The 269527-nt window shown below is 40.6% G+C and overlaps 3 protein-coding genes across 5 annotated transcripts in view; 2 read left to right on the forward strand and 1 right to left on the reverse strand.

Annotated features, from left to right (window-relative positions):
* Positions 1–12906: 12906 nt before the first annotated feature.
* Positions 12907–174860, reverse strand: RGL1 (ral guanine nucleotide dissociation stimulator like 1). 3 transcript variants are annotated; one of them, XM_057729176.1, is made up of 19 exons: positions 174729–174860; positions 139320–139430; positions 102496–102704; positions 76160–76237; positions 58921–59105; positions 55667–55791; positions 54030–54245; positions 50237–50340; positions 46916–47000; positions 41811–41900; positions 39344–39430; positions 38010–38042; positions 35872–35993; positions 33311–33400; positions 26894–27080; positions 22788–23042; positions 18160–18274; positions 15072–15292; positions 12907–13843 (listed from the first exon to the last, which is right to left on the reverse strand). In XM_057729176.1, exons 1-18 carry the CDS (start codon positions 174858–174860, stop codon positions 15105–15107), a joined length of 2412 nt encoding a protein of 803 aa, XP_057585159.1. In that variant the 3' UTR covers positions 12907–13843; positions 15072–15104. The 3 variants fall into 3 exon arrangements, with proteins under 3 accessions (XP_057585159.1, XP_057585158.1, XP_057585160.1); XM_057729175.1 differs by having other exon boundaries at positions 12907–15292; XM_057729177.1 differs by lacking the exon at positions 174729–174860 and adding an exon at positions 140383–140572 and having other exon boundaries at positions 12907–15292.
* An 81578-nt stretch (positions 174861–256438) lies between these two features.
* APOBEC4 (apolipoprotein B mRNA editing enzyme catalytic polypeptide like 4) lies at positions 256439–257592 on the forward strand. Its single transcript, XM_057725463.1, has one exon. The coding sequence runs from the start codon at positions 256439–256441 to the stop codon at positions 257537–257539; it is 1101 nt and encodes a 366-aa protein (XP_057581446.1). The 3' UTR covers positions 257540–257592.
* A 9801-nt stretch (positions 257593–267393) lies between these two features.
* The window catches only part of ARPC5 (actin related protein 2/3 complex subunit 5), a 9386-nt gene continuing 7252 nt past the window's right edge, over positions 267394–269527 (forward strand). The window contains exon 1 of the mRNA XM_057728221.1: positions 267394–267741. Within this exon, the coding sequence (XP_057584204.1) occupies positions 267599–267741 (143 nt within the window). The 5' untranslated portion in view covers positions 267394–267598. The remainder of the gene's footprint in view (positions 267742–269527) is intronic.

A 269527-nucleotide genomic window follows, 5' to 3' on the forward strand; every position in this document is an offset into this window, starting at 1 on the left:
GTTTTGTTTAATAGAGAACATTGGGAGGGGGGTGGGTGTGTGTGTTTCTTGTTCCCTGTCAGCTGGTCTGGTGGGTTTCTGAATTCTCATTCTTAAAAGACATTGTTCATAAATTCTAGAATTTTAGATTAGGACTGTTCTACTGTGAATAAAGTTCTGGTTCTGTTAGCCCAGCTGTTGCTTTTCTCCACTAAGGTCTAGAATCCCAAGCAGTGTTCTTTCATTGTGAACATTGTGAGCTGCAGACCCAGCATTTCTTTAAAAAGTCGTCTCTTCAGCAATCCAGAGATTCCTTGACCTCATCATTCTTCCTGCCTCCCGTCTAGCCTTAAGTCAAGACATTTGACCTTTGCAGTGTCAGAGGACTTTGCTCCCAGCCATGGCACCTGCTGTCTTCCTCTGGGAGGTAAACCCTCTCTGGTTCTTGAGATCCTAGGTGGAATCTTCCGGACGGACAACCTTGACTTTCAGCAGTGCTGGTGCTGCTGAGTGTGGACTGAGTGTCTGGAATACGCAGAGGACACGCTGCACGGGCCTTGCTTCACTGGGGCCTGCTGTAGGAACTCTGGAAAACAAGAGCCGGCATCTCAGCATCCTACACTGTCTGTCATGCTCTGTCGTTTCAGGGTCAGGAAGTGATAAACTACTTGCCTTCTAGAGCTCTTTGTGAAAAATTAAAAAATGTGCAACACTATGATTGTTCACTGGTTCCTCCAACGCTGGTCAACAGCCAGCACTGCTGGAATTTCCAGGTCTGCATTGGCCCGAGGATGTCAGGGGCCAGAGGTATTCATCACTACTGTGCAAATCCTGTGGCAAAGAAGAGAGGGTGGTCCCCAGCCTTCCCGTCCAGTGGGGGATATTTGAGAGTGTTGGAGAGCTGGGTAAGCCAAAAAGGATTCTAGGCTACAAAGAGACAGGAGTCCCCAGTGGGAGAGTGATGAGGGAGGATTCATCTTGCATTTCTGTTCTATTGGTCAGCGTATCTATCCACTCATCAAAAGGTACTGAGATGCTTGTCACAGGCCAAAGAGCTTTATCTTGGAGCAAAAAGGAGAATCCACATTGGCCTCAGTGACCCTTGAATTTCAGCTCAAGCTCCCCCGAAACCTCAAAACCCAGGTGTGAGTGCTGCCTTCTTTCAGGCCTCGCGCTGGGCATTGAGATGCTCAGAGGTCTAGAAAAGGTCCTTGCTGCCATAGGGTCTGTGGTCCAGGGGAGCAGCCATGTAAGCAGGATGGCTTTCTTTCAGAGGCTGGAACAAAGGGGGCCATAAGACCCAAGGAAGCTGGTTTTGCTGAGGAGGGGGCTGTTGGGGGCAGCTTTTCTGGGAATGTGACAGTTGTGTTGGGTTGGAGAGCATGAATGGGAGTTCAGGAGAGGGAGGAGGGTTGGGCACAGAGGGTGGGAATGGTTTCCAGGCACTGTAAAGGTGTGGGGCTGTGGAAGGACCTCGTGGGGAGTGATGGGGAGCCGGATGGGACCGAAGAGTCAGCTATATGTTGGGGTTGTTGACAGGAAACAGTCTTGAGACCAGATAATGTTGGCAAGGCAAGGAGGCTGTCCTCTCTTCTGGCTGTCCTCATGCACGCAGGGGCCATTGTTTCTGGTTACTCTCCTGACAGACAATGCAGAGATTTCCAGTAAAATGTTGTCTGAAACAAAATTCCCATTCAGCTGCACACTTGGGAACCTTTTCACTTATAGGTGGAACAAATCCATCTAATTAGTAACTGTAAAGTAAAGATGAGTCGTCCCAAGAGGCTTCTACAATGTGTTTTTGAGACATTCTTTCCAAGTAAGTGATCTTTATAACTGACAAGAAATTAATTCACTGAGGATTTAACTAATGACAAAGTGAGAGTTAAAGTGAGGCTGGTCATTTAAGGACATAGCATGTCATGGATGGTATATTCAGAAAGCTCAGCACAGGCAGCCTTGGAAATAGTCATTTCACATATTTTATGTTTTGTGGTGATGTTTATTATCTCAGAGAGAACCTTCCTCCCCTGGAGATGTGCTGATTAAATGTGTCAGTAGAAGGAGAGCCAGGAGGAGAAAGCAGTGACATGGGAGGCGCCTCCCTGTGAGCTGGCTGATGGCATTCCCTAAATCGATGCAGGGTGGCTGAGACAAGGGTGAAGAGTCTGGCCAGTGGTGGCCAATGTGATGTTTTGGGGTTTGTTTCTGCCTGCTTGGAAAAGACACAAATAATGATGATAGGTTTTAGTACATTGTGTTAAAAACAGATTACATAGAAAATGGTACCTTCTCTTTTTTTAATTTTTAAATTTTATGTAAAAAAATTTTATTGAAATTAGTTGATTTACAATGTTATGTTAGTTTCAGGTGTACAGCAAAGTCATTCAGTTATACATATATATGTGTACATATGTATAAATATATATATTCTTTTTTTACATTCTCTTCCATTATAGGTTATTATAAGCTATTGAGTATAGTTCCCTGTGCTATATAGTAGGTCCTTTTTGGTTATCTATTTTATATAGAGTAGTATGTATATGTTAATCCCAAACTCCTAATTTATCCCCCCCCTTTGGTAACCATAAGTTTGTTTCCTATGTCTGAGAGTCTATTTGTTTTATAAATAAGTTCATTTGTATCATCTTTTTTGATTCCACATATAAGCGATGTCATATGGTATTTGTCTTTGTCTGGTATACTTCACTTAGTATGATAATTTCTAGGTCAATCTATGTTGCAAATGGCATTATTTCATGCTTTTTAATGACAGAGTAATACTCTATTGTGTAATATATGTGTGTGTATATTATATATACATATATATACACACATATATATGTACACACATATATATTATGTATGTATATACCACACCTTCTTTATCCATTCATCTGTTGATGCACACTTAGGCTGCCTCCTTGTCTTGGCTGTTGTAAATACTGCTGCTGTGAACACTGGGGTGCATGTATCTTTTCAAATTATGGCTTTCTCTGGATATATGCCCAGGAGTGGGATTGCTGGATCATATGGTAGCTCTATTTTTAGATTTTTAAGGAACCTCCATACCATTCTTCATAGTGGCTGTACCAATTTATATGCCCAACAACAATGTAGGAGGATTCCTTTTTCTCCACTCCCTCTCCAGCATTATTTTTCGCAGACTTTTTGATGATGGCCATTCTGAACAGTGTGAGGTAGTACCTCATTATAGTTTTAATTTCTGTTTCTCTAATTAGTGATATTGAGCATCTTTTCATGGGCCTTTTGGTCATATATATGTCTTCTTTGAAGAAATATCTTTTTTAGATCTTCTATGCATTTTTTGATTGGGTTATTTGGCTTTTTGATATTGAGCTGTGTGAGCTGTCTGTATATTTTGCAGATTAATCCCTTGTCAGTAGCATGATTTGCAAATATTTCTCCCATTCTGTAGGTTGTCTTTTTGTTTATGGTTTCTTTTGCTGTGCAAAAGCTTTCAAGTTTAATTAGGTCCCTTTTGTTTTTTTCTTTATTTTTGTTTCCATTACTTTAGGAGATGGATCCAAAAAGATGTTGCTGCAATTTATGTAAAAATTGTTCTGCCTATGTTTTTCTCTAGGAGTTTTATAGTATCTGGTCTTACATTCAGGTCTTTAAGCCATTTTGAGTTTATTTATGGTGTGAGAGAATGTTCTAATTTCATTCTTTTACATGTAGCTATCCAGTTTTCCCAGCACCACTAATTGAAGAGACTGTCTTTTCTCTGTTGTATATTCTTGCCTCCTTTGTCATAGATTAATTGACCATATATGCATGAGTTTATTTCTGGGCTTCCTATCCCATTCCGTTGATCAATATTTCTGTTTTTGTGTCAATACCACTCTGTTTTGATGACAGTAGCTTTGTATAGTCTGAGGTCAGGGAGCCTGATTCTTCCATCTCCGTTTTTCTTTCTCAAAATTCCTTTGGCTACTTTTGTGTTTCCATATGAATTTTAACATTTTTTGTTCTAGTTCTGTGAAAAATGCCATTAGTAATTTGATAGGGATTGCACTGAATCCATAGTTTGCCTTGGGTGGGAGAGTCATTTTGGCAGTCATTGATTCTTTCAATCCAAGAACATGGTATATCTTTCCATCTATTTGTACCATCTTTGATTTTTCTTTCATCAGTGTCTTATAGTTTTCAGAGTACAGGTCTTTTGTCTTCTTAAGTAGGTGTATTCCTAGGTATTTCATTCTTTTTGATGCAATAATAAACAGGATTGTATCCTTAATTTCTCTTTCTGGCCTTTCATTGTTAGTATATAGAAATGCAACAGAGTTCTGTGTATTAATTTTGCATCCTGCAACTTTACCAAATTCATTGATGACCTCCAATAGTTTTCTGGTAGTGTCTTTAGGATTTTCTATGTATAGTATCATGTAATCTGCAAACAGTGACAAATTTTACTTCTTTTCCAATTTGTATTCCTTTTATTTCTTTTTCTTCTCTGATTGCCATGGCTAGGACTCCCAAGACTATGCTGAATAAAAGTGGTGAGAGTGGACATCCTGGTCTTGTTCCTGATCTTAGAGGAAATGTTTTCAGCTTTTCACCATTAAGTATGATGTTAGCTGTGGGTTTGTCATATATGGCCTTTATTATGCTGAGGTAGGTTCTCTATGCCCACTTTCTGGAGAGTTTTTATCATAATTTGATGTGGAATTTTACCACTGTATGGTTTTTATTCTTCAGTTTGTTAATGTGGTGTATCACACTGATTGATTTGTGGATATTGAAAAGTCCTTGCAGCCCTAGGATAAATCCTGCTTGATCATGGTGTATGATCATTTTAGTGTATTGTTGGATTTGGTTTGATAGTATTTTGTTGACAATTTCTGCATCTATATTCATCAGTGATATTGGCTTATAATTTTCTTTTTTAAATATCTTTGTCTAGTTTTGGTATCAGGGTGATGGTGGCTGCATAGGAAGAGTTTGGAAGTGTTCCTCCCTCTGCAATTTTTTGAAATAGTTTCAGAAGGATAGGTGTTAACTATTCTCTAAATGTTTGATAGAATTATCCTGTAAAGCCGTCTGGTCCTGGACTTTTGTTTGTTGGGAGTTTTTAACTCACAGTTTCAATTTCAGTACTTGTGATCGGTCTGTTCATATTTTCTGTTTCTTCCTGGTTAAGTTCTGGGAATTGTACCTTTTTAAGAATTTGTGCATTTCTTTAAGGTCCATTTTATTGGCACATAAGTGCCTATAGTAGTCTCTTATGCTCCTTTGTATTTCTGTGGTAACACTTGTAACTTCTTTTTCATTTCTAATTTTATTGATTTGGAGCCCTCTCCCTTTTTATCTTGATAAGTCTGGCTAAAGATTTATCAATTTTATTTCTTTTCAAAGGTCAGCTTTTAGTTTCATTGACTTATTTCTATTGTTTTTTAGTCTTTTATTTATGTCTGCTCTGAGCTTTATGATTTCTTTTCTTCTAACTTTTGGTTTTATTTGTTCTTTCTCTAGTTGCTTTAGGTGTAAGTTTAGGTTGTTTGAGATTTTTCTTGTTTCCTGAAGTAAGTTTGTATCTCTATAAAACTTCCCTCTTAGAACTGTTTTTGCTGTGTCCCATAGGTTTTGGATTATTATGTATTTGTTTTCATTTGTCTCTAGGTATTTTTTTATTTCCTCTTTGATTTCTTTAGTGATCCATTTGTTATTTAGTAGAATTTTGTTTTGGTTATTTAGTAGCATATTGTTTAGCCTCTATGTGTTTGTTTTTTTTGCAGCTTTTTCTTATAGTTGATCTCTAATTTTCTAGCATTGTGATCGGAAAAGATGCTTGATATAATTTGTTTTCTTAAATTTACCAAGGCTTGCTTTGTGGCCCGCATGTGATGTATTCTGGAGAATGTTCTATGTGCACTTGGAAAGAATGTATATTCTGCTGCTTTCAGATGGAATGAGGTATAAATATCAATTAAGTCCATCTGGTCTAATGTGTCACTTAAGGCCTGTGTTTCCTTAATGATTTTTCTGTCTGGATCATCTGTCCATTGATGTAAGTGGGCTGTTAAAGTCCCCCCACTATTATTGTGTTAATATCAATTTTTCCTTTTATGTCTGTTAACATTTATCTTGTATATTGAGGTTCTCCTATGTTGGATGCATATATATTTACAATTGTTATATCTTCTCCTTGGATTGATCCTTTGATCATTATGTAATGTCCTTCTTTGTCTCTTATAACAGTCTTTATTTTAGTCTATTTTGTCTGATATGAGTATTGCTACTCTGGCTTTCTTTTAATTTCCATTTGCATGGAATACCTTTTTCCATCCCCCCACTTTCAGTCTGTATATGTCTCTAGGTCTGAAGTGGGTCTCTTGTAGACAGCATATATACAGGTCTTGTTTTTGTATCCATTCAGCCTGTCTGTCTTTTGGTTGGAGCATTTAGTCCGTGTTCATATCTATATGTATGTTCTTATTGCCATTATGTTAATTGTTTTGGATTTGTTTTTCCAAGTCTTTTTTTCTTCCCTTCCTCTTTTGTTCTCTCCTCTTGTATTTTGATGACTATCTTTAGTGCTGTTTGGACTCCTTTTTCTTATTTGTATCTATACCCATTGTACATTTTTGGTTTGCTGTTACCATGAGGGTTTGATATAGCAGTCTTTGTATATACATGATTGTTTTAAGTTGCTGATCTCAATTTCAAATGCATTTCAAAATTCTGCATTTTTACTCCTGTCCTCTCACAATTATTGCTTTAGATATCATATTTGTGTGTTGATGATTTCCTACCTTTACTGTATGTTTGCCTTTACTGGTGAGATTTCCTGTCTTGTAATTTTCTTGTACCTAGTTGTGGCCCTTTCTTTTCCACCTAGAGAAGTTCCTTTAGCATTTGTTACAAAGCTGGCTTGGTGGTGGTGAATTCTCTTAGCTTTTGCTTGTCTGTAAAGCTTTTGATTTCTCCATCAAATCTGAATGAGGGCCTTGCTGGATAGAATATCCTTGGTTGTAGGTTTTTCCCTTTTATCACTTTAAATATATCATGCCACTCCCTTTTGGCCTGCAGAGTTTCTGCTGAAAAATCAGGTGATAACATTATGGGGATTCTCTTTTATATTATTTGTTGTTTTTCTCTTGTGGATTTTAATATTTTTCTCTTTTAGTTTCTGTCAATTTGATTACTATGTGTCTTGGCATTTTCAGCTATTATCTCTTCAAATATCTTCTCAGACCCTTTCTCTCTCTCTCCTTCTTCTTCTTCTTCTGGGACCCCTATAATATGAATGTTGGTATGTTTGATGTTATCCCAGAGGTCTCTTAGACTGTCCTTTTTCTTTCGATTCTTTTTTCTTTATTTTGGTCCATGACAGTGATTTCCACCACTGTCTTCCAGCTCACTTATCCATTCTTATGCCTCATTTATTCTGCTATTGATTCCTTCTAGTGTATCTTTCATTTCAGTTATTGTATTCTTCAACTCTGTTTCATTGGTTTTTTTTTTTCTAACTCTTTGTTAAAAAATTCTTGTAACTTCTTGCTCTGTGCATCCATTCTTTTCCTGAGTTCTTGGATTATCTTTACAATTATTACTCTGAACTCCTTCTCAGATAGATTGCCTATCTCCACATCACTTACTTATTCTTCTAGGGTTTAATCTTGTTTCTTTGTCTGGAAATTATTCCTCTGCCATCTCATTTTGTTTAAACTTCTATTTGTATTTTTATATATGTGGAAGGTTAGTTATGTTTCTCAACCTTGGAGGAGTGGCCCCCTGTAGGGGGTGTCCATCCCAGAAGTACCCCCTCTTGTCACCCAATGTCCAGGGACCAGCTGGCCCCAGGATAGGGTATTTGTAGACTTAGTTCCACAGGCTGTGGGACTGTATATTCCTTGCTTCTGGCATCTGCCCCCTGGGAGGGGGTGGTGAGGCTGATCTAGAGACTTGTGCAGGCTTCCTGGTGTGGGGAGAAAATGGTGCCTTCTCTTATTATGCACACAGAATGAGGAAATTGATTGAATTTCAGCAGGAAGAGTTAAGGTGCGCTTTCAGGAAGAATTTGACACAATTATTAAATACTGAATGGGATTCCAAGGCAAGTAGTGGAATAGTTCCATTATAATTTGTTGTTGGGCTGGAAAATAGCTTCCTTTCTGATCTATGAATTTGCCTAGAATGGCCTATGTCTTTGCCTCCACCCATAGGTGTATTGATATTGAGATGATCTTAGCTTGGGTCCCTCCTGCCACACCAGGCAGGCTGCTCACAGCCTGAAGCCACCCTCCCATATGCCCTCAAAAGAGATGGAAAGAATGAAAAATTACTTCTGAGCACTGGTTTCTCTTTATTTTTAATTTACTGGGTTTATTTTTCTGTTCCTCCCTGTAGTTTCTTCAACTTGGCTTCCTCTGCTGTGGTCACTTTGACCAAATCTCCATGTCTGAACATCAGCTTTGTGCCCCCCACTGGTCCGGGGGGGGGCTCCTCCGGGTACTTCCTGTTCTAGAGGAGATTGGGCAGGAGTCTGGGCTCTTGCTTATGAGGGAACGTGATTTTCAGTGTCCTGGACAGCCCTCTCTCTCTGTTCTTAAGAGACGATTAGGAAACAACTTGTGACAAAGTGTCCTCTCCCAAAGGGAACTGGAAGATTGGGGAAGACCCTCAGATAGGAGTTGAGACGTTTGTGTTGATGGTGTGCTCTGAGGGGTTTTAACTGTTTTGTAAAATGCCAGCATGAATTGTGAAGACTTGAAGGGAATATTACTGTTGAGGGTGGGCACAGGGAGGAAACCATGCCCACAGCTGAGCAGGGAGGGGACAGATAAGGGGTGCAAGCCTTAGGGAATTAGAGGAGAGAGGAAAGAGGAAGCTTCCAGGGCACAGCTAGTCCAGGAGAGTCCAGGAGAGAAGTGCAAGGGCAGGGAGTAAGAAAACAGATTCATGCCCATCAGTGGAGAAGTGAGGCTGGTGCACAGGCTGAAAGGGAGGGAACCAGAGGGGAAAAAAATAGTAGAAGGGAGTCTTGAGATGGAAGTGGCAACCCTGGTCCTTAAAATGACTATTTTATCCTTGTAAACCCGCAACAATTGCAGAGGTTGAGGTGGTGGTGAACTGGACAGCCTGCAAAGGAACACGTGGGATGCCCAGTGCCCGTGGAACAGCAGCAACTCACAGTCCTACATGTGAGTCATCCCTGGACAGAGGGAGAGTCAGAGCAGAGAGCCCTGTTCTACAGGGAAAGATACAGGTCCAGGTGGACACAGGAGGGAGGACAGGGGAGTGGGGCTCAACTTCTGGGGAGAGACTTGTCCCTCCCTGACAGCAGAGGGAACCCAAGAAGGTGGGGACCCTGACAGGAATCACTGTAGGCTCATGGGGTGGGGTGGGGTGGGGTGGGGGATGCTCCAGCTCAGGTTTGCTTCACATGGGCCAACGGCTCCCTTCTGAGCCCATCCAGTGTGTGTCCCTGTCCAGCATCAGCCCTGCCAGGAGCCACTCTGGTCAGGGTTGTGCTGGGCTCATACTCCCCTCTCCCCAGCCTCTTTGGGGTGGGGCTGTGGAACACGCTGCAGGAGCCCTGGCTGCCCTCCAGCTCCATGAGTCAGTCTTTCCCCAAGGCAGCAGCAGCCTCGATTTTCCCAGGGTGCTGTTCAAGCATCTGAAGTCTCACCTCTGAGTGTCACATCTGCCCTGTGTGGCTACTTACTGGGGAAGGAGGCTGGAGGGCTTCTAGGAAGATGGGACACCCTCCACTTAGGCCATGAGCTTCCCAGGAATAATAGCAGTGAACTCTTACAGTAAGCGCCAGAGAGAAGTGCTTTTTCTTTTAACATGCACTGTGTAATTTAATACTACATGAACCTCAGGAGGTACGAGTTATTTTCAATCCCTACTTTTTAGATGAAGCAATAGCTAAATGACTTGCCTAAAATAGTAAGTGGCCTGGGAGTCAGAGCTAGGCAGTCAGATTCCACCCACACCAAACTGCATCCATGCAAAGCTTCTGGAGAAAGAGTCTCTCATTTGTTGTTTTCTAATATCTGATGTCTCTCGCTTTCATGCTCTCTCTCTCTCCCTCTCTCTCTCTCACACATACACATACACACAATCTGATAAAGAAGCTTGCAACTCCAATCCCTATGTTTACTTCCCACCTATGAAATCTCGTATATTGATTTTTCTCAACTGATTAGACCAATTCTCTGACATTTTGCTGGAGGCTTGGATGTCAGATGTTGCATAAACGAGAATCAGAAATAGACATCTGGGAGCAAGGTAACAGTCTCATTTAGAATGCTTCTCCCATTTGGAAACTAGTGCCTTGGTATTGGGTTGGCCAAAAAGTTCATTCAGGGTTTGCTGTAAGATGGTACGGAAAAACCCAAACTTTTTGACCAACTCATATTTTTTTTAATGGCTGGAGCAATCTAGAAACAGTTTAAGTCATTCACTTTTTTTCTTTTTTCAACTCGATTTACTGGTAACTTTGTGTGAGAGATTGTGACTTCAGCACAAAATGTTGCTCTGAGTTAAAACAATGGTAGGAATAAAAACGATTTCTTCGGAGGTGCCTGTGACAAAGTACTTGATACTGATTACTGGTGTCTGCTCTTTTAATGCCTCATTCAGTTGGTGCTTTTCACCCACCCCATGCTTTTCATCCCACCATAGGTCCTAGGTGGGAACTAACTCATAATCTTGGTCCTTAAGCCCCGTTTCCCCATATATGAGATGGAATGATGCTCAGGATAATAGGCAGCAATGCTCTGACCGGCAGCAGATCTCTCCTTGGAGACTCGGAAGAACCAACCAGATGCCCATCTAACAAGGTAGTTTGTGTGGAAATTCACATGATTGGAAGGCTGGGGGTAGACCCCAGCCATCCTCTACAGCTTCAGGAGGCTGTGGAGCAGTATCTGTCAGGAAAGCCCAGCCCGGTGTGACACCCACATTGGGGGGTTTGGTCAGTCAGCACCCTGACCTTGACCTTTGGCAACTGACCTAACCGCTCTGGGTCTCAGCTCCGGGGATCTGTCACAGGAGGGTGCTGACTGCATGATTTGTAATGTGCCAACTCTTAAGAAAATGTTAAACACCTCAAACCATTAAATAAGTGAATCATTTCCACACAGTTTTCTGAGTAGAGATGTTGATAAACCACACCAAACGGTGGTTTTCTAATGCAGAGTCTAAATTAAATTTGCCTAGTTTCTATTTGAACTCGCGGTTTATGTGTAAACATTTTAAATTTCCTAGATTTTTAAAAAATTTTGACATACAACTACATCTGTAAAGTATTCCTAGTTTAGTCAAAGTAGGGACCACATTAGAAGCATGTAAATTGGTGGTGACCACACGTTAAAAATAAATTCTATAAGGCTAATTCTAAACAAAATTAAATTCCTGTATTTTCTCCTCCTTTAAGCACCACTCTTTCTTCAACCCTTCAGCTTTGCTCTGTGCAGCCCCCATCTCAAGTCCTCGCTGCCATCTCCTGCAAACACTTTTTGGAGAACGTGGGAAGATGAACAAAGCCATGCACCCTAGTGAGAAGACAGAACTCCTTTGTGCAGAGATAGAAATGCTCATCTACTCCAGGTGTCCTCCTACATCTCCCCACCTCCCCTGAGCTTAGATCAGGGCCAGAGATTGGCCAATGCACTGTGAATGGAAGTGACATGGTCCCTGTGGTCTAAGGCAGTCAGGAAGAGTTGTGAGTTCTTTCTACCATCACTGGGACTTGAAGGAAAAATCTGAGATGGCAGAGTTGCAAGATGAAGCTGCCTGGATCCTTGAGCTGCTAAGGAGAGAGGCCTGATTTGTAATACCGAGAACAAGTGGAAAACTCAACTATCTTGAGATTTCGTGGTTTGTTACTTTAGCCTAGCCTAGCCTAATAATCCCTTCCAGAAGTATTTCATTTTAACAGAGACACTTGGGGAAATGGCAATGCAAAACACGATGGAAATAACTTCTCATAGTGGAATTGTGGATACAGGTTGTAACTGATGCCACTGCAGCAGCTCTGTAGAAAAAGAGGGTTGGCATCACGGATATGTCTCAATACCACTGAAATCAGGACACGGAGCAATACTGTATGGCTTCCAATGCTCCTGTGCTGCATGGAAAATTTGAAAAGACTCCAAAGAAGGAAACTTTAAGACATTATTCCTTCAGGCAAAATGTCACCAAGCTGCTTCTAGAGGGAGGCAAAACAAGGGAACCCATTTTCTCAAATGATCTTGAAAATTAGTCACCTAGTGCCAGAGAAAGAAATCCCTTTTTTTTTTCCTGCCCATATTATCAGTTATTAAAACACCTACTTGGTGCTCTCCAATGTCCCACAAGGACTCAGAAAACTTGACAACTTGGATCCATGTAGGAATCCCTTTTTTTGGGAAGCAATGTGATGAAATGACAATGTGCATCTGTTGAATGAAGCTGGCTTCAGTCTGACTGCCCTTTGGGAAGACCTTGGTTTCCTTCCTCCACAGAGGCCCTCCCGGCTTCCAGAGCACCACGGATGGTTCCAAGAACTGTGCAGATGGTAGCAACTGGAGACTTGGGAAAGGCCGTGAGAAAGAAGGCAAAGTACTACCTTGGATCCCAGCTCTAAGTTTGATTTTGTACAAAGTGTCCCCAACCAGACTACTCCTGAGAATGCTATCCAGCAAGGCATCACACCTGATGACAGTTTCCTGAGATGTCATTCTTTCCCCTAAATACGCGACACTTGCCAGTGGAGAGGGTCCCTCCTAACTGTACCACTGGCTTTCCCTCTGCTCCCTCCAACTGAACCAGAGTGGGCTTCCAGAGTGTTTACTGACCTATCTGGACCCCAGATCCACCAGATTAATACGCCAGATGCAATCCCTTTGGGTCTGGCAGCACATGCTAACCAAGTCCCAAACCAGTTTATTAATTTGACCAAAGGGTAGACAGATGATGGAGATGCAGAAAGACAAGCATGCGAGCAGCGAGAAGTATCACCCGGCTGTCCACCAGGAAACAAATTCAAGACATTTAAAGTGGCATTAAATAAATGAGGTTATGTTTTCTCTACCTGTAACTTCCATTGTCTTCTAAAAAAAAAAGGAAAATATATACATATATATTTTACATTGCAGTATATAAATCTAGACGCTACATATACAGTATAAATACACAAGGGGAGCACATGGGCACAAAATGTATGTCTTGGTAGCTGCACTCTAAACCAGTCCAACAGTTCTACATTTTCTTTTTGACCTTCAAACCAAGAAATTCAGGCTGAGGCTACATTTCCTTCAATCCCCAGGATGTCTAACACCCTGGCCATCCGTCCTCCAAGCACAGAAGCACAAATTGAACCAGCCTCGCAAACAGAAAAAAAAAGTGCTTTTCAAGTAGTTGAAACCAGTTGGCCTTTACAATGCACAGTCTGACCTGGAAAGACCTAAAGGAAATCTGAGGCCTCCCTGGCTCACCCTCATTCTTTGGTCCACTGCCACAAGTCTCTAGACTTCCCCTGGTGTTGCTTGCAGATTTCACATGGCTACTTACATAACATAAATCACACATAACCTTTTGGATAGGTTAGGAAACCTATCGTACAGGATAGAAAAAAAAAAAAAAAGAAGGAAAGAAAAAGCTCCACATTACAACCTTGCACTTCATATCTGGGTTCATTCTTTATTTTTGGAATAAAAACTGGTATTTTGAGAATTTTTTCTTAAAAAGGACAACATTCTGAAAGTGCTTCTTACACACGTCAACATCCCACGTATGGCTTTGTAGTTCAAACCCCAGCACAGCTCAGATGTGGAAAGGAAAGGATGATGGCGTTACTGGAGACAAAAGTGTCACTTAACAGTGACACTGTGATACCAAGTGTGGGAACCTGGAAAAAAAAAAGTTATTGATTCCATCTGGAAGAATGTACCTCTTTAGAAATGATCTGGATAATATACAGAGCCCCATTTTTTTCCCCATGGCTAGGCACAGGAAGGCTATAAAAGTTAATAAGTAAAACAGGACCCTGCTCTCAGCAGGGAACTTCTTCTGAGGGGCTATTCACAGAGCAACGGCTGTTCGGAAATCTTTCACAGGCTCAAAATGATCAGATATGGTCAATCGCAGTAGAAATTTCTACACCTGAGGAACAAATTGCACATAATACAGAGGTGCTGCGCTCCAGATGGCAAAAGACTGCAGACGTGTAGTTTCACATGCAAAAGGCAATTGGGAAAAACAATGTAGTAGTGGCATTCTGAGACAGATCAGAGTCCAAGTGAGTCATCATCCTTTTGCGCCTTCTTTTCTGGCTGATAAGTTACCAAAGAACATGGCTATATGTGCAAGAATGATTGTGATATGTTCTTTAGGGGGGGAAACAAACAATGCAGTTGCCAGAAATCAAAATGGGCTGTCTTGCCTCCAGAGGGGTCACAACGGCTGGACCAGTGGCTCAGACGGGCCTCCGAAGCTGCTCCTCGCCCTCCCTGGGGTAGCAGAAATTGGCCAACGCAAGCAGAGGTCAAAGCCACTGGCTCCTCCAAACCCTTTCCGAGGTGGCTTTTCATTCAGCCCGTGGCAGTTCCCGCCTCTGCGATTGTTCTTTTCCGGTGGCACTTGATTGAGAAAGCAATCCTCTCCCTTTATAAAAATAGTTTGGACTCCTTATAATACTGGCACAAAGGACACTCTGTATTCCTAGGGTTGATTCCATTTACTTGGAAAGGTTTGAGACGAGGTTCTCAGTTCCTTCGATTTCCCTGTAAAAAAGTGACCTCGACTTCCCAGGCCATTGTGCAAATTTGTTTCTCCATAGTCCAGAATATCCCATAAGTCCCTCATATTTATATATATACACACACACATACCAAATATGTGTACATACACATATATAAACGTGGATAATTTTTGCATCTCGGTCTCAGATAGGTCAAAGAGAATCAGTGAATCGTTCATCCTTTTTGTGTCAAGTTCATCTCCGATTTCCCCTCAATGCCTATCATAGTGCCTTCCACACCAGAGGTACTCAATAAATATCTGTCCACATCACGAAAGATCTTCTAACACTGGGTGGTAGTTGCAATCACCACGGCCTGTTCTCAGCCCCACCCTACCTTTGGCAAGCAAGGGGCCACTGGTCTCTCCCTTCAGAGGGTGATTTTGCTGTGTCTGTTGCTCCAGCATCCCCGTTTAGCTGTCCTGGGCAACGTCAGGCTGGTCCGGCTACGCAGTTTTACTTGCTCTTCCACAGAGTTCTTTTTGCGTAAGATGAAGTCAAAGTTCACTTGGCTGTTCATGGCATAGAAGACGTTTGCCGAGTCTGGGATCACGAGCTCTAAAAAAGGTGAGGAAAGAGAAGGTAGTCAGCTTGAGGAGGTCAGCCCGGCACGGACCGTGGCAGGTGGAAATTTTGCCCAGACATGCATCTGGGACTATGGCCCTTTGTCCCTGGAATGTGAAGGGAACCAGACAATGGCGACCACTCACTTCTCCCAGATTGGTTCCAAGAATTTCCCAATCCCAATTTAAACAAACCTAAGTGCGAATCCTTAGAAATGTAAGCCATGAACAAAATGCTCAAATGCAGGATGTTTTAGCTGAAAGGAAGTACAGTAGGAAACAGAAGCCAAGAGAAGTTAAAAGACATTTCCAGGAGCACAGCTTGTCAGTGGCAGAACTGGGACCAGAACCCAGGTTTCCTACTGGGTTCCTACTGGCCTCCCATAGTCCATTTTCTACTCCACTATGCAGTTTTTCTCAGAGACTAAGCAAATCCAATGACATGAAGAAAAGGCAGAAAATCTACAGCATTTTCCAGAATACTTTACTTGGGATATCAAAATATTTTTTAATTAATCCCAAATCAAACTAGTATTTTACATCATTCGAGCCCTTGCTTCATTAAGAGCTTGCATTTTGTTTTAAGTTTTCTTATTTTTAATTTCCTCCAGAAAGTGTAAAGATATTCCAGAATTATCATAAAAGCTTGCATTTTAATATTAAAGGGCAACCAAATAAGACAGTATATATGTTAACATTTAAACTACTGCCTACTTCAATGACTCCCAACGAGACAGCTACAATTTCTGAACAAGGATTATTCCAAGTATGATATGAAGTTATTGAGCAAAGTGATTTAAATTCATTTTTATTTTTAAAAGAAGGTATATGCTGGGACTTCCCTGGTGGCACAGTGGTTCAGAAGCTGCCTGCCAAAGCAGGGGACGTGGGTTCGATCTCTGGTGCAGGAAGATCCCACATGCTGCAGAGCAACTAAGCCCATGTGCCACAACTACTAAGCCCACGTGCTGCAACTACTGAAGCCCACACACCTAGAGCCTGTGCTCCACAAGAGAAGCCACTACAATGAGAAGCCCGTGCATCACAATGGACAGTAGCCCCCGCTTGCCACAACTAGAGAAAAGCCCATGCACAGCAATGAAGACTCAACGCAGTCAATACATAAATAAATAAAAACTTTAAAAGTTTTTTTTTTTTTTTTTTAAAAAGAAGGTATATACTTTTTAGCACTCAGGGGTAATGGGTATCTTAAAAAACCAACAGGGAATGAAAAAGGTAAAATGTGCAAGTCTAGCTTTGTAACAGTGGGGTAAGAGAGGCAACCAGGAGAGGTATCTGATTGCAGAGCTGGATTAAGTAACATCAACCACTGAGATGCCACAGCAAGACTGATGCAATCAGGTTCTGAGTGACTCTGCTACATTTTGCACAAATATGCCATAAAGAATAATTCCCTTCAAGTGTCCCCCAGTCTCCTGCCCACATATTCCTGGGTCAGTAACAACTTACCTTACAGCTATATATCAGCATATCGCCAATAAAGTACACTGTCACAATCACCCCATGATACATGAGGAACCAGTAGGGTATTATCTCCACTTAACTAATTAAGCACCAAGGCCCAGGAGGTCAAGCAGCCCATCTGCCACCACACAGCTGGTGAACGAAGCGGGGACCCGGATGCCCTTCAGGACTCCTTGACCTTCACACCCATTGGCCTCACCTTGGTGTTGGTTTCTGGATGAAATGGTAAAACTCAAGAGACCACTTTTTAGGTTTAGATTTTTAACAGTTACTGTAGTAAAAGATCTAACTGAGCAAGGTTTTCCCCACAATCTAGGGCTCAGCTGGATGAATGAGAAAACTTCTAAGAGGTAGTTGAAAAAGGCTATTTTCTCAGAGGCTATAGTCTTTCATTTCTAGGAAAAGATATGATTCTAATTTCACCTACTCTTGTCTGGGCCCAAGATACAGCCCTGAGTGAGTTTTTTTTTTTTGGTCAAATGGCGTATGAATATCTGCTCCCGTCCCGTAGCCCCACCTCCTATACTTCTTTTCCTTTCTCGGGGGGATGCTGCTGGGGATGAGACACCTGCACGGGTCAGTGTTGCGTCTGTCAGCAGACAGGGCTGGCCTCAGGCAACAGGACTGGCTGCTCCTTCTGCACTTGGAAAAGAGGCTCACTCAGCCTGAGTCACGGATGGGACACGGTACAGAGGAGTTACCTACCAGCTTGCCTCCTCCTCTCAGCAAATACAACCCCGATTCAAACGAGCCAATCGATACATTTAGGGGGGTTACGCACCCAGAGTTTTCATAAAAGGGATTTCTTTAACTAATGGATTCCTAGGCAAACTGCAGCATTTCATATTCACTAGTTCTTTGCCTCAATAAGTGTGAGGTAAAGAACCTTCCAATCCTGATGTTAGAAGCTTTTGCTACTTGAAGATCAATCATCAATAAGGATGGACTGAAGGATAAGTTCTCATAAATGGTTAACTGAAACAATGAGGAATTATTGCATTTTAGGTCCACACACAACCTGGACACACATAACTGGGTAAGAGAGGTGCATGGCCATTCGCAAAGACGCCACAGACCCCGCCTGCCCCCAACCTCCTGACACAGGGAGGGGCCTCTTTCTACATGAATGCTTGACGAGAAGCTTACAGAGAATGGGCAGGAGGGATGTGCAGCAAAACTGCAGAAAACAACAAGGGCTGCTGGGGGCCCAGGGTGAGAGGCTTAATTCTGCAAGTGAGGTGATGGCAAGGCTCCCCACACAACTCCACCCTTGTGCCATGAAAGACCCTCACCCAATTCCATTTCAAAAAGACACTATATCCACTTGCCGTCTTCTCACACCGGGGCAGCCTGCCTCGAGAAGGAACACGTGCCCACCTTTGTCCTCCGAGATGACCTGCACCAGCTCGTACTCCTCAGCCGGGTCCGAGTCCAGGTTGTGCTTCAACATCGCCCTCTGAATCACTGCGGGGGTTTTATCCTGGCTTGTCAACTGGAGAGACAACGAAAGGGTGAGTGAAGCAGCTGGCTTCCTGCTTCCTGGAAGAGTTTTACTGACCTTCTTATTCTTGCTGTCTTGTGCCTTCCCGGGAGAAACGGCCTGGTGGAATGAGAAAGGACCAAGAGCCAGCGTGCGTGGGTTCCAGTCCTGGCTCCATCCTGAGATGACAGGTCACCTGCTCTCTTGTCACCTGCTCTCCTGGTCAGAGCCAGTGTCTTCCCCACCAACACAGAGAGACCCGGGTGCCCTGCCAGTTCCAACGGAGGTTCCGATGGAAGGATATACGTGAGGAATTGTGAAAAATGCACAGCGTTTTCAGTCCCAGGCCAATATTATCTTCACCCGTGGAGCACTGGTGACAACCTATGGGTCAGAATGGCCACGGCTCTGCACACTGACCATTGCAAAAAGCACAAGTGACTCTACAACCCAGGAATCCCACCCCGAGGTGTTTACCCACAGAAATGAAAGCATATGTCCATGAAAGGACCTGTACACAAATGTTCATAGCAGATTTATTCATAACAGCCCCAAACTGGAATCAACCTGAATCTCCATCAACAGGAGGACAGGGGAAGATGAAGACAGTGCAGTGTGTTCGCAGTGGAGCAGCTACAGGGAGCTGGGAACTGAGACATGCGACAACATGAGGCACCGCACAGACATTGTGAGGAGCCAGGGAAACCTGGCACAGAAGCTGCGCTGCAGGGGTCTGTTCTTTCAGAGACAGGCCAGCTTAACCTGTGGGGTTACAAAACTAGCCAACCTTATCTTCAATGAAGCTTACAGCAGGATCAAAGGGGCATAAGGGAATCTGGGGGGGTGTGGGTGTGTGAAAAATGTCATTTACCTAGACTGGGGTGGTGGTTCTATAACATAAGCATACACATATAACCATATACATACATATATACATATATATGGTTATAATTATAAAAGCCCAAAGAACGGAACACTTCAGATCTGTCTGTAATTGTATGTACATTATGCTTCAATAAAAAAGAGCTTCTAAGTGTTTAAAAATAATAAATCTAACATTTTTTAAAGTACACGTCAAGGCTCCTCTCACCCCAACTCTCCCCTACATCTCTGCCCATCAGCCAACTACTTTCAGGATGCTCAGAGCAACAGGAAAAGGGGGATGACTTATGTACTATCCCTTAGGTGATTTCTTTAAATTTGAAAGAAAGCAAATGAAAATACAGATTATTCTTACTTAAAAATAAAAGCTGTTCTCATCAAGAGGTAAGAGGAGAGACAGCCAAAAAAAGAAGACGACGAAGCCATAGTAGTCTGATTTCTTCCAAGAAACTGTCATTGGGAGCCTGAGGACGTCCGGGCCCACAGGCCTCCCTCTGATCTGGGGCTGCAGCTGTATCTGTGATTCAGTAAACAACATGCATTACCATGGGGTCTCTGTAAGTGACAAAAACCTTGCTCAAGGGTCTGTTACCAAAACATCTGGCACATCCTTATACAAGGGAGAAACAGATGCACACAAAATTGTAAAGGAGGAAAATAATTTTTTCTTTTTATAATCGAAAGGAAGTACTCCCACAGCTAGATCAAACTGGTCCAGGAGGATAAAAAGCTAGAGGAAAAGGTCACCATTTGGGGGATGGTTGTTGGGTTAAGGTGGTTAATGTTGTCAGCTTTAAACCTACTTAAGGAGAAAACCAGGCTGCCCTTATTTTATCTTAAACCTCCCCAGGTGTGTCCAAACAAGGATGGGCTGGCCAAGGGCTTTCTTTGCGTGTCTGTTACTTTGTGCCATAAAAGCTACTGCAGGGAACTGATGATCACAGACAGTACTGACAGCTCACCATGCAGCCTTACGCTGATACGCCAAGCCACCACTGCCCAGCAGGAACATGGAATGGGAGGCTCACCTGTAATTGTAAATATCTAGTAGCCACACTGAAATTTTTTTCAAAAGGGAAACTTTAATATTTTACTTAATCCAATATATCCAAAGTATTATATCAGCATAGAATCAATCCAAAACTGTTAATAAGATATTTTACCTTCTCATTATTATTATTTTGGGGGACTAAGTCTTCAGATATCTGGTGTGTTTAATTTCACACTTACAGCATATCTCAATTTGGACTTTACCCATTTCCAATACTCAACCACCACACGTGGCTGGTGGTTACGATACTGAACGATGCTTGGGTGTCACCTTCATACACCTTAAATAGGAACATGAAACGTTCCCTGTGTCCTTCCCTGAGGTTAGTTTCCTAACGCCGCAGGCTGGGCCTCTTTTTGAAAGATCAGACCCCGGCAGGATGTGGTATCTCTGGTTTCTTTGGCTCAACATGGTGTTTAACAGATTCAACCACATAGCTGCATGTTCAGTTCTCAGTTCCTTTTAGTTCAGAGACACCATAGTTACACAGCCGGCATTTACTTCCCCGTTGGCATATGTGAGAGACGTCATGTGAATCAACCACCCTGAAAATACAATAAGAACACTGACGACTGCCTGGTGGCTCCCCTTCCTCTCTGACACTCCTTTATCAGCCCCTCCCTCACCACCATGTGGGTTCCGTCTCAGCCTTCCCTCGCTCCCTGCATGACCGCATCCACTCGGCGGGGCTGGACAACCCCCAGCGTCCGACCCCAGCACCAGCCTTGCACCAACTGTGTTTCTGACCATCTCCTAGGTGATGCCACCTGGATGTCCTATGGTGACCTCCAATTTAAGTGCACCCCAAACCTCCTCCTCTAGTAGTTACATCGCACTTGACGGGACCACCAACCATCCAGCTGCCCGGACAACATTTAGTCCTCCCTCTTCCACTCCCCCACAACGGTAACCAAAAAGCTGATGACTAAATGGATGGATTCCACAATTCTACCTTACAAAAATCCATATCATCTACAATATTTCCACCTCCATCACTAATAAGGGACTAGAGTTAATGGATGTTACCCTCTGTAACTATAACACGATTCAGTTTTCTGGCACCTGTAATTAAAAGGAAAACGTTGTATTTGCAAACTGATTTCAAAGACACACCTTTAGTGAAGGTAATTGTTAAATGAGTTTGTGTCTAAGGAATATTATATTAAAATGAGTTTTATATTTAGCTATGATTTTGCCACAGATACAAAAATACTTTTATAACACATGCAATGTGTAAAAAATTTCAGGCGACAACCTAGGTATACAAGACACGTGACTCTTTACTTTTATACTAAACTAATATTCTTTTGGGAAGTTCTCATATATCATGACAAAAAAAAAAAATCCATATCATCTCCAGCCACATGACCATCATGCAAACCCTTATCACCTCCTACATGGAATATGATGGCAGCTTCTAACTTGCTCCCCCACCTCCAATCTACCCCCTGCACTTCTGAATCAGGTCTCCACAATGCCAGCTACTTCTCTAAAGAACAAATCTGATCACTACCTGAAAGCCTTCGATAAGACTCTACTGCCTGCAGGATTAACGCAAACCCCTTCATGTGGCCCGCAGGCCCTTTACAATCTGACCTGACCGCTATTCAGGCATTTAATGCGTTCTGAAAAATGCTTTGTGATCTCCTGTTTGATTATAAGTTCCTCAAAGACAGAAACATCTCATTCATCTCCCTATTCCCAAAGCCTGGTCCAATGACTCGTACACAACTAATGTTCAGGAAATATTTTGCTGATTCAGTGAATGCTTTAGTAAAGCTTTTCTTTAGACGTTAAAAGACAGTAGTGCCTCCTTATCACTTACATCATATTCAGAGCTGAGCTGATAAACAGTCAGTGTGCCCTCAAAGGAGGCAAGTGATGAAGGCGCAGAGAGATGCAAGATTTACACTTTACTGTGGGATTTTACTGCAAAGGAGAGTTTGCTTTTCCATACATGATATGTCCTTTACGATAAGAAGTCTATTCTTGTAATAAACACAGCAGACCCTACACAGCCAAGGTTATTACCAGAAGAGGCTCTGCATGTATTCCAAAAAGACTGCCATTATTCAACACATTTTTGGGACTGTGCTCAGAAACACAGTTTTTACAAGAAGCTCAAAAAGCTCAGTCCCATTTATTTATAAGCATAGTTCCTCATGGACACAAACTGTATGTCCAGCTGATCATCCACTTTACTAAGTCTGACTCCAAATGACTAAAGGAGAAAACTCTGCCACCACCGAGGACATTGCTAAGAATGCGTGGCAACTCAATTATAAATGCAGACACGTTAATGCCCAGGAAGACCTCCAAGGAGGCGTGCAGCAGTGGCATCTTCCCTGGGATACATTTACATAGTCATCTCAACGGTGACACTGACCTGGATGAATGAGGTTTAGCAACTTTTAAGATGTAAAAATTATACCCTACATGCACTGCTGGTTAGCAGATTTTTATACATTATGAGTCTGTACCCAGGGAGACTGTGGCACGGAGTCACGTGGTGCGTACTCATCTTGTGTGAATGCACGCGCATGTGCTGACGCGGCTCGTGAGTACCTGGGGGTGTCGGTCTGGGCGCCTTACCATGATGCTCTTGTACATGTTGCCATTGTTGTCCTCTATGCTGATGCGGATTATGCAGGTGTCCTCGTTCTGCTGGTTGTAAACGGGGGGCAGCACTGTCGAGGTAATGGATGTCACGGAGACAGAGCGCTTGTGGATTTTCGGGTTGTTGTTGCAGGACGGCGGGGAGGAGAGGGGGTTCATCAAGGACGACATCCCTGAGGAAGTTGTGTCCATGGAATGGATGGAGGAACAGGAGGAGGAGGACTCGGAGAGCTGGAAGAGTAACCACACCCCAGAAGGAAACACAACTATTAGAACCTTGGTCCACGGTGTGCTTCCCAAGTTGCAAAGCAGAGGTCGATGTGGAGACTAATAAACTTGAATTATTTCCTCCACAACAGCCCACAGCACACACGGGTCTTGTTTCTGGTGGAAGCACCCCCACGACAGACGCCTGTCAGTAACTCGGTGCTCCGCTGAATCTCTACACCGCGGGAGGCAAGGTCGTCCTCTCGTTTCCCTAGCCTTTAGCTGCTCTGAAGGAGGTTAACCAGCAGATGGCAGCAGATACCAGAAACGCGAGGCAATACAGGCTCTCAAAGGAAGCCAGAGGCTTACAGGGCAGGGGGAAAGCCCGGTCCTACTGCCACAAGCAGGAAGGATGCTTGACCTCCCGACAGAGATCATTTCTATTGTGATTCCGCTTCACTGTCAGATTTTGGAGCAGGAGAGAAATGGCTGTATTTTAGAAGTTTTTAAGATAAGGACCACAAATTATCCAGCTCTGCATAGAACGTTAGCCCTGGAAAGCTGCCTAGAGATCACCGGGCCCCACTCCCTTTCTGCTGCTGAGGAGCCTGAGGCCACAGGGGTTGACGGCTCCATCAGGATGTGCTCTCAAGTCTCCTGACTCCCACAGCCAGGTTCACAGAGCGAGGGCATAGCCAAGGCCAAGTGTGCGGTGGATGATAACGTGGTGAATGAACCCAGCACACCACTGCCTCAGGGGCGCTCAGCACGGCGAGGCTCGTGGTGAGCGTTCAGATATCGCACCGCATTTTAGTCTCACAACTGTCTTGTGAACAAAATTCAGAGCACTATAAATACGAGGGAAACACACTTCAAAGAAAGAGAGTGACCTGCCCAAGGGAACACAGCCTACACTTGCCACGTTTGCTTAGAGAACCAACTGCACACATCTTCATGTTGTATATCAAGGGTAATTAACGAGTGAGGTACGAGAGTCACTGTGTTTTTCTTATTAACAACAAGGTTCTTATATGTATAACACCAATTACCCAAGACACAGGACTCCCCCCACTCACTCGGTGGTATTCCCCAAAAAATCATTAATTGAATCCTTTAAAATATCAATTCTTATTAGAGAAAATTACAAATAATTTCTCAGAATGAGCTAAGCTAAATTATACCATATTAATCCAATAAAATAATCTGGAAGTTATTTTAAAAATAAACAACTTACTAATTTCTTGCATACTCATCTACCTTGCCATGGAAACAAAGTACGGAAATTTAGCTTTCTGATTATCTGGCTTCCAAGTAAAATGCAGTCTACTCTATTTTATTTCCTATGAACTTCCTTTTCCTATGGCATAACCGTACATTAAATAACTGTACATTAATTTCAACTGCATCATTAGTTTAATTAGACCCAGCAAGCTGGTGTGACAAGTCTGATACGCAGGAGTTTAACTGTGGCTCTATCATAGCATAGGTTATTTTTTTTTTCTTAGCTTCCCAAGTGAATCAACTTAGTGGCTCAATTTGAGGGCTAACTGATGGTGGACAATTTTAACAGTTTGATTGGTATACCACACAGTAGCCAAGAGGGTCCACTTTCCAATTACTGTTTCAATTTTTCTCCCCTTCTCTTTCCTCCACATAAATCCTTTTTCCTTTGTTAGATTTTTCCATGATTTTAATGCCATTTACATTTAAGATAAAGCCTTGAAGATGCCTGGGTTACAGAACCATTAAACGGACCACCTCATGAGCCCAAATTCTTACTGGGAATTTAAGTAGTGTGGAGCAAATGTGAAATAAATATTTAGAAACCAGGACCAGGGGAATGAAGAAAAAGGAAAGCAAATTACACTTTACTCCCAACAGCGACCTCACAGTGCAACCAGTGGGAAAGGCAGGGTGGGCGTGCAGGGCTGCAGGACCTCAGGGTAGGGAGGGGCTGTGGAGGTCCCCGGGGCCAGCCAAGCCCTGAGCAGAACCAAGGCCTTTCTAGTTAACATTTGGGGCTTTTGCAGCCCAGCAACTACTTGCATCCAATTCAATTACTCATTTTTAAACCCACAGAAATTTGTAACTCTGGGAAAGGTTCATCCAAAGAATTAAAATTCATGACTTGTGCAAGAAATTAAAGGACCAGTGTGACAAGGGAGGAGACGAAAAGGCTGCAGCAAGGGGTGTGCATGGGACACACGTGGAGCTTCTGCAGAGCTCTCTAAAAGGGATGAGCTGGACTTGTGTGCACGTCCACTGCACCGACAGATGTAAATGTGATTCCACCTCCTTCCTGGAAAGGGATAAATCCCACAAAGATGTGGGCGATAGCTTCGTTGTCACTGTGGTACAACGTCCATCATCAGAAATGGGGCCTACGAAGCCTAAGACCCAGTCAAAAGGTAAATGATGAGATGTCACTCCAGATTTTGACAAATTCAGTGCTGAGTGTCAAGTCATGGAGGATGATTCCATCCCTGGTTAAGGAGATGTGCCTGAGAGAACAGCCAGTCCGTGGGTGTCTGCAGAGCTTTCCTTCAATATTTGGAGCATTAAAGATGTGTCTCCAGATTTCAGAGCAGTAAGGTGAGAAACCCCGCTGGGGCAGCATCTGAGTCATCTCAGATGTAACGAGCCCTTCCTGGATTGGCTACTCTGTGACAAGGTCACCTGAGGGCTCCCACATTGCTGCTGGTGCTTATAATACAACATGAAACAGCACACACACCTCCTTGCAGGATGGCAGATACAAACAAAAGGAAGGAATTGCTACCAACACTCTACTTCACTGGCCTAAGCATAAGCTAAGGGGCCGGCAGTCGCTTACACAGCAAGTCTGGCCAGCCAAGATCCTCCCCAGAATGGTGCAAGTTCTAGTCACGTCACAGCTTGACATCTCTGATCCAAGCTCCTTGACCAACAGACTGAAGCAGGTGTGTACAGAAGATGAAGGTGGGTCTTTTGTTTTCTTTTCACTTACTTATGCAGCCATGGAAAGTGAAGACTCTCTCTGGGAACTCCTTTATCACCTCTCCTCACTTTCCCTTTTGGGGGACATGGTGATTGTATCCTGACTACCAATTCCTCACCCTCCCCTGCATCCACACCCGCTGCCCTGTGACCCCACAGTTCCTCCCACAAGAAGTGGAGTATAGTTCCCCACTTCATCTATTTATGTGGGATTTGGCCACATAATTTGCTTTGGCCAACAAATTTTGGTAGACAGAACCCAAGTGGAGGCTTATTATGTGCTTGCAGGGCTAGGATTGCCCTCTTGCTCATCCAATTTAGCACGCTAAGAGCATGCCCTCGGTGGCTCCTTATTCCAAAAACAAGAGGTAGGTAGAGAACACCTGGACCAAACCCCTGGCCTAGGGCCAAGCCCAACCCAAACCAACCAACCTAAAGATGCAGAACACAGAATAAATGGTTGTTGTTTAAGGTCACTGCATTTTGGAGTGGTTTGCTCTACAGCATTATTGTGGTAAACAGCCTGGCTGAGACAACATATGACACTGAGAAAAAGGACACATCTTTGGCTCTTGACTTTTTGCTCCTTCTAAGAAAATTCTCCATCTCTCGAATAAAGTGTAGCTCATGTTACAAGTCACAGTCCTTTGGTTGCCTCTGGATGTAGGAATGGAACAATATTTCAAAAGACTCAGTGAATGAACCAACAGGCTCATCGCTTCTGGACAAGTTGCTATAAGGAATGAGTCCCCAGATTGAACTCTGCTTTTAACACCTCTTAAAAAACACGACCTGCAAAATGCTATAGAGTGATCAACTGGAAAATAAACCTTCCTCACGTAGCAAACACGAGGTCAGGTACCTGCATAAGGAATTAGGGCCAGGGGTTAAGCATATACCTTTTTTTGAGGCTCATCAGGTGTGTCCATGGGAGTGATGGAGCCCTCCTCTGCCTCTGAGTGGTTTGACTCGCAGGATGACACACTGACGGAGTCCATGCTCTCACCAGAGCTCCCGCTGGCAGTGGACTTGGGCTGCTCTTTGGTGGGAGTGCTACTGGTGATAATGTCCGACCCCAGAAACAGTCTGCAGAAAACATAATGCCATGCATTCGGGCTCTTACAAACCTGGAATCCATGATTAAATGAATATTTTTGTGTTAATTAAGTCCTTGATGTTTTCTCAGTCTTGTGTGCCCTGTCATTATTACTTTAGGAAAACATTTACTACAAAATTTCTAACGGATCACAGTAAACATCTTGTCCCAATAGGTTATTTCTAACCTCAAAGAACACACAGATTGCTTAGCTGAATGGAGGGGCCATATTAATCTGGGGTCTTTCTGGGTCAGTGGTTCTCCATTTTTTTAACAGTCTCTGGACCACTTCAACAGGATCAAAATACTGTGGCCACACCCCTATCACTTTCCACCATAAAATGAACTCCAGGAGGCTAAAGAAGAAGGCTGGCACTGTGTTGGACAAGAAGCCAAGGAGGAAGGTTTCTTTTCCAACAATCTAGTGAACTAAAATAACCTAAGCCCCTTCACTATAAAACAACAAGAAACATTAAAAATTCTTTTTTGAAGTTGGGCTTACAAGATGGTAAAGAAAATCCCTGCAGGCCAGAAACGAAAAGGGAACTGAAAACCAGAACATGCAAGCTACTTCTGCAGCCACTTGGAACAGGTGGTGGGAGGTGCCAACCTTGGCAAACCAGGCACATGGGTTTTAACACATACACAAGGTCCAAAGATGAGGGCTTCTGTTTACGTAATGTGGGGAGTTTATGTACTGACATCCTTTATATAGACTCAGTATCCTCAAAGGGCTGTACCCTTAGTAAAAAGATGGGCTAAAAAAAAATCTTCCTACTGAAATAGGAGACAGCAGGGTAATTTATCTGTCTGCCTGAGCCTGGGTAGGGGAAAAATGTCTCCCCTAAATCATGTGTGATCTTAGCCAGCACCTCACTCAGATCTGCTACTTAGCTGGTCTAAGACTAGAAACTCTCAAGCCAGTGATACTTTGGAAGAAACTACAAGTAAAAAAAAAATTCTGGAAAGAATATACCTTCAACTCAGGCGGCAGAGAATTCCCTGGTAAAGATGAGTTAACAATACAAAATTACAAAATACACACAAGGAGATAACCCACTCAAAGAGAAAGTCAACAGGCACAACAAACAGTAAGTCTAGACTCCTAAGAACTTTAGATTATAGGAACTGTCAGAAAGAAACTAATAATTTATTCATTCATTCACTCAACAAATATCTGCGGGTCTACCATGGGCCAAGGTACAAAACAAGTATTTTGAAAAGCATTAAAGACACGCGAGAAGAAACTGAAAACAGGAGTTAAAAGCAAGGCACTCTGACAAAAGGACAGGAAGATAATTGGCCAAAAAAAAAAAATTACTTCCAGAGTGAAAAAATTAGTGATTTAAATTTAAAAACTCAATGGAAGGATTAAATACATGTTGAAGAGAAAAACTGTGGACTAGATGACAAGTCTGAAGAAAATCCTTAGAGATCAGCATCAAAATATAAAGACATGAATAATAAGAGAGGTTAAAAAGAGAGAATGGAATAAGAAATGCCTGCATGTATATAAGGAGAGTTCCAGAAGAAGACAAATGAGAGAATGGAAAAAGCCACCAGAGATGGTGGCTGAGGAGATTCCAGAACTAATGAACCACATGAATCCTCAGATCCAGGAACCGCATCTTGACTAGGATAAATAAGACTAAGTCCCCACTTAACCTGCACAGTGGTGTGTCAAAGACAAAAGAAGTTCTTAAAAGCAACAGGGCAGGGGGCATAATGCAAAGAAGCCGTAATTCAACAGATATCAGACATCTCAAAAGCAACAACAGAAGTCAGAAGACATGGAATAATATCTTCAAAGTGCTGAGTGAACATAAGAGTCATCCTTGAACTCTATACCCACCCAATGTAATTCCAAGAGTGAGAGCAAAACACTTTCTCTGACAATGACTGTTTACCATTAACAAACAACAAGGAGGGAGGGCGTAAGATGCGAGAAGGGATGGCAAGTAAAGAAACTAGCAAATGGGCCCAAATCCAAACAAGCACTGACTATATAAAATAACAACAGTAGAAACCATGAGGATGGGCTTGATTTTTTTTTATTAAATAATTTTGGGAATTATAAGTTCAAAGTCCAAGACCTAAAGCATATCCTGTTCTTTCTCATCTCCACCCCACCACCTCTTGCCCCATCTTCCTTGTCGCTTTCCTTTCCTGGGCCTCTAACAACTACTGGGGCTTTGGGAAAAGACCTAAACAGACCACAGTTCACAGAAGAGAAAATAATGGTACTGTCTTACTTCTCCATGAATTACAAGGTAATCATAAGGTAGACCTTTGAGGGCTGAGGACCACTGGTTCACAGTGGTAACTGAGAATCTCTAACTTATAACTAAGTTGTTCAAAGACTAAAGCTTCTTCTACTGTACAATTCCATGAGGTTATTCTGCTTTGTAAAGGTTAATTCTAGCTCAGTGCTAAGCATCTCTGACCTTCAAATGAGGCACCCCTTCCCCTAAGGCTCCAAAATTCTCTCCAATCTCTTTGGATGATGGGTCATGCAATGTGGGGAGAGCAAAAAATACATTTCCTACACTTGTAAAAAATGCTAACATAAAAATCTTTGAAAATGGTATACAAACACCCTTATATGTACAAGAAATGAGATGGGGGACATGTGACCTGTGTTATTCATAATAAATGTTCAAACTCAATTGCAGATACCAAGGGTTAAACTCAAGCATCTCAGCAAGCTTTCACCAATGAGAGAGTACTGTGTGTCCACCACACTTTGTGCAGGGCCCTGCACCCTGACAGTCCTGCCTTTCCTAAATTTCACGTGAATATCCTCACAAAGGTTGGCAGAGTGGGTTCAAGGAGAGGACCCAGTGCTGCTAGAGCACCAGCACGGTACATATGAATACTTGGGTTGGAGAGGAGCCACAGAGAAGCAGTTATATAAAAATAAACATGCGTGGCAGCTTCCAGGGACAGGGAGGGAAAAGCAAGAAGGCAAAGGTAGTAGCACTTGGGATTAGATCTCCCTGTGCTGACCTCCAACTGCCACAGCAGGGCCAGAAATGCCCGATTCCTTCTGGTGCAGAGCTGACCACCACCATGATACCCTGCATTCCTTGACTCCCCTATCAGGGAGCTGGATCCCCTGTGCACATGTCCACCTCATCAGCTCACAAGGCTTGGTCAGGCCCCTGGGTTATCTTAAAAGAGAGTTCACTCTCCCTGATAACTGCAGCAATGAAAAGATAGCAAGATACCATGGAAAGTTCCACAGAAGTGAATCTGAAAAGTCATAAGTCTAGTGTTCATGAGGGCCGGGTAGGCATCGGGTCAGAGAGAGGTTTGGGCAGACATCAGGATGACCTTCAAAATGCTTTCTATAAAATCACATGTTCCAACCTAATCCTCAGATCCTCAAATCTCACATGATATCAGGTAGAAACCTGAGCAGCTTCTGACAGAGGGAGATTGTGCCGTCCACATTCAAGAAGGGCCTGTATGTGTTACATTGGGAGTCTGATAATATCAGGTTCACAGGCTATCCCTGCCCCCACGTGTCAGTGGGACTCACTGAGGCAGGTGAGAGACAGTGCTGGGAAGTACCAAAACCCCACAGAAACAGCTGGAATCCTGACCCTCCCCCCCCCCCCCCACAAAAAAAAAGAAAGACTCAAAGAGATAATAACAGAAAGTTGTTTCATTCAAAAAAAATGCTTTATGGACTTCCCTGGTAGTGCAGTGGTTAAGAATCCACCTGCCAGTACAGGGGACATGGGTTCAATCCCTGGTCCGGGAAGATCCCACATGCCGTGAAGCAACTAAGCCCATGCGCCACAACTACGGAGCTTGTGCTCTAGAGCCTGAGAGCCACAACTACTGTGCCTGTGTGCCACAACTACTGAAGCCCGAGCACCAAAACTACTGAAACCCGAGTGCCTAGAGACCATGCTCCGCAACAAGAGAAGCCACCGCAATGAGAAGCCCACGCACCGCAACAAAGAGTAGCCCCCGCTTGCCGCAACTAGAGAAAGCCCATGCTCAGCAATGAAGAACCAATTCAGCCAAAAAAAAAAAAAGCTTTTCGGGCACCCCTTGAGAGCGAGCAGTTTTAGGAGTATCACAACCCCACCAGTCCCCACAGTAAGCGACTGAGGTGAACATCACCATCCTTGTCTCACAAATGACGAAACAGTAGTTCACACAACAAGTAACTGGTGGTGCTGGGACCTGTCAAGGTCAGCGTGGCTCCCAAGCCCACCCCGCCATGAACAATGTCGCATGTTCCCTAACCACGGCTCTTGCTCATCTGAGGCCAATGTAGGTTGAGTCACCCAAAGGATCAGACACAGGTGTATGTCTTCAAAAGGGAAGAACAAATTTATTAATCAGATGATAATTCTTATTTCTTTGAACTAACCTCTTTAGCCTTCATTAGAGTCACTAGTCTAATGTCTTGCAGAGTTTAATGTCTAAGAGATCAACTTCAAGACAGAGACTAGGTTCTCTCAAGAATTTTCTATAAAAAGTGCCACAATCAAAGCAGAGGATCTAATTAAACGGACATCTCTCTTCCTTTCCTTCCTTCCTCCTCACCCTTTCTTTCCTCCTCCTTTTCTTCCTTCCCTCCCTCATCTGCTCCCCTCCTTCATGTCTCACTTCCTAGTCCATCTTTCCTTCCCCTCTTCCTTCAGAAAGTATTTCTCCACTAGGAAGATGGTAAAAGAGTTATAACCTTGGCTCTAGAGCCAAATCATGGATTTGAGCCCAGATCCTACAATAACTAGCATACTATTTACCCTGTCTGTGCCTTACTTTCCTGGTTTATAAACTTGGTATAATAGTAGGACCTACTAGGTTACTTTATGGATTGGATGAGAAATACATGTATTGTTCTCAGAACAGTGCTGGCACATGGCTCAGTTTATTCATTCCATAAATATTTATTAATCCTCTACGTTCCAGGCACCAGTCTAGGTTCTGAGGCTAGCAATGAACAAAAAACAGACTTAAATGCCTGTGTTCATAGAGTTTGCATTCTAGATAACAAACAGACACATGCAACATAGAGCATGTCAGCTGGAGGTAAACGCAATGGAGAAATTCAAAGCAGGGGAGGTGAGAGAGCGTGCCAAGGGCAGGTAATGTGGAAAGGTTATAGTATTAAATAAGGTGGTCAGGGAAGGCTCGTGAGAAGGTGACAGGGCAACAAAGATCTGGAGGAAGTGAGGGAGTGAGCCATTTGGTTATCTGGGGAACAGTGTTCCAAGCAGAAGAAAGAGTGAATAAAACTGAGCATGCCTCATGTGCTCAGGGTGGCCTGGAGGGCTGGAGTGCATAGAGTAGCGTGAGGGGGAAAGGTGAGGACAGGCGGGGATGGGACGGGCAAACGGGGCTGGGATGATGCTGCAGGTCTTGAAGGGTCTTGAGGGCCGTTGTGAAGACTCTGGATAGTACTCAGAGGGAGACAGGTGTTACAAAGTCAGCTACGCCTGGCACTGAGCTGGGCAGACAACCATGACTACGATGGCCAACGTTCCTGCTCTCAGGTGGCTTACATTCCACTGCAGGTGGCAGTGGTATGATTGGGAGTGAACGGGCAGATGGCAGCATTACACAGGGTGCCCTCTAAGGAGGTCACATTTTTGCCAATATCTGAAGAAGCGAGCCCCAGAGAGAGCACATGCCAGGCCACAGGAATATCTAGTGCAAACACCTAGCGCATCTAGTGCAAACACCTAGTGCATCTAGTGCGGACCGAGCCTGGTGTGGTTGCAGGATGGCCAGGAGACGAGTGAGCCTGGATCTTGGTGAACAAGGGGGATTGTCGGACAAGAGGAAGGTGGTAAGAAGATTAGGGAAAGATCATACTGGACCTAGTGAGACAGGATAAGGAGTTCAGGACTACCTGAAAATAAGACCATCAGAAGTTTTCAAGCAAGGAAGTGATATAATCTGGTGTACCTTTTAACAGACTACCAGACTACTGGGTGGAGAATAGGTTGTTGGAGCAAGGGTGGGGCCAGGAGCCAGTAAGGGTGTTGCTGGAGGGGTCCAGGGAGGAGATGATGGGGGTTCAGACCAGAGAGAACAGTGGGGAAGAATGAACGGATTTAGAAAAGGTATTGAATTCACGACAGAAAGATAAACTATTTCACAAGTAAGTGAACTGGCTCAGGGGAACTCTGTTGAACACCTTTCCCCTCCCCCATTCCCCTCCCCCGCTCTGATGGGACCCCAGGGCGGCACTCACAGGCTGAGCCTCTTCACCATGCTCTTCCGCGGCTTGGGCGAGGTGGCGCTGGCATCGGCAGCCGCTTCGATCTCACAGGAGAGGGCGTAGCTGGGGGAGAGAGGGGAGCTCGTGTGGGCAGAACTCGGGAGGTGACCAGATTTAAATCCACGTGATTTACTGGCTGCCTTGTAGAGGAAGGCTCTGATTATTCAAAGTAAAGATATGTACTATGTTGTTCTATGACAAACGTCAGAGGGTACTGACTTAATGACCAGATTTTACAAATTGACATCTGTGCCTCCCCACCTCACCCCCCTCCCACCCCGGTGTACGGATGGAGGCTGTTTGGTTTCGCACGCCTCAAACACGGGGATTAGCCTGCTCCGGCAGCATCAAAGCTGACTCCTTTCTGTCTTCCTGATCGTTCTCATCCCGCTGCGCGGCCTGGGGAAGAATCATTTCTTCTCCACCACCTCCCTCCTATTACTTGGGGGGGGGGGGGGGGGGGGGGGGGGGTGTGCGCGCATGCGCAGATTTGATCAACTTACTGTCTATCTAAGGGAAACGAAAGAAGAGACATTTGTAAATGATCTAATCTTCAGTAAATAGACATAGGCAGTTCTATTATTGATAAAACACACATAAATATGATTTCTAATTGCCAAAACATCCTAAATTAAAAATGCTGCAGATTCAGGCAGCTATATGCCAGGCAGATATAACTTTCATAGCCACAAGAGGAACTTATATATCTACCTTGAAATGTCTTTTATGAAAGCTTCTAGTTCTAGCCAAGAGATGTACTTGGTTCTGGGTAGGTAAGGAGGAGTAAGAGTGGTGAAAGCTTGGTAAGTTGCTAATTACGTGTACATTTTCTTAAACCTAAACATGTACCCAGGCAGTTGGTCAAGCAGAAGTATTAATTGATATGGGAATTATTCAAATATTAACTTAAGCCATAGAGGTTTTATAAACAGCACGGAAAAAATGGGATATGTTTAACAAGATTCTTTTAATCATTAAAAAGTCAATTCTACAGCTGATAGTTTGAGTCTGAACTTTCTGATCCAAACTGCCAGCCATGGTGTATACATTCCATACCCGAGAAGGACGCACACAGACAGAGGAAATTCATACACACTGATCATCAGACCAGAAAATGTACATAGAGGCAATAACTTTTATTTTCTGCATAGCAAAGAAAAAATCTTCATTAACTGATGAGTGCTCTGAATCGAGGGTTTTTTCCTTCTTGAAGCAAAGATTTAAATGTAATAGGATCAACCCATTCTGAGATTCAAAAGGACCTCAGAAATCATCTGCCTTTCAAATGAAGAAACAGGCTTACAGAGTTTACACGACCTGCCCAACATTATACAACCACCTTCAGAGCTCAGGTTGTAGAGTCAGGCAGACCCGAGTTTGAATCCAAACTCCATCACTGACTAGTTATAACACGTTGCTAAACCTCAATTTCCTCATTGGCAAAACACTTCCTTTGCTGGCAACCTCACCCTCCCTGATAATAAACTTTCAAGGAAATCCCCTGGTCTATAGCAGGGGTCAGCAAATATTTTCTGTACAGGACGAGATAAGTATTTTAGGCTTGCAGGCTACGTGGTCACTGTTGCAACTACTCACTTCTGCCTTTAAAGCATGAAAGCAACCATAAATGGCAGAGAAATGAATGGGCTGTGTTCCAGTACAACTTTATTAATGGATACCAAAATTTTAATTTCAAATAACTATCTCATGTCACAACAATCCTCTTCTTTTGTTTCTTTTTCAACCATTCAAACATGTGAAAACAGGTGGTGGGCTGGATATGGCCTGTGAACTCTAATCCTCTGAACTACAGGGTAAAGGCTACACACCCCTGCTGGGCCAACATTCGAGGCACTGGAATTTACCTTTCTGGGCTCGTCAACCTCCAGTTTGACACCTGCCCCTTGTGAACGAGCCACACCAGAGTTCTAACTGCTCCTCCAAATGCCAAGCTTGTCAGGACACCATGCCTTTGCTCACATTCTTCTCTCTGTCTGGAATGTTCTTCTCCAGCTCTCCTGGTGAAATCTTTTCTCTTCCTCACAGCCCAGCCCAAATGGTAATGCCTTCATATCTTCCCTATTTGCCCCCACCCTTGGCCAAGTGAACTGTTCTTGCCTGTGGCTCCTGCAGCACTTTGATTACCTATCAGATTCCAATTTTTCATGAGTCTGTCTCTCCTCCCCTCAAAGCTGGTACCAATTACTAATAGTGACAACATGCTAATGATGCTGTCTCAGATATGATTCCGTCTAATCCTCTCAAGGAAACATTTTATAGATAAGCATCCTGAAGATCAGGAAGAGTAAGTAACTTGTTCAAGGTGACAAAGATAAATGGTAGAGCAGGAATCTGAAAGCACATTTTCTGATGCCATCAGTTCGGTTTTTCCTGCTGTACCGCTATCCTTTGAAAACCAAGGATCTGGAACCTTGGAGCTGCTTGCTACGTAAAATGGCCCGATGAAGAACCAGATGCAGTATTCCTCTGACCAAAGCCACAGCTGCACCTTGACGAGTGACATGTCCGCCTACCTCTCCTCCTCTGCTAGGAGCTGCTGCCTCTGGAACCACCGGATGAACTTTGGGTCTGGGGTCATACAATAGCTGTTGCAGGCAGACTGTAAGAGCTTGATTTGGGCAATCACTTCAAATTCCTAAAGCAGACAGAGCACCAAAAAGCAAGAGTGAATTAGAAGGCCAACCCAATATACAACTTCTCAACATGAAAAGACCACAGTAGAATAAACAATGGACAAAATCACCTAGGAGGATCCTAAAGTACTGCCTGCCTTGGAAATAAAACAGCTGAATAGCTCACACATTCTAACTCTGACTCCCTGGCGTCTCTGTATGCTTTAGCGCTTAATCTGCCTTTCTCCTTGAAAAAGCAATTTCTGTGAATAAAACAAGCTACCAAAGTGACCCAAACTAGGTACTACCTAAAGTCAGAGTGGCTTCCTTTTTCTCTTTTCCCTTTCCATTCTTGGGACAGGAAAGTTATTTTTTAAGGCTGAGTCCTAAAATGTATTTTAAAATTCTATTTCCTAAAAGATAAAGAAAAACACTACGCTAAGTCAGGAAGCTCCCAAGTTCCCCACCCCCACCTTCTTCAACCCTTACGCCTCAATAAATAAGTTTTGGTAGGGTTGAATATCTAAACAGTCCAGGGCCTCATAAACTTGAATGTTTAGATTTCTTGAATCCTTGGGTTTTTACTACTCCAGTAAATCATTTAACTCAGGCTTTTAAAGCTCACAAGAGAAGCCAGTGTATAATTATGTCCAAAATTATTTATGCTTCTTTAGATGTTTCAATAAAGATTTTTTTTAAGTCAGCAATGGGTATAGGCTTTGGGTTTTATACTCAAGCTTTCCAAAAGTTTAACATGCTAGTCTTAAAAGGAAAGAGATTACCATCCAGGGTTATTCTGAAGTGAAAGGACAAAGATGGATAACTGTGGCGGCAGTAACTGAATTTGTTTTAAGTTACAAGACAGAAGCAGCTCAACAACTGGCAGATTCCATAGGTGTCAACCTCCCACCCAGTGACCTCCACCCTTGGTCTCAGTATCCTCAAGGAACATTTATCATCATACGCTACCAGGGACAGAAGGCCTACATCTGTCTAGGGTTGTACATCTTGTTATTTATGAGTTCAGCCTGGTTAGCTCCTGAAACTTTGGTTTTAACAGCAATGTCATTTCCTCCTAGAGGTTTCTCTGACCCCGCAAGTTGGGGATAGATGCCCCTCCTATATGCTCCTATAATACCCACTACTTCTGCTCATAAAGCCCTTATCAGGCTGCATTGTAACGGCCTGTTTGTCCATCTTCTTCCTTAGCTGTGAACTTTATGAGGGCAGGGAGCTCTGGGTTTTTTCTGCTCTAATCCCTGAACCTATCACACAGCCCAACCCCTGTTAGGCCTGCAATCAGCATTTGTGGGATGAAAGAATGAATGAAGAACTAAAGAACAACGAGAGTACCATGCAGTGAAGTTATTATTTTGCTCACTCGTCCCTGGAATCGTTTAAACACACCATTTTAACACTAAAACCATACCGAATTTTCAAAGCTATGTTTTATCTTTTTTAGTGCAGTGCAGAACTATTCTAGTCTCCACAGAAGAATTCAGATTGATGTTGAACCCCCCCCTCCTATGCTGACAGGAAAGGAAAAGCATAATTATCCACATGCAACAATGAGGGTCATTTCCTTTCCTTGCTCCAGGAGGCCTACAGGAGTTAGGCATCTTTATCAACACTTCTAGATCACATACTTCTATGAAGCCCTTTCCCCTTAATAGGATGACCTGTTATTGCTGAAGCTTACTGTAAAGGGGGAGATGATGAGGGGGTAAAGGAAGAAACGTGGGCTTAGGAGCGGCAGGGAGGATTTGAATCCTGGCTGTGCTACCAGGTGACTCTGGTTAAGTTACATCATCTCTCTGAGTCCTGTTTCCTCACCCTCAAGTGGAGGGTGATAAAACCTACCCCACAGGGCTCTTGGGCAACAACGTATAACAACATGCCAAGCACAATGATAACTGATAAATTTTCAATAAATGCTAATTTTTTCCTCTGCCTCTGCAAAACACTTGTCTCCACTTGTCTAATTTTTTTCATGCCCAGATGAAGTAAAATGGAAAAAGACAGCCAAGACCCCTACTTACCCTTCTCCTCTTCTCAAAGTTTATCAGCCCACCCTGAAAGAAATTGAAAAAGAATGACAAACCAAGCTAGTTTGAAACTCAGCCCTATTTGTTCTAGGTTTTTGTTCAGATAGATCAAAGGGATAATAAAGTCACAATTAGTCATGACACCGTAGTTATGGCTACAATGGAGGAAGAGAAGCACCATTTGCTTAAAGTAAAACATTCTTTTAATTATAATAGGACAGGATAGGCGGACAGCCTTCGCTTAAAATGTCTGAAACCAACTAAAACAATAATGATAAAGGATTTACAACACAGAATCCAAATATATTTGCAGAGCCAGTAAAGACAAAAGCTTGAATAAATGTTCTGTTACACTTTTTTTCCTTGACCAAAAGCAACAAAAACAGGTGGCCACTGACTCATACTGGAAACCAAATTGTCAATGTTTTATCAGAAGGGAAGTCACTTCTATATAACGTCGTCACCAAAGTTAGGTTTCAATTCTCCATCCCACCCGGCTCCTAGTCTCAGTAGGCTGAATTTAACTTCTAAATCACCGGTCACTCCCCACAAATTCCCCAACACTGATGAGTGTTTCCTGAGATAAGCCAAGGCAGAGGATGTAAGAGACATGGGGCATCTCCCTCTGAGTGTGCGTGTCCACAACATGTGTGACGAACCTGGAGGTGGGAGTGTGTGAGATAAGTGCTACTCCTTCTAATTCTGAGCGAGTAAAGGCAGGCTGACTACATGCTGATAACTAGGAAGGTGAGATCAACGTAAATACACAGGAAATCCTTAAATTTCATTTCAAATATCAAATCTCTTCTCCATGTAATATTCGATCACTGTTACTAAGAAGTAGTTGGTTTGACTAGGTTGCATTTTGCTTCCCATTTTGAGCAATGGAGGGGGGCAGAGAGAGAAGGTAATAATGAAACAATAAAGGGATAATTAAAAATCCACGAATTTGACTGACTCCCTACCCCAGCAGGTAGACGGTGAAGGCAGATCGTCTCCTCAGCTCCACCTGCCAAAGTCCTACCCACCATCACGGTCTTGCTCAAATCCACTCCTTCATAAGGCCCTGCCATGGCCTCCCCTCTTCTCTCACTGCATTTCTGTTTGAATTCTTACTATTTCCACCCATCACTGCCTGCTTTGATATATACCTTCCACTGCATTGTGAGCCACTGCTGGTGTCACTCACCTTTGTCTTCCTTGTAGCATCTAGCACAATGCCATGTTCATAAAAGGCCCTCAATAGATACTAGCAAAAGCGTATTTCTCTCTTGGGTAACCAATGAGAAGGCTGTGGGTCCAACCTGCATCGCCTGCCTGGGACTCACCTCGATGTAGTCCTGAAGGGCAGTGTCAAGCATGGTCAGGTCAGTCAGGAAGGTGCCCAGGTAGGGCACGGTTCCCTGCATCACACCCTGAAGAGCAAGCACAGAAATGCCATCTTCGCTGTCATTGAAAGGTTAGGGTTTCAATAGCCTCCACACTGGACCAAATGGATCTGTGGTCCCCTGCATTCAATAACGTGCCCATCTGCAGATGGAAGCAGCAGTCTCTGAATGGCCAGGTGAGCCTCGACATTTGGAGGATAATTAAGGACCATGCAAGGCCTAATTTAAGGCCATTGGTGCTAACCTCCATGAATGAGATTTTTCTTTAAATTCCTACACAAACAGGTCAGGAACTCCATCACCAAGGTAGCTTTCAAAGTCATGAAAACCAAGCCTCAAAACCAGGAGATGGCTCAAGTGTGCTCACAGTGGGGTTTACACATGGCTTAGACTCAGGTCAGAGGGAACCCTGCTCTATTTCACAGCGTGTGGACACTCCCGGTGGTTCAGAACGGCCCTGGGAGGGATGGCCTCACCATCAGTAGAGGAGTGGGGAAGTGTGACCACAGGAGGACAGGGTGTCACTAGTAAAGGGACTAAGTGACTCACTTCTGAAGAATACAGGAGGGAGAGGGAAAAATAGTCCCTTTAAAGTAGAAACGCTGCCAAACTCTACCTTAACCAAGTGATGAAGGCTAGCATCACCAGTGACACTGGATGTCACTCACTCCTTGATATGACGAGAGGACACTTATTCTTCCCCAAACCTGTAACCTCAGTCTAATCACTAGAAAAACAACACACATCCCCTGGTTGTGGGACATTCTACGGATATAAGAACAGTCTTCCTGAAGATTGTCAGGTAATGACAAACAAGGAAGGCCTCAGAAACTGTCACAGAGCAGAGGGGACTAGGATGACAACTCAGTGCAGTGGGGGGCCCTGGGGTTGGATCCTGGAACAGGAAGACCATGCTCGTGGAAAACCGGTGAAATCCAAGGCAAGCTTGATTTCAGTTAACAGCAGGATGCCTGTGTCGGTGTCTTAGTATTGACAGATGTGCCAGGGTTACAGAAAATGTTAACAGGGGGATGGAAGGAGACAGGTGAGGGATTCGCTAAAACTCTATGTATTATCTGGAACGCTTCTCTAAATTCTAAAGTCAAAAGTTTATTTAAAAAAAATTCCCTCGGAAATAAAGGCAGAAGCACTTCCACTGCAGGTGTATACCATTTCACCAAATTTCCTTTGAAATCATCCCTGTGCTCCACAAAGCCACCAAGGCATTAACCATTTCGGAAGAGGAAATAAAAAGGGGTTTCCATGGACACCTTATCCGACAGTTGTCCATTAAGGCACTTATAGAAATTCTGGCAAGAAAACAAAGTCTCCACCGGGGCCAGGCCAGGCTGCCTGACGTGCGTGCTGCCGGCTGTTTCCTCAGCCAGAGCCACTTCTTGAGGTTCACTCCAAGCAGGGTTTTGTCCTTCAGGAACTCACTGTCATCTGCAATTTGTCCTTTCCTATTATGTGTACAAGGTCTCATCCTGAACTAAAATAACCGCTCTTTTTTTAACAGCTATTTTGAACCTGCCTTTGAACCACCAAAAAAGTCTGAAGTGCTGTGGATGCCTTACAGGCTTTATGTTTCAGGAGAGTCCCATCATTCAAAACGAGCATTGCTGATTCATGCCCAGCTTTCCAAAGAAGGAGAAAACCTTCTCATAGCCTGGATGAGAATATTTAGAGCCTGCCAGTCTTTAATCTCCTCGCTCTGGTTTTCCCCTTCTATGCCAAAAGTTAGGAGCGTGTTAAAAACAAAGCCAAAGATGTCAATAGCTACCTTTCAGGCTTAAAGAGGGAGGTATGACGCTCCTTTGAGCACTGAGTACTGAAAGACTAGAAAGATCTGGTTAGTACTTGGGGTTAGTAACAAGAGCTGGAAAAGGACTAGAGGATGTGGAACAAATGAAAAGATCTCCGAGTACATGGACCAAGTCCTCCTGGGAGCCGACTCTCTCTCTCCCCAGGACTCAGGTCCTGGGCCACCGTGTGTTCAAAGCTGGCTACAGTGAGGCATTCCCACTGGGGAACTGAAGACCAGGAGGTCTCAAGGCCAAGGTCACAGTAGCTCCTAAGTGCAGGAGTGGATAAAGAAGACAGCAAAAGGGACAGAAGTCTACCTGCCACAGATTTTCCCTCGCTTCCAGAAAAAAAAAAAAAGTTCCAGAAAACAATGTGATTTGTGACTTTCGGTGTTTATTTCCTGCTGGGTGGAGTGGGAGTGAGAATAGCTTTCCTTCAGACCTCCCAGGGATGCTGAGAACAGACGAGGTAAAGAATGGGAGAACTTTTCTGAGGCAGGGGCACCCTGAAGACTGAAGGTTCCGGTGCCACGCGGGAAGCCAGCCACACACACCGGCTCACTCTTTGGTGGGCCCTCAGGGAGACCCAAGGCCTTACGTACCATGTCTTTCTGGAGCTGAAGCCGCCTCTGAGTCCGCTTCTGGTTTTCTTTCACACTGCTGTCCAGGTTTGCAAATTTTGAGGTTCCTTCCTAAGAAAGAGAAGCACACACAGAGGAAAGTGATGGAGAATGACACTGGGAAGAAGTGAAGGGGCACCTAGTTTCTGGTGCAGAACCTCTGCACAGCCATCTGGACACCCTGCAAAATGAAGAGGCCTCCCGCAGGCTCTGCACTGTTACGCAAACACTTGGCTGGCTGCTGGTGAGCCGTCTACTCCGGAGAGGGCCTGGTGGCCATGGCTTATCCTATCCTCCCCCTATTTTGTAAGACGAGCCCCTAATTTGGTTATAAAATCAATCGTTAATACAAAGCTGGCAGTTCCCGGAACTGGAGACCATTTTTACACATTCCAAATTTCACTCGAAGTAATCACACATCCTGGAAATGAAGATCTCTTCCTCTGTATAGTTTGTGATTTCTTGATCTTGGCCTGAAAGGCATGTGCCAGCACTCTGTGAAAGAAAGGAGACTATTTTTGTGGTATTTCTTAGCTAAATGAAACTTCTGTATTGGAAGTTTTCTGAGGAAGACCAGCACTGATCTATGAGATCCAGACCTTCTTACATTTTTTCCCCCCGTTTCTCCCCCAATCCATCCTCCCAAGTTTCCTCTCAGGTTTGGAACTCCTACAAATCAATCTTTCCTCCTCGCGACTGAGGACAGATGGCTACCTCTTCTCTTCTCCAATCTGCTGTAACAACAAAGTCTTTTACATAATGACTAATCTCCAGTTTGCTGACTGAACATAGAGCGTTTTTGGTTTTGTGGGTTTGGGGTCTTGTTAAGTTCTCATTTTCCAGGAACTGCATGAATGGGAGGCAAGTTTCACAACTCAGTAGTGCACAACTCCACGCTGGTTTCCCCTTAGTCAGTTTTCCCTGGGTTTATGATATGACCACAGCATGTGACCTTTCACTGTACGACTAGCAGGGAATCTTTTCCAGTGACTTGGCCTTTCCGATGACAGTGGGACATCAATATCTTGTACCATTCACCAGCCTTCACCTGGGTCCAGGTACATCAGTGGGGACAGAACCCACAGTGACTCAGTACCTACTTTCAGTCTCCCTATTACAAATGATAATAAGAAGAGGTACCGTTTCATGATCTTCTGTTTATAGTGTTTCCTGGGGATGAATGAAAGTGTCCTAAAATGTGCCACTTCCTGTGCTGGGTGGTTGTGAGGCCTCCCAAACTCTTGAGAATTTGCTTGGCATGAGAAATCAGTTCTTTCTGACTTGAATGCAAGTGTCTGTCTCTTTCCGGGGAGTAGGTCCTTCTGGTTCCCTTCCAGTTTCTTAGTCACTGACACGTGTAACGTATGGACATTATTGCAGGTATACCTAAAATTCTTAAGGAATCTCTGAAAAGTTAAGAGGCTCCTGAGAATTACAGAACCAGGATTTTAAAAGAGCACTTAGGACATCGTCCTCATTGGGAGGAGGAAGATCTGGGACCAGGAGCTGAAACATTTGCTGGTTTCATGACTTCATGAGAGTGAGGTTCCACTCCTGGCGAGATAACTCAAAAGACTGATGAGTAGTGCCGGCTCTTCCAGATGAGGTGTCAGCTGGAATCCACTCCATGCCACAGCCAACTGTGTCAGCCCCAAACCCTTTGCCCTGCAAGGTCTCACAACACCAATCCCTTGAAACTTCTTTAGACTTTTCACAGGTTTTGTGACTGCATCGCCCTCGGTCTCTCCTCTGGCCTCCTCCTGCTGCTCCTACTCTCTTAGGGACTCTTCTTCCTTCTGACGAAGTCATCTTGTTTGTGCCCTACTCGGGTATTTGGAAATACTATCCAGTCCTGTGACCTCAATCATCACCCATGTTTGGATAAATTCCAAATCTTGCTCTCCATCAACCTTCCACTCTCCTCTTGTCTCTTCTCCTCTCCGTCCTTCTCTCTCATGCAAATTTCTCACCTGAGTCTCACCCTCTTCGTATCTCCATCTTTGGCAGGAGACAGCTGCCCTCATCCATCCTATTCCTGGGCCTCAGAGCAGCCTCTTCTACTGCGGTGCTGCACAGACACTGGCTCCCTCTCCATACATGCTGATTAGATGACAGCTTAGCAGTTCCTGGTAACTATGTGAACAGGCCTCCCCTACCCTACAGTCTTCTAGCCCGGCTCTGACTTCAGTGTGTTTAGAGATTCACCAAACAGACATCTCCACCAGAGCCAAATGCCTGGGCCTTTCCAGCATCTGTTTCTAGCAATGTAACCCAGGAGAGGTCTCACCGAGACTCCCAAGAACCAAGAAGGTTTGGTGGTATTCTGCTTTCCTGTTGGTTTGAAACGTGTGGACTCCATAGATAACCTGCTTGGAATGATCCAAGTTTCAGAAATCATAAGAGAGTAACAGGTTTAAGATAATCTTTGAGTAAAGACATTTGTCTGCAACAATTAAAAGGAAAACCATAGATTTTTGCTAATTATGATGCTGCCTCAGCCACAGTCTTACACAGGTAGTGCCTTACATCTACCGTGCAGACAGATGCAGAGGAGAAGACAGGCCATCTAAGACTAAGATTACCCAAACCACAGATCAGTTTTAAGTCTAGGAGTGGCATACTAAAAACAGAGACCAGGCATGGTTCTTCTGAAAACCTAAGTACCTTGACTTCATTTTATTACAACTGTGCTGAGAATTAACATCCAGAATTATACTTCATATGAAGAATAATAAACAAAGATGACTGGAAAGGGACCCACACAGACATATGACCTGCCCAAAACAGTCCACTATCATTAACGATAATGCACAGACCACATGAATTTATAGCCAAGTTTTTCATTTCTTTGGGATTCCAGCCATGTATAAGAAATTGCACTTAGAGCACTGAGGTATACTTCTACACTTCAGAAAGGCTTATGGGACCTTTAATGTCTAGATATAGCTCTGCTTCTAAGGTTTCAGCCCAAAGATGGCCACCGGGCAATGAGCTGCACAGTATTCAATTTATCTACTTTGGAAGGATGACTCAGAGCTATTGGGATTTGAATGAGTGGCTCCAGTTAGTCTAGCTTTGTATTACTGACAGGGAGACCACTAAGCCATCTCCTTCCAGCCAGATGAGTTTCCATTTAAAGTCTGCAAATCCAGGGGGGAAGTGAAGCAGGGAGTAACACGACCTCAGCAAGCCAAGCACTGTTGAGTGTGCAGTTCATCAGGTGGGCCGAATCCAAGGTCAGACAGCAGCCACCCTGCCCTGCTCACATCATCTATGCCAGGAAGGGCGAAGAGTGGGTTAAAGTCATGTGAACCAGAAGGCCCATCAATGCATGGAGTTGCACATAGCTTGCGAACACTGGCTACATGCCCAATGTGTTAGGCATCAGAGAGAGAACAGTGACAAAGCCCCTGCCTGCAAGAGGCTTGCAGGCCAGCAGGGAGACAGGTGAAACACATAGGCAGTTCTAACGGAGCATATGATAAGTGCTAGGACAGAGGAACGATGGGCTTCCAGGGCAGATGGGAAGGAGCCTAATCACACGTGAGTGTGTCAAGGAAGGATTCGAGCAGAAATGTAGTCCTCACTGAGACATGAAGGAAGAGCAGGACTTAGGAGGAGAGCAGTCAGGGAGTCTGTAACAGATGCTCTGAGAGGGATGACTCGCCTAACAGTTATCAACTGATGTCTTTTCTAAGTAACCCCACCCCCACTTAACTCTCATTCCTACTCCAAGTGTCTACTCTAAACTTACATATATAGCTTATACTTTTTTCATTTTCATTTGTTATGCATATTTTGGTTTCATATGTCGATAGCTTGCCAAATACTAAAAATAACTGACATGTGCACATTGCTTTCAAATATTTTCTTAGTAAATCTTCAAAACAATTCTATGAGATCAGTAGACTAAATGGTACTATTATCATCTCCAATTCCCAGAAAAGGAGACAAAGGACAAGGATCCTCTGTTCTAACTGCCCAGTTCAGGGCTTCCCCCTTTGGAAGCACATATCACAGTTTTTTGTTTATTTGTTTTTTCATAATTGCCCACTTAGCCTCCCCCATGAGACTGCAATTTCCTTAAGATCCGAGATTGCCTTCAGGATGGTTGGATTTCCAACACCCAGAACACAATGAATGCCCAATCAGTATTAACTGAATTACCAACTTATTTACCTTCCCTATGAAATTTCACCTGACCTACCTTGCCTCCTACTGCCAAGTGGTCAAAAGAAATAGTTTTATGTCTCAGGGATGCAAGCACCTGCTTTAGAGCCTCGGGCAGGCTGGATTCACATTCTAGCTCCACCACCTACTAAGTGTGCATTTCAGGTGTGCTCCTTAACTCTCTGACTCTTGGCTGGCTGCAAAATGAGGACGATAAAAATCTGCTTTATAGAAAGCCGTGAACACAATATCTGGTCCACGTTCCCCTCTGACGATTGCTCACAGCCTAACCTTTGTACCTTTCTTTGACTGCTCATTCTTGTTTAGTGTCTATATCCACCCACCAGAAGGTGAGTTCCTGAAAACAGTGCCTGGGTGAGTCTTCTTCATACTCCCAGAGGCCGGTCAAATCCTTTACAAATATTAGGCATTCAACAAACATCTAGAGAAAGAAAATGAACCCAGCTATAGCTTTACCTAGACCGCCGTTCAGAAGCCAGCACTCATCTGTTCAGTAAATACTGCTGACAGACAGATTGCACAACGTAGTGCAAATAAAGGATGTGGAATTGCAGGCTTGGCCCCTGTCCTTCTAGAAGATGTTTTGCTGAGAAGGATATTCCAGGCCCTCTCACCCACCTCACTGCCAGCACTCAGTGTTTGCAGGGCAGCTTGTTGAGGAGCTCCAGGCAGCAACGCAAGTTTCACAATCTGTTTGCATCACAGTGGAGCTGAGGAGCTGGACTGTGAATTCTCTCAGCCCCAGGCTTCTTTGATTTGGCATAAAAACCAAAACTCCTGCCTTTCAGTCCCTTTAGGCTTTCTCCCGGGACTGCAGGCATCCAAGGAGCCCTCAAACTACTCTTCCCTTGAATGGATTCCAGAGCGGTCGACGCAGGGCAACCCAGCACCCTCACCTTCATCAGTAGCTCCCTGCTGGTCAGATAGTTATTATGGTCTGAGAAGATATCTGAAAGTTCTTCAAACATCAGCATTCGGTCCCTACAAAAAAGGGATGGAGAAAATATTAATCAATGAAGATTAGGAAAAGCCCAAGACCTCGTGCCCAGCTGTCCTCAGTACCTCTGGCTACAGAGGGGAGGGGTGCACTGAGCTGAGGCTCAGTGGGCTACGTGAGCACAGACGAAGCCAAAGACCTTTTCCATGCAGGGTGGCTTTTTTCTTTTTACAAGGTAGACATGCTCACCTGTTTAAAGGTAGACATAGATATTTTCTAACCATGCATGTTATAATCATAAAAAAAGGATTGTTAAATTGGGGTATTAAGTTGTCCAACGGGGTAAGTTGTTCTCTTCGGCAAGTTAAAAAATAATTTTCTCTTAGCAACACACCCACAGCCCTACAGGACCTGAGAACTCTTCTTGGCCAATCCCTTCCGTTGAGAGATGAAGATGCCAGGGTCAGGGATTTGCCTAAGCTTCTATTACTAACTGCTGAGAGCTGCAGTATAGAACCTAAATTTCCTGAACCACAGGCCAGTGCTCTTACTCTCAGAGTCAGAGTAGATGGTGGAATCAGGACAGGCTCTAGAGGCAGAGGGGGTGGGTTCCCAGCCCAACTCTGCCGCTCACTCCCTAAGTCACCTTAGACAAGTTGCTCAACTTTCGTGAGCTTCGGTTTTCTTATCTGCACAGTGGAAACGCTGACAGCCCCCTGGTGGGATGGCCACGAAGGTGGCCAGGACCACACACCACACTTGCAAAGCGCCCTCTCCTCCCCTGCCGCTCCCTAGTACACCGCGTCTCCATGGGCCTCAAGATTTTCTCTACATCCCTCCAGGGTTACTGAGAGGGTGATTCTTTCTTTTTTTTTTTTTTTAAGAACTTTTATTGAGATATAATTGACATACAATAAACTGCATATATTTAAAGTGTACAATTTGATATTTTTTTTCTTATTAGTAATGTATATGTGGCCATCCCGAGAGGATGACTCTGAAGACAAAGAATCAACACAGGCAATGTCATTACAGATGCAACACATTCATTACCGGGAGAAAGCCATTACTAAGAATTTATGTTTTATAATGAGTGTGATATGACTCTTAGAATAAAGAAAACCATTAAAACTACTTATATTTTGGAAAAAAATCATTAAGGACTTAATTACATGTGGGCCTAAATAAAGAGAAATGTACATGTCTTCTCTGCTTACTGAAAGTTATTAGCGTCGAGGGTTATGAGGAAAGTAACAACCAAACGAAATATCTTAACCCTGTTCCTTGAATTTAGCAATAGAAACTATGTAAAGCTGACATGCAAATGGCTTCTCTCGGGAACTGTGACACTTCTCCAGCATCCCTGCTAAAACGTGAACCCACCAACCAAGGAAGACACAAACCAGACGCCCATGTTGTACAGAACAGGGCTTTGACGTTTGTTTTGTGGTGTTTCTTAAATACAAAAAGCCAGCTTGAAGAATGAACCTTCTCATATGGTCACCAACAAGATTAAGAAACAAGTCCACTAATTTTTTTACTTGTACTTTAGCCTCAGATTTTCTGTGGAAGCAATCTTTGGCTGGCTAAGTGACTTTCCATAGTGTTCTACTTATCAAACACCAAGGAAAGACAGGATTCCCTTTCACTGCCACCAGAGAAGGGTGCAATGGGGCAGGGCTTCATTTTAGCCCCTGACCATCCCACTGTTCCTGACCCCATAGCTGGGTAGCAGAGGCAAGGGGAAGGAGTGGGGCTGGGGTGCTGAGGATGGGATTCCACATACATCTGATTTTCCCATCATATTTCTTATTACATGGGCCTATCATCTAATGATTTTAAATGATCCATATCTTTCATAAAACTCCTGTGCAGCAGAAAATCAATCAACTAATCTATCACACACAGACTCGTCTTGATCATTCAAACTAATGAAGAGGAGAAAGAACCCAAGAAAAGAGTGTTAATCAAGAAAACTGCACTGGACTTTGAAAAGATCTGCCACTTTTTCTCCTGATAGATAACAGAACACGGAGCTCTGGAGTCCAAGTGGCTGAGGAGACTGTAGCTCTGTAACACCAGGCAGTAAGATCTCCCGCTTCTGGACTCATCAAAGAATTATAAAATAAATAATGTGACTTCCCCTAAGCAGACTTTCCCCTGATGTGAGCTTATCAGGAGCTTAAACACTCCAGCACTCCCTTTTCAGCATAAATCTATGAAACTCTGGTTTACCAATCTGGGTCTCTGTTGAGTTTGGACAGTGTCAGCCCCTTAAGGCTTCATCAGCTCTGAGTGAGTGGATGAAACTGAGTACCTAGACCTTTTGCTCTAAGGACAGAACCCACCAAACCCACAAGGCAGGCCTGCCTGGGAAGCCAGCTGGCCTCTCTCCCGACTGGAACTGACGCTGCCTCATACAGTACAGGTTGTGCTGCGTACAGTATAGGTTATAAACAGTTCACGCACGCTCCCCTGTTATGGCCTGACTTCTTGATTAGTGGCAACCGAGGGAGACTTGTTGAAAGCAGCTGGCCTACTCTGTAGCCCTAGCCCCTAAATCTGTACTCATGGGGGACCAGAACTGCCTCCTCATTTACCCTTCCCTCCTTTGCAAAAAGCCCTCTGGTCTAGAGTTCCGTGAAGCTCTGGACATGGGGACGAGAGCAATAGTGAAACAATAAGAACACTCAACTGTTCGTTGTTCCAAAGGTTACAGCAGGAAATAAGAAAAACACAATATAGAACATGGGCAGTTAATCATTTTTAGTCAGGTACCTAGGAAGGAATACTAAGAGGTTTTTAACATCACTAAGATAGCTTTTAACAGGCAGAAGCCGAAACGAACTAAATGAAATCTTGTCGAATGGCAAGAACTAATGTCCTATCTGCACCCAGTATCCCTCACAGCTTGGGAACAGCTTCGAGCTTTGGAATGTGGCTGAAAAATAACCAGAAGTAATGGCAAACTGCTACAACTTCATCACTCCACAACCTTATCCCTCAAAGCCCAGATAATATGCACATCCTTAAAATCATCCCCAAAGCCAATCATCTTGGCTTTGGCACCCTTTGAGAATGAGTTTGATTTCTGCAGCAGCCCTGCCTCAAAACTCATTAGTGATGATGTGTAAAATGCACCCCGCCTGGAACACACAGAGGCTTTCAAAGATGTTTCTCTAGTTACATAATATGAGCTTTGAAAGTGAGGACCCACACCATTTATGCAGCAACTAATCAGTGCAGCCAAAGAAAGTAGAGCAGACACTTGGGAACTTACTTTGGGACGGCAGCCCAAGTCTTTTTTAAGCGATAGATGGAATTGGACTGCAGTGCTGAAACGATGGCTCTCAAGGAGGAGAAATTCTTCAGGATTCTACATTCCTGTATGGAGAGTGATTCAAACATACAAGGCATTTAAATATCAATAATACAGTGAGTTGGTGGTTTCCTGTTTTAGAGGTATCACAGCTGCTATGAATTCTTACCACTAAATAGGCAGCTGTGTAAATACTGAACATCAAAAAGCAGCTCCTTACTCCCACCCCAGTCACCGAAACACTTTATAGATCTTGGCACTGAATGCTTGTTTTTCTCCCTTTAATATATTTTTTGCGTTGTTGTTACAGTTTTATAGTTTCCAGCTTTCCCAGTAAAAACACAAACGGAGGTGAGTCTACAGAGCTGTGCTAGAGAAAGCAAACTTTCTTCTGCAGAAAGCACACACATGCCCTAAAAAGACACATGAAAGATGACTGTATCCTTTAGACCCACAAAATGAACCGGGCAGCAGCCACTTTGAGGTCTAATGCTATCAAACATCTCATGACCAACCCTTGTCCGGAGAGGGGTATGTAACTTGGCAATAAAAATTCACCACAAGTTGAACTTTGGCTTTTATGTTCTTAGCCAAGAGGGAATATTTTTATACACGTTCATTTGGTTTCAAATTGGCTTGTGTCGCAATTACAAACATTCAGAAACACCTTGGTACTTACAATGTTTCCAAAATAACTCGGGCTTTTAAAATAAAATTCATTTTGGCAGTATTTTAAAACAAAATAAAAAGAGAACAGGAAACATTCTGGATGTCATTTTCTGGGGAAGGAGAAAGGCTCCCTGATTCTGAAACTTCAGCTACCATTCAGAGTCTGTAGCATCAGCAGGCAGCGACCTTGGAGTCAAAGTCCTGCTGAATGAATGGCAGGGACAGCAAAGCTGTCAGGGAGAGGGTCCCGTTCATGGCCAGAATAGGGAAGGTGGCAGCCTGGGGAGAGTGGACCGTGCCTTATGCCCAAAGAGATGCTTCATGTGTGGGCATGGGGGAGTGTGATACACCCACTGCTGACTATCGAGTACACTGTGTGAGCATGGGCTTGGCTTCATGCAGAACATCTGGGGCAAGAGGCCCCAGAGTGGTTGGGCATAAACGCACATTGCTTAAAAGATCACTTCACGAAGTCACGCTAGTCTTGACTGTGAAGGAAAAATGGAATTCTCTAACTTAGCACACCCGAATCTGGCTACTTAAAATTGCTATGCCAAACAAACAAACCCCCCCCACATTTTCTTAGAGTAAATGCTAAAGTTCTTTACAAACGTCATGCCCACTCTTTATAAATGTCTCAATGCTTTCCCTTTATTTAAAAAGAAAGAGAGAGAGCGAGCGAGGGGAGGAGAGAGAGAGAGGAGGAGAGAGAGAGAGAGAGCACGTGCTCTGAATTACAGTCAGACTGGAAACCAAGCCCATGAGAGCACGGTTCAACAAAGGTTCAGAATCCAAAAGTTATGTTCTAAAAATCAGGAAACTTGCAATAAATAAAGGAACTCAGGCCCAGAAATTTCATGCAAATTGTAATAAACATATGGAACACATTATTCAGAAAGAGCCTTAAGCTAAGGGTTTAAAGGAGTACAAGAGGCATCTGGCCCTGTTTCTAGAAAAAGAGTGATCTTTGGGGAGATGTGATGCAAAAGCAAAAATGTAGCAGTAAGGCCAGTTCGTGAAAATACAGTCATAATAGGTCAGAAATATTTTCTGTGTGTAAAATTATCATTTTTTCAAACACTCTCTCAACAGAAAATGACTGTGATTAATGCAGGAAAAGTATAATAAATCTTGGCTTATTATTTTATTAAGTTGCCTACACAATTTCAAGGGACACAGCATGCTCAATACAGGGAAACTGCATCACCAAGAATTAAGGACCCTTTTAAGCATGTGCTATGGGATTTGGAATATACCTCAAATTATACCACTTGTCTTTCTTATTTTTTTTTAATTTTATTTATTTATTTATTATTTTGGGGGGGGGGTACACCAAGTTCAATCATCTGTTTTTATACACATATCCCCGTGTCCCCATATGTGTCTTTCTTACTGTCACATAAACACACAATTGATATGTATTTTGGACCAAAGTCATTGAGTCACCCTGTCACATATACAGAGGCCATATGCTTCCTGTAAGATTTCCTAAGCAGTTGAATGGATTGAAAGTAGATAGACTATTTTCCTTTGAGACATGTAGATGACTGTAAATGATATGGCATTTGTGGCCAAAACAATATGTCTTCTTATCAGTCTAAGAAGACAGAGAAATTCCATGCTCTGTCACACTCTATCAGAACTTCTTCTGTAGCTCTTACTTGTTGATAAACAAGCTCCATTCAGAATAGGCAAAGTCTAACTTGCATAAGATATTCTTTTGTTTCTTCCAATAGTATCTTTCCATGTACTAAAAAGTCTGTGGTATCAGACCACCTACAGATTCAAAATAAAGCAAATTCTCTGGCACAATTATGGCTTTGCTATTTAGTCAAAGACCACAAAAGGGAATGTGGCAAAAAAAAAAAAAAAGAGAGAGAAGATGTGAAAGTTTAAGCATTATGCCCACAGACAGGGGCTTAATGAGAAAAATATATAATGGGGGTAGAAAACAAAATGTGTTTTGGTTAGGGTTGATCCATGTAGCCCAGAGCATATTTACATAAATATGTGAATGTATATATTTATATAATTATTTGTCAAAATTGTTGTTAATTACATAGCTTTTGCTGATGTAATTTCTTCTGCCTAAAAAAACAAATCTTTCCCAATCTTCAAATACCCAAATCCCCCAAACCCCATCAATTTTTCAAAGCTAAAATCAAATGTCATCCTATCCATGAAACCTTCCTGGATCACACCAGTCAAAAGTGATTTCTCCCTCCTCTACTTTTGCAGTACTTATATCATCTGGCCCTACTCCTCTTCAGCCCAGGGTGAGGTAATTCCAGTATATGTTAGCTTCCTTGTTGGACTATAGGCTCCTGTAGGATCAGATTAACTGTGTTTAGCCTATCTACATCCCCAAAGTACATAAAATTGTAGCTCAGGAACATTTAGGGGCTCATGAAATATTTGGTAACTGACTGTTATTCACCTTTCCTCAATGAAATAAGATGCTGATAAATGAAGGTCATGGAAGCAGTTGATCCAAGAGACTGGACTGATGCCCAGCAGAATGTAATTCAGGTCCAGAAATAGACTCTGCCCCTCCCACTTCAGATATAAGGTTCTCAGGAAAGCCCTCGATTAATGTGGAATCTATATGTTTCAGTCTTTTAGAAAAGAGATTCGAGATCCTGAGAAGGTATCGGCCCTTCAAGTCTGCAGAAGACAGAACGCTTCCAGCTACTGGAAGGGTGCAGGGTAATCCTTCTGCATTGAAGACCAGTCCATCTGACACTGAGGCCACCAGTTTATATTTATTGAACGAGGAGCAGAACCAACACTCAGTCTGAAAAAGCAGACATTCTGTCTTACCCTGAAGAAGCAGCAGTATGGGGGCCCAGGAGCAGAAAGAAGTGAGCAAGGGACCAACTTTTTAAAAGAGAAAAAAATAAACTCCCACGGTAAGAAAGGCAACTTTTTTTCTTACTTTGGTAGGACAACAATAAGGACGACAAAAACCCAACGGACCCTCACACATGGTCTTTTGATTGCCTTTCAAGCGAATGGAAAAATCTGAGTGATGGCGCAGTCTCCTGCATCTACTAAACCCACAGAATATTTTTTAAGAGACAGTTACGTGCGCAATGTTAATCCACTTCTCGATGATTCTGGCTCTCTGCTGAGTTCTGAGTTCTTTGCCCCCCAGGATGGTGCTGACGACACATTTGGTGAGGGTATTAAACTGAGAGATGGTAGCGCGGATCGTAGGAGCCAGGTGCTTGTTTTCCTTCTTATCCCTTTGAGACCAAATGCAGCCCAGGCAGTGGTGAGGCACTACTTTCTTGAACAGTTGCTAGAACAAAAGAGGAATTAATTGACTTTAAGGACAACAGACATTTCACATGGCAGAGCATGTCATCTGTACGTTGGCACGCACAACTCTGTGAATGGACAAATAACCCTTTTTTACCTGATTCGCCTCATGGTGTACATTTCAATAGACAAAAGGCAATAATTAACTTATTAACTGGTCAGAAAAGCCCACGTGCTCTTTCTAAATCTGCTCAACTGAACAAATGGAATACAAGGACCAAAAGAAAAATTTAAATGACCGAAAACATTTTGACTTTTCTGTCTCAAAAGGAAAGCCAGGTAAAAATCTGTACTACTAGTCAAAAAGAAGTGGTTAAGATTATTTTGACCTCGAAATCACATCCATGGTATGTTCTGGACACTCACGATCATGGACGGTGTATAATGCACATGGATGACCACCTGCAAAGGGATTCACAGAAGTACAGTACATGTGACACTCATCAACGTCACTATTTCCCATTATTTAAAATGAAGAAAGTAAGAAACATACAAAAGGAAAAATTATTCAGTGTCACACAGTAAAAGGAAGAAAAAGGGTTTAAAGCCTGGTTTCCAGATCTTTGTCTAAAAGTCATGGCCAATGAAGTTTTCCATCTTTCTCTTCTGTTATCAGTTTGTGAAACAACAACAGATTTGTTGAACAAACCTGATTCTCATTTGTATAACAATTCAGTACAAGATGTGCAAGTGTTTGTGTAAAAGAGAGAACACCAGGATTTACTTCATATAGACTATCTGATTAACTTCTGAGAGTTTATTTGCATGCTAACTAGATGGAAACTGATTGCCACTTTCTATGCTGCTTCCTTCAAAGTGGTAAGTGTGGAAGAGCTAGAACCATTGTGATAACTGATAATGGCCCTTTTTTCTTTAACCAGCTAACATTGAGCTATGAAATGTGACCATCAAACCCAAATATGTTCAGCTAACAAAAATATTCAAACTTCAAAAGACCAGGAAGCATGTGGAAATGAGCTGCCAGATATAGTCACATGTGGATTCAGTGAATTTATTTTATCCTAACTTATACTTTGACCCCTTTACAATCCTCCAAATAAACAGTTCGGATCTTGAAATATTTATGAGTCTAAAGGGAGAGAAATACCCATGGAACAGGATAGATTTTGTTTCCCTAGGATTAGAATTCTTATTTCCCTTTGGGTATTGAGCGCCAAGTAAAAAGCACCTTCACCCAGAATTGTAAGAAGAGCTTAAGCCTGAATTATTCAGAGGATGGATTCAAATCACATCTTCACTCTGCATTTACAGGCACGGCCTCTCTCAGGGATTTGAAAAGACTTAAATCACGTGACCCCACTGCCTTTCCTGGGGCCACCAGTACTGTCACGCCCCATGTTTTAAGCAGAAGCACATCAGAGGCACAAAGAGAAGGCGTACTGCATCCATGTAGGTCAGCTGCTCGGCCACAAGATCTTCCGAGAAGCACGTGAACTCTGCAGACCCGCCGCCCTCCAGTTCCTCTTCCTCTTCCAGGCTGAAGGAGACGGTGTTGGGAAACCCATCTGTTCACAGGTGGAAAAAAATTAGTAATTTGGTGTCACTGTATAGGACCTTGTTTACAGAGTCAAACTGGACTTTTTTAATTTGGGGCTGATCCTCTAGAAAACCCACAGGGAGAGAACAGCAGGCACAATAAACCTGAGCGAAGTGGAGGTCTTCCCGGGCTCTGCTTGCTCCCAGATGCTTTGTTAAGTTCAGAGGCCACATGCGGTCACTTGGACAAACCACTGGTTCCTCAGCCAAGGACAGAGCCAGGTTAAGTAAAGTCTAGGGGAGCAAAGCTGGGCTATATTCAGGGGGTCACCCTCATTTTGGGGCTCCCTCAAACCCTCTGATCAGCTCAAGCACTAATCCAGCTATTTCCTAAACCTCAACTGTGCAATTCTTAATTATGGGGCCACTTATCGTCAGAAGCCTGGAAGGGATGGGCGTGAAGGCAGGCCAAGCTCTGGGGAGTAGAACAGGCCATTTTGGTGTCAGAAATGCTGGGGAAGTCCTCAGAGTTCTCAGGAAGTCCTTAGAATCCTCAAAATGTTAGGATCAGCTTTCAGCTTCCACCTAAAATTAAGTATGCATGAAGCAGTAGCATAGCCTTAAACTGAATTCACCTGAGCCTAATTAGAGATAAGACCATCCATTAGCAAATTAATAGGGCATAGACTGAAGAAGCAGGGGAAAAAATTACTACCTAGGACTCCAAATCAAAAGCCTAAGTGCTCAGCACTTGGAACAGGACCTCCAGTCTCCACTGTGAAAGATGGTGGAACTGGAAGAAGTTTACCTTGAATCCCCAGCCTCTCTTCCCTGGAAACCTTCCCCAGTTCCTGGGTTGTTCCCCAACCTCATCCCCCTACACACTCCTTGCTCTCCTGTCTGTCAAATCTGTTCTCAAGAAGAAAAATCTAGTTGCATTCAGTTATATCTTAGCAGACATTTAAATTAGGGTGTTACTACTCCCCCAGAATGTCTACATTGTAAGCCTTGGCAGAATAAAAGGTTTTTAGGCATCTTGGATCAAGTTGGGGTGGCCTTTTCTTAGTTTCTAGGGAAAGGGGCGCTGAGTGGACCCTATATCACTTCCCCTGCCAGAGCACCACATGGGTATCTGCCAACTTTGGTGACAGGTATGTGATTCAAGGCTGCCCGCCTCACCCTGGCATTGAAGGTATTGATGTGAACGGGGTTGGTTACAATGGGGGAAGGAAGGAGGGGATCTCTGCCTGCCTCTGGAGTCTGAGACACAAATAAGCATGAGCTAAAGAAAGCTAAAACCCCATGATTTCACCATGTTTCCTCCACACAATTCTGGTCCTCTCTCACTGGGTGGAGGAATAAGACATCTGAAATCCCAAAGGTTCAGGATGGGCCTCTCAACCCTCTTGTTAACCACTGTACATAAATCTGTGGCTCTGCAATGCAGAGGCTGGTCCGCTTCAGCCAAGGAGTATCTGTGCTAAGGTTTAGTCTTATTCATCCAACATTCAGAGCAGCCGGATATGTGCCCCGAGTCAATACTGCTGTATCTGAAGATTATGTGGTCCTTTCTCTCCAGCGTCTAGTCCATGCTTTTGCTGTTTCCGCTTTTGACTCTTCTCCAGAGGTAAGTACGTAAAAACTTGAAGCAAAATTTCACTTTTGGAAAACATGTAGGAGAGCTTGTTTGCTTTTGCCAGCATGAAACTGGGTAAAATAAGCACATGGGAACCAAGCTCCTAAAACTCTTTTTCAGTAATGATTCCTGTACTTAACAGAGAGTTTAGAGAGCTTTTAATTAAAAATTTTCAAATACAGAAAAAATCCATTCCTGGGATTGCCTAAAAGCCTTTGGAAAGTCAGGCAATCTCGCTCTCCCCTGCCTCGGCCTATCAAATGAGCTGGCCTTCCAGTCCCGGTTGGAAACAATGAACCACTGGTCCCACCGGTTCCCCAATTAGGCCGGGAGCCAGGGGCAGCCCCTGTGGGGAGAGTTGGGCTCTCATGGCGTATCCACTCCAGCACGAAGATAGGAGGGGAGGCCCTGAAGGGAGTGGAGGTCCAGCAGCTGGAGGAGTGCCCCTGGCATTCAAACATTCCCAGCAGATGAAGTCATCTGAGATACCGAGTACTTGGCAGTCAGCTTCTAATGATGCAATTGCATTTTCCCCTCTCTGGTCCTCCATACATAAAAAATTCAACAGGTCCTGTTTGGAATTTAAGGTTATTTTCTTTGGCGCTGATGCAGCTTCCCTTATCGGTGTTGAGGAACCATTTCCTTTCCCTCACTGAGGAAATCAGGCGTCACTTCAGGGAAATGCCTGTCAGAAGCTCCAAGTGGGTCAGCTGCCATGGCAACCATCACCCGGCAGCCAGTGAGGGGATAAAACGTCACGCTGAAAGACTGTCCTAGCCGCTTTCTGACTTTCTTCAAAGCCTGATAGTTCCAAGCAGCCCATGACCTGCAGTGGTGGCCCTTCCTCTGTCCTTGAAAATAGGCGGTCAATTCCTCAGATAGGAAAAAACAGCCAAAGAAACTTCCTTTGGATGAGGCCATCAGAGATGTGAAATGACAGCAGTCTGCTCTGGCAGGGGACACATGACAGGGATGCTTTCCAGCTGAAGGAGGAACATCTTTCAGGAGCTTTTCAAGATTTTTAAGCTTTTGTGAGGGCAGGAGCAGGACTGGACTTAGTTCCTCACCTGCTGAATGGGGGTGGTTGTTTGTGATGGGTTTCCATTTGATAGAAGGAGGAACAAATTAGGCAGAAGATGAAGAGCAAATTCAAGTTCAGCACAGTATGTGATGACAAAGAAAGGTAAAAGATAAGATCGTCAAGGAGATAGTCCTCTTTATGATATTAAAAGAAACCCTGAGAAATCACTTCACTTCTGAGCCACGGTTTCCTCATCTATAAAATGAGGAAGTCAGACTAGGTGGTCTTGAAAATCCCCTTCTTGGTTCTAAAACTCTACAGGTTCTATAATTCGTACTTCAGTAACCTTGAGAATTTTACAACAGCCACCAATGCCCCAGCAGCTTGTCCTGGGGGAAACCAAGCTCTGCTATTCAACAAGTATAGGCAGAACACCTCCTCATCGCGGAGGTTTGCAGGACCAGAATCTAGCTTCCTCCCTGAAATCAAACAAGTACTCACTGTCAGTTTCTACTTCTTGCTTGTGAAACAGCTCAAGAAGATTCTGTGCTCTTCTCTCTGGGTCAGAGCCTGGCATCATCTGCTTGAGATAATTCAGCAGTTTCTGTAAGCAAGGGAAGTGGGGGGGCTCTCGGAAGTCCTCTGCACATTGGTCAAGCCAGGCCCGCAGGATGGAGGCGATTGCACTGAGAAAGAGAAACAGAAAGTCACTGCACCTATCTGGCTCTGGAAACTCAAAACCAGCCCTGGACACCAGAGCTTGTCCCGGCCATGCCTCAGGAAAACCTGGGCAGGTGATCAACGGATAGTTCACCTAAAAGTTCCTGGCAACGCCAGTGAAGTTATTTAAAGCATCTGAAAACTGCCTGACTACCTTTTATTTTAAGTAGTGGTTGGGGAGTTGGGGAAAGACTGGTAAGTTAAAGGAAAAAAAAAGAAAAAGAACAGGGCCGTAAACATTGGAAAAACCCATACAGGGCAAAAAAAGACACGTACAGAAGATTTAGTGAGTCCTGAAGCAACTTCAAAGTAATCTGTATACAACAACATTATAAGTTTCCAATTCTGGATTCACTCAAGTCAGAGACCACAAAATCTACTGTGCTAGCATTTTAGGAAATAACTGACAGGTGGCCAGAAATCTGATGAAAGGAAGGGCCTAGATTTAGGAAAGATAATGTGTAAGTTTAATTTGACAAAGATCACCAGGGTTTCAGCATAGCACCAAAAATGTCCTCACAAAATCATTCTTTCACTTTTCAAATTACCAGAGGACAATGTGTTTCCAGTAGGAGAAACAGGATGAGTAGAGAAGTTAGGTTTTGAAAGGTAAAGGAGAAAAACTTGATAAGCAAAGCCATTCATTGTGAAGGTACTTCCTTTGATGGCTCAGCTGAGCCCACCTTGGGTGAAACAAAGACCAGGGCACAAAAAGAGGCAGGGTCATTGTGGGGGCACAGTTCCCTCCAGACATGATACTAATTACACGAGCTTGTTCTCTTTAAAGTAGCGACAGGCCCTCACTCAATGGAAGAGACAAACAGCAGACTGACAAAAAGGACAACTTTTGAGTGTGATTCTTCTGCGCTTCACATTCCAAGAAGACTTACAGCTGCTCGTGAGTTGGGTACATGCTGGCGTGGGTCCCATGCACACGGTACTTTGCCTCCCTAATGACCAGCCCTCCCCAGGAACAAGGCGCATCACTGATGATGGCTGGAGAAGATGACAGGGACTGCAAATTAATGAATGCATATTTTATGGACAGAGACGTGACCCTTTGTTTTAGTGAAAGACCTAATTAAAATTGTTCAACTAAAAAAAAATTTTAGCAAATTTTAAAATTATCATCTAGGGGACTTCCATGGTGGTCCAGTGGTTAAGAACCGCCTTCCAATGCAGGGGACGCGGGTTTGATCTCTGGTCAGGGAACTAAGATCCCACATGCTGCGGGACAACAAAGCCCATGAGCCACAACTACTGAGCCCTCACACTCTGCAGCCCACGTGCCACAACTAGAGAGAAGCCCATGTGCTGCAACTAAGACTCAACGCAGCCCCCCAAAAATAATATAAATAATCATCTAATTGTACTTCAAATTGTTTACTTAGTTAACAAACTGCAAAGAAACTAAAAGATATTACGATCCGTATATATGAAACCACAGGCTGGGCTTTCACAGGTGTATCTAAATTTCACAGGTCTCAGTTTCATAGCAGAGACCTAGACTACAATCAAGGCATAAATGCAACTAAAGCCAATTTAATGCTTAACTTTTGGAACTGAAATACAAACAGACGGAAAATAAGTTAACTGTTTTCACTGCTGTGAAGATCACTGTTTAACTAATATGGTCATGCAGACATCTGGAACTGTAATATTCACATAGCTACAGCAGAAATAGATGACATAAAACCATTAATTAAAGTTGGCATTTAAAACCATGAAATAATTCAATATTTTCTATATCTTTAGTCTAGATTAAATAAAAAGACAAAAGTTCCATTCCCTCACAGAAGCTAGAAGAAATTAATCTGGGCTCCAGGATCAACTGAAAGCACAAGTGAAGTGAAATTAATGAACTTCTAGTCAGTGAACCTTCAATATTCGATTCACTTGCTACATCATCTGTTATGTATAAATGTTTGTGTCTCTCCAAATCTATATGTTGAAGCCTTAACCCACCCCACCCCCCAAATGATGGACTTCAATTTTTTGAGAGCCTACAAACAGCATTCATTTTCTCTCCTTTGTTCACCAAAACCAAAGATCATGAATTGAAGAAGAAAATGATGAAGCAGCATTCCAGTATTTCATCTTTATAAGAAAGATAACTTCTTCTATGAATACTTTCCCTTCTTTGCTGACAAGCATTGAGCCCAGAACTGGGATAGGCACATAGGTGGGATGATAGCCTAGAACGCAAGACAACCTGACGTTTGCATACATTAGGTTGACTCTTACAGCACAGTTTCACACGTCTCAAAAGAAGGGTGACTTAATTAGTAAAACTATTCACTTAAAATTTTTAAATATTTCAGTACGAGAATACTCTTTCAATGACACAGATGAAAAAATAGAGAATTCATACCACACAGTTAAAAATCAAAAAGAGCATCCAACCAATGAGTCCAGCAACTCAATGAGCTGATGATCCCTCAGGGGTTCACAACCTAAAAGCAAACCCAGGTAGAAATCCAAAGTTACAGTAAAAGGCTAATATTAAAAGATGTAAATATGTCATTTACTCTTTTACCCCCCATAATTGTTAGTTTTAAAATCACAAAACTGATTATTCATTGAAAAAAAGTGTGTATAAACTAAAACAACAAAATACCTACACCCCTTCATTCTAATCCTATTCCCATGACCTTATATTAACAGTTTGGAATATATCCTTCTAGGCTTTTCTGTGAATATGTATACATATTTAAATAGATGTAAGATGTATAAACCATGGATTTTTTTTCCCCGTGAACAGTTACGGACACCTCTCCATCCGCTGCCTCCAGCTGTCACTGTTTCTCAGGGTTACATACTGTCCACTGCATGCACACACTGTAATTAATAGAGGTGTTCTACTAGTGCACAGGTAGTTAAGTTACTGTTAGGTTCTCACAATTACAACTACAAATTGCATATCCTTGTTTATATCTCTGTGTACTTGTGTATTTCTATAGGGCACATCATATAGAACTTACTTCTGTGGCAAGTGGCAACCTCAGAAAGCCTAGGGGAGTTCTGAAGGGGAACCTTGATCCATATTGGACTCACCTTTAGGTGCACACTTTGTCCTCCTCAGACTGATATTTTCTACTAGCTCTGGGAATCTACTCATTTCAGCCTTTGTGACAGTTCCCTTCCCACAGCTTAGCCCAAGAAGGCTCTGAAAATTCACTACAAACCCAGACACTGAATTAAAAAGCATTTTCAGACAAAAGAGAAATGAAGGCAGGGAAGGAAGAATAAAGAGAAGAAGGGAAAGACATAGACAGACAGCACAATACAGCACAAGGCCCCCTGCCCTCCTTTCTCAGCCTCCCAGGGAGGAAGCCTTTCTGGAAAGGCCTGGACATGTTCCCAAAGCTCACAGCAGCTTTCTGTTTGCCAGTCCTGGGAAGAAACTTTCTGTTCTTGATAGACTAAGAAGCAGATAAAATGCGAAACTTGAAAGTTCAAAAAGGAAAGCAACATCACAAAATCATGACAGAGACAACAGGATTATTGGCCAATGGCTTTTCCATCTTACCTCTCCTGGCTCCACTCCTGAGATCTAACGTACATCCTAACCAAAACTGGTTAGTTGTAAAGTGTAAAAAGCCCTAATAATGAAGGGAAGCCCTCGTTAAAAGTCACAGACTTATAGGAAAGGTGTGACTGTTAAACTAGAGAAGCTACTTGGCTCTACGCACAGAACAAGAAATGAGGTTCGAGAAGGAAAACCTGGTTCCCGTCCTCACTGTGCCACCTGTGAATGATGGGAGTTGGACTGATCGCTTAGCTCCACTGACCCGTACCTGGAGAAGAGACATAAGTAATACCTGCCTTCCTCTACTGATCAGTTGAATTTCAAATGACACAATGTCCATAAGGATATTGAGATATCTGGAGAGAAACATAAGTGTTTGCAGTCTTAAGACTACTTGCCATAAGTCACAAAAGGAAGGGGTTAAAAAAAAGGTATGGCTCAGTGAAAATCAACCAGCACTCATGGAAAGAACTCAAAGAAATTGCCACATAAAATAGAAAGAGTGACACAGAACACAAACCATGCTACTACAACACTTGTGGCTTCAGGCCTGCTGGAGGAAGGTGATCACTGTGAACAAATACTAGCCCCAACCAACACACACACACACACACACACACACACACACACACACACACCCCCCGAGGCAACCCCCTCAGAACAGACCAACTCAGGAACATCAAAGCATAATACGAACTATAAGACATGCTTCTTGAATGGCTTGTGAAGACGAGAAGTAATTTCTGAAGCCAAATGGATTAAGATTGTGACACAATCTAAACTCAGTAAGGAGAAAACTCAGCACCTGACCACCTTCTGTAATCTTGGTAGGTTACACAGCAAAACTCCTCAGTCCAAGGGGACGTGTGTGTCTGATTAAGAACGACTGGATGGGGGGTGGTGGGGAGCAGGGGCGAGGTCCAAATCTGATGGCAGAGCAGGAAACCAGGATTGCTTTCTCTACCTCAGGCATTCTTGGCAAGGTGCAAATCCTTGCAGTATGTGAACCTTTTCCAGCCTACAATGGTCTGTAGGATAGGAAGTTATGCTCAGACCCGGATGCAGTTTCTAAGACTTTTACTTCTAATAAAACAGACCCCTGGGGAAAATGAATTCATGAATCCAACTAATATTTACTGAGTACCCTTTATTTTCCATATTTACAAAAACTATTTACGTGATCAATGTCACAACAGGGGAGTCTAGGGTATTTACCTTCAGAGAGAGCGAACCTGGTCAGGGCTCCAGGGAGTGCCTCCCTGAGGAAATGATGTCAAAGCTGAGATCTCACAGATAAGGGAGAATTGGAGGGGTAAAGATTCTGCAGTCACAGCATAAGCAAAGGTCCTGAGGTAAGAGAAAGCAAAACACTTTTGAGAGACATAAAGACCTGTTTGAAGAATAGGAAAAGAGGGGGGAAATGTAGCATGATGAGATTTGCTATACTCAGTTGATTTCTTAGCCAAACAGAAAGCACACTTAATAATACCTGGTTGGAAGACACTAAACAGATGTCTTAGCTGAGAGGTATAAGGAAATAGTACAAAACTTCTAATCACTCTCAGGGACCTGTAGGCATGCAATGCAGAGTAAGAGGGCTCACTAAGGTGGGCATTAGGCTGCTATTATGCTCAAACCACAGATTTTTCATGCATACAGGGATTTGAAGGTAAATACATTAAATCATGTTAAAATCCCATAGGTAAAATACTCTAGAATTGGTAAAATTGTTTAAAAAAAGAAAAAAAAAAACCTTCTAGGTATGAAGTCATTGCTCCCATGACATACACTTCCAAGCCAAAAACTGGATTATTATGACAAAAAGAATAACTCTGTCCATTTAGAGCTCCTTTCTCTCCCCAGAAATCTATTTGAGATAATAATTTATTGTTACTTAATCATGAGCAGAAGATAAGACACGGAAACATTTTTTAAAAGCAGCAAAACATTTTTCTGTTTTAGGATATTCTCCAAGAACTGGATCTTTCCCTAATTATAGATAATGAAAAGGTAAAAAGATCTATGTAGAGGGTGGCCTTTGAAGCAACGTAGCACGGGACATTGCCAGGCCCTTCAGGTGGGAGGCAATGCACTTTGCCCTTCAGGGAGAGAAAGCAAAGTAACCTTGACACTGACTCTGAGCTAGACACTCCACCTTGTTCTCCCAGTGACGGAATGATTTTCTTCTGTTTCCGGGAAGGCTGCCAGCTAGAGTCTGCCTCTAAGACCCCTGGCTAGATGGTTTCTCTGATGAAAAAGAACAAAGGAAGGTGCAGAGATATTTTTTCTTTTTGCCTGAAAAAGCATGTAAAGGATGGAAACATTATCTAGATTCATCACGGTAATCTTGCAACACTTTCTTGTACATTTTCCACTGTATATGTTGGTACTAGTGGTGAGTAGGGATTAGAACACTGGGAGGGAAAGTAAAAGAGGAATTAAGAGACACCCAGGGAAATAAATGTAAACAAAGCCAGAGTCAAGGCTAAGTACCAGAAGGCCAGTGTTGGGCCATGGGGCAGTTAAAGAAGAGAAAAAGCTCCAAGCCTAGAAGGAGAAAGAGAAAAATTGTGATAGGAAGGACACACACATCTACAGAGTAAATATGGGTGGGAAAGGGTCAAGAGAAGGAGGAGATGGGCGCAAAACCAATAAATCAAGATTGACTGTTTACACATCTGTCTTTCATTCCCAAACTACATGTGCAGGCCCTGGGATCTGAAGGTAAATTTACAGAAACTGAAGAGAATTGTTGTGCAGAGACTTAATCCTATATTACCAAACCTTACTCAGTATGTCAGTGACTGCACTAAACTAAGAGGTCTCCTAAATGCCTATTTTTCATGAGCAGTATAGCTAATATGGCTAAACACACTCTCCGGAGTCAGACTGATTCTCTGGTTAGTCAGACTAACCTAACCTTTTTGTGCCTCAGCTTCCTCATCTGTAAAATGGGTATAATAATAGATTCCCTCCTCACAGAGTTGTTGTGAGACCTAAAAGAGGTAATACATATGAAGTATTTAGAATAGTCCCTAGGACATAGTGAGTGCTCAAAAACATTAGCTATTTTTATTGTTTTAAAAAAGAAGGATTAGAGTCTATCAGATTAAGGACTAAAGGCAAAAGGAACTACACATAAACACTGGACTCTAGGTGAGAAAGTAGTTTCCCTCAGGGGTATGAGTTAATGATTCTGATACTGCTATACATATGTACTGAAACTGAACAATTAAGTAGATGGAAGGCAGTTTTCTCACTGTTGGGGAGCAATTTTACAAATAATCAAGGGGAGGAGGCTAGACTGGTCCATTTGGTAAGGATTAGGGTTGAAGATATCAGTAAGAATTCATATTTAACATAATATATAGATGGTTATACACAGGAATATTTATAGATATGTGTTTACATAATTAATATACACATATATTTATTTCCTAGTCATGTCAGCTGAGAGGGCCTAAAAGAAATGATACCCCAGTAGCAATGAGCATACCTAGTACCCAGGTCTTGGTTTCTAACATCACTCTCCAATAAAAAGAACCAGGTCCCCTTGAAGAAATGGCTGATTCTAAGACTGGGATGGGAAACACACACAAGAGGAGCCTAGCGCATCCTGTAGTGCCATAAAGTAAGGAAGGGCTCAGACAAACACAATAATGGGGCATGTGAAACTCACATAGGAGTCAGCCAGAAGAGCTCCCAGTGGCCAAAGCTGGCATAATCTGAGCAACAAAATACATATAGTAGCATTGCATTATATCCCACAGTATAAATAAATATCCATGAGTCCACACTGATGCAAATAACAGACTGAATGAATTAGTAAATCAGGGAGACAAATCTCCCATGCAGAAGTTTTCCAAATATATTGGGTAGATACTTCATCCTAAAAGAGGGGAAGCAGAACAAAGGGGTTGTGCATAGTGACTTTCTTCCAAACAATACAGTATGGAAAGGAAGGGAGAAAAAAGACATTTGCCATGAAGAAAGCTGAAAAATAACTACTTCATCCAGGTGATCAAGGCCAACATCAGCAGTCATAAATCATGTTGATGGTATGTGATGAGAATGGCATTTCATCTCTGCACCATTTTTCTCAAAACCTCATAAATTCAGTCTAATTATGAGGAAAAATATCAGTCTAATTATAAGAAAAAATCTAACAAAGGGGTATCCCAAAATATATCTGACCACTACTCCTCAAAACTGTCAAGGTTATCAAAAACAAGAAAAGTCAAAAACTGTCACAGCCAATAGGAACCTAGAGAGATATCCCAGTTAAATGTAATGTGGTACCCTGCATGGGATGCTGGAACAGAACAGGGCCGTTACGTAAAAAAATAAAGAACTCTGACTAAACTCTCAACTTTAGTTAATGATGCATTGATTCACTAATTATAATAAATGAGTTATACTCATGTTAAGACGTTAATAACAGGGGAAAGTGTTAGGAAGGTACATGGGAACTCTGTATTATTGGCTCAGTTTTTATATAAATCTAAAACTGTTGTTTAAAACGTCTTAAGGGGGAAAAAATATGAACCGGAGGGTCCAACCTAAGTACTTAAGAGAAATATTCTCATTTTTATCACAGGGAAAGAAGTAGAGACCACACAGTGTCGAGGTTAAGGCCTGGGTTAAATCCCACTCTTTCATTTATTCACTGTATGACCTTGGACATGTCCCTTAACCTCTCTATGTCTCAGAATCCTCATCTGTAAAACAGGAATAATAACACATAGAGTTATTATAAGGGTATGAAAAGGATATACAGTACTTAACACAGGGACTATTCCTACGAAGCAGCCAATAAACTCTAGCCATTATTATTAGAAAGAGACACTGCTGCTCACCAAAGTTATTTTTCAGGGACCTCAGTAACTCATTATTCTCTAATTCCTCACAGTCCAAGAAGGAAGTTTTTATGCTATAAATAGGCCACTAATGAAAAAATTGCTGAGGCATTCTACAGTTTTCACCATCAGAATGGAGTTTCCGTTGAGGATGACAGATGCTACAAGGCACCAAGAATAGGAAGCAGGCACTCAGACTGATGGGCCTGACCAATCTGGTCTTCCTTCTTCTTTCCTCACATCCTCCAACCCATCTCCTTCCCCAGGAAACAAGCCTAACTTCCACATTTCTAACAGCTGTTTGGGGACCTTGCTCGGGGTGTTCATTTAATAATAAAGCCAGGCAAAACAGCATAGGCTAAAGGAAATAATTGCAAATTGTACAATCTCAGAGTGCTAACAAGCTAAAGCACTAGTCACAATGGTGACACCAGACCCTAGTTCCTCATGTACTTCTGTCTGCAGCCCTTTTGCTGTGATATAGACAAAGGTCGGGGGCGGGGGCGCATTGCAGAGTTTATGAGCACCGGAGATCCCAATACTCTTTTTGAAATAACAGGCCTGAGAGCAAAATGGTGAGAAACCCAGGTCCTGGAGTCAGTTGGACCTGAGATCAAATACCAGACCTGTCCTTAACCAGCTGCTTGATCTCAGTCGAAGTCCATAACTTTTCTGAAGCCTCAGTTTACACACCTACAAAACCAGGACAATATCTCACAGCATGTCTGTGATGGTAAAAGAAGATACAAAATGCCTAGCAGGAAGCCTTGCACTAAAGGAAGCACACCCCAGACTGTAAGCAATGGCAGTGACAGCAGTATCATCATTTCCATAATCTCTGAGACTGCAGGGTGGTCAAGTGACAGAGTCTGGTTGTGAAGTCTGTTACCTCTCTCTAGCATGTGGAGAAACGTAGGAGAGTCTCAGGCGGCCATTTTTTCTTCTTTGAGAATCAATGATTATCAATGTTGTTTCATTCCTCCATTATTAGAAAAGTAACTTCTGCTTGGGTGCCTACATTGATCCCTTAAATGCACAAGTTTGATTCAAGATTTCAATGACTTTTAGATGGCCAAGGATCAAGATGGCGGAGTAGCAGGACGTGTGCTCACTCCCTCTTGCAAGAGCACCGGAATTACAACTAACTGCTGAACAATCATCATCAGAAAGACACTGGAAGTCACCAAAAAAGACACCCCACATCCAGAGACAAAGGAGAAGCCGCAATGAGATGGTAGGAGGGGCACAATCACGTTAAAATCAAATCCCATAAATGCTGAGTGGGTGACTCACAAACTGGAGAACAGTTATACAGCAGAAGTCCACCCACTAAAGTAAGGGTTCTGAGCCCCACGTCAGGATTCCCAACCTGGGAGTCCAGCAATGGGAGAAGGAATCCCCAGAGAATCAGCCAGAGGGATTTGATTGCAAGACCTCCACAGGACTGGGGGAAACAGAGACTCCACTCTTGGAGGGCACACAAAAAAGTGTGCTCACCAGGACCCAGGGGGAAGAAGCACTGACCCTATAGGAGACTGAACCAGACCTACCTGCTGGTGTTAGAGGGTTGCCTGCAGAGGTGGGGGGCAGCTGTGGCTCACCAAGGAGACAGGGGCACTGGCGGCAGGGGTTCTGGGAAGTGTTCATTGGCGTGAGCCCTCCCAGAGTCTGCCATTAGCCCCACCAAAGAGCCTGTAAGCTCCAGTGCTAGGTAGCCTCAGGTCAACCAACCAACCAGGTGGGAACACAGCCCCACCCATTGGCAGACAAGCAGATTAAAGTTTTATTTAGCTCTGCCCACCAAATCGGATTAAAGTCTTACTGAGCTCCGCCCACCCAGCCCTACCCACCATCAATCCCTCCCATCAGGAAGCATGCAGGAGCCTTCTAGATAGCTTCCTCCACAAGAGGGCAGACAGCAGTATCAAGCAGTATCACCAGTATTTCGACTTGTGGAACTGAAAACCACAGCCACAAAAAGAGAAAATGAAAAAGCAGAGGACTTTGTACCAGATGAAGGGATAGGATAAAACACCAGAAAAACAACTACATGAGGAGGAGATAGGCACCCTTACAGAAAAAGATTTCAGTGACTTTTAAAACTATAATTTCTATTTTCCTTTGTTCAGTATGGATTTTTTAAAGACAAAACCAGGCTCTTTTATGTGGTGTACTGCATCTCCATTTCTTCTTTTGTTTTACTTTTAAAACTATTCCTTTGGGACTTCCCTGGTGGTGCAGTGGTTAAGAATCTGCCTGCCAATGCAGGGGGACACAGGTTCAAGCCCTGGTCTGGGAAGATCTCACATGCCACGGAGCAAGTAAGCCTACATACCACAACTACCGAAGCACGTGTACCTGGAGCCTGTGCTCTACAACAAGAGAAGCCACTGTAATGAGAAGCTCATGCACTGCAACGAAGAGTAGCCTCTGCTCACTGCAACTAGAGAAAGCCCATGTGCAGCAACAAAGACCCAAAGCAGCCAAAAAAAATTTTTTTAATTAAAAAGAAAACTATTCCTTTCACATTATAGCCTCTAATTCTTCTAAATTTGGAGTTTTAAATATCATTTTTGCTCTGTTCTTTACCCCTCTTTCTTTGCCCCATTTTTGTTATAATCCCTTAGATTGATTTCAGTTGCCTTCTTAGGTTATTTGAAGTTGATGGAATGAATACTGACTGAATGCAAACTCAATGGGATGATTTGTTAATACTTTCCACTGTAAAGTTTCCCAGATATTCAAGAATCACAGCCAACTTCCTTTAACTCATCTCCCTTTTCTTTAAAGTGTTTCCAATATCTTGGGTACTACTACTACTCTTTACCACTGACTAAAATCTGGTGTCACTATTTACAGCTTCTGGGAAAATATTACAAGAATGACTGTCATATCATCTGAATGTGTGGAGATGAAAGCAGAATGATTTCAATGGTTTAAACCACTGCTATGGTAAATAAAGGGTTTGAGAAAACAAAGCATGGCATTCCAGAAGGGAAGTGATGAGAGTCAGAGAAAGAAAACAATCTATTTCAACATCACAATTTTTAAAAGGAATAAAAAAGTGTAACTCCTGAAGAGCTTTAAAGCTCTTTAAATAAAGTTATGTGTATATATATAATATGTATATTATATACATATGTAACATTCTAATCTCAAATACATTTTGAGAGAATGAAGATTCATGGTGTCAAGGCTCCATATGGTTAATATCCCTTCTGCACATTCTCTTCACTTCTGAATTCAATGACTGTAATAAATCTGCACTAAGGAAAGTTGCCTTTTCCCATCTGGTTTAGATTTTATAATTCTAAATAGATAGCATTTTATCATGCAAAAATGGCAGCAGAAAGGAGGAAAGGGGCACAAGTAGAATAAATGTGGGCAGAGATGTTTTCTTCTGTCATAGGAAGTGAGTTCCCTGATTTCGCAATCACGGCAAGTTTAGGGATTGCAGAAATGAACATGGTATGACTTCTTATCTGCATCAGTCTGATGCTAACGTCAGAAATCACTGTGTGGCAAAGATTCCAACATCTAAAATCTTTGGAAGTTGAATTCCTTGCAGCTGAAGGAAATCTTATTTTAGCCAGATAACTTTAAAGGTTCTGATACTGCACAGAGCCTGAACTGGGCATACTTGGGACTGGAACTACAAGTGAGGGTCACAGCACAATCAGATACTTTTTGAAACTCATGAAGAACACTAGCCAGTTGTGGTCCAAGACACCAGAAACCAATCTTTCATCTTGACTGTTTCTGTATTTCCACATTTTTGCCTTCTTTTAAGTTCTTTTATCCTTTGAAAGGTTGATTAGATCCATATTCAGAAACACAGGAAAGATTGTTATCTTGGGACTTGGGAGCCTGTATCGAATGTAAGCCTTGCTCTATGCTTTACAACAAAAACTGAGAAACCAAACAATAGCTGAGCATTTTCCTTTTCCTAGTTAAACCCACTAGTGATGCTCTATCTCCAACCCCCTCACCCCTGGACTGCAAAACTGAAGGCCTCTATCCTAAAACAGGATGTTCACTTCTTAGAATGTCACTGAATTCCTTCTGTCTGTTTCCCACCTGACATCACAAGAACACAGACTCACAGCAAAGGAAAACAATGGGCATTTTGCGGCTCATTGCCTGCACCCACAATACAATGCTTTAGCCCATCTCTTTATTTACGACCATAGCCAGTAGTTCTGATGCCACGATTAATGAGCAAATCAAAGAAGCTATTTTTTCTTTCCTATTTATCAAAACTGGTTACACAGTCTTTCCAACAGAGACAAGCAGTCAAGGGCACCTCTCAAACAATCAATATAATATTTGGACCATATATCTGTTTCTGATACTCATTTTCATTTTTAAGACGATGAAGAGAGAGCTAAATAAATTTCATCCTAGGCATCATTAAACTTGAAAGGATCTTAGAGCACTCATTTTTCAGATAAAGAGACTAAAGCCGAGAGAGGTGAAGTGAATGGGTCAAATGGGTGGTGAGTGACAGCGATGGAGGAGGAGCTTTTGTCCGAGTTCTCCAGCCTGGTTACCCAGGGCCTGTCACCTTCCATGAGGCTGGCTCCACAGCCGCCCTGGCACTGGATTCACCTAATTATAAGAAGGGACGTGAATAAAGAAATTTCCAAATAAGTATGCTATTATTTTTACGTATATTTAGATGTTCATAAATAAAGAGAGTTTTCACTTGAGGACTGCAGCCTCATCGTCACACAGCAGGGTTTCTTATCTAGGCACTACTGATATCTAGGGTCAGGTAATTCTTTGTTTCGGGGGGGAGGGGGAGGGGACGGCCTTGCATATGGCAGAATGTTTTGCAGCAATCCTGGCCTCTACCCACCAGATGCCAGAGCAACTCCCCACCACGCTGAAACAACCAAAAATTCTCCAGATCGTGCCAAATGTCCACTGGGGGCAAAACTCCCCCATTGAGAACTGGCACATAGCCATATCTCTGACACACCTATCGGCCTTCAGGAAGTCTTCAGTCACGGCTACAAGTCGGCTGCCACAGCTCTGAGATGATCAAAGAACTTTCCATGTGTTACATGTGGAATGCAGAAGGTGCTTCCCTGATTTTCTCCCAGAAAGATAAAGCAATGATCCTATCGAGTCACAGAAATGATCAGAAGGGTAACTTGTGAAAAAAGAGAACAAAAAGAGAATGCTGAAGCGAGATGAAAAATAATAAAAGAAGAAGTGGGGGGAAAATACAGTAAGAAAGAAGAAAGGGAAATGGAAAGAAGAAAAAGGTCAGCAGAGAGAAGGGATTTTAGCATTCCGGTATCTGTAGGACACAGAGACCCATTATACAATAAAGTGGCATATTTTCATCAGGCATAATTTTTTTAAAAGGCAACTCAGTCAGAGGAAAAGGGTCAAGAACTTCCTAGCAATTCACTGTGAGGCTTTAGGAAAGGACCATTGTCCCCAGATGATGGACCCCTCAGGGGAGTTCTATGTGAAGCTCTTTGTTAAGGCCTCATATGCTTAAAACTGTAAAGCCCTTTAAAACAGCTTATCCTGGAGTCGCACCCACGTTCCTGTTCCTGGTGTACAATGAATTTGAATGAAGTTTCATAATAGGCCTTTAAAAGAACGAACAGGACTCTTCACATCCAGGGTACAAATCAATTTTCTTTAAGTGCCACCTCCCAGAAACATATTTTATCTGGAAACACCCCCTGGGAAACAGAAAAGCTCTGGATATTTTTCATATTGTTACTCTCCTTGGAGCGTTCAGGTGGCTAATTGACATCATGCAATTCCAAAATATGTAGATAACAACACGCTTACTTCTGAATCTGGTCACAGATCGAGGTTACATTTAACAAGCTGGCCACTCAATTCGTACAGTGTCTCTTCTCTTACACACGTTTTAAAATTCATTATGAAAAGGTCCTTTTCTTAAAAAATGATTATTTCCGTAAGTTTTCATGGTTAAACAAAATTAACAACAACAACAACAAAACCCCTCTAATCCAAAGATTCTCAAACTTTAAAATGCATAGGAGGATCTTGCAATGCACTTGAGGATCTTGTTAAAATGCAGATTCTAATCTAGGTCTGGGGCAGGGCCTGAGATTCTACATTCCTAACAAGTTCCCAGGCCACACTGAGGCAGCATTTCTGGGCTGGGCAGCGACACCTGGACTGGGCACAACAATGACATAATAAAGAACTACAAGGGACAAAAACGTTGTAAGTCTAATCCATTCCCTCAAATCACCTACCTGATTATACTGTTCCCCTCTTGCAAAAACTTTTTAGGGCTGAATGCCCACTGCTTACCAGGGAAAGTCCAAACACTCTTGAATGTGTGAGAAATTGAAGCCTTTCACAATAGCTTCAGCTCCACTAACTGCCCTCACCCAACACGTACACAGTGAAGCAGCCACTCTGATTTTGTGTTGTTCCCCCGAATGTCATGGACGCTGCACTTCCATGATTTGGTCCCACTGTCCCCTCTTCCTAAATGGCTCTACCATCCAAATCTTCACCTTCCTTCAAAGCCGGCTTCAGATGTCACCTCTTCTGAGAAGCCTCCCCAAGCCCTGCAGGAATAAGGTATTTGTTCCACGCACCACACCTTACACTTGGCATTCAAATACCCACACTGGTGTGTTCAGTTTCTGGAAGGTTATGGCCTACCCAATAAAATTATGAAACTACCTGACGCCTAACTCGGGAGTTAAAAAGATACCCAGTTTTCTCATCTTTGTATCCCTGGCTCTAGAAGAAAGGAGTCCATCAGTCAATCCTCTGAAGAGTTAAAAATTCCATAGGATTACCTCCCTGAACTTCTGATCCCAAAATGACACCATAAGTGGTTTCAAGCACCCTGGCATATAACCCATCTACTCAAGAACCTCACTCCTTCAGCAACCTCTTCCCCTGCATCATGGACTGTTTCTTTAGTGACTACTGAATCATTCTCATCAGCATAAACTATCTCCCATTTTTAAAAAAACAAACACACAATGAAAAGACCACCCCTTGCCCTCATCCTCCACCCCATTTCTGTTCCCCTTTATAACTCCTCCAAAAAGTTGTTAAACTTGCTGTCCCCACTTCCTCCCCTTCTAACGTCCTTCTAACCCACATCTCCATCCACCAAAACTGCGCTTGTCAAGGGTGTCAATGACCGAAGTGTGGCAAAACTAGGAGTCACTTCCCAGACCCCTCTCGCTTGATGTCTGGACAGCATCAGACACAGCTGGTCATGCCGCCTCTGAAACCCCTTCTCCACTTGTCTTCTGGAACACAGCTTCTTTCTTCTCCTTCCCCCTGCCTATTCTGTTCCAGTCGCCTTTGCTGGACCCTCCACTTTCCTAACTCTCAGTACTGGAGGGAACCAAGGCTCATCCTTTGCATCTTTCCCTTCTCTATCTACCCTTCGTCCGCGGGAGGTCACATCCATTCCCATAGCTTTAAACACCGTGTATAATCTAAGGATGCCCAAATGTATATTTCCAGACCACACTTCTCCCTGGAATCTAGACTCACCAAATTACTACAAAATTAACGTGTCTAAGGTGAAATTACTGACACCTGCTCCCCACCAAGCCTGCTCCTCCCACCAGACTTTCTTATAAAGCCGGGGCTCTATCCTGTCACTTGCTCACACACGACCCTTGGAGGCATCCTTGCCTCCTCTTTCTCTCATGTGCCACATCCACTGCATCAGTACATCCTGTCAGCAACACCTGCAAGATCGCTGCAGAAGCTGTTACTACCATAAGTTACTACAACTTACTACTACTGTGACGATGAAGGTGATGACCACCGTTACGACTCAAGTCCGTGCTGCCATCGCCCCTTGTTTGGACCCATGTAAGGGTCCTAACCGGGCTCCTTGCTGCTCCTCTTGCCCCCATCCCTAATGTCGTGGTCTATTTTCCACAACGAGCCAAAGTCTTTTAAATATAAATCAGGCCATAGCACGGTTCTCCTAAAACCTTGCAAGCACTGCTTATCTTGCTCAGAATAAAATTCGACCTCCTTCCCAAGGCCCTCCAGTCCCCATGTGATGAGGGGCCCCAGCGCCTTCCAGATCTCAGGCCCCAGCGCCTGCCACTTCATCCACTCGGCCGCAGCCTCACTCACCCCTCTACTGTTTCTCGAACACCGTCCCTGCCCCAAAGCCTCTTCCATAGTCCCCTGGGACAGTCAGCAGGCCTCGCCTGCACCACATTCAGGTTTCTGCTTCAGTGTCTCCAGATCAGATCAGAAAGCCCATCTCTGACACCCGATGTGAATCAAAGTCTCCATCAGGATCTAGCCCCTCGCCCTACTCCATTCTTTTTAGTGTGCATTCTTTGTCTCTCTCTCTCTCTCTACTAAAATCTAAACTTCATAAGAGCTGTGACTTATTTAGTTTGTTCACAGCTGTATCCCTTAGCACAGGGCCTGGCAAATATTGGGTGACCAACACATTTTTTACTGAATGAATAAATGAATGTCATTAGATGGTCAAAAAATACTTCTGTGACATTATACATTATGGAAAAAACCATGGCCACATTCCAAAGGAATTTTAAAACTCTACTGAACTATATACTTTTAAGATAATAAGGCTTGACTGAGAGCTTGTAATGCAGAGAAGAGGCAGACTCACTTCCTGATCACCGTCTTAGACTCTGTTGAACTTTGGCCTCCATCTTCTTCACAGCTTGGGCTTGTCAGGTTTCCATACCTTTATAGAGAAAAACAAACGAACAAACACACAAAGAAACGCAGTCAGTAGTGTTGGAAAGCAACTCTATTCCATTTCAACCACACGATAACAGTTACACTTTTCAGGAATATTTAAGAAAAGTAATATTTATGAAATAGCATCAAAAAATGATAATATGTTTGCTATTTAATGGGTAAATATATATACTCTAAACAGAAAAGTGATTTAACGATGAATCACACTACTTAAAACTTCCTCAATATTTAACATTTCTTTGGATCTTTTAGAGGAACTTAAGCTTTTCCTCTTAGCAGGAGAATTTGGTTTTACATGACGCACAGGCGGGAGAGTCCTCATGAACTCTGGAGCATCAGCCCCTCACGCCTGCCCCTCTGTGTATCTACTAAACGAACATGGGCATAAGATGATGACTCCACGCTCTGCTTCTGAGTCTGCTCTCCTTGAGGATAAGTCCTATTGGAGAAGGGTTAAAGAAATAATTCTGATCCCACGAGCAAAGGCTGAGACAGAGATAAGGACTGAAGAACAGAATCCTTGTATCTCAGCAACCAGGAGAGCAGCAATGTGTACACTGAGGCAGGCTGATCTACGCTTCCCCAGCCACAGCGGAAGGGGGATTACACAGGGGCACAACGGTTTGGAAAGCAACAGGTATTTAAATTTTGAAATCTGTCTCATTACAAACTCAAAACTTACTAAAAAAAATCAGTCCCTCATTACACTGTTAGGTGTTCTTCTAACACCATACATAAATAAGCCTATTTCTTGTAAATACATTTTTGTGTGTGGTTCAGGAAGTACAATCAGTAAATTCACTTTAAATTCTCAAGGAAGAGCTCCTATAGTAACTTATAATGCCTAGATGATTTCTGCGGTTTCTCTTCCCATCCGTAAAGAATTCAGAGATTCCTTGGAGTTTCACAAACTGGTAATCTATCCCAAAGTTTTGATAATATAAATTCTATAACTGGTTGGGTTTACATTTTTAAAGAGCACATTTTGTCTTCTACTAATGGGATTAAGGGCCCCAGTACCCTTATGGTTCCCTGTTCCTAGGATTTACAAGTCCTTTTAAAAATAAAAGCCCACCATCTGGTTTGACCGAACGCCAGTCCATCTGGTCTCCCCATCACCCTATACCGGGAGGTTCCAGTTTACGCCCGTAGGCATCAGCCCCCACTCCCATCCACCTGCTCCTTTCTCAGGCTCATCAGCCTTACGGAGTTCTTGGCCTCCCGAAGATATTTTCCACTGGCCTTCGCCCTCCCTGTTCCTCTTCATTCTGTCCTGCACCTGCTATTTAGACGCTTCCAGGGCTACCCTTTGCTTTCCCTGAGATGAGAACTCAGTCAGATTAAGATTTATGCAGCCCCATGTGAGCAGGGCAGGGCTGGGAAATGAGATTTCTAGTAAATAAACAGAGTGGGATTTCTTGGCTCTCTCTTTGGCCACCATCATAGTGAAGCCTGTCCTCATGTTCCCTCACAACAGACTCTGAGGTTTACTTAAGTAGGAAAGATGAGGTGAGTGCAGTGAAGAGCGGGGGCCACTGTGCCTGCCACTTATCTGACCAGAGTGGTCCACAAACTCCTGCCCGCCAGCCCTCAGGGACTAAATGTGGAACTTAATCTTCGTTTTTGTCACATTCTGTGTTCCTTCATTAATTCTCTCTCTGGTTATCCTGGAAATAGTGCATCTTTTATCTTCCAACTGGAAGCTCTGAGAGATAGAAATGAAAGGGAAAATAACTTTACGAGGGAAAGATACACATTTTATCACTCCTGATATATTTCTTTCCAGAGATGTTTATACTAAAAATTCCCTGATCTTCCTATTCCTTGTCTTTACTTTAGCTTCTCATACTCTGCTGCTCTTTCTCTACATTTTTCAGACTCAGAGCTGAGATGCTGGTTCGGATGACACGAACACCCATCGCAGTTTGGGTCCCAGAATGTGATGCCACAGGTACTGTCAGCGGGTGTCACGAAGGACGAAGCAACTGACACTGGTGAGTGAGCAAAGTTCTCTCACCTTAATGAATCTGGTACCATCTTCTCAGAAGACCATACAGATACTTCTCCTGGCCAGCAGAGTGTCTAGAGGCTCCTTGTCAGGACCATTATGACTGGTTGGTCATAACTTGGAGACCAGTGAGAATCATTAATCACAAGGCACCTGTGTGTTGGTGCACATGGTCCAGGTACTCGGGCTCAAAGGCTGCAGCATCCCTAACTCTTCTCTGCCCGACCCACCAGAAAATCCTTTTGGCTCTGCCTTTATAACAGATCCTGAGTCCTAGGACTTCTCATCTGCCCTGGCTCATACTGTCGCCATCTTTGGCCGAGATCAATGCAACAGGCGCTTAACTGCTCTCCTGGCATCTGCCCCACAGCCACCGTGATGCTGTTCACGCCACCGCTCAACTCAAATCCCTGCCCCGGCTCCCACTCTTCTCCGCTCTGAGACAAGGCCAAGGTCTTACCCATCTCCAGAGGCCCTAAATGACCTGCCCTTGATATCTCTGACCACATCTCCTACACTCTCTGACCTTCCCTCGGCCTCACTGGCCTCCCTCCTGCCTCCCCGTCCTCCCCCGCCACACACACATCGGGCATCCTCCTGCCTCAGAATCTCTGCACGCGCTGCCACCTCTTCCCACGCTCACACGGATGGCGCACTCTCAGCTCCTGCAGGTCTTTTCATCCAATGTCACTTTATCAGTGCGGCCTTCCCCGACCATCCTATGTAAAACCAACACTAACACCACTGCTCTATTCTCCTCCACAGCCGTTAACACCTTCTAGTATACTGTGTAATTAATACAGTTACGGTGTTAATGGTCTATTGGAACATGAACTCCATGAGAGCAGGACTTTTGTCTTTTCAGAGCTTAAAACAGTGCCTGGCACCCAACAGGCGTGTTGATGGCTATTTTGGGGGAGCAAAGGAGTCATTTAGTGGGGTTTCCTAAGCAGACATGAAAATGAACTTCCCAATGACTAGGTTCAAATTTGTCTCTACCAAGGTATCACCCGGCCTTTTGCTTATACGAGTGTCTTAACCTGTCTGTGCCTTCATTTCTAATGGTCTAGGAGCATAAAAAAGCTTTAGCATAGCTATGATCTTCACAAAAAAAATCTAAAATTAAAATGCAAAAGAAAATTTTACGATCTTAAAGCTGCGATCTTAAAGGTGTAAGCAGTATAAAAATGCAAAAAGAAAATGTATACACAATTTTACAAAGGAGACCTTTAGAAGCAAGATAAAGTTAAAAAGCCTATAACCCTCAGGAATTTAACGGACTGGGGAGGGGATTATTATTTACCCCTGTACTTTTCTTATCATTAAGGAGAATTAAAGCCTTACAGAAAAGAAACTAGCCTGGCATTGGAATCAAGAACTCTTTAATGTTCAAGCTAGGTCATTTGAGAGTTAAGAGTTAGTTTTATGAGATTAAGAGTGTTTCTTTGATGTTTTCTGGACCCTCTCACAGCTTCCCATCAAAAACCAAAGTCAAGTTCAATTCATTTACTCCAGGGGAGTAAATAAAGGGTGTGTATGTGTGTGTGTTTAATTAATGAGTAGCTACAGACAAACCTGTCAACAATGTCACCTCCAATTTCTGCAAAACCTCCCTAGGATTTAAGATCAAAGCTCCAAGAAGAAAAAAACAAAAAAAAACAAAAAACTCCAAGAAGGCTTAACAAGGCTTACCAATGAGAAACTGCCCTTCTTTAAATGGTAATTCATAAAACAAATTAAAATACAAATTGTCAAAATGACTCTTGACATGGTTTTCTCTGCATCACAAGGCAAAAGAAAGATTTATAAATGCCTCCTAAAATACAGCCTTAAGCAATTTTTACTGCAGCCTAAAATTTACTAGAAAAAGAAAAAAAAGAACAACTCAACATAATGTTTAACTGGTTGCTCATATTTAAACAGGAAACAGTTATTTCCAGGGGCCGGGGATGAATGCATTGTTTGGAGCCTATCTGGGCAAATAAAATGTTTAGTATGTGTTTGAAGGGAGGACCAGAGATACTTGTGGTTCAAAGGAATCTTAAGATAAAATTATCCACAGGGACAGTCCTTCTGGTGGGGATTGGGGGGGCTTTCTAACCTTCTATCTCTAAGAGAAAAGTCTCAGCAACACCAGACCAGGATGGGGATAATCTTAAAGAACTTTCCAGACTCCACTTGATTATGGCAAGTGATCCTGATGCCAAAAGCTCTGCTGCTCCATACACTGGTGCTGAGCTTTTGGCATCAATCCCGTGATAACAGCAGTTAATCATTATTGAGAGCTCACTATATGCCAGGCCTGCACTAAGCATTTTATACGGATTGTTTCATTTAATTCTCACGATAATCCTACATGGTGGTATTATTATTCTTCCTATTTAATGAATGAGAAAATGAGGACCAGAGAGCTTACGTAATTTGCCCTCAAAGACACGGCCAACAAGTAAAGGAGGGATTTGAACCTTGCCAGACTCTAGAGCCCAGTCTCTGAGACACCGATCACACAAACTACGGTTATCTTTATTTATTTTATGTCTCCCGCCACCAAATAAGAAATTCTTTGATGTCAGAAACCTTGGGCTTTTCACTTAGTCATTCATTTTTAGCACTCATTTAGTCCTCATTCAATGAGTATTTATTAAAGCCTATGTCAGGTACTATTCTGGGCACTGAGGATACAGCAGTAAACTAACCAAAGCCCCTGTCTTCATAGAGCACACTGTAGCGGGGTAGACAGACGATAAACTAATAATTAGTTCATATATACTAGTCAGATAGTGAAAAGTGCAATGGAGAAAAATAAATCAGCTAAGGGTGCTCAGACATGATTGGAGGACCTGAGGTGAATGTGACAATGAAATAAAATCTTCCAGAAGGCGGGGGAGTGGGCTACATAGATCTCTAGGAGAAGAGCCTTCCAAGCAGAGGGGAGGACCGGTGCAAAGGCCCTGGGGAAGTGGCAGGATGGTGTGTTTGAGCGACGTCAAGAAGGCCAGTGAGGATGGAGCAGAACAGATGAAGTAGGGACAGAGAAAGAGGTGAGCACGGAGGTGGCGGGGGCAGATTACGAGGCCCTGACCAGCCATGGTCAGGGCTTTGCTTTTACCCTTTTATCTTGCTTACTGCTCTATGCCCTGAGCCTGGAGTAGAGCCTGCACTTAGCGGACACCCACTAAACATTTGCTAAGTGAATGAAGTAATGCCCTCTACTACCACGAGTAAAAGAGAGGCTGGGGAGGAAAGAGAAGGGAAGAAGCTACTTATTGGGGATGATGAAAGAACAGAGAGGAGGAAGTCAAGGCAAGAGAGACCTCACATGAAGCCGCTGACTCGAGGACCTCTGGGAGCCTCTGCTTTCCTAATCAACTCCAGGCTGTGAACATCTGAGGCTTTTTTTTTTTTTTCTTCAACTGACCCACAAGGACACAGGTCAGGTATGAGGAAAATGCTCAGAAGCTGACCTTGACTCAGGAGAATGACACAGTGAAATAGCCTGCAGATGTCGGGAACACCAAGTGGGGCCTTGATTACGGCTGTGGACTGTACACCACAGAGCAGCCCGGGCCTTGTTTTTAATCCCTCCAACTAATATCCTCCATGGCGGGCACTTCTCCACCCACATGTGACCTGACAACTGGGGCACGGCCACCAAGGCCACCTTGCAAAGGTCTTGTTACCACACGGAGCCAGTTATTCAAGGAAAAGACAAAGTTCAGGGACAACAAGGCAAAAACTCCTTGTTCTCTTGCAAGAAAGAAGGGGCTAAAGATGCTGAACGGGGCAGTGTGCTTTCACTCACAGGGTCTGGTTCTCTGTCCCGTGATTAGAAAAAGACCCAGAAGACCCAGAAAGAGCCTCAGTCCTCCCCTCCAGGCCTTTGCTGTGAAGGGCCCTCCACCCTGCTTGCCCTTTGATTCACTACATTATCTCCATATTCATCCCCGATAGTTAAGGCAACATTAGCAGCCAAAAGTACCTAGCATTTCTGTTCCACTTGATGGTTATAAAAAAGCTACACAATTTTCCTTGACAATAATACCTTCACCCCCAGCCCTGACCCGCAACTGTCTGAAAGGTAGACCAAGAAAAGAACAAAGACTTTACAATCACTATTCAACCAGGGAAAGAAAATGAAAAGGTGCCTCTTGCTATAACTTGTAAGTTGTTTTCTCAAGGCTGATGGCCTTCACGCCCTTGCTGTCAGGTTTCTTCTATTTTCCACTCCAAATCCTTGCCACCCACTTCTCTTCCCTGGCCTGTTTCCTGCCCCCAGAGAGCTTGGCGGTTTATCAGTGCCTGCTCTTTCCGCTTGCAGTTGGTAACAATTCTAAACAATCAGCTGCAAATCTGTCTTGTTATTAGCATGCTACAGGTGCTGTGGCTACAACGAAGGTCAAGGTCGGAAGGTCGACAGAAGAAACAGGTCAGGACTGGGGGCAGGGAGCAGGTAGCACCCTGACAGCCACAGAATCTGTTTACAAGTCGGGATTTCCCTTAGGTTTAAGATGAATGAATACATTATTAACCAGTCACTGCCAGCCTGTGGCCCAGTTTTCCCCAACCACAAAAAGTTGCTCTTGCAGAGCTCTTCAAGAATCTTATGAAAAATGCTACGTAAAATCAAATACAATGACAATGAATCTGGTATTATGGTATCCCATCAGTTTGGGGACTACTTTTCTTTCCTATGCTCACGAAAACTCAATATAACATCGATTTATCTAAATTGGTGCCTGCTGGCAACTTCAGTAGAAACCAAAGGCAAAAGAATTATGCTTCCCAGGACTAGGAGCCTGATGTCATTCTCCAGGACTAAGTTCATCCCAAAAAAAAGGTTAAAAAAAGAAATGTTAAATAAGACAAAAGTGATAAGGAAAACATAAAATTAACTCAAAAACAGCCAGTCCCCTTTCCTTGTAAGGTTTCAGAGATATACCTTTTTTTAAAACCATTACATTTACTTTAATGAAATTAGTGAATTTATTTTTCAGAATCATACTTTAGAGATTTGCCCCACCCATAATATACGAGAAGCAGTGCCCTCCTCTGACTCCTAATGGCCACCTGCATGGTCCTGTCACTCATGTTAGGGAGCCTTTGCCTGGAGAGTCACAACCTGGATGCACTTAGGGAAGGTTGGGAATCCCTAAGCCGTAAGCCAAATTTGGTGATGTGCTTTTTCTCTCTAGAGAGGGTCCGTAGTTTTTAGCAGATTCTTAAAGGGGCTTGTGATCAACCACTCCCACCAACTGCTAGAAAATGGACCACTGTGTTAGGTTATCAAAGCTGAATTGAAAACTTTCCAGTAACCACTCAGAATACACGTACCTTGCCTTTCAGGGTTTTTTTTTTTTTTTTTTTGTCAGTTTTGCCTTATAGTTTCCAAACATAAGCACATTTTTAAAAAACCTGCTAGGCAATTTGGTATTCTTTTCTAAAAAAGAAAGATAATTGCATGTCCTGCCTCCCTTTGCCAAATGAAAATTTTTTTTAAAAAGTACTTCAGAGAAACATTTGTATCTCATTTCCAGAAAAGGAAGCTAGCGGGGTGATGCTCTGAGGTGCAGTCTTTGACAGCATCCCTTTAGTGTCTATTCTAATACAACCATCACTACCATCCATACTCTGCTGTCCAGCCACACATTTCCATGGAGAATTCCCACCATGCTGCTGGGTGAGAGTCAGGTCCTTTTGGCAAAAAATAAAGATTTACCAAAGACAAGCAACCCGGCAGGGAAGAAAACTTATTTCCATTTTCCCTTGTGTGATTACAGTTGGATGTAACTCTGAAACAGTACCAAATTAAACTTTTCTGGCTAACCCAAAGCAAAGCCACAGTTACAGGGCAGGAACAGCAGCAGTGCTTGTAAGTAGGGGCTAAAGCCCTGTCCTTTGTTTCAACCAGCAAGAGCATGGAACCCTTCATGAAGAACGTGCCCTACAGAAGTTTTCAGTGTGCTTTTTGATGTTAGAAGCATTCTGATCCCCAAAGATTCTCATAGCCCTTGTTAGAATCCTCTTTTCCCTTCTATCAGAGCTGAGTGTGTGGGCCACACTGAACAGGGCATGAGGGCCTGAACAGAACGAGATGAAGGTGAGTGAACACTTGACCTCAACTTCCCCGAGCCCACAAGCACTAGACTTTTAGAGTCAATCTCTCTGACAAGAATTCCTTTTTTCCTATCAAATCATGAACAACTTCCCTTGTTCCCTAAGAAGATCAAAAGTTTTGTTGATGTTAGTTTTCTATTGCTGCTGCATCAAATTACCATGAACAAATTACATGAAAATTACTATTTTACAGCTGTGTAGGTGAGAAGTCCAGCGCAAGTCTCATTGGAAAATCAAGGTGTCAGCAGGGCTGAGTTCCTTCCTAAACGCCATAGGAGATAATCGATTCGGTTGCCTTTTCTAGCTTCTAGAGGCCGCCTGTGCTCCTTGGCTCAGGGTCCCCTTCCTCTGCCTTCAAAGCCAGCAACATAGCATCTCTCTGGTCTTGTTTCCATCCTCATGCCTTTTACTCTCTCTCTTCTGCCTCCACCCTTCACTTTTAAGGACGCTTGTGATTACACTGGTCCTAACCAAATAATCCAAGTTAACCTCCTTATTTAAAGGTCAGCTGATTAGCAACCTTAATGCTATTTTGCCATGTAGTCCAATATATTCATAGGTTCCAGGGATTAAGACAGGACATTGGGGTGGGGGGCATTTTTCTGCTGGCCACAGTTGGGAGTGTAAGTTATTACAAATGTTGTATCTTCTATAGTTTAATGAAATAAACCCTCTTTGTCCCCCTGATAAAGCATGAGCCAGCAAGAGCAAGAGACCTTTCATGACAAACATGCCCTACAAAAGTTTTCAATGTTCTTTTTGATGTCAGAAGCATTTTGATACCCAAAGATTCTCATAGCCCTCGTTATAATCCTCTTTTCCCTTCTATCAGCAAATACTTTCATCTTCCTAATAGTTACAGGAGATAAGATCTGAGTTCAACTTACTTTTAAGCAATCTGTCTTTTTTTTAAAACCTGTAACATATGTACGAACTGAGGGTGTTCTTGCCTAGTGGTCATCAATGCTCATACCTAGACAAAATCTATTCAAACTCATCTGCTATAACAAAAATCTTAAGAAATGGCCTTCACCTTTTAAATAAATTCTCACCCTCGTCAGGATATCCACTATGTCTGCATTTAAAGTTAAAAAAGGAAACAAAGCAATGTTAGGATTTCCTGAAAGCTTTCCCACTCTAGGAATGGGATGAGCATCCTGGAACCAACTGACCAATAAATCTCAGTTTTTTCATGCACGGTGGGACAAAAGAGTCAATGCGTGAACCAACCACTTTGTTTCTGCTTGATTTTGTTGAGAGTTATGGAGGGAAGTTACTAAAATAAATGAAGAGGATGGTATGGCACTGAAAAACTTTCCTACATAAGTGATAGAAGTTAGACATAAATCACTCTAAGAAGAGACAAAAGTGGAGAAAAAAATCATGATATGAATTTAATATAAGTGTTACTGCTGTAAGAGACAAGCACCTGGAGGTGACTTATGGTCATCACCAGTATAAGATGCTGTGAGGCCCTCTAAGTAGGTTAGATTCCAGTATCTGCTCCTTAGAGTGCTTTCTGCTCATAATCCCCTCTCTTCGGACCTGGAAGAGCAGAGGGAAGATAATAGAAACCTTGCTCCTACCAAAAGAGAAGGGAGTAAGGGAATCCAATGAGCACTGCATGCCAGGATAGAATCTAGGAATATCTGGCAAGTGCCTAGTCTAATTACAGAACTAAATTTTTCTTAAAAGCTTAATTATTTTTAAGTGAGGTTTCACAAAAAGTAATGTGAAACATATTGCATGCCACTCAAAAATGCCTACCCAGCTTCTTATGCTATGAAATCGTTTGAGAGCCGAATAGATTTGTGTTATGAACTTTTAAAAGGAGGTTCACTACAACCACCTCACAGCTCCCAGTGGGGGAGAAGGGGGTTTTTCTTAAAAGTACACATTCAATCAAGAAAATGATTTAAAAAAGCCACAGACCAGGAAAAAATATTTGCAAAAGGCATGTCTGATAAAGAACTGTTATCCAAAATGTACAAAAACTCTTAAAACTCAACAATAAGAAAATGAACAATTTGATTAAAAAACGGGCAAAAGAGGAATTCCAGTTTCCAGTACAGCATGTAAGGAGCTTAGAAGTCACCACTTCAACATAACAACAAGTAAAAAGCTGAACAAACTGAAAATCAGCAACTCTTCCTAGATCCATCAGAGAAGTGAGGTCACAAGGCAAACCTGTGCCCACTAAAACCGAAGAGACAGACAAACACAGAAAACCGCAACTTATTAGAGCAGAAATCTCCACGGGAAAAAAAATCTGAACTGTAATTGATGAATTGCTGCAGACTCAGCGTGGACAAGTCTGAGGGATTAAAAACTACAGGCACCACACTTCTGTGAGTTTTACCTCCAAGAACTTGACCAGCTTCTCATAGTTAATACAGGCGAAAAACCTCCTCGTGCTTCCAGCAAGGGAAGGGGAAAAGGAACCATTTTGAAATACACTAGAGCACTCTGTTCTTCTTAACAACACCTGCCCTCAGGACAAACAATTTTACCAGAGTCTAACCTGCTGGGGTTTTATCAGAGCTTAACCGACCCTGGGGAAGAAAAATATCTAACTCTAGCCTTCTCTAGCCTTCCACATGGGGGAAAGGAAACACCCATCTCTAAGCCCTTCTAGCCACCCTTTCTCTAAGGAAGGAAATAAAAACAAGAGAGAAGCACTGATGAAGTTCACAGTCCATGGACACAGGCTCACCATAAGACTAAAACTTACTCATAGAACTAAAGAATGCTTTCCTGTTCCCCACCCCCACCCCTGTACATTACATTACCAAACGCCAACTTCCTTCTACCTGGTACATCATAGCCGCCTTTTATCCAAAAATTACAAAGCATGCTAAAAGGCAAAAAACATATTTTGAAGAGACTGAACAAACATCAGAACAAGAGTCGGATATAAAAGGAATGATAGAATTATCAGATCATAAATTTATAAAAACCATGATTAACATGCTAAGAAATTTAATCAGAAAAATAGACAACATGTAAGAACAGATGGATAATATAAGCAAAGAGATGGAAATTCTAAGAAAGAATCAAAATGTTAGAGATCTAAAACACTAACAGAAATGAAGAATGCCTTTATGGGCTCATTAATAGACTGGATATGGCTGAAGAAAGAATCTCTGAGCTTAAGGATAAGAAAATAGTTCTAAAACTGAAAAGCAAGCAAACAAACAAACTAAAAAAAGAGAAAAAAAAGAAAAAGAAAAAGAAAAAGAAAGAAAGGAAAAAAAACCCCAGAACAGAATACCAAGTACTACCATGGGACAAGTACAAAAGGTATAACATACGTGATGTGTAATGGGAATACTAGAAGGAGAAGAAAGAGAATGGTACACAAGCAATATCTGGAGGAATAATGACTGAGAATTTCCCCCAAATTAACATCAGACACAAAACACAGATCCAGGAAGCTCAAAGATCATCAAGCAGGATAAATGCCAAAAACACTACACCTAGGCATAGCATATTCAAACTTCAGAAAATCAAAGATAACTAAAAAATTCTGAAAGAAGTCAGAGCAAAAAACAAACAAAAAAACCCCACTTTAACTAAAATGGAGCAAAGATAAGAATTATATATGAAAGCAATAAGATAAATATTTAAAGTGTTGAGATAAAAAAAATCTAGAATTCTTTACTCTGCAAAATTACTCTTTAAAAGTGAAGGTGATACGGACACCAAGTGGGGAAAGCGGGTGGGGGGAGGGTTGGGGTGGGATGAATTGGGAGATTGGGATTGCCATATATACATGACTAATAAGAAAAAAAATATCAAATTGTACACTTTAAATATATGCAGTTTATTGTATGTCAACAGTATCTCAATAAAAGTTCTAGAAAGAAAGAAAGGAAGAAAGAAAGGAAGGAAGGAAGGAAGGAAGGAAGGAAGGAAGGAAGGAAGGAAGGAAGGAAGAAAGAAAGAAAGAAAGAAAGAAAGAAAGAAAGAAAGAAAGAAAGAAAGAAAAGAAAGAAAGAGAGAAAGAAGGAAGGAAGGAAAGAAAGAAAGAAAGAAAAGAAAGAAAGGAAGGAAGGAAGGAAGGAGGGAGGGAGGGAGGGAAGGAAGGAAGGAAGGAAGAAAAAGAAAGAAAGAAAGAAAGAAAGAAAGAAAGAAAGAAAGAAAGAAAGAAAGAAAGAAAGAAAGAAAGAAGGAAAGAAAGAAAGAAAGAAAGAAAGAAAAAGAAAAGAAAGAAAGAAAGGATGGAAGGAAGGAAGGAAGGCAGAAAGAAAGAAAGAGGGAGGGGATGAAAAGCCCCTGGGGTACTCATCCCAAACCACATGGCCCACGAGTGACTCACAGGGCATTACAGCCTACAGTGGGACCCTGTGACATGGGGATGCGCTCCCTGTCAGAGAGCCATTACAGTCACTTCCCTTTTGGTTAAGACCACTGAGAAAATTGTTGGGAAATCCCTTTGAACCACTTTTGTACCTCCTGTGGTAGAAGCTCTCTTGAATTCTCATCACACTCAACATTTCTCAGTCAGCTGCCTCACCTCCCATGAATTCCTTTGGTTAACTGCTCCTCACATTAAGTCTTTTACATTTTCATCATCTTAACTTGGCTACTCTTCTTCCCTCCATCACTGACAAAATCCCTCTTGACTTCTTAATGCTGCAGACCACCCCAGCTCCTCATAATGATCTACAAAAAATTCTTTTGGGTAATTCTGACTTCTGATGGTTAACCGATGGTGCCTATTTAAAAGGTGACAATGGCCTATATGGTGCTGTGTATGCTATTGCAACTCCTTTTGATATTGTTGGGGCAGCACTTTTACCTGTGGCTAATTTGACCCTATAGATTGAATTATACGCTCTTACAGGGGCTTGTACTCTAGCAAAGGACAAAACTGCCAATATTTATACTGATAGCGGATATGCTTTTGGAATAGCTCCTGATTTTGGAATGTCGGGAAAGCAATGTGGCTTCCTTGCTTCCAGTAGAAATAAAATTTAAAATGGCTCCTATGTTCAGGAATATTAGATGCAATACTTTTACCTGCCACTTTAGCGGTTACTAAGATTTCAGGGCATTCTAAACTTGACTCTCTGGTAGCTAAGGGAAATAATCTTGCTGACATTTCCTCAAGAAATGTTGTCCTTAAAGGGACCAACAGCAGCCAAATCTCTGTCATGGCCCAAAAGGATATTTCCTCAAATGATACCTGAGAAAAACTAGCCAGAGAAGCCCAGCAATTGGCCTCAGAAAAGGAAAAACAAGACTGGAAACTCAACAATTGTTGGTTTGATAAAAAGAGAAATCTCTGGTTCAGACCAAATAACAACCCAGTTCTACCAAACACTCTAAGATTTCTACTTTTCACTACAGTACATACATTAAACCGTCAGTCTACTGACAAAATGATAGCCTTTATGAATCAGTATTGGTGGGGAAACATTAACAAGGCTTCAAACAGTGCCTATCTCCTTATCCCACTTGTCCAAAGTACAACCCAGGGAAGCATGTTCGTACTGTTCTGGGACATTTTAAACTGTTTAATGAACCGAGTTCTGGAAAATGAATTTTATACAACTTCATCCATCTCATGTTTATAAATATGTTTTAGTCATGGTCCATATGTTTTCACATTGACTGAAGCTCTCCTTTGCAAACAGATTACTGCCTCTTCTGTAGCTAAGTCTTTTTAGAAAGGATTATTCCTACCTGGGGAACTGCTCTTGCACTTCATAGTGATGAAGGAACTCATTGGCGTGCTCAGGTGCTTTGACAAGTCTGTGCTGTTTGAAGGGTTTCACACACTTTCACTGTGCTCACCACTCTCAGTCCTCTGGTTTAACACACTAATGACATTATTAAAACTCAACTGGCAAAATTGTAGAGGTCCTCCAAATACCTTGGCCAAAAGCATTGCCACTGGCCTTTCTAAATCTCAGATTCACCCCCTTTTGGAACTCATGAACTCTCACCCTTTGAGATGGTCACCTGGCTCCTGCTTCTTTTGAGCCACAATGGATAAAAGAAGAGATGTTCCAGTATTGCAAGCCCCAACTGCTTCTATTAAACAGGTTTTGGTAGAGAAACCTTTTCACAGTGTGCTCTTGAGAGACAAAGACCTTAAGCGTCACACCTTGCAACCTGGAGCTTTTGTCTATTGGAAAAGACAACTCCAGTAAAACTCCCTTCACCGTCACTGGAGAGGCCCCTATCAGGTACTGCTAACCAACTCTTGCGCTGCCAAACTCCAAGGAACAGACTCTTGGATTCACTGACACACCTAAATAAAACGCTGAACACTGACTGGGCCTGCACATCATCTTATGACCTGAAAGTAAAGATTTCCTGCAATTGAAGCAAATGATATCTGATGAGACAGCTTTTCCAATATATCCAGACCAGGCCTGTTGGACATTTGTCTGCCAAACCGTTGATGATAACTTGTGCTTCAGATGATCTCCAATGTCTATGATCTTGATAAGATATGGATTGCAGATAAAAAGTGACAAAGTTCTCCTTCCTACTTGTTAATTGAACGTAATCTGTGCACTTTCCCTCCGATGTGAGACAACACCCAGGAAAGGGTCTTCCTAAAACTGAATTTTAAGTTTTGAAAGAGCCTTCCTCTCCTTGCTATGTTGGGACTTGCAGGTAGCTCCCCATGGTTGCAGACTCCAAAGTGCAATTCTTGGTTGATCCAAAATAAACCCACTTTTGCTGTAGAAAAAAAAAATGAAGGAGAAATAGAGACTTTCTCAAACAAAAACTGAGGGAATTTGTTGCCAGTAGGCCTGCCTTGCAAGAAATGTTAAAAGAAATTCTTCAAGGAGTAGGAAAATGACATAGGTCAGAAATTCGTATCTACGTAAAGCTCACACAAGAAGAAATAAACAATCAGAATAGACCTGTACTATTAAAGAAATTTAATCAATAATCAATAACCTTCCAAAACAGAAAGAACCATGTCCAGATGGGATCGCTGATGAATTCTTCCAAACATTTAATAAAGAAACTACCAATTCTCTACAATCTCTTCCAAAAGATAGGATCAGAGGGACTACTTCATAACTTATTCTATGAGGCCAGATTTACCCTAATACCAAAACCAGGCAAAGATATTAAAAGAAAACTATGGACCAAGATCTCTCATGAACACAGATGCAAAAATCCTTAAAATATTAGCAAACTGAATCAATTTATAAAAAACAAATTATACAGCACAACCAAGAGGGATTTATTCCAAGTATGCGAAGCTGGTTCAACAATTGAAAATCAATTAATGTAACCCACCATATTAATAGGCTAAAGAAGAAAAATTACATGAGGATATCAATAGATAAGAAACAGCATATGACAAAATCCAACATCCATTCATGATAAAACTCTCAGCAGACTAGGAATAGGGAGGAATTTCCTCTACTTGATAAATAACATCTACATAAATATAGCTAACACCATACTTAACAATGAGAAATGCAAAGCTTTCCCACTAAGCAAGGATGTCCTCTCTCACACTGCTTTTAAACATTGCATGGGAAGTCTTTACTAGTACAAAGAGAAAAGAAAAGGAAATATAAGGTATGTATCAATAGATTGAGAAGGAAGAGATAACAGATGACATGACTGTCTATGTAGAAAATCCAAAAGAATCAACCAAAAACTTTTGGAACTAGTATGCAAGATTGCAGAATACACGAATAACATGCAAAAGTCAATCACTTTCCTATAAACCAGCAATAAACAAGCAGAATTTGAAATTAAAAACATATTACCCCTCATTTGCAGCAACATGGATGGACCTAGAGATTATTATTCTGAGTGAAGTCAGAGATAGACAAATATCATGACATCATTTATATGTGGAATCTAAAAAAAAAAAAAAAAACTCGAGGATGGAAGATGCCTTAGAGGACTGGGGCAGGGAGGGTGGCGGGGACTCGAGGGGGGGGGAGTCAAGGAAGGGAGGGAATACGGGGATATGTGTATAAAAACAGATGATTGAACCTGATGTATCCCCCAAAAAAAAAAAAAAAAAAAAGGCTACAAACTAACTTATCTACAAAACAGAAATAGAGCTACAGATGTAGAAAATAAACTCATGGTTGGGGTGGGTAAGTGGCGGGGAGGGATAAATTGGAAGATTGGGACTGACGCATACACACTACTATATATAAAACTGATAACTAATAAGGACCTACTGTATAGCACAGGGAACTCTGCTCAATACCCTGTAATGGCCTATATGGGAAAAGAATCTAAAAAAGAGTGGATATATGTTTACATATAACAGATTCACTTTCCTATACACCTGAAACTAACAAAACATTGTAAATCAACTATACCCCAATAAAAATTTTTTATAAAACCCATATTACCCTTTACATCAGCACCTCGCCAAAAAGTTAAAATACTTAACTATAAATCTAAAAAATATGTATATACATAGATATATTTCATACATATATACACACAAGGTCTATATAAGGAAAACTACAAAACTCTGATGAAAGATATCAAAGAAGAACTAAATAAAGGGAGAGAGATTTCATGTTCACGGAGAGGAAGACTCGATATTGTCAAGTCAGTTCTTCCCAACTCGATCTGGTAGATTCAATGCAATCACAATCAAAATCCCAGCATGCTATTCTGTGGATTTTGACAAACTGATTCTAAAGTTTATATGAAGAGGCAAAAGAACCAGAATAGCCAACTCAATACTGAAGAAGAAGAACGAAGTCAGAGGACAGATGCTACCTGACTTTAAGACTTGCTGTAATGCTACAGTAATCAAGACAGTGTGTGTGCTATTGGTGAAAACATAGACAAATAGATCAACTAAACAGAAAGAGTCCAGAAACAGACCTGCATAAACAGAGTCAACTGATCTTTGACAAAGGAGTTAAGGCAATACAATGGAGCAAAGATAGTCTTTTCAACAAATGATGGATGATGGAACAATTAGACACCCATGTGCAAAATAATGAACCTAGATAACAGACCTTACACATTTCAAAAAATTAATTCAAAATGGTTCATAGACCTAAATGTAAAATATAAAAATTATTAAACTTCTAGAAAATAACACAGGAGAAAAACTAGATGATCTCTGGTATGTCAATGATCTTTCAGATACAAGACCAAAGGCACAAATCATGAAAGAAAAAAAACTGATAAACTGACTTCATTAAAACTAAAAACTTCTGCTCTGCAAAATACAATATCAAGAGAATGAGAAGACAAGTCACAGACTTGGAGAAAATATTTGCAAAAGCCATATGTGATAAAGGACTGTTATCCAAAATATACCGAGAACTGTTAAACTCAGCAATAAAAGAACAAACAACAGGATTAAAAAATGGGCAAAAGACCTAAACAGACACCGCCCCAAAGAAGATACACAGATGACAAGTATGTATATAAAAAGATGTTCAATATCATTTGTCATTAGGGAGGTACAAATTAAAAATACAATGAGATGCCATTACACACCTACTAGAATGGCCAAAAGCCAAAACACCAACAATACCAAATGATCACAGGGATGTGGAGCAACAGGAACTCTCATTCACTGCTAGTGGGAATACAAGATGGTACAGCCACTTTGGAAGACAATTTAACTGTTTCTTACAAAACTAAACATACTTTTCCCATATGATTCAAAATTCTTGCTCCTTGGTTTTACCCAAAGGAGCTGAAATTTTATTTCTACACAAAAACCTGCACATGGATGTTTACAGCACCTTTATTTATAATTGCCAAAACTTGGACACAACCAAGATGTTCTTCAGTAGGTGAGTGGGTAAATGAACTGTGGGCCATTCAGACAATGGAACGTTATTCAGCACTAAAAAGAAATGAACTATCAAGCTATGAAAAGACATGAAGGACCCTTAATTGCAAGTTACTAAATAAAAGAAGCCAATCTGAAAAGGCTACATACTGTATGATTCCAACAATACAACATTCTGGAAAAGGCAAAACTATAGAGACAGTAAAAAAAAATCAGTGATTGACAGGGACTGGGGTTGGGTAGGGAGGGATGAATAGGCAGAGCACAGAGGATCTTTAGGGCAGCAAAACTATTCTGTATGATACTATGATGATAGATACACGTCATTATATATTTGTCCAACCCACAGAATGTATAACACAAACAGTGAATCCTAATATAAACTATGGACTTTGGGTGGTAATACTGTGTCAATGATTGTAATAAGCGTACTGTTCTGGTGGGGGAATGTTGGTAGTGGGGGCATGATTGGGTGCAGGAGGTATATGGGAAGTCTCTGTACTTTCCACTTAATTTTGTTGTGAACCTAAAACTTCTCTAAAAAATAGTCTATTTTTTATTGAAGCATAGTTGATTTACAATGTTGTGCCAATCTCTGCTGTACAGCAAAGTGACTCAGTTTTTCACATACATACATTCTTTTTTAAATATTCTTTTCCATTATGGTTTATCCCAGGAGACTGGATATAGTTTCCTGTGCTATAAAACAGGACCTTGTTGTTTATCCATTCTAAATGTAATAGTTTGCATCTACCAATTCCAAATTCCCAGTTCATCCCCCACCCATCCCCACCTTTGGCAACCACAAGTCTGATCTCCATGTCTGTGAGTCAGTTTTTGTTTTGTAGATAGGTTCATTTGTGCCATATTTTAGATTCTACATGTAAGTGATATTACATGGTATTTGTCTTTCTCTTTCTGACTTACTTCATTTAGTATGATAATCTCTAGTTGTATCCACGTTGCCACAAATGGAATTATTTTGTTCTTTTCTATGGCTGAGTAGTATTCCATTGTATATATACCACATCTTTATCCATTCATCTGTCAATGGTCATTTGTTTCCATGTCTTGGCTATTGTCAATAGTGCTGCTATGAACATAGGGGTTACATGTATCTTTTTGAATTATGTTTTGTCCAGGTATATGCCCAGGAGTGGGATTGCTGAATCATACAGTAATTCTAAAAACAGTCTACTTTTTAAAGTACAACTTGAGCCCTCAATGCCTTGACAGTAATGGTGTGAGTCTATAGATTTATTTGTCTCTCCCACTAAATGTAGGCAGAGGCTGGGTAATGTTCACTGTTGTACCTTCCAATACACCTGCTCATAATAGGCATGAATAATAATAGCCATTATTTATTTGTTAGACAAATAGTTCCTAAGCATCTACTGCCAGATACCGTTCCTCTCTAAGGGTACAGCAGTGAACAAAACAGACATGGTCTCTGTGTAGGGGCAGCTCTCAGGAAATGAGCAAGATAAATAAGAAAGGCACTTTCCAATAGTGGTAAGTGCCATGAAGAAAGAAAAACAAGGTAATGGTAATCTCTTAAGCACTTAATATTTGCCAGCCCCTATACTAAGAACTTTATATTATCAAGCTTAACTCTTATAATAGCCCTATAAATTAGGGTTGTTTTTTTTTAAGCTCTTTATTGGAATATAATTGCTTTACACACTTGTACCAGTTTCTGAGGTACACCAAAGTCAATCAGCTGTATTTATACACATATCCCCATATTCCCTCCCTCCTGCAACTCCCCCCCACCCTCCCCATCCCGGTCCTCTAAGGCATCACCCATCATCGAGTTGATCTCCCTTTGTTGTACAGCAACTTCCCACCAGCTATCTATTTTACAGTTGGTAGTACACTACCAAATTAGGGTTATTTTTTCACTCATTTTATAGATAAGGAAATGAAACTAGTAAGATAAAGCAACCTGCCCAATGCCGCAAAGCAAGTAAGAAGTGCAAAACCAGAATCAAATTCATTTTCTGACTCCCAAGCCCATGCTCTTAACCATCACTATACCTCAGGTACAAATCTCAGGACTAAAAGAAAGACAGGAAAACTGCTTTTCCCATAAAATATCTTCAAATTCTGAAAGGAAAGGGAAGCATATTTGGCACTGATGACAAAATCTATGGAAATAAATAAATGTTTTCAAGTTTTATATTTGATTGCTTTCTCTATGCTGTGGAGGAACTGTCTTCATTGGTAAGGGCAGCTCCATTCTTGCTGGTTATTGGTGCATCAGCTTTTACATACAAAGGCATTACTACTCCAGGTGTTATAAAATACAGATTTAAGATTACTATCTCCATAGAGGTAATATATCTGCATAAATCCTCCCAAGCTTCTTCACTTGCTATACCCCTACTCTCCAAGAAGGGTTCTCTTCTGTCACACAGAGTGAAGTGAGTCAGAAAGAGGAAAACAAATATCGTATATTAACACATATATGCGGAACACAGAAAAATGTTACAAATCAACCGGTTTGCAAGGCAGAAATAGAGACACAGATGTAAAGAACAAACACATGGACACCAAGTAGGGAAAGCAGGGGTGCGGGAGGGTGCAGGGGGGTGGGATGAATTGGGAGATTGGGATTGCCATATATACGTTACTAATAAAAAAATATCAAATTATATACTTTAAATACATGCAGTTTATTGTATGTCAATTCTATCTCAATAAAAGTTCTTAAAGAAAAAAAAAAAAGAAGAACTCTCCTTGGGAAGTAGTAGATACAGGTGAGGGGATTTGGTCTGAGTACATCAAATGAAAAGAAACCCTCCACACACACGGACCCTTCAGGGACCTTGATGGCCCATGACCTATCTAACCACCTAATATCACTGGCCAACATCCAGTTTTGTTTTGGTAATATCCTCCTCCCACACCCAAGCCTTTCTTAATGCCTCTGTCATAGAACCTAGCTCTTACTTCCCAAGGACTGTATCAATTTTAACTATACACATTTATTTGTATGCTTATTTAAAGTTACTCTCAGCCATTAAGCAGGAAGAGGGCAGGAGTCATGACTGGTTTGTCTACCATTATATGCACAGCACCTTGCACAGTACATGGTGGATATTAAACGCCTGGTAAATATCATTTCAAAGGATGAATGAGTAGGAACACTGATGATCAAGTGAGCTGCTCACAACTGTATGAAAGGAGTATCCCTCAGGAAATGCAGTTTCCAAGGAAAATCAATGGAGGTAACAGAGAAAAGGATAGCTGAGTGGGATACTGAAATCATCCTTTTCTTTAAAAATAACACTAATATTTTTAAATGATTTTTTTTAACATTTACTTATTTGGCTGCTCTGGATCTTAGCTGCAGCACACAGGATCTTAGTTGTGGCATGCAGGATCTAATTCCCTGACCAGGGATCGAACCCGGGCCCCCTGCACTGGAAGGGCAGAGCCTTAGCCATTGGTCCACCAGGGCAGTCCCTTAAATGACATTTTAAATGACATGGGAGGTGATCTGGTGTGCTTGGAAAGAGCTTCCAAGTTGGAAAGAGACAGGTTTTAATTCCAACTCTGCCTCTTACTGACCGAATGTTTCTGAGTCTCAATTTTCTTATCTGTAAACATGCAGGCCATGATAAATGAACTAAATAGGATAGAGTCTGTGAAAATGCAAGGCAATCAAACATGGGAAGAAGAAATAAGTTCAAAGACCCACTGAACTGGTCTCTTCTCTGTGACCTAAGCAAGCAAATTCAAGTCAGACTGGTCTTAAAAGCATAGTGCTTATGGGATGGCTTCAACCTTTATCCTCCAAAAGTCTTCCACTGGGAGAATTCACTTGAAATGAAGGGGCAGTTCAGATTATTACTCAGTCCTTTCCAAACTGTGACCTGAGTGCCATTAGCGGCTTAGCAGAAGTGTCTGGAGACCTAGTTCACCCCATTCCCTTTGTCCTTGGCAGTCTGCTCATTTCTGATATCAGAGAAAGAGAGAATGACCAAGAAAGAGCCCAAAAGTAGGTTATGTGACAGCCGTCTGAAGAAAAATCTAGATATTCGTATAGACATTTCATGGTTCTCAGTGAGGATCTCTAGCTGAAGTAGGTTCCTCCCTACATTTGAGGTTGGGTATTTTCAGTGATATCCAACTTCCTCACTTTTTTTTCATGGCATGGTGGGAAAAATATATTTTTTAGTGAAATGTATATTTAAAGTTAGAGAAAATAAAATCTCAAAGCCCCAACACAAACAGCTAAACCACAACTCAAACCTTCTCTTAGGTTAAAAGGAAGCCAATGAGCCCTAGAATTAACTCTGAGCCACAGTGAGAAGCACAGAAAACAGGATTTCTTGTTAACTGCTGATCACCTCAAGTAAGGGATAAAGCAAACACAAGGAATTAGCCATTTATAACTTCAAACCACTGTCCACTGGTCCATCACAAAGGCTCATATTAGCAAAATGAAAAAAAAAACTATTAAAAATATTTTTAAATCACAGAAAGCAAACAGTTCCATATGAGAAAAGCCACACAATTGGAAGTCTTAAGAAAAAACAAAGCTTGATTTCAAATACACTTTTCTCTGGTGGGAAATAAATACCACAGCATCTGCCTTCAATTCATTCTTGACTGGTCAGGATTAGCACATCCTGTAATAACCTCTTGCTGTTAATTTCACAAAGGATAATTAATCCACTATTAAGAATCCTAAGAGAAATTTAAAAAATCACATCAGAACACCAGAGACCCATAAACAAGTCTATCGCAATTTACTAACAAGAAAATACAGTATCTAGCTTATTTTCAGAAAAGGCAAGTTCACGCAACTTAATCGCTTACCTCCCAATTACAGACATTAAAACCCCCAATAACCAATTTAAGAACCCAGTGTTTCACAGAATCTGAATTTTGGTTAAAATCAAAGATTAACATTTGGCCACAGGATATAAGAGTGAAATAGGAAATGGAGTGAAGAAATATTTATGATGAAGTTTGTACATATATGGACACATCCAAATTTCTGCAGAGGAAGCAAAATAAGTGGGATTTATTTCTCTGAACTTCTGTCAGAGAAACATGTAGAACATGTCAGAGTTTCATTTTTACACCATCTTAAGGAGTTGTCTATTTGTTTTCTGAATATAATTATCTTTTGCGGTAAAATATTAAGTTGTAAGGGTGGATCCATGTTTTGTGGGGCCAGCATATGTAACTTGAAGGGTCCTCTCTAGGAAAAAGAATACAAAATTATGAATATAAATTATGTAAAGGGTACTGAAAGTGAGGGCCCCTGGAGGTTAAATCCCAGCAGCTTCACAGTAAATTCATCACAAGGGTAAGAACTTACCAAGTCTCAAATGTCTGTTTCGTCCATATGGTGTCGTGCAGAGCACTGGGTATTTTATAGACATTCAGTACACGGTGATTCCACTCATGTCAGAATCAAAGGATCCGACTATGAGATTAAATTCAAGGTCAAGCCTTGGCTCACCTAAACGGTTCAAGATATATCTTAACTCTTCATTCAGTTACACCTTAAATGATAGTTTGAATTAAATGTAATTTGAATTCATGTTGATTCTGTTATTTAACAATTGTCAGTTAGTAATATTTTAAGAATCCAAAAATGTCTATCCCCTATGATAAGAGAACAAACAGAAGATTTTTTAAAATCATCGGATAAAAACTGGATGTACATGAGCCACAGACTAAACACTCTAGTTCCTGTGTGTATGTCCACTATTTGTGATGAGCAGCTGGAATTCATGTGCACTCCTTTTCTGACTGTGGACATCTGTGGCCTATTATCAACGGAGTTACCCCATAAGCAGAGGTCACCAATTCCAAAGAAAACGTGCAGGAGTTTTTGATGTGTTGACCTACTTCCTCATATTGCCTACCAACAGTTAGCATACTGCATCCTTTTTTATAAATATGAAACAGCAGAGAGAAAATTCATACAATTCTTCACATTCTATTTATAGGTGTGAGGTATTATACAAGCAAACAAACTATGAAAGAAACGACTCACTAATCCCACAGGTTTATACTCCAGGCTTAATATTTTAAGTACTACTATGTAAAAAAAACACTACAGAACTTCCCACTTATAGCCAAGTCCAGAGTTATCTTAACCGGATCACTGCATAATAAAGCACAGAGATTTTGTGAATGTTCCTGAATACGAACATATCATTAACCACTGAGCCAAATGATTTCACTCTGTATGAATCTATGAGGAAAATATCTCGAGAAAAACTCACTGTTATCAATAACCTTATTTACATGGTAGCAGAATTAGATTATTAAAGACCCTTCAGACTGATATACGTGACTGCATAAAAATAATTTTTAATGTCTCCATGAAAAAGAATATTTGTAAACAACTTTCAAAACCAAGGGACAAATGAGAAAAAAAATGTTTCTAACATATAAGCAAAAGAACCCTAATTTTGTTAATCTACAGAAATTACAATTAGATTAATAATTACATAACAGTAATCTAAAATAAAAATAAAGAATATGAAAAGAGTTCACAAAAAAACACAAATGACCAATAAGTATTTTAAAACATGCTAAAAGCACACTCATCAACATGAGCAACATAAATATGAAAACAATGAGCTGCTTTTCAATGGACAGGTGATAGTAGAGATGGTTTTAATGGTAGACATGGAAATACACCGGGCAAGAGGAAGGAAAGCAAAGGGACACTCTCATTTTCTATGAACAGGAAAGTGGTTGGTACAACTTTCTGGAGGGCAGTCGAGCAACATCTTTCACATTTTAAAATGCTTATATATTTTGACCCATCAGTTGCTCTGCTATGAAATTATCCTAAGGAGTTCTCAAACAATTACTCAGAAAATATACACACTTTGCAGCACTGTTTAAAAGTTTAAAAACAAATTAAACTGGAGAGAGCTTTACCTGTCCATCCACAGAATATTCCATCCAATAAATACCATAAAGCCACCAAAAAGAATACAGTAAATCTATCTATATGTGCTGACTTTAAAATAACTTACATTTCTTCAGCTTTCATTATGCTAGCCACGGTTCTAAGCCCTTTATATATGTTAAAGACTTTACTGCGTTAAAAAAAAACCTCCAAGATACAGATAAGTAAAAAAAAAGAAAGTTGCAGAACACACTGGGTACTATGATTCTATTTATATCTTAAATATATATGATAAATATCATATATAAATAAAAATATATAAACATACATTTATATACACTCAGAAAAACTTGGGACTAATACAAAAGGAATAATTGACAGTTATTATCCAGGACGAATGGGACTGGGAATGGGACTTAAGGAATTAGAAATTTTTTCTTTTTGCTTTTTACTTTTTTCTTTCATAATTTTCTGAATTGTTTGAATTTTTCACTATATACATGGATTACTTCTATTTTTAAAATGTGCTATCTGCCGAATTAGGTTATAGTCTGTGTCTATTTTTTTTCCTTTCTATTTCCCCGTATTTTAAAAAACCTAATAAATGTTATTTAGGAAAAAGCAGTAATATGAGAAAACATTAATGTTTCTTTTTATACCCTTCTATGGTATAAGAATTTTTGACACGAGCATGTATTACCTTCAAAATTAAAAACTCTAGTCAAAAGTCAATAGTCACTAACTCAAACAAAAACACCCTATCTTCCTTCCTTCCTTATGCAGGAAACCTCAGAACACAAGGATGTGGATGAAGACTCACGATTCTAAGCAACTGTTTAGCTGACAGCTCTCTTCTTCCCAATATCAAGTCAATTTAATAATAATTTTTAAAAGATCAAGTGTAATGACATAAATAAAACAAAAATAAAGGGGGGAAATACAATTATCAATTGTCAACATGTGAATTATAATGTACACTGTTCTATTTATTCTATGTAACATGTGACTTAACAACATAGATGAAGGATGACACGTATGTGCACGTTCATACAGCAGCCAATACATGGTGATTGTTAATAGTATGTTTAGTACTTTTAATTCTCACAACAACCCAATAAGATTCCTGGTTCATTGACTAATTACTGAAATTATTGAAAATATGGAGAAAATTTTAGAGTGGCACATAGTAACTGAAATCTATAAACAATTGAATCTACATTTATGACCGATACTCCTAACTCTTTTATAGATTTTGTAATGAGATATTTTTATCAGAAATGGACCATGAAGAAGCTCCTGGAGAATCTTCAGGCCCTTGGTTCCAAAGGTCATTCCTTCCGGGTAATCCTTCCTCATGCGTCTCTCTCTGCATATCAAGCGCAGGCGATTCAGAACCTCATGCCTTCGCTCTGCAAACAGCCTGACATTTCTGACACCTCGCACACCCCTTCAGATGCTTACCTGTCCAGCAGCAGCTCCAGCACTTCTTTAGTGGAGGCAAAGCCTCTGTATGTCGACAGGAAGATGCTGATATAGGTAAAGTCATTGTCCCCAAAAGCCGTCAGCAGGTTCTCCACGAGCTTCTCCAAGGTGCCAGCTTTTATGGTCCTGATCTTACACGTCTCATACTGACTGACTGTATGTCCCGGAGGCAGCTGGTCCCCTTCAACCTGTACAATAAATTCATGATTACACTCAGGAGAAATGACTCCCTAAAGTAAAACTGGAAACACTGAAGTAGTTGAAGCATAGCCCGTCATGTATTCCCTTGCTCTCATTTAACTTCCCTACAGGAAGTCAGGTAAGGCAGTCCTCTCACCTGTGAGTGTAGTACAGTGTGATGGGGAGGGAGGGGGGTGGGTTAGGGGTGGTATGTGCATTCCCTTCCTCTCTGGAAGTAGAGGTACTACTTCACAGAGGTTACATATGCTTCTGCTTACTTCCCTATCAAGAACTAGGTTGCTGGCATATTCTGTGAAGAATGTTTTCTATGACCCCAAGATCGAGTTTAGCAAATATTATCAATCATTCCCTTTGTATTGTTCCGGGGTAAGTTTTTAAACTCATTCTCAAAGACAGCTCCTACAATGGCGTGCCGGAACTGATCATACTGGCTTTGGAGAGCTGACTGTTAAATTTTCAGATTTGTGTGAGCCAGATGACATCATGTTGAGAGCTTGAAAAAATCAGCCACGGGAGGGATATGTTCTTCACAGACATCTAGGGAGATCTGACCACAATCTGATGTTCTTTAGCTCATGGAAGGCAATACACTTTCTGATTCAATATCATCAATCAACAGAGTCGGCTGAGAAGTGGTGGAACCAGGCAGGCCTCAGCTAATGTCTGACGAGTCATGGAAAGGGTAGGTGGGTGCAGGACGCCTGCCTTCTGGAGACTTGCAATGTACAAGAGAAAACATTTCCTTGTGAAAAACAGCTATCACATGAGAATGAAACTGTGAAAAGTATTGGTAGGTATAACTGCACCTTGGAGATGTAAACCATAACACTTAAGAACTGATTAGTGATAACATCTGTAAAGCTTCAAAACTGAGTATGCGGGAAGAGAAATAAACTTAAGAAAAATACCAGTGTGCCTTACATTCTACAATAAATCTATGCCTAACAAATTACACAACAGTGTGACTTCCAAAGTTTAACCTGTCCTTCACAGGCATGGGGAAGATGACCTACAGAGAGGAACTTTTTCTAAAGCAAATAATCATTCCAAGTGATGCAATCACCAGGTGATGTCTCTGAACTGTAAGTGTGAACTATTTTATATCAGATTTTCCTAAACTGAAATAATCAGACATGAAAAGTAAAGAAGAGGAGAAAAAAAGAGAACCGAATCAATGATGACACTGTGCTCATTAAGTCACATGTTTGCTATTTCTTCACCTGGCCTGTCAAAAGTTAAACCACTGGGAGGAAATTAGCAGGCGAGATTGCTTTCTGTAAGGCCAAAGTAAAGGCCATTACTTTTAGAAGGGGCTTAGAATAGCTTAATGTCATCACGGCTAACTGTTAGCCAGAATTAATATTAAGACTCAAGAATATGCGATGGATGACTTGATCTCTCTAATTTTTCAAAGATACTTTTAGTTTACCAAGGAAAGGGTTCTGGTTCAGGCAAAATACCAAGTGTTTCTTTAGGCCTGTTAGGCCTGTTGACTCAGATCATGGCCTTACAATCATTCTTTATCACTCTATATGTAGTTTTAGAACAGGGCTAATAGTACTCATCTGTCTTCCAGGAGCTTCAGTTAACTTTAACTAGAAACAATAAATGAAGAAGACATATGGTTTCAAAGTCTAATTATGTTTTTAATTACTCGGTACAGTGCTGTCCTAAGTGTGTGCTGTAAAACACTAGTTCTAAAACCAAAGGTCCTGCACTCAAGTTTGGAAACTATAAAGTCCAATATGTTTCTTTGCTGTAGAATTCCTTAAAGTTTCTAATATGCTAACATGGTATGAAACTCCAAAAGAAGGGTACGATATATGACATTTCCTAATGGATTTCCCTTTTGTCTCAGAGCATCTTGAGGAACATTGGAATGAACATACTTTGGAAAATGTTAGCTTAGTAAGTCACTATGATGCATTTAAAACTTAATTCACATTTGCCACTTTTTACTTAAAAAAGAAAAATCAAGATATTATAACATAAAATGTTAGTTTTTATCTTCAAATATCTATGTTCCAAACTTATGGTTACCAAGGAGGGGAAAGGGGGGTGGGATGAATTGGGAGATTAGGACTGACATATAATAAAACAGATAACTAATGAGAACCTAATATATAGCAGAGAACTCTATTCAATGCTCTGTGGTGACCTAAATGGAAAGGAAATCTAAAAATGAGTGGATATATGTATACGTGTGACTGATTCGCTTTGCTATACAGCAAGAAACTAACACAACATTGTAAAGCAACTATACTTCAATAAAAATTAATTTTAAAACAGCTATGTTCCTTTGATCTCTTTCCTAATACCAAAATTTAGGGATATTTTGTGTTTTTTACTTTGCCACCTCAAAAGTTCTGGTCAAAATAATGATCAGTCTGATAATATTAAAAAGTAGTAGTTAAGGGTGGTTAAAAATCTGCTTGTTACTACAGGTGACATGAGTTTGATCCCTGGTCCAGGAAGATCCCACATGCTGCAGAGCAACTAAGCCCGTGTGCCACAATTACTGAGCCTGTGCTCTAGAGCCCACGAGCCACAACTACGGAAGCCCACATGCCTAGAGCCCGTGCTCCGCAACAAGAGAAGCCACCGCAATGAGAAGCCTGTGAACCACAACGAAGAGTAGCCCCTGCTCACCACAACTAGAGAAAGCCGTGGGCAGCAACGAAGACCCAACGCCGCCAAAAAAAAAAAAAAAATCAAGTTTCCTTACCTTGTGACAATGTCAGGGTTCCCTTACCAAACAATTTTGTAATTTGATGATTCTTATTTTACTCACAATGCAAATTCCACTTTAAATCTTTTCTTATTGAAAGTAGTAACTATTTAAAAGAACTAATTTTCCCCTAAGCATTGATGTGGCCAAAAATTCAAACACAGAGAAAAACGCTTGTCAAAGACCCTGATGAAGTGGGTCCCTTTTCCTGCCAGAAAGCAGATTTGGCAGGAAGCCACGGTTCTCCCTTGGGAATGGAATCATGTTACCCATTAACCCAGTTGCTTCCCTTCACTCCTCCTTATACTCTGAAAAAATCTGGGCATGCATGCTTGATCCCCATACGTCTCTTTAATGGTTTCTGTTCCTCAGTGTTTGCATCTGTACGTTAGGAAGAACTGTGACTGAGCTAACAGAATGGCTAATAGAATATTCTGAATATTTAGATTTTAAAAATCGTTCTCTAATAGCAACCAGTGAGCATCAATGGCAATATCATAAAATGAAGTAGAGGAATTGCTGATGCCTAAAGTCATTCTCAGAAAAATTAACAATGCATGTTAAGGTGTCAGAGCAGTTGCTTACCATCCTTTCCTGTGCATTTGCTAAGTACCCTAATATCTCTTTGCTACAGCAGTGGGGAGGCCAGATTTCAAAGATGTTTTAATTTGCCGTACATTGAAATAAAGTACATTTTTATGAAATGAAAATTTTGTAATTATCTGCTTGTTACTGGAATTGAAATAAAATTATACAAAACTGAAACACACAAAAATACACTATGCCTATGGTTAGAATGGAGAAGCTAAAATTGTAGTTGCATCTTTGCAGCAAAGTATTCAATAGCTACATGACCCTTCAGAGACTTTACAGTCTGTTTTTGTTTGTAATATCTCAATACTTTTGAATTCTAGTTTAAAAGAATAGTTGGGAGAGGCGGTAGGGAGAGCCTTGGCAGACAAGTGTTTAATAACCCAGACTTAGAGAGCAAGACATGGAGGGCTGAGCCTGCCCTCTGGGTTAGCACGCTAACAGGAAACAGCTCAATCTGGATTTAATCAGAGACCATCGCTTTACTGACAAGATCATGATATCGAGGCCACAAAAATGTTTCATGATTGTTTTTCTGGCCAATCCTTCTGCCATTAGAATTCAGCTTTTCCTAAGAGAACATGTCTGACTCCTATGGGGTAAATATCTAAAACTCTACCCAACTGACCTAGCCATGGAATTTCTATAATTACCAATTCTGACATAAGGGGGAAAGGAGAAAGAGGACGGGAGAGATGAAATGTGCCATATTTCAACTGTGTTTCCAGTCATTGAGAAATAAACTCTTTCGCCCTCAAAAACATAAACTGTTCACAACTTGGGTGTTTCTGACTTTTTTAAAAATTGCCTTCGATCACAATAATCCTTTAGTCATCTGATACTTTAACAGGGAACGTGTTAAGTAAACAACCTCATTAGACTGGAGACAGTAATGAAGTCCTCCTCCAAGCCAGGCTTACTCTTCAGTACATCAGTTCTCAGGCATCCTGGCCTGAGCAGAAACGTAAATAGTGAGCACTCTTCCAGTCATAACTCCCAGAGAAAATCTAAAACCCAGAGCCAAGGTTTTACAGAACTGTAAGAATAGCACGTTGCCCTCTGTACATTCATCCCAGGACACCCAGGGTCCATTTTAGATCCTCTATTCAAATGCCCTATAACCACCACTCAGAAACAATAAGAAACCACCACAGTAGAGAAAATGCCATGAGATGACTCACAAACTCTGATCATTTGTCCATATTGCCCACATATGTACAGATTAAATGTCCTTGTCATGTAAAGGAAAAATGTGTGTATGTAATGGCACAAGGCAGAACATTACGAAGAGGCCAGTGCATCTGAGTACAGAGATCTATATACCCATGGGACATGGAGAGATGCAAGGCACAGTCTATACGAAACCCTAAGGTACGTGATGTCAAGCTCAGTGTGAGCTTCTACATCATGTGAACGTCTACTCGGGGTGTCAAGTAATCTTTTTTGCTAGGCTAGGGTTGCCAGGATGCCCAGCTAAATTTTAATTTTGGAAAAATAATAAATAATTGAATAATTTGGGAACATAAGTATGTCTCATGCAATATTTTGGACCTACTCATACTGAAAAATTATTTGTTGTTTATGTGAATTTCCAAATTAACCTGGCATCCTGTATTTTTATTTCCTAAGTCTAGCAACTCTATGCTAAGTGCGTACAAAGGGTACAGGATGGATCTCTCATTTATTCACCTACTTATTCAGCCACACATTAAACGGTGCTATGTGCCAAGCACTGTGCAAGGCAGTGGAGATACAAAGGTAAATAGCATGTCGTTGTGACACCCAGGATGTTCACTCTGATGGAGGAAACAGACACAAGCCATTATAATGCAATATGAGTCAAACAGCAGAGAGAGAGGCGGAAACCATGGAAGAACCAGCAGCAACTCTACCTAGAAGCAGCATCTGAAAGTGACTGGAAAGATAAGGATACCACCCACGTGAAAGAAAATTGAGAAAGGGAAGCCAGATTTTTGTGAGGCAGAGGCACTGAATTCCACTTTAGAAATGTAAAACTTGGGAGTTCCCTGGAGGTCCAGTGGTTAGGACTCTGTGCTTCCACTGCAAGGGGCACGGGTTCGACTCTAGGTCAGGGAACTAAGATCCCACATGCCATGTGGTGAGGCCAAAAAAAAGAAGAAAAGAAATGTAAAATTGGAAGTATCTTTAGGATTTTCCAATGGTACAGCCCAACAGGCAGTCAGAATCCAAAAGCTGGGGAGAGAGGTCTAAGATGGAAATATACAGGAGTTACATCAATAAAAACAGCTTCACACTCCATGCAGAGTGTGTAGAACAAAAATACTAGAGGGCAGAGGATGGCATCTGGAAGAATACCCAAATTAAGAGGGTTCCAAGAGCAAAGATGTCAAGCACTAGAAGAAGCACCTGGATATGTGGCAAATTTACACTCACCTGATCTGTGGCAGCACTTCTGGGCAGAGAACCCAGAAGTAATCTTCACTGCCAGATTCATATATATGCCAACATATGCACCTTCCATCTAATTATGCAAGCACATCGCGGTCTAGCCAGCAGCATGCTGGAGCCAGCCTGTCCTGCTTGCAAGAGCTGATTGCACACATTCCTCAATCCTACGTCCCATGACATCATGTTAGTAGTGTGCATCCGGCCATGGTGGAAATATCTACACCATGGAAATTGGCAAACTGGCTACAAACTGGGGCTCTGGGTCTGGAGAGCTAATTTATCAGCACACCACTGCCTAGGAGTCCCTCTCGGGTTATGGCGATGGTAAATTCAGGAGAGACTTCATACTGCTAGCACATTTTTCTCTTTCTCTGTCCACTCCAATTAAAGCATTTGTGTGGTCACCAGGACCTTTGACCTTGTAGAAGATAGAAAATTATGCCTCTGAGCTAAGAGAATAGTAGATATGTGAAAGGAGAAGAGGTAGAGGAGCATGTGCCTGACAAATAAACGTGCTCTTAAAAAAATTACAAGATTCCCCAAGAGTTGACTTCGCTTGAAGCCACTCGTGAGAATGTGGTCAGATTTCTACGGTGAGCGTGCTTCATCCTCAGGAAAATGCTGAGAGAGCTGCAATAACAAACAAGGGCCAGTGTTTAATCAGACAGAAATCCCAGCCCCTTCCGCCATCCTGTCTCAGCAGGGTTTCCTAGATCACCCCACAGAGTCCAGGAACTCTCCGAGGGGAAACAGGAAGTTGTGTTCTCCATCGCCTAAAAGATGGTCATCCTCCTGGCTGTGAGTCGGTTCCACCCAGTGTTAACCCACGACAGACTGGATCTTCCTTGATGCAAACCCCTACTGCTGGCATTCTGGTCCTCCTCCTTTAAGGATTTAAGGAGTCTTTAAGGAGGCAGATTCAAAAATTAAGTGGATTTAAGGGAGTTTGAAAACTACGTTTTTCAAACAAAATAATTTCACTTTTATATGCTACTTTGCTGCTTGAGACTCAGAATGCTAATGATTAAGAGGTTATGAATTAACCCAGCTTCTGTTTCCATCTCTGAGGCCAATTCACCATGGTACCTAGGGCAACAACTTAAAGTTTCAACATCTTGGTCATCGACTTTGCAAAATGAAGAAGTCACATGCTATTTTGAGAAGTTCAAGGATTTAGAGTTACAGGCGGGGAGGGAGGTTTGAACTAAAATAGTCACTGCTGCATGTGCCAAATGACATCACAAATCGTCACACAGGGGTTTTAGTGTCCAGAGTGAACAACTCCCTCCTCTCTCCCACATTCAGACCTCAAATGCCCAAGGTCTTCCTATCCTGAGGTCACAGGTTAACAGGCGCCCTGGCTAACTGGAATTCATTCTGTTTTTGTGCAGCCCAGCCAACCTCTGTCTGAAAAGGTCAGCAGGGGGTAGTGAGCTTCTGTGTGACCTAATATTCTCTGTGAATGAAGCCTGCTATGAATGGAAAGGCTCCCTCACAGCCCAGAAGCTTCCTCAGCCCTCCAAAAATCCCAAAGACAGTTCCATGGGGCTTTACCTCCTGGTGAGACGTAAAGTGTTCCTTCACCAATCTTTGGGGAAGCAGAGGATGGCAGCTGACTCAGCCGTTTCCCAACTGAGTCATTGGTTTGATCCCTCTTCTGCATACCACATTACAGAATCTCTTACTCTCCCCACTTTCCTACGGAATTAGTTCAGTGTGAACCAAAGTAAACAAGTAGTTTCTACTATTACTATCATCTATTATAACACAGGCATAAAAATCAAGCCCCATTATCAAAATGCCAGCAAAATCATGATTCCCCTGGACTTCAGAATTCAAGGAATGACTCTATCCAGTTTACTCCTTTTCCCTTCCAAAAATAAATCTTTAAAGCCTATGTGGACTTATAAATTCAAATGTAAAGTTGAACTTTACAGTTCCCACAGAGCCCTGGGACAGAGAGCCTCTGGCAAGCACTTTATCCCTCAGCACTGCATTCGGCACAGGTAATATTCCAAGATTATGGGCTTGTAGAACTGGCTACCTACAGAGTAAGAAGGTATCGTTCAAGCACACTTTCAGGTGAGCCAATCTAGGGCAAAGTATGAAGACCGATTTGGTTTATCTTGAGTACATCTCTCTGAAAGATACACTGAAGTAAACTGGCTTTTTAAAAAATAGGTTTTCCTAGTCATAAGCTCCAAACTAATTCTAAGAAAATCATCCTCATGCCCTAACTAAAAAGGAAGAGAGGGTTAACAGATATTTATTGAGCCTTTATAGGTTAGCTGCTCAATCCTTACCACAATCCTTTGGTATAAGAATGATTCTCACTTGGCTTGAAGACACTGAGGTCTGGAGAAGTGAGGGGTCTCACCCAAAGCTAGCCAGCCAATTAGCATAACTGACAGAGTCAGGGTATAAAACCAGCCCTGTCTTTCTATCACAGGGTGTTGCATTAAAACGCAAAGCGACACAGTATTGGGTATTCAATCCCCTCATTTGTACTCCCAAGACTATCAGAACTCAATAGGCCAGAATCTCCATGCTTCATAGGACTGTTGTAAGAAAGAGACAAAATTAGATAACAGATCCGAAAGCATGCTGAACGGGTACAAGAACTATTCAGGATTCTACAGATAAAAGACAATTGTATGTAATACTAAAATCCTTCTGTTTTCACTTTCTTTCCCCCACTCCAATTACTTTCACCAAAATTCGGTCTCATTACATCAAATATTCTCTGGTATTATCCCTCTCACTTCCTGACACTGACATCTTTCACACCTAAAGGTTTTAAAAAAGAGTCTTGTGTTAAACACCCTCTTTGGAGGAAAACGAAACTCCTCCCTCATTATTAGAGTTTCTTAAATGAGTAAATTAAGTCTAAGAAAGATGAATGACTTTACTCAAGGGCTCAAAAGAAGCCAGGAGAACAAGGTCACTAAGCTGAATGAGAAGTTACTGGATAACACAGTGTAGGATCCCTGGGGGTTGGGACTTCTAGATATTAATTAATTTTTCTACCTGCTAGGTTTACAAATCTCTCTAATCATGAGGCAATTTCCTTATATTTTTAGAAAGAAAGGAAAACAAGAGCAAAATGACAATATGACTGATTATGCGATATAGCCAGACAAAGTGGCAGGTTTGTAAACACTGACACTTAATAAAAACAGATAGAGGTGAGGGCAGAATATAGAGAGAACTGATACCTGGCCAAAACACAGATCCAATTTCCCCAAGCACACAGAAACTTTTGAAAAGAGAACCATTTTGTCCACTAGATTTTAATGTGTCAAAAATACATGTAGGACTTCCCTGGTGGTGCAGTGGTTAAGAATCTGCCTGCCAATGCAGGGAACACAGGTTAGAGTCCTGGTCAGGGAAGATCCCACATGCTGCGGAGCAATTAAGCCCGTGAGCCACAACTATTGAGCCCATGTGCCACAACTACTGAAGCCTGCATGCCTAGAGCCCGTGCGCCACAACAAGAGAAGCAACCACAATGAGAAGCCCATGCACCGCAACGAAGAGCAGCCCCTGCTAGCCGCAACTAGAGAAAGCCTGCACACAGCTAGGAAGATCCAATGCAGCCAATAAATAAATTAATTAACTGAAAAAAATGTAAAATAATTGTTAATTGTAAAGAAAATATTTATCTTCCTAACAATATGTTCATCATTCCCACGGCTCATGACCCACTCTTGACGTCAGTCAGTAAAAAGAGTATTAAAGGGGCTCCCATTACGCAAAGAATCCAAATGAGGGGCTAAGGGAATGTATAAAAGAAAGGAAGGACTATACTCTTTAAAAACTTAACAGTAGAGGTTATAATATGAATGTGAATTTTTTCATTTAATTGGATGGGAGGAAAGGAAGTGTAGAGCTTAACATTAGTAAAGATTTAATAAATTAAATGCCAGGTAAATAAGCAGCGGCCTTACAGAGAGAATTTCAGCACTGATGGGGATAAAGGTCTCCTGCACCCCTGAGCTTCAACCATAAGGAAAGCATGGAACTAGGTTCTGTTTCTAGTGCCATGTCAATTAATCTTCAAATACTTGTTAGTTACCTCTGTTTATCTCAGCATGAGTTAGAATAACTCTAATTTAATTGTTTTTGTTATTTCCTAAATACGCTTGAGTGGATCCGCTCATTCAACATGTCTCTGTTAAGTCCCTACCCTGTGACTGCTGAAAGCCAAGGTAACGACAGAGAACCAGACAAGAGGAGGGGACTCACATAGGTAAGTCCCCTCATAGGTAAGTCCCCTCCTCTACGACTAAAGGAGAAGAAAGCAGATGTGTGAGCCAGCATGGTTGGATCTGGGCTTGGTCTTATGAAGCCCATTCCCTAGAGTCAGAGTCTTCAAATTACCCAATTCTGAGAGCTTAAAGCTACTCCCCAAGGAATACCATAGAGAGATATGTCCATGATGTGCAAATAGAAGCTAGACTATATAGAGAGCAATTCTTTCTAATCAATACTATATAACCATAAATAGTAATTGAAGATGGAGTCATTGACCAAATTAAAGTAAACATATACAGTCCTCAGCCGTTGCTTCTCTGTGACACCTCCAGCAGTGCTCTGGTAACAGACCAATGGACTGCATTATTCATTTGTATAGATTAAATCAGTTTTACTTCTAATCAAAGGCACTACTCAACTTCTTAAAGGTAACAAATCAGACAGTATGTTCAGAAAAGGGTCTAAAGCTTTAGTTATAGTAGTTTGAGTTTCTGAATCTAAGGTAGTTTAAGATTTTTTTGGTAAAAGATGTCACTAAAAACAACGTACATTTTGGAATTTGTCTGTATCCTTGAACACACTAAGCAGGTTTCAAGAGAATCACTTGAGATGCTGGGTAAAATCAGATTCCTGAGACCACATTCCAGAGATTCTGATCAGTAGACCTAAAATAAAACCAAGGTATCTGCATTTTAGCCAGCATCCCAGGTAATTTTAAATCACTACTAATTTACCCTTTGAGAAATACAGTGCTTGATAATAAAACCGAAGATGAGTAAGGTTTATTGCTGGGATAAAGGAGAAGTTGATTAACCAATATAAGCTTAGACAAAGTCGTGTGGCCTCTCTTAGTCTTAGTTTCCTCATTTGTAAAACTGGGAATAGTTTTTCCTTTACTCACCTTGACATCTCAAGGATGACTCCCAAAATATGTGGGATAGCTTTGAACTGCTTGAGATAAAAGAGCTATATACTAAAACTAAGGTATCATTAACACTCACTCAATGGCCTGAGATGCTTTCAAGCAAACCATGTGATCTTTCTTGTGTGTTTACCTTATGGGTTTTCCAAATTCAATGGGTTTTCCTACAAGCAGGGAAGGTATTACATGAGGCTGCAGGGTTTACTTCTGCCCTCATCACTCCTCCACCTGGTTGCCAGTCCCACAGAAATGTTTTGGCATTACCTCCTGGTGTATCCCCGTGGAACTGGCTCTGAGGATCCCCTCCGGGAACTCTCTGCCCCTGGGGCTTAGGAACATCGCTTTCTCGATAGCGACAATCAATGACTCTAAGTGCTTTCTACGAACCCCATAATAACCTTAGAGAGCAGGTAAATTTCTTATCCCCATTTTACAGATATTTTACAGAAAAATGAGGCCCAGAGAGGCTGTCTTGTCCCAGGGCACACAGCTAAAAAGTGGCCAAAGCCAGGATTCAAGTCCAAGTAGTCTGGACCCAGAGTCACACTTAACCAAAATTCTATTTCATCTCCTTCAAGGGTCTGCTGTGATAGTACAGGTGGGTCACTAATTCCTGGTCCTTCATGTACCACCAATATGGAAACCTTCCCAACCTCAAGCCTCTTTCCTTCTTAGTCTATACTCTCTTTCTGGCCATTGCATACATATTACACACCCTCCACCCCGATTCACCTAACACAAATATTGTACTAACTCTCAAATCTATATCTCCAGTACTTTTCTTACTTTTCTACATTCTAGACATGAATTTCCAATTACCACACATCCACCTGGATGTGCATAAGGATGGTGCATAAGGAACTCCAACTCAACGTGTACAAAAAGAAGCTCTTGTTTTATTCCTCTAAAATCTCACCCCTTCTCTAGCTCTGGCTTCGTTAATGATCCAAGTCGTAAACCTACAAACCATCTTTATTCCCGACTTATCTCCCCCTCACCTCCAAAATCCAACCTGTCCCATTCTCTAAATGTCTCTCCATTCTATTCTTCTCCCCCATCCTCACCGTCTTACCCTAACTTAAACCTCATTTCTTAACTGGGTGTGTATAACAAGCACTTCACTAGTTTCACTTGCCTCTAGTCTTGCTAAATCATCTTTCTAAAGCACAAATCCTAGTTTCAGAATAAAGTCGAAGTATCTGCCAAAGCTAAACATGCCTATCCTATGACTCAGCAATTCCATTCCTAAAAGATATGAGTATTATATGTCCACCAAAAGACATGGACAGAAACATTTATAGCAGCTTCATTCATAATTGCCAAACACACTTTCCACAGTATGTTGTAAGCATTTGTTTACTTACAGGCATTCTCTGCTAGACTGTAAAATCGTTAAAGGCAAAGAGTAGTCATATTCATATTTATAGCTCCAGAAATTAGCCTATAACCACATCAATAAGCACTTCAAGAATATTAATGAAATAAATGTTTTTAAGAGAAAAATGAGTTTTTCATCCTACAAATCTATCTAAAAATTCCCTAAGTAACTTTTTTCTTGATTCTCCTAAATTCAGTCAAATAAAAAAATCTGTACATATACACAAGAAAGTCTGTCCACATACAATAAAGGCATACAATGCTTGGTCATCACCTCCAGGTTGGACTGCTAAAGTAAATACCCTTTCAAATTGTTCTTACAGCATCCCTAGTAATCTTTTAAAGACACAAATCAGATCTTGTCACACCCCTGCTTAAAGTCTCCCACTGGCTTCCCATGACACGTGGAATAACATGCAGACTCTACCATGGCCCCCAGGCCCTTCCGGCCTACATCCTTGACCTCACCACCAAAACCATCTCCTTCCCTCTCTAAGCCCCAGCCATACCAGACCCCTTTCAGTTCTTCAAACACGTCAAGCTCATTCACACCTAGTGATTTTCCGCATTTCTGCTTTCTGCCTGACACGCTGCTCAGCCTGGTTTTCTCATGGTGGGTCCTTCCCCTCATTCCCTGCTTTTGATCAGGGGGTATCCCCTCAGATAGACCCCCTGGACCATCCCTCTGGTGTCACACTACCCATCTTCCCCACCAGGACAGATCATGTTATCTAGGTTAACTGCCTTATAGCCCTGACGTGTTTGCTGTCTATCAATTCTGCAGAGCTCTTATCCGTTTTGTTCACTGCTGTATCCCTGAGGCGTAGAATAATGTCTAACACACAGCAAGTGCTCAGTAAACGTTTGTTGTAATGAGTGAAAAACAAATGAGTGTTGTAATTAAACAGCAAATTATTTAAAAATCTGAATGAAAGGCTGCTTAAATTCCGTAGATCTACTCGAGAATGCAAAACTCTCCTCGGAACTAAAAATCTTAGGTAAACAAAGTTAACTGATTCTCTCTCTTCACAGCAGTTGAGATCTGTAGTGAATTTCTCAAAACGGTTATTCGGAGTTTGGGGGGGGGGGTTTTGTTTTTTTTTTTTGTTTGTTTGTTTTTTTTTGAGTCTCAATTAATTCCATACCTGGTTATCATGATTATAAAAATTACTGAAGTCATGGGGTTTTTTCCCTCCAGAACTCTTTTCCCATCAAGACTGAGACACTGAATCAAACTACACAGAACAAGGATCTCTCGTTCTCTGAGGCTGACACTGCCCTCATTGTTCCGTCAGATGTAAATGCCACTGAACCAATTGCTTGCTTTGAAAACAGAGAGTGAGAATATGCTCTTGTTTTGACTTCTCGCAACTCCAAGTGGGAGTATCTGAGGAAATGAATACACAAGCTAATCAACCAGCTACATAATGTAAGTGTAACTACATTGCAAGTTTACTTATGAGGTGTTGGACTACCAAGATGCTTCTAATACTTTCTGCATGAAAGACATGGTATAAAGTAAGTAAGGATTTTATTTGAAGACTTTTAACTTCCCCTTTCTCCTGTGTCAGGTTCTAAGCCTTGAACACTAAGAACACTGTTTGAAGTCTCTGAATTTATAGTAAGTTTTTATTACTGCCCTAACATTGCATTCTAGAATGCTAAGTGAAGGTGCTTTCCACCTTATATAACAAGGCTAACTTGGTACCCCAGGCACTGAACCTTCTTCAGGGGAGGTCCAGAACAGTGCATCTTTACCACAAACCCTACTTTCATTCTTTTATTTATTCTGAGATATTTAGTGAGCTTTTACTATGTTTAAGGTGCTATATTATAAGGCACTGCAGATACAAAAGCGAACGTAGACATTGTCTCTATTCACATGAAGCCAAGAAGAGAAGAGAAGACAAGACAAGACAAAACAGATATTTTAACAATTAACTATCTATTGCCAATAGAGATCATTGCTCTCCATAGAAAGGTGCCAAAAGAACATAAGGTAAGGGGATCAGATTCTGTCTTGGTGATCAGGGAGAGTTTCTCTGAGGAAACAGCGATCAAAATAATCAGCAGGTGTTCACCAGGCAAAGGGTGAGAGAGAGAACATCTCAGATGAGGGAACTGCATGCAAGTGTCCTGAAGGAGGAAGAAACCTGGCTTCCTGGAGGATAGAGAGAAGCAATGTGGCCAGAGGAAAGGGAGCCAGGGTAGAGTGGCAGGAGACAAGCTTAGCCAGGAGAAGAATTTTTATCTTGAACCTAATATCAATGGGAAACCATTAAAAGATTTTAAGCAGGGAGAGATACCATGATCAAATATAACACGGATCTACACGAAGAATGAACTGAAGGAAATAAGAAAGGATTCAATTAAAAACTACGAAAGGCGGCAAAGTTTTCTCAAAATGTGGACCATTATCCACCTGCATCAGAATCACCTGAGGTCCTGGTCAAAAGCAGATTCATGGACCCAACCTCCAACCTACTAAATGCAAATCCCTATAACTGGGGAATCTGCAGTTAGTTCTAGATTATTATAATAAGCATTAATGATTAAGAAGCACAATAACAGTGGAATTCCAATGATCATCAAATGAAATAAACCAGGATTGAAGCAAAATCATCTGCTTTTACTTGGGCATGAGTTCCCTCTTCTGAAATTTTGGTGATACCTCTCTCCTCTCCAGCTCCCTTTCTCCCTTACCTGTAGCAAGGGACCAATTTTTTTCTTTCTCCATAGTCACCAATTGATTTTACTTTTATTCAGAGTAGAAGCATACACTTACTTTGACTTGCTCCTAACTGGAGCAGATCAGAGTAAATGAACACATAAGTTAAACAGTGTTACTATACAAGTTCAATTCTGATTAGAAAAGTTCAGACTGAGAATGACGTTATTGTTTGTGTGGCCCTAATATTCAAAGCTCTTGTATATACACAATTTCATTTGATTCTCGCAATAATCCCAATTTATAGATGAGGACACTGAAGGCTCAAGGGGCTAAGTAATTGACCCAGTCTCAAGCCTAGTAATTGACAAAGGCCAGAGTCCAGCCCAAACCCTTCAGACTCCAAAGCAACATTCAAGGAGCAGTGTCAGGCTTCCCTGGTGGCACAGTGGTTAAGAATCCGCTTGCCAATGCAGAGGACATGGGTTCCAGCTCTGGTCTGGGAAGATCCCACATACCTCGGAGCAACTAAGTCTGTGCACCACAACTACTGAGCCTGTGCTCTAGAGCCCCTGAGCCACAACTACTGAGCCTACGTGTCGCAACTACTGAAGCCCACACGCCTAGAGCCTGTGCTTCACGACAAGAGAAGCCTCCACAATAAGAAGCCTGTGCACTGCAATGACAAGTAGCCCCTACTCTCTGCAACTAGAGAAAGCCCGCAGGCAGCATCGAAGGCCCAACGCAGCCAATAAATTAAAATAAATAAATAAATGAAAAGGAGCAGTGCCACAAGGCTCCAGTAGGTTGCACCCCCATTTGCTCATCAAAGGTCCCCCATGTACTACCCCCCCGCCCCTCATTCCACACATGTCAAATAGTGATAACTGACTCCACGTCAGGTTCTGTGAATGAATCACCAGCTCTCAGGTCCTATACTCAACAGCAAGTCAAAATTCCCTCTCTGGTGTACTGCGAGGGAAAAGACACCACTGTAGGCAAATTAGGACATAGCTGTTCCAAGTCACTAGGACTATTTGAAGGTAAATATATAGATTTTGCATTAACAGGACAGAGGTCATGGGGCTCTGGGAAACTATAACTGCCTTAATCAAACAAAACATAAACTTCTCTTGTCAAAGAGGTGTAATGGTCATGTTGCCAGTAGTAGTTGTATGTTTGGATTTTCAAAAATGCATTCTCCTCTCCCATTTAAAAACAAAAACAAAAAAAGCTGCAACATTTCCCTTTCCAGGAATGTGATTTAACTTAATAGCTAAGCTAATAATCACTAACTGCTTATTTGGTACAAACAAAGAAAGCACTGTCTCTGCAAGTGGACACAATGGTCCTGAATTTGAGACGGATTTAAGTATCTGGTTGTGAGTGACCATTATGTTATGTAACGAACTGAGCTGCATGAACACCTATTACATAACTCCATACTGCCTGGGCACTCTAATTCAAGTGGGGGGACTTTCCTGTCGCATTAAAAAGCTCTCCTTGGTCATATCTTTAACTTGTAAGGTTAAAATACTTATACTGAGCCAGGGAAATCGTGTACACAGCTATTGTGTCCAAAGAAAATCATGAAAGAGGAGAATAAAAAAAAATGCTTCTGTAAGGACTAGAAGGTAACTGTGGAAGAGGCAGAATGTGTAGAAGGTGTCCAGGCTAGAGCTGAGCTGGAGTGCTATGCTTTGTTGCTCTGTCTTAACTGGGAAGAAATGTAGCATCTTTCAAATATACTTATGTAATTTGATGGACAGTGAGCACTTAGTTAGAAATACATATGGTCATCCCTCAGTATGTGTGGGGATTGGCTCCAGGCCCCTTGAGAATGACGATAAAATCCACAGATGCTCAAGTCCCTTAGATAAGATGGTGTAGTATTTGCACATAATCCACACACATCCTGTATTCTTTAAATCATCTCTAGAGTATATACAATAGTTAATACAATGTAAATGCTATTTAAATAGTTGTAATACAATGTAAATGCTATGTAGAGTTGCCAAAGTGGCAAATTCAAGTTGTGCTTTTTGGAACTTTCTGAAGTTTTTTTTCCAAATACTCTCTATCCACAATTAGTTGAATCTGCAGGTGGGGAACCTGTGGATACAGGGGGCCAACTGTATTGATTCATTTTGCCAAAAAAGCATGAGAGGCACAAGATGTCATATAATAAAGCAGTAGTCAGTGTGGAGGCAAAACCAGTGAGTTTCCAATTTAGTCATTTGTAAGTTTAGCTCCCATATACTTCTCTGTAGACCCAACATCTAACTAATTCCACAGCTTCTGGTCAAAGGTCTCTGAGACTGGGAAGGAAGGAGGCAATACTTTAACATTTCCTTCCAACAGACCTGGAAGGAAGTTGTGAAGGGTGTGAATGAGGTAAAAAAAAAAAAAATCAAATTTTTAACAAAGCAGTACATTTAGATCACCTAACAGTGACCCTTCATGGGGAAATTTAATGTTCAACATACATAGAAAGAGTTGTTTTCTCAATGAGGATCTTTTAAACACCAAAATCCTAAAAGTTTTATTAATTCGATGGAAACACTTTTTTTTTGTGGCCTTCAGAAGTAGAATATCCTGAGCATGACTTAACCTTTCATTCATAGCTCTGTGAGCCACCAACGCTACAGGGGACTGTGTATGCGTCCCCAAAAGACACTGAAGGAGAGCAGTGCTCATTCCAAAGCTAAATAATCCCGTATAGCTCAATGTCTGATATCTAATCAACATTACTTTCTTATATTCCTTTATTCAACAAATAAATATTCATTGTGTCTTCTGTCTGCTAGGTGGTGTTCTGGACTCTGGGAAGACAGTGTGGGGTGGGGGAGGGGGGAGGACCAAAATCCATGTCCTCATGGAACTTACATTCTAATGCAGAAGAGGCAATCAATCTGTCAGTCAATTACAAACAAAATGGTACGTTAGACAGTGGTTAAGTGGCAAGGAGAGTGAAGCTGAAATGCGGGATGGGGAGTTCCAGGGCTGGGGAGCGTTGCAACTTAAATGAGTGGTTAAGAGAAGGCCTGGGACTTCCCTGGTGGCGCAGTGGTTAAGAATCCGCTTGCCAATGCAGGGGACACGGGTTCAAGCCCTGGTCCAGGAAGATCCCACATGCCTTGGAGCAACTAAGCCCGCGCACCACAACTACTGAGGCTGCGCTCTAGAACCCATAAGCCACAAGTACTGGACCCACTCACCACAACTACTGAAGCCCACACACCTAGAGCCCATGCTCCAAGATAAGAAGCCACCACAATGAGAAACCCGGGCACCACAACAAAGAGCAGCCCCACTTATCACAACTAAAAAAAGCCCGTGTGCAGCAACGAAGACCCAACGCTGCCAATAAATAAATAAACAAACAAACAAATAAAATAAATCTTGGGAAAAAAAAGAGAGAGAAGGCCTCACTGAGACAGTAATATTTGAACATAGGCTTCCACTGGATCATGTTTTTGTTATTATGAGTATGTCTGACTCTAAAAGCCCCATTCTCTTCAAATTTGCCACATCTGCTCAACTGTACCAAAAACCTTATCATGACTATACATAAATAACCACCTTTGTTATGTATTAGGAGTTAACGTGGTATATATTAAGAATGATGGTCTTTCCTATGGAGTGAGGGTTATTTGGGTTCAGAGAATTTTTTCAATACCTTTCCATTTTTAAGCATGCTCTGGAAAGTTGAAATAACCAAAAGTGAGAGGGTGTTATTCTGCTTGTTTTCTAGAGTATGTAAGCCTCTGAATAAGTTAAAACTTAGGCCTCCCCTGTATTCTATGTTAATGAATTAGCCTGTTTTTCTCCCTTACCTCTCTAACGACACTTTTTCTGACTCCTAGACCAACCACTCTCTGCCTTACTGTCTCCTGAATATGACATTACCCGAGCCTGGCCCTCACCCTTCCTCTGTTTTCCGTATCGTTCATTCGCCTATGTGTGAATGATACCTCTAATCCCAAATCTCTTCTAATTGGAAGCCCCTCCGGTGTGCTACGTCTGAAGTTGAAATGATCTTGGCACCACCATCCCCATCAGCACCACAAAGAAGAAGCTCTTCTTCCCAAATTCCTGTTTCTTCTAATGGCATGGCTATTCTCTTAGTTCAATTACACCAAAAATCTTAGACTCATCTTTGACTCCTCCTTCTCACTGTGTTCACCAACAGCTACTGATGCTTTCTTCCAGGTTTTTAATCTGCTCTGCTGATGGAGGGAAATGAAAACAATACTCCAGACATAATTGTGATCACCAAGGAACAGTGATTGCTGAAGGATTTATAGGAACCTTGGGAGAAAGTGATTATGTTCTACAGGTGTCAGACAGAATTCCAAATGTTAGGAAAACAATGTTTTTTAAAGTTAATGTAAACTTTCCATAACAGGGAAGAGGATTCAAGAAAGGTAGGATAAAAGTTCCAAATAGGAAAGAAAAGTTTTAAGAAATCCAGGTGTGTACAGGTTTCCCAAATTAACAGAGACAGAAAGAAGGCCACATAACTAAGGCTATATATTTAGGGTAGCACATATCTAAAAGCATGGTGACGTGAAAGTTAACACTCATAATGATCTGAAAATGTTAAGGTCAAGTTCAAGAGCTCTCTTCAGCTATACAAGGGGCAAAATGAGGAAGGAGCAGCTCATTGCTGATCGGTGGGGTAATGTTAACTGATAAGAGAGAGAAAAGAGAACTACTTCACTCCCCTTAAGCTTCTATCTGCATTATCAAGGAAAATGATCTTCAAACTGGAAAAAGGGCAGGACCAGCATGATGAAGAGGAAACTAGAGCCCAAGATAGAGAAGGAGATATTAAGAAAGCACTTAGCCCTTTAAGTGACTTCATGTCTCCAGAGCCAGATAAATAGCCTGAAGGGCACTGAAAGAACCAGCAGATGTGACCATAATACTGATGAATGGAATCTTCACAGAAGCAGAGGCTCATACAAGTATCTGAAGCCTGGCAACAAGAAAACACCAATTTTTAGACAGGAATTTAAGGTGGACTGGAAACAATGGACTGATTTACCTACAAACCACTGTTGCCAATATCCCACATGGTTTGTAAGCAATGATCACTAGGAGCTAACATGAAATCACTGAGAAAAATAATATCGGATCAAATTAACTGTCCATCCTATTCCGACCTTAGGCAAGAAAAAAGGAATGATACAGACATGATGCAATGTTCACAGACTCAGAAAACCATTCCACCAACTCTGTCCTTAGATCTTTGTTTGTTTGTTTGTTTGCTTTTTTTTTTTTTTTTTACTTTGGCTGCATTGGGTTTTCATTGCTGCTTGTGGGCTTTCTCTAGTTGTGGGGAGTGGGGGCTACTCTTCCTAGTGGTGCTCTGGCTTCTCATTGCGGTGGCTTCTCTTGTTGCAGAGCAGGGCTCTAGGCACGTGGGCTTCAGTAGTTGTGGCACGTGGGCACAGCAGTTGTGGCTCGCGGGCTCTAGAGCACAGGCTCAGTAGTTGTGGCACGTGGGCTTAGCTGCTCCGCGGCATGTGGGATCTTCCTGGACCAGGGCTCGAACCCGTGTCCCCTGCATTGGCAAGCGGATTCTTAACCACTGCGCCACCAGGGAAGTCCCTGTCTTTAGATCTTTACGGATATGATGGAGCCCTATGAGTTGAACAGTTGTAGAATTGACTAGATTTGTATTCCAAGCAAATAGGGAATGCTGAATGGTGAAGCAATGTCAACTAGTGAGTACAGCTATGAGTGGGGAACGTCTCTAGTAATATAACAAAGAGTTTTGTCTTTGGACATGCTGATTAAATCATTTCAACAAATGAAACAGATAATTATATAGAACCTTATTAAACTGAATCAAACGTTGTATCTGGTGCATTAACTTACAGAATCAGAATTTTCGAAGATTTTTTTTAAAAACTGGGAAATATTAGCTAATACTAATAAAATTAGATTTAATAAAAACAAAAATTTTCTACATTTAGATCTTTTTAAAATCTGTTCTCCAAGTACAGACTAAATGAGACTGAGTGTAATAACAATTAATATTACAAAATTTAAAAAGACCAAGGCATCTTAAACATGAGTCATGAATGTATTGTAGTATATGTGTGAAGAGACCTAATTTAAGTCCCATACATTCCTAATATTAAAAAGAACCATATAAAGTTGCCAATATGCAACCATTTTTAACTTACTAATATGGCAATCTCATATAGTTCAACCTAATACAATTACACGTGGATCACGAGAGAAGTACAAAGTGCTGCAGAACTCCAAAAAGGATAATTTACTACCATTTGGGAAACCGAAGTGGATTGGTGGAAGAAATGGCATGTGAGCTGGAATTTGAGTGATGGCTGGGATTTGCACAGATTAGAGGAAAGGAGGACATTTCAGACAGAGGCAACAGCCAAGGAAAAAGACCCTAGGATAGGAAAATAGCCTAGTTAGGTTAAAGCGTGGAGTATGTAAAAGGAAATAACACTAGAGAGGGAGAAACTGGAACTGAACTTTGGAGGCCCTCAAATCCACTGTGATAAAAGTGTTCAACAATTCTATGAGCTGCCTACTGAGACCAAGAACAGTACTGGGCACACAGTAGGGGTCAAATTTGAATAAGTGAATGAATGAATGAATGAACTATCTGTGATGGGTACAGAACAACAAGAGGTCAACACAAACACAGCTCCCGCTTGCCAATCCAGTACGTCACCCGCATCATAGTACTTTCCATCTACAAAGGATCTTGGAGATCATTTAGTCTAACTCCCTCAAAGATTCTGGGTAACTACCAACAGGACTGGAAATACTCAAGCAAAAGAGGCGAAAGGCTGCATGGCCCTCTGCCAGTTCCTAGGGTAATCTGATTCACCAGAGCAAAATCTCCAAAGAAGATTTCAGTTCAATAACTCCTAAATGTTGTGCTTTTGGACTCTTTACTGAAAATGAATGCCATCTAAGTCTACAAGTTTCAGAAACAAACGTTTGGTGGCTTTTGTGGGCAATTGTTTTTAAAACATCAAGCATGTCTAAGGTATAATTTTGAAGAATCTGGCTCCAGGAGAAAAAGCTGAAGCATTAGTCACATGTTTTACATTTCTTACTCTTGCCTGCCAGATTTTTTTTTTTTAATTAAGAAAGGAAAAATGGGTCAGCCCAAAAGAATTTTTACAACTGTCAGAATAAATACAAGGCCCAAGCAACTCCATAAACTTCATTTTTGGAGCCTTTTCTCCCCTCTCTCTGTAGCTTTAAGTGTCCTTTATTTAGAACCCAGCCAAAGACATAGCCCTGGTGACTGCCCCTACATCTTGCATACTGCAAGGACATGTTTTCTTTCTGTCAAGAGGGAAGAGGACTGGTGTGAGCCTAGATGACAGTACAGCCTCCTCTGATTTCAACAGGACATGGTGGGTGGAGGATCTAAGGGTCAAAGAGAACTCTTGTCCAGCCCAGCTTGGCTCCTAGGTACTTAAGAAACCACTCTGCTTCTTAGAAAGAATCACCACCCATGAGGCAATTTTGAAGACATCTTCAAGAAGCAACTCATCACATGAAAGTCTCTCCTGGGCTCAAGGAACACTTTAGTGCTGAGCACATGTGTCCAGACTTCAGTTGACAGAACTGTAACCATTCTTAGTTCACGCTTCACTCTGGAAGTCCCCTGAGGAGCTACTGCTTTTAGGACGGGCACCCACGCTCAGGTTTACTTTCTTGCAGGGTCTGGCTTGGTTGCATTGTTCCAGAAGAGCTTCTACCAACCAGACCTAAAATTTATATGGTGTTGCTGGTAGCAACCTGCCCTCTTACAAAGCAGACCCGGCCTCCTGGTGATGCACTGGATTAAGCTGGACCACACTAGAACAGTGAGTTTCAAACTTCTTAACCACGATTCACAGTAAAAAGAAAAGATGCCTTTTACACATGACTCAGTACCTACTCACACATATTTAAAACAAGTTTCACAACAATGCTATTCTAATATTTTTTATTTCATTCTGTTCCAATTTTAAAATGCTGATTTTTGACCCACTAAATTGATTTCAGAACTCACTCATAAGCTACACCCTGCATTTTGAAAGGTAAGGCCCTAGAGCAACACTGTCCAATAGAAAGACAGTGCCAGCCACAATATGTAATTTTAAAGCTGCTAGTAGCCACATTAAAAAAAAAAAAAAGTAAAAAGAAACAGGTGAAATTCATTTTAACAATATATTTTATTTAACCCATTATATCAAAATATTATCATTTCAACATGTGACCACTATAGAAAATGAGTGAGCTATCTTACAGTATCTTCATCATATGAAGTCTTTGAAATCTGGTGTGTACTTTGCATGCACAGCACATTTCAATTCAGACTAGCCACATTTCAGGTGCTCCGCAGCTACATAAGGCCAGTAGCTACCATACTGAACAGTGCAGGCCTAAGAGTTCTGGTCCCACATCCCCCAGAGCAGCAGGACCCACGATGGTGCCCGGCAGTAGAAGGAAGGGGAGCTACCCACCCCTGCTGAACTGCACTGCATGTTTGCTCACACGTCCTCATCTCACACTGTACTCTCTGCTCCTGGTGAAAGCTCACAGCCCTGATAAAGCATAGGAGATTTCACAAGGCAGAAGAACAGAGATGAGGCTTGTTAACCCAATAATAAGCAGTATCACTCTGAAACTCCTCAAAGTCCAAATGCATTCTTTTTGTCTGTGACATCAGAAATATAACAAACGCACATAAGATTCAAACCAGAGAGTAACTTTTAGAAAAGTTGTTCTGAAAAATATATCTTGCTGATTAAAAAACTGAATAAATAGCGTGATTGCAACTATGTTAAAATATGCGCCTGTGAACGAAGATTGGAAGATAAAGAGCAGAAGTTTCAAGAACTGTGTGACTGCGGTAGAATTATGGGTGATTTTTTTGTCTTCATGTAAAAATAACGTGTATGATGTTGTGGTCGCACTCTTTTAAGAATAACATTGCTTTAAAAAGCTTTTTCCTTCTTTTCCAAAGCAAACATATATGCCATTGAATCCCTATAAAAAGAAAAAGGTAAGGATAACATGCTTGGATAAAAGGCAAGAAGGACCAGAAGCAGTCAGAAAACTTGACCTTGACAGAGCCAATTATGCTGGGACAGTCTGAAGAGAAGCACCTAGCAACAGCTGGACTTCTGAAAACTTCTAGCACAGGCTTTAGTTTTGACTGAAGTAGAAATTTAAGAGTTAAGAATGTAAGACCACAGAGCAAAAGAGCTGAGTTTTACTCATGAAAACTGAAAAGTCTACAGATACTATTATGCTAGACAATAAAGTACAATTTATGTCACTTATTTTTAAATCCCTTCCTGCCAATGAATTCTGATAACAGGAGCACACCCCAGAAAGTGCCGTATACAACAAGCCTGCCCCCCAAATCTCAGAGAAGCAGCTTCATCATTTGTGCATGACCTAGTGGTCATGTGCATGGAGGGTGTCAGATCCCTTTACAGAAACGTGTTCTAAGGAACAAAGCCAAAGTGGTTTGATCCCGCGTTAATACAAGCTTGAAGCAAACTGCAGCCCTCAGATATGCGATCAAGTAAAATATGTGAAAACCCTAAGTAAAATAACTGGAATCCGAAGCAGAACTGGGTTCCCAAAGGTTTGTCCTTGACCCATGACTCAAACCCATATGTTACCAAGAAGCTTATGGGCTAATTTTAATTACCTTGTCATTCTACTATGGAGGTCACCATAATAGTTAAATCAATTTTCATAAGATCAATGAAATGTGTAGAAAAAGCAATGCTGACAAAAATGAGGCAAAATCAGCATTTTTCTTTTTTTCTTGTGTCATTGGATGAAGTATAAAATATAAATTAGATCTAGCTTACTTATTCAATATTTTCCTTTATGTTTCAAAGAATGAGATTTATAATATTACCAACTGGCCAAAAGAAAGTCATGAAGATACATGTTTTACAATAGAGATTAGGTCAAACAACTTATAAGATGCTTACTGAGTACTGACTATGACTTGGTCATGGTTCCAGGTGATGGGAATATGAAAATTGAAAACTATGGTCCCACCCATTGCCCTTGAGGCGCTCAAATGAACAAGGCAAAGAGAAACTTTTTTTTTTAAAGGATACAATGTGATAAGTGCCGTAGTAGAGCTTTTGGTAAAGCGCTAAGAAGACCCAGATAAAAGGATAATTATTCCAGAAGAGGGCTCAGGGACAGTATAAGACTTCATATGACATTTGAGCTGGGACTTGAAAGGTAAGCAGTTTATCAGTCAATCAGTGAACAGAAAAGCACTGCAGGCTGATACAATGGCCACATGCAGTGACAGGAGGAGGACAGAGCTGCACATGAACGTGGACTTCACCATGGATGATGAAATCTACGACTGTACTCTCAACTAAGGATCGGGCTAGTTCTTTTCATGGAGACATAACCACATAGGGAGCTGGAGGGACAGAGAGCTGGAAGGAAAACTTTTAAGCCTTCATCTGCCACACTGAAGAGTACCATCAACTCTGCTGCTGTAACTCTTAGCAAAATAGGGAGTTCAGGTTAGGGCTGGGGGCGGAAATCAGAGCTGCTGCCGTCAGCACTTTTCAGCCCAGTCATCTAAAGTTTTACAAGCCTTTATCCCTCGAGCAGACACTCATTTGTGGATTGTCTAGGTCAACATTGGATAGAAAGTCATTTTTGTAAAGAATACCATAACCCTTCAACACTAACCAAAGAATGTTCACGAAGAAACACTGTAATCAACTTTAGCTCCCTGAGAAACACTTCTGTGGGAGCAAAGCAGCAGCAGTCCCTCCGGGATACCCACAACAGCATGATGGATGAAAGCCGGTTCCTGGGCTCAGCTGATCGCGGCACCATTACTTCGCACATAGATGAATGTTACACGAGCGCCTTGAGTCAGTGCGTAAGATCCCGCCTCCTTTTGTACCACACATGGAATCAGCACACGCAGAGAGAATTCAGTGTCTGTCAGTAATACTTGACAAGAACAGATCACTTACTCAGCATCTTTGAGCAGGAGATTTAATTTTCAATTACAGCTCTGAGTACAAGGGTCAGTTAGCCCCATAAGTCAGCTGAGAACCAGAGTAAAAAACAGAGCATGGATGCAGGAGTCTGAGTATCTTGAGAGCATAGGAAAGGATCGGAAGATACTCGGGGTGGGGGGGACCCTATATGAATAGAAGGAAGGTCAAGTTCGTGCGCAAGAAGCCAGAGACCCCGGAGACTATTTTTAATCCAGAAAAAGGACAGGAAGGAACAGGAACAAAACAAGGAACTCACACAGGAGAAATGGAAAGCAAGAAGGAAGCCACTGTAATAAGCAAATGGAAAGACAGTGAGAAAAATAGATCTTAAAACTAAAATTGTATTCCTAACAGGGAAGCCAGGAATGCCGTGAGAAAAGGCTGAAATAGAGAAGAGAACCCCAAAAGCAACAAAAGGACTACTTAAAAGGAAGTATTTTAAATGCCTGAATTTCATGAGGGTCAGTGTGGGTCGGTTGGTAACATTTTGCCTCTGGCATTAGGTCATGAGTTCAAGTCTCACATCAGGATTTGGCCTCAAACCAAGCGCTGATTTTCCAGCAGCTCCGAAAGGCTGGAAGCACTTTCCAGTCCTTGGCCCATTAACTTCACTATCCCAAAACAAAACGAAATCATACTGGAGAGAGAATAAGAAAAGGAAGAGAAAGTAGGAAGGCTTCACATGCAAGATATCTACTGCGTTTGTCTTTAGAATCCTGTGAGTTTGGGGTATTTGTTGCCATGTCCAATCTATTGAGAGAAGCCTTGTCTACATTTTCAATGCACCTAGGATACTGGCAGTAACAATGGTTGTGGCAGAGAAAACACTACTCCTTGCTGAACATGAAGATATCATTAGATAATCATCACATAGGAAGAAAAAAATATTGAAAAGATTGCCTCTGAGATGAGGGAAGGAAGGCAGGACTAATGAACAGACCAAATGCCAATCAAGCATTTAGGTGGTGAGGAGAAAAAGAAAAAAAAAATAGCCTTAAGGTTAAATAACAGAATATCCTTGTATTTGTATAATAATTTACATATTAAAAATACTTTTACATACATTAACTCACATGATCCTCACAAAACCCACAGGCAGAAGGATTCTCCCCATTTCACAGATGAGGAAAGTGAAGATTTGAAACGTCCTGTGGCATTCTAAAGTCACAACCTCAGGAGCAATTCAGCTCATTCCTAGTTTGGGACTCAAATGCTGCATTAGCTAATCAACGTGTGACCCAATGAGAAATTTCACCTTTATTTTAACTTATGCAAGCACAATTTACTCACATCCTAAATTATGCCCAATGAAGAACGATTAGCATAATGCTTACCAAGCAATTTTTAGAAAAATTGTTTCCAACCTTCCCATTTTTCAGGCAGAAATGACAAAGAGAGAAGACAGAATACAGCCGACGTTATGCAGTAAAATATTTTTAAACCATAAAAATCAGAACACCGACAAATTAATTGCACAGGAAAACTGAAGGACTCTGAAATGAGAAATACTGGAGCCCAGGCAATAATCATGTTTCACCATTAGACATTACTTCTAATAAACAAGGATTACTAAACCCTGCCGTGGCCCTTCCTCCCAGATGTGCAAAACGAGAAAGGGATGTCAGGACCACACCCTATCTCAATCAAGCAATCTGGTTTCTACACACCCTCAAGCACCGGGGGGACCCAGGCCTCTACAAGCTTCCATGGTGGGGTCCCGATGACAGTCCCACTGCTCAGTGAGGGAGGGCAGACCACATCCTAGGCTCTGCACCAAGCACCTGACACACACAACTCACTCCTCACAGCAGTTCTGTCCGGAGGGGACTGCTCTTCTCCCTTTCCAGGTGAGGAACTCGGGCTGAGAGAGGGTAAGTACCTTCAGAGCCCTAGTTCACACAGCCACACATGGGGCAGGGGCCAGCTCTGGACTCAGATCTGTCTGGCTCCGAAGCATAGGTTACCTCCCTCAACTGGCTCTCCTGCTGGAAATACCCTTGGAAAGAAAGAGCAAATGGGAGGTGCCGCCTCCTGCAAAGGCCCCAAGCCAGGAGAAAGAACCCCAGCCGGGCCCCGAAGGCTCTGGGCCCTGTTAATTCTTGGTTAAGTTGTTTGTAAAACAGATATGCTCACTGTGTTGTGTCATTAGGAGGAGTCAACATTTGGATAGAAAATAGCAAATGTTTTCCCTGTGCTTCACAAACTAACCAAATGCTTCTGATTTCCTGAATTTTCTGTTTGGGAGCATCAGTCATCTCAATAAAGAATTTCAAGTACTGCAATTTGAATTAGAAAAGTCATGACTGTAAAGCATTTTATTTTTAGCCAACGTCTAATCCAGTTTCAATCATTCTTATGTACATCCATTACATGTACTTTTGTTAGACAGAAATCGTCCACAGATTCCAGCTCCATCACCAGCAGTGACAGACGTTACGGGCATGAAAACAGCATCGGACTAGAGAAGAGTTGCTACCAAGAGAGTTGCCAAGAGCCTCGGTTGAAATTACTGACCAAAGACACCCTGCTTTTAGCAGAAACAGTTTGTCTGTGGCCTTCAAATTATCTTTAGAATGATGAAGCTGGAAGGACTCAGCCTTGGCTTTGCTTTTATGAAAAATGAAAATGGGTATTAAAATCAGCAGGAAACAAAATAAAGGGGAAAAGTTGAATTGCTCAATTCCTTGCTGAAAAGAGCAAACAAACAGAAAATGTCTGGGGGAGTTTACATGGGATGAGATTAACTGTGTGGAAATGAATTCAAATGAATGGACCACAGATGGCACCAGCAATTATGCTAGAAAATGTAGGGTAATGATTCTGTGAGGGTGGAAGGATATACAGAACCACTACCAACACCCCATCCCATGCCCAGCCACCACCGTCATTATCCTTAGAAGTCAGTCATACGCAGCATCACAGAAAGGAGAAGATGGCTTGGAGGAACCAGGCCAGGCAGAAACCCCATTCATCAGAATACAATACACAGCCACAGAGGTGACAAGGCACAGGCATTTATTTCTATAGTAGTAAGCCCAAAGGACCAGTGGTAAATGGCATGCCTCTCTCTCTGCACAAGACTAACTGGGTTTCCTCCAAGAAGGTGTCTTCTACCTGATGTAGTCTTGTCCTACCTTTATTCCTTCCTTCCTCCATTTTTGTCCTTTTCAAACTGAAAACACTTCCTAAACAGAAGTTAATCACAATAATGACACGAGAGAAACCAAGCAAAACATAACAAAGTCAGACTTTGATCAGTTATACAGAAGAGGTCATGAAATGACATTAGAAAGATACACCAAATCCTAAAAAATGCAATATGAAAAGGCATTTTAATTTATGGTGTGTGTGTGTCTGTGTGCACGTGAGAGAGAAAGACTGAGATTGTGGCAGTGGTAAACTAAGGAGGCATTAGATCTTACCAAATTTCTTCTTCTGTACGCTTGGAGTCGGCCAACAGAGTGAGCCTCGAAGAGCAGTCATGCCAGCAGCCAGGATAAAAAGTCTCAGAAAGGCTTTAAAGACATTGAGTAGGAAGAGGGAGAAAGACCAGGACACCTAACCATAAAATTTCTGGTGTCCCTAACAACACAATTATAAGTTTAACTGCTGTTGTCTAAAATACAAGTCTGTAATCATAGTCCTGTGGGTTCCATATTTATTCTCTCTCCATGGCCTACAGATTCAATCTGTTTAGTTTGTAAGGAAACAGAAGACTTTAGAAGAAAAAGAAACAAAACAGAACAAAACCAGAAACCACCAGGTCTCCCAAGTGCTCTGGAATCTGAGAAGCAGGCAGTGCTTTGCCGCCCCGTTCAAGAGCCTGAACTGAGATTACGTCTCTGGACAGGACACAGCAGGCACGCCTGGGTCTCGTCTGCTGGGCCTGCTAACAGGAAAAAAGGCATCTGCTAGTGTTGACACGGAGCAAGCCTGCCTTGAAGTTCCCAGGACATTTCATCCAGTGAGGAGAGGATGGTGCTGACCCCAGAAGGCCAGAAGGCTTTCGACCTGCTCTTTGAAACCAGGGGGGCTAAGAGCCACGCCGGCCAGGCCTCCTCTTGTCACCCTCCACGCCCACCCCTCTCCCGCCTCTCCCTGTACTCTCCTCCACCTGCCTTCTTTGTTCCGCTGCCCCAGTTTCATCTCTTTCCGCACTGCATGACCACTCTAGCCTCCTCCCCTAGTCTGGCTCCTTCCCCATGCATCCACCCCTCAGCTGTCAGTCATCTTTCTAAAATGCAAATCTGACCAAGCCACTCTGCTGAAGGCCCTTCAATGATGACTACAGGGCATTCAGGACCAAATTCCACAGCTGAGCACAGATGTGGCTCCAGCCTTGCTCTCTGGCCTCCTTTCCCAACCGTCCCCCACCAGGCGCCCTTCCCTCTTTCCCAGGCTGAGCCTCACATAGGGCTCTCACCTCTGGCCCCCCAGCCTCCCCCCATGCTGTGCTCTCTGACTGGAATGCCTGTCTCCAGTACCCCACACACCCTCATCTAACTCCTATCGCCCATCAACTCTCCACTAAAGGGCCCTTCTTCCATGCAGCCTTCCCGGAGTGCCCACTCCCACCTGAGTCATAGGCTACTTTTCAGGGCTCCCCTAGCACCCAGTGCAGATCTCTCACACAGCACTGATCACACCTGCCACAATATATGGTAATTAGCTTACGTTTCTGTCTCCCCTACGACCTGAAATTTCCTTAAGAACATGGGGTGTCCTGTTTTACTTTAGATTCCCAAGATTCAACGTGGTGTCTGGCATAAAGTAGGCTGTTGATGAATAAATGAATCCGATCGAAGGCGAGGTCAGCAGACTCAAATGCAGATGACAGAATCGTGCAGCCACAGGCCACAGCAGCGAGGGAGTTCACAGTGGCTGTTTCACTAGCAAACAATCCAGAAACTGCCCCAAACTCCAGATCAACTCTGTGGGCAGAGCCACACCCAACAGCAACCCAGACACGAGCTTCTCTCGTGGAAAAAAGCTACATTCCTTATCTTCCCCCACTTAACCGCTCCTCGCCTGGCTTCATTTACAGAAATCTTTTTCTTTTTTTCCTGGCTGTAAAAAGTATATCATGGTAGAAATTTAAACGTTTTACTTATTTTAGCTTCCTAATGCATATTTTAATGTAAAATGTGTAAGACAGTCACTACACGATTCTGATTCCCTGGAAGGGGGAGGCGTACAAGGACATGCACGCCACGGACAAAAGGAGGTAAAACACTGGGATGGGGCAGTGGCGAACTCCAGCGAAGAGCTCAAGGGGAAGGAAAGGCACGGTATCGACTTCATTGCTCTCCTTTGCTTTCTAAATTTAAAACTCCAGGAAAGTTTTCTTTACACTTTTACAGAAATAACAATGAAATATGCTTATGATATTAATTTAATAGCATGTATACTTTAAGTATAAGGCGTTAATGTGCATCAGAATTACGCTGTTCTGTATTTGCTGGGGGCAGATGTGTATCTTGAACTCAATTGCGTGTCCCCAGGATTGCTAAACTGAAGTGGATATTCTTGGGTTACATGTTAAATATCCCTTACACAGACCCAAAAGGATTCTGAAAGCAGTGAAAGGACTCAACGTAGTGATGAGATCTCAGGCAACTGGAATTTACCGTATTTTCTTGATTGGTATAGTCCACATGCCATACTACTGGATTATTTTAGAAACATGTTCCCAAGGTCAAAATGAAAAACACCCGTTGGTTCATTTACAGATAGTTGCTAAATTTTGGAATTTACTTTCTAAAGCCTAAATTAAACATTCTGGTAGACAGGAATAATGCAACCCGGGGGCCTGTTTTCCTAGATGAAAACAAGGATGACAAACTGTAAACTGAGGGCTCCTCTAGGGCTTATCTCCTTATGATTCTAAAACTCCGCTCCTGAGCCCTCTGACCACACGTAATGGTAATTCTTGCCAACACTAACTCGTGTCCTGCCTTTCTTTCTTCAACATTCAATACAATTGGACCTCTTGCCTTTGAAAGGCACAGGGGGATTGTCTAGTTAATTCACTGCCATGATTTTGTTGTTGTTGTTAAAATGAATAATCACTACCTTTATGGGTGCCCTGCTTTGTTACAGAAAGGATGTAAGATAGCTGTAATCATTAGCTAATTAGTTTTTCTCACTGCCTTGCGTCCCTCCTTTTCTTTATAGGCTAACATCTTCACGCTGATTTGGTTTTAAATGAGGAGTAACCACACATTCATATTTATCAAGACAATATTTGCCTCCCAAAAAGGCATGAAGCTTGCTCCGTTCATCCAACAAACACTTTCTGAGTTTCTGCCAACTAGATGCCACAGTTCTCACTTCACAGAGCTTACCGTCTAATGGGAAATACAAATAAACAGGCCATTACAACAGAGTGAGGTAAATGCATGACCCAGAGAGAGAGAATGCTTCTGGAACATACAGAAGGGGCACCTCCTCCAGACTTGGAGGATCAGAGAAGCTTCCCAGAAGTGAAGTTAGCTGAAAACTCGAGAAACTGGATGCCATTTAAAGACAGTATGGACAGCAATGCTACGGAAGCACCAGGTAGAGTCAACCCAAATAGTGTATCGAAGTGAGGTCAACGTCTCCATCCAGATATGACAAGTGGGTATCTTACCACTGCACTCACATAACCCACTAGGTTCTATAGCAGATTTCCAGTTCCTTTTATTTCTAAATGCATACTTTTTTCTCCCATCCTATGGCAGTATCTTTACCAGCCTCCCAGCTAACAAGCACTGCAGTTCAACCCAACAAGGGCCTCTGTGGGAGACAGCGTGATAAATACAGGACGAAGGGCAGAGACGCACAGGGGCCCCCCCACAAGGACCGCATAGCCACAGGAGCCCAGCACTAAGGAAAGCCATGTGACTACCCGCTGACCATTCCACTCCTCACAAACCCTGCAGAGGTGACCTGGCACTACCGGTCCTGCTTGTGAAACACATATCCCCACTCTGAATTTAGCTTGGGTTTGACACATTTTTCTAGACCCTGAAGCTGCCATGTTCTGAAGACAGCAAAACGGGCTCTTGACGTGGTGGCCCCTCCCCTAACAGTGGGATCCTTTTCCTCTGTCCTTTTGAGTATTCCTCTTCAAATGGGACATTTCCTGCTTCCAGAGAATACTGATATTTTCTCAAATTGTTTCTACATATCGTTGTCAATGTATAACCACAACGCTGGGACCAAAGAAAAATAATAACTTTTCACTCTTTGCTCTTCCAAAAATTACTGGAAATTTTTCTATAAGCTAATTGAATGGTTGGATAAAATTACTTTCTGATGGCTCTTCCAAGTCCTGAGATTTTATGATACTTTGACATAATCAGAACCATTTTTCTTTGAGGGCTAGAGCTGCGTAAAATTACCCCAGTCTAAGATGTTATTGTAAAGGAAAAATGGGGTCAGTATTTCAATAATATTTAGTTTTTCAAAGTTGCCCAACAGAACCTCACTGCCAATGGGCAAAGCTGCGGCTATATGTACCAGCAGCTGCTGCCGCAGTCGGCTGTGTGTTTTACAACCAAAGACAGAGGGTTTATCTTCAAAAGAGCAACTGAACACAAAATCTCACAAAGAAAACGAAAAAGAATGTCCTATACGTTTTTGGACTGTATGATACTGCACATCTAAGGATGTGTAATTATTTTGCTATCCTTCCCAAACTGGATCTCAATTCTGTTCTGCGATCTGAGAACTAGAAACTACAAACATTATACTCAAGTCACTTTGGCTTTCTGAATAAACTTTACAGACATGTAGTGAGAGCCACGCCCACCCTCAGGTGCTACAGAAGCTCACAGGTCTTTGGGGCACCACCCTTTACACACCCAAGATGGAGAGGTTATCAACAAGATACACATCTTCAGAACAAATACCTCAATGTTCAGCTCAAGTTATTCCAAACATAAAGAAAAGCATGTTGCTCAAGTGTTGCACCAAGTGCAATAACTGGGGGGGAAAGTACACCATAAGCATCCTTGTTCTTCTGAGTCGACGTTCTCTTCCACCACTGTGGAAACAGTCGTAAGGTTCCAGGCAGCTCCCAACAGCAAGGAACTAAACAGCTGGATTCAAATCTGGCCTGTACCACTTCCTAGCTGTGTGACTCTGGCAAGCAATTTAACCTTCCTGGACATTAGTTTCCTCACGTGGAAAAAAGAGATAATCACAATACCACCTTCCTTCTAAATCGTCATATTTCGATATACCTGCACCTCACCTCACTCTCTAGTTCACTCTAAAACCAGCTGCTTTGACATGAGGAATATGGTCAATAATATTGCAGTAACTTCATGTGGGGACAAATGGTTACTAGGCTTATCATGGTGATCATGTCATAATGTATGCAAATGTCAAGTCACTACGCAGCAAACCTGAAACTAACATCCGACTCTACGTCAACTATACTTCAGCAATAAGTCAACAAATAAAACTGGTTGCTTTGAAGAATTTTGAAAGGGTTACTGGAAGAACAAATAGAGAGAAGCCACTCACAGGCCTAAAGAGAAAGGCTTTGTAATTGCTATGGCTCGATTGGTTGAGTCACATTTAATTAAGTCTGGAATTTCTAAGGACAAAAACAGTGCTTCCCAACAGGACACCTAAGACAAGAAAACAAGGGGGATCAGGGCTGGAGAGCTCCTAGGAATTGGCTCCTGAGGACTGGGGTGGCGGCTGCAAACCATACTTTGTTGAAATGGGGAGAAGGGACAGATTCCTCCATCAATCGGAAGCAATCTTTTTACAAACTTCCCTCTTGGTATTTTAGCTCTACTGCTAAATCCAGGGTGAACCAACTCTGAACTCTGTATAAATATGAGAACTCTGGGAGGAGGCAGAGAGGCGTCCAGTGAACAGGTCAGAATTACTAAATAACTGGGAACTTATAAATGAACCATACTTTGTGTGTTTGGGACCTATCGAGTTAAGCCCTCCATTTCCCCATGACTTATTCATTCACTGCTATTGTGTTTGGCCAAAAAACTAAAACTGTTGCCCAAACAACATCAGTCTCATTATAAAGAGAGGAACAACCTGGCATCAGGAAATGCAATGACCCTTTTGAAGGCAGCTGCTTCAGAACTTGTGAATCATCTTGAAATACTCAGGCCAAGCCACATCAATACCACATTTAAGTGAAATGCAATATACACAACCATCAAAAACAAAGTGATGACTTGTCAAAACTCCAGTTCTGCTTTTCCTATCAGGTCTGCTGGTGATACACCTGATTAATTTCAAAATCAGATTCTGAGTAAGGTACCTACTTGATAAGTAAAGACCTCAGGTTTTCAAAGGAAAGGCTCCTACCTTTCCAGGCCACACCTGCAGATGCCACTAACATCAACCCCAAGTATGGAGCAGGAAGGGCCTGACTTGAAGCCGCTGGGGAAGCTCAAAGCAGTGAATGCCTGTGTCAGCAGCCCAGCAGAACCATGGCAGAGGAAAGCACTGCCACTTGCCCTCCTGCCTTTAACTCCAGGGATTGCAAGTCACGTGTTGCCTCTCATCGTAACACAGAGTCCTGGGCCGTTTCGTTTCCTGTCCTCCTTCACCTTCAACCTTTGACTGCTGCTCAAAAAAACTGAATTTTCTGAAACCCAAAGCCAGTAAAAGATGGGATGCCAGTGCGTAACCTTCACTGCTCTCAAGCCCATCAGCCGTGAAGCCTGAGTATGGCCAGATGAGGCCAGGTGAAACCACACTCCGTCCTCTCTGTTCACCTAGCACTACGTTCTTTCTCAAGTCTTTTTGTGTCACCTCTCACTGTTCTCTGAGGATTACTTCTCCCTCCAGATGAAGAATTCCTTCGTCCTTCCACATGATGATGTTTGCCCAAGCTTTCTGTTCCTCATATCCCCTTCAGTTGGGATATGTTGAAGGATCCATTAGGAGATAACGAATAACCCACATGATCTCACCCAATACTTTAAAATCTCAGCGGAAAAAAGTCTTGTTTAGGGAAGCTGTGTTTCTCCAAAGACCCAGCCCTCTATGCATTCTACACGTGAAGTCGTGGGCACTAAGCATGTATTTGCCTCCTCACAGGCTGTCGAGAGGATGTAACGATGGGAGATCTGCCCGCCACCCCCCCCCCCCCATAGGAGGCAGATTTGGAATGTCAGATCCTCTGAGCATTCTGGGTACTTGGTAAAGATACAGGAGTAAGAGAACGGCTGTCAGCATCAAGAGGGGGAAGACACGGAGAGAAAAGGATGCCATCTGGGCAAAACGGCCCTTGTCTAACACAGTGCTATTTTCTGGTCCTGTTACTCTGTGTCACTTTCTGCCACTCCACCCCCACTCTATTTGCCAAATAACCTCGAGACGTTTCTAAGAGGTTCTGAATTATTGACAAACCTAAGGGAGATGCTTTGGAAAACAGCAAGTACAAAAACAGACCAGTACTGCTAGTGCAAACACTTGGTCATTGGAAGTTTCCTTTTTAAAGCCAAAAGAGAAGGGGGAAAAAAAAAGCCTGCCTCTGCTAAATAATAATGATATTCACAGAACAAGAGACACTGCAAGTCCGAAGTTCACAATCTCTCCAGCTTTACTCACCCCTAGCCATCTTGCTCCTTTATTGGCAGCCTGTTGAATCTGGACTCTTTTGAGGGTGACATGGTAAACAGCTCCTTCCTCTACCTCTTCACCCCAGTCCTGAATCGAGCTCTGCCAGGAGATGGGACAAAGAGAAAGAAAAAGAGTTTTTTTTTTCCTCTCTGCTAACCGCAATCTATCCCAGCTGCTTTGCTGCTTACAGCAGCACTCAGGACATAAGATGGGCTGTTCAAAATAAATATTACAATCAGAGCAACACAAGACACATTGCGATAGAGGGAATGCTGAGATTTTCTTGGCCCCCAGCCCTTTCCTGCGGTATCAGGAGCCCCGGACTTTTCCATTTAGTTTTCCTAGACTCACTCACATATCTTAAATAGTTTTTTAAAGTCTTTTTTTTTTCTTCCTTCTTAAAGAAGCTGGGGTTTAGTCCTGATTAACTTTTCCTCCTTAAGTGAGAGGAAAAATAATTCATTTGCAGAAAAAGTTTGTCCTTTTATAAGTGGACTAACTTTTGTTTTTGCTCCGTTATTTGAGAAAACTACATTTTAAACTCTGCCACAAACAAGTGTTTAAAATGCCAGGAGTGCTCGCTCCTTTGGAGTGAAATGCTTCGCATGTCTTTTTCTCCTCTTATTGTTTTGGAACCCAAAGAGTTAGCGGGAGGTCGAAAGTTTTTATTTCCGTCATATAATCTGGCAAGTGCAGAAAAAGCAGCGACCCCCGGGTCTCCCTAAACTTGAAGTTTGTGTTTAAAGAGCCGCCGGGACGCAGACGCGCGCCGCGGCTCCCCCAGACTCTCGGTCCTCTTGCCTTAAAAGTTTTCCTTTGCTGACATACATCTGCCCGGACACACCAAAGGCAACTGCTGAGAAAGGAGGGTTTAAAGGGAGAAGACACGCAGAGAGGCAGGCGCAGAAAGCCGAGGGAGAAAGCTTTAGCTCTCGAGTCTGGGATCGGATTGCTCCGCTCACTCCGAGCGAGTCCAAAACCCGCCCAGAGAAAGCGGGAGAAGATTCCCCAACCAGGGCAGCCTCGGGAGAAGGCAAAGAGGTCTCGTTACCATTTTAGCTTGCCAAAGCAATTTCATTCTCAGCTTTCTCTCCGGTGTGTGCACGCGGCATGATGCGCCCTGCTCCAGGCGAACGCAGCCCCCGCCCGGCTCAGCCGCGGCGCCTCCAGCCCGGGCCTCGCGCGGCCGCCGCGCGCCGAGCACAAACACGCGCCCGCCGCCCCGCCGCCGCCGCCGCCGCCGGTGCGCGCGACTCGGCCACAAAGGGAGCGCGGCGAGCGAGCGAGCGAGCTAGGGCGCCGCAGACTCCTCCCCACGCCACTCCGCCGCTCCGTGATGTCAGGCTTTCCTGTTTGTGCTTGGGAGCACACGCTCCCTTTCCGAAATCCCATGGAGGGAGTTAGCGCGCGGTGATGGCTCCAGCTCTGAAGGTGATCGGCAGACAACCACCCTTTCAAGTGGATCAGGTTTTCCTGATTGGCTACCAGGTGCCAAAAAAGATCCGGGTGTGGTACGAGGGATCTAAGTGTGTTTCTCCTTCCTTCGCTCAAAGAAATAAAGGGCCAAGGGGAGGTGCACAAAAGGATGGGAGGAGGGGGTCAGAAAAATGTCTGTTATCTGCCTGTTACCTATTGACTTTGGATTCCATCGGGGCGACCCCAGTGAGAGTGGCAGTACTAGAAGCCTGGAAGTTTCTCATTAGGACAAAAGAGAATTGGTCAGAGGGTATTCTGCAACCCGTGACCAAGGGCTGCCCCTGTCCTGCATCAGAACATCACCGACAGGAAATGGCTCTGGACTTCTTTCTACCACCCGTATGACAAGGCTGATCCAACTGTAACTGGCCGTTGTTGGAGGGAAAAGGACAGAGCAGGAAGGGGTTTTGCTGAGACTGACAGCGTGGAAATTGGGCCGCCAGTGGCCCTGGAGGTTCTGGGAATCTTTGTGAGTCGTCACCATGGGTTCAGTTGTCTGTGCTTTAGGGACACAGTGGGATAATAACAGCGGGGAAAGAGCCATTCATGGGGAGACTGCCAGAGGGGCAGTAAAAAAGCAAGTAAATCAACAGCAAGATACCAGATGATAATATAATCAGACTCTGGCACATGGCAGAATTCCATGCCAATTGCCAAAAACATTTAGGGCTCTGTGTCTTTTATACTATTCACCCCTAAATGAATTTAATCACCTTTAAACTTTTTTTTTTTTTAAGAACGGGCTCTCACTAATTACCATGCTAAGGCATAAGGCTGCGCTTTGGTTAATAATAAATATATTATGAACTGAAAAGCTAGAGAATCAAGTGTACTGATGTTCCCAGGAGAGCAAAATGAATGACAGTGAGGGCACATCAAGGAAAAATAAAAAGATCTTTGGACACTTGAGAACATCTCGAAGTCACTCAGCTAAGTTCCCTGCATACAACCAGAACCTAGAGGGCTCAGTAACTGTGGAGAGACAGGATGCTCTTTTTATAAAATGGAAGTGATCATTTCTATTAAAAAAACAAAACCCCACATAAACTAGACCCTTCTGTGACCACCAGGATAGAGTGTCCCCAGTGCCCAGAGGAAAATCATGTGGAAGACCTACCTCCCTGCTTCTTAAGCCATCCTCAGTCCCCAGGCCCACCCTTATTCAGTGATCTTGAAGAATACAAGATGCACCTGGGGACAGTTAGGCAACCCATAAGATTAATTTCACCACTACTTTAACCTGATTTTTGGCTGTGAATTTGGAGATGACTCCTTAAAGTTTTCCACTTCAGGGATATCAAGAAATTTCTTCAACCTTACCTCTCCTGGGAAGCCTCCCTGAACAGGGCAGCTTATAACTTACTAGGCCCTACTCAAGTTTCAGATCGCCATCAGCCTCCTCTCTATTCCACCAATTCCCTGGCTGGCCACCTGGTGTGTAAGGGGAAAACAGCCTTCCAGCAGACACAGCTTCAAATCCTGGTTTTACATTAAGAGTGAGCTTGAGCGCTATTTCCCTGGGCTTTCATTTCCTTATCTGTAAAATGGGATAAATATCTATCTCATAGAGTTTGAAAAAGGATTAAATGGAATATGTATACAAATCACCTAGCACATGATCAAAAAAAGCTCCATTCTCTTATTATTATTGCACTTCCTCCCAAACTGCATTTTCCCAGACTCACTGAAAAGTTGTGTGTGTGTAATGTGGACAAATCTAAAATGATGTCTCCTTGCTAAATAATTTCAGAGAGGTTTTCCAAGAATAACTACTTATATTTATACCTGATAATGTACGTGATTTTGTCCAAATGTTGATCCTCAAAAAAAGGTTGGTTTTATGCTAGATAGAGCAATCAAGTGTTGCAATTTACAATTTTTAAATATTTATTTTAAAATATTCCATGTGCAAGCAGCTTGGTCAGTATTACCTTATTACACATACTTTTGGGTTAAAATACTCCTGGTCAATATGTGGGAAGGATAAATCAGTAAACCATTTATAACGAAGTTTGAATTTATTTACCAGATTAATCTTCTCATGACCTAGCATGGTCCTAAAAGAACAGGTCAAGTTTTGTTAAAAGGATATCAGCAATGTTTTGTACTTTTCAGCACACGTCTTTCAACTCCTTGGTTCAGTTTATTCCTAGGTATTTTATTCTTTTCAATGCTATTGTAAGTGGGACTGTTTTCTTAATTTCATTTTCAGATTGTTCATCATTAATGTATAGAAATGCAACTGATTTTTATATATTGATTTTATATCCTGAAACTTTACTCAATTCATTTATTAGTTGTAACAAGTTTCAACAAATGGTGCTGGGAAAACTGGATATCCACATGCAAAAGAATTAAATTGAACACTTATCTTACACCATACACAAAAATCAACTCAAAATGAATTAGAGTTAAACATAAGATCTAAAAATATAAAACTCATAGAAGAATACATAGGGGCAAAGCTTCAAAACATTGGTGTTTGCAATGATTTCATGGATGTGACGTCAAAAGCATAGGCAACAAAATCAAAAATAGACAAGTAAGATTACATCAAACTGAAAAGCTTCTGCAAAGCAAAGGAAACCATTACAATAGAGTGAAAAGGCAACTTATTGTATGGGAGAAAATATTGGCAACAACATATCTGATAAAGAGTTAATATCCATAATATATCAGGAACTTCTACACTTAATAGCAAAAACAATAATAATAACTGAATTTTAAAATGGGCAAAGGACTTAAAAAAATTTCTCCAAAGAAAATGTACAAATGGTCAACAGGTATGTGAAAAGAAGCTCAACATGACTAATCATCAGGCAAATGCAAATCAAAACCACAATAAGATATCACCTCACACCTCTTAGGATGGCCATTACTTCAAACAAACAAACAAACAAAAACCCCACAGATGTTGACAAGAATGTGGAGAATAGGGAACCCTTGTACGTTGTTGGTAAGATTAATTGGTACAGCCAGTACAGAAAACAATGTGGAAGCTCCTCAATAAATGAAGAATAGAATTACCATATGATCCAGCAATCCTACTACTGGGTATTTATCCAAAAGAATTTAAATCAAGATCTCAAAGAGATCTGAGTGCTCCCACATTCATTGCAGCACTATGCATAACAGCCAAGATGTGGAAACAACCTAAATGTTCATCAACAGATGAATGGATAAAGAAGATTGGTGTATACAGACAGTGGAATATTATTCAGCCTTTAAAAAGAAGGACATCCTGTCATATGCGACAACACAGATGAACCGAGACGACTTTATGGTAAGTGAAATAAGCCAGTCACAGAAGAACAAACACCGCATGATTCCACTTACATGAGGTATAGAAAGTAATCAAAGTCGTAGAAGCAGGAAGCAGAATGGCGGTTGCCAGGGGCTGGGGGGAGGGGGAAATAAGGAGTTGCTGTTCAATGTATATCTTTCAGTTATACAAGATGGAAAAGTGCTAGAGATCTACTGTACAATATGGTGCTTATCGTTAACAGTAATGTACTGTACACTTGAAAGTTTGTTAAAGTCGAGGGGGAGGAGAAGGAGAGCAGAAAAGATCTATACTCAAAACATTAAGATGTTGCTAGAAATAGTTTTATGTTGCCGTATTTGGTGGTCACTGACAGTCAGTAGCAATAGAAGATTCTTAAGATATAATAGGAAAGAGGGAAGAGGTATGGAAGAACCCCAAACTAGAGACAAAAAAACAAAAACCAAAAAGACTTTCTTGCTGTACAGTTTCACCAGAGCCAAGTGCGTTTGGTTTGCAATCTGCATGTTCTTTAGATATGTGCTTAGGTAGTAGATTGTACTGCATGACGGAAAGGTGAGAGCAGTGCAAGTGTAACAGGTATTATACTTGGAAATAAGTAGTTAAAAACTTGTCTTAAAGATGGTAATATCAGCATAGGATGGTAAGAAATAGGAAGGTGGTGGCTTTGTCCTCAGACTCAATGCTGGACTGTGACCTCCTGCACCCAGTTAAAAGTTTAGAGGAAAACAGTTGTAAGAGAGCAATGGTAATAAGAACAACAGCTGCGTGAAGAAAGCTAAATAAGTGGGAGGTCCGGATTCTCCTTCCACGCTGCTAGGACTGCTGAGTGCATATTGCCTCTACTTCCCTAAAGCCCTTACCTAAACAGATGTGTTTGAAAACCTTTCCCACTTTTGAATGGAATTAACAATAGCCATTTTGCAACATTTTAGTTACAAATTTTACCCTTAGCTATCTGTAGGTCCCTAAAAAAAGAAACTTTGGGTGGAGGACATAAGCAAATAAATCTTGTTATTCCTTAACTCCTTCCCCCAACAATATCAAAGGTTTGTCACAATTCAAACTACTTAATCCTCTCAACATCCCTGTGAAATGCTTCTGCCTAGTCTTCAGGCTTATAGGCCGTGTTGCTCATCAACTTTCCATCTTCAGCTTCCCACTCTCAGCCAAGTATTCTGCTATGGTTGTTTCTAGCTCCGCTAACAGGGCTTTCTCCATTCACCTACTCTTTGCTTGAATTTTCAACTTTGCTTTGCAAATGGTAGGGAGCCAGTCATGCTTGGTTAAAGATGACCAGCCCTCCAAACACTGTTTAAGCAGCAGACAGTTGCTCCTATCTTCTGAGAGCCCAAAGCTATTTTTACTAATTATCACAGAGATGCTATGAGGTATAAGTTAAAATTTTTCAAAGTTCTGTTATTAGGGGTTGCTTATTTAGGGAAGCAAATTACAAGTCAATTTTAGTTGGACCTGCTACAACTAAAGAAGAGGCTGCCCTAGGGGGTAGAAAATGGAGACAGAAGAAATATAAACAAATAGCACTCGACAGATGGCAGGCCAAAGGCAGAGGACACCTCTGGCCATGATGACAAACACTTTTCAACTAATAGTTTATCAATTGTTGGTGGTTACTGTTAATTGTGCATGATGCTTTCCTGAGGAGGAAGTTGGTTACTGGAAAACTATTTGTAACTTGGGCTAATAAGCATTATAAGCTCATGTAATTATAGATTTCTGTAAAAGAAAAAAAGGACAACCGGAAATGTGTTCACATGGTTGAAAACATAGAACAATCAGCTCGGACATAATGCCAGGGCTCTGTGATACATAATAAAATATTCCACAAACTGGGAGATGGGTGACCTGATGCCATGAAGGGCTTTGACCATGATTCTGGAAGGAGTTACTGGGCAATTAGCCAAATCATATCTTGTTCCAGGGCTAAAGGAACCTCCTTTTTCCATAATAATGGTATTGAAGTGGTATCCAAATAAATTAGAGCTGCTAGAACATAGTAGCTAGAATGATGACTCTGTAGTCAGAGACACGTAGATTTGAGTCCTGCTCCATCACTTCTCTCTGAGGCAAGTTCTCCTAAGTATATAAAAAACAGGGATGTAAACACCTTCCCTGTTGGCTCATGGTGAGAATTAAATGAGATAATCCACATCAAGCCTTTGGCATAGTATCGGGCACCATAGTTAACAATTAATGTTGATGATATGATGATGGTGGTGTCAAGTCAACTAGCTGCAAAAGCCACAAGAGACGGACCTATAGACTGAGTAGCTCAAGATTTTGCAGCTTGAAGTTAAAACTTCGTGAGACAAAGAACCATAAGCCCCACAAACTGGTTAGTCAATGAGCAGCATTTACTGAGCTGCTACATGGCACAGAAAAATACTGTGCTCTGTATTCTTTCCCACCTCAAACTGCTCCACACATAAATCTTTTCAGTTGCCATACCATCACCTCCTATTCTTAAAGCCCTCCAGTAGCTCCCCATCGCTACGGATAAAAACCTAAATCCCTTTCATATTCCACAAGGCCTTGTCCAGGTTGGCCCCTTCCACTTTATGTACCCTCTCTGGGCTCAGCGACCCCCGTCTTCTTTCGGTATCTTGAACATATCTGGTTCCCCCTCATGACACAGCCTTTACTCATGTGATTCCCTCTTTGGGGGACATCCCTCGGTCCTCTCCTCTCCCACTTGGGCTAAGTCCCCCTATCACATGTTCTCGTGGCACCATGTTCCTCCCTTTGTAGCTCTGCCTCAGTTGTAATGTTTCATTGAATTGTATAGTTATTTGGTAAATATGAGTTTCCCCCCAGACTCTATGAAGGCAGAGGTAATGTTAGTTTTTTTCTCATCACTGTACTCTAGCCCCTCACACAGTGCCTGCACATAGTAGATGCTGAATAAATATTTGATCTATTGATAGAGACACAGATGAATGCCATGCTGTAAATTCAGCAAGTACTTAGTAATTGTTGCTGAGTAATATAAATAAATCTTAGATATTATCTGTACCTAAAAGTGGTTTATACTCTAAAAACAGAAAAAGAACATAAAGGGAATAAATGAAAGATGACTTTACGAAGCCACAGATCAGCAGGTACAGATTTAGAGAGCAGAAAACGCTGAGCAATGTGTCTCTGAGAGGATGCTGAGAAAAGGGGCCAGGTGGTGAGCATCCTTAAAGGACTTGCAGATAATTACAGTTTTTATTAAGGCTTTGTTAACCACTAGCTTTGAAGAAAAATAAAAATATGAACTGGAAGAAAGGAAGGTCTTCCTGTAGAGAGGATGGAAGCTTCAAAGGATAATGTTTGCTTGGAAAAGTGGCTCATGTAGTCCAGGGAAATGAGGTTGGATAAAGAAGCTGGTTGGTGGAGATTCCTGAATTGTTTTTAAAAGGAAATTGAAATGATAAAAGAGTGTGAACAAGGGACTTCCCTGGTGGCGCAGTGGTTAAGAATCCACGTGCCAACGCAGGGCACACGGGTTAGATCCCTGGTCCAGGAAGATTGCACATGCCTCGGAGCAACTAAACTCGTGCACCACAACTGAGCCTGTGCTCTAAAGCTCGCGAGCCACAACTATTGAGCCTGCATGCCACAATTACTGAAGCCCGAGCACCTAGAGCCTGTGCTCCACAACAAAAGAAGCCACCACACTGAGAAGCCCATGCACCACAATGAAGAGTAGCCCCCGCTCACCGCAACTAGAGAAAGCCCATGAGCAGCAACAAAGATCCAACACAGCCAATAAATCAATTAATTTTAAAAAAAAGAGTGTGAACAAGATGATTCTAGTACTTGTCCAAAGGATAGCCTAGAGGGAAGAAAGCGGGGAGATAGAGCCATCTGATAGGAAGATATTATAGTCATGTATGTGCCAAATAATTAACACCTAGGCTGAGACAAGATAAGGGTTTTGAAATAAAGAAATGAATCTGAGTGATATTTTGGAAAAATAAATGTTGCAACTTAAGGACAGGCAGCATGTTGCAAGTAAATGAGGAGGGAAAGAAAAAACCTGCAAGGTTCTAAGACTGGGACACTGGGATTGTGGTAGAGACATGAAAATAAGGAGAAAATGGGAAGGACATTCTGCTGCAGGGGAAATATGATCAGTTCAGTTCTGGGCTGAAAGAAAATAGAGATATTGAAGTGACAGGAAGGAAAGATAAAGACTAGAAAGTGAGTTGCAAGTTAGTATGTACAGAAAGTTTTTTGAAACCATGAACACACATGATCCTTCCTCAGTGGAAAAGACTCAGAGTCTAAACAGTCTCAAAATGCACCCACAGCTGAAGACAACCAAACAAAAGTAACCAGAGACAAGAGCAAGGGGGAAAGGAGAACTGAGAGAGCTTGGGTTATGGAAACTAACACTGAAAGGAAAGCTTACTGCTGCTAATAATCCTCAAACACACTAAAAATCAGTCTTGGAATACAGTCAGTGCACTTTAGAATACTTCAAATGACAAAAGATTTACCTTCTGTCATTATCACAAGATGCTACACACATTTTATAAGGATTTTCCCTGTTTAAAAACATACAAAAGTTTTTTTTTTAATTATCACTAGTTATTCTATTCTGTGACACTCTTTAATAAAATGTAACCAAAGTTAATTGAAAGTCTTAGTGTGGTCAGTTACATAACACCAGAATTGCTGAATAGCTTAAATGTGGTGTTTTCCCAGAAATATTTGTCTTTTGGATGAAACCAAGAATGGAAAGTTTCTGCCTTAAAGGAGAACTTTTGAGAAGGTGGAAAGAAAAGCAAAGCATATATAATGGAAATATAACTTTCACAATAATTAACCAAAATGCTGCAAATATGGTAACTGCTCACACAGAGATATACAAAAACATAAAGAAAAGTGAATTTTACCACTTTAGAGAGTTATGTGTCGATTGTATATCAATTAGATATCTTTCTAAAAATCAGAAAATATCTCAAATATTGCCTTTGCCAGGAACAAACTTAGATGTTTAGTTCTTTTTATTTTCCCGTTAAATTGGCAGAATCAACTCATACTAAGCCATACTGATCCTGTTTTGTCTAGGACATGAAGTAAGGTCTATAGAATGAAAATGTGTTTAGTTCATGGCAGGAGAAGAGGAGGACTCATAACCTTGGTTTATTGAGCTTCTTCTAGATAGGAGAATAGCTGATGCTCTAGAAAGCTGCCTACCTTGGTTTTTCTCCCCTTTTCATCGAGAGAGGGAGAGTGTGTGTGTGTGTGTGTGTGTGTACTCAGTGTGTGTGTGTATTATGGGATGAGAGAATTGATAGAGTAGGTTGGCCTTTATCTCGAACCTTAATCATAAAATCCAACGATTTCTCTCCAGAGTAACATAAACCCAACAGGAAGGCACTGTAAAGAAATGACAGTGCAATGGTGAGTTATGTGGCAACCTTAGAACAAAATAAGTAACATACTTTTACTTACAGCCAAATAGATAATATATTTAACATTATTCAAAGCAATTCCTCTCCTGTAATTGCCAGGATGCCCTACTGTGAAGTCAGTGTGTCCTATGCCTCAGGAAACCACACCCGCCTTGGTTGAAAGCTCATGACTTTAGCTCATGAGGACCAGCTGGCATTCCTGGCATACATGTCCAGCTCGGGCTAAGTTCTTGGTCTTCGCCACCTGAAAAGGCTCAGGGGTAAAGTGGAAATCGGGCAAGCAGTGGGAAATCCCTCAATTTGATTAGTCCTATAAATCCATACCAGACTCAAGCTGCTCAGAGAGGGTCCAGAAGGTCTTAGAATTAGTTCCAGGTACCAAAAAGAAATTAAATTCACTTTGGGTATAGGTTCCCAGGGTTCCAGGACAAGATTGGACCTCCTAGGATTTTGTCGTGACCACAAACGACGTGAAGGAATCCTAAGACGGTGAAGCCACAAGCTAGAAAGAGCCCGACTCTGACTATAATCTCATAGAACAGAGCCACCATCACGATCCAGGATGGCCTATCTCTGGACTGTTTTCTGGAAGAGAAATAGAATTCCTTCTTGTTTAAACTATTGTAAATTTGGTTCTCTGTTGCAATAGCTAAACCTACATCCTGATTAATATACCTGTTAAATAGAACAGAAATCAGTAGAGGTAAGAGAGTCACTTAGCCAAAGGCTAGATCATAATATTCTAAGATTGACTCTCATGCACTCTGATTCTGAAATTGTTCTGGGCTCTGAAAGGGATCCTTTTACCTATTTATGAACCCATGTGCAATGAATATTTACTGAGTATTCACATATCAGGCACTGTGCTAGGTACTGCAGAAATAACTTCCAACAAGACAGTTATGGTACCAGCCTCCTGGTGCTAATGGATTAGAGGGAGAAACAGAACAAGCCATGTACATTACAGTACGATAAATGCGGAGAGAAGGGTTGCTGTTGGAATTCTATAGGCAATATAGAATTCAGGGATTGCTTCCCAGATAAAATGACCTCCAAGGTGAGCTCTGAAAGATGAGATGGACTTAGAAGTAGTAGAGGAAGTGGATGGGGGAGGAGGAGAGAGCCGTTCAGGCCGAGGGAACGGAATAGGGAAAGGCCCTAGACGTAGAGGGATCGCAGACCAAACAGAATTCTAGGCATAGCCTGGTAGTTCACAAAACAGGCCAGAAATGCTGGTGCTACACATGTTTCCTGAAAAAGACATAGTGCTATAGCTTCACTTTCTGAGCGCTAATTTGGCTTAAATAGTATAATAAGCTAACTGGATATATGTCCCTTGGAAACATGAAGTATACTTTTATATAATCGCATAATCCCTCAAATAATCCTCTGTGAAGGGTCAGGTAAATAAATAACTATTTTAATGACTGTAACAGAGCACACACTGTGTGTAAGGCACTGACTGCACACCTGGTCCTGGGTCTAAAGTGAGGAAGGCAAACAAGAAATGACCAAAGTAAGCGGGCAAGAGGGAAGGACGTGGTTGTGGGCTTCTGTGGAACCACAGAGACCCCAAATTCCAAGTCAGCTGGTGTTACAGTGTGTTCTGCTTAGAACAGCTGTCCTAGCCCATCCCAGGTGAGAGCCTGGCCCACGTTGGGGGTTAGGAATACAGCCTGAATGGAAGGACCTCTCGCAAGTCCACCTTGAAAACACTCAGCGTTAGTGCTGCCCTTGACCAGGGAATGCGAGAAAACACTAGGATCTCTTCTGAGGGAAGAAAAAACAAATTTAGCAATCATGAACACTGTGAGCCCCTGGAAAGAGACTTGAAGTATGAACAGAACTTCTAGGGGGTGGGGGGAGGGGGTTAGGGTAGCAGGGCAGGAGAGAAGGAGAGAGCACTCTGAGCAGAAGGAAAAGTGTGAGCCCAAGGTTAGAGTCAAATGTGAGGCCATCACAGGCAGAGGGAGGGAGGCCCCCTGGCCCCCCACACTGCCTGGGCGCATGTACCCACGGCCCCTCTGGCTCACTCTCACCAGAGCGTTCCGTGAGTTGCATTGACGGAAACGTGTAACTTCACCCAATGTAGGCTGTCCAAATTCCTCTGTGCTCTGGTGGTTTGTTGGAGATTTACATCCCTTGGGGTGAGGTCAGAATTTTGTATAATTTAGTCACTACAGCGTGACTGTCACCTGTTTGCAGGTATGAATATCTTTGTATTGGTAATCACCAACACTTTCTGTCACTTTGTGGTGTACAAAGTGATTCTACATAAATTAGTTCCCTTAATCCTCACAATGACCTCCAAAAGTAGAGGTATTGCTCTCTCTATTTTATGACTTAAGAAACTGAAATGTCAAGACTGCAAAGACAATATCAATACTTGGAGCCAGGTCTTGTGACTCCAAATAACATGCAACTTTCAGAAGAATACCTTTTTTGGTTTTAGGACGTTTGTCTGCATCTTTTCTTGTATTGTTTTAGGACTTATGGCGCCTTATGAAGTACGTCAGTTCTTCATACCCCTTAGGAAGTAGAGGTGTATCCACACAGTTGCCAGCACCAGAGAATTACATCCTCACTGGCTCTTTCATGTGTGTCTTATCCTTTTTATTCCCAGTGTCGCTATCCTGATTCAGGTTCCTAGTGCTCAGCAAGATGGCCCCATTTGTTCATTCCCACCATCACGCAGGCAGCCATTGTGCTCAAGGTACTGTGCTAGGTGCTGGGTGTGCTGGGGGATCAATACAGTCTAGGGAGGAGAGAGACACGTAAATAAGACCTCGCAAAGAACGTGAGAATGTTTTATGGAGGGAGCACGTGGCAGGGCCCCTGGCATCAAGGAGAGCACCTAATCCAAAGTCAAAGAGTCAGGGACGGCTAAAGCTGGGACTTTCATGGGAAGCAAACCTTAGTGGGTGGAAAGGGGGGGGAAATGCTAAGTTCAGGAAAAGGAATGACGTGGGAGTGGATGCTGATGAGAAGAAAGTAATTTCTCAGATAGAACTGAATATAGTTTGATAGCCTGAAGACTGGGTGCAATGGGAAGGGGCTATTGAGAGATGCCATAAGAGACAGATTATGAAGAGTTTGGGAGCCATGTTAAAGAATCTGGACTTTCTCCTGGAGCGATGGAGACCATCAGCAGCTATCACACCGTAGAGTGACACGAGAAGACTGGCAATTTAAAAAGATCTGACTGCAGTGTAGAGAAAGGATTAGAGCAGCACTGCTCCCATATAAATATGTGAGCCACTTATGGAAGCCATATTAAAAAAAAAAAGAAACAGGTGAAATTAATAATTAATTTTAATAAAATAGTTTCTTTAACCCACAGTACTAGAAAGAGGTGTGGAGAGAAGTGAACACATTGGAGAAGTATTCAGGAAGGGGGAATAGTAGAAATTTGTTAACAGGTGAGAACTTACTTGAGTTCATTTTACACACTAGAATCAACAAATGTTCCTGAAATACAGCTCTAATTAAGATATTCCCATGTCTTCATTTTTCCATTTTTCGTCTTTTGCCTACCAAATAAAGCCCCGACTGTGTAGCCAGCAGTGGACGCTGCCTTTCCTCCAGCATCTGCATCCTCCCCTCCACACAGCTGGGCCTCTTTACTCCCACCTGTAGAGCCAGCATCTAAGACCAGCCATAAGCTTATGCAGAAGGAATGAAAGGACCCCGGCTCAGCACTCTGGAATGGAGCATCAAACCATCCCTCTTTCGAGTCAGGCCCCATGTTCCAGGTCTGACTCCTGGCTTGGAAGTCTGCCTGGTCCCTCTGGGGTGGCGGCCCTGCTTCTCGCTCTCCATTGCACTCTTTCCTCCTTCCAGAGCTTGGAAGTCTGCCCGTGAACCTGAGCTTGGCGGCTGCAGCCTGCTCACTGCTGACAGGCGTTCCGATTCCCTTGCTCCTGACTACATTTCTCAGTGCCACCTGCTGCTAGACTTTCCAGGACCAGCACCTCCCAGCCTCGAGACTTGTCACCTCCCAATACCAACTCTCCTTGCCTGGGTGACCTTCTTGTCACCTGCTGTCGTATTCCTCTGCGTATCCCTTCAGTGCCTCATCTGCCAGCCTCGACTTCCCTTGCAGCTCCTGCCCCACCCCCACAGGCAGATCTAGCCTCTGCCAGTTTGCTCTATCTTTGGCAGTGAACCAGGCCATTTCCAACAATGTCTTGGGCTGTAACTGAACCGAAGGCCCTGCAGATTAGGGGCCCACCCGCCACTGAAACTTCTTTCTCACTATGCTTGTGTACCCCTCACTTCTGTCAAAATCATCTCATTGTCGTTTGCCGTTCGTGCCCCATGCTTACTGACCTCCCTGATTCATTCCATCCAACCACTCAGCCTGGAAAGGGCTTTCTCCCATTCTGTTCCCATTTCCTGAAGAATTCTTAATAAATATGAAGCCCCCAAATATGACAATCCATAACCCCCTCCCCATCTTGACCAGAAATTACATCTCTCTCCTCTGAACTCCTGCAGCTCACTATCGGGACTTCCATTACGGATTTTTATTGCATTCTTCCTTATTTTAAATGTCTTATCTCCCTGAGAATATAAATAAACATCTTGGGAATAAGATCCATGTCTGATTACTTAGCAAAGCAAAATAGCTGGGGGAGAGGAAAAGAGGGAAAGAGAGACTTGGCTCAATTTCACAAAATGAATAATGGCCCATCAAGGATTGTAACTAAACAAGCTCACACTGTCAGATGCCTGCTTAGCACCCTTAATCACATCATTCCTGAAACAGGGGGGATGAGGGCCCCTGTCCCCGTAGACTTTAAGGAAATTCACTGAGAGTCCCTTAAGTAATAATACAATACTATCCTATATAGCCTCTCTATTTAGGGTTATCTCTCTGCACCTCCCCATCTGCCCCCCAGCCCCATATGCATCTGGAGGTCCCCATCCTCCACCCCAAGGTTTGATGGTTCCCCAAACAGAGCTGAAATAAATTCAGTCATCCAGTTCAGATCCCTTCAGTTCCTGCTTTTGGCACCTACTAGGTCCACAAGTGCGATAAAACGGGGCACCACAGCTTTCCCCACTGACAGAAGGAAACTCATGGACCCAGGGAACACAGCTGCTCCCCCCAGCATGAGTAGGAAAACTAGCCTGACAAGAGTGGGTGTTTCTGTTTGTTATTAAAATGGGCAAAGTTAGTTCTTGCACCCTGAATAATATTCAGCCTCTTGTTCCCTGTACGGCAGTACACTTGACATGGAGATGGTTTTGCCAAATGTCTATGACACAGTGTGATGGGTGAGAGTCGAGCACATTGTGCCTCATTATTTTGCACTCATTTTCCAGATTTCCTCTTAGAAGCTCCAGACTCTTTACAAAATATGACAACTATCTCACCAAATCCATGTACAGTAGTTAGAGTACATTACCAAGAAAAATAAAATACTTATAATCCGCCCACCACAATGTCTGCTCTACCTGTGTTATTTTGTAATATTAGACATCTGAGTGGCTATCATGTTTAATATTCCCATTCAACTATAAAAATACATAGTGCCAAATCCTAGGCCAGGAGGTCTAAATGCCCAATGGTCAGGAATCCTATGATGCTAGTCAGACATCAAAATGCCAGGTTTTATGAAGAAGCATTTAACTATGATTAAACATACTTCAAAGCCTTTCAGGTGATTAGTCATTCCTCCCTGCTTCCCTGTCTGAGCAATGAGATCCATTTCCCTGATGAAGCTATGGGTGCTGAGTGTCCTTCAGAAGCATCAAAGAAATATGATGGGGCAGCAGGGTTGGTGATGACCTCTCAAAACCTCATGCATCTGGGTTGAGATAAAATGGTCAAGCCCTGTCTTTTAGATGCTTTACCTGGAATTGGAGCCCTGATGTCCTTGTGGCAGGTACCCTGGGGACAGAATTCCATCACAGTGGACAGTCCTCACAATTAGAACCCACATCCTTTTCTGGCCCAACACAACTTTCATGGTTTGGCACAAGAATTACTCTGTTGATTGGCTTTAGAGCATGACGGATCCTCAAGGGGAGGGGGGGAGGAGGGAGCTGATGTGAGCATCATTTATTTACGTATCAGACTCTAGAAGCTAAAACACAGAAAGCAGTTTAAGAATAAAAACAGAAACTAGCTACACAAGTCTGAGAAAACATTTTCTTTCTACTCAAAATAGATTTTTATAATCTGGAGAATGTAAATGGGCATAACCTTTTGAAGCACCATTTGGTAATATCTATCGATATTAAAAACACACTTTCCCTTTGAACAAGTAATGTCACCACTAGGAATTTACCCGATGGATATACATGGAACACTTCGACAAAACATATGTCCAACGATGGTCACTGAAGCATTATTTGTCATGGTTTTAAAAATACTTCAAAATGTCCACCAGTATAGGGACTGGTTAAATTAAAAATGGCATATCCATATAATGGATTGGTTAAAAGACTGAGATGGATCTGTGTGTGCCAGTATGGAAAGATTTCCATGACACAGCACTAAGGGAAAAAAGCTAAGTACAGAACAGTGTGTATAGTGTGATCCCTTATGTCTTAAAATACACATACGAATGTGCAGAGGAGCACATAATTACATTCAGGCATGTGCATGAAAGCATCTCAGGAAATGGTTAGCAGTAGTGAACTCTGAGTAAAAGATCTGAGATGGGGTGGAAAAACAGCTTAACAGGGCACGGTGGCATTTGGGAGAGAGATCAGGGACCAGTGTAAGTTTCTTATTTATAATCCCCATTATTAAAAATACTAATAAATATACTATTATTATTTTAAACAGTTTCTAAGTTAGTGTCTTCAACAGAAACTGGGTATGTGGCCAAAGAGGGAAGAAAAAAGAGATTCTTGGCTGAGAGATCCATAATGCCCTCCCCCAGCTCAGCTAAAGAGGAAGTATTCCAGTCCACAGAGAGGGAGGAGTTGGCCTCTGCAAAAACTGTTTACTGTGTATTAGGGTGGAGGGGGAAATGGAAAGAAGAAGAAGAATTGCCTCATCTGGGTTTTTAATTGAATTTAATTTTTTCTACTTATCTTACTTTGGAAAAGGGACTTTGATAAGAGGAACTAGCCCTTGCCCAAGAATATGAGGGACCAAAATGTTGTCTCAGCTACCTAGAAAGACTCAGAAGGAAGACTCTCATCCCTTCCCCACCCCACTGGCCAATCAGAAGGCTAAAAGAGGTCTTCAGATGGAATGCTGACAAAGGGTAGACCTTGAAGTAGGAGGACTGTAAACCAGCCTCAGCAAACAGACCTTCCAGAGTTGCTTGGTGGCTCCCATTCTACTGAACGGCATAACTCTTTCCTGTTCTTGGATTTGGGGAAGAACTGCAGCTTCGTGAATCCATTTCACAGTCCAGGTTGCTGCGACATTTGCCGTTGTCTACCCAGACAGAGTGAAGAGGTAAGACAAGACTGAGACTCAATGGAGTCCCCTGCACTGAAAGGCTCACCTGCCACACGACTCTTGTTTATGATAGACGGTGGAGGCTTTCTATTGGCCAAAACCAATCTGAATGGCTTTCATTACAGAGCAAGATCATCAATATTTATCTGAGTAAAATATCCATGGTGTTAGTCTAGATACAAATCCTATAAGATAAGTGTGACTTTAACATTATTTTCTACTTAATGATGATCCCAGTACTACCAGTCCCAGGGCAAACACAGAATGTTCTCCTCTTTTCACTCACCTTCCAGTTATTCATCACTAGGGCAGAAGAGGGTGGACAGAATCATTATAAACCTTGTTGGATAATTTCTAAATGCTGGAGCATCTTCAGGGAAGTGGACTTTCCCCCAGGCCAGGTTACTTCAGCTAGTTACAGCAGGGGGCTAATAAGGCCAAAGTCATGAGTTTATTTACCCTGAGGGCCAATTAGCTTTGATCTGTTTCATGGCCACATCCTGTATCCCTCAACCCAAACAGCTGTTTCAAAAATGGATGCCCTTGATGACAAGGGGGACCGGTCCAAAGTAAAATCGATGTATGAGTTCCAGTTTATCATGCTCCTGGAAAAATGACACACAGCATATTAAAAATATTAAAATTACATCATCTGATATTTGCTCCAAAGAGATCAGGAATAATAACACCAAGCAGATCTCAAAGATCTACACAACTACTAGATTAGTCATCAGGCAGAAAATAGCCATATATTCATAAGAGCTCACTTTTATTTTAAGAAAAAGGCTATCATACCCTAACCCATTTTTCCTTTAAAATAATTCTTTGGAAAAAGTTATTTCATTTAGTATATAAAGAATGTTCTACTTGTTTACAGGTATTCCCTTACGGAGGAAACTAAAATCAAGATGAGTTTTATAAAATTCTATGCCCTTTATATCTCACTAAGTATTTTATATAAAAAGTAAGCTGAATGAACATTTTAGTCACTATCTGATCTGAACATTTTTCATGCTAATCAAATACCAGTTTCTTTTCTTTTATAAATTGATAGTTCTTCAAATTGCCCTAGTTCTTTCCTCACAAGTATGTTCTTCACCCATATATTAAGCATAAAATACCTTTTCTTTTTCAGTTGGTCCACAGAACCCAACACTTAGGCTTTTCCACCATTCATAAAAAGAAACAAATTTCCAAACTGGCTTTCCTTACATTTCCATCTAGCTCCTTATTTCTAAAATTCCCAACACAATCCACCAACATAATCAATATCTGAAATACCACATGCACCAGTATCTGAAGCACATATAAAGACCTAGAATTAACCTTGAGCACTATCTCACCCACTCACCTTGACCCAGAATTAACGTTGAGGGCCATCTTACATGGCCCTTGAAATCTGAGCACATCTGCAACTGTAAACTCTCTGATCTAAAGATAATAAAAGCTTGCAATACTACAAATAAGAATCACCATTTTTAATCCCTGATCCCTGAAAACGGGCAACTATACTGCTCCCTTAGTGGTATGAGTCTGTCCTCTGGGAGAGAAGGGAGTCTCGCTTACTCTTTTCCTTCCAGCCACCTACAGGTGTCCCTGGAAAGACTAAGAAAAGAGTCTACAGAGTCTTCCAGATCCAAGAGCGCCAAGGGTACAATTCTGCCAGGGGTGGAGGGGGGGGCCTGGAACAGGACCTTCTCTTTCAGAGACTGGTCCGTCTATTACTTCTCACTTGCCTTCAAAGGAGCACTGAAGTCAGGCCTCGAGGAAGGATACAGCTAATTCTGTGGAGGTTGGTAGTGTCCTGAGAAAGTATGTCACCTACTCAGAGAGACTTATGCTGACCATGTAAATCTTGATCCAGAACCAGAGACCTGTGGCTGAACCATGGATGGGATGACATACATTAAGTCCGGCTGAGGACAGAGAACCTGGGATGTGGAATCCAGACCTTTTTCCCTCCTAGAACGTCTATTCTTCCCAACTTCTTTCAAGAACCTCTCCCAGTTCTCCCATGGAGATGGGCTACGAGCTACCCCACAGTTCCTCTGTTCACTCTGATAAAGGACAGGAACGTAGCATAAAACAAGGTGCCCCCGATCCCTGCAAACCATGGAGGATGGTATATGAATGTCATTTCACTCAGTAAAACTCTACACAGTGTATAGTTTCCCCCTCTCTACTTGTTTATGAGGTCACTAGGAAGACTGCTGCTCTTTTAATGTCTTCCCTCTCCTGTTTATCTTTGATATCCCCCCTTCTCCTGCCCTGGCTTTTTCCTTCTTCTCCATCCTATAGTACAGAGCCCCTTTTCTTCTCTACTATATAATTCTAAACACAGGCTCTGCCAATAACCCTAAGCTATTGCAGCATCACACTGATTTGCACCAGCTGTGCCTCACGGCGGTTAACCCACACTTATAACAGAGCCTCCTTAGATCTTCCTCTGAGAACAAGATTCCGTATATACATCTAAAAGTCATAACCAGTGGGGTGGAAACTGAGCCAAGAATAAATGGTTCCTGCTTTGAACTACTGATCACATTAAATAAGAAAAACAACACAACTGGAGGAAAGAAAAATGTTACCCAGAAGTGTAGCTTAAAGATTTTCTTGGACATATACAAAAAACTATTAGATGATCTGCCCCCTCAGACATTCCACTCCCAAATTTAAGGTCAGTTTTCTCAACATTAGTGAAAGGAAGATGCAGGTCAGGACAGGGAGTGTAGGAAGGAAAGACTTCATCATGAAGAAGTCAAGTGACAATAAAAAGTATAGTCCCAAATGAGAGCATCCAGGAACTTTACCATGTAACTAGAGTTTGCAAAGCTTAGCGTCTTTGAGACACTTAAACAGTTCTGAAAAACCAAGTGCATGGAGCTGGGAATTAGAGTCTAATGATGTTATTCTGCAACCTGAGGCAAATCACAATCTCAGATCATCAGTTTTCCTATCAACTCCCTCCCTGAGGAGTCACTGGCAAGGCCACTGGCTGGTTTGTGTATACTGAATTGTCTGGCCCATTTATTTTCCATTATGAAACCATGTGTAATGGTCCTGGGTCTGAGTAGGATCAGATACTGTGAACGACCGTCATTAGAATGCAATCATCCTTCTTCGTCTCTGGCCCAGTGTGACTGTTCCAGATTCCTAGAACCAAACTCTATTCTCTCTATAGCTCCACAGGATAATGGACAAATGCCATGTGTTTTATCAAAAGAAAAACCTTCCAGATTGTAAAATTATTTATTAGTTTCAAAAACCCTGGTTAACCTCAAGATCAGGGCCACAAACATGATTCATCTGATGCAAGTGTAAGGAAAATCTAATCAAACTAACTTTGTGTTTCAAGGCTCATCGGCTTACAAAGCAGGTTCCCAAAGGCTATCTTCAAGTCTGTTTCACTCTAAGTCCAGGAGGACATTAAACAAGTCACTGCTAACAATCTCCCATTGATGGCGAGCAGAAGTGGTGTACTTCAGCTCAGGACAGCTTCAAACCATCTGTGAAAGTTCGTAGGTTGAAACCGTGCAGGAGACAGAACTTCCATACTCATTCTATTCACTTGTAGAAGTTAAAGTTTCTGTCCAATAAAAAGAGCAACATAATTTCAGAATCCCCGGAAAGCAGGGCATTGCACCAGTCTTTAAGCATTAAATTACCAGTTCCTAAGCATCAGCAACAGTAGTACAAAAATGGAGACCCCACCAACAGTGGCAGACGGGGGTCTTGACGTTTGGATGACAAATTCTCCCCCAGAGTCACAACACGTTCATGGCTCTTCATGATCTGACCACTGCCCTCCTTTCAAGCATCATCTCCCCCAACACCTCCTGCCTTGAACCCTCTCTTCCATCCACATTGAACTACTCTTCTTTCCCCCATTCCCTCTAGCCTCTACGCCTCTGCACATGCTTTTCCCTCCACACGTGCAAAGAGCTTCCCTCCCACCCCTATCATGAACAGTTCATCTTATTCATTCTCCATGTCTCATTTGTATAAAATCACTTACTTCTACACATCAATAATTACTCATAGTTTTTCCAAACCTCCCAAATTTAGGTAAAATATGCCTCACATATATTCCCTTCCAACCTGTATTTCCTTTTAATTGCCCTGCTCACATGTATGGTACCTTTAAAAAAATATCTGCACTCCCCACTGGACTGTAAGCTGCATGAGGCAGGGGTTATATCAGTCCTCTTCATAGCAGTTACTCAACAAATATTTACTGAGTAAATGACGATTCACTATTCTATATTTACTAAGCTAGGAATTTATTTTAGATGTTTTCTTTAATGATAGCTATCATTTTATTTAAGCCTTTTGTTTTGACGTGTTTAATTTTTAGGATTGTAAAAGATACAGAGAAATACAAATATATAATCGTGTTCATATTACCACCATCTGAAATTGACACATGTTAACAGTTTTGCATGTTACTTCCAGCCTATTAAAGACTATTTTCAAAGGGCCAAAACTCAAATGATTTTGTGATCAATCCTGCATTAACTAGAGAGAAAAAAAAATGGAAACAATATTATTAAGCATGAGCTATGTGCCAATCATTGTCCTAGGTTTACATATATTGCATATTCAACTGTCCTAAGAGAATATAATTATCCACACTGTATGGATGAAAACACGAAGACCTAAAAGATTAACTACTGACTGAGAGAATACACCCAGTAAATGTTGCTACCATGTTCAAAGCAATTTCTAACTAAATCCAAAATCCATGGGACTTTGCTCTTTATTGTGTAGATCCTCAAATACTATCCATATCTGGAAGGCACTTGCACTTTTTGAGTCAGAGACTGTACTTTCACATATGTTATTCATCCATTTATTTAAAAAAAATCAATTAAATGCCTACTATGCGTTATGTGCTATTATCTCATAAATGTGCAGAAAATTCACAAGCATTCTGATTAATTTAGCTGTGAATAAATTAAGTGGTGATATAGCTATAATGCCATGGAAGTCTCTCTACTGCAAAAGAAGCATGCAACCATCAAGACAATGAGAAAATAGCATTAAAAGGCTGAATAGACCTCCCCCTACACTGGTTAAGGATGACAAATGGCAAGCTACATTCACATTACATGGCCCCTGAAAGTTGATCCTGGTCCTACAAGGACTATAATGTTGTGGTCGTGGTATGAAAAGGCTTTACAAGGTGACTAGATATTTAAGAGTCATATTTAAAAATCGGCTGTCACTTATGATTTCTATAGTGTCCTATATTTTTGTCTTAACAATTAAAAACATGAAACCTAGGGATAAATAATTTGGCTTTCTCAGTATATCTTCTTGGCATTCAGCTCAAATTCTTACGGTTGCTTGTGGCCCTATAGTTCACGTAGGGTATAATTAAGCCCCTGCACCTTCTCTCTTGTGATCCCTGCCTCCCTTCAGAAAATGAAGGACACCTTGTTCCCTTCCCCAAAGGGATTGCCTGTCCCTGTTTGTATACTTTGTATCAGGGCCTTGCTACATCTCTTCCAGTAAGTCCTGAGTGTTTGGGAATCATGCTTCTGGACTCCCATCTAAAATCCTGGCTCCTGCTTTCCGTATCTACCACCCTCCATGATTCTTCAAAAATAACTTCTCCTCCCACCTTGATAGAGCATGATTCTTTCATCACAGTGTTTCAAGTCTTTTCGCCATTTTTAGCTTCCCTGATGCACATTTTTACTTTGAAACAATCCAGATTTGTCCTTGCACTGCATCCGTCCTACCTAAAATGAATGTTTTGAGTCAACAATGAGTTAGTTTGTAAGCATGATTTGACCATAAGGGTAAACAAGAGTGGGTGGAGAGGTTATTTTGCTTACTGAGGATTCTTCTCATCAGGCTATTTGCTTTTATTGTCACTGTATTTTTACTATACACATATGGTGTTGACTTCTCAGAAATCCAATAAAATTCGAATGGTTCCTATTATTGGCAAATACAAGCCACAAATAAATCATATGGTTCTGGGCCTTGGGTCTGTCCTTTTGTGACATCAGAGAAAACACCACTAACCCCCAGAAACTCTATCACTTGGGCGCTCTTCTCAGAGCAAGCATCAACATGGGAGAGAGTTGTTCATCTGTCCGTTCCTTTGTTCACTCATTCATTCATTCATTCATTCAACAGATGTCTAAACTGTAGTGATGTAACTCTGAATAAAGCAAACACAGTTCCTCATGTTAAAAGCTCATAGTATACTGGAAAAGAATATAAAGTAAGTGATGGGCATATAATATGATAAATGTACATAAAGGAACCCAGGGTACTTTAAAAAATAGTTGAGACAAAAATGACAAGGGCATACAACCTAGTCTTTGGAGATCAGGGAAAATTGCCCGAGTCTGAGGATGAGTAGGAGTTAGCTAGGCCACGGGGCCGGAAGGGTACCCTAAAGAGAGACTACAGCATGATGTGACAATAAACTGGGGCTATCGATATCCTGATTCCAGAGCGCAATTTGTTTTAAAGAATGCTAGCCCTTTCCTACCAGTGATCCTCCCTAAATCTCTACCTTTCTGAAATTCCTCCACCTGTAAAGTTTCCTGGGGAAGTCCCTGGTGGTCCAGTGGTTAGGATTCCGAGCTCTCACTGCCAAGGGTCTGGGTTCAATCCCTGGTTGGGAAACTAAGATCCCACAAGCTGTGCCGTGCAGCCAAAAAAAAAGAAGATTCTATAACGTTTCCTGAGATTCCTAGCCCAGGGTGTCTCATGAAGTGAAGCAGGTAAATTTCTCAGATGCCAGGTTATAGGGGAAGACTTTCCAGTTAAAGATTTCAACGATTTCGTCTTCTGGGCCCCTGAAAGAGCATGGGCATTTGAACTAGCTACCCACTGCTGTGGGAAGCAGTGGCAGCCTCTCCCAAATACCCGACATCGGTAATCCAAGACAAATGTGAATAATGCCATTTCTTCCTCATATTTGTCTCCTGGAAGGAGAGAGAAGCCTAAAGGACACAAGACACTTCTTTCCCTTTCGTGGGCACTATTTCAGTTTGTAAGTGCCTCTCCCCCAGTCCCTTGCCTCTTCATTGCCTCATGCCAAGCTTGTCCTGACGTAAGTTTCCAAGGGAATAAAAAGAGACCCTGAGGTTTACAGTGAACACATTTTGGAAAACAATGAGCTGAAACAGAACTGCTCTGCAAACTTTTTCTTGGAGACCTAAGACCCACATGAATGCAAACCCCATGAAGGAATGATTTCCAGGCCCTCAAGAAACTAGTCTTTTTCTTTCTTCCTCCCTTCCTCCCCTTCCTCCCCTCCCTTCCTTCCTTCCTTCCTTCCTTCTTTCCTTCCTTCCTTTCCTCCTAAATTCACCTGGAGTTTCCTTTACTCTCTGTAGCAAAGTGCAAAGAAATGTTCACATCTGACATGGTGAAGGCAGGGTTTGTTCTAGGATTGGAAACCAAACAGAACAGGCTAAATTCCTTGCAAATGTCTAAGAGACTTTTACGGGAGAAAGCTCTCTAGGTATCAATTTTATCCTTCTAAAAGGGCCTGCCTTTTCAAACATTTAAATGGTCACCTGAGCAACTGAGTCAGCAGCCAGGATAACACAAGGTTTGGAACCCAGCCTGCCCACTCCTTTCCAGGAAGATGCCCTTGAGGAGCACACTGCTGACTCAAGGGTCACCCCACCTCGCACACGGGGAACGGAGGGAGGAGCTGAGTGGTCCTGAAACACCCCTATCTGGCCACTCCCGGGAATTATTTGTATATCTCAACACAGTGCTGTTTAGTTAGGGCTGATGGTCTTCCTCCTCGAAGGATCACCCATAGGAACCTTAGTGGGGGCAGTCTCACTGGATTCAGGCAGCCGTGTCTACCAGTGCAAATTCCACAGTCATTTAAAAACACTGGAAGAACCCTGGAGAGTGGGACCTTCCAGAATGTGGGGGCAATCTTGAATTCATATGGCAGGGATCAAAAGCAACCATTGTAAAATTGGTAGGCCAATATGGTGTAACATTTTGTACTCATCCCCCCCAACTCCCGATTCATTCAATAATAATAAAAGTCTATATCTATTGCTTATTATGTAGGAGGCACTGTTCTAAGTGCTTTACATATTATCACTCAATTCTCACAACAACCTATTAGTATACAGTTTTTACAGGTGAGGTAACTGAAATACAGAGAGATTAAGAAATTTGATGAGATCACATAGCAAGCCTGATTCCAGAGTCCATGCTCTTAATTCCTCTATATATTTTCTGTATTTGGTAAATATTTATTAAGCACCTACAAAGTGAAAAACACTGTGAATAATATTGGCATATACAGATGAACATGACAGAGGCACATATACAGATGAATATGACAGAGGCTCTGTCCTTGAGAAGCTTACATTCTAGTTTGGGAGACAACAATATATAAACATAAAAGTACCATTTATGTGATGAGTCTTATGAGATAGATAAGCAGAGGTGGGACCACACAGTAGGGTCACTAACCCTGACCAGAGGGGTCAAGGATATTTTCCTTGAAGAGGAGATACTTGAGCACTTTCTAAAAACAACAACACTGAAATGTAACCAATATAAAAGGTTTGATATCCAGGGTACCCCCTTTAGTTTAGACTATGAGACTTATTGGAAACGTCATGCCATAGCTCAAACGGTCTTACATTGGGCTGCCTGGGACTCTGGCAGCAAGAGACAATGGATAAAAATAAGAATATACAAGGTGGGTAGAATGGAGCTAGAGATACTTCCCTGATAGCAGGTGTGTGCCCTGTGGTGATAGCAGACTGTTTGGTGAGCAGTGTCTCGAGGGCATAGGAAAACTCTGATGTGATTCTGGCAGTGTAATGTCCAAGGAAGCAACAGTAGTTCAGGGAATGTGTGAAAATACCTGGGTTCCAAACAATCAGACTGTTCACACAATTGGACCCCAATCAATAGCTTGGAGTACATGGAGCAGAATTCAGCTATGCAGAAAAAAGAGCTATGAAGAGCTTAGCAGAGGTTCAGGGCTCCATTTAAATGGGATGGAGTTAAGGGCAGGATGGAGTCTCCATGAGATACTGGGATACTACATGGAACTCTGAGATGGAAGCCCAGCCACACACACTGGCGCACCACTTTGAGGAGTGAAAGTCATGAGTCAGTGGACACGTTGGTGTTTGTTCACGTGAGACACGGCTGAGCTAAGCTCTAGGAGAGCAAGATTGGTACCATTTCTTGTGTGAGGAGGCTGCCCCTGGCCAGGATTAGCTGAAGTCTGGGCTTCCAAATGTAGAATCAGGTTGATTTAAACAATTTTGGTAGACAGCTTCGTGAAGAGGAAAGAGTATAAATGAAGAGAGACAAGCTTGAGTTTGAAATTTACCCTGCCACTTACCAGCTATGTATCCTTAAACCTGTGCCTTAACTTCTAATCTTCAAAAACCTTATGAAGAAGGTGCCTATGGCTATGACAATTAAATATACTGATGAATACGAAAGTGCCAAGGACAGTTCTGACACAGGTGCTCAATAAATAATATTTTCCTTTCCTTATACAGCCCAGTTGAATATTATTCAGCCTCAATATTCCACTTCTCACTACTGATGATATCTACTCTACTTATCTCAGTAAAAATACTTCAAAGCATGTTTATATATTAATAAGTTCCTAGGCAGGATATTTCTATCCCTTTGCCTCACATTAAAATTCGTGGCAGGGAGAAGGAAGTCATTCAGAATCACAAAGAAGCAGCCTAGCACTGTCACTGAACCCTAGTCTTTCAGTTCAGCAAAGAGCTGACTCTTCAGGGATGAATACAATGCACACCCATTGCTTGTCCAAATTGTCATCCAGTTTTTCTTTTTTTAAAAAATTCTCTCTCTTCCTGTCCCTCGGATGAGTGTGATTTAATCTCCAAAGTATGCGTGATGAACACATACTATTTCTTCCTCCAGCATGTGATGTTACGATGTGGGGCCCATTCCAGAACTGGATTGAGAGGGAGAGGTCATATGTCCAGTCCCCATACAGGCATTCACTGGTTTAATTTCACACAGAGAACATCTCTGTTTCACAGATGCAGAGAATACTGCTTATCTTGGCAGACGTCCCACAAACGTAAGACATTGAGCACAGATAGGTCCAGTGCATGATGAATGAGTTGATGCAATTTCAATCAGTAATGACAAAAAAAAAAAATCACCACCACTTAGTACTGTCTGATGGTGAATCAAATAAATCATCTTTGTACCCAGAGATGGCACTATTTTGGTTGATGTTAAAATTTAGAGAAACAACATATTACTATGAAATCACGATTCCATGATTACATAATCACTATGAAAATGAGTCATCAATCCACCATCAGGTATTTATTTCAACTTGTGTCCAGCAGTATTCCAGTGCTTTAGGGTTTCTAAGTGAAGTAGAATTAAAACTCAAGGACAGACAGCCTAGCTGGAAAGACAGAATTCCCATCATGAAAAAAACAGCAACCCCAAATAATCCCCATTTGAGCACTGACTAGCATAGTGTAGACAGAGAAGAAGGAGACCAAAGTGGCCAAGAGCAGTTTTGAAGTGTTCTAGGCCACCTTTCATGTCTGACAGAGCAGCATTTCTAAAAAAAAAATCTGACTGTGTCAATACCCCTGCCTAAAACCCTGTACTGACTCCCCAAGGCCCAGAGGACATTTTCTGAATTTCCGAATGAAGCATATAAGACTTTTCATTATTTGCCATTTCTCGTCTGCTACAGATGCTCCAAACTGCAGGACGTACTCTCTAATACTGTACTTCATACAATTTTCTCTCTTCCAGGAATATTTGCTCTGGTTCCCCTAAAATCCCATTTTCTGGACTAACTTCTACTTTTCCTTTAAGAATGAACTCAAGTTTTACCTCGCTGGGTAGCTTTCTTTCCCTGACACAACACCTACATACGTATACTCACACCCATGCTGGGTGACAGCTCCCTGCTGTAGGCTCTGGAAATACCTGTGGATGTATTTATTACAGCACTAGCCACCCCGCATTGCAATTATTGATTTATTTAATGCTGTTCCCCCACCCTATTGCTCATTTTTTAAGATCAACTAGAGGCATAACTGACATATAATAAAATATCAACTTTAAGTATATAGTTCTGTTAGTTTTGATAAATATGTATATTCATGTAGCTACCATGACAATCAAAGGACAAAACATTTTCATCACCATGAAGACATGTCCCACCTCCTCACTGCTCTCTTGCTCATTTTAAAAAATAAAAGATATTGTGATTTTTAAAAAGTGGTACAAATGAACATATTTACAAAACAGATATAGGAAACAAACTTATGGTTACCGGAGGGAAAAGGGTGGGGGATAAATTGGGAGATTGGGATTGACATATACACATTACTATATGTAAAATAGATAACTGATAAGGACCTACTGTATGGCACAGGGAGTTCTACTCAATACTCTGTAATGACCTATATGGGAAAAGAATCTAAATAAGAGTACATATATGTATATGTATAACTGATTCACTTTGCTGTACACCTGAAACTAACACAACATTGTAAATCAACTATACTCCAATAAAAATTTTTAAAAAAGAAATACTGAGATTTTATAAAGACATTTATTTTTCATGCTGGGTCATTCATGAAAAACTTCATTATTTTCCGCTACATGCACATATTACTTATAATTTAAAAATTAAATATTTATACTTTAAGGGTACATTTAGAATAGTTAAAACTAATCACTACATTAAAGATGAAATAATATTTTAATTTCAAATATATTTGACAAAATGGTTTGTGCCTACATAAAATCTGTAAATGATTCTAAGAAGTCAGTTATGAATATTGTGTAAGAAGGTACTAAACTAAACGTGGCCAAAAGTAATATAGATTCAACATAAATAATGTTGATAAGATGTTAAATAAGATGATACTTTCTGACCAAGTGAAATATTTTTTTAAAGTCAGTTTAAAAAGCATATATTTTTTGATAATATAAAACTAAAATACCTTTTTAAATATATTGATAGGCTGACAAGAAATTAAGAACTCTTAAAAGCCAAAACCTATATGAAAGAAGAATCTACAGAGATAAGCATTGAAGTCAGCTTCCATTTAAAGGGCATTGGCTAAACCAGGTAAACTTAAACTTTGTTTTTTTGTGACACTTATTTAACTGCCCACCAAAATTCAATTTGTGCTTCCCTTTCCAGAATACTGAGTCATCGCTAGTAAGTGGCTGCCCAGCCAGAGATTACATTTCCCCACCTCACCTCCCTCACATCCACGTGGGACAATGGGATTAGTTCTCAGTGATAGAATGTAAAGTGATATGATGCATGTCACTCTGGTCCAAGAGAGTTAAGAACTGGTGTGCCTTCTTCAATCTCTTTTTTTGCTAATTGCTAGCTGAACTCAGAAGATTCCTAGGCCCCAGAAGTTGGTGGAGCTGCAAGAATGATGTAATCTGTGTCCCTGAAACATCATATGGAGAAAAGCTGCATTCTCATTAGAAACACCTAAATTGGGCTATTATGTGATTGAAAAATAAACTCTTATTGTGTTAAACCACATGCCCTCTATGACAATATAAGGAAAATTGCTTGTCTTGAAATATGGTGCTGAATAGGGGCAGAGGGAGGGGAGTCATTTCCCCTTAGAATTAATTACCACAAGCATACCTATCTATAGGTTTCCAGCCTATATTCACATTGAGTGGTCTGAAAAACCTCAAGCTAAGAATTTATTTTAAAGTGACTTCCAGTTGGTAGTGCTCCCAGAATTAAATGCAATTTCTCTCCAGAGAAAACTCCTTTCATTTCAAGAAAAATGAACCCACATTCAAAAATCATAAAACTCACAAAGAACCAAAACACCAAGCACAAGACCCAAGAGAAAAAACAGATAGTTGAATAAGACTCACAGCTATCAAAATTGCCAATTTAGAATATAAAAACCATTATATTTAATATTGTTCAGAGGCACTCCTCCATAAGTCTCTCTCCTTCCTGCGTATCTTGCTTTGTATACAAAACAAACAAAAAACAAAACAAAACAAAAGAAAAAGGCCCTAGCTGGTCTTTACCTGGACCATTTTTCAGGCCTGTGTTTGCAGTGAGTAACCTTCAAGGATAAGGTAATGTCTCTCACTAGGAGAAAGTGTAGTCTATCTTACTGTCTACTATAAACTGGCAAGTTCCCCAAGGTCAGTGATCCTCTCCTGTGCAAGCAGCTATCTGGGCATATCTGTGTCATTCCTGTAGGAACTGGGACATGGGGAACTGAAACAAACAGGCTGACACTCTGGCTACTGCTTCTTCTGTGAGTAATAAAGTCTTTTGTCTCTGTCTTCTTTCAGCTAATTTGTAAACAGTGTAAAATCTCATATGCTTCAAATGTCTTGACAAATAGTCTTTAAAAATAAAAATATGAATAGAAAGCAAGAAAGAAAATCATGGCTAGAAGATTCTAAGAGAACAAAACTGAACTTCTAGAAGTAAAAAACAGAATAACTGAAATTTAAAACTCAGTGATTAAAGGGCAAATTAGATACAACTGAAGACAGAATTAGTGAATAGAAAGATAGATTTAAAATTAATCAGAATACAGTACAGAGAGTAAAAAAGATAGTAACTCTGAAAGAGAGGTTAAGGGACATGAGCAAAGTGTAAGAAAAATAAATTATAAATCTTGTTGGAGTTACAGAAGGAAAATTAAACAAAAGCAATTATTTGAAAAGAAAATTACAGAGACGGTTCCAGACTGATGAAAGACACCAATCCACATATTTGACTTCCAAGAAGTTAAACAAAAAGAAACCCACACCTAAACACAGAAGAGTAAAACTGCAAAACAGCAAAAATGTAGAGAATACCTAAGTAATTAGAGAGAAAAGACATGACAGATGGTCCTGAACTTACAATTGTTCAACTCACATTTTTTAACTTTACAATGGTGCAAAAATGATATGCACTCTGCAGAAACCATACTTCAAATTTTGAATCTTAATTTTTTTCCCAGGCTAGCAATATGCAATACAATACTCTCTCATGATGCTGGGCAATGGCAGGAAACCACAGCCCTCAGTCAGTCACGCAATCACAAAGGTAAACAACCAATACATTTACAACCACTCTGTACCCATAAAACTTTTCACTTTCAGTACAGTATTCAGTAAATTACATGAGATATGCAACACGTTATTATGAAATAAGCTTTACATTTAGATGATTTTAAGCTACTGTAAGTGTTCTGAGCACATTTAAGGAGGCTAGGGTAAATTATAATATTTGGTAGATTAGGTGTATTAAATGCATTTTTGACTTATGATACTTTCAACTTATGATGGGATTATCAGGATGTAACTTCATTGTAAGTCAAGGAAGATCTGTATATTCAAAGAAATAAAACTTAGACTTTCAGCTAGTTTACAACAGAAACAATGGAAAACAGAAGACAGTGGAATATTTTCAGTGTACTGAGATAAGTAACCTGAAATTCTATACCCATCTAAACTATCATTCTAAGAGTGCACTCAAAATAAAGATATCTTCAAACCAAATAATAATAATAATAATAATAACACACACAAAAAAAGACTTTTGCTAAAGTTAGACCCTTAGAAAAGTAAACAAAAAGAAAAAGAAAAATTATCTGAGATGGAGCCGAGATGCAAAAAAGGAAACTAGGAAAGACGGAGATTCTATTTTATACAAACTAGATTGGAAAAATTAAAAAATCTGACAACTCCAAAACTTGGCAAGGATATGGAATAGGGGGAAATTTATGGACTGCTGGTGGGAGTGTAAACTGGTACCACTTTGGAAAACAATGTGCAATAACTTGCAAAATGGAACTTGCACAGATCCAAGTCAAAAGTTTACCTAATAGGTATTAACCTAGAAAATCTGTTATACATGGGACATTCTTATACAGGGGCATAAGACATATATAAGCATGTTCATAGTAGCATTGTCCATAATGAAAAAAAAACCTGTTAATTATTGAAATGTTCATCAACATAATTGTGAATAAATAAATCATGGTATTACCACATAATGGCATATTATTCAACAGTGAAAATTAATGAATTACTACTACATATATTAATTTTGCTAAGTCTTAAAAGTCTTAGAAACAGGCTGAGTGAAAGAAATAAGTCACCAAAGAAATCAGATATATATCACGTACTCATATGACTATGTAACTAGTTTATATAACTAAACAATATTTTGGGTGGATACATATATATATATATATATATGTATATATATATAATAAAACCTTTTTAAAAGCCAAAGAATGATTAAACACAGATTTCAAGAACATAGTTACCTTTGTAAGGAAAGGAATTAAGGGGACAGGATTGGAGGAGTCCACATACGGATTCAACAAATGAAGTTCTAGTTCTTAAGTTGGTTGTGAGCTCACAAGTGTTTGTTTTAATTATACACTATAAATTAAATGTATATTATTTTGTAGGTATCAAATATTATAATGTAAAGAAATTAACATTTAGCAAAAAAAGAAAAGGAATAGAAGGAGCTTCCTTAAGCTTAGTTACAAAAATCTTACAGCAAAAGGGTATAGGATAAAATACTGGCGAAATATTGAGGGTGAAATATTGAAGCATATCCTTTAAAATTAATAAGACAAGATATTCACTGAATCATAAATACGTCAATACTCCCCCAAATTAATCAACAAACTGATTGCAATCCATATCAAATTCCCAGCAGACTTTACTTTTTTTTATATTTGCAGTACTTAATAAGCTCGTCCTAAGTTCATATTAAAAATCTAAGATCCAAAAATGCCAAGACAATTTTGAATTGCAACAACTCAGTGGAGGGACAAGCCCTACCAGATATCCAGGTTTCCTTCAAAGCTAGATTAGTTGAAGGAGTATCACATCAGCAGAGAGAGTATGTCAAGAAGCATGATACGTGAAACATAGCATTACAAGCTAAAGAAGAAATGATGGACATTCAAAAATGATACAAGGATAACTGATTACCCATATGGAAAAAATTCATGTTAAAACAACAAGACCCCATTTCAAAATAATTAGATTAACCAATATATACAGGTCTGATGATATCAGTAACTGGGAGGATGTAGAGAAGGGAAAATTCTCATATGCTTCTAACAGGGATGTAAACTCATGTCCCCATCTTGGAGACCAATCTGGTAATAACTAGCAAAACTGAAGGTTTTCATACTTTATAATCCAGCATGCCACTTCTAGGTGTCTATGCTAGAAACATGTAACACAGCCTTGTATTGAAAAAAACAGTTAATCAACATGAAAATGGATAACAAAATTTGACCTTCTTAATCAATAAATTAATGAGATTAATGAATAAACTAGAACTACATGTATCATCATGGAAAACAGATAAAATAGAAATAAACTGTTAAGTAAAAAAAAAGCAAGGTGTAGAGGTAGATATATAGTACAAAGCTTATACAAAATTTAAAAGATGTAAATCAATACTATATATTGGAAATATAGATAACACATATGTAGCATACATATTGAAATATGCATAGGGGTGATAGACTTCAAATTCAGGATAGTGATTACCTTTGGGTAAGGAGGCAGGGGAATAAAATTGGATGCCAGGGCCAAGATTAGGAGGCAAGCAAGGCACCTAGCATGCGAAGTAGAAGGACTCATGAATTTTTCAGTTTGTGCAAGTGCAGGACACAAACCTAAGAGTGAGCGGCTCCTTAACTTTTGTGCCCTCAGCACCTCCCTTATCTGATCCTAGTCTTGGCCCTGTTAGGTGAGATACACAAAGACTTCAACAGCTCTCTGTAGAGTTTTATTGCTTTAAAAAAAAAAATCTGTTGTGCTAGCACTTCTATAGAAAGTGTTCACAATTTCTTTGGCTGGATTTCACACATTTAAGACTGTAGTTGTTCGGTTACTTTCTTAGATTGGAATTGTCACAACATTCAGGTATGAGAGATTTGGACCCCAAACACAAGTACTCTGAGGACTTGGTATAATGATTTCTCATGAAAGATTCCTTTTCTCTTTACAGAATAACCAACAGAAAGACATGTGACTAAGCTTGGCAGTGACCCCCTCTCTCCCATGGTTTTGCACCTTGAGCAGAGAAATGTGAGAATAAGGAGAGGGTAGCGACCAGTTTGGAATTTATACCAGGGGTGGGGTTCCGAGTAGTTCCTGCTGACTTGGTTCCTGTTCTGTTTCCAAACTTAGTTCTCCAAACTTCCCATCAATTCTGTGAGCCTCCCAATATCCTCCAATAATTTCCCATTTTCTTTAAATTAGCCAACCAATTTCTGCTGCTTGCAACCAAAGAGCCCTAACTGATACTTAGCCTCACGCTGTCAAGGAATGAATTTATATGATTCCACATGTTAGTTGATCCTTATAAATCATCTTTCTCACCATGATTTGATTTCCCATTTAGGTTTGGTAGGATTCTACAAGGACAGTGTCTGCTTGTATATGAGGGTGAGTCAAAATTATCTGCACTCCGGTTATATTAAAACTGCTGTAAAGTCTACAGCCAGAGTACAGATAATTTCTGACTCACACTCTTATATTTTAAGCCCTATGTGTCAGGGCTAACTCCCTTGGCTGAATCACTGTGGACTGTTATTAATGTCCAAGGGATACACCCCTGACTTCTTATTCTCCAGCTGTGGTTATGCCTGTGGCCCCCGAATAGAAAATTGCCCAGCTGTCCCATGTAATGGCTACACTAAGAGTGATAGTCTCAAGTCTAAGAAAACCCATCATTGCACTAACTGTGTCACTTACAGGTGTCTTACCTCCTCTGTCTTTAGAACTTCCCATATCCGGGCATGATCTTCCACCAGCCAGTGTCCTGTGTTTTCTACCTTGGTGGAAAGTCTGAGTTTAGACACCACGTGAGCGGGCTCTCCCACGGGCTTCCCCTCCATCTTGAAAGAGCCAGGCAGGAGGCATTACGGATCTGTGTGGAAGAATACAGTGGGATCCGGATTAAGACACAGAGTGACGTAAAAAGATAGAGAAGCAAACTATCATGCTTGATTTGTGGATGACGAGACCATCGAAACCAGTATCACAACAGGCACCAACTTTTATGGCCACTTTTTATATTCTAGATATTTACGACTGGTATTTTAACGCAGGCTTCTGGAGGCAGGGATGCATTCTGATAGTGGACAAAGTCATAAAAATTTTAAAGCAACATAAGAGGTATCCTCCGCCTGCCCTATCTGCTTGTCACTTTGCTCTGGCCCCTCAGTAGGAGAGACGGAAATGGGTGGATGTAAGACAGGCTTGTTTTTGTATTTCCATGCTATGCAGTGCACGTGGAAGAAGCACTGGCTACGGTGTTAGTTTTACTCTTCAAACATCTATTAAATACTTGCTTATTTGAGGCTCCATGTGAGGCATACACAGATAATTCGGCTGTTTGGTTCTTAACCTGAAGACGCTTACTGTCTCAGGGCAGAAAAAGGTTGTAAACAAGTAATCACAACATAGTGTATTACAGCATAGTGCGTGAAATGCCACCGTCATCACGTTTCCAAACTGCAGAGGAAGCACAGAGGAAGGATCTCTTTGATGTTTATTGGCTCTGTTACTTTCTTGAGCCTCAGTTTCATCAGCAGTTGCTGTAGAAACAATATTTAAAATCTGATACCGATTCTAGAACGTCTGCCTCCTTGACATCTTTCCACCTGCCACTGGCTTGTTCAGAATCCCATCATGCCTGTGCAGCACCACACTGCCCTGAGGAACCTCCTGACCTCTATTCGCGTCCCCCCGAGTCTATCGTTCTCAGGGTAATTTTTCTAAAAAGCAAATCTGATAATGATGTACCATCTACCAAAATCTTTTCCCGGAGAATAAAGTTCAAACTCCTTAACACAGCATCCAAGGCTTCCTCCACCTCCCTTCTCCCACCATGCCTGGCTGCCTCCTCAGCCACTTTGTTTCAGTCATTCAAAAGTGCCTATGGATCTCAGGTGCATCCAGGATCTTTAAGCCTTTGTTTATGTCCCCTCCCCTCCACCCATGACGCCAAGAGAATAAAGACCCCTCCTCCTTTGTTACTCTCTATATATACTCTGGACAGATTTCTATCATGTCACCTATAACACTTTATTATCATTATTTGCTTTTAACTCCATTTCTGCCTTCTGGTTTTTTAAGCATCTGAACACTAGAGATGATGTCATGTACAGAGTAAGTACGGAATGAATTTTTGATGGGTGAGTTAATTCAGAAAATCATGAGAATCCAGTAAAACTAAGGCAGCAGATCTAATATATTCAAATAACAGTTATCTCTTCTCTTTAACTTTTTATGACTTAGTGGGCTGTAAGCTCTTCATAAGAAAGGGTCAAGTCTAACATTCATCCTGTACCCCCAGACAGCTAATTCTGCAAGCAGCAATTGCTCATTAGTTAACAATGGAGTAGTTTTCTTGGAAATGTCTTCAATGAATTGAGCATGTCTGCAAAAAGGAGGTCTTATGTTCACATAACCTACTGCCCAAATAAAAGTAAAGGGAAATTGGCATTAATAAGCTGAGCAGGGGTGGTAGGTCAGAGGATTCGAGAGAACGGTCTTCGGCAGCCAAGTCACTTCTGTGCCTCACATGCTCCACCTGTAAGCCATGGAGGGCAAGCAATCTGCTGGCAGAGAGTAAGGAGGAGGAAACTGTTAACCAAAAGCACTGCACTTTATGTAGAAGCATGGAGCACTCAGTACACTCCCACTAGGAAGCAGGAAACAGAACCCTGACAATTAATGAACAAAGTTCTTCTGAGTGGACATAAATGATGCTGACACACACATGCAAGGAAATAAACAAAGGAGAGCCATGTGGAGGTTTCAGTCCAAGAAAAGGAAATTAAAACAAACAGGCAAAATGGAAACAGGCCAGATTAGTAGGGAAGCAAATTCCATTGTTGTTATTGGAGATAGTACTGTAAACAACAAATAATAAATCAAAACAAAGGAAAAAACTACATAAAATGGTTTGGGCTGTATCCTTCGTATATCATGGACACGTAACTGGATAAAATAGACAAACTGCAGAATCTCAGGGTGAACAATGGAACATCTGTAAATGTAATATAGCCCAGTGACCCCATGGCTCTTACTCTACTGTCTGCCCACAGCTGCTTTCTCATCTCAGTGTGGGTGAAAGTTGGCAAATTTTCAGTGTTAGAGACTGAACTCTACTGTGTACTGACTTCCTGCAGATTGTTTCTTACCCTGTTCGGGAAGAAGATGCAATTTTGAGTTTGTAAACCACCCCAAAGTACTTGGGAACTTAGGATGGCCCTTCAAGCATTTTGAGACTTGAGGCCTTTTCACCCATGCTCAGTATATTTCCTCACTCACACTCAGAAAATGACCGCATGTGTAATATATATTGTGCTCCCATTGCATCCCAGTCACTGTGCTAGGTATTTTCCACATTATCTCAAATCCATACAATAACACTTCAAGGTAAATATCACCACTTTACAGCAATGAAAAATTTGACTCAGAGAGATTAAGTAACCGCCAGAACGTTGTAGGGTTCCAAGTTCACACTCTCTCTCCTAGGTCAGTTCAGAAGGCCTCAACCCCTTCCCTCTATCCCATTACTGGTGGAATGAGACTTCCCTCTCATGCCCCTTCCCTCATGGACTAGAGTTGAAGTGTCACTGTCTTAGGTAACTGGCATAACAGTGCCCCTTGAGAGATGGTCATATCTGATGCATCATAGGTAAGAGTGGGATAGATAGAGGGAGGGAAACATCATGAAGAAATAGATCATTCTTTTTCCTTTTAACTCTCATCTTAACCTCTGACGAGAGCAGGCTTTATGGGTGTGACCTGTGCAATCACAGTGGTCTTTGCTCAGAAGGGCCCTAAGCTTGGTTGAATGCTCTGCTGTTACTGTCTTGAAATTCCTAATATTTGAACAAGGGCACTCTGCATTTTCATTTTGCACTGGAACCCAAAATTATGTAGCCAATCCTGCTGCTGGCCCATCTTTTCCCTCTTCAAATCTGAAGTTCCATCCCATACCTTCTTTAAACAATTCATGCATTGTAGGTTTCTTATTTTCCTAAAATGAGGTAGAACTCTATACAGTGGAACCATTTTTTGTTAGAATTTAAACACGAGGCATACACACAACCAGCCAAATGAAAACCCAACAGCAAACACTTAAAAAAAAAAAAAAAGACACGAGGCATATGTAAACCTTATTCTACCTTTGATAGGTTGCATGCCTTAAAGCTGAACTACTGCCTTCTTTCTTAAAGCACAGGTCAGGGCTTACAAGCCAACTTCCATGCAAATATAAGCCCACTCAACAGATAAGTAATCACTGTAAGCCTAAGAGGCAAAAACTTCAACTCTGCTTCATAATTAGGCTAAAATATCATAGTCCTTTAAAGCTCTTTGGGAAATCAGTTTTGAAGAACTGTCATTCTAAAACACCTGATACCCAAAGCAGAATTTTTTTAAACCACTGAATGATGAGGACATCCTTAAGTTGGATGTGGATTGGAGAAAGGAACTGTATGTCTCTAAAAGTAAATATCTGATCAGAGAACAAAGAAGCAAAGATTTTGCTCAAACATTTAAAAAGAAGTTGCTTGAGAGCTGTATTTTTTTTATTGTAAAAAGAGTTGTGATTATACATTGTCTCTGCTGCCTGAAACAGAGAAGTAATATAAGAATAGGGAAGACAAGTCTGATGAAATGGAAGACAGATGCTTTCACTTGACACTGAGAAACAATTTGCAGATGAGAAAAGCCATGTGAGGGTTTTTGAGGTCACTGCATTCAAGTCCTAGAGCCCCAACATTCCCAACAAAGCAGAAAGGTTTGGTTTTATTTCGTTTTTTGAGTTAGATTAAATCTGAAGAGCATAACCCCATCCACAAATGGGCGGAAGACCTAAATAGACATTTCTCCAAAGACATACAGGTGGCCAACAAACACATGAAAAGATGCTCAACATCACTAATCATTAGAGAAATGCAAGTCAAAGCCACAATGAGGTATCACCTCCCACCGGTCAGAATGGCCATCATCCAAAAATCTAGAAACAATAAATGTTGGAGAGGCTGTGGAGAAAAGGGAACTCTCCTGCACTGTTGGTGGGAATATAAGCTGGTATAGCCACTATGGAAAACAGTATGGAGGTTCCTTAAAAAACTAAAAATAGAACTACTATATGATCCAGTAATCCCACTACTGGGCATATACCCAGAGAAAACCATAATCCAAAAAGAAACATGTACCATAATGTTCATTGCAGCACTATTTACAATAGCCAGGACATGGAAGCAACCTAAATGCCCATCAACAGATGAATGGATAAAGAAGATGTGGCACATATAGACAATGGAATATTACTCAGCCATAAAAAGGAATGAAATGGAGTTATATGTAATGAGGTGGATAGACCTAGAGTCTGTCATACAGAGAGAAGTAAGCCAGAAAGAGAAAAACAAATACTGCATGCTAACTTGTATATACGGAATCTAAAAAAAAAAAAAAAATGGGGTACTGATGAACCCAGTGACAGGGCAAGAATAAGGATCCAGATGCAGAGAATGGACTGGAGGACATGAGGTTGGGGGGGGGGGGGGGTGGGCAGGAGGCAAAGGGGAAGCTGGAGCGAAGTGAGAAAGTAGCATAGACATATTTACACTACCAACTGTGGAATAGATGGCTAGTGGGAAGTTGCTATATGGCAAAGGGAGATCAGCTCGATGATGGGTGATGCCTTGGAGGGCCAGGACAGGGAGGGTGGGAGGGAGTCGTGGGAGGGAGGGGATATGGGGTTATATGTATAAATACAGCTGATTCACTTTGGTGTACCTCAAAAGCTGGTACAAGAGTGTAAAGCAATTATATTCCAATAAAGAGCTTAGAAAAAAAAATCTGAAGAGCATTCTAGTCAACATTTATAAATCCTAGTTGTCTTATGAGAAATTGATAGCAGTTAGAAATCGGTGAAAATAATGATTTATGATTACATAAGTAATCAAAAAATTATATTATTATCAATGTGAAAGTATATGTTTCCTTAAAATTTTTAATTTCTTTAAAGTTTGTTCTTTTAAGATATGTATTTTCTTTTTAAAATATTTACTACATTTTGCTTATGATATAAAATGCAAATACATACTAGTAACATTTCTCCCATTACTTCAAAAATAATCATTGACTGGAGGTCATAACATTTTCTACGGTGATAACAAAAGATACGGTTGAGAGCTTCATATCCTAAATGATCATTAAGTACTAAAAGTAAATAATCCACTTCTCAGGGGCTAATCTTAAAAACATAAGTATTAAGTGACAATTTAAGAACACAAAAATTTGCCATTACTAGTGTCTGTTCTTGCGATTTGATAAAAATTATCCATAACTCCCATAAATAATATTTTTGAAACATGGCTTTAAAAGTAAGTGCTAGGGCACAATTTCACTGAAATCTGTATTTATTTTATTAATACCCATGCTGGACTTTGTTTGATAAATCAACCGGTACTTTATTAAATTTCACTTTCCTTCTGTGATAATAAATAATGTATGAGACATCCCTCTATATCATTATCTTTTTTTCTCCTACCTCTCTTCTTTACATATTTTTGGAAGGAAAAAAAAAAAGGTTTTTTAATATTCAAAACCTTCCTGGAATGGTGTGGCGTTTCTTGTCTTTATCTATTGGGGCCATGCTTTTCTTCAGCCCTGCAGGTTCCATCATTCGTATTAATAATACAGTATTTCTGCTTTATTCCCCTATAAACTCGTGCTTCTGCCTGAAGAAATCTTTTGATTTTTTAACTCAACTCAGATTTCTTCTAATCTTGAAAAAGTGTGCATTTGCCCTGTTCCAGTCTCTTCCCAGAATCACTTGTCTTTCTGCCATTTCCTTCCTCCTACCTGCTCTCATCCTCATTCTTCTTCCTAGTAAGCTGAGGTCCTGTCCAGATAAGACAGGTTTGTTTATCTTTATCTCCTATTGTCTACAACTCTTCCACCTAAAAAGTCTATCTGTCAAGAAGAGTCTTTGCATCTTAGTTTTATAAAGGTTCAGAATAGCATTGCACAAAGAGCAGTGAGATTCCAGTCAGGAGACCTGGGTTCAAATATTGCAGCCACAGTAAATTCTCTTTGTAACACTTGAGCAAACCATTTCACTTCTCAGCCTCACTTTCTTCATCTTTGATATGAATAGATAGACTACAAGGCTGCTGAGACCCCTTACAGATATAAAACACTCACCTCCCCCCAGTGAAAGCAAAACTAATATGCATGGACTTTTTTTTCCAGTGGAGCTGAGGAATCTACATTACGAAACGAAACAGCAGAAGGTTGTGATTTCTGTGGGTCACTCACATACTGTACTTATTCCCACATTATGCATGCAGTCACTACTCAGAAGTCAAACAAACAGCATGAATAGCCCCTGGGCATTGACAGATATGACCTCTGAGTTTTGACTATTCAGGAACAACCCCAAGTTCTTGGTCATGTAGTCACTTGTAAGTTTGCTGAGGCTTTGTAAAGCTGATATTTGAGGGTGCTCACCAATCCTTAGCATCCACATTAAGGATGGTTGGGTGGTAGATTTCTCTAATCATGATTGCTATTGTGGTATTTACAAATGTATTAAGAGAAAGCCTTCCCAGTGTTGGAGTGCATCACAGTGGTCTCACCAGTCTGTTCCATCTGAAAAGAGAGAAAGCAGCAGCTGTCTGGAATCAGGGATTCCTGTGGGGATATGGAGACTGGGGCACAGACAGATATCAGGCAAAAAGGACTCCAGGAAGCCATGACATAGAGAGAGATTCCTAGGTCTGGGAAAGGGGGCTTGTCAAAGCATCTCACAGCAATGCTAAAAGTTATTTGTGTTTGAAGTGACAGCATATGTCCATGTATTAGGAATTAAACTGATCTTTGTTACCTCTTCCTCTTTGGAATCTCAACAGCCTTTTAGTCCAGGGGTCCCCAAACCCGGGGCCCCAGACCAGTATGGGTCCGAGGTGTGTTAGGAACATGACCGCACAGTAGGAGGTGAGTGGCCGGTGAGCGAGTGAAGCTTCATATCTGCTGCTCCCCATCACTCGCATTACCACCTGAGCCATCCCCCACGCCCACCCCACACCCCCTCCCTCCCCACCCCACCTCCGTGGAAAAACTGTCTTCCACGAAACTGGCCCCTGGTGCCAAAAAGTTTGGGGACTGCTATTTTAGTCTGCATAAGGCAACTCACTTACATTCTGCATGTTGCTTTCTTCTGCCTTCCTCAGCTTCACTCTGGTCTCCCCTGCTGAACTGCCAGCTCTTTGAGAGCAAGACTGGACATAAATTTATTATACTGCTTCAATTTTTTTTAGAAAGCTCAATCATATTTTTTTTTAAAAATCATTTTATTTTCTTTCCATTGAAAAAGAAATTCACTGGAATCCAAGATTACACATTTACCATTATGATGTATTTTGGAACAAATGTCAATCATTGGGCAACCATTTCCAAAGGAATTTTAATTATGCACCGTCTCACTGAATACTGAGCAAGATTGCACAATAGTCTGTGGAGTCAGAAGTGACTTTTCTCTGAAAGCAACTGTCTCCCGTTAAATGTAGAAAATTAAAGACATGCAAGGCATTCCTTCTTCATTCAAGTTGATATTTTTTTAAAGGCAGGTCCAAGTGCACTTCACTCTTTGTGTACTTTTTCCCCCTCACTGATAGTATTTGGCAGAAGTTTTTAATAATAATTCAGAAAAAAAGAAAAACCCAGACCGAGTTTGTACTACCCTTGTGAACCTCCCTGGAGAAATGCTGCTCTTTGCTCAGCAATTCCTGCTTGAAACAGAGAGCCAGCACAAGGAAAACAGCTGGGCTCCCTTCCTGGTCTCCATTCAGAGCGGCCAGTCTGGAAACAAATCTGCAAAGACAGAGGTGGGGGAGGGAGAGGACACCTAAACAGAACAGAGGCTGAGATCACGAAGAATCCTTCAGCGTTCTGAGAGAGAGAGGGGGAGAGAGAATTCTAAGGGATTGAATTTTTTATGGCCTGCAGTTTTATTATGATAAAAAGCCCCGTGATTATGTCGCTTGAAAGCTTAAAATGAGATGAAACTGTAAATCACATGATTGTCCCAGGCTCAATGTTTCACAATCCTGTGGACTCCAGCTTTAATGGCTGAATGAGGGCAAAATACAAAAACCATTAAGCATCACCCAGTTAAAATAGTCCCAGGCTAATTTTTATCTTCAAGTTGAAGAAAGTTGAGCTGACTCAGGTCAGAGCCATCTTTTAAGTCCCAGTGATAACAACAGCAACAGGGGTAACACCCCTTCCCCCCCACCACCACAGTGAATTCAGTATTCGCGGGCCAGGCACAGGACCTGCGCTTCGCAAGCATCAATTCCTCTTCTAAACAGCCTCAGGAGAAGCTCAGATCAAGAGAGACCAACCAGTCCTGGAGTTTCTCTCAAGCTGTCCTGACCCCGAGCTATGCCCTCACCACTGCACTGCACTGCTATTACCCTTTAATAGTCAATGCTCCACTCACAACGTAACACCATGTAAATGCTGAAAAATCTGAATTCCCAGGAATCTGAGCTCTTGAAAAGATTCAGAAGAGGGCTTCTCATGGAAGGAATGTTAAATTTTTTAAATTAAAAAAAAAATTTTAAATGTTAAATTGTTTAAGTTCAAGGAAGGAAATCTGTTGAGTTTATCAGTTAATGCACAAAATCATTTAATTTCCAAATAGACTGGCCTTTCCACATCTCAGGATAAAGAGCAGTCTGTTCTCAATCTTTTACTTTACCAAAAACAGAAGTCTAATCTATTTAATTACAGTCACTTTTACTACGCTATAGGATAATGGCAGGTCCCGATGGGGGAAAATCTCTTTCAAGAAAACACTTCTGGGAGAGGCGTGTACAGTGAGCTGGCGCTAGACCAATCGTTATCCTCCTTCTCAGTCTCTAAGCAGCAAGGACACCATGAGTTTTACGCATAACATAGTCTTAATTACAGTTCCTCTTGTTAGATCAGATAACACCTTGGCCCCACTCTGATCAGTTTCACATAGTAACGATTAAATCCAGTTAGTCCTGCTGAATGCCCCAGACACCAGTTTGCTAGACTAAGTACAGGAAGCTTTATATTCAGAGTAGCATCTTCAGCTCCATCTAACTATGTTGTTCCCTCCTTGATCCTGACATCTGAAATAGAAATAACTGCCCATACCTGGTGCTAAGGCCAAAAGAATGGGCCCAACATCCAGCATGGGGGAGGGAGGGATCTGTGTACCTTGTGTCAGGATGACGTCTACCACTGGCTCAAATTTTTTCCTTTCTTCTCAGATTTTTTGGTCTGCACCTGTGATGTAACATGGCAGACCCACCCCATGGGGTCAAAAATGCAATGGCCCCAATGAACACAGGAACACTAGGAGACAACACAAGAGGAAGGAGAAACCACCAGAGATGCTGCTTCCCAACTCTGACACTTGCATAGATCTTGTGGGCTTATCACCGGAGAACATGTGCACCCAGAGCAGACACAACAGAAAGTCACAGCCATATCTCAGGAAATTGGACACAACCTTCCTGAAGGCTGGCACTTGCCGTAGCATGATAACATTTTCATCAGTAAATGCAGTTACATTGGTCATGTTCCATGTGTACTGGAAAAGATGCAATCATTATTTCCAATGATTTTCAATATTTCCAATTGTTTCAAATGGTCTTTTAGTGAACTTATACAAAGACATTCCAACTTCTTTCCTTTCTTTCATTTTTTTCTCTTTCACATCGAGCTCTCTAAGGGTGCATCACGGAGGATGCACCCTGCATTCATGTGTATATTAGATGAGAGGCAGCTAGTGAATTTACCCTCCATAGCCATGAAGGATAGAACCCCAACATTATTCTGGAGTGAACCAAAAGATCTTAAGCCGAAATGAAGCCACTTAAAACCAAATTCTACTCTCAAAACTCAAACAGGTTTCCAAAGCATATTGGAAAACTGCTTTGCATAGCAACAGAGTCAGGAATGTTTTGAACTCAGCCTGGAGGGAGCACCTTGCTGGGACATATGAAATAGTTACTGAATTAGAACCTACTTTTTCTTTAGGATTGCAAATACTCTTAGCAGGGCCAAGCCTGGATTGCTCATTAGGCCTTCAGAAAGCATCAGCCATCCGTCACAGTCTTTTCAAAGGCTGCATTAAATGGCTTGTGTACATCTGCAGGGTTTCTGTGTTTGATCCTAGATTATGTTTTCACTAAGGTTAAGGGTTAGAGTTTTGATAGATGTGCCTGGGCTCTAACTGGCCCATTTTATCTGCCCCTTTTCCACACACATACAGTATTTGATAGCCAAATTTGTGAAATGTCTCAACTTTGATACCAACAAATGAGGGGTGGATGGAATGTGGGTTTGAATACTCAGGTTTCAGTTTTAGTATCGGAGTCAGTACGAAATCCACTGCAGCATCTGTCTGAGGGGAAATAGGATTATTTCATTCTATGTCACTGTTTCATTTCAACTGGGCTGCAGTTTCTTTTCTCTTTCTTTAATTTTTCCCTCCTTCAGCTTTTACAGGACCTTCCATTTTCTCCATTTTTTTCATTGCCACGGCTTGACCTTGCTATTTCCAATAAACCAAAGAGGAAAACTGAATGAGAGTGTGTCTCGGATTCAGACCTCTTACTGCAAACAGCAATTGTACAAATATACAACTTAGCATCCCTGACTTCCCAGCTGAGGGAGTCAGTGGGCTAATCTGACTTAACTGCAACAAGATGGCAGATTTCCAGGGACGTGAGAGTTAAGTTGCTTAAACCTCACCCAGCACCACACTATGCACAGGAGGGATGGGGAAGTCCCTAATATTTAATTATTTAACCTAATCACTGTGCCAGGTGTGTATGCGGCAGGGAGAAATAAAGATAAATAAGCAATGTGTCCTCCTTTAATCGGCCTACGTGCTGGGAGTTCTTAATCTGAATCACTAGGAAGTCCGCAATCATTTGAAGAGAAAGAGACATATTTCAAAATAATAGGATAAGTGTTAGAAGACAGATAGGCACAAGGGCATTACATTGAGAGCTCTGTGAGGAAAGTATGAATCCCCCATTCACTGAAGCTCAGAGAAGTTAAGTGAATCGCCCAAGGTCACACAGCAGAACGCAAATTTGAAAACAGGTCTGTCTGATTCAGAGCAAAGCTTCTCTTTCCATTCTATAAAGGCCTTTCACAATTTTCACAGAATTGTGGCTGTGTTAATTTGGCTTTGTAATATTAATGTTTAAAGAGAAACACTAACTCTTTGCACTCAGGTAGAAGAGGAAAGCCCAAGAGGGTTATCTGAAATGTGTGCTTCCTTATCTGCCAAAGCTGAGAGCCTGATTCTTCATATGGCCCTTCATGTCCCACTTTGCCAGCTCCCCTCCAATCCTGGGTGCCTCTCACCCTTCCCCAGGCCTGCCCTTCCACAGCTAAACAAATAATTATTCCACTATTTCTAAAAAGTGGCAGAACACAGAAGCAAAAATTGACATTGTCAGTTCTCTCACTTCTTAGTCACATATGTACATTCTTGCTACAAAAGTATGGTAATCTGTAAGTCTAATTTTTTTTTAATACTTTCTTTACAACAACATATGGACCCTGTTACAGCACTCACTGACTTCTTCCCTCTGTCTCTGCTCTGGAGGGTGATGGGTTTATGATTTACAGCTCAAGTGAATGCAGTACTCAGGTTCAATGCTCCAATTTGATTACAGCTGACATTGGTTCTGGATACCGAAGTGATTTTAATGATTATTAACTTCACCGTGGGCTGAAAAATGACTTACATGCTAGTGAAGCTTAAGCGGGCTCAGAATCATGGCTTCTGTGCACTAACCCCATTTCTCCACTTCAGTGTGGACACAAAGAAAGTGTGGGGTTTTATTTTTTATCCTTTTGTGTGCCCAAAAAAGGGAATTCCAGGCTAGTTGCTTTGTAAGTATAACATCATCCAGAGGATAAAATATCATGAAAGGTCCAAGTAGTTTTGAGGTCTTACTGCAAAATAAGCTCATTGATTAAGTCAGCCTAGAAATCTGTCAGCAGGCTGCCGGGGTGAAGGTTGATTAAATCTCTCTCCCTCTCTGCTTCCTTGCTGCAGACCTCCAGAGTTGTTTAGATTTACTCCAGTTGCTACTGGACCAATTACTCAAAAATAAGTTCTGTATTCTCCAAATTAAAATCTGGCAACACTCGCCTTCAATGTACACCAGACTGTCCTGGAGGGTCTCACACAGCCAAAAAGGAACTTGAAATAGAAAGACAGGACTTTCAACACTTTTGAGAAGCACATTGGCAGTGATATCGGTTTTAAATGTAAGTGTCCCTAGTGCTTTAGTTTGAGCCCTTGAGCCAAACTAATGCCCACACTCTCCTTTTCCCCATTATCTTAGGGAGAAGAGGTAGTGAAGTGAGCTAAAAACTCTTTAGCTGATCCTCTCTGCTGGGGCAAACCATGCAACCACCATCCTCTGGGTCTAGTTTGGGACTTTTACCAGAGAACCTCTGTCTCTTTGTCTCAGCCAGTTTTTATATCATAGCCAAAGTTTGTGCCAAAATACTTAAATCTTGCTTCATTTGAACTATAAGGAACTCCTAGGGCAATGCACCACAGATGTAAAGAAAGTTCCACAAATACTGCTCAGAGTGAGTAATGACTTGCATAATTATTCCAGGGGAAAAAAAATCCAGAAAGAAAGGAGACGAAAGAAAGAGTCAGTGTGACTTCCCCAAGGTGAAGAAAACTCATCACCTCTATACTCCATCATCCTGCAAACAGGCCTGACAATGGCTTTCATACCCCAGTGAGTCTAAAGTGGGTTACACACCCCTCACTTGGTACCCAAGACTGTGCACTCAAATGCAAACAAAAATTACAACTTTGATTTGTAAGCTTGTTTTACCTCATCTGTTTTATTTCTGTTTGTTATGTTGTATAGTACATATAAATGCTAGAGTAACGGCACATGTATACAATTTATAAATAATTGTATACATATTGGAGGACATGCCAAAAAAGTTGAACTGAGAAGAATATTCAACCAAAACACTTTCAAAAACCACTGCTTTCCACAAATAAAGAATCCATGGTTCATACTTTTTAACTCACTACAGAATCCTTCTCTTCCTCACGGATTTCCTGTATCCTCTAACAGCGAGATACAAACTTTATTTAGGTGACACTAATAAACTTTAATACGCCATGAAGTGGACAGTTTCCTTCCAAACACCTGCAAAATGCGACAGAAGGCAAGAAACTTTTATAGGATAAAGCGTAAAGAACAAGGAAGAGACAGATAGAAAATATCAGATAGTCAACCTTGTTTGGGGAGAGAAGGCTCAGAGTGGGCTTGGCGTTTGGGGAATGGCCAACTGAATAAGGTAATACTGCACTTCCGGTCAAGTAGGGCATTTACAAGGCCACAAAGTTACCTAAGTTTCGGTGTGATGACATGGCAGCCCAGGCAGGAGCTGCCCCATCTTGGGTCTAGAGATTTATTTCAACACCATCCACCTAGATACTCAAGCTAGCAATCTCAGGCTCATCCTCAACTGGTCCCTGTTATTAAGGTCCTTATCCAAGGGATCACAAAGTCCTACTGATTACTTCTTTGAAGGCACCTCAGATCAGAGCCTTTTCTATATTCCATCCGCCACCTTGATACATACTTACATTATCTCTCGGCTGAACTACTGCAATAGCCAAGTTACTACTCTGCCCTTGACTCTAGCTAGTCGTCCTCCACACCATCACCGGAACAGCCTTCCTGAAAACCTTTAATTAGATCACTGGCCTCTTGGTAACTTGCAATAGGAATGCACCATCACAGGATACAGTTCAAGGTTCTTAACACGGTATGTCATGGTCTGACTGTATCCTGACCGACGAATCATATACTCCCTTCTGCCCTGCTCCAATTCCTCAACTCTCTCACATTGCTGGACTACTCCTCGTTCTCCAAACAGTGCTTTCATGCCTTTGCTAATGGACTACTCCTACCCAAAATATTCTTCCCCTCACCTTTCCTTTGTCTTTGTTAGAGCAACTTAGCCTATACCCTCCCTAACATAACAGCTGTCACCTGCTTGAGCATATACATGCCTGATACTGTAATGCATTATCTCATGGCACCCTATTTGATTCTCACTGACATAAGGAGTAAGTAGCGGAGCCAGGATTCCAATCTATATCTGCGTGGTTCCAAAGCATATTACCTTAACTGCTGGGCATTAAATTTTAAAAGCTAATGCAAATATCACCTCCTGGTGACAAACCCACTGGGGAGTTAATTGCTCTCCCCATGTAAGTTGTTCCTATTCCTATCACAGCATTTATAATACTGTGCTTTAGTTTGCATCATAGTAGACTGTGAGCTCTTACATGTCAAGGACTATTTATACTCACCTTTATATGTTGGGTACCGAGGACATGCTGGCGCATATAAGATGGTCAGTAAATACTTGTTGAATAAATTAACTCACAGCTGTTCCATCCTTCCTCATTACTTATTTTGTTTTCCTCAACTCACTATGTTCCATCACAGCTTTAATATCAGTGTAAAAGTCACAAGAATGGGGCTTCCCTGGTGGCACAGTGGTTAAGAATCTGCCTGCCAATGCAGGGGATGTGGGTTCGATCCCTGGGCCAGGAAGATCCCACATGCCGTGGAGCAACTAAGCCCGTGTGCCACAACTACTGAGCCTGAGCTCTAGAGCCCGGGAGACACAACTATTGAGCCCATGTGCCACAAGAACTGAAGCCCAAGCACCTAGAGCCCATGCTTTGCAACAAGAGAAGCCACTGCAATGAGAAGCACGTGCATCGCAACAAAGAGTAGCCCCTGTTTGCCACAACTAGAGAAAGCCCATGTGCAGCAATGAAGACCCAATGTAGCCATAAATAAATATATAAAATTGATTTATTTTTAAAAAAAAGAAAGAAAGTCACAAGAATGCCTGACACAGTACCCAATACAGAAAAGGCTTTATACAATGGAGAAATTGTCAACACCTTTACAGTTTCCCTACACTGACTCCAAGACCTTGCCCTCAAAAACAGAGCAAATGCTACACACAATGACAATTTTAATGAGATATAACTTATCTCACCTTAAGGGTATATTCAAAGGCTTTGAACAAATGTGTTCATTCAGGTTATCAACACAAAAAGCAAAATTATGAACATTTCCATCACCCCAAAAAGTTATTCGCTCAGTCCTCTTCCCAGCTGATCTCACTCCATCACTGTATTCAGGGAGCCAGGGATCTGCTTTATGGAAATACACGGGACATTTTTCTTTTCTAGAATTTCATTACACTGAATATCATACAATATCTACACCTTTCTGTCTGACTTCTTTCATTTACCATACTCATTTTGAGATTGAGCTGTGTTGTCGTGCCTTAGTAGTTCATTCATTTTGTTGCTGAATAGTATTCCATTGTTAAATATTTTATTCATATATTCACCTGCTGATGGACATTTGTGTTGTTCTTAGTTTGGATTCCATTAAATAAAAGTGAGAGGAACATTTGTGCACAACTCTTTATGTACACATATGCCTTCATTTCTCTTGGATAAATACCTAAGAGTGAATTGCTTGATCATATGGTAAATATATGTTTAACTTTATGAGAAACCGCCAAAACTCTTTTCCAAAGTGGCTGTAAAATTTTACATTCCCATCAGCAGTGTATGAGAGTGCCAGGTGTATCGTGTCCTCACCAACAGCTGGTATTGTCACTCATTTTAACTATACCCACTCTAATGTTCTAATGGGTGTGTAGTGATATCACATTATGGTTTTAATGTTCTTTCCTTAATTATGACTGACAGTGAAGATCTTTTCATGAATATATTGGCTGTCTAGCATCTCTGGTGAAGAGTTTGTTTAAATTTGTCCATTTTTGTATAGGCTTTTTATTGGTTCTATTAGTAAGTCGTAAGAATTTTTTTTTTAATATATTCTGGAAAGCCATCCTTTGTCAGATATATATTGATAATATTTTCTTCCAGTCTGAGGCTTGCCTTTGCATTGTCATTTTTCTTACTGGTATATTATGAGGAACGGAAGTTTTAAATTTTAATGTAGCCCAATTCAAACATTTTATAGTCATGCTTTTGTGTCCTAAGAAACTTTTGTCTCCCTGAAGGTTACAAAGTTTATTCTAAAAGTTTTACAGTTTTAGCATTTACATTTAGGGCTATGATCCATCTCACATTAATTTTAGAGTGTGATAAAGTAAGGGTTGAGGTTCATTTTTTCTATGTCTATAGTAAGTTGTTTCAGACCATTTGTTGAAAAAGTAATCCTTTCCATATCACATTACCTTTAGCATCTTTGTTGAAAATCAATTGACCTTACATATGCAGGCCTATTTTTGGACTCTCTACTATGTTTCATTGATCTACGTGTCTAAACCTATGTCAAAAACACACTGTTTTGATTACTGTAGCTTTACAGTAAATGTTGAGATCAGTAAGTTCTCTAACTTTACTCTTCTTTTTCAAAAAATTTTTGGCTATTCCAGGCACTTGAATATCCATATAAATTTTAGAATCAGCTTGTTACTGAGCTTCACCCACCAAATCGGATTAAAGTCTTACTGAGCTCCGCCCACCCAGCCCTACCCACCATCAGTCCCTCCCATCAGGAAGCATGCACGAGAGTCCTAGATAGCTTCCTCCACAAGAGAGCAGACAGCAGTATCAGCAGTATTTCATCTTGTGGAACTGAAAACCACAGCCACAGAAAGATAGAGAAAATGAAAAAGCAGAGGACTTTGTACCAGATGAAGGGACAGGATAAAAACCCAGAAAAACAACTAAATGAAGAGGAGATAGGCACCCTTCCAGAAAAAGAATTCGGAATAATGATGGCGAAGATGATTTAGGACTTTAAAAAAAGACTGGATGCAAAGATCGAAAAGTTTACCAAAGACCTAGAAGAATTAAAGAGCAAACAAACAGAGATATGCAACACAATAACGGAAATGAAAAATACACTAGAAGGAACCAATAGCAGATTAACTGAGGCAGAAAGGCGAATAAGTGACCTGGAAGACAGAATGGTGATAATCACTGATGCGGAAAAGAATAAAGAAAAAAGAATGAAAAGAACTGAAAACAGCCTAAGAGGTCTCTGGGACAATGTTAAACGCACCAACACTCGCATTATAGGGGTCCCAGAAGGAGAAGAGAGAGAGAAAGGACCCAAGAAGATATTGGAAGAGTTTCTAGTTGAAAACTTCCCTAACATGGGAAAGGAAACAGCTACCCAAGTCCAGGAAGCGCAGAGAGTCCCAGGCAAGATAAACCCAATGAGAAACACACCAAGACATATAGTAGTCAAAATGACAAAAATTGAAGACAGAGAAAAGTTATTAAAAGCAACAAGGGAAAAACGACAAATAACATACAAGGGAACCCCCATCAGGTTAACAGCTGATTTCTCAGCAGAAACTCTGCAAGCCAGAAGGGAGTGGCACGATGTATTTAAAGTGATGAAAGGAAAGAACCTACAACCAAGAATATTCTACCCAGCAAGGATCTCATTCAGATTCAAAGGAGAAATCAAAAGCTTTAGAGACAAGCAATAGCTAAGAGAATTCAGTACCACCAAACCAGCCCTACAACAAATGCTAAAGGGACTTCTCTAAGCAGGAAACATAAGAGAAGAAAAGGACCTACAAAACACAAAAACAAAACAATTAAGAACATGGTAATAGGAACATACATATCAATAATTACCTTGAATGTAAATGGACTAAATGCACCAACCAAAAGACACAGACTGGCTGAATGAATACAAAAACAAGATCCATATATATGCTGTCTATAAGAGACCCACTTCAGACCTAGGGACATATACAGACAGAAAGTGAGGGGATGGAAAAAGATATTCCATGCAAATGAAAATCAAAAGAAAGCTAAAGTAGTGATACTCATATCAGATAAAATAGACTTTAAAATAAAAAATGTTACAAGAGACAAAAAAGGACACTACATAAAGATCAAGGAATCAATCCAAGAAGAGGAGATAACAATTATAAATATATATGCACCCAATATAGGAGCACCTTAATACATAAGGCAAATGCTAACAACTATGAAAGAGGAAATGCAAGGTACAAATAGAGACACAGATGTAGAGAACAAACATATGGACACCAAATGGGGAAAGCAAGGAGGGTTGGGGGGAATGAATTGGGAGATTGGGATACCAAATTGTATACTCTAAATATACGCTCTTTATTGTCTGTTAACTGTATCTCAATAAAATTTCTTAAAAAAAAAAGAAAAAAAAGAAGAGTAAAATTTTAGAATTAACTTGAAATTTTCCACAAGAAAGTCTTCTGGGATTCTTATTGGGATTTTATTGAATCTATAAATCATTTTTGGCGAGAAGTGACATTTTAATAATATTGACTCATAACAATATTGAATTTATTGAGATGTCACTGAATCTAGAATTCAATTTGAGAGAGTTGAAATTATAACAATATTCAGTCTTCCAAGCTATAAACATGGGAAATAAATCCATTTAGTCATTAATTTCTCATAGAAATATTTCTATTTTTCAGAGTAGAGGTTTTATATATTTCACGTTTGGGGATGCTATCGCAAATGATATTGTCTCAGTTCTTATTCTAATTTCTATTTGCTTATTGCTAATATATAGAAATGCAATTGATTTTTGCATACTTATTTTGTATCCTGAAATCTTACCAAAATAACTTACTAGTTCTATCAGGTTTTTGTGGGGGTTTTTTTTTTTTTTGGTATATTTGTGAGGATTTGCAGCATGTTTGATGATGTCATCTGTAAAAAAAAAAAAAAAGGTGGTTTTACTTGTAGCTTTCTAATTTGTATACCTTTTATTCCTTTTCCTTATTGCACTGGTAAGAATGTCCAGTAGATTGTTGAATAGAAGTGGAAAGAGTGAACATCCTCATCTTATTCTTAATCTTAGGGCAAAAGGATTCAGGTTTCACCATTAAGTGATATGATACTAATAGATATTTTTTAATAGCTTTATTGAGATATAATTCACATGCCACAAAATTCAACCACTTAAAGTGCACAATTCAGTGACTTGAGTATATTCATAGATATGTGTAATCATCAGCCTTTTATCAGATTGAGAAAGTTCCCTTCAATTCTTGGTTTCCTGGGAGATTATTATAATTCATGGATGTTAAATTTTTTCAGATGCTTTTCTTGCATCAATTTAAATGACCATGTAGTTTTTCTCTTCTATTGTAATAAGATGAACTACATTAACTGATTTTTAATGTTAATCAACCTCATAGTCCTGGGATAAACACCACTTGGTCATGGTATATTATGTTTTATATATTTCATTGTTGGTTTGTTAATACTTTGCTAAAAATTTTTGACCCATATTCATTAAGGATATTGGTCTGTAGTTTTCTTTCCTTGTAATATTTTGTCTGGCTTTAATACCAGGATACTGCTGGCCTTGTAAAATGAGATGCGAAGTGCTTCTTCTGCTATATTTTCAAAATGAGTTTATGTTGGGTTGGTGGTATTTTTGCCTTGAATGTTTCATACAATTCACCAGTTAAGCCATCTCAATCTGCAAGTTCCTCTGTGGGAAGGTTACTAATTATGAATTAATGTCTCTAATTGATATTCAGGTTTTCTATTAATTTTTGAAATATTTTTGTCTTTTGAGGAATCTGTCCATTTGATACAGGTTTTTTAGTTCATTGGCATCAAGTTGTTTACAATATTCTGTTAGTTACCCTTATAATGTGTGTAGCATCTTAGAGATATTTCCTTTTACATTATTGATATTGGTGATATTTATATCCTTTTTGTTTCTTCATCAATATAGCCAGAGGTGTATTTATTATATTAATCTTTTCAAAGAACCAGCTTTTGATTTCATTGGTGTTCTTTATAATTTTTTTTGTTTTTCTAGCTTACGATGGAAGCTTATATTGTTGCTTGTAGAATTTATCCTTTTCTGATGTAAGCTTTTAGGACTATAAATTTCCCTTTATGTTACATTTCACAAATTTTGTGAAATAATATGTTGTCTTTTCATTCAGCCCAAAATATTTTCTAACTTCCATGTGATTTCTCCTGTGAATCCCACATTATTTAGAAGTATGCTTCTTAATTTCCAAATGTTTGGGGATTTTCCAGGAATTTTTCCATTACTTATTTCTAATTTAGTTCTTTGTAATCAGAGAACATACTACATATGATTTCAATCATTTTACATTTCTAGAGACTTATTTAACAGCTGGACATATGGTCTCTCTTGGTAAATGTTCCAAGGGTACTAGAAAAGAATGTGTATTTTGCATTTGTTGAGTGGAGTGTTCAATAAATGTCAGTTAGGCCAAGCTGGTTGAAATGTTTAAATCTTGCATATCCCTAGTTATTTTCTGTCTGCTTGATCTATCAATTACTGAAAGGGGTGCTGATATCTGCAACTATAATAATAGATTTTTTTTTTTTTTTTTTTTTAGATTTGTCAGGTGCTTCATGCATTTTGAAGTCAGTTATCAGGTGGATATACACTTAGGATTATTATGCCTTCTTGATTAATTGACCCCTTTATCATTGTGAAATGTCTCTGTTTATCCTTGGTAATATGTCTTATTCTGAAGTTTATTTTTTTCTACTGTTAATATAGCTAAAACAGTCTTATCTTTTCCCAACATTTCCCTTTTGTGTCTTTATATTTAAACAGTTTTTTTTATAGACCACATATAGTAGGGGTTTTTACTATCCTGTCTAACAATCTCTGATTTTTATTATAGAGTCAAGACCATTTATATTTAATGAAATTATTGATATGATTGTATTTAAATCTACCATTTTGGTATTGTTTTGCTATTTCTCTCATCTATTCTTTGTTGTGGTTTTTTCCTATTTTTCTACTTTCTTTTGGATTATTTTTTAATTCCATTTTATCACCACTATTGGTTTGTTAGCTATATATCCTTTTTATTTTTTAAAGGTTCATCTAGGGTTTATAATATGCATCTTTATCTTATTTATGTTTACCTTGAAATAACATTATATACTACCTCACATATAATGTAAGAATATAACAATAATTTACTTCCATTCCCTTATCCTGTCCTTTGTGCTACTGTTGTCATATATTTTGCTTTACTATGTTAAATTTCTTACAACATATTGTTATTATTTTTGCTTCAAGCAATATTTAAAAAATTTTTTTAATTATAAAAAATATCCTTGATATTTATTCACATATTTACCATCTTTTTTCATTCCTTTGTATAGATCCATATTTCCATCAGGTATCATTTTCCTTCTGCCTGAAGAACTACATATCTTGTAGTGCAGGTCTGCTGGCCACAAACTCCCACAGCTTTTCTTTTTCTGACAAAATTTATTTTATCTTCAAGTTTGAAAGGTACTTTTACTGGGTCTAGAATTCTAGGTTGACAAGCTTTTCTCCCCCACACTTTAAAGATTTACTATTATCTTCAACAGGCACAATTTCTGAAGAAAAGTCCATTGTAATTTTTATCTTTTGTTCTTTCGTGCATAACGTACCTTCCCCCCTCTATCTACATTTAACATTTTTCTCAGAATCAGTAGCTTGCTGTGGTTTGATTGTGAGGTTTTTGGTGCAGTTTTCTTAGTATGTATCCTGCTTATGTATGTTCATAGAGCTCCTTAGATCTTAGTTGATATTTTTCATAAAATTTGGAAAATATTTGGTCATTATTTCTTCCAATATTATTTTTGTTCTCTTTTTTTTTTTTTTCTCTCCTCTCCTTCCAAAGACTTCAGTTTACATGAGAGTCAATATGACATTTCACCACAGGTCTGTTTATTTTTCTTAATTTTTAAAAGCTCTGTGTGAAAGCTTCATTAAGGTTAGCTTCCACCACAATATCTTTAAGAGATTCTATTGCTTTATCCTCAACTTTATTTTTTATGTCATGTCTATTCTGCTGTTAATCCCTTTATCAAGTGTATTTTTCATTTCAGATAGAAGTTCCCTTTTCTTTCTTTTAATGTTTCCCTTTTCTCTCCTCATCATGTCCATATTTTCCATTTAATAACTGATCATATTGAGTGTAGTTATAATACCTGTCTTCATGCCTTTGTCTGCTAGTTTTATTATCTCTGTCACTTGGGAGCTTGTTGATGTTGACTGATGATTCTTCTAGCTTTGGATCACATTTTCCTGATTTTTTGGTATGTTTTGTCATTTTTTGTTAATATTAGATGTCAAATATTGTAAGTTTTTCATTGTTAAGTGTTAGATTTTGTTTAATTCCTTTCAAAAATGTTGGACATTGCTCTGACAGAAAATTGTCTCTTGCAGATTAGCTTGATTTGTTTGATGCTTACTTTTAAGCTTTTTGGAGTGGGTCTAGATTATCCTTTACTCTTCGGCTGTTTTAGCCCTACCACTAAAACCCAAGTCTAACAAGGTCTCTACTAAATGTTCTGTATGTAGAATGTGGTCTCTCTACTCTGACTGATAAAAGCTCAAACTATCCTTGGTCCTGTGTGACCTCTAGGGATTGTTCAAGTACATAAACAATTTTCTTTGCCAGAAATCTCACCCTACAGTTATGTGGATTTCTAGTCAACCAAAGACTTAAGGACACCCACATGCAGATTTCTGGTGCTCTTTCTTAGCATAACTCCTTCCTTTCCAATACTCTGTTTCACAAATGCTAGCTGCCTCAGCCCACCTAAATTCTAATCTCTGTCTTCTCAGTTCATCAAAATGTAGGGTTCTGTTTAGTTCCCACTCCCTGTGCCATGGTCCAGAAACTGTCTCGAGGGAGAAGGCCAGGACAATCACTGGATTCACATCATATGTTTCCCTTCTCAGAAATCATAGTGCTATGCTGCCTGTCATCTGATGGCTGAAAACATATATTTTGTCCAATTTTCTAGTTGTTTTTGGTGGTAGATTAAATGGGGACCCTACTCTCCCCCTTGGCTGGAAGTGAAAGGGTATGTAAATGTTTTTCCTTAAAAAAAAAACAAACCACTATATTTTAAATACGTATTATTTGCATAGCAACTCCATATAGCATAAGATAGGTCCAAAAAATACAATTGCTCCCTGTAAATTAAGTGAAGAATGATATAAATCACATAATATTTGAAGAAATTGTAAAAATCTTTGAACATATAATAAATGGAGTTAGTATTTTATTCCCAAAATGTAATGAAAGCTTGTCAAGAAATCTAAGAATCATTTGTATCTGAATAATACAATAACTGGTTTTAAGGAAAAAAGCAGGGTTTTTTTCAGGACTTCATCTGATAGTATTCAACTACCTAATGTTTTTTGCTATTAGGAAAATTTTCTGACAAAATAACCTCTGCTCTTTTGGGTTGTTTCCACTTCTCTGAAATGTAAAGATGGTTTTCATACTAGGGTACTAAATAGATTGCCTATGACAATCTATTCTCTTTAGAGATGTCTAAAGAGATATCTCTTTAGAAAATAAAGACTCCTCCAAACTTTAAGACTCACAATAATTAAGAAAAGACATTCTATGCTATATCTTTATTTTTATTGGATATTGAGGTTTTTCTTCCCAATCATCTATGCCCCACAATCCTTCAACAAGACCATTACCACCACTACCATAAAATTAGTCCCAGCTTACACACAGGCTAAGTTACAAGCTCTTTTTTATAACACTAGTTGCTTAGAACTTGGAATGCGTTTCAAACAAGTTAGAGACTTTCTGATATGCTGTGATATAGGTTAGAGATTCTGTACAGGATCCACACCAACTCAGAGAGAAATCTTTTTTAGAGACAAAATAGCTAAGCATGTTCACAGCACAACTTAATGACTATGGAGTTCATCTGTCCTCTGTTTTCCACAAATATTGAGGTACCACCTCATAAGCAAAAAAGACTGGATTAGTCCTGGCCTTGATACTAACGTTTGGATTGAAAGTGGCATCTCAGCAAATTGCTAGCCAGTTGGTCCATAAGTTGGCCAAAGAGCAAAAGCACAAGCCAAATTTTCCATTAGTTCTGCTCAACATCTTTGCCATACTCAACGAACTTCTCTCAGTGCTGCAGGCTCCTTGGTGCTTAATACCTGATTTCCCTGAGGATGTAAAACTTATATATTGCACCATTGTCTCAGAAGCTTAAAAGAAATTCCCTGCCAGGATAATTGGATACTACGAAGGGGAAGAAACCCTTGTCAAGTTTCTAATTTAAAAATCTCATTATTGGGACTTCCCTGGCGGTCCAGTGGTTAAGATTCCACTGCAGGGGGTACGGGTTCGATCCCTGGCTGGGGAACTAAGATCCCACATGCTGCACAGCCAAAAATAAATAAACAAACAAATGGTGAACATTACGTTAAAAAAAAACTCATTACTGATTAATGACTGTGTGTCACTTTATGTAATCCTTACAAATCTGAAAGGCAGGCATTTGTATTCCTACTTTTTGGATAAGGAAAGTAAGCCTTAGAAAGGCTAAATAAGGTGCCCAAGGTCACATGTGAAGTTGTAGAGGTAGAGTCAAAATTCAAACCCAGATTCATATGACAGCCAAAACTCTGTTCTTAATCACAGAGTTAGTTTGCAAGTCCAAGTTTGGCTTTTCACAGGTACAACTCTCCAACATCCATAATCCCTCCAACTGAAACTATAAACACTATAAACTCTCAGAAGAGAATGGATGAGAGACTGAGTAAGACAGGAATAAAACTAACCCTGCAATCCTGTTTCATTCTGGGTTCATAATTTCTTTCTTTCTTTCCTCCCTCCCTCCCTCTCTATTTCTTTCTTCCTTCCTTCCTTCCTTTTTCAATTGAGGTATAATTGACATGTAACATTATATTAGTTTCAACATAATAATAGTTTGATATTTGTATATATTTCAAAATGATCACAATAAGTCTAGTTAACATCTATCAACACACATAGTTACAAATTTTATGTATGATTATGATTAGAACTTTTAAGATCTATTCTCTTACAACTTTCAAAGACCCAATACAGTATTACTAAATACACTCTCCACGTTGTACATTACATCCCCATGACTTATTTATTTCACAACTCTAAGTTTGTACCTTTTGATCCCCATTACCCATTTCACCCCTCCACCCCCCCAACCCCAGCTTCTGGGAACCACCAATCTGTTATCTGTATCTACGAGCTTGGTTTTGTTTGGTTTTTAGATTCCACATATTAGTGAGATCATATGGTATTTCTCTCTTTGTCTGACTTATTTCACTTAGCATAACGCCCTCAAGGTCCATCCACGTTGTTGTAAATAGGCAAGATCTCCTTTTCTTTTACGGCTGAGTAATATATATTCACCCATCAACGGACACTTAGGTTGCTTCCACATGTTGGCTATTGTAAATAATGCTACAATGAACACGGGAGTTTATATATCTTTTCAAGTTAGCATTTTCGTTTTCTTCAAATACCCAGAGGAGAATTTGCTGGATCGTATGGTAGTTCTACTTTTGTTTGTGGAACCTCCATACTGTTTTCCATATTGGCTGCACAAATTTACATCCCCGTCAATGGCACACAAGGGTTCCCTCTTCTCCATATCCTTGCCAACACTTGTTATTTCTTGACTTTTTATAATAGCCATTCTAAAGTGTGAGGTGATATGTCATCGTGGTTTTGATTTGCATTTCCCTGATGATTAGTGATGTTGAGCATCTTTTCACGTACCTGTTGGCAATCCACATGTCTTCTTCGGGAAAATGTCTATTCAGATCCTCTGCCCATTTTTTAATCTGATCTTTTTTTTTTTTGCTATTGAGTCGTTTTGCTATTTTTGATATTAAGTCTTTATCAAATATATAATTTGCAAATATTTTCTCCCACTTTGTTGATGGTTTCCTTTGCTGTACAGAAGCTTTTTAGCGTGATGTAGTCCCATTTGTTTTTGCTTTTGTTGCGTTTGCTTTTGGTTTCAGATTTAAAAGACCATCACCAAGACCAATGTCAAGTAGCTTACCACCTATGTTTTCTTATAGGAATTTTTTGGTTTTAGGTTTACATTCAAGTCTTTAATCCACTTCGAGTTAATTTTTGTGTGTGATATAAGATAGTGGTCCAGTTCCATTATTTTGCATGTGGCTTTCCAGTTTTCCCAACACCATTTATTGAAGAGACTGTCCTTTCCCCATCATATATTCTTGGCTCCTTTGTCATAGACTAATTGTGTGGGTTTATTTCTAGGCTCTCTAGTCTATCCTATTGATCTATTTGTCTGTTTTAATGCCACTAACGTACTGTTTTGATTACTATAACCTTGTAATACAGTTTGAAATCAAGGGGCATGATAACCCCAGCTTTGTTCTTTCTCAAGATTGCTTTGGTTATTCAGGGTCTTTGGTGGTTCCATATAAATTTTAGGATTGTCTGTTCTATATCTGTGAAACACGCCATTGGAAATTTGATAGGGATTGCATTAGTCTATAGATAGAGTTGGGTAGTATGGATATTTTAACCACATTATTTCTTCCAATCCATGAGCATGAAATATCTTTCCTTTTTTTGTGTCTTCTTCAATTTCTTTCATTAATGTCTCTTTTTTTCAAGTCCCAAATGTCATGCTTTTTATTTTATTTTTTTAAAGGTCTTTATTGGAATATAATTGCTTAACACTGTTGTGCCAGTTTTTGAGGTACACCAAAGTGAATCAGCTGTATTTATACATATAACCCCATATCTCCTCCCTCCCACGACTCCCTCCCTCCCACCCTCCCTACCCTGGCCCTCTAAGTCATCACCCATCATCTAGTTTATCTTCCTTTGTTATGCAGCAACTTCCCACGAACTATCTATTTTACATTTGGTAGTGTATATATGTCAATGCTACTCTCTCACTTCATCCCAGCTTCCCCTTTGCCCGCCTCCCCCATCTCGTGTCCTCAAGTCCATTCTCTACATCTGCATCTTCGTTAATGTCTTATAGTTGTCAGCGTACAGGTCTTTTACATCCTTGATTAAATTCATTCCTAGGTATTTTATTCTTTTTGATGCAATTGTGAATGGAATTGTTTTCTTAATTTCTCTTTTGATAGTTCATTATTAATGTATAGAAACACAACAGATTTTTGCATATTGATTTTATATCCTGAAACTTTAATGAATTTGTTTATTAGTTTTAACAGGTTTTTGTTTTTGTTTTTTTGGTGAAGTCTTTAAGGTTTTCTATATATAATAGCTTCTGCAAATAGTGACAGTCTTACTTCTTCCTTTCTGAGTTAGATGCCCTTTATTCCTTTTTCTTGCCTAATTGCTCAAGCCAGGACTTCCAATACTATGTTAGATAAAAGTGGAAAGAGTAGGCATCTTTGTCTTCTTCCTGATCTTAGAGGAAAGACTTTCAGCTTTTAGACATTGAATACGATGTTAGCTGTAGGCCTGTTATATACAGCCTTTTTCACGTTGAGGTACATTCCCTCCATATCCATTTTGTTGAGAGTTTTTATCATAAATGGATATTGAATTTTGTCAAATGCTTTTTCTGCATCTATTGAAATGATCCTATTATTTTTAACCTTAATTTTGTTAAAGTAGTGTATCACATTGATTGATTTGTGGACATTGAACCATTCTTGCGCCTTTGGAGTAAATTCCACTTGATCACAGTGTCATCATCTTTCTATACGAAAGAATGGTTGAGGCTTGCTACTTCCTTCATAAAGTTACAGGAATCACAGTGCAGAAATTTCCTTGGCATCTTATCTGCCTCCTAAACTACAAACACATCTACATGCACATTATTCTTACCTTTCAAATTATTAATTCATTTATTGCATATGCCACCCTCATAAGCAAATACATTCCTCCTCTTATTCAAAGCTTATTTCTGTACACATTTCAAAACACTCCATGACCTCTGTGAAACTCTCCATCAAGTATCCTATCACTTGCTTATATATTCAACTCATCCATCTTTACTTACTCCTTCCTACAATTTATAAACATTTTTTAAAAATTTATTTATTTAATTTATTTATTCATTCATTTATTGGTGTGCTGGATCTTCATTGCTGCACATGGGCTTTCTCTAGTTGCGGCGAGCAGGGGATATTCTTCATTGTGGTATGCAGGCTTCTCATTGCGTTGGCTTCTCTTGTTGCAGAGCATGGGCTCTAGACATGTGGGCTTCAGTAGTTGTGGCACACGGGCTCAATAGTTGTGGCTCACGGGCTCTAGAGCGCAGGCTCAGTAGTTGTGGCACACAGGCTTAGTTGCTCCATGGCATGTGGGATCTTCCTGGAGCAGGGATTGAACCCATGTCCCCTGCATTGGCAGGTGGATTCTTAACCACTGTGCCACCTGGGAAGTCCCTATAAACATTTTATAAAATCCCTTTTCAATTCTATACTGTCTTCTAACTACCTTCATGAATTTCTCCTTCAATTCATAGGTAAACTTTTAAAAACAACAACATGCATTCATTGTCTCTACTTTCTACCTCTCATAACTTGACTCCCTGAAATCTAGCTTCCAGCCCCAACACTCCATCAAATTCACTTCCATTATGATTTCCTAAGACCTTCTAGAAAACAAATATAATTAATGCTCTTGAGTATTTGTTTCTGTGAATTTTTACAGCATTTGGCCCTACCCCATTCATTATTCCCTCTGTGAAATTTTCTTCACTGGTTTCCATGACACCTCTCTGCCCTGTTCTCTTACCTTCTGCAGTGCTCTTTCTCAGACTTCACGGGATCTGCTTTCATGTCCAGCCCCTTAAATATTGCTGTTCCCCAGTGTTCTGTCTTGGCAGTCTTTTCTCACTCTAAATTCTCTCCCTGAATGACTTCATCTATATCCATTCCTTCAACTGCAACCACAGATGCTGAAATCACAATGCTAAACAGCTCTGTTCCTATGAGGCTTATGATCTAGTGAGAGAAACAGTCATTAAGTGAATAATCATATAAGTAATACCACCACCACTGTGATAATTGCCTTGAAGGAAAAGAAAGCTCTTTGAGAGTGAAAGCAGGGGAGCTAAACTAAACTGCAGGCACAGTGGCGGTTTCTAAGAGAAGGTCAGATTAAGCTGACCAAAGAGCGAGGTGGGAGGGACATATTCCAAGCTGAGAAGATGCCATGCAAGGTGGCCTGTAGTGGAGAAAGTTCATTCTGAAGCTAGGAAAACATAGGTAAGGCTTCAGAAGTTGGCAAGTATCACACACTTGGATAAAAGCAGGTTATCCAAAGTGATGGAGGAGCTGAATAGGAGAGGGAAGAAGATAAAATTGCTATATGCCAATATGCAGAGGCCAGAAGGGGAAGGGAATTTTCTGACATACTATGGAATTTAAAACTTATGCTTATTGTTGGCAAGGAGCCTTTGGAAGATTTCATCTGGTGGCAGCAAGGAAATTTACTTGAAGTTGAGGAACAACAGTGTCAGGGAGACAAGTCTGAAGCTATTAAAATAGCAAGGGTCAAATGAGCATCTGTAAAACAATGGCAGTGGAAATGGAAATGAGAGAATAGAGTTAAGAAATGTACAAATCGAAGAGACTAACACAACGTGGGCAGATTGGATTTGCAGGTCAGGGAGAGACAGAGGAAACTGGAAAAGATCATTCCCACTGAATAGCTGGGATTATACAGAGAACATCAAGCTTTGGGGGAAGATGATAAACTGAATGTTAGACATGCTGAGTGTGAGCAGCCTGTGGCTCTTCCAGGAGAAACTGTCCGGTTAGCAGCTGGAAGTAGAGATCTGGGATCAGGAGAAAGGTCATGTCTAGAGAACTGAGGGTGAGGGGACATGGATCTGAGCTCCATATGTGTAACTGCCAACTTAACCTCTCCACTTGGGTATCTCAGGTTTTTTATCTCCCTCCTAAACTTCCTCTCCTCCAGTGTCCTCTGTTCTAGACAATTACACTACCGTCCCCCTCCCCCAGAGCTCTGTCCAGATCATCCTTGACATCTCCACCTTGCTCTACCCACATCCAATTAATCGCTGAGTCCTGCTCTGTCATCGCAACATGCCTCCCAAAAGTCTCAGACACTTCCCCAGGTTGCAGCTTCCAACTCCCTGAATCTTGTCACCTTTAACTCTCACCTATGCTGCTTCTTACCTAGTATCTCTGCGTAAACACCGACTCCCTATCGGATCCGTTCTCCACACACTCGGTACTGGGGTTATTACGTGAGCAAAACAGCCACAATCCCGGACTCAAAGGGCCTTCACGTGAGTAAAGGGGGATTATTATTACTGGTAATATGGATGAGTCAGTAGTACGACAGGAGAAATGGACAACGTAAGCAAATTCTGCCAGCAGAAGGCAGCCCAAAGATGCAGATAGTGGCATACTTGCGGCACCTCTGGGTAGTTCTTACGGGTGCGGAAAACGGGTTTGGGCCGGTGACGATGAAATAAAAGAATAGCAGCTAAACCTGGGTTTGAAGTGAGAGTACAGGGTAATATGAAGGACTTCATTTCAGGGCACACGTGCCTGTGCGGGTGCCAGAGGCAAAGGAACTGGCTTTTCTGTGGTATTGTTTTACAAAGCCAGACACAGGCATGCCCTGTACGTGCAAGTATTTTTTTACTCTAATATTTTAGCACTAAACTTTCCGTTAATGATTTTTAAGGTCCTTGCAATATCTCGCTGGTGATTTATCAGCTGTATTTTTTCCCTTATTTCATTTCACATTTTTCCTACTGCTATATATCTTAATGAATCCTTCCTTTTGCGTTTGGTAGATTCTATTTTGTTTAAGGCTAATTTTTCTACCACACTTTACATTTGTCTTCCAGTTTCTTTCCTTGCTCCTTCCCTCAGGTAATTCTAAGTCCTCTCTTCTAATGCCATCTTTACTTGGCTTCTCTTGACCCCACCAGACCATGTGAACTTATTTCTAACATCTCCTTTCCTTTGCAAACATTTACTTCTTCCCTGAAACCCCCAGTGTGTCACATTAAGCCCCCATGGGCTTTAAAAAACAAACGCTAACGCCCTATCAGGGATCCGGAGATAAAGCCCTCAGCTCTTCCTCAGGGAGAGGCCACTCTCCTCAGGATTTTAATCTCTTTATTCTCCACAAAGAGATACACGTGCATCAGAGAAGACGGAATGAAAAATCTCAGATTTCCTCAGCAAGACTTCTCTTTATACCTACGAAAAGAGACCACATGCAGGCCTTCTCAGCAAATGTCTCAGCATGTAATCTGCTTGGACCGTCAATCAATGAACACTAACTCCTGAGTCAGGGGCACTAGCATTTAGAATAGAAACACAATATGGCCCTTGACCCCAGCTCTCAGGGTAGAGAAGCACACGTCAGGCAGAGGCAATATAATATACTGATAAAAGAATGGCTTTGTCCCTTGTAAAGAATGGAGCTATAATTCCAGCTCCATCAACTTTAAGCTCTAGCTTTACTAGCTGAGTGACCTTGGATAGGCTACTCAACCTTGTGAATATCAGCCTCCATATCAGTGAAACAGGGAAAATAGTAACTTGCATTGGATTGTTGTGACACATGAAGCAATTAGGGAAGAAGCACATGAACAGTGTGCCTCTAGGTTTGCCTCTAGGTGCTAGCCCAGGTCAGCAGAGGGCTGGACTTAGCAATGTACCTTTCAGCTTGCTCTGCAACCATAAGCGACAACAGGGTTGAATCAGCCCTATACAGTTGAGAGTAAAGCTATAATAGTGCTCGTACAGATAACATTTATTGAGTCCTTTTTTTTGAGCTAAGCATTTCATGTGCATTATCTCAATTAAACTTCAAATTTTCCTCTATGCAAAGTACTGTTTTATAGACGCGGACACGGTAGCTCATAGAACGGACTCCATTCTGCCACCAGGATTCCAACCCAAGTGGCCAAAATTCAAAGCCCATATTCTAAGCCACTACACAAAGGTCTTGAAAGTTCTTTGCTCATGAATCCCTTAAAAAATTTTGATCAACTATTTGGCACCTGTACACTTTAGGTTGGAATCAAAATTTTTTCATGGTAAGTTTAAACAGTTGCAAATGACAAAACTTCTGGTATGTGGTAGCTACTGAAATACTTGAAATATTTAAAAATAAACATCACTCTTAAATACACCCAGCGGAATGTAAATACCACAGCAATTTGATTCCCATTATTATCCATTTAAAATATATGTGAACGCGGCCTTCTTGAACAGAAATAAGTTCTGCTCCCCTTCCCAACCTCTCCTTGTGCCCAACTAGGGGGATGTATTTGTTTAAAAGGAGAGACCACCCCCCTCTTTTGTGCCCACACGAAATGTCACCTCCTCTGAGAGGCCTTCCTTGGCCTCTCTGTTTACTTTCTTCATGGCATCTATCGTGATATGAAATTATCTTGCACATTTACTAATTCATTCACTTACATTCTGTCTCCCCTGACTAGTATATTAATCCATGAGGGCAGAGTCTGTCTCAGGCATTGCTATGTCCTGAGCACATAATCGTTGCTTTAGTTCCTTGAAATTGTATTCCTGTTCCACCTCTGCTATACAATCTTATCGTAATGAAAAATAGCTTTAAATCTGAAAGTCCTTTGTAGATAAATAAAAAATAATTTTTAAAATTTCTGTGACTATAAGGCTATAAGTTAAATAATGTTTTCTTTGTTGTATTTTCAATTGTTAGTAGTATATAATTGATCAAAACAACCTAAGTACACACATTTTCATAAATAATTATTAAACATAAAGATTTTATTGGAAAGGTATCTCAATGAGATAAAGTATTTTTAATATCTTGAATATATGATGCCAATTATTTCAAAAAAAAATAGTGCCCTCAACTTTTTTACACTTGCAACAATGAACTATGTCAGAGTCAGGGTGAGTAAGTAGTAGATCTTCCCTTGTAAATAAAAGAAGGAGAAAGGAGAACTGACAAAACTCCTTAACTGTATGTTAAGTGTGTCTCTGTATGCTAGCAAAATAGAAGTAGGTTGGAATAGGTTCTCTATCTGATCTTTTATGCTAAAGTGGTCCATTGTTTAACAAAGAGTAAAATAAAGCACCTTTCAAAACCTGCACGTGGCCATCAGAAAGCTAAACAGTATTGTTCTCTGGCATAGGGTTAGTGGGACTCAGATGCAAAAAAAAAAAAAAAAAAAGTAGCTAGGTTAAGTTAAACATCACAGGGGACATCTGTATGACATAATAAATAAAGCAAGAAAATAAATGAGTGTCTGCTCCAAAAGAGGAAAAATCCCCCACTCATGATATGCATTCATTCAAGAAATATTTACAGAAAGGGGTAGGGGAAAACTCTGGGGAGTCTTTTCACAGAAAATCACTCCATATCCCTTGTGGCTTAAGATTTTAGCACTTAGGACACCACACAGGTGACCCCAAAGGGCAAGGACTAACCAAGACCTAAAGGTCATGCCCAATGGGAGGCCATATCGCTGTTTTTGGTTCATTCATTCGTTAAACAAATATTTGTTGAGCACCTTCTGTATACCAGGCTCAGTTCCAAGACCTGGGCATACAGTGTGAATAAAATATGCAAAATCCCTGCATTCATGGAAATCACATTCTAGTGGTTAATTTACCTCTGGTCCTGGAATTTATAAGTTAAGGTTTCAGTCTAAAAGGTCATTTTAAAATGGGACACTACACTTCCAGATTTAAAAAAGAAAGAGAAAAGCAATAAAGTTTCTTTTTAAAACCTCCATCCATCCCATCGGCATCCAATCATCAAAGGCAGAGAAAGGCCACACAGGTCATGGCCGCAATTCAATGCCAACTGATAGAAGTTACCTCCTCACAGCTGGTTTGTTTAACAGGGGCTTGGAACCTGGGATCTTCATAATTTGCAGTGGCAGAATTAAGGCTCAGCAGGGACTTCCCAATTTGTTCCTCTTATAAGAATGACACAAAACATTTCTTTATTGTAGCACCAAAAAACCTTGATTCCCACTCCATTCTACTGTAGGAATTGGGATTAAGGTCCATGTCAAAACACCATCCTCCACTGCCCTTGCTACCAACCAACCCCTGCAACGAGACATCAACAAAATTATCATATGACTGCGTTAGCTTCTTTGTCCAAAACCCAGACCATCCTAGTAAAATTTGCGAAACATCAAGCCTCAGAAACCTATGAAGAAGGCGGCCCGCTGGTAATGACAAAGGAAGGGGACAGGAATTGTTCGTGGGAATGCACACGTACGCGCACACACACGCTCGCTCACTCAAGCGTGCACGGAGAGTTCCAAAATCACGGTATTAAATCACCAGCAGGAGTGACTGCAGCTGAACTAAAAATGAACCACTTACAACCCGAGGCTGTCCCAGGCACTGACGTCTTCCTCCCAAAAGAGTTGACAATGGCAGGCTGTCAAGTAAATACCTCACGGCCTCCTCCCGCTGTCCCAGGCCTCACACCGCAGCTTTACAGAGATAAAATAATAACTAACGTGTCAATCAGGCCTTCTTAAGCTAGCTCTGTGCAATGTCTGTCAGGGCCCCTCCCAGGCCAGCTCCTGCCAGGAAATTATCGCAGCCCCGGGAATGGCTGACAGTTCAAGTACAGCCCCTCCCTGGGTCTCTTGCTAAGTAATTTTCCCATTTCCACAACTCTTCAAATTTGAAAGTTACTTTAGGATCATTTTAATTACATGATTTGGGGTACTTTAATCCTCAGAACAGCTCTGCCATGCATATCTACGCTGCTATTCTGGTTTTAGAGATGGGAAAGCTGAGAGACTTACTCAAGACCACAGAGCGGTTCACATCTGTGACTAACCATTCGGTTCTTGAGTAGATAAAGTGACTTGTAATGGTATCTGTTTGCTGTCAGAGATGCCCACTACGAATGTCCTCTGCTTCTCCTCTGCCTCCTCCCACCCCTTCCCTATTCCAGAGTTATGGGAACAAGGTGGATACTTGAGAAATACTTAATGAGTTACCTGGAATAGCACCTTGGGGCAAAAATGGTTGTTGAATCCATTGAGCACCACGGGCTCAACCGAATATAGAACAGGATTCCTCAGATAATTATAACAGGATGTGGAGTGGATTCTCTTCCAAGTCTTGCCAAGAGGAAGCCTAAGGAGCCCCTAGACTTTCATCCTTCAGCCTTAGTGACCACAAGAGGGAGATGGAGAGACCCAGAAACAGTGGGCTGCAATACTTCACTCCTACCTGTGGTGCCCCTCTGTCACCCCCACACACACCCCTGCCTACCCACTAAGAGCAGTGGCAGATGGGAGGGTAGCTGGAGGACTCCCAGAAAAGTGCTCACTGAGGCTGGGAGTGACTGCAGACTTCACCGACAAATGTTCACTGAGCTGAATCCAGGGACTGTCCCCTGGAACCTGTGGACCCAAAAGAGCTTGGGCCTGCTCCCCACTGAAGAGGTTGAGTGGAGCCAATGGGCAGAAGCAGCATGCAGGGGAAGGGCGGCAGGCTACACTTTCAACATGAAGGTGCTGGAGTTTCCTAGGATTCAAGTGGACATCACAAAAGGTAGCCAGGCTTGAGACATCTTGAGGGGTCCCCTTCTAAAACAGCTGACTTAGTAACGGTTGTGGGGTCAACCTCCAGAAACAGGAGCTCAGGGAGGACTCAAAGAACCCTAGAGCAGAGAGGTCCCCGTGAAAGGCCTCCAAAGAAGCCAGAAGTGCAGCCCGCGAGAGAGAAGACGTGTGCAAGCACGTCACCCACGGAGAGCATCCAGGACCCAGAGACAGCTGGGTATGCAGTGCCCAGATAAGCGAAAGGATTTTGCTTTCCTTCTAGTCACCTACCTCCACCACTGATCCTGGGGGAAAAAAATAATCAAGAAAGAAAAGAAAAAAAAGAAAGAAAAAAACAGGAGGTGGGAAAAGGAAGAGCAAGAGCACGACATTGTGGAAGGCAGCAGTGGCGAGGGGCAGGAAGCTGTTCCCCGCCTTAACCTCGCTGACTTGTGTCCGTTTACTAAACCTGGCTGCACAATAGAGTAAGCTAGCTCTTGAGATCCTTCCTGAGAGATCATACCCCAATCCTGCTCTGTCACTCCATGTCTTCCAATCACATGATACAGAGTGAGGAAACAAAGTAGGAAAATGTAGCACACCACCTATTCTCTCATGAACTTCATCACGAGCACCTAAAAATGAGGGTTTAGACTGATAACCAGGTGGTCTCCAAGGTCAGATCCAGGCCAGCTCTAATATTAAGTAACTTTAAGGCTTCAGAGAACTAAACGTCATCCTTTCTTGGTCAAAAGTTTAGGAGCCCCTAGTTTAGTGGACTGGTAGTCCCCAAAACTGAACCCTAGAATCTGTTCAACAAATCCCTGTGTGATTTCAGGGGTGACACGATTAATCCATGTCTCAGTTTCCCCATCTGTTGCCTAAGATTCTTGAAACCTGCTTTCTGTGCATTTTCCTGGGACATGGGAAGACTTCATATGAAACCCATGTTAATAGTATTACACAGATGCTCCCAATGTAATGCTACAAAGTTGAAACAGCTGGCCAAAATGCTTCCCTCAGGGGCTGGACCCAGTAGTACTAACTTGGCAAAGCCACCATCAGAGGCTTGCAATTTCTTTCTTCTCATATAGCCACTCCTCATAATTGAAAAGACCAGTGGTTAGTGGTGCAGTTTGGTTTAGCTTTGGGCTTCACTGCTTCACTGGGCTAGCACTGCTTATGTGGGCAATTTCCTCTTATTTTGCTCATGTCTGAGCAGATTGGGGAACACTCTGGTCACAGCCAGTGGGAGAACAGGTATCACTCCATGCAATAAAAGGAGTTTCGGTCTGGCAGGCAAAGCACCACATCCAATAGGCATATAATGGTCCAGACAGCAATGGCAAAAGCAAAGAAGATGAAGTGGTACTGTCTCAACAGGTAGGCATAACACATCAGAGAGAACTGGCAGACGGACACTCCAGAGAAGGTCTGGAATGCAGACCATAAGCTTCAAGAAAGTCTGTCAACAGATGGTAGAACCCAGACTTCAGGCTGGAATTTGGGGCAGATCTTTAGGCCCTGGGAACAGGATAAGTAAAAACAAGGAAGGAACAGATGAATAGGCAGGTAAATTAGAACCAAGAGGGAGGAACCAAGATGGTCAGAAGGCCAGTTATAAAATAGAGTGCAGGGATTGCATATGAGAACAAGTCAAACACTCAGACATTCAAACCAGGGCTCGAGGGCAGAGGCAGGCTATCAGCAGGGAAGAAAAATGAAGCAAAGGAAGCCTGTACATAAGATCCCATGGCTCCAGCTGGGGAGAGGAGGAACCTTGGATGGGGAAAACCAGGTCAGACCTAACACAATTTATGTCAGACTTGAGCAGAATCTGCACATGACGACATAATATTAAAATCAGGTATCTTTCACATGATAGTTCCTTATTTGCTCCCCTCAGAATAAAATACGCGGATCTAGACAGAAAGTTGGGCTCTCTAGAATACTCCTTGGATACTCGGTAAGGTGGGCATAGAGATAAAAGATGGAGTTACAGTCCAAGTCTGTGGCCTGGAGCTAATTTGGAACAGGTTCTGTTGCAGTACCATAGATGAGATTATGATATGTTTTCAAGGATGCTTAATCAGTCTGGAGCAGTAGCATTCAAATGGTGAAAACAAATTTTAAAACATCATTCAGGGCAAATCACAGCAGCACTGATGAGGGAAACACAGCAAGTGAACCCTATTAAATTCTGGGCTACTGACCCTGAAGTGAGCGTATGAGATGACCAGGTGGCCTTGCCTCAGAAATAATGGTACCGTTGACCAGATATCACAGTGCACTGTATCCAAAAATGGGCACACAACATATGTGATGACTAAGAAGTCTAAAATCTTTACAATTCAACTAAATGAAAGTATGGATGTCATACCTCTTCCTGCTCCAAAGCAAGGCAATAGTACAAATACTTCAGATGAGACCAGTTTTGTTTTGTATTGTTGCCAAAGATCCTCTCTCAGTTCACTCAAACACAGCATGGTTGCTCCAGCTATTTTATCAGTCAGGATACAGGAAAACAGACATCATTTCCTGTTTCTACAAGGGAAGCAATTTCATGCAGGGAATTCCTTACAAAAGCGGTCAAGGAACCAAGTCCTAAACAGGTTCTTACACAGGAGTGTGATCCACGGATTAACAACAGCTGGAAAGCTGGAACACTGCCCACTGCGAGACTGGAGGGATAAAAGGAGAAGGGATTGTCACCAGAGCCCACCGGCTGTGCCCACAGGAGGATGCTGGTAACTGTTTAACAATGACCCTCTGTTGGAAGAGAGTTTGCAGTTTCTGAGGTGTAGATGCTCCCGCAGAGGCTTAAGTCATCAGTGTGATATCATGAAACTAGAGGTAGAGGAAAATGAACAAAATTGTCCCTTGTGAGCACGTATGAGCTGGTTCTGGTGCAATCCTAGGCTAGGCCTAGGTACACACACGTGGACTTGGCCGCTGCCAGTGTGGCCGACAGAAGCACAGAGGGAGGGGGAATATACCCCATCATCTGCTAGTGCCTCCCATTGCCCAACCCAGCCAGAAAGATGGTCAAGCAGGATCCCCCCTACAACACACAGCAGAGTGGGGAAAGGAGAGAATGGCTCTGGAATACTTGTAATCTTGCTGATATTTTTCATATACTCAGATTAATTTAGCAATGCAAGGTTGAAATGCAAGGTGCTTGGGAATGCAGATGAAGTATCAGCATTCAACTAAAAGTTCAAATTTGGCCTCAACATACAAAGCCAATGACAGTTTTGAACCTTTGAGTAAATATTTAAGAGACAGGCTTTGCAGTATTTGAGATTTTTTTAATGACACTACTGAACATCTCATAATATTATAAGATCCATTTAAGAGCTATTTTGTATACTATGAGGAGAATTTACAGTGACCAAAATTCCATCCATCACTATTTTTCTCACTAAACACTTGGCATCCTTCATTCAGCATCCATTTCTCGAGCACCCGCTCTGTGTAGACTCTGTTGCAGACACTCGGCATGTGGCAATGGACAGAACAGACAAAATCCCTCCCTTCCAGGAGCCTACACCCTAGGAGGGGAACTAGATGATAAACTAAACAAGCAGACCACACGGAATATTAGAAAATGACAAGCACAATGGAGAGGGAAAAAGCAGTAAAACAGGGATAGGGAGTGATGAGGGTGTTTGCAATTTTTTAAAGGTTGGTCAGGAGAGGCCTCACTGAGAAGGTGTCGTCAGAGCAAAGACTTGAAAGAAGCAAGAGGAGAAGCCATAGAGATGGGGTGGAGCTAGGAGAAGAGGCTTTTAGGAAGAGGGACGTGTCCCTGGGGTGGAAGTTGCTTAATGTATTATAGGAACAGCAACAGGACTGGGGCAGAGTCAGGGGGCGGGGCACTACAGATCATGTACTCCACTGTAAGGTCTTTAGATCTTGCCACGAGTGAAATGGGGAGCCACGGAAGGTTTTGAGCAGAGGACTGACATCACAAGGGTCATTCTGGCAGCCATGTTTAGAGTAAATTGTAGGGCAGTTTAAGTAAATTGTCCAACAATAAAAGCAGGGAGGCCAGTTAGGAGACTATGGAAATGTTTCCAGCTTTCAGGAGATGAGACATGGCTTAGGTCAGGGTGGCAGAAGTAAAAGCTGGGAGAATTGGTCAGATTGGAGATGATTTGGAAGGAAGATACAATAGGATTTGCAGAAGGATGGACTGTAATGTGTGAGAGACTGAGAGAAGTTCAGAGATGACTATAATTTAGGGCCTGATAGATGATAACTAGGAGTGGATCAGTTTTAGGGAGAAAAATCAGGTTTTGTGTTTGAACATGCCAAGTTTGGGATGTCAGATATTTAATTAAGACAAGGTGTTGAATAGGTGTTGGACAGAAAACTCTACCTTGTATTCAGGTAGAGATCTGGGCTGGAGGTATAAAATTTGGGAGTTGTCAACAGGTAGATGGAATTTAAGGCCATGAAACTGAATCAGATACCTAAAGCTGCAGACTGAGCCTGGCAACCCTTCTGAACTGAGGTTCTGTAAAATTATTTTTAAGGCAGGATGAGAAAAATTTAACAAAATTTCTCTGCCATTTGAGCCACTACCTCCTCTCCTTTAGTGTGTGTTGTGCATCTGCATTATACATTAACTGTATCCCCTTAGAAAACACTGAAATGCCTACTTGCCAAAAAAAAAAAAAAAAAAAAAAGAGGCAATTTCCTCTTGGCACCAGCAAGGTAACTCCTTAGGAGATAACATTCCTTTCTCAATCCTGTAGGGGGTCGCAATGACCCACTGCTCCCCTTGTTGGACTATGTAAACGATTAATATGTTACTTTGATGTATAACCCTTTGTCTCAAAACTGTGCTTTGACATTTAACTGGTGGAACAGTCCTCAGAGCTTTCTGAAAGACCGTCTTCGGGGTTACAATCCTCAGGTTGGCTCAAATAAAATTTTCCATTTCTTTCTTGGGTTGACTGTTCATTAGTTTTTTCATTAACAGATATTTAAGACAAGATGTTGAATAGATGTTGGGTGGAACACTCTATCTTCAGTGCTCAGGTAGAGGTCTAGGCTGGAGGTGTAAATTTGGGAGTCACCAACATGTAGACGGAATTCGAAGCCTTGGAACTGGATCAAATAACTAATGTGTATGGACTGAGCCTGGCAACCTCTCTGAACTGAGGTTCTGTGAAAAACTTAAGACAATTCCCTAAGGCATCCATTGTATGTAACAAATTAACTTCTATGCATCTAGAATACTAGTTACTTCCCTTAGGAAAATTAAGAAGATAGTCCTTCAAATTGTTTTCTGCGTTGTGTGGCTCAGATGAGAAACCATTGTTGGGAGAAGCTGAGATAGAATGGGGCTCTAAAGTACAAGGCAAAGAAGACGAGGGAGCAGAAAGAAAACTGAGAAGTGGCCAGTGAGGTAGGAAGAAATCCAGGAGAGAGTGGAGACCTGGAAAGTAAGTGGAGGGAGTGATCAAGGGTATCAAATGCAGCTGATGGGTTCCACAAGGCGAGCACCGAGAATTTATGGACAGATTCGACTACGCCGAAGTCTAGGGACCTTGACAAGTGCAATTTCAGTAGATAGGCTTGGATTGGATTTAAGTGAGATTGGGAAGAGCAAATCTTAGATTAGAATTATATGGTGATTTGAACTGGATCAAAACTTCCTATTAATAATTTTTCAAGCTTCTGCATCAATCTGAAGGTTATTCTGAGTGGGCTTAGCTGTTTAGAAAATTATAGCCATTTGCAGGAATTTCTTTCTTCATCAGATATTTTTTTCAATGCTGGACAATCAACAAAACAAAAATATATCAGATAGTGAGGCTCCAAGTGACTACATAAACCTGGACTTTAAATATTTGCGTTCATCATAGTCTGTTAAGAGTTACTGAAAGTAACTCTAGTTATTAGAAAACTGAACTTTTAAAAGAAATTCATGCTTACAAAATAGAACGTATAGCTTAACATATTGGGCTTCTGCATAAGTTTCATTTGCCAAAAATATTTAAAAGTTATTGATGTGATCCAATCATTCTTATTGTTTCAAACTTCCTTAGACACATCACCTCCACGGAGAGCTTCAACCACTTGAAAAGTTGGCAGCTAACAATATAAAATATACTGTTCTTTAGTTCTTATGATCCAGTGGTCTGTTTATGTGATTTGCACAAATCATATAAATTCTCTAAACTCTAGTTTCTTTTTATACAGGCCAAAAATGATAATACTGGGAGGATTCACTAAAAACGTTTTAAAAAATTCTTTCTCAGTAGTGCAAGTAAGTGACATGATAACACTGGACTAACTGGACCAACTAGAAAGTTTGAGATGTTTCCTGACCTCGAGAGATGGCCCAGCTGACTCAGATGAATGGATCAAAGAGGGTCCAAAATAATAGAAGGTAGATATTTCATGGGCAGAGCTCTTATAAAGGACTTTCCAGCATGCCTGCTATAGACCTGATGCGCTCTGCAGCTTTCAGGTGCCATCAACACGGTATCATATGTGAAAGAGCAGCCTCCACATATGCACTATGTCAGCCACACCTTCACTTACGTGGTGTCAACTCTCTCCTTCTTAGATCATCTAAAATCTTTGGTGATTGGGGTATAGATACTTAAGATTCTACGGACTACTTGCTTTTCATTTTTGAGACTTTCTGAAAACAACTGCAGAAATACCAAGACCTTTGGAAAAAGGACTGATTTTACTACATTTGGAGCCAGACTGCAAACCGAGAGAAATGGAAATATTACAAGCCTATTTTCCTGAAATCCCTGTCAGAAATTGCTCCAGCAATTTCTTGGCTTTACACCTGACCTCAAAACAGGACAATCTTCTCTTCCAAAACCATCTGCTTTTTAGCCTTAGCTCTAGCCTTATATTTAAATATGCAATTAAGTCAGACACAACAGCCCCCACAGTGCTGGTAGTACCCAGATTGGCAAATCTGAATTATGTGATCATAGGATACATAAATCAGACGGTAAACACAAATCACAAATCCTATACTGCAATATTCAACTCCAAGGAATCTATTACCAGCAACATACTACCATATATTTTTAGACGTTCTAAAAGACACAGGCTTTATGTTGAAATGATCTTAAGCAAGGGTTGTGGCTCAGGTTAGCAAATGTCAAGAATTTCAGTTGACATTATCTCACAGCTAGAGTTTTAAAATCCAGAATAACTTAGAGGAAAGATTGAAAGAAAAAGTGGTTACCAAAGTTTAATGTTAAGACTGTAAGTCCAGAACTTCAAACTAATCTTTTACTCCATCAGTCTGGTATTAGCAGACTCAGGAAGCTGCTGTAAACAGTCGGCACTGCATAGCTCACTCCTGCCTCCTCCATGGAGCTATATGCTCTGGCCACACCTCCCCCACCACGTTCTCCTGGGGACCACTGCGTCCAAGAAATCATGCAGCCAGTGCTCTTGGAAATAAAATTTAACCTTTCCCCTCCCAAGAGATATAAAACACTCTCCTACGGTCTCTCATCCGGAGCTGTTTCCTGGGCAAACGACCAGAGGGACATCCATTCAAAAAATCAGAAATCAGGCTGCCAAGCAAATGAGAAGTTAAAGAGACAATAGTGAGGGAAGAGCCCATGCTGTCCTGTCCCTTGCCTTAATAGCCCTTCAAACTCTCTAGAAGACTGGTTTCAATTTGGTCCAGGCCCAAGACACAAATTTATCCCTTCAAAGGGACAGCTAGATAGCTTTGGACAAGAGTAATCCCAGGAGGTCCAACGCAAAGCATACTAAAAGGTCAAGATCAACTTAAGGCCTACCCCAAGGGCCCTCTGGTCAGTTCTGGACTGCAGCCAACTTCTGGAGCCTGGTGCAATTCTAACTCAAACCACATGCTCGTCTCCAGAACAACGCTTAATGTTGTCTGAACCAGGGGGGCCTACAGGTCGTGTTGAATGTCACAGGTGTGTTCTGGTGAGCAGCAGGGCTTCTAGTTTGATTTTATTCTGGCTCAACTGTTCACCCTCAGGTTTGGAGCAGAACTAGGCCAGCTTCTCATCCCCTCTCATTTCACGTCTCTTCCATGTCATTAAGGGTGCCACTTTATCATGGCAGATAGCTTAGCTTAATTCAAGAAAGAAAGAGAAGGGGAGAAGGAAGAAAGGAAGGAAGGAAGGGAGAGAGGGAGGGGTGGAGAGAGGGAGGAAAGTCTATTTAAAAAGAGAGAGAGAGACAGAGATAAAAGAAAAGCTAGTGGGTGAAATAATTTTAGGCTTCCAGGTAACAACTTCAAAGTGTGCCCTCCACCAACCTAAACAGTCAAGAAACATTCAGACCATACACTTTTAGGACCCCTGCTTTCCATGGCCTTATAGGACTGTTTTGGTGTATTTTGCTCCATTGTTTGCCTCTTGTATATTTTTTTAAATTAATTAATTAATTAATTTTATTGGCTGTGTTGGGTCTTTTTTTGCTGTGTGCGGGCTTTCTTTAGTTGCGGTGAGTGGGGGCTACTCTTCGGTGAGTGGGGGCTGCTCTTCGTTGTGGTGTGCAGGCTCCTCATTGCCATGGCTTCTCTTGTTGTGGAGCATGGGCTCTAGGCACATGGGCTTCATTAGCTGTGGCACACAGGCTCAATAGTTGTGGCTCACGGCTCTAACGCACAGGCTCAATAGTTGTGGCGCACGGGCTTAGTTGCTCCGCGGCATGTGGGATCTTCCTGGAGCAGGGATTGAACCCGTGTCCCCTGCATTGGCAGGTGGATTCTTAACCACTGCGTCACCTGGGAAGCCCTGCCTCTTGTATATTAAAAAGATCTTTTGATTTCCCTGCTTGCATTTTGTGCTTTGCTTTGTATTTTTCTTTAATTATCATGCAGTAAAATGGACTTTATTGTGTACAGTTCTATAAATTCTAACACCCACATAGATTTGTGTAAACACCACCACTGTCAGGATACAGAACAGTGCCAGGACCCCAAGAAACTCCCTAGTGCTATTCCTTTGCAGTAACACACTCCCCAGACTCCTAACCCAGCAACCACTGACCTGATCTTCATAAATAGATGGTTAATAGTTTCTTTGTTCCACACTCCCAAACAATCTAGAAATGCTGTTTTTAGCCTGAAAGTTAAATATCTTGTTATGACAGTTGTTTTAACTCATATTAAAATGTATTCAAAATAAAATGTAAATTTATGTTAATAAGCATGAAATTATAAAAGGTGAGCCATCTGAAACTGTATGATTAATTCCAGCCAACGGCAACCTCAGATCAGGCAGCCCAGAAAACCCAACCCTGTTCACCAAGACCTGGACCTTCTCTCACTCCCCTGTGAACTTTCATTCACCCTGCTCCTGCATGCCCTTTAATCAACCTCACACTCAGAATCAATGATGTATATAGTTTATCTAGTTCTGAGCCACTGCTGCTTCTGGGACATGGACTGCACTCACTCCTGCACACTCTGCACTTCCGGATTCTCTAATTATTTCACCTGGGCCAACCTCTAGCCTTCAAGCCTCAAGCCCCAGAAGTGGCCAATTAGGCCAATACACATTCTTGATCCAATCTGGTCTTGAGCAAGGAGCAAGTTCTAAAGTTATGACATCACTCAGCTTGTGGTACAATTATCTGAAATGTCCATACCCATGCATCTACCACATATACAACTTTTCTGAAAGTACAAGATATTAAGAAATCAAAAAGCATACTATACATCACTATATTATACTCTATATTACATAATATTAAAATATGTATGATGTTACAAGATTATAACATTATATATAATGTGTATACAAATATATTATTACCAGATTTTAAAAACGGGTTTAGATTACCATAGAAATGATAATACATTTTGAACAATCACTGAAGTGGCCCTTAATGTTGAATCTTCATGGGTCGAACAGTCTATTTCTTATAAAATTATGTGATCTGAGAATTCACATATCTTTCTTAATATTTGACTTTAAGGCTATTAAAATCCAACATTATTAAATTAACATTAGTTATGCATTTTTAGGTGTATAAATCTGAATCAACAAGTTCCCAGCATCATCAAACTGCTCAGCTCTTCCAATTAAACTGAATTCTATGTAAAAATATGGCTTACTGATGTTTAAGATGTAATTGATGTTTATATGTCTATTCCCTCTCTGAATAACACTATCTTCTTTATTTTCAAATTAATTTCTTAACAACACTAGAGAAAAATCTCCTGTTGCATTATTTCTTTGCATAAACTTACAGCTTCTTTGCTCCTCAATTATTGAGCTCTTATCAATCCCATAAACCAGTAATTATGAAACAGTTCTTCACTGCAATCCTTTTGGGAACAAGCCAAAGAACAAATAAACAGACATTTTTTTCACGTCTCTTTCCTTCCTCATTAACTCACACTTGTGACATGATAGAGCTATCATTTCAAAGCATGCTTGTGATAGTGAAATGCTCACTAAACCCAAAGTGTAAATCCATCATTCCTGTCCCTGACATGTTAGTATGTTAACATCTAGTTGGCAATAGCTGAAAAAGAGCTCTAATCTCAATGTTTTCTCTATATATTGAGCATCTAATATTAAAAGAATCTGCATCTGTGGCAAATAAGCAAGTCAAATTCATTATGTTTAATTTGTATGAAGTACAGATTTTGCATTGAGATAAATCCTTAAATTCAAAAGGTTAAACACAATACAAAATTAACATACAAAAATGAGTTTCTATTCACTAACAACAAATTTTCTGAAAAAGAAATAAAGAAATCTACCCCATTTACAATAGCATCAAAAATAATAAAATACTTATGAATAAATTGAACTAAGGAGGTAGATCTCCATACTGAAAACTCTAAGACATTGATAAATCGAAAAACAAATAAAATGAAAGGTATCCCACATTCATGAATTGTAAGAAATGATATTGTTAAAATGTCAATACTACCAAAGCCATCAATAGATTCAATGCAATCTCTATCAAAATTCCAATGGCATTTTTTATAGAAGTAGAGAAAGCACTCCTAAAGTTTATATGGAACCACAAAAGATCCCAAATGCCAAAGAAATCCCCAGAAAGAAAAACAAATCAGAAGGTATGATATTTCCTGATTTCAAGCTGTGCTTTATTTTTTTTAATTAATTAATTAATTAATTTGCTGTGTTGGGTCTTTGTTGCTGCTGCGCAGGCTTTCTCTAGTTGCAGAGAGCAGAGGCTACTCTTCGTTGCAGTGTGCAGGCTTCTCATTGCGGTGCCTTCTCTTGTTGCAGAGCACAGGCTCTAGGCCGTGGGCTTCAGTAGTTGTGGCACATGGGCTCAGTAGTTGTGATGCACGGGCTCTAGAGCACACGCTCAGTACCTGCGGTGCACAGGTTAACTGCTCTGAGGCATGTGGGATCTTCTCAGCCCAGGGCTCAAACCCACGTCCCCTGCATTGGCAGGTGGAGTCACTGCTGCACCACCAGGGAATCCCCTCAAGCTATACTTTAAAGCTATAATCATCAAAACAGTATGGTACTGGCATTAAAAACAGACAAATAGACCAATGGAACAGAATCAATATCCCAGAAATAGACTCAAACATATACGATCAACTAATATTAGACAAGAGAGCCAAGAATCATCAATGGAGAGAAGACTGTCTCTTCAATAAACAGTGCTGGGATAATTGGATATTCATATGGAAAAGAATGAAACTGGGTCCATATCTTACACCACTCATAAAAATTAACTCAAAATGCATTAAAGACTTTAATGTTTCATGTTTCATAAAACCATGAAACTCTGCAAAGAAAACATAGGAGTAAAGCTCCTTGACATAGGTCTTGGTAATGATTTTTTTGGATATGACAGCTAAAGCACAAGCAACAAAATAAAAAATAAACAAGTGGGACTGTACCAAATTAAAAAGCTTCTGCCCAGCAAAAAACAAACAAACAAACAAAAACCATGAACAAAGTGCAAAGACAATCTACAGAATGGGAAAAGATATTTGCAAACTATACATCTGATAAGGGACTATATTCAAAATATATAAAGAACTCATAGAGCAAAAATACTAATACTACTATTAATAATAACCCAATTATAATCCAGTAATAATAATAATAACCCAATAATAATAATAGGACTATATTCAAAATATATAAAGAACTCAATAGCAAAAATACGAATACTACAAATAATAATAATAACCCAATTCAAAAATGGGCAAAGGACCTGAATAGACATTTCAGATACATGAAAGGACAACAGGTACAGGAAAAGATGCTGAGCATCACTAGTCACTAGGGAAATGCAAATGAAAACCACAATGAGATACCATTTCGTGCCTGTTAGAATAGCCATCATCAAAAAGACAAGAGATAACAAATACTGACATGGATATGGAGAAAAGGAGGTGCTTCTGCACTGTTGATGGGATTGTACATTGGTATAGCCACTATGGAAAACAGTATAGAGGATCTCAAGATATTAAAAATAGAACTACTATATGATCCAGCAATTCCACTTCTGAGAATATACCCAAAGGAAATAAACACACTAACTCAAAAAGGTACCTGCACGCCCATGTTCATAGCACCATTATTTACAAGAGTCAAGACATAGAAACAACCTAAGTGTCCACTGATGGGTGAATGGATAAAAAATTTGTGAAATATATATATATTTTATATATATATATATATAAAATTCAGCCCCCAAGAAAGAGGAAATCCTACCATTTGCAACAACATGGATATAGCTTGAAGGCATTATGCTACGTGAAATAAGTCAGACAGAGAAAGACAAACACTGTTTGATTTCACTTTCACTTATATGTGGAATCTTAAAAAACCCAAAGAACTACAAACTCATAGAAAAAGAGATCAGTTTTGCTGTTATCAAAGACAGAGGGTGGGGGGAGGGGGAACTGGAGGAAGGTGGTCAAAAAGTATAAACTTCTAGTTATAAGATAAATAAATAGTAGAGATGTAATGCACAGCACGATGACTATAGCTAACACTGCTGTATGATATTTGGGGAAGTCATTAACAGAGTAATTTTTGAGCTCTCATAACAAGAAGAAAAAATTTTTTTCTTTTTCTTTCTTTTCTTTTTAACGTATCTGTATGAGAAAATGGATGTTAGGTGAACCTGTCATAGTAATCATTTCACAATATATGTATATCAAACCATCATGCTGTGTACCTTTAACTTATACAGTGATATGTCAATAATTTCCCAATAAAACTGGAAAAAAGGGTTAAAATAGAATAATCTTTAAAAAAAATAGTTGATTAAAGGTCCTGACAAATAAAACCAAAAAATCCCAGCCAAGTCTATAGAATTGTCTGCCTTTGAATTTAGTATATTTTCATTTGGGTAACAATGCAATAAATTTTCATTCACTTTCAGTTCAGTATTTGGTTTCTCTCAAATAAGCAGCATTGGCCCCAGAAGCTAAAGATGCCTTTTGGTTACTGATACACTTTCAGGGAAACATTATAAATATATATTAGCATCTATATTGTTATTTTGCCTCTTCGAGCATTAGCCCAAATCTCCTTCCTCTCTCTTTCCCTCCCATCCCCTGTCCCTGAATTCTTTTTTCCCTCTCTTTAGGACCTTATGAAAAGACAAATGGTTACAATCCTACTTATTCTTGATTAAAATTACAAAATTTAACATTCTTTTAAAATTCTACATCCACATCTTCAAAAGCTGAACCTTATCACTATTAAACTGCCCGTACACATACACAAACAACATTTTGCAAATATGTCCAGGGGTTCAAAGCCCCTCTAAAGCCTATTCATGGATATACAAAGGGTCTGTAGTCCCCAGAGTAAACCCTGCTCCACGTGTTCATTCCCACACAGTCAACCATTCAACTCTCCTCTGGCCCAAGGCTTGCCAACTCCTCAGCCCTTCCTTCAGTCAATACTGCTGTGCTCAAATTAACTTGTGATTCCCCTAACTTTCCCGATTCTTCCAATTCACAAAGCTTTCTACCTTTTCTGGCTTCCTTATAATTCCGCATTCAATTTTCCTCTAAATGATTCATTTAAGTAAGTTATACCTCTAAATCTAACTGGTAAACCCCTGAGAGCAGATACAGTATACCTTATATCTCTGCAATTTGCCCTGCAGCACTTGAAATAGTGCCAGAAGCCCAATGAATATTTATTGAATAATCAACCCACCCATCTGCTTATCCTTTAGGTAGCCTCTGTCCTACCACTGCTACTTTGCCCAAGGAGAAGGATGGGGCCAAGAACCACATCTTTTTGAGCAGTATCTAGGTTATGCAGGGTTCAGGGGCTATCACTCACCATTTTGTTCATTCACTTGAACGTACATTGCAAACATGTATTAAGTTTAGGCACTAAGCTAGGCACTGGAGATACAAAAAATGACAGAAATGTAAGCAAATGATATATGGTGTGCTACAAGCAATAACAGAGGTACACACAAGGCACCAATAGAAATGGAGTAGGCAACTATATATCCAGAGATGTTAATGAAGTCATCACTAAGAACACGATGCTTGAAATGAATGTTGAAAGAATTAGTATGAATTTAACAGATGAGGTAGAATGGGAAAAGCCTCCCAGGAGACTAACAGCAAAGGCAAAGCAACAAACACATGGAAATAACATGCATTTTTAATCCCATCCTCACTTTCCCTAGTCAGCCAACGCAATTTTCACATTCACGTACATTTAAATAAGGACAACTCACTTCACTTTCAGGATTATTTACTTGAACTTAATAGGGATTTATTTTTAAAGATTGACTAAGGTATACTGCCTAGCAAATATGAATTTCAAAATAATAAGTAAATTTAGAATTTTGGACTTGGAAATCCAATCCAAATTATGGATTTGGAAAAAAATACATGTGACTGAGTCAACATTCATTATTAGGTTTATAGAGAAAATTTTAATACAATTTTAATTTTAATGATCTGTAGGTCTTCAAGGGATAAAAGAACATCAAAAAATGGTTTTAAACTTATTTATTCAATATTTCCATTCCTGCATCATTCACTTCTCCAAGTGAGTTTCAGTTTCTCTGTCTGCTGGCTTTATAAACCTCTCTTTGGGCTTTAACAACCATGGAATCACTTTTACTGTAAAGTTTAATATCCTGCTTTAAAATCCAAATATGATTCACATATTGCATCTTCAGTATTTCTAAAATAAAACAATCTGCTTTGACTTAAAAAAATTAGTTTTCTCCAAAACACTTAAAAACATGCTTTCCAATATCTGGAAATGGGACTTATTTAAACACACACAATAATACTGCTTTAGGCTCATTTTCCTGTGATTTTAAGAAGAAAAACTAATAACACTGTTAAACTAATTTTATTTAAGAAATAGGTACTAATGGTATTTAAATGCATCAAAAGTCTTGCTTTTAAAATTTTTTTTCACAAAGTCAAGAACGAATGGTAGCAGAGGTGCCATTCCTGGCACTTAATACTTTTTCAGAGACCTGAGCCTATAATTGCTTTTAAAGACATGAAAACCTTCATTCTTTCTTCCCTGATATATTCAAAGAACACTTCATGCCAGAGATCCTAGAGGATTCTCAGAAAATGTATAATAAGGACATAAAGCCTCCCTGATGGCGCTACATAAAAGGTGTTTTTGTTGTTGTTGTTGATAATCTCAGATACACATAAACAGTCAGTTAAACAAGCAAGCAAAAATTTCCCAGAAAAGTCACTTAAAACTATGTTAAGTTGTTTCATGAAACTCTGAGTTCAGATCTTGGCATCTTCATAGCCATTGGAGTTCTAGGACCCTAAACTGAAAACAGCAAGAGAATGAAGACCTGGATCTTCATACTAGAAGGGTGAGATAATGCTAATAAAAATAAAAATAGAACCATATGATTCAGCAATTCCACTCCTAGGTATTTATCTGAAGAAAGCAAAAACAAAAAAGAAAAGAAATTAGAAAAGACATATGGCCCCTATGCTCATTGCAGAATTATTTACAATAGCAAAGATATGGAAGCAACCCAAGTGCCATCACAGATGAATGGATAAAGAAGATGTGGTATATACACATACAATGGAATACGACTCAGCCATAAAAAAGAATGAAATCTTATCATTGGCAACAACATGGATGGACCGAGAGGGTATTACACTAAGTGAAATAATTCAGACAGATACAAATACTGTATGATTTCACTTATATGTGGAATATAAAAATCAAAACAAATGAACAAACATAACAAAACAGAAACAGAGTTAAAGATACAGAGAATGAACAGGTGGTTGTCAGAGGGGAGGGGAGGGAAGTAGAGGGAGGAAAGAAACAGGTGAGGACGATTAAGAAGTACAAACTTCCAACTGCAAAATAAATGAGTCATGAGTATGAAATGTACAGTGTGGGGGAATATAGCCAACAGCTATGTAATATTTTTGTTTGGTGACATATCAGAGCTAGACTTATTGTGTGATCATTTGGAAATGTATAGAAATATTGAGTCATTGTGTTGTGTAATGATAGTGTTGTAGGTCAATTACACTTTAAAAACAAACAAACATAGAAAAAGCGACTAGATTTGTGATTACCAGATGTGGGGGGTGGGGGGAGGAGAGAGGGTGGTGGAGGGTGCTGGAGGGGGAACTGGATGAAGGCAGGGAAAACATACAAACTCCTTTTATAAGTTATAGGAGAAATGAGTACTGGGGATATACAACACGATAGATATAGTTAACACTTGTATGTTATATATGAAAGTTGTTAAGAATAAATCCTAAGGGTTCTCATCACAAGGAAGAATTTTTTTTTCTTTTTTCTATTTCTTTCATTTTGTATCTATATAAGATGATGGATGTTCACTAAACTTACTGTGGTCATCATTTGACGATGTATGCAAGTCAAATCATTGTGCTGTACACCTTAAATGTATACAGTGCTGTATGTCAATTATACCTCACTAAAACTGGAAGGGAAGAAAAGAACAACAGCTTTTTAAAAAAAATCTGTGCCTTTTATAGCTTAAAATTATATCTCAATAAAGCACTGTTAGCATTAAAAAATTAAGAATACACTGTATTTGTATGATATTTTAGACTTATAAGACTTCTTTCCCAAGATTCAGCTCATGTGATTCTCCTAAAACCTCCAACAGAGATAACAAACCTAGATTCCAGAAGCAATGTGCCCAAGGACATGTGGCTGGCTAGTGGCAAGATTAGAATCAAAGCTGAGATCTTGCTGGTTCAAAAAAATATTTTCCATTACACCAAATATAGACTAACCAATCAATCTCTCTCCCCACCTTTCCCTCATTTTGTTTTGCATTTCTTAATAGAGTCATTGATTTTTTTAAATATAGTATTTCAGAATCCTTAGGGCTTAATTTCAAGTTTCCAGCTTTAAAAATTTATTAATCAGCCCAATATCAGCTTCCTCTTTATTCAAAGTTAACCTTATTGGAAGAAGGGCAATCCAAAGCAAATAAAGATGTTTTGCATTCAGTTTTCTTTTTTCTCTTTTAAATCACTGTTGAAGGGTATACGGAATGCCTCTTTCAACTAGCAACAACAGTTTCTTCCCATTCATTTTATTGGGCCAGGCCTTTCCCAGAAAACAGTGTAATTAGTTTCATTTTTAGGTTTCTACAGAAAACTTCTCAGAAATATCTCAGGGAGCACAAGATGCATGCGACAAGGCTCAGATGATACCCTATATTTGAGATTGTAAGACTCTAAGATCAAACTCAAGAACACATTATTAAAGTCTCTCAACACTTTACAAAAGAGCACTCATAAAACCAGCAAATGAATAATTTTTCCTGAACCCCCAACTACTGAAGAAGCACCAGACTTCTTCCTTTCATTCATTCATTTGCTCATTCATTCGTGCATTCATTCAACATGAAATTCACTATTGCCTGCAGTGTTCTAGGCCCTAAGGATTCAGTGGTAACAAGACAGGTTTCTGCCTGTAGTGCTTACATTCTAGAGGGAGTAAGACAGGCAACAAATTCATAACAAATAATACCCTATATTATTAAGTACAATGAAAAAAATGAAACAAGGTAATGGAGAACAGAGTGGAAGCAGGGAAACCAGTTGGGAAGTGACTATGGTAGCCCAGGTAAGAGATGAAAGTAGGTTGGTGAAAAATAGTTAGGTTTAGCACTTGCTGATAGACAATGTTGATGCCGAATACTCAACCTCTGAGTACCAGTGCTGAATCGAACCTCAGAGACAGAGGTTTGGGTGAAGTAGAAAAGAATAGCTTTATTGCTTTGCCAGGCAAAGGGGGACACAGCAGGCTCCTGACCTTGAAAATTGTGTGTCCCAACCCCGGAGGATTTGGTGAGGAGTTTTATAGCAATAGTTCAAGGGTGGGGTTGCTGATAAGATTAGGGTGTGTGCAGGGTCTGCACTCCTTTAATCTGGTCTCAGGTGGCCTCTTAATCTTGATGAGCTTCTCTGGTACCTTTAATCTGGAATGAGGAATACTAACACCTTTCATTTGTTGGAGGTTTTTTAGTTCTGCAAAGAGCTCAAAGATATTGTTATGTGCATCCCTTCAGGCGGCACCTGGACCCTGCCCCAAGGCTGCACTACTATTTCTTGGCTGCTCCTTCCTTGTATCCACATCCCCTCCCTTTCTTGATTAGCAATTCTTCATTCTGCCCTTTGGGACTCAGGGAAGGTCATAGAGGCTGGAGTCTGTTCCCTACAAACAAGAAATGGGGGACACAGAAAGGCTTCCATGCCCAGGAGCCCCACAGAGTCCTGCTCAGTTTCAATGTCAAGCTTGAGAAAGAGAGAAACTGAGGATTATTTCAAGATTTTGCCTGAGCAAATGAGTGGGTAATGAAGCCATTAGCTAAGATGGAAAAGACCTTGAGAGAAACACGATGGGGTGGGAACATCAAGGATCCTCTTTATTATGAAGTCGAGTTTGAGATACCATCAAAGTGGAGATGAAGAAGAGGAAGGAGGAGGAGGAGGGGAGGAGAAGAAAGAGGGGAAAAGAGGAAGAAGAAGGGGGAGGGAGAGCAGGAGGGGGAAGGAGAGGAGGAGGGGGACAGGAGCCGGGGAGGAGGCAACGACAGTTGGATATACAAGCCTGAAGCTCAGGGGAGAAGTCAGGGCTGGAAATACAAATTTGAGAATCATCGGAATTCAGACAGTAATTGAAGTCATGGCACCAGATGAGTTCCCCTCGGGGCATGTGTAATCAGAAGGCATCCTGACTACGTGGCTTTGCCACATATTAGCCACCTTGGGCAAAGTCTTTAACCTTTCTACAGCCTCTCTGTGCAAGGTTGATACACATCTGAACAGGCCAGGAAATCTGCACAGCACTACACAAATACATGTTGTTGTCAAGTGTCTAAGAAATTAAATGCCACAAAAAGATAGAAACACTAAAACCAGGAATAAAAGTGCAAATTTCATTACCATGGTAATAAATCACCAGTTACCTTAGCAGAAAAAATTGCCAGCAAATTCCCTGGAAGAAAGCATCACTGAGGAAAGTGAAAATAGGGTGCCCCTACCTCTGGTCCACCAGAAAGAGAAAAGATTTTCATTAACAAATAAAGCAATTGAAAATAGCACACCAGGGACTTTGCTGGTGGTCCAGTGGTTAAGACTGGGCTCCCAATGCAGGGAGCCCAGGTTCGATCCCTGGTCTGCAACTAAAGATCCCACATGCTGCAATGAAGATCTCTCATACAACAACAAAGATCCCGCATGCCACAATTAAGACCAAGTGTAGCCAAAGAAATAAATAATTTTTTTTTAAAGAAAGAAAATAGTATACCAAGCTGTTAACAGTGAATATTTCTAGAGGCTGAGTTTATAGAGAATGATTAATACCTGAAATTTTATCATGAATATATATTACTAACTGGTATGACATATACAACTGATGGGGAAAAAAAAAAGCAACTCATGCTATTTTCAAGAAAGCTTCCAATGTGAGACACTTCCAATATGAGACTTGGAATTACCAAAGGACTGTTAAAACTGGTCTCAATAGTGATTCTTGCTAAACTGCAAACTAATGTGTGTTGGTAAAGTAAAAATTAAAATAAGAATCAAAGGAATACTCTTACAAGTTAAGGTTTTAAAATATAACTATTCTAGAAATATCAAAGATCCCATACATTCACCTATTATAAACTTAAAACTATTGAATAGGCAGACTTTTTTTTCTGATTGAATCCATAAATATTTGTTAACCATTGGAAAGCATTTTTAAAAGTAGCAGACAAATTAATGATTACAAAATTACAGTATTACCATACAGTAAGTATGGATGAAGCAAGATTATTATCTGATTATATTCCTGCCATGCTTTTGCTTACTTATATCTGCTTAACCTATTTATGTTATAGATTTTTTCAATTTAACCTATAATCCATGGTTTTATTAGACCATCTTAGAGAGCTGCTACTCAGAAAAAATTTCATGTAATCTTTATTAAATTATAACTGCTGGTTTTTTTCTTTTTTTCTGTGTGGCGCACGGGCTTAGTTACTCCGTGGCATGTGGGATTTTCCTGGACCAGGGATCAAACCTATGTCCCCTGCATTGGCAGGCGGATTCTTAACCACTGCACCACCTACAAAGCCCTATAACTGCTGTTTTTAATGTCACTATATGTTTTAAAAAATTTAGCACTAAGGGAGCCTTAAAGAAAACTGTAGTCTTTGCTAGTTTGAATTAAAAGGAAGACTCCCTTCTAATTAGATAAACCTAAAGTCTTAACATGGTGAGAATACTTTTCACACTCTAAGTAAATCACTGAACATAGAGCAGAATTTCTTACTCTCCCATAATCCTTGCTGGCACTTCCAATCGTAATTCAAGGTATTAAGCACTAGATGGCACTGCTGATTCATAACCAGGCAGCTGATTGTCCAGGTTTTATGCTAAACTTAAGAATCTTATTAACAACATTCAAGTTCTTGGGTAATTAAAGAAATTTTAAACATTTCAAAGAGGGAAAAAACCCTTACGCCATTTTAGCATGTACTCTACTCTACTATAAACCTTTCCCCAATTGCTATTAATCTAAATCAAGTTCTCTAGATGAAGTTTTAAATATACAAATCATATACAAGTCATATAAATATAACTATAAATGCAAATATTAAAATGTTTAAATCAAATATTGGTGTACTTTCAGATGATAATTATAATTTCAGTGGAAAGAAAGAAGGTGGTTCAAAGGAAAGACTCGGTTTTCAGCTTTGCTACAGCAACTTGCCACTAACACCCTAAAAGCAGGAGGGGCAAGGAGCAAATTATGAGTTTAGCTTTTCATCTCTATGATGGTCTTAGGACCTTTATATAAAGGCTCTTCTGTCCACTTTAGGACTGAAGTCTCCTGGCCTTTCCACTTAACAACTGGAAGTGTCAATATGGCCAGTGCCCCATTCCCGCAGCGTCTGTACCTATTCTGGGTGTGTAAAGGCGGACAGATGGTGACAGTGAGAGGGCTCTTGCCTCATCCTTGCAAATGCTCTCAACTCCTCCTGTTGTTCACATAAACAGCCTGGACCTGGACTGGATCTTCACCAAGCTAATAAAACTTCTCCAAAATCCAAAGTCTTAGGAAGTAATCTTGCATTTTGAAACATCACAACTTTTTTTTAAAGAATGTTACTCTCTTACAAAGAGATACAAAGTAGCTTCTCAACTCACCACCAACAAAAGAAATACAAGTGATATTGAAAATTTCTGAAAGCTAACACTTTTCACCAATTCATTCATTTATTCAATCAGTGTGGCCATGTGCTAGGGATGGTGCTCAGGGCTAGTAATGCACCAGTGAACAGAAGAGATGTGGGTCCCAGTCTGTAAAAGGCCTACTATCTAGTAACAGATAATGTTAGTCATACAGAAATAATATTGTTAATGTCACAAATAAGTCAACAGACACTGATATCACCTCAAATCCTTTTTGGAAGTAAGCCTGATATAAACAAATGAAAATTTAACTCACTGATCATGGTATCATGGCAGGAAAGAACATGGATCTATGGGGAGTGAGAAAATAATTCAAAAGAAGGCACTTTGGTCTTCAGTGCTCCGGTCTGATCCACAGAAAGCAAACTGTGTTTCACTTCCTAGGTGGTCACACACGCCTGCACTTCTCTTCACTTCATTTTTATAAAGAAAAGCAAACAAACAGACACTGTAGATGCGTAACAAGAAAACAAATTGGGCAGTCTTCCTCAAATTATTGGTATTACTCCTTTCCCCCCAAGTTCCACCTCATCTACCACTGCTATAATAACTTCATCTTTATGGAAGTAAACCAGTAATATTTTAAGTAAGAACTGTGAATCATCAACAAAATGATAAATTACAAATGCAAACAATGTTATCACATTAGAAGAAAGGCTTTCATTTCAGAAAGCTGTTTTAATCAAAACCACTTTCCTAAATTTTAGTCCTGAGGATAAGCCATTCTCCAATCATTCTGACATGACAGACTGGGTTCAAGTCCCCACTCTACGCCTCACTCCCTGTGTAACCCTGTACTCCTCATCTCTCAGATGGAAATAATAGCTCTGTCATGGTGATACAACACGACTAAGGGAGATAAGTGTGTAAGATGCTTGCAAAAGTGCTTTGTACATAGTGAGGGCTTGATAACAGCAACTGTCACAATGTCCAAATTTCAGAGAAGAATCCCATTAATATAGTCATAACAGGAATAGAAACCAATGATGAGTAAGATTTTAAGAGAGAAGAGCATCTAGCTTCTGTATAGAAGCTTAAGTCTCCTGGCCTGGCCATACTATATTCTAGGATCTAGAAAAAACTTAGCAAGTGAGACCACTGAGCCAACCACAGGCATCTTTAAGTAATCTTAGCAAACAAGAGGTGAAACTGGCAGAAAGAAGGAGCATGCCAGTTTTCAAAATGACAGAGAATGCAAGTTCTGCAGACTACTAAACCACAAGAGCATTCTAAACAGACTATTAAAATATGAGGTTACTTAAAGAATACCATGGGGCCACCACTAAGGTTGAGTTAGTCCAAACAACACCATTTCCTTCTTTCACAGCAGACTAATACACCTAGGAAATATGACAGACATGATGTAGCAAGAAAAAATCCTTTGACAGTAGGTTCATCCTATCCTTTGGATAAGAAGGAGAAATACAAATTGAGTGATAATATGAACAGATTCGTTATCTGCCAAATGCTATTTTTAATGGATACACAATTTTAATCCAGAAGGAAGTATCTAGTGACCAGTCTCCGGGCTTCATGTCAGTCCTATTTCTGGTAACCCCAGTTTACCTGAATTAAGCCACAAAGCAGCCCTTAAGGTCTGTCAGTTCTCTAAGAGAAGTGACTTATCAGCTGGCCCCGTGTTCTATCCCTGGCTCCTAAAACAGGACCTGGCATCCCATGGGAGTTCATTAAATACTTGTCTGAATGAATTAAAAATGTGTGACTAATAAGAAGTTGAGGGGATCAATAAACATTCGGAATGACTTAGTCAGAAACCAGAAGGTCTTCACAGAACACGGCAAGAGACCCAGGTAATTGCACCAGAAGGAAAAGCCTAGCCTTTGTTACTAGGTGAACTCTGGTTTCAATCTCGATTCTGCCACTTATCAAGGAGGGAAAGAGGGGTAGTGGGCAGAGAATTGGGGTGAAGTTTCAATAGAAAAAAAAAGAAAAAGGTGTTCCACGTGAATCCAAAATTGATCAAGTCTTTAGTGAGAGAAGGTGTGTTTTTTAGGTAGGTTGTCATGTAACTGGGGAAAATATTAATTCCTACTACAAAAATAAAGTTTAAAATAATCAGACGTGAGGTTCTACCTGGGTCCCTTTTGAGAGTAAAGGGGGTCACTGTTAATTATGCTAGGACAACAGGTGCAAATTGGGGCTGCCCCCAGCAAACTGGGATGTACAATCATACCATTTATAGAACACATCAAAAGCTCCAGACTTTTGAGTTGATAAAAGGTTAAATGGATCAACAATTTGCTGTAATTGGTTTAAAAATATATTAGTTCACTAAGTGCTTACTATATGCCTGGCACTAAGTCCTTTACATATATTGACTCATTTTTAAGATTCACAAAAATATTATGAAGTATCATTACCCTACATGCAGATAAGAAACTGAGTCACAAAGAGGTTAAATAACTTGTTCAAGGTTATTATTCAGCTTACCCTAGAGTTTACAGTAGCAGAAGGAGGGAGCTACAGAGAGAGGAAGGGAAAGAGAGAGGAAGGGAGGGAAGAATAGAAAAAAAGAGAACAGAGAGAGAGAGAAGAGAAATAAAACTAAATAGAATTTAAGTGTTTCCTAAGTAAAGAGTTTTGCCTTCAAAATAAAGTCTAAGACCGCTCTTTCCCAATCCCAACAAAAATGTAAATTGGGTTCACCAAGAGTGCAAGATTCCTAAGTACCCTGCATGAGAGAAAGAAGGGGAAAAAAAGCCATCTGAAAATTACTCTGGGCTCTATAATTAGCTCTCATGGTTTTCTTTGAGATCATTCTGGATGATCAGATCAGAACAGAAGAGCGGAGACTGGCTCAGGACTTTATGTGTAAAATAGCTTTCAGCAGGGTTTGGTCAATCCTTTTTGACAGGTATACACATTACAACAATCTTCAAAGGCCATTTCTGGGAGACCCTCCTAACTCCTTTTGAAGATACTGCCAGGAAAGGGAAGAGGGAAAGTAAGAAGAGAAATCTAAACAAGAACAAAACAATTGAAAGGAAGACACTAATGTGAAACCCAAAGGACGCAATTGGTAAAGATTAAAAATTCTATTAGACTTGACCGACCATATGACCCACGACTCCTGTGGGCTTATTACTAGCACATAGTGCTCTCTCGCCACGGATATCTTATTTAATCCTTAGAGCTATGTTCATAATCAAATGCTAACACCATTGGTACAGAGCTAGGGGTTGCTCTCTGAGTAAGAATGAGGTTTCAGTGGTGATCTCTACAGGGCTTCCTAAGAGAAATAAGAAAGCCCAAACTGGGGTAAATCATCTATTCAATACTGCCAAGAGCTCACCAGATGCTTTTCAACAAACTCAATTTCCTCACAAGGTCTCACAGGAAAAGGGCGCACGGACCAGAACAGCAACAATCCATCCACACCTGGTTGTATTTGGTGTAAAGGGAGATGGTTACTCACAAATTATGCAAATAAAAGCAAATCAAAGGATATCCTCAACTGTGAACCCCTCTTTCTGACAAAATGAGTAATTCAGTATTTATCCTCAATTAATACTATAGGTACATACATTACCAACATGTAATAGAAAGTCTTTGAAAAATACATACTCAAGTTAAATGGTTTTGAAATGAAGTGGAAAGTTAGAAGCTTTTTCCTAAGCCCATCTGGGCATCCTAGAAACCTGAATCCTGAGTTGGGCCCATTCCCACATTGCTATAAACCACGCTACAAACTGTCAAATCAGGGACAGAGTCCTTTGTAGAAAGATGAGTTCAGGAAATAAACTGAAACCAGACTTAAGTTTGACAAGTCAATTAAGACAGAGAATTGGAAACAGAAGAAAAAGAATAAAGGTTGACATAACTCAGGTAGGTTGGAATTCAAAGCACGATGGGACCTTGGCAACACAGACCAGCTGGATCAAGATGAAGCCAAGACCAGGCCAGGCACAGCTAGGGAAACACATACAAACTCCAAAGGTCTGTCTGCCAGGTGGACGCTTGCAAACCCAATGTACCATGGACACAGCAAATTCACACTTGGTTCAGGCAGACATTGGGACAGGAAAATGAATTCAAGGACAGGGCATAGCCCTAAAGTACAGACTCACAGTCAGAGCAAGACTTCTATTTCCAGCAATGTTGCAATCTAAGTCCACACACACACACACATACACACACACAAAACCTAAAAGTGTTGGATAAAATATGAGTCACAGAGAAGTGAGGGAAATTCTAGAAATTTGGGAAATTCTTTCCCAAACCAGGGAAGGACATAAATATAGATATGTTATATTGGCACTGATATTAAGACTGTCTAGAGAGTGTTTGTTGATATAGGTAAGTAGGAAGCTTGGGTTTTCAAAACCATATGGAAATGGATGATAAAGCCTTGGCTTTGTTCAACGCGAAGAAGTAGAACAGAGGCCCTCTTTGCCCCATCAGCCCTCAAAGGGCTACTTTCTCAGTAAAAAAGAGATGACAAGGCACCTATCTATCTCAGCATAGATGCTTGGGGCAGGGGGAACCTCCCCAAACACAAGGATCAAATTTATACTACCTAATTAAAAGGAAGGAACACTTCCAAACTCATTTTAGGAGGCTGGCATTACAGTGATACTGAAGCCAGGTAAAAATGCTACAAGTAGAGAAAATATCCCTGATGAACATAGATATGGTCAACATTCTTAACAAAATACTAGCAAACTGAATTCAAGGGCACAGTAAAAGGGTCATATATCATGATCAAGTGGGATTTATCCCTGGAATGCTAGGATGGTTCAACATATGCAGACCAATAAATGTGATATACCACATTAACAGAATGAAGGATAAAAATCATATGGTAATTTCAATAGGTGCAGAAAAATCATTTAACAAAATTCACATCCTTTCATGATAAAACTTTCAACAAATTAGTTATGAAAGGAATACACCCCAACATAATTCAAGCCATATATGACAAACCCACAGCTAACATCCTACTCAATGGTGAAAATTAATAGCCTTTCTTCTAATATCAGGAAAAAAAACAAGCATGCCCACTCTCACCACTTCTGTTCAAAATAGTACTACTGTAAGCCCTAGCCACAGCAATTAGGCAAGAAAAATAACTAAAAGGTATCCAAATTAGAAATTAAGAAGTAAAATTAATTCCTGTTTGCAAGGATTTTATATATTAGAGATGATTTTACATATTAAAAACCCTAAAGACGCCACCAAAAAAAAAATCTATTACAACTAATAAGAGAAATCAGCAAAGTTGCAGGATAAAAAATCAACATAGAAAAATCACTTGCACTTCTATACACTAACAATGAGCTATCTGAAAGAAATTTTAAAAGCAATTCCATTTATAATATAATCAAAAACAACAAAATACTTAGGAATAAATTTAACCAAGGAGGCAAAATATCTGTACACTGAAAATTATAAGGTGCTGATGAAAGAAATTGAAGAAAACACAAAAAATACTAGAAATTCAGTGGTCCTGGACTGGAAGAATTAATGATGTTAAAATGTCTATACCACCCAAAGTGACCTACAAATTCAATGCAATCCCTATCAAAAAAGGACACCAAGAATACATAATGGGGAAGGGCAGTCTCTTCAGCAAATGGTGCTGAGAAAATTGGATATTCAAATGCAAAAGAATGACTGGACCCACCCCCCCATCTTACATCACTCATAAAAGTTTATGTGAAATGTATTAAAGACTTAAATGTAAAACTTGAAATCATAAAACTCCTAGAAGAAAACATAGAGGAAAACTGCTTGACATTGGTCTTTGCAATGATTTTTTAGATAAAAGACCAAGAGCACAAAAGCCAAAAATAAACAAGTGGGACTATATCAAACTAAAAAACTTCTGCACAGCAAAAGCAACAATCAATAAATTGAAAAGGCAACCTACAGAAAGAGAGAAAATATTTGTAAACCACATATATGATAAGGGGTTAATATCCAAAAAATATAAAGATCTCACACAACTAAATGGCTAAAAAGAAAAGCAAGTAATCCAATTAAAAATAGGTACCCCCCCCAAAAAAAAAAAAATAGGTAAAGGACCTGATAGACATTTTTCCAAATGGCTAAAAGGTACATTAAAGGGTGTTCAACATCAGTAATCATTAGGGAAATGCAAATTAAAACCATGATGAGATATCATCTCACACCTGTTAAGATAGCTATTATCTAAAAGACAAAAGTTTACCAACATTGGTGAGAATGTGGAGAAAAGTGAATCATTATACACTATCGGTGGAAATGTTAATTGGTACAACCATTACGAAAACAGTACAGTGATTCCTCAAAAAATTAAAAATAGAACCATATGATCCAACAATCCCACTTCTAGGTATATAGCCAAAGGAAATAAAATTAGTAACTGGAAGAGATATCTGCACTCCCATGTTCATCGCAGCACTATTTACAACAGGCAAGATACGGAAACAACCTAAATGTCCATCAACAGATGAATGGCTAAAGAAAATGTGGTATATCTATACAACGGAATATTATTCAGCTATAAAAAAGGAAATCCTGCCATTTGCAACAATGTGGCTAACCTGGAAGGCATTATGCTAAGTGAAATAAGCTAGACAGTAGAGAAAGACAAATGCTGTATGGTATTACTTATAAGTGGAAACTAAACAAAACAAAACAAACCTGATTTCATAGAAACAGAATAAAATGGTGGTTACCAAGAATTAGGGGGAGAAGTAAATGGGAAGATTCAGATCAAAAAGTCCAGACTTTCAGTTATAAGACAAGTTCTGAGAATCTAACGTACAGCAAGGTGACTATAGTTAATAGTATGCTCTTGCACACTTGTATACTTGAAAGTTGCTGAGAGTAGATCTTAAGCATTCTCACCACAAGAAAAAAAAAGAGTTAACTATATGAAGGAATGGATGTGTTAATTAGCTTGAACTTGGGTAATCATCATACAATATATACATATATAAAATCATCACATTTTACACTTTAAATATATACTTTAAATATATACAATTTACACTTTAAACATATACAATTTACACTTTAAATATATACAATTACATTTGTCAATTCCCCAATGAAATTAGAAAAAAAAAAGAATAAAATTGGTATCTTATATTCTCTATTAAAAATGTCTTTCTACTGTTACAAAGGATTAATCTCCAAAATATATAAACAGTTCATACAGCTCAATATCAAAGAAACAAACAACCCAAACAAAAAATGGGCAGAAGACCTAAGTAGGCATTTCTCCAAAGAAGACATACAGATGGCCAAGAGGCACATGAAAATCTGCTCAACATCACTAATTATTAGAGAAATGCAAATCAAAACTACAATGAGGTATCACCTCACACTGGTCAGAATGGGCATCATCAGAAAATCTACAGACAGTAAATGCTGGAGAGGGTATGGAGAAAGGGAACTCTCTTGCACTGTTGTTGGGAATGTATACTGATACAGCCACTATGGAGACCAGTATGGAGGTTCTTTGAAAAACTAAAAATAGAGTTACCATATGACCAACAATCCCACTACTGCTGCATATACTCAGAGAACACCATAATTCAAAAAGACACATGCACCCCAATGTTCACTGCAGCACTATTTACAATAGCCAGGTCATGGAAGCAATCTAAATGTCCATCAACAGATGAATGGATAAAGAAGATGTGGTACACATATACTATGGAACATTACTCAGCCATAAAAAGGAACGAAATTGGGGCATTTGTACAGACATGGATGGACCTAGAGACTGTCATACAGAGTGAAATGGGTCAGAAAGAGAAAAACAAAGACCATATATTAACACATACATGCAGAATACAGAAAAATGGTACAAATCAACTGGTTTGCAAGGCAGAAATAGAGACACAGATATAGAAAACAAACATAAGGACACCAAGTGGGGAAAGTGGGGGGGATTGGGGGGGAATGAATTGGGAGATTGGGATTACCATATATACATTACTAATAAGAAAAAAAATATCAATTTGTCCACTTTAAATATATGCAGTTTATTGTATGTCAATTGTATCTCAATAAAAGTTCTTAAAAATAAAAAAATAAAAATGTCTTTCTACTGTTAAAAAAAAAATTATTCTGCCTCTGTAGTTCAGGAACCTAGAGCTGAGAAATTAATATTAAAGTGATCAAGGGTGGGAAACACACTCATCGTGCCTATAAAAATGAAAGGCGAACTCTCTCTGGAGCAATGGTTCTCAACCTTGATTGTGGAGCTTTAAAAACTTTGATGCTTCAGTCTCACATTCAGAGTATCTGAGTTAACTGGCTTGGGGTTCAACCTGCCATCCTATTTTTAAAGGCTCACTAGGTAATTTCAACATGCAGCAAAGATTTAGAACCACTGCTCTGGAGAGAGATGCCCCTGTGGAGACCACACAAGACCCCTACCAGGCGTGACTGAGAAAACAAAATTTTACAACACCCGAAGAAGCAGCCCACCACAAGCAGGAATAGGCAGAAATAACTGAAAAACAGAGTTGAACCCCCAAGAATTTAAAGTTAATAGAATTATTTATTACAGACTATATAATAAGAACATTTAAGGATGAAAAGCCCCAAAATACGAAAATGGAGGAAAACACAAGCACAAAATAAAATTCTAGAGATGATACACTCATTGATTTCAAAAACTCAGTAAGTGAGTTAAACAGCAGATTAACAGACCTGTAGAGAAAAGTGGAGACCTAGACGATTGATCTGGAGAAAACACCTGGAATGCTGCACTGAAAGATGAATAATTAGACTTAAAACAAACTGAGTCATGCAGCATAAATGAGAAAGTTCAACATAAACTTAATCCATGTTCCAAAAGAAGAGAAAATGGAGGAGAGGAATATTTAAAGAGATAACGAATAACCTAAAATAGTTCAGAAAAAATACAGAGACAGAGAGAGAGGACAAAAGTGATATCAAGGAGCACAGATGACAAAGTCAATAGTGTAAATGTTAACATCGGATGAATCTGGATAAAAGGTCTAGGAGTGTTCCTTGTCACTATCTTTACTTTTGCAACTTTCTTCTAAGTTTGAAACTATTTCCAAATAAAATAGTTATTAAAATTTTTTAAAGAGATAACACCTATTTTCCAAAATTAATTACCAAATTTGAGTTTCTAGCAGGATAAATAAAACTAAATGTCCATCAACAGAAGAATGGATAAGAGAAGATGTGGTATGTATACATAATGGAATATTACTCAGCCATTAAAAAGAATAAAATAATGCCATTTGCAGCAACATGGATGGACCTAGAAAATGTCATACTGAGTGAAGTAAGTCAGACAGAGAAAGACAAATATCATATGATATTGCTTATATGTGGAATCTAAAAAGAAACGATAGAGATGAACTTATTTACAAAACAAAAACAGACTCACAGCCTTAGAGAAGGAACTTATGGTTACAAGGGAGGAAGGATGGGGGGAGGGATAGTAGGGAGTTTGGGATTGACATGTACACACTGCTATATTTAAGTGGATAATCAACAAGGACCTACTGTATAGCACAGGGAACTCGGCTCAATATTATGTAACAGCCTGATTGGGAAAAGAATTTCAAAAAGAATAGGCACATATATATGTATAACTAAATCACTTTGTTGTACACCTGAAACTAACACAACATTGTTAATCAACTATACTCCAATATAAAATGAAAAGTTAAAAAAAACAAAACTAAACCCACACCTTAAACATATCACATTGGAAACTATAAAATATGAAAGGCAAAGAAAGTGTCTTAAAAGTTATCAGAACTGTATGCTAACGCATATATATCGAATCTAGAAAAATGGTACTGATGAACATAGTGGCAGGGTAAGAAAAAAGACCCAGATGTAGAGAACGGACTAGAGAACACGGCGGGGGTGGGGGGAAGAGGAGGTTGTGACGTAGTGAGAGAGTAGCATGGACATATATACACTACCAAATGAAAAACAGATAGCTAGTGAGAAGCTGCTGCATAACACAGAGAGATAAGCTAGGTCCTTTGTGACGACCTAGAGGGGTGGGATAGGGAGGGTGGGAGGGAGGTTCAAGAGAGAGGAGATATGGGGATATATGTATACATATAAGCTGAAGCACTTTGTTGTGCGGCAGAAACTAACACAACACTGTAAAGCAATTATACTTCAATAAAGAGCTATAAAAAAAGTTATCAGAGAAGACAAATTACCTATAAAGAGCAAATCGAAACCACAAGACATTGCTTCACACCTGTTAGAATGGCTATTACTAAAAAGACAAGGAATAACAAGTGTTAGGATATAAAGAAAAGGGAACCTTCGTACACTGTTGGTGGGACTGTAAATTGGTGCAGCTGCTATGGAAAACAGTATGGAGGTGCCTCAAAGAGCTAATAACTATCAATGACCCAGCTATTCCACTTCTGGGTATTTATCTGAAGAGCACAAAAACACTAATTCAAAAAAATATATGCACCCCTATGCTCATTACAGCATTATATACAATAGCCAGGATATGGAAACAACCTAAATGTCTATCAATGGATAAATGGATAAAGAAGATGTAGCATATATACACAATAGAATACTACTCAGCCCTAAAAAAGAATGGAATCCTGCCATTTGTGACAACATGGCTGGAAGGTATTATGCTAAGTGAAATAAGTCAAATATGATTGAAGGTATTATGCTAAGTGAAATAAGTCAAATATGATTTCATTTATATGTGAGATCTGAAAAATGAAAACAAATGAACAAACAAAAGCAAAAACAAACTCATAGATACAGAGATCAGATTAGTGGTTACCAGAGGGGAAGGGGGCTGTGGGGGTGGGCAAAATGGGTGAAGGGAGCAACTGTATGGTGATGCAACTAGCCTCGTGGTGGTCATCACTTTGCTGTGTATACAGATGTTGAATTACAATGCTGTACACCTGAAACTTATACAATAATCAAAACAATATTATAGGGCTAAAAAAATATATCTATAATGAAACAACGATTAGACTCAATAGACTTCTCAACAGCAACCGCTCGGAGGATTTTCAGGGCTTACCTTATCTTCTACTGAGTCTATGATCATCATATTTTCTCTTAGCTGCCACATACTCTGTCCTAATTGAACTGAGCTCAGCTCAGTATTATCAATGACTTCATTTGGAAGAGACTGGGACAAGAGGAGCCAAAAGCAGTGATAAGCTAAATATCAAATTTCTTGATAAGTATGGTGCTCTTGGAGATTTAACGGGCATTAGCTATCCAAATGAAGAAACAGAAGTTCTACAGAATCTCATCCACTATTCATTCCCTTCCTGTCAAATGACAAGCTTATAAGAAACTCGTCTTTCTAAATTGATATGGTAAGATACTTCCTTTCACTGACAAAATCAAATGTTGGCAAGGATGTGGAATAACAGGAATGCTCATATGTTGCTAGTGGGAATATAAAATAATAAAGCACTTTGGGAAACAGTTTTGCGGTTCTTAGAGAGTTGAGATGCATTTATTATACAACCTAGCAATTCCACTCTTAAGTATTTGTTCGAAAGAAACATATGTCCGCACAAAGACTTGGACATGAAGGTTCAGAGCAGATTTTCATAATCACCCAAAACTAGAAACAATACAAATGTTCATCAACAGATGAATAGATGAATTATAGTATATCTATACAATGGAATATTAGTATTAAAAAGGAACAAACTACTGATATACATAATCACATGGATGAATCTCAAAAACATTATGCTAAGCAATAAGTGAAAGACCCAGAGTTCATACTTCATGAGTCCATTTATGTGAAACTCTGGAAAAAGCAAATCTAATCTATAGTAATAGCAAATAGATGATACTTCCCTAGAGCCATGGGGGAGGGTGATTAATAGGGAAGCAAGGGACACAGGGGAAATTTGGGACTGATGGAAATGTTCTCTATTTTTATTGTAATGATGGTAACATGAGTACATACATTGGTCAAAACTCATAAAACTGTACACTTGAGATGGGTGCATTTTATTATATGTAAATTATACCTCAATAAAGCTGAGTTTTAAAATTTCTTTCCTCTTGCCAAAAATGTTTTCAGCTGTTTTCCCACACATACTTATCATTTTATCATGACACACTTTTCCTACATTTTCTTCTCTTTGTTGACTTTATCATTGTCTCACTTTTGAAATATAATTCTTCCCATTTACCTTAAGGCTAGGTCATTAACTTGAAATTATTTTCTTTTTGCTCTAAAAAGTAGGGTATGATGGAGAGATCGTGGTATAAAGAAAAGAGTTTTAGAGTGCTCAAATCCCAGCTTTACCTAGTACTAGCTATGTTATCTTGAGCATTAAACACTCTGAACCTCAGTTTCTTTATCTATAAAATGGAAATTGCAATAACACCCACCTCTTAAGGATGTGAGACATGTAAAATTATTGGCACAGAGTAGGCATTCAGTAAATGTTTGTCTCAGTTCAACAAATGATATTTTCATTTAAATTCTTCACCATTTATATTATGAGCTAGACAGAGGAATTACCATAAATAAAATTCAGTGAAGTTAGGTAAGTAGAATCACTACCCAATAGTGACTTAAGTGGGATCGAAGAAGTACATGAAAGCAATATCACTCAAAGCTGAATCTGTGAACCAGTGCCCATCCACAAACTGCTACCAGTGTGAACAAGTATAGAAACTGAATAGAAACTTTTATAGAAATTTGATATGACCCTGTATGATCTACATCAGAAAAATGTGATTTAGAGTTTAAATCTTGAATAGGAGAAGGTTCTAGAGTAATTGCTCTAGATTAAGGAGTTTGAGCCAAAATGTAAAGACAACACATTGCTTCCTTCAACAAGAAAATCTTATTATGAAAAAAAGTCAGGGGAACTAAATAATGTGCTTAGTGACACAGTAAAAACTGTGAATTACATAAAAGCTAATGCATTCCGGGAGAACTCTCTTTATGTGATAACAGGGAAGCTGATCACGAACAACTGTAATTGCATACCAGGTATGATGGTTATCCAGCAAAGAAGTTCTGTAGATAATGACTGGACGTTGAATAAACTCAAAGTTACTGATGGATAAGAAACCAGTTTAGGCCCAACCTTTTTTTTTTTTTTTTTTTTTTTTGGATTTTCGCTTGTGGGATCTTCAATCTTACTTCCCTGACCAGGGATCAAACCTGGACCCCAGGCAGTGGCAGCACAGAGTCCTAACCACTGGACCATCAGGAAACTATCCCAGTTTGGGCCCAACTTTTTAAAGATATGTATTAGACAGCCAGACTTGCCTTTGTCTGAAGTTTTTGTCATGTTAATAATCGTAATATTTCCAAACAAAGAAGAAATGCAACATGTTTTCCAGTAGCAGATGACTGAAAAGTCAAAATAAACATTAGAAGCATGGAAGAACAGTTTTCATAGATTATGCCATGTTTCATAATTTAACAACTATTATCAATGCAGCAGGTAATGATTTTGATATTGCACATCTGCACAAAGTGATTACCAAACACCTGACAGAGCTGATAGAATGTTTAAGATTTTTATACGCCACCAAAAGAAGACCCATGCATAGGAAATTCATAGAACCATAAACCCATTCGTTGAAAGATAATTTAAATTTAAAATAACTTTACAGGATAAATTGTTGGAACTGGCCACTGATGAAGCATTGACAATAAATTTTGAAACTACATCACTTGCTTTGTTTAAAAAAAAAATTAAAAATGAATATCTTGAGCTGCTGAAACTGCTTTAAAATCTCTTCCTCTATTCCTCTTGGCATACCTCTCGAAAGTGGCTCTCTCTATTATGATACTATGAAAACAAACACAGAAACAGTTTGGATATATTTATATGCTGCAAATAGTGTTATCATCAGTTGAACCTAGATTGGATGAAGTAACCAGCAAGAAGCAAGTTGGTCACAATAAAATATTTTTAAATGGATATACATGATGTCCATAAAATGTACATATACAGGACACTAAATATAGAGATTTACTATATCCTTCATAAATGTTTTATTTAATATAATTGTAGAATATAGTAATTCTCTATATTAATCATCTATACATATACTTTTTTTTTCTATCTTTACTGGAGTATAATAGCTTTACACTGTTGTACCAGTTTCCACTGTACAACAAAGTGAATCAGCTTTTACATATACTTTCAGTAAACAACATATATAAGGACTTCCCTGGTGGTGCAGTGGTTATGAATCCGCCTGCCAATGCAGGGGACACAGGTTTGATCCCTGGTCTGGGAAGATCCCACATGCCATGGAGCAACTGAGCCCGTGCACCACAACTACTGAGCCTACGTTCTAGAGCCCACCAGCCACAGCTACTGAACCCATGTGCCACAACTACTGAAGTCGGCGCGCCTAGAGCCTGTGCTCAGCAACAAGAGAACCCACTACAATAAGAAGCCTGCGCACCGCAACAAAGAGTAGCCCCTCCTCTCTGCAACTAGAGAAAGCCCCAGCGCAGCAACGAAGACCCAACACAACCATAAATAAATAAATAAAGAGTTTTGGTAACTGTTTTCTTTTTGTTCTGTGTTATGTTTGTTCTGTTTATATTTACATAAAGACAGACACATAGGCCAATGGGACAGAACAGAAAGCCCAGAAACAAACCACATACATACAAGCAAATGATCTTTGACAAGGGTGCCAAGATTAAACAATGGGGAAGAGAGAGTCTCTTCAACAAATGGTGTTAGGAAAGCTGGATATCTGCATGCAAAAGAATGAAATTGGACCCTGTCTTAAACCATATATACACACACATTCAAAACCCTCAAACAGATTAAAGACGTAAATTTAACACCTGAAACTGAAATTCCTAGAAGGAAACATAGAGGAAAAGCTTCATCACATTGATCTTGGCAATGATTTCTCAGATATGACATCAAAAGCTCAGGCAAAAATAGCAAAAATAGACAAGTGTTCTGTTTATATTTATTAAAACGTAATTTAAAATTTTTATATGTTGATCTGATTATATCTGTTGAACTAATTATTTTAGAAATAAGCTTATGATTTCAATGTCTTTTTGTTCACTTTTAATACAATAATTTTCATCGAATTTTACAAAATTATTCATGTATGATGATTTGGTATCTTAAGTTGGTCCTTCCACTCAGACAGTTTGAAACCTTTTTTAGAGCATCTGTACAGAAACTGGGAGTGAAGATAGTGCCTCATCCTGCACTTTTCCTCGGTTTCAGTTTTAGGAGTGGCCTTGATTCTGAATATTTGTTGGTGTTTCCCTGGGATAATGGGGAAAACCAACATGGAGAAATTCTGAGGGAAAAAGTGTGATTTTACAAGGACTTACTGTACAGCACAGGGAACTCTGCTCAATATTATGTACCAACCTAAATGGGAAAAGAATTTGAAAAAGAACAGATATATGTATTTACATGTATAACTGAATCATTTTAATGTACACCTGAAAATAACACAACATTATTAACCAACTATACTCCAATATAAAATTAAAAGTTTAAAGAAAAATAAAGGGAGGGAAAAAAGCAACCTGTTGGCGTGCGTGTGCGCATACACATACAGTGGTTTCAGCAAACTAAGGGTAGTCCAACAGAAAGTTTCCCGCTCTTAAGACTGTGCTGCCCCCCTGTGGCCATTCTTCTTATGACCCCCCCAAGCTAGAAGATGCATTCTCCCTATTTCATCTCCCTTTCCTTTCAACCCTAACACTTATTTTATTTTTCCCTCATAATTTTATAGTGAACTTCATGAAATCTACTGAAGTCTCTGCTCTTCTTTATTTCATGCTTGCTTTTTTCCCTCAGTTTCTTTTTTTAAGTAGTTTGTTACTGCTACATGAATGTGGGCATTATTATTCAGTGTCAACAAAACTGCAATGAAAGCAATGAATTATATAATTAGTTGGGCACTGTACATTCAAATAAAAGTAAAATATTTTAGCAATAAAATAGAAATTATTTTACTTCTTGCCACCCAAAGAGAATGTCACCTTACATGCAGCAACTAGCAACAAACAAGCCATCTTGGATATACCCCAAATTGGGATGCCAGAATACAGATTAGAAACAAATTTTAGTTTACAGCTAAACTAAGTAAAGGTCTTTTAGAAACATATATCAGTGTAGAAGAATTTGGCCTTTGTAAGCGTCTTCATTACAATTTCTTATTACTTTTATATAGATAATATATATCATAACTCATCTGACTAAAGATCAAACACGGCCAGTTAACAAAGGAAGACATAAGAAAGAAATCTGTTTGGGAATCTAGATGTTTCTTCAACCCTTCTCCCTTCCTGTAAATATCAACTCAGCAATAATAATCGTGAGCAGAAACCCCATGATCAAGGTCCTTTGTTTCCCTGTGATTAAATTCAGTTTTAAAATTCATTCTGTGCAACCTAAATGAAGCTTTGCAAAGTCAAGGTCCTTTGTTTCTCTGTGATTAAATTCAGTTTTAAAATTCATTCTGTGCAACCTAAGTGAAGCTTTGCAAAGTCAATCTCCTTTAGAGCTTTCAAAACTAACAGATGTAAACAAACAAAGAAAAAATAAAAAAACAGGTTAAAAAATGGAGGCTCATGCAAAAGAATGAAATTGGATACTTATACCATAGACAAAAATCAATTCAAAATGGATTAAAGACTCACATGCAAAAGCTTAAACTGTAAAACTACTAGAAGAAAACAGAGGAAAAGCTTTATGACATTAACCTTGGTGATGATTTTTTGGAGTATGACACCAAAAGTACAGGCATCAAAAGTAAAAATAGACAAGTGGGACTGCATCAAACTAAAAAGCTGCTGCACAACAAAATAAACTTAGAGAAAAAAATGCAACCTACAGAATGGCAAGAAATATTTGCAGATAACATATCTGATAAGGGGTTAATGTCCAAAATACATAAGGAACTCATATAACTCAACAGAAAAAAAAATCTGACTTATAAAAGGGTGAAGTACCTGAATAGACACTTCTCAAAAGACATACAAATGACCAACAGGTACATGAAGAGGTGCTCAAACATTACTAATCATCAGGAAAATGCAAACCAAAACCACAATGAGGTATCACCTCACATCTGCTGGGATGGCTATTATCAAAATGACAAGTGATTACAAGTGCTGGCGAGATTGTGGAAAAGAGAATCATTGTGCACTGTTGATGGGATTGTAGTTTGGTACAGCCATTATGGAAAACAGTATAGTTGTTCCTCAAAAAATTAAAAATAGAACTACCATATGATCCAGCAATCCCACTTCTGAGTATTTATTCAAAAGAATTGGAATCAGGATGTCAAAGAGGTAACTGCACTCCCTTATTCATTGCAGAATTACAACAGTAATGATATGGAAACAGTAATGAAACAGTAATGATGTAGAAACCTATCATTCTGGAGAGGGTGTGGAGAAAAGGGAACTCTCCTGCACTGTTGGTGGGAATGTAAGCTGGTACAGCCACTATGGAAAACAGTTTGGAGGTTCCTTAAAAAACTAAAAATGGAACTACCATATGACCCAGCAATGCCACCCCTGGGCATATACCCTGAGAAAACCATAATCTAAAAAGAAACATGTACCACAATGTTCATTGCAGCACTATTTACAGTAGCCAGGATGTGGAAGCAACCTAAATGCCCATCAACAGATGAATGGATAAAGAAGATGTGGCACATATATACAATGGAACATTACTCAGCCATAAAAAGGAATGAAATTGAATTATTTGTAGTGAGGAGGATGGACCCAGAGTCTGTCATGCAGAGCAAAGTAAGCCAGAAAGAGAAAAACAAATACTGTATGCTAACTCATACATATGGAATCTAAAAAAAATGGTACTGATGAACCCAGTGACAAGGCAAGAATAAAGATACAGATGTAGAGAACAGACTTGAGGACACAGAGTGAGGGGATTGGGGGGCAAAGGGGAAGCTGGGACGAAGTGAGAGAGTAGCATTGACATACATACACTACCAAATGTAAAACAGATAGCTCGTGGAAAGTTCCTGCATAACACAGGGAGATCAATTAGATGATGGGTGATGACTTGGAGGGCCAGGATGGGGAGGGTGGGAAGGAGTCGTGGGAGGGAGGGGATATGGGGATATATGTATAAATACAGCTGATTCACTTTGGTGTACCTCAAAAACTGGCACAAGAGTATAAAGCAATTATATTCCAATAAAGAGTTTAAAAAAAAAAAAGAGGTAATTGCACTCCCTTATTCATTGCAGAATTACAACATTAATAATATGGAAACCTAAATGTCCATCCACAGATGAACGGTTAAAGAATGTGGTATATACATACAATGGAATATTATTCAGCCTTTAAAAAGGAAATTCTGCCATCTGCAACAACATGGATAAACCTGGAGGACATCATGTTAAGTGAAGTGAACCAAATACAGAAAGACAAATACTGCACGATCTTTTACACTTATGAAGCAATTGATATGTTAATTAGCTCTATCACTATGATCATTTCACAACATACAAGTACACCAAAAGCTCAAGTTGTATATGCTAAATACATACAATTTTATTTGTCAGTTACACCTCAACAGAGCTGTTTTAAAAACTGGCTGGCTACTTGGGATTGCCTATCTCTAAAATTACCCTAAAATGCAATTGGTAAATATACTAGTGGAGAGAGGCTCATTTTTAAGGTAATATTTTAAAGTGGAATATCATTTATTAAGGTCAAATAAGAGATGAAATTTGAGGATCAACTTTTGGTTTTATATTTAAAGGTTCATTGAGTTAGGAGGTGAAAATGGAGGCAAGGAGGGGGGACAGAACGGCATGATCAGTGGCCAACGGTGGGGAAGGAACAGGACGCTTAAGAGAAAGCAAGCACCAGAGAAGGAAAATGTCACTGGACGTAGCCGGCTGAGGAGGTAACGAACACGCCCGAGACCCACACAGGGCATGGAGATCAGCCTACAACATTTAGGCTGGAAGGAGACTCCGGGAGGAGAAGGGAAAGGGCTGTTGCTGTTGTGGGGACCGGAAGTTTGACTACGAGAAACAAAAGTGGGTGGCGATGCTGCTGCAGGAAGCGTCCATCATCCCTGATGGGTTATTCTGAGCGTAGTACGTACGTTTAAGGACTCTGGCTGGTAACGAATGGAAATACACAATAGTGATTACCACGCACTCCTTCAAGTGGGCTGAGGGAGAGGAGAGCGGGAAGAATGAGGGTGGGCACCATGAATCATGACTCCCAACACGTCTATTGTCCTAGGAGATGGCGTGGAAGTGAGGGGGGAGGGGAAGCATGGAGAAGGATGAGTGGCTCTTCCATCGGCCACAGAGGAGGAGCCACGACTGATCCAGGGGCAAAGCTTGTCTTGAACTGGAGGGAACCACATACATTTCAGTAGCAAGAGACTCTCAGGAAATGTGTAAGAGGAGGGAAACTGCTAGTACACAGTAACCCAGGTTTGGACAAAACAAAGCGCCCCCGCCCCCTCTTTCAGGGACTGTGCGGCTATTAGTAGAAAGTGTCTCTCTTTGGGGAAGTCAAGTGTCTGCTCCTTTCCCAGGGGCCTCCCTGTCACGGAAGGGTGAGCCTCCCAAGGTGGGGCCCTGGCACCTCCACAGGTAACAGAATCAACAAATGTGTCCACATCCCAAGCTTGGCACCTATTCTAGATCAGAACAAAGGTGCTGAGCTCAGAACTTGATTCTCACAGCCAGAGGGAGAAAAACTCCAACATGTTCACTTAAACAGTAAGATATTACGCTTTTATCCAGAATGGAATATGCATTCATGTATATTTTCATCTTTGGAACAGGTGGTTTGAAATGCAAATAAAGTAATAAGTGTCAGAGCTGTATCCTAGCAGTAGCTACTTTGCAAACGTTACCATGGCACCAATTCAACAGTATTCTTAGAGGCAGCCACACCTCAGCAAGGTCTTTCTAACTTGGGACAGCCAAGTTCAAAGGAACCAACAGAGGCAAACTGCGAAAGAGTCCTGAACCGATACAGGAGGTGAATTTTACAACACAGTTGCCCTCTGAAGCCACTTGAAACAGGGCATGGGACTTAAAGGGGGAAAAAAAGGAAATGGACCCACTTCTAGAACACCTGAAATGTGATCCAAGCCTGAAGACAAAATGATGGTAATTATAACTGCTAACATTTGTTTTTAGCTGCTAACAGATTGCGCACAGATTGGGAAGGGCAAACTCCATTTTCCAATTACTCCAGTGCAAACTGTGCTTTACCAGTACTCACTAAATCCTAACTGAGTGAAAAGAAAGCAGATTGTCTTCCTGTATGGATCATTTGTGTTAAACTAAGGAAGGCGGTCCTCCCACGGCCGTAGCCCAGGGGCCACTCACAAGGAGTGGATGCAAGGAGCCGGGTTCTGCAGCTCTCTGCTTCCTACTGCCAGCAGATCTCCTCAAAGGAGGGCAACATGCATTTCCCAAGCACAAAGCAGAAGGAAAAGAACTAGGTGGTAGGGACACAGGATGGTGGGGAAACAAGTCTTAGCCAACCCAGCCTGTGAACCAGTCAAGGTTCACGAGGTAGTCCCTGGGCTAAACAGGGCATGTCTCAGCCTGTTAGGAGAGTACGAAAGGCCAGATACCAAAAGTTAACAAGACGAGACAGTCTGTCATCAATGGCAAATTGATGACATAAACCACAAATTCCGTAAGAGTTCAAAGGGGGCAGGAATTCTTTCGTGCTTCCCCTTCAGATGAGGGTAATTAAAGATCTTCTGGAAAAGTGAAGACTTGCCAATAGGGAACCGCAGTTGGTTGACCCTGAAATGCCATCAGCAAGAATGAAACTCCAGAACCCCCATCTTTACATATAAAAGCCACTAGTCCTCAAGATCTCCTTTAATAATGATGCATAATTTGTGGCTAAAATAGCCATAGGAGAGGAATGCAAAGGAAGGAGTGCTTAGAAAAGCAATCAGGACCTATCATACTGCCTTTATCTTAAAAATACAAAGACTTCTTCTTCCCAGAAGGGTAATTCTGGGACTATTACACAGTTATCTCCGCACCCCGCCCATCCCCGCCAAAAAAAAAGTAAAGGCAGAAAAGGGCCTCTTGATACTGTTTCTATAACATTTTAGCCAAATCAATCTGTAAATTTTCTATGACTGAGTTGACATTGTAATTTGAGTTATAACCTGGATATCAGGTGTGCCACCAAATGGCAGACCACATTCAGGACACAATATTCAAAAGAGAGTGAGACTCTGGGCTTGGTTTCAGCAAGTTTTGATATTCAGAGGGATCCAGTCTCATGAGCAAGGCTGAGAGAGGAGCAGATCCAAGGAGAAAACCACACACAGAATTAAGCAGGAGATGGTGTCAGGTTCTAGGTGATCAGTCCACTGCCAAGGGTTAAGCTGGAAAAGAGTCCAGGATCCCAAGGAAAATCTATGCAAGGTGCAAGAAGCCTCAGGGCAAGAAAATATAGAACTAAGGAGCCAACTGAGGTAAACACCCAATCCTATGGACTAAGTCGACTTGTAAGAGGTTAGGAGAAATCTGGAATTTGATGGGTGTGTGGTGCCCAGAGTTATTACAGAGATAATAGCCATTAGGATAATGGTGACATGAGTAAAGTCACACCCCATCAACAGCTGGATTGAAGCTCCTAAAAATATTTTCTGCCCAGGAAAGGATTAGCAAAGGAACTCTGCAGGTTTCAGCCTGGAGATCAGGCCATATCAAAGTCAGCAATGACTGAGGTGATCTGGGTTGAGGAAGACAGAAGTTGATCAAAGTGCTTCCATATGAGAGGCAGTAGTAAATACTTCTGAAGTGATAAGTTAGATTTCGAAAAGAGAGAAATTAATTTTGTTGCAATGGTTTATCCCTTTTAAAGTTTCTGCTATATCCATTTTGCTGCCTGGACAAAGATTTAAATGTATAAACCATACATACTAGAAGAAAATATGGGGAATACTTATTAAACTTCTCTTTGATGGGGAAGTCTTTTCTAAATACAATAGAAAAAATAAATCATAATGTTAATTAGACCACATAAAATGTAAAATTTGGTTCCATTAAAAATACCATCAGCATAATTAAAAGGCTTTATAAACCAGGTAAAATCTTTGCAACAAATATGACAGCTAATGTTCTTTGATACATAAGGAGTTATTGCAATTCAATCAGAAAAACCTCAAACAAAAAAATGGTAAGGGATCATATACCTTTCAAAGAAGAATAAATACTACAGACCAATAAACATGTAAAAAGGTATACTTTGTACCTTTTCACCAGGAATTGAAAAGGTACAAAGTTTAACTAACCATAAAGAGACACTGGTGCTCACTTCTCAAATTGACAAAAGGCATAATAAACAACCCTGGGAGAGAGTGATAAAATGGGTACACCATCCTAGGAAGCAATCTGACAAAGGTCGATCTAATGATAAAACTTCTAGTACTCTACATTACAGAATTGGAGACATGAACAATTTATTTACAGAAATGTTCATCAAAGTATTTATTTATTTATTTATTATTTATTTATTGGCTGCATTGGGTCTCCGTCGCTGCACGTGGGCTTTCCATAGTTGCGGAGAACAGGGCCTACTCTTCACTGCAGTGCGTGGGCTTCTTATGGAGGTGGCTTCTCTTGTTGTGGAGCACCAGTCCTAGGCGCTCAGGCTTCAGTAGTTGCGGCACATGGGCTCAACAGTTATGGCTCGCAGGTTCCAGAGCGCAGGCTCAGTAGTTGTGGCACACAGGCTTAGCTGCTCTGCGGCACGTGGGATCTTCTGGACCAGGGCTCAAACCTGTGTCCCCTGCATTGGCAGGCAGATTCTTAACCACTGCACCACCAGGGAAGCCCCTAAAGTGTTATTTATAATAATAAGAAGAGGCAAGAACTTGACTGTTTTGTGATAAAATAGTCATGAATATTGTGTTTTTTGAAGACTTGTTAACCATGGGAAAACCTCATGACATAATACTAAGTGGAAAAAACAAAGTATAAAGCATAGTTTAATTCTGTAATGCAGTGCAAACCTACACAGCAAAAAAAGACTGAGGGAACAGACCTGTTAACAATGATGGGAATGTGAACTGATGCAAAGTGGTATGAGGGGTTTTTTTTTTAATGTATTAGCATTTAAAAAAATAGTTTACAAAAGAAACACGTTGTACTCCTAAAATAAAAAGTTACTTTAAAATGTCTCTAAAACTATATTAGAATGCCCTTGGCTGCTGCTTGGGAACCATAATACTGAAGGAATATTTTTGTAAAGAAAAAGTCATTACTTAAAATCTCAACTTTGGGGGCTTAACATCCAAGAAACTATTTATTTGAAATATCCTGAAGAATCATCTTTGCTTTTCAGAATAGTAAAGTTTCCAAAATGCTCTAACAAGACCCACCCACTGAAAATAAAACTCTCAAATGTCAGTGAATGAGGCGTCCACAATCCAAAGAATACTGGAGTGGCACTTCTCCAAGAAGTCTTTACCATTAAGCAAAATAGACCCTAAGAGCCTATTCCCCAAAGGATAACCACCTCCAACTTATTGCCAATGATTTGAAGAAATAACTGATTTTAAATGCAAGCACACTCAACCCCTCCCCCCCACAATACATTAGATACTTTCATATTCAGAAAAGAAACAAAGGAAGAATATCATGAACAAAATACAACCCCCCTGCTTATTTCTTTGGACTTTCATAAACCAGAATCATCTAGATAAACTAAGGGATTTATACTGTCACTACTGAGAGCTAATGTGTACTGAGTCCTTAATATGTGTCAGGCACATAATAAAGCATTTTATCTTTATTCCATCATTCAATCCTCAAGATAATCTTGTGAGATAGGTTCTATTCTTATCCTCATTTTATAGTGAAGGAAGCTGTGGCTCCCAGATGTTCTATAACTTGCCAAAAGTCACAAATCTGGTAAGCGGCAGAGCCCAGATTTAAAACACAGTCTGTTTCTAGAACTTGCACTGTTCACGCATTTGCTCTACTGCCTCAGAATCTGTGGAATTGGTAAAAGTGTACTGTGCCTTTCTTTTTTGTCTCCTCCCCAGGGTCTGTCTAATCCTCAGGATTAGAATTCCTAAACTTTCTAATCTATGGCTATAAATCACTACCTCTTAGAATCAAAGATGCTACTATACTCACCATGCTACTTCCTTTAAAGAAAAGTATGACTCAGTACATTAATGCACTGTCTTTCATTTTCCCTGCACTGTTTTTATATATCATTTCTCTTCCTTGTTTAGGGTTGCGGCTAGAAGACAGTAAAACTAGCAATGGAGCCCTTATATGAGGAATACCTGGCCAATCGGGGAACAATAGTAAAACCTTACTACTGGCTGAGCTTCTCTCTTGATTGCCCTAATTGTCCTTACCACATCCGGACGGGTGAAGAAGCAAGAGTTCCCTACACAGAATTTTACCAGATTTTTGGTTTCCCTTATGGGCCAACATATCCTCAAACAAAACACCTCACATTCTATGAACTAAAAACTTCTCCTGGAAGCCTGGTGCAAAAGGGCCATGCCAGCAGTTGCACTGGGAATGATACCCATCCGGAATCAATGTTATTTGAGATAAATGGTTACTTTGACTCCGCCATACACAATAACGATGGCATCAGGCATATCATTCTGTATTCCAGCAACTCCCCTTGCAATGAAGCGAACCACTGCTGCATCAGCAAAATGTACAATTTCCTGGTAAAGTATCCAGATATCACTCTTAGTATTTATTTTTCTCAGCTTTATCATACTGAGGCTGAATTTCCTGCCTCAGCGTGGAACCGCGAAGCTCTCCGGAGCCTGGCCGGTTTATGGCCGCAGGTCACTTTGAGCCCAATAAGTGGCGGGATTTGGCATTCTCTGCTCAACAACTTTGTGAGTGGTGTCTCAGGAGTGACTGTTTTCCAGCCCATTTTAACCGGGAGAGCACTGGCAGACAGGCACAATGCATATGAGATCAATGCCATAACGGGGGTGAGACCCTATTTCACTGATGTTCTTCCCCAGGCAAAAGAGAACCAGGACATAAAAGCTTGGGCAGCTTTAGAGGGCTACCCCTTAAACAATGTCTTACCCAGACAATCTTTTCAAGTGACAAGTGGACAACTGCAACCCAATCTGACCCTAGACCCCAGGGTTCCTGTCGTTTTCGTGCTGGTGCCCTTCAGAGACCTACCACCAATCCACGTGGGACAAAACCCACATAAACCCAGGAACATCGTAAGGCACTTAAATATGCCTCAAATCTCATTCCAGGAAACCAATGATCTCAGAAGGCCTCCCACTGGAATGCCAGGGGAGAGAGTAGAAATTATGGAACAGTTTGCTAGTAGCAAAGAGGCAGACGAAAAGAAAAAGAAGAGGAAAAATTAAAATTTTGCATTCCTACAACAGGAGACCAAACTACTACCAGAGGACTTTATTAGATAGGCAACAGAAATCTGCAAACTTTCTTTCTTAGGTCTGATCCAAGATGGAGATAAACTGATACACTAAAAGCAAAACCTGAATTATTATCTCAACTATTATAATGCAACACTGTTTTTACATAATCTACAGTGCTCCCATAAACAACTTGATCTTGCTCCTGTATTTTAAAAGTGACAGCATCAAAACGGAGCCATTAGTAACTTGCTAATATTCTGATGTGGATAAGGAAATGTCATTATTCTATACTACCCACATCATCTTTCCACTAAAAAAGCCCATGGACTAAATAGCTTCCTAAATTGGTTTCAGTATAAAAATTTACTGCAAAATTGGAAAACAGCCTGAGTTACTGACATTAAGTGCTGCTTGCAAAAGCAAACCAGTGATTTTCCATTAATTGTTAACCATGGACAGAAGATTTTAGGCAGCTCATTTTTTTTTTTCTAAAGTGGTTCAAAATAGTTTGTGTGGAGAAAAGCTCTTTTGCTAATTGATTAGATATAGCTACCAAAATTGATTTTTGAAACCAGCCACCTGCTCAGTTTGATCTTTCCCTCCTGAGCAGATGAAAAAGGCAGGATAATACATGAGAGTCTCCAAAACGCCTTCCATCATACACCATATAAGATCCAAGCCACTCCTACTGGCTTTCAAGGTTCCTCCTCTATCTTTCTGTTGCCCTGTCTCATCAGCAAAAGTATAAGCTCCTGTAGATCAAGCACGGTCTCTTCTCTTTTGTTTTCCCTTAGGGTCTAGCACAGTACCCAGGCAAAATGTGGGTAGCAAGGCTGTGAATCTACATTTCAATAATTTTACCAATCGCCACTTCCCAATATTCCTTTTCCATTCCAGTCAACTGCCTGCTTAACCATACTGCAATGAGCATCTTTTATGTCAGAATCCATTCCCCCTTTTTCTAATATAGCTTCCCAATGCAAAATTTGTTTTACTTCCCTTTTTTCTGACCCCTTTCTTTTTCACCAGTGCATATCTATAACTTCTCTTAAAATCTTGTTCAAAACACACTTCTAACAAGTGCTTTGACTAACCCTCTGAGCATGTACATTAAAGAACTTTGTTTATGTTTAATTATATTTGCTGCCTCCCTTCCCTCTTAGTAATACATAAGAATGCATTACAAGAAAAATGTGCATTCATTCATAACTTGCTACTAAATATTTTCTTAATGTATGTACAAATTAGTGCTAAGCTAATAAGAAAGTTTTGCCATTAGAAGAAAAAACTTAAAGCACATAATACTCCATGCAGAAGAAGGAGGAGGAGGAGGAAGTGGGGGCAGGGGGAAGAAAAGAAAAATGTTTAGAATAGAAATTTCTATTGTGATTAAAATAAACATGAATGAAATTTTAAAAGGAATTTCTATTGTTAGCCCGAAATTTTTTATAGATTTATTAGAATATAATTATATTGTAGGTATACACTAATTATTATTTAAAGAGGTACTGTTGAAGCTTATTATTAGATCATGAAATCATAAGTCTACAATTTGGGATATAGAGTTTAAAAAAAAAAGAGACACTAACATGACAAATTCTGGATTTCTGATCATCATAAAAGTAGATAGATCCAGGTAAGTGACTCAGCTAATAGCTTCAGCAAGTCTGAGGGGCCTGGGGAGCCAGCTCTGAAAATTCTTGCCTTGTAGGCTCCTCAAAAAAAAAAAAAAAAAAAGTAGATCCAGTTAATTACTATGAAATCTGACTCCAAAGCAGTCAAAAAAGACCACAGTATCAATCAGGATACAAAGGATTCAGTTAGAAAAACAGTGTGAAATCTATGATGAATTTGTATTTCAAATGTGAGCCTGGATATCAGTGGTATATAACAAAGGGGGAAATGTTGCCAGAACCATAGGAAAGAAAAGTGCTTCTGACAGTTAAATTTTTGTGCTGGTTAGATAAGACCGGGGCTAGGAAGAAGAATGTTATTGACAGATCATGAGTCCAGGCCAATACAATTAAGCTTTAGACAAGGGACTATTAAGAGAACATAAAGATATATGGCCCTAGGCAAGCAGTCTCTATTTCCTCATTGTAAAACAAGAAATATGAGCTAGCTCGTCTTCAAGGTTCCCTTCAGCTCTTCCTGCTCTAAGATGGCACATATCAGAGCAATAGTTCTGTGGAGTGAGCACTTATAATGCAGAGATCAGGTCTTCCTGCTCACCACACAATGGATTCTTGGTTGTGTCCGGGGATTTAGGGAAGGGTAGAAATTGGAATGCTCCACTTCTCCTCAACAAACTGGCAATGGTGATATCAAAGAATTATAACTGCCACCAGACATATGGAAATCCCAATAAGGAAAATACAAGTCAATAAATTAAAGGAGTTAGTGGTGTGGTGATCTAAAAATGGCAGGGGAGTAGATCCCAAGAAACTGATGAGAGTCGGGGGGAGGGAAGCATTTCCTTGGTGAATCATACATGGTCCAGGGTTTGGGTCTCACCATTGTAGGCTCAACCATGCACTTAGTCATTAGAGAAAATGGATTTACTATTCAGGGGCAGATAACTGGATTAACAAAACTCCCAAGATTTACATATAAAAGCAGAAAACTAATTGACTTCCAGTGAGACAACTGGTTACTACCAGATATTCAAACTGTCCAGCCTCTATAGCCTCTCCATGTAGATAAGCTGCATGAGAAGTCAAACTATAATCAGAAAGTTGCTTTATGGATTAGAGGAGTTCATAGTGTGATTCAAATGTTTAGTGCTGTCAGACTCTGTTTACCAGGGATAGACATCTGCCATTTGGAATGAAATGATGGGGTATGCACAAGGGCTCCTGTCCCCGGACAGTGTTTAGGTGGGCCAAGGCTGTGAGAGACAACATCAACCTCTATACCCAATTCCTATCATGACTAGTATTGATTTTCTATAGATGTTAATATTTCATCAAGCTACAATCCAATCCTGCTAGCCTGGAAGCAAATCTTCTCTCTTTAAAATGCGATTCATAGTGCATGCAATCCAAAAAGTTTAACTCACAGAACAGAATGTTATCTTATTTTCAAGGGTTTTAAGGAAAGCTACATGGTAATCTATACTAATTAAAAATAATATTATTACTACTTAACATTTAGTGAGAGCTATATGTCAGGCTTTTTTTTAAGTACTTAAATTACTAACTCATTTAATCCTCCCAATAATCCTATGAGGTAGTTATTATTTACAAATAAGCAAAGCTTAAGTAATTGCTCAAACAGTAAAGGCCGAGTCATGTTCTTAATCACTATGCTTTAATGCTTCTCAAAATAATAACAATGTGGACACACTATAAAGGCTGGAAAGATCAATATCTATTTAGCACCAATCCTGTGGCTTTTCTGTGATCCTGTTCAAACTAGTGTACCAATGGGCATCTTCTAGAATCTGGGAACTAGGTAGGCTAGGGTGGAGAACTTAAGTAGGTTCTAGACCCTGGAGTTTTGGTACTCTCGCCCATCCCATTCCATTACCCAGGACCTCATAACAAACACAAGTCCTGAGATTACCTTACCTTGGATGTCCTTGACGCTCAGGGATGTATTGGGTTGGCCAAAAAGTTCATTTGGGTTTTTCCGTACCATCTTACAGAAAAACCCGAACAAACATTTTGGCCAACTCAATACCGAATCAGAGGCCATAGGCTGTGAAACACTGCTTTATCACCTTATTTAATTAAGTGGAACAGGTTCCCTAAAATATATATATATATCTATGATCCAGTAATTCCACTTCTGAGCATAAAGCCAAAAGAACTGAAAACTGGGTCTCAGAAAAATATATGCACACACGTATTCAAAGGAGCATTATTCACATTAGTCAAAAGGTGGAAATAACCCAAGTGTCCACCAGTGGATGAATGCATAAAGTGTAGCATATACATACAATGTAGTATTATTCAGCCTTAAAAAGGAAGGAAATTCTAACACATGCTACAACACAGATGAATCTTAAGGATACCAAGCTAAGTGAAATAAGCCAGTCACAAATAGACAAATACTGTTTTATTCCACTTATATGGGGTACCTAGATGGGGTACATCAAATTTATCATCTCGGAAAGTAAAATGGTTGTTGCTAGGGGCTGGGGAGAGGGTGGAATGAAGAATTATTGTTTAGTGGACAGAGTCTCAGTTCTGCAAGATAAAAAGAGGTCTGGAGACAGATGGTGGTGATTGTTGTACAACATTGTGAATGTACCTAATACCATCTAACTGTATACTTTAAAATGGTTAAGATAGTAAATTGTATGTTATGTGTATTTTGCCACAATTTTTTTAAAAAAATTAAGTGGAATTACTAATTGACACCTATGGATCTCTCCATATACAAAAAAAAAAAAAGAGGTCCTCTTTTGTGGCAGACTAAATATTAGGTAGACTAAATATTAATCTAATCTAAACATTAGCCTAATTTTAGGCTCTCCATGCCTAGTCTCAAAATAATGAGATAAGGTGTGGGAAAAAAAATCATTACAAGTTTTTTAAAGCTCACAATTTATAGTTCATTTCAAGCTATTGTGTGGGTTTATTTAGACTCTTGATACTTAGCTATATCCTTATTTGTAGCACAAAGGTAAATAATAGAATTGGGAATTAAGAGGCAGAAAGGTAAATAGTAGAATTGGAAATTAAGAGACTTACTGAAAATAGACCTAATTCCCATACCAATCTGCCACTTGCCAGTTGAGCATCACTGGCTGAGTTACACAACCTCTCTGAGCCTTAAGTTTCCTCTTCTGTAATATGGGAACACTAATTCCTAGGCCCTAGATTAAGTAACGTAAGTAAAGAGCTTATTTAACAAGTGTCTAAAACATAGTAAATACTCGTTGAGTGGTTGCTATTATTCATAAAATATTAACTGAATAAGGATAGACACTAGAAAGGGATAGAAATTGTAAGGTCTTTCAAATTTTACCAACTCTATAAGGCTGAGATTGCTACTTTCTATACCAAGTAGAGATATGTTACTAGAATTTGTGACAATCAGGTTGGGGGGAAGAAGAAAAACATGTTGATGTTAATATTTTGCTTAAATAGTTAATAGTAGCAATGAGAAAGGCAATATGTCTATGGTCATGCAAGATATTAAAATAATTGTATGAAAATATTTTATGAAACTTCTTGCCAATAAATTGGCAATCTAGATGAAATGCATGATTTACTAAAAAAAATAAATTCTAACATTGACTCAAAATGAGAAAAAAAATCAAATCAATAACCACAGAATATAAAGATGATCAAAGATCTACCTCTAAAAATCTAAGCAAGGCCACATAATTTGGCGAGCACATTCTACAACTTTCAAAGGAAAAAGGGCATGGTAATTTTCTATTATTCAAACTATTCCAGAGCATAGCAAAAATGGTGAGATCGTCTCAATTCATCTTACAAAACTAGACTAATCCTAGTATCAAAACTGGATAAAGACAGCACAAAGAAATAAAACTGTGGACCAATCTTACACATATAGATTCTGAAATCACGTAAACAAAATATAAACCAAATCTAACAAGTAATTAAAATAGTAGTCAAACAGACTTTATTCTAGAAATGTAGAAATGATTTAGTGTGGGAAAATATGTATATATGTAATTCATCACATTCATAAATTAAAAGATCAAAATCTATAAGATTTTATCACTAGATCCCCCAAAAAAGCATTTGATAATTTCAGCAGTCATTCCTAAATCATAAAGAAATAGGAAATAAAAACTGGTAAAACACCAAAGACATTTCCATTAAAATAGAAACAAAGAAGAGAAGTCTATTATCCAATTTTTCAACACTGTTTTTGAGAATCTAGTAATGCAATAAGATAAGAAAAATAAATAAAAGTAATATAAATATTGGAAAAGATGTAAATTATCATTATCTCATATACTATGATTTATATTGTGACAATAAACGTAGCCTTAAAACAACAGTTAGCACTAAGAAGAGATCCTAGTAATGGGAAAGGATATAGACTAAGTAAATTTATTAACCCATAGCTTTCCTTTATATTATCATAAACAAGTAAAAAAATTTTTAAGTAGAAAAAGTTCCATGCACAAGCATGTTTAACACACAAGGTTTATCCTTTGATTTAGCACTAAACTTTTTTCCTGAGACAAGAGTACAGATTTAAATTTTTTTTTAATCTTTGAAAAATAAAGGTCCTATCATAAAATAGTTTACTCTATCTACTCTCAGTGTGTAATCATAAAGTTATGTAAAGCTAAAATTAATCACAAAGAGAAAACCTGAAGATTTGAAGGTTAGTGTCTCAACACTGAACCAGTTCATTTAGATAGTAAGTAAAAGCATCAAACCATAACACAGTCTATGGATAACAAGCTAAAAAACTTATATTGTAATAATTATGTTGCTAGAGAACAGTGGTGTTGAATTCTCATTACCAGAACTGAAAATTATTTATATTTATAATACTTTTGACATATTTGATTAACATTGAGTTCACTTCCACTTCAAATAATAAAAACAACAGTGCACAGGATTCAATGTCTTGCTTTGTTAATTAAGAAATATTGACAAATTTGGGAAGAAGAAGCACACTGTGGTAAAGTGCTTGGTTTAAAATATCTGAAAAGAGAGACCTATTACAGGATAGTTTTATTAAAATCCTTTCTAACTAAAAAGATCCTTCACACTTTGCATCAGCACAGAAAATCAGAAAGATGTACCCACTACCATTGCAGCGTTAACCTTGAGAAAATTCAGATTCAGTATCACTTTAGTATTGAACCAAACCAGGTTATTTGCACAATAAATGAAATGTCTTAAAACCACATGGATCCTTTATTTCAGGGATAAGCACTCATTTGAAAAATTAAATTAAGAAAAATAATATTACTTAAAATGAATTAAGTGCCATGATCAACATTAAAAAATTTGGAATTTGCAAGAAAGTAGAAGAATGTGTATTTTCTAATTAAAAGATTATTAAGGACTGGTTTCTATACACACACACACAGAAATTTCCTTAAGGCTTTATACAGAGTTAACTATTAGCTAATGAGGGTAGGGAGATAATTAATGTATCTATTAAAAAAACCTCAATCTCTAGATATGATTCCAAAATTAACTTGTCAGATTAATTCACTGGACAGAAAGGTGTTGAGGACCCACTGCGCACTAGCTACTTATCACTGGGAGACAATAAAAAATCCCACATTGGAAAAGGACACTTTTAACATGATTACATCTCAAATGTAATATGCATTATGTGACTGAGAAGTAATTAATTATATTTAACACATTCAACATACAGAGCAAAATTCTCAGCAATCAATTATATCCTTGAACAAGTTGATTTTTAAAATTTCCCTAATATTCCCTTAAGTTGATTTCTACTCTAATGTTCTTTCCCAGTTCTAAAAAAAGAGAATAAAGAAATTTCCTAAAAAAGCCCTAATACAAAAGAATAGAAATGTAAGAGAAGGGATGTATTAGCTCTTGAATCTTGTTTCCATTAGCTCTCAAATGTGCTTCTAATGTTCAATTTTCTCTTCAAAGAAAATCTTGATTTAGAAGAACAAAAAGTACAACCATCTTTAGCATTTAAACAAGTATGTTGTTTAGCTCTTACTAAAGTTAGCAAAAGAATGACACTGAGAAAAAATATTAAATCTTTATTCTACATTATATAATGCCATTCACCATAGTAATGATCTGATACTTTGTTATATGACTTTTTAAAATAAATATTACCGACAGGTAGAAAATTTTCCTTTGCTGTCTTAAGACAGCCGGCTTTAGAGGAGTTTTTAGCAGGGTGTTTGCTCATAACTTGAGTGTTGATTTAAATAAGTGTCACTTCTATCACTTAAATGATAATCTTATAGAAGGGTAATTTAATTGGGAAAAGAAAAATGCCATATTTCTTCTTCCTCCCAAGAAAAAAAGGATGTCTTCCATTCCTGAGGTGTATCTAGCTATCTACCTATCTATCTATGCATACATATGTATACATATTGATATAGATACAGATATATATACACATATATATGTATATATGTCCAACAAAGGTTTGACTTTGAGATCTCTCTTCCTCTTCTTCCTTATTCATTATTCTCAGTGTGATCCTCAAACTATACTGCCTTTCACATTTATTCATTCTTCAATGAATAATTGAGTACCTGAATGTATTGAGTACCTTCTGTATGCTTAGCTTTATGTCAGATGTAAAGGAAGATACAATATATGTGTATAACTGAAGCACTTTGCTGTGCACCAGAAACTAACACAATATTGTACATCAACTATACTTCGATTTAAAAAAGAAAAGAAATATAAGACAGTCTTTGCCCTCTAGAATCTTTTTATCTCTTCCAGGGGCAAGATAAAACACAATATTCATTAAGTAATTTATAAGACTAGTGCCAAAATCAATGGTACCGATAACATGCAATTTATATTTATGCAGAATTTTAGAGTTTCAAACACTTTCTTGTATTTAATCCTCCGAACAATCTTGTTAAGTGCACATTATAAGCCCCACTTTAGCAATGAGGAACCTGACATTCTGAATTTTAAGTGCGGTGCCTCAATCAATAGATTATGAGTGGAAGGAAGAGTCAAGAATCAAGCCAGGGTTTTCTGCTTCTAAACCCAGTGCTCTTTTCCATTACAGCACAGGAAACCAGGGATTGAGGTACTAACAGGGCAGCAGCCGGCCTTCTCCTAGAGGTGGTATTAAACTAAACCTGACAAATGTCCAAATTAATTTTATTCTGCAAATATCTGTACTTCAGTGTTTCACACAGAACCCAACTACCATTTCCTCAGTTTTCGTGCTTTTACCTGCTCAGCAAGAGCTTTGCTCTCATAAATGGGGATGTCAGATACAATAAAAAGCTGGCCTAGCGGGATCATATAAATCTTAAACCATAAAGATAAATCTAAAGGTCTGGTTTCAACTAATCCTTATACACTTTGTCTCCCCTCAGCGCCAGAGAGTGTAACTCGCCCCTACCCTTTTCCAGCATTCTTGCTCCAAACAACCACTTATTTTAAGATGTCAACGACTGACCCTACCCCAAATTCCACAGGTTCACCCAGTCTTGCCACCGGACCCCAGCCCCTGCCCAGACACCTCCCCCTCCTTCCCAATGGTCATGATACCTAGTTCGAGTTCTGCAGGTGCAGTCGCTATGCCTTTACACAGCACTGACAGATAAGATATGACCTTTCGACTCCGTCCTTGGGGACCTCCCGCTGGCCGCGCAGCGTAGTTCCAACCCTGAGAAAGGGGCTCCGGGCTCGGGAACGAAGCCACCGGCAGCACACGGTCCGAAGCGATGTCTCTGACAACTAGAACGATTCTGGGCGGCTGGGCGTGCATCACTCCGCCTCATACTCCTGCCAACTGCAGGGGACTTGGTCCGGCAACCAGTCCATCCCACCTCACAGGCAAGTCCGTGCCAGCCGGGCCTCACGCAGGACCCCGATGACAGGTCGTTGACGGCGGAGGCGGCAGCAAAGCCAAGGACACCCGCCCCCAGTGCCCATCGCCGCCAACCTGAGACCCCCTAGACTGGACCGCAGAGAAGCGTTTCTATGGAAACCCCCTAGCGATCACGTGACGCACTAGGAAGCCCAATCGCCTCTCACCTCTGCCCGCGGCACCGCTTTCTGCCCGCCCTCCTGCCCCGCCCCCTCCCGCCCCCGCCTCCTTCGCCCCGCCCCGCCCCTTTCCCGCAGAGAGTCCGCGCCTGCGCACTGCGTCCAGCGCGCTCCCTCTCTGGCTTGCTCCCCTCCGGTGAGAGTGGGGGCGGCGTAGGAGGCTCGCGGAGAGCGTGAGCCTGAGGAGGAAGGAGCGCGGCCAGCGCGCAGGCCCAGAACCGCCCGAACCGCGGCTGCCGGCGACGCCTCGGAGCGGAAGAGGGAAGTGAAGGCGCCAGTCTGCGGGTTCCAGCTGGGCTGGGCTGGGCTTGCTGAGGTAGAGGTAGCAGCGAGAGGAGGCCTTGGCCACCGGTCTGGATCGGGGATGTCGAAGAACACGGTGTCGTCGGCCCGGTTCCGGAAGGTGGACGTGGATGAGTACGACGAGAACAAGTTCGTGGACGAGGAAGACGGGGGCGACGGGCAGGCCGGGCCCGACGAGGGCGAGGTGGACTCCTGCCTGCGGCAATATCCTTCTGTTCGCTGGCCTCCCCATCCCGCCGCGCCCCGCCCCGCCCCAGCCGCTCGTCCGGGACCCCGCTGCGGGCGGGGTGTGAGGGCGGCGGGCGCCGGCCGGGGGCTGGGCGCGGAGCTGCCCCCAGCACCGCTGTCCCTTTGGGTCCCCGGTTCCGAGAGAGCAGGGGGCTCTGCCACGTCTGCCGAGTCTCCCCGAAACCCCGGGGTCCCGCCCTCGGAAAGTTGCCCTTCCCGGCGCGCCGTCCACGCCCCCGATTCCTCAGGTTGCGCCCGGAGCTGTCGCCTCCCGGGACCCCGCGGTGCCGGCCGCGCCCGGGCGGCGCCGGAGCTGGTCAGGCGGGCTGCTGCGGGGCGCCTGGGTGGTCGGCCCAGAACCTTATTTGCTGGAGTCTCATTAGTACCTGTGTCTGACTAGGAGGAACGGGCATCTTTCTTCAGGGAATTTCGTTTAATCGTGGTGGTGGTTTTGTTTTGGCCCCTTTAGGATAGTTGAGTTCCTGCCGGGAGACACCGGGCGGTTTGCAGAACCTCTGTGCGTGGGCTCTCTCTCTCTCTCTCTCTCTTTTTTTTTTTAAGGGAAAGGGGTTTGCAAAATATAGATTGCACGGAATTTGTTAACCGGGGGAAAGGGTGTGAGTACAAAACCACCAAAACTGCCCAGAAGGAAGATGGGAGCCTTTCACCAGCTAAGCAAAGGGCAGTAGAAAGAAAACGGGGAATACATGTAGCGAATCCCTGGAAATATTTAAAATAAACCCCGATGAATAAAATAGGAGAAGGTGAATCATTTGTACAAAACAGAATCATTTTGTAACGCTGGAATCGTTTCCATTTAGTTAAAATGTGGCTGTCAGTTCCTGGGTTTTGTTTTTGCATATTTGAATATTCATAACTTTGAGGGATAATTTGCATCAGCTCTTTTTTATGGAAAATGTTGCAATAATCAAAGCTGTGGTTTTAGAGATTCGCAATTACTGAATTCACTCGTTTCTAATTATTTTTGGGTGTATTCATAAGGTTAGGAAGGCTTTTTAGACTCTCCTCATCAGTGTCCTATTAAATTATATGGGGAAATATATGAGTGAAAATATTTGGTAGCAGCCACAGCTGGTCTTAGAGGCACCTAAAATACAGCATTAAACATTTATCAACATACAGATGTTTCTTTGATTTCCATGACTTTCACAATCAGCTGTTGCTGTTTTGCATTATTTAAATACTTAAATGTTTGGGGATCTTAAAAATAAGCCAGTCTGCAAATGGCATGCTTCTCTAGAAGTGCATTAATCCTTGAAAACAGCATCCTACCACCAACTGTAGATTCTTTGGTCAGACCTTTTTCTTCAGAACATAAGTGGTGAAGGTTGTTCTGTGTAAAAACATTCTTTGTGATGGATGAATGATGTTTTGTGAGACTAATTTATTTTAGGTGACGTGTGATGACTCTTAAATGGTACTGCTGTATCCATATAGTGGACCTGCTTTTTAATCAATTCATCTTAAAATATAAAGATACTGTCTTTTCTGCTCTTGTTACAAGAAGAGACAAGCCCTGCTTAGGCACTACAGATGGAGGAACAAGTGAACTCTGTGTGGTTTTCCTTTTAGGGAAATGACTGTACATTCTGACAGTCTGATTGGCCTTCTGTTTCTCATACTTGCGAACTCACTGGTACTTTCAAAGTAAGACTAAATTTCATAGGTGTGGCCTAAGACAATTTGAATAACCTCTATGAAATATGAGAGAAAATATCCAAAACAGAAAAATTAAGCTGCC

The sequence above is a fragment of the Hippopotamus amphibius genome, chromosome 3 (genome assembly GCF_030028045.1).
Source record: "Hippopotamus amphibius kiboko isolate mHipAmp2 chromosome 3, mHipAmp2.hap2, whole genome shotgun sequence".
Lineage (NCBI taxonomy): Eukaryota > Metazoa > Chordata > Mammalia > Artiodactyla > Hippopotamidae > Hippopotamus > Hippopotamus amphibius.

Bases quoted from the DNA above. Each gene is read 5' to 3' on its own strand.
- RGL1 (XM_057729176.1), bottom strand. From the start codon at position 174,860: ATGGAGGGGAAGCCCGTGGGAGAGCCCGCTCACGTGGTGTCTAAACTC. The intron at 76,238-102,495 runs GTAAGCATCTGA...TTCTCTATAAAG, and splicing joins CTGGAGCTGCTGCTGGACAG to GTATGGAAACCTGACAAGCC. The intron at 55,792-58,920 runs GTGAGTACTTGT...ACCTGTGAACAG, and splicing joins GCAAGAAGTAGAAACTGACA to ATGGGTTTCCCAACACCGTC.
- APOBEC4 (XM_057725463.1), top strand. From the start codon at position 256,439: ATGGAGCCCTTATATGAGGAATACCTGGCCAATCGGGGAACAATAGTA.